The sequence below is a fragment of the Pagrus major genome, chromosome 16, assembly GCF_040436345.1.
Source record: "Pagrus major chromosome 16, Pma_NU_1.0".
Taxonomy (NCBI): Eukaryota; Metazoa; Chordata; class Actinopteri; order Spariformes; family Sparidae; genus Pagrus; species Pagrus major.
Window position 1 is genome coordinate 24,489,409 of NC_133230.1, and position 232,788 is coordinate 24,722,196.

Genomic DNA, 232,788 nt, shown 5'->3' on the forward strand with positions numbered 1-232,788 from the left:
AGTAATGTCGATTTTGCTATTAGCTGAATGTTAGCTTTACATTAAAGGGGCACTCCAGCAATTTAGATCTTTACTTCCATAAAGTTAAAAAAGAATAGTCTGTAATTCTGTTGCAGTAGCCACGATATTCTGACTTTTAGTCCCTAAATTCCAAAAAATGGATACTTAATTTCCCATAATCCAACTTGATAAAAATTTCTTTGTAATATCGTCTTGCCCGGCAAACATCACACCCCCAGCTTGTAACATGGGCTTGCTGTCATAATGTTGTGATTTCCAAATTGAGACAACCTGGATGATATTGTCAGTACCCGATCCGTTCCAGCTGCCCAATCTGTTCTGCACAAATGTTTAAAATCATTGTAAATTTAATAGTTAATTATTATGTAATCGGTAATTTACTGAAATTATATATTTTTAAAAACCCTTTTGGGCTGTACCAATGAAATTAAACATCAGCAGGAAGTGAGAGAGACAGAGGTGCCTTCACAACATCCAGATTGAAAATGGAGTCAGAAAAAGTAAAGTAGGCAAGTATAGAATACAGAAAAAAGATATGAAGGGAAATATTCAATGTCTAAATTATAAATAGAGAACTTTATAACACAATTAAAGTTATTTTAAAAAAAAATCATTTTTATATTATTTATATTGATTTTAAGCAATTTCATGATGCAAAATAGCTGCAACATGTATTTGTTAAATACATTGAGTTAACTGTATTGACTGACACAGAATTAAACTTAAAATATTACTAATTATTTTTTGTCAAAGGAATGCATTTGCTGCCAAAGTTGTATTAACTTTTCCTGCTTATAGGCTAACTGTAAAATAATTGTGAACAGGAACATTTGCGGCAACCTTCTTAAACCAACAGGACCAATTTGTGCATGTGCAGAACGGATCGGGCAGCCGGTACGGACCGGGTACTGACAGACATCACTATGACATCATCAGGGTGTCGGACTTGATACAGCTCCTCCAGTTTTAACAAGCTGAGTGGCACCAACAATGACGACTAACTGAGCTTGGTGTGCAAAATCAGTGGAGTGCCCCTTTAAATGACCTTAATAATAAGAACACTTACCACACGTGGTAATACTGACTTAATGAGGTGAGTGGCCAATAAGACAAGAAGTCTCAAATGTGCCCTTTAATAATGTATTGATTTCTGATTTGTACAAGGCCATTGACTGATGCTGGAAGCAGTTAATAAATAATATCTACTCACACAGTTTTGAGAGTAGAAACACAGACTCTACTGTAGGTCTGTTACTACTCTATCATCATATAATACAGACTGTAATTCATTTATTGAAAACACCTCTAAGGCAGAATCAGGCACTAGATAATTTGACTGTGGCTGAAGTCCATTTTCAAGGGGCTACTAAGTGTAACTGATTAGCTAGCCTCCTGATATGTACCTTGACATTTTCATACAAATGTAAACATTCAATGATATTGCACTCAAGTCGCATACTAACGTAATTAATAATTTGTCAGTACACATGCTTTTATACTCATAAAGTGCTTGGATGTAAAAAATATTTGAGCAGGGAAAAATGGTCACCATTCCTACTTCAAATTTTAGAGATTTAAAAACTTCCACAGGTTGGGACACGCCGCAGCGAAATGAAACCATGGTTCTGCGTGTAAGCCATACACAGGGTACCTCAGATGAGCGACCTGAAGCGAAATGATGCAAATACGAAGAGGCGAGGCTCTGCGTTTCTGTGATTTGGTTTCAGTATTTACATGGCGAAAATGACAATCAAACAATCTTCCCATGCTCTCTCGCCTGCAAAAAAAAAGAAAAACATAGAGAAAAGTATTAATTACAACTCATATCTTTTCCAAAATTCACTTTTCTATATAAAAGATGTCAGCAGGCACATACTATCTCTCTCATGAGACTATTATCTCTCTCATAGACTCATGAGACACTCCAAAAGGCCTCACAGCTGGTGAATACACTTAAACCAAAATGGGATATTACACAGCTGCAGTGCAGATTTACTGCCTGTCTCTCTCTTCATCCATTTAACTCATCATCCATTTGCACTTCCCCTCCATCAGTCCATTTACACATCTATCGATTCTCCCATCCCTCCTCCAGTCTCTCGCACTGACCTTGTCACTGCTGGTGGAGTGTGTCGGGTGTGTTTCTCCTGACTCCAGGCTCAGGACAGACAGACCAGAGTCTATCAGTTCCTCTTTGGAAGAAAACCAACATTAGCTTATTTATATACCATCTAGTCAGAAATGGTCATGGCCGTTGAAGCTATCGCTTACCTGTGTTTGTGTTGCTGATGTTGCACTTGGCAAGCTCTACAGGCTGGACAGAGCTCTCCTGTAAAGAGGCACAGGCTTTTTCAGGGGAGGGGGAGCTGGGAGCTGTGGGGAGGGTGCTGTCTTTTCTCGTACATTCAGTTTCAGATGCCTGCTGCTGGGCGACAGGAGGAGCAGACGGACCGCCTCCCTGATCCTGAGGACCAGGACTGCCATCATCCTGCTTGGCACTTTCAAGAGGCTGCTGTGGCCCTTTGTTTTTTTTAGGTGAGGAAGCTTTTAAAGAGCTCGGGCTCGAGTCCCGAGAGCCTGTGGTTTGCCTTGTGTGAGCCCCCTGGACGAGCTCCTCCAAGAAGCGTACCTTCTTCTCCGAACTCTTTGGGGACGATACCTCCGCCTTCAGCTGAGTAGGGGAGTCCTCTCTCAGTGCATCAGCTGACGCAGGAGCAGTGGATCCACTCAGTGAGTCTGGGCTGGGCGACAGCTTCATTTTTGAGTCCTGGTCTTTCGGATCTTCTACGTCAAGTTCTGTGAGGGCGTCGAGCTCCTCCAAGAATTCCTCAAATGTTGTGTCAGAAGTCTAGAGGATGAGATGAGAACAAATCAGGTGTTTTTGTTTCTTTAGTAACATTCATCACTCAATCCATATTTAGACTCAAACAGGTTTGATATCTCACCTGTAGGCTCTCTCCTTCTTCATTCGCCTGCCATCTAAAAAATAAAGGGACTTTTATCAAAGGCTATTCTGTAACAATGTAGACACACTAAGTAAGCGTCAAGTAAGGGAAAGTAGCGGGTGAGAGAGGTGGAGATAGAAAGCTTAGCACTAGTTAGCTTTGGTCTCAGCCGTTGTAGTCTCACTTGCTCACACTATTTTAGAATCTTTTGCCAGCTGGTACGGCAGCATGGTTACAACAATCTGTCAGGACAAACCTGAATGCTGTTTTGCACTGTCCTCTGACCCTTACATACTTCAATCAGAGAGAAAATCATCTGGCACATTACACTTTCACACTGAGAGGCTATACCGCCTCACTTCCAGGTCTGTGGCCTCGTGGCTTTTTGAGATTATGAGCAATGCTTGTGTAACAGCCTGAAAGCTTCCTCACCACCCAGCACAGTAGTAGCTTGTTTCACAACAGAGGGAGGCTTGGGGAGAAAAAAAAAAGAGACGTGAATGAGGCCTTCTGGGTTATTTAGTTAGCTGCCGCAACTTCCAAATCAAGCCTCATGAAAACCAGGGGAATTTGTACATTAGGGCACAGTGCAGGAAAACAACGTCATTTCCCACATTCACTGTACATATGCCATTAGTCACAGGCTGTGGTGAGAAACATCTACATAGCTGAATCAACTTTAACATCAGGCTGTGCGTGGCACTGATGGAGATGATGTTTAGCTGTTACTGACCTCCTCGCTCTCCCAGTCAGACGATCTATGCCTTTTGCTTTACTGCTCATCACTTGCACGTTCTTAGCTCCTTTGTCTTTGCCTCGCTTCTCATGACCTTGGACAGAAGAATAACGAAAGTTTAGGCACAGTGAAACATTTTTTTACGAAAAGCCAGACAACAGGACGTCTTTGTTTCCTTGCTGTGTGGGCTTGAAGGTCCGGTGTGAAGGATTAAAGATAAGATAGATAAGATGTACCTTTATTGATCCGCCGCAGGATAAATTCAATTTGGCACAGGAGCACATGGGCAAACAATAACTAAAGGTATCAACGCAAGGGAAGGTATGTACTTCCCGTAAAAATAAAATAAAATAAAATAAAAATATGCAAGAATAGAATAGAAATGCTACAGTAGATGGATCTGTGTGCATATACCTGTGCAATGTTCATGTAAATGTGCAATGTGCAAAAATGTCCTGAGATATACATACAGTGTATACACTCATAAAGACTGTTTGTATATACATGTGCATTATCTGTCATTAACTATAAGTGGGATACCTCTTGAATCACCAGCTGTCCTGGATTGTCCTCTTCTAGCATTTCGTCCACCTGGAAAAAAATAAAAAGGGATTAAATATTGAGGGGGGAAACTTATGATCATATTTTGATGTGAAAGGTCTTATTCCCCCCACAGTCTTGGTTTGGACTGTGTGAACATCTCACCTCGGCTGGAAGGCCCCCAGTCTCTATCAGGGATGGATTTGTCTGAAAACCTGAAAGCAGAGCTACAGTTTAGGCAGAAACACAAACCAAGTCTTGGCCAGGTGACATAACAGCCCATCTCCACTCCCATTAACAGGCTATATTGACATTCAAGTGTCATACTTGTACATTTATTATGGGCCTAAAATTTGACATTTTGGAGAATCAGTGAGAGGTTGCGTTTCACATCCAGTGAGGCCATCTAAATTGTTGAATCAGAAACACATTTCCTTTTCTATTCTTACCCGAGGGCCTTGTTAAAGCCTCACCAAATAAGGCAAGGCATTTCATCTCTCATCCCAAGCTAAAAATAGCCGCTCCTCCCTTGTCTCTTTACATTTTGATGCTCCCTTAAACAGCACATTAATTTACTCTGCAGCTTGGTCACTCTTTGTACTCAAGCATGGTTTGTTTGAAATCTAACAAACACTTAGAATGAACAGGGGAGCTGTGATCTAACCAAGTTTTCAGAATGCCAGACTACACAAAGTTGCAGTGAAATACCGACACACACACTGTTCATAGTGATAGAATTTCCCTGAAACATAATTATATGTGATGTAACAATTTAGCAACATCCTGTGACTTGATGGAATTTTGTCTTGTGATCATGTGGCAGGACATGTAGTTCAGAAACCTTATCAAATGGATTATTCCACTGAATGAGCTGAATAAAAAAGAAACAGGGTGTTCTTGAAGGTTAGTTTGTTCTTTATCCACATCAGTTTTAAAAGTGAATGAAGCCTTTTAATAAATCTTCAGAAGTAAAAAAAAAGAGGAGAGAAGCAAAAAAAGTGATGCTTGAAACTTTTACACCAAAATTAGCATGTATATGCAGATTTTAAATGCGGGCAAACCAACTATAAACAGGCGATTGCCTCGTTTCACATTTCCAGTGGACAAGTTTCCCACTCTTTTTTTTTCTTGCTCAGTCATCACAATCGCAAAGAGAAATACAGGGAACAGAAGAAAACAACAGGTCATACACCTCATTAGACCGCCTCGAGAAGACATTAAACTTCTTTTAAAATGTTTAAATCAACATTCTGAAGTAGACACATGATTTTTCTGGAGCTGAAGATGGAAGGCGCTAAGGAGGGAGACATCTTGCTTCTTTTGCATCTCTGGTGAGAGTTGCACATGCACAGTACCGATCAGGCAGCTGGCGAGAATCAGGTACTAACAGGGTTGCCACCCGCAAAGTAACAGTTTTCAGTTAGTTTTTAAAATATCTTTAACTTCAGTCTACTTTTTTTAACTCCACGCCAACTAAACCTTAACACGTCAATAGCATAGCAAGAGGCGAAAATGAGCTTGTCTATGGGGGTGTTTTCATCACAGCGGATCAGAGCCAGAGCCAATAAACACACGTGACTACTTCAGAGTCATTTGACACAGGAGTGAATGCCGATTTTGCCCATTCCAATTAAAGACAAAAGCCATTGGGTGCCAGAGTGAAAGGGGTACTATGATTACAGCATCAATTTAGGAAATATGCTTTCTTGCAGAGAGACAGATGAGAAGATTGATACCACTCTCATGCCTGTCTGTTAAATATGAAGCTACAGCCAGAATACAGTTAGTTTAACTTAGCATAGAGACTGGAAGCAGGTTAACAGCTAGCTTGGATCTGTCTGACAAGAATCTGTCTACCTGCACCTACTATTTAAACACGTTCAATGTAATTTTTGCCACTAGGAATTTCTCAATCAAAAGAATGATGAAAAAGACATAGTTTGATTAAGTTGTGAAGTAGCGTGGAATCATGGGAGTTGTTGTCTTCATCTTTTAACAATTACCGTTGCAGATGACATTCAATCTGACGTGACTCAGGCAGAAATGTTCACAAACAAAACAAAGTTATAAGTTTTATTCGTGACAGAAGTGCGTGAGAAAGCCTGAGTGCAAGGAAGTCTTACATATTCTCAGTTTTGTCCATGTCCCACGCCCGTCTCCACTGGCCCTTGGCATTTTTGTGGCGCGCCACTCTCTCGCGGTCGATCTGCTCACGCTCTTTCTTCCACCGCACATACTCCTCCTGCTCCTCTTTCGATGTGGGGATGTTGAGGTCCGTGCTGGTCTGCGGGCTCTCAGGCTCCTGGGCAGAGGGGAACGGTTTGGTGTATTTCAAAGCATAAAAACAAGCTCTTAATGTAGATTTATATCTGTCCACTTCAGTAACGAAGCACTGGCATTGAAACGTGACTGAATTAAACACCAGCATGGCTCAGTGTCACACTTTATTACATCTGAAGCATCACTCTACACAGTAATCAGAGCAGCGAAGGGAACAAGCTCAACAATAGCCACGCATTAAGCATGGGTGGTCATAAACAAGAGTGGCTTCTCATCTCTAAACACATAATGAAACAGGAACAGGGCAATATACAGATCAGAGGAGTTCACAAGAAAGAGAACAAACAAGGAGTCTTCTGGTATTTTCATACATTAGGGAAAATGCCAAACACTGCCTCACTGTAAATACTAACATGGCCTCTGGTTGTTGATTCAATCCAGTCAGCTACCATTTGTGCTTCTTGTTTGGCTGCCATGAAGACAAACAAATTCTTTGAGACAATATTCCGGGAAAACTGCAGTGGACAACAAATGCAATTAGGTCCACTTCCTCCATCCCCCTCATAACCTGCTTATTGATTACTGTGATGAGAGCGGGAAGTAATGCTCGGTAATTGTAACACTAAACTGAGATGCGATGCAGGCTATTTAACACATCAAAGGGGACAGAGGCTGGGTAGAGGATGTGTGCTCTAGTTACAAAGCGCTGGGGCGAACCAGGACTACAAACACTGCTGTGGTCAAAGGGAAATCATGAGAAAAAGATCAGCAATCTCAGAGAGAAAATGATTATCAGTGCCTGTGTTTTAGGCAGCAGGAGGGAGATGATGTTACTGTCTGCAGAAAAATAAAAATTGTGTGAGATTTCTGAGTAAAAGTGGAAAGAAAATCTACACACTGCTCTGCACATTATGTCAGCCAGAGAGAAAAACAGCACAGTGCCGGTAAGAAACCATGATGTGTGATGTTTTTCGCCTCAGGTGTGGACCAATCACAGCCAAGTAAACATGTTGCCTTCCTGTGTACAGTTATTGGAGAACATGGCATCTGTGCTCATCCCTCTGTTTTCCATCTCCTCTCCCCTCCCTCTCCTCTGGCCCCCCGGCGGACGTCGGGGGCCACAAGGGAGGACGCTTCTCGCATGTTCCAACAGGCCGTGTGCTGCTGCCACCCCTGCCACCCTGCTAATTAGCACTTTTCAATTTCTCGCCTGCGTGAGGCCTCGCAGGGAGGTTGTCAGGTGGGGTGGACGAGTCTAGCCAGTGCTGAGATAGAGCTGGACTAGATAGATTAAAGATCGGCAGATGGTGAATAAGAATGATCATGCTCTTATTCTGGAGTGCTGAACTGCTTCTCCTCCAAAGCTGCACTTGTTTAGGCCTGAAAATGCCAGAGGAGGTTTATTTGTTAACCAAAACAGCTAACAAAGCCAAGGGCTGTCTGACCTTCCCCCTCTTTACACAAGAATCCTCAGCCTCAAAAAAACTAACTCAGCATGGTATTTCCTTGAGCACTCGCTCAGCTCGGACTGCAAAGCGGGGAAAGTACAGAGAGGCATGAACAGCATCACTTGTCATGTGGCATGTTCAGCAGGCCTTTGAAGCCCATCCTCCCTGCCTCCCCAGTTAGCCTGTTTATCGCACGCCTCATCTATGAGACAGCTCTGAGCTACTCCAGCAAGGTTTACACGTGAGCCAGCGGGAGGCAGATGGGGACAGGCACTAGAGAAGGGGGGGTGCGCATGGCAACGTGTGGTGCCTGTCTGCATGTGAGTGTTTGTGATCAGGGTAGAGGCCATATTTGCATTTCTCTGTGTAGTGGCGCCTTCATATGGAAAGCTCGTACCTCACATTTGTTTTCATTTCAGTGACTCATGTGATTGCATGCTTGAGATAAAACCCTCTCTGTGGCTTTCTCAGATCCCAAAAAAGGCTTGTTTTAGGGATAGTGACAATATGCATGTTAACACGATCAGGGTGTCTACTGGGAATCACTTGATTTAATGCCTTTAAGACTTTTTCAAGATCATTTTTGACCAAATTTAAGACAGATTTTTGGACCAATCATTTTTTTTGGCAAGGATAAAAGTATGTAGTCTATATGTGGTCAGACGCAGTGGAAGGTTCTATGTAGCTATATGGTTGCTAATCTACATTTTGCCAACAGGTAAGTATTTTAGAGTCGGTAGTAGGTTTAAAGATTTGTAACATCGTAAATGTGGAATTTCACACGACGAGATGAGAAAGGCATTAGAAAGTGCAACCGAAAATGACGGCAAAACACAGTGAAGAAATGACATAAAATATTAGGTTTCTTTCTTTCTGTTCAGGCGTCGTATGTAAATGTGACAGCACAGAATTGGACATATCTGACACTGATCAGTCGTTATTTTCAGATCCCTGGCCGATTGGTCGGTGCATCTCTACAGAATATTTAATTACTTTTATTCAAGTTTAAGACTTTTTAAGGACCTGTAGACACCCTGTGTGTTATGTGTATTTATGTAGATGTATGGTTGTTGTACCTGGCATTGCTCTGAAAGCCTGTGATGCTCCTCAGTGTGCTTCTGTTTAACCTCATCCTGTCAGAGAGGAGAGAAGGGAAATGAAAGGGAAGATGAGCACAACAACGATAAGGGTGACACAGCAACTTGTTGCCAGCCAATTAAACACGCTTGTCAAGAGTCACATTACGGCTGCCATTAACAGTAAAAGCAAATCAAGCGAGAGCACTGAGACACTGAGATTAAGAAGCCTACACTGCCCCCAAGTGGACTCATGGTGCTACAGCGTAATTTGGCATATTGGGTTTTAATCTTCAGTCTGCAATGAGGTCATCAGAGCAGCTCTCTGAAGGTGGTTGAACTTCAGTGGTTTGGAAAATGAAACTTGTCTTAATGAAGGTATAGAACTGTGTGAATTTTGGTTGTAGTGTCTCAGTAGTCTCTGACTGAGAAGATGTGCTCCGGTGAGCACAGTGGATGAGCCATGTTGCCATTAACAGCAACACTCACACAAACAGCCAAGAGGGTGGGGGGGTGGTGGGCGATAAATGGTGGACAGAGTGGTTTAGAGCACCTAGAGACAATGACACCCACATACACACTCCTCTCCTACACAACCGAATGCAGTCTGGCTTATAGGCAAACACAAAAGACCCCTGACTACCTCGTTTCTTTTCTTCTTTCTCCTCTCACTCCTTCTTCCTCTCCCTCTCTGACCCCTTTCCTGGCACCTCGCCAGGTCCGTCTCTTTGGCAGCATAATGAGCCTTTTCAGAGTGAGAAGGCAGTCGAATGTTAATTAGATCAAATCGGCCCTTTCAGGGTGGTGGGAATGGGGAAACAATCGTGCCAGAGGAGTGCGGGCCACTTAAGGTTCCAGAGAGGAGAAATGGAGGCTGGAAACAGATGGTAGGCTGCCAGGAGTATCTCCCCCGTGTCTCCTGCTGTTTTTTTTCCCCTCACTCCCTCAACCTACATTTCCTTTCTCCTGTCCCTCTCTCTCCCCCCTTTCATGAGTGTGAACTGACAGTCTCGTCATGGGTTACTTCCAGGCATTACAATCTGCCTGGGATGCTGCCAAAAAACCACACCCCTCTCACAGAGTTGTTATTTATTTCCCTGGTTTCCAACACACAGACACTCATTAGAAAATATCTCAGAGGCAGAGCAATGTGCAGGTTATCATGGATCTTATTCAGTACAAATATTTTTCTTACACTTGCCAGATAGATCCATGACACTTTTTGCTCCCTTCAACACCCTGTTGCAGCGCTTTCCCCGCCGCTCTCGTCAACAACGTTAAATGATACTGGTTATGTAAACAGCGACCACACAGAAACCAGGTCTCTGGGATTCACAGATGACTGGTGCACTGGAGCGCTGGCTACTGTTCAAGTGCTGATTCAGTGCACATGATAAATAAAGGGGAGCAGAACCGGCAGACCAGAAATAAAAGCAAGAGGACAGCATGTTCAGCCCGTAGATTTAGTGCACATCAGCCAATCAGAGGCAGACGTATAATAAATATACAGTACATATTTAGGAAGAGGCTCCATTGGTTTTGTGTCCAGGGACCCCTCCTACAAAGAGGCTGTGTCTGTGTTTACAGTGGTGAAGATCAGCTGTCTGTGCAGTGCATCGGCTTATTGATTGAGCCGCTCGTGTGTGTGGAGTGCGTTGATGTATGTGTGTGTGTCAGACTGAGGCAGAGCAGCTGTTTCAGAGTTTCTGCATACCCATGGGGCCTAAGGTCAGTGACAGTGTGGCATTTCACAGCCCAGCCGGGGGTACTGTATGTGCACATGTGTCTCTGCCTATCTGTGTTAAACACGAGATCTGAAACCTGCAGTATAGAGTAGAGCTAGTGATGTTAAACATAGCATCTCTGATCTCATGCTATCGATGATAACAAGGTCTTTTGTTTGGGATGAAAGCTATTAAAGCATCTATCTGAGCACCTGAGGGATTTTTTTTCTGGCTAGAAATACAACAAAAGCTCCACAGAGGGGGGAAAAATTAAAAAATCAGACCCGAGTGGGATCACACACACAGAAAAAAAAAACTAATCCATGTCTTTTCAGGATTCTGGATTTGTTAAGATTTGGTTTCTACAAAGCATCTACACCCAACCAATAGCTCTATTAGCAGTCGCCTTTGTCAATCCCACACCAGTCAGTCACAGCAGCAGTCCACCTCCTGTCCACAAGCCTTTGTGCTCCATCACTGGATGGGTGTGTCCAGCCAACATGTCTGACATCTATGTAAAACGGGTTGGTGCAGCATGAAGAGACTGAACAAAGGGGTGGGCGGGAGTGTGAGAGTGGAAGCAGACTGGAGGGTGCGTGCTGAACCGTATGATCACTGGAGTGTCCAGAGTGTCTGATTCACACCTGTGCTGCTGTGTCTCTCTTGGTCATGTGAGGTGGCTGCTTCCCCCTCCCCGCTGACTCCGCCACGCGCTTCGCCTGTCCATCATCTGTAGGGCTCTTGACGTCCGACCTCTTCTCCGGCTTCTCGCTCACCACCCTCTTACCCTGGAGAGACAGTTACACATATTAGAGTTTCATAACTGTGGCAATGTGCAGTGTAATATAAGAGTCCTTAATCGTGTCCAAATTGTGCACAAGAATAATTACCTTGAGGGTACAATTATTAATTTGTAATGCACAATAACAGTAATTTATGAGAATAAATCAAAACATGTACCCCTGCCACCTGCTGGCCAGAGGATTCTCTGGACAGAGAGATGATTTTGATAACTCAAATTGATGCTTTTATCCAGCAGCTTTCTGATTGAACAAGATTACATATTGTGCCTCACACAGCTGCACATTTCAAGCCATGCTAGCAGTGTGCCTGTCGGACTGTCAGACTGACAGACCTCAAAGCAGGTTAGGCGTCTGTCTAATACTGCAACTTTCTAACGAATCTAATGTATATACTTAGCGTGTAATTAACATAATACAATAATAATATGCTAAATATGCAAGTTTCCTGCTCAACCAGGTTGGATGCATTGCCATGACATGTGGTAAAGATGTCAGTGGTGTCCAGAGAATGTAACCTAATGATCTCCAGACCTCTCCAGCAAATTCACATTTCATTTGATTAGTCAAAAACTTTGGTTTAAGACCAAATATCTGCTCCACAATTGACAATCCCATCAGCCTCAAGTGAACTTTATGTTAATTGCTTATTAGCTAATGTTAGCACGCAAACACAAACACATGTTAAACATTTCTAAACAGCAGTATTTTAGCATTGTTATAATGAGCATGTTAGCATGTTAATGTTAGCATTTAGCTACCTTTCACAACCTGGTTGAGCAGGAAACTGGCTTATTTAGCATATTATTATTATATTTAGTTAATTACAAGTATATACATTAAATTCATTTGAAAGTTGCAGTATTAGACAGACGCCTAACCTGCTTCGAGTACTGGCCCAATTCAAGAACTGAAGAAATGTTATATTTAGTACTTAATATTAATATTAATAATAATAATAAGGCTGGGTATCGAACTTTGGTACTTTTATGGCACCGACCAAGTTGCCTCGATGCGATCGTGTATCAACAAATGTATTTTCGATTAGATTTCACGACAGCAGGAGTTAATCTCATCAGCGTCAGCGAGCCAATAAGAATGCAGCAAGCTTGTTGTGCCAAGATCTAGTAGTCACCAGGATTGGCAGTCTCGAGGCATGCAGTAAAAACACTAAGTTACGCCCAGAGACAGGGCTCACCAAGTATATGTGTAGTGTAATCTTTTGTTAGAACATAGTTCATAAACTTGGTATCATTGTTCAGGAGCCAGTATCGAAGTCAAGGTATTCTTAATTGCTCTAAATATCAACAGTACTTTTCAGGAAAAATTAAGGCAAGCATATACGTAAAGTAATCTCAACTGTAAAAGCTATGACTCAGGCAAAGTAATTGTGGCAAGCGGAACATTCCCTCAAAGATATGTGATTTATTTATTTTTACTTTGTCACTCTGAGTACAAATTGACATTGCAGTATATTTACCCTTTTGCCAGCCATGGTGACCATTAGCTGCTTCCTGTGGCCTCGGCCAGCACCCTGCGGAGGGCTTTCTTCCCCCCTGTCGGGCCCGGCCTCCGGCTGTCCTTTCCCAGCTGGTGACCCACCGCTAAATGGCTTCGTCACCACCACACGATTATCCTGCTAACCGAACAGAACATATTATAAAATATTCAGTATCATGTTTGGAGCATCTTTACCTCAGAAACTGATTGTGTCGTCATCAACAATGCTCTGCTGTGAGGCATTACATAGTCTTTGATGATTACAGTTTAAGTCTGTCACCTCATATTGAAAAACTCACACTGGTTGACTTGCTGATTGTGATGGTAAGATCATCAGCTTTGCCCTTCCGGCTCTGCAGCGCCATTCCTTCCTCTTCCGCCCTTTTCCTGTCCTCCTCGACCTCCTAAATACAACTCAATGAAGAGCACAAACTAATCAGGAAGCCTGAAAGAGCTGCAGGCTTTCATAGGAAAGAAACATGCCCCAGACATGCATTTCTCCAGCTGATAATGACCAGTGAAAGTTTGGATTTCTCTGTCTGCGAGCACTTGTCCTTACCTTGTACCTCTTCATGAGCGCTTCATTCTTCCTGCGGAGAGCCTCGATCTTCTTGTCCAGCTCCAGGTCCCTCTCATGATCCCTCTTGGGCATCACGTCACTGGGGGTCTGGGAAGAGAATCATCATATCATTGATACAATAAAAAGTACCATAACATTTCAATATAGAAACTAAAACAAAGAGAGAACTGACTGATCGCTAATGGATGGAAAGTTGAATAGAATTTTTCTCCACAAAAAGTGAAGTCCTCACCACTCTGTGTGCTGCAATTACGCACAACACTAACACACCCTCACACCCACCGCAGATGGAGCATTCATTATGAAGCTCAGTTACACAGAGAGAATGTGTATGCAGAGCATTCAAAACGTCCCAACACGGTCAGCAGGGCATGCCTCCTCACACGACAAGAGGCCTCATACCAAAAAATCTCCATCTGCTCTCAAGTAACGTCAACTAGATGTGTGTTAACACTTCCTTTTAAGAAAATCTCTCTCTAACTCGCTGTAACAACTGCAAACATGTGCCAGATAGCTGCTGCGTTGGAAGCAAAGTGCACAATTATTCAAAAGAGGCCAAATTAGGATATTACAGAATGATAACGAGGAGGCATCAACCATGTCCAACACAGATATCTCATTTCCTTTAGCCTGCAGTAACTTAATGTTCCCTCTCCAGTCTTGTCTGCGCAGTCTTTCTTTGGTGCGGTGGGATATGGGTGGGTATAGTGTGGTTCACCGTGCAGCACGAGAGTTAGGAGAGTATGACACCCTCATTAAAGTGCAATATCACGAGAGGTTCAGGTCAGGTGCAAGACATGCCATGATGCCATGAAAGAAGCTGAATAAAATCCGCTGTACTTTGTAGCCTGTTTTAAAGGAACAGTACGACATTTTGGAAGCAAACATATTCACTTTCCTGCCAAGAGTTAGATGAGAGGACTGATATCAATCTCATGTCTGTAGGTAAATATGAAGCTACAGCTTGCAGACGATTAACTTAAATTAGTTACCAGGAAGCACAAATATTTCAACATTTTTGTTGAAAGTAGTTTTTATATGGATTTAACAAAAATGTCTATTTGTGAACTTGAACGATTCAAGATGCATTTATTTTTATCATTTTACAACAGGGTTGTATAATGAAATTAAGTCGGTATTACCTATATGCTATTCACAAAAAGAGGATTTATATATATGGATTAATAATTAATAAGGCTTAAAAATACACTTTTTTATATCGGTGTGCAGATGATAAGTTAAAGAGTCTCACAGCCTGAGGAAAGAAGCTGCTCTGTAGTCTGGTGGTATGGTAGCAGATACTTCTGTATCTTTTGCCGATAAGAACTAGTAAGCATTGGAATTTTTTCTTTCTTTTTGTTTCACATTTGTTCACCTGCTTCACCTCAGCTCAACTCGTGTAGACAGCAGCGTGTGTCCGTGCCTCCTTGTTCGAATATCAACAATCAGCTCCTTGGTTTTGTTGACGATGATGTTGTTGATTTCCTCCCGATATGAACTCTCATTGTTATTTGTAATTGTGATGGTGTCTGCAAACTTCACAATAGAGTCCTCTCTATGTGGGGGAGTGCAGTCATGGGTATACAGTGTGAACAGGAGGGGCTAAGCACACAGCCCTGGAGGACTCCGGTGCTGGGCACTAAAGTGCAGGACGTCTGACCGCCAATCTGAACTGTCTGGGATCTGTCTGAAGTGCTATTAGATAGATTTTGAACAGCTATGTAGAGATCCAGGCTGGCTGTTTTCCGAGTTTACAGTATTTGTGCTCAACTAACCAACTGCTGACACATGAAAGTGGTATTGACCATCTCATTCAACTCCTGGCAAGAAAGCTAATATGCATATCTCCCAAAATGTTGAACTATTTCTTTAAATTGGTGCACCAGTGTAAATGAAATGCCAGCATGACAACAAGTCACAAGGCAGCTCCTGCCTTATATAAAATGTAATATATTGTTTCAAGAACACTCCAGGCAATGATACTAGTAGAGAAAAAAAACATTTCTACTCTCAAGAAAACTGCTCACTTGTCCTCTGCTTGTGGTTTAAGCTTGAAGAAGTTTTTAGAGTAATAATTCTTGGGGATCTATGATCAAAAATGATGGGGTAGATAAATACGTGCCAAAGCTTTGAAAGGACGGGATCAGAATTAGGAGCTTGTGGCTGTTTAAAGGCATCTGATGTTTTCTTATTGCTTGCCAGCACCTGAGGGAACGCATCTTCATATCGTCTCAAAGATTTCATTCAGCACACAAGCAACAGTACTCTGATGAAACTCAATGAACGACAATCATTGTCGAAAAAGGAGCTCTCAGCTCAATCAGCTTAAGTGTTTCCAATTTTGCATCAATGCTGGCATCATCCGTTGTTTTTCACAGCCGTGGCGAGGTGACAACTACGCCGTCAAATAGAGAAGTTGCCTCTGCAGCTTGTTGAAACTGCGAAAAACATCATTCATTTTGAAGTGTCCCCTTCTCCACGCTGTATAAATTATTCGGAGGGGTCAAACTTTCCTGACAGATACAGGAAGTGGACATGCCAACGTGAGTCAGGCATCCCCCACCGTTGCCCCAGTGACGACAAAAGAGTCAAGGCTGCTTACATGTGATGTTGCTAGCACAGAATGATGACTCACGGCTCGCGAGCGCACAAAGACCATCACATTGGGACTGCAAGGAATTCTTTCGTGCTTTTTCCATTTGCGCCACTGTCACGCCTGCAAAGACTGGCTGCCGCTGAGATGTTGTTGAACAGTTTGAGTTCGACAACAGCGCTCAAATCTCTTTATCAGAGACATAAATGTAAGGTGTCAGCACAGACTCTTGGTTAAATAACAAAAACTGGACATCCTGAAGGTAGTTGGGTCAAACCTGCAAAGACAACCTGAGCATGAGAAAAAGTTATAACTCACTCAGAGAGGCAGCAGGCTGGAAAGTGGCTACCTCACAGCTTCTAGTTGTCAGGGTATCCAAACACAACAGACCATGAGGACATACCACCAGGAATAGGCGCAAGGGAGAGAGACACGCTGCCGACTCCGGATCTTAGCAAGGCCGAATGGCGGAGTTTGAAGTGAACGACGGCCTCCTCAGACCAAAGTGGGGGAACACAGTACCCCTCTGGGTTCAGCCCAGCCAGCTCTGTGACTATGCCGCAGCGGGGCTAACATGCACACATAGCACACACAAACACAAAACACAGAGATGTTGTGGGTCTGCCAGCGGACGGCACCCATGCCCGGACAGGCAGGCAGAGAGGAGGAGGGGGCCCTGCAGATAGAGAGCTGCCAAGGCTTACTCCCCACCCAGCGTTCCTGCCACCTACAGGAGCTTCAGCAGGGGAGAGAAAGATCCAGAGGCACAACTGAAATGCTGCATGTAGCCAGAGCTAAATCTGCGACAGAGCAGAGGAGGAAGAGGGGGGAACCTAATAGCAGAGAGAGAGCGCTGAGGAGTGTGGGATGAGAGGAGAGAGAAGGCACTCACGGGTCTTTCCATGTCAGCGGTGAGAGCTGGGCTGGGTCCAGGCGCGAGGCAGCCGAGGCGGCAGAGAGGGCTGCCTGGAGTCGACGATCATGCCTCGATTACAATGAGCCAAGTTGGGCAGGCAGCCAAGACGTCTAACAAATGCACAGAGCTCCCCTGTTAACGGATTTCACAGCACCCATCCGCTTGTCCTCTCTCCCTCTCTCTCTCTCCCCCTCTCTCTCTCTCCAACCCTCCCACCCTCCTGCACATATGCTCTCTCACTCCCTCTCGCCCTCTCTGAAGCACTTGCTCTTTCCCCTCCTCGCTTGTCCTCTGCTCAAAGCATGCTGGTTAAAATCCCGTCACCCTCCCCAAATACACACACTCCGTGAATTTTAAAGTAAATTAGCGCTATTACTTAATTGACAATGGAATTTTTTACGCTTGGCAGCCACAGCTAATCTATATGATTACTTTTTTTTTTTAATTAACATATTAAAATGCTGGACTGGCATTATGATAATAGTATTTTAATAGCCATAATCCATCTGTTTATTACATTTCTCGTTCTTTTCTAAAGCCATGGGCTCACAGGTATATGGTGCTGATAGTTTGTGTCAAATGAAGGTTATTGCCTACCATATGGTTAATATGCAGAAAAAAGATGCTTTTGTCTCAGTTTTTGATGTAGGAATTCAATAACCAGTATGTAGCATGTGTTTACTGTGTGGGTGTTTTCAAATGTCTTTTATGTTATATACTTGTTTTCCAACCATATGAGACAGGAGAAAACTAATTCATTTAAAAAATAAAACAAAAATCATACATTTTTACAAAGCTTTCTGAATCCCTCCTAATGTGATAGAAGACCCTCGTGTCACTGGATAAAATCATATAAATCCAGACATTATAAATGAGATGCGTGTGTTGTTTGTTCTCACAACAGCTGCGTTGCCTACAAGCTCCAGACTACATGTTTAGAGTACTAAAGAAGCTTCCTAAAGAGTGAAGGGGGGGCGGGGGTCGCATGCCAAATTTCCCACAATTCTTCATGCATGGCTGTGCTGTCTTTGCAAAAGCCAAGTCTGAGAGCTAATGACATGCAGCACACAGGCAGCCTGGCGGACAAATGCCACAGGCCTCTCAAGGAGAGCAGCAGAGGTGAAGTCAGTCACTTGAGACTCAGAGTCAGTGCTCTGCAATTTCCAGAGCATTATGGAAACAAACACATCTTTGAGAGTTACCAGTCTGAGCTACATTTTTAGCCACACGAGCCCACATAGCTTACATTCTACATGGATCAATCCTGCTAATGAGCCAAAGCTCTTTAGGAAACATTTCAGCCCACAAGCATTTCAGTTATTTTAGAATTAATATAAGAAATGTCTTAGAAAAATTAGTGTTTGATGTTGAGTCAATCCCTGAAATATTAATGCCTGCAAATAATTGTGCTTATGATCTGCAGTTGCAGCTGAATCGTGATGGGACGATATAAAAGTTTTATCGCAGATCGTGATAAAAACAGTCAGAATAAGCTGATCACTGTGAATTTCCTTTATAGGGACAATCGTACATCAGTCGTACATCTTCAAAGCGATGATGTGAAAAAGCTGTCGAGCTTGCTAACCTACAGTCAGATAATGTTTTTTCTGAATCATTTTGAATCGACACAGGCTGGAGCCCACTTCTTTTCAGTCACTCCAGAATCTTACACCTGTCACATCGGCTGAATCGCACACACAGAAAGAAGTCAATTGGATGTGTGGAAATACTAATTACTCCAAACTAAAGAACAACAGGTAGATGAGGTGTCCTGCCCACCATTTAATGTCCTTTATCTATGATTTATAATTACCTCATTAAAGATTGTCTAATTGTTTTCACTATTACTAAAAAAAGATGTGTGTCCTAAATATGATGCAATAAAAATTATTTTAAAAGTTTGAAGCATATTTTGATTTTTATCTGAATAATACCAAGAACAGAAATTATTTTAGCCATGATAATTGTGACATGAAAAGTCCATATTGTCCCATGCGTATGCACATACGTATTACTATAACCTTGTTATTTTCAGTTCAATTTTAATGAGTTATTTGGTCATTAATTGGCTAAAGCTAACGTTATAGCTAGCAGGCTAAAGTGATTATATTCTCCCTACAAATGAAGTTAAATTTCTTCTAATGGCAAGCAATTCATTGTCTCCATTTCCATCCATCAGTACATCCATTAGCATTAGCTCGACCCGCTTATCCCTGAGGGTCAAGAGGGGGCTGGAGCTAATCTCCAATTTAGTTATTCCAATGTATGTCAAAATGTGTTGCAAATTGTGTATATTTACAGTTAAGTGTAATATGTGTCCACACATAATTAAATTAGTTTAAAAGTAACATCAGACAGACAGACAGCATTACTGTACTTACCTCCATATTAGCTGGTTCTAGCATCATCAAGCTAACAGCAGCAGCAACAGCACAGGCACGGTGCAGTGACACATCGTGTCCACAAGGCGGCGCCAAATCCCGTGTAAAATGGAGTCTCCAGCACATGAAGAGCAGTCGTGTTTTCTGAGCTCAGCAGGCCTCCTCTCTCCCAGCCTGCTCTCCTGAAATATAACCTCGCAGTCACTGAGGTGGTGTGCAAGCAAATACTGTAGCTGACACAACTACAGACAGCTACAGACCTCACTGACAGACTTTTTTAATCATTGCTGTTCAAACTTTTTTCTTGTTTTGTCAACCGTTGACCCCCGAGGTCAAGAAGGAATGGTCAAGCTCAGCTATAAAATATTTGATCATTGTCACGGGTGACAGTTGAATGTCTGTGTGTGGAGCTTCTTTACTTTGTCAAGTATTATGAAATGACTTGGGCTGTTTTTGGTTCAGAGACAAAGACATTTTAAATTAATTCAGATTAGTAATTGAATACTATTTGTGTGACTTTGACTTTTACTTAAGTAATATTTTAACAAATAATTTATCTTTGATTTTGCTCAAGTGACTTCTGGTTACTTTCTACAACACATGTATTCGATAAAAGCGACAAATATTTTCAAAATAAAAACTTTTCTTTTAGTCTACCGGAGATTAATTGGAATAAATAAAAACAATGCACTGACAAATCTCAAATTATGATGAAATCAAAGAACAAAAACAATTATCAAAAACGTGAGTATAATATGATTAAACAGCATTTGCACTGCAGACATTCTGCTTTATATAAGCAGAAAATCAGTTGCAACCTGTCAGTCATCTCTGAGCTGTCCTCAACACCAGGGGCCCTGTTCATTGTCAACTGTGATTAACCATGTCCTCTTGCAGCATCAAACACAAGTGTTTGATTCTAAAATTTAAATGAGGATCAGTAAAACAGATCATGATTTAACTCAGGGACATTCACAGAGTTGTACCTAAGCTACTCCTGCATTGTCTTTGCCGTGTGGGATCTGAGTACTTGTGAAAAAACGACAATGATCAACAGACTCTTCTGGTTTTCACTTTCTACTGTTTATTTCATAACCTGATCCATTGAAAAAATGATTATCTAAAGTCACAAAGGTGCAATATGTTATGAGAAATATACTTTAAAACAGCTTGTTGCACGGATCTTAGGAGTTAAGGATCTGTCACGCAAATTAATATGATTTGACAGTGTTTGTCTGACAGGTTTGGGCCTGTTCAGATGAACACGAGATCCTTGGCCTGAGCCACACATACGCCCGTTTACAGTATGGCAGTCTTCACCGAGTTGGTGCACAAATCCAAAAATGCCTGTAATCGTCAGGTTTGACAGGAGAACGAGTTTGCTCAAAAAAAGGGAAAAAATGTTCATGCACATCTTCAGTTTAACAGACAAAAGACAGATCATTCCATAAGAATGTGGACGCCTAACGAAAAACCTCACCCATCAGATGTCAGACACCTGTTTGTCTCCTGCAGAGCACAATACCTGGATCACCTCATGTGATGTTTTTGATCGAGTTTTGTATGAATGCCTTAACACAATGACAGGTGTGTCCTAAAATTGTGATCTGTATAATTAGTGTAAATAAACACCAGAAAGAGAGGGCGGTTTATTCCAGTTTGACTTGGTGGTAACTGGTGACAAACAAAAACATGCGTACACAAATGGCAGGATTACCTCAATCACAAGTGGTACTGCTTTTTGCATTTATGCTTAGTGAAGTTTCTTATTTCTCTTCATGCATTTGTTTTCTTGAGGACCCATCACACCCTGGACACAGCCTTTTATTACAGAAAACTGTAACAGATAAGCTAGATGCAGGGACAGTTTCACCCCAGACACCCCTCTGGTTACACCCCTGCTGTCAAGTGTCCTGTGAAGGGCGTTTAATGTTTTGAGGATAATCTGTCAATCACACGCAGAGAGAAAACAGCTGCCAGTTGTTTTTTGGCCACACCCAAATCTTACCTGTCTGCAACCATCAAACAGTCACATTTCAATGCATGAGGCAAACCAACCCACATTCTTCATCTCGTCTGGCACCACATAAATAACAGACAGAACACACTGGTTAAACGGGAGTTATTTTGATCTCTGCACCAGGTACGAGGTGAGTGTTGTTGCTTATTTGAGATGGCTGCAAGAAACATAATAATTTCAGTTTCAAGATCCTTTATTTAACTTTTCTTTTTTCCCCTAGGAAAAGTCTTTCTACTGCTCTTGTCAACAAGAAAAAATGAGTGATCGTAAGTCTTCTTGGTTCATCTTTATATATTTTCGAGAATGCTTTCTGTGCAGAAGTCACCTCTTATATTGATGTTTTTCTTCTTTCTTTCAATGGCTGCTATTTTAACACAGATACAAACAGTATATTTCAGACAGAAAATGTGTTATTTAAATTTGAAATAGTTTTGGCTCCAAAAGATAAAAACTTAATTATTATTTATTAAATGATTATTGAACCACAAGGACGCAACTGTGAGCTAATTTTCTTGTAAATAACCTGTTTTTCTTTGGACCCTCTAGTACCCAGGGGCCGTCTACTCAGTCATTAGACTGAATAGGTCTAAGCTGTGATTAGTCGGTACATCACATGTTCTGTTGATACTCTGTGATCTAACTCCAAATTAATCCTAGACGAATCTTCTATTCCTGTTCTAGTCTGTATTATTTTTATATTTTAGGCGTAGTTATGGTAAAGCAACACGCATGTTAATATCTGCTTGTTCATGGCATTATTGTGCACCTGACACCGGAATGTTTTCCTGTTTATGGGTTTCATTTTCTTTTTTTTTTAAACTTCTTTTAATTTCCTTTCGTCAAATCCAATCGAACAATGCAGTCATTGTGTTTTTTCAACTTTTGCATGAATGTCTTCATTGTCCATATTTAGTTCCCACCATTCACAGGGGAAAAAACTTGAAAATATACTGTAAATGAATAATGACATGCATGCAGAAACAGGCGAAAACAAAAAAAAAGTACATAATGATGGAGAAGAAAGAAGATTAAAATAATCTAATAAATAAAAATAGGACATGAGGTGTTTATATTTAAATGTGGAGGAAAACAATCTATCAATTACAAGTTTCAAGTTTCTTTTAAAATGGCTTGTGATTTCTTATATTCTTATTGAACTGTTGCTCAGAGTTGTCTTTGTCTCAATGCTTTCTATACAAAACAATATCTAATTGTGCAGAGGACTTCCTACAGCCTAAAAGCGTGCATGACCATTAAAAAAAATAGAATAATCCTTTCACCCATCTTCCTGTGCTCAATCATATTTTTTGGCAGGCGATCCCAAACATTTCAAGGGTGCAGTATATAATTATTACCTTAGTCTGAGAACATTTGATTTTGTGTATTAGTGGTAACGCCCAACCAGGTGAGCAGCATTTCACAGCTGTTGTGTTCACTGTTGCTGCTGACATGAACACCAACAACAGTTGGCTTAACAATGATTATGGGGAGAAAATTAGCTTTCGTGTAGCTTGTGGAGGCATTTTATGATTTTTGTAGGTCGGGGGCAATTTCCATATTTTATGTTAATCTGCACATTTCTGACTTTGTTTTTTTTCTTTTCTCTTCCCATCACAGGAGAAGAAGAGGTGAGTCATTCTGTGTCCTTACTGTGCTTTAGACCTGTGACCAACAGCAAATGTGTACTAATGAAGCTGTTTCCCTTTCTTAGCCACTATCTGGCTCCTCAGGAGAGGAGGGCTCAGGAGAGGAGGGGGGCCAAGGCAAAGTAAGACACTTTTCATGTTCCTTAGGAGTGCTTCATACTGTTTTGCCTCACCAGCTGATTCAGTGATTTTGTCGTGCTCATGTGTTAATTTCCTATTATCTTTTACAGGGGAAGAAGAAAGCAAAGGTAGGAGAATTACTACCTTTATGAAATAAAACTATGCAGCTAATTATCTCTGTGTTTTAAGAACATCTGTCAATCTTTGTTCTGATGGTTGTTTACAGGGAGAAAGAGGAGGAAGAGGAGGAGGAGGAGGAGGAGGAGGTGGAGATCGTGGAGGTCGTGGAGGTCGTGGAGGCGGTAATGGAGATCGTGGTGGTCAAGGAAATCGTGGAGGAGGGGGTGGGCGTGGAGGCCGCTGAGGTCATGGTTGTGACTGAACCACCATTCTTTGATAATGTTTGTAAAGAATGACATACATCTCTATTAAATCAATCCAGAAAAACAAAAAAGACTGGTTTATTGTTTATACACATAAATATAACTTCAGTGTCAGACTCCACGTTTAACACATGTATCCAAAATAGATTAACTTTTACAGCTCTGTGTATTAAAGGACCAATCTGTAAGCCAGTTGATTGTTGAGTGTCATTCCCATCTTCATATGGCAAACAAACATTTTGAGAACCTCTGCATAGGATGAACAGTTAAGCCGGTGAAATAAAAGCAAAAAGGTAAAAAAAAAAAAAAGAAAGAAAGAAAGAAAGACAGAAAAAAAAACAATAATCAAAATGAAAAAAAAAAACATTTTGTTTGTAAGTTTAACACTCACTGAACCACTATCTCTCGCCACAATGGATGGATAATGTATCAGAGCAGGCTGTACAAGAGCTACAGGTTATTATGGTGAATAAAATGAATCAGTCAAAATACACATACAGTACTACATCTAACCTGCAATAGGGGTAAATATGGTCCTGAGGGTGGTGCTGTTTGGGAGCCTGAATGTGTTTAAACTTCATCTTCCTGTTTGTTTACAACACTTTTTTGGGCGTGAGTGTGCTCAGTAAATGTCATGACCATCTGCCCATCAGACTTTGGAAACATTTAGGAGATCCAGAGCAGAATATCTTCACAGCTTCTGACCAGATTGACATGAAAATTTAGTCAAAGCCTGATAAACAACTGAGGGTCCTGAAGTTGGTTTAATGTGTTCCTGTTCACAGGAAACAAAATTGGCACCAGCATGCCAAAAGATCACTAATTAACACGTATTATGTTGTGTGTTTGATCTGAAATTTAAAAAAGCATATGTCCTTTTAAGACCATTCTTTTGTGCTTTTATGTGACATCTTCAAAAAAGCACTTGTCTTTAATCCAATTCAAAACATTAACATAACTCTCAAGTTTTTAATTAGACTAATCCACAAACTTAACAACTTTCTCTCCATAATGAGCTGTTGAGTGCCACACGTAGTGATCCACATAGGTATCCAGCACCTCATCTTTAAACTGTTTCAGTGCAGTTACTGGTGCAACCTGAACCTCAGAGAATTCTCCATGACAGCAACATCATCTGTGTCAGTGCCTGCTGGCATTTTTCTGCAGCAGCATAGTGGTGAACTGTCAATGAGTCACTGTTGAATGTTGCTGATCTCGTCCCAAACCACTGGATGCTTTGGTGCACTTCTGTTTTTAGATGACATTGTTGTTTTTGTAAATCAAACAGTGTTCAGGTCAACAGAGTCTCTGGTGTGTCTGTAGAAACATGATATTCACCTTCCTTGTGGCTGCTTTGCACGCTAGATTTGGTTTGTTTTACTTCAATTTTCATTTATATATTATATATTCTATATTCTATATTACATGTGTAGTTTGAGCCAATGTGGCTGCATACCACAAAGCGCCTCTTACCTTTTTGTGTTTGATTTTCCCAGTAAAAGTCAGCTTTTGTTGATATTAGTTCCCCCCAAATTTAAAAATACATAATTAATGTTCTCTGTGCAGTTTGTCACACTGATACGCCATCTGTTATTGTTTCACAGCAGACAGTGCGTGCATCACTGAGTCACTCTCCTTCAGTCAAAATGCTGATTAGACCCAACTCAACCCTGCTGTCTGATTTATCCATTGATAAATATTTATGCCAGCACACACAATATCTTCATATCCAATAAAATGTTCCCAAAACGTGACTGTCCAGTGGAGCCTGAGGGTATTTTCAATAACACACACGACTACATTACATTCGCTCGAGGTGTGAGTGGAAAAAAAATGCAAGTTATACATTTTGACTGTTTGTATCCATTCATATTTTACAGCTGAACACAAAATGTATGTATGCAAAATTACTCGTTATCTGCTGACTGTTTCCATAGTGATACAATGACTGACAAGTTGCACAATGCAAGAAATTGCCACTTACACACACAGCAAAAAGATAGGATTTTGAACCAAATAATATGATTGATTGGTGATATTTAGCTGCAAAACATTATCACGAGCAGTCCTCGCTCAATGTCTGGAGACCCACGATGTAAAATAACCACTCAATATGCAATATAATATTAAATGCTACTTATTCTAGAGATTCAAGATCTATTCATCACATACTTCATATCTTTGTGCAGTGAAAAGTGGGGATGCTCAATATGGGTGGCTCTCAAAGTTTGGTCCAGGAGTCCTTAAGAGTGTTCCAGGGCAGCCCCAGCAAAAAGGGGAATAATTTGTTTATTCACTATAATTCCATCCATGATTAACTCTATTTCAGATTTGTAGACACTGAGACTAGAAACTATATAATAAAAACCTTGAACACATCAGAGTCCAGAAACTCAAGCTATAAACATGATCGTCTGAGGCAATAAGAAATCTAAAGCTGACGAATAGAAAAATACGACAGTGGTGGAATAATGACACAGAAAAGAACAGGCTGCTAAAGTATGTGGCTTTCCATCAAGGACACTTTATTTGATGTTTTCTGACAGAAAAGTGGATTTACAGCATCAGGACAGTTGAGTTTCACAGCAGTGGCAATAGCGGCAGCAATGTTAGACAGTTTTAGAAACATTCAGACAGGACAGGCAATTCAGGAAGTTTGACAGACGAGATTGCTCAAAATTATAAAAATTATAAAACATTTTGTAAGGAAGCATTATTTTCATGGTCTTTTTTTTAATAATACAATCATCCAAAGACACAAAATTCAGTGGATTGTTTCCTGGAGAAGACGCTCCTAGTGTAGTGCACACAAACTATACATAAGACTTTAGATATGCCACTTAACAGTCGACTTATTATTGCCGTTGGGGGCTCTAGATGTGGAAAAACAAGCTAGGCTTGTTTATGTGCAGTAATGTAACTTAAGGACACATTCTCAGGGGGGACATACTGTTCTGTGATCAATTAAGTTTCTTGATTTACCCAACAGCAGCCTTCTGGACAAAGCAAATCAATTATTTACAGAAGTCAGTGTATGAGTGGAAAACAATAAACAAAAACAGTTATTAGTCCATCACTTTTCATTAAGGCTCAGTGGGGGGTGCTAGGCCACATCTGTAAAAAACAAGAAGGGCAAGATATTAACAGTCATACTGCCTAGTCTAGTATAAGTTTGTTATCTGTCTGTCCTAACTACCTTCCTCACCATCATACAGTGCAGAGCGCTGCTTCAGAAGAGCCCGTTGACCTGCTCAGTCTCAGGGTCCAGGTCGATGTCATAGAAACAAGGCCTGGTGGGCAGACCGGGGATCGTGGGCATCTGAGAGAAACAGTAAGGGAATACAGTTTTTAAATCATAGACAATTATATAAAGTTGATTCTGGTCATTCATTCATGTTATATTGTAGACACATATAATGTAGCTTGTGGATCAAGCTAAACAAAAAAACTTGGTGGTTTGTAGTTGCGGAGAAGTGAAAAGTCCCACCCTGATGCTTCCCTGACATGAACCTGCTGCAAAAGAACGCTTACCGTGCCGACCAGCGGGAACAGGAAGCCGGAGCCCACACTGGCTCGAATGTCTCTGATTGGCAGGACGAAACCTGTGGGCACACCCTTCTTGTCTGCCTCGTGAGAGAGCGACAGGTGAGTCTTCGCCATGCAGATTGGCAGATTGCCGAAACCCTGCAGGGAGAAAAGGAGACAGAACTGTATTGGATCTTGAACAAAGGGATTCTTCATCCAATAATGCTGACTTACACTGATAGCACCAGCCAATAAACAGGCCCGACAAGACAGACGAAAGACACACATCGACTAGGAGAGCTGCTGACCTGTTTGGTGTAGAGCTCGACCTTGTGTTGAGCCTCTGGGAGAAGCTCAATGTCATCCGCTCCGTAGATCTTCTGGCCAATTATTCGGATCTTATCGGTAATGGGGAGCTAGAGAGGAATTTGAAGTATTCACACTGCCGTCAGTCAAGTCAACTTAAGTTGATCTGATGACTCCGTAATTCCAACCAGACCAAATTAGTACATTTTGGTGCTTTATACAGTTTAGGCCCAAATACATGACACAATTTTTTAAATATTTTTCTTTACTTTTACTGACAAACTGGATGCATGTGAAAGTAATGTATCTCTTGGTGGATGAGAAGATTATTTTTTATCTTCAGAGTTGCTGATTATATATATTTTATGGCAAATTAATCCATGTACTTACTTAACCTCCACCAACGATGATTTACAGAAAAGAAAAACAGCAGGTGTGATGGTCCATACCTCCAAATCATAGAGGAACTTGAAGTTGCTGGGGGCCTCAGAGGCCCTCTGGACAGCCTGACCCAGGGCCACCGCACCGGCTCCACCTTCAGCCCAGTGTGAGCAGCGCACAGCGTCGAAGGCTCCCGCGGCTTTGGCCATGCTGCAGACCAAGTCCAGCTCAGCCTCAGTGTCTGTCCTGAAGTGGGAAGCAGAATGACAAAAGATATTAGAGATATGAGGGCATAGGAGCCTCCTGATAATCCTCTGTGGGATCATCAACAGAGAGACTTCTTACAGTGTACGCAATCATTTGATTAATTATTAATATAAAAATACCGATCAGTTCATAGGTAACATAAAACCAATTTCTCTGTATATTTGTGGTCATATTCTCCATTGCTGCCCCCTCCCTCTGGAATTCCCTCCCCAAACACATCCGTGACTGCCCAGACTCATCCACCTTCAAGTCATTACTCAAAACCCACCTCTTCAAATCCGCTTTTCATCTGCACCCGTAGCTGTCTGTTGTCCTCAACCTGTCCTCCCTAAAAACCTACACAGATCCATATCCTTCATACATTGTTCTTTTTTCTACATATTTCTCCTTTATCGCACCATGCACTTGATTTTATGCACCATGCACTTGATTTTATGTATTCTTGTATGTATTCTATTCTTGTAAAGTGTCTTTGAGAGTTTTTAAAAGCGCTGTACAAATAAAATGTATTATTATTATTATTATATTCTACTTTGTCATTATCCATCACTTACTTGAAACCATTTACAGCCACCACCACAGGCACGCCAAAGTGCTGTGCATTCTCTATTTGCTTCTTCATGTTGCTGCAGCCCTTCTCCAGTAGCTCAAGGTTCTTCATGCAAGTACACATAAACACACTTTTAAGTAAGTCCACATAAATGTTTAATGTAGATGCTTTAAAAAAAAGTCTGTCTATCTTGAACATCTGTCAAAACTAATCTGAGTATAATGTTTTCACCATACCATGCAGCCCAAATACAATGTAATAAATACACAATGATTAATATCTGCCATTGTTCTACAGCTCATCAACAGAAAACTATCATTAAAAATAAAGATTTTTGGTTGGCTGCTGTTATGCATTACCTCCTCGATGTATTCTTTAGGCAGCGGCATCCCGGCAGTGACCTGAAAGAAAACGTTTGTTTGTTCAGTGAGTTCAAATACCTAACAGTGAACTCTCCAAATCTTGCACTACAGAGACTTGACAGATTTGAATAGTTTTCCCTCAGTTGTTTGCCTCGGGATTATTAAGACGCTATCAATGTGTGTGAGCGCTCTGTAATTGCTCTCTGACGTCCACTCAGCAGGAAATGTAATTACAATCCCAGCAGTGTGTTGTCATTCCCTCAGGGAGGGTGCGACATTGTTTGTGTGCAGGGGGAATATTTCTTGTGATTGTGTTGATGCTGATGTTCAGAGCTCATGATTGAGAAATGCAACATCATGCAAATTTATGTAAAAAAAAATAAAAAGAAGAAAGAAGCAAAAGCATGAGTTTTTTTTTTTTTTTTTTTTAAATAAAAGCACTCAAATAATTATCTTGTGATAAGGATGCTGAGGGGAATTCATGCAAACTCACCGTTGGTCCTCCTCCGTGCATCTTCAGGGCTCGGACAGTGGCCACCAGCACCACCACGTGGGGTCTCAGGCCTGAGTAGCGGCACTTGATGTTGAAGAACTTCTCCATGCCAATGTCAGCACCGAAGCCAGCCTCCGTCACTGTTGGGCACAATTGACCATGGTTCTGATATGGTACTACAATATAACATCTATTACATTCTCATCAGTACAATCAACACTGGAAACCATCTACTGTAGCACTGCAGCACCAGACCAAGCATGAAAAATCAATGCAAACATGCTATCAGCTATTTTCTAAGCTCCACTTACCTACAAAGCCCTCGGGTCCAACCAGCTTCAAAGCTATTTTATCAGCCAGGATGGAGGAGTTGCCATGGGCGATGTTGGCAAACGGGCCAGCATGGACAAACACAGGGTTTCCCTGCAGATTCAGATGACTCACATGTGACACAATACCCATAACTCAAGGCAATGTCATCTCTCTGGCATGGAGATAGGTTTGGATTATTAAAATACAAACAGACACTTTAAACCAACAACAACAAACAAATTGAACTTTCGCAGATTGTGAGATTTGTATTTGAGTCTATAGAACGCACTCTAAAACTGTAAATGCACATGATTTTAACATGGTTTAAAATACAAGTGCTCTCGCACAAATTTTTTTGGGCTTGTACAGCTCTTTCAGAGGACTTTTATAGGTTAGCAAACTGTGTTTCACCCACCTCCAAGGTCTGCATCAGGTTTGGCTTGATGGCATCTTTCATTAGCACAGTTAGAGCACCACTCACACCCTACAGAGAGAAACCGTACATTATAGGAGCCTTGTTTTAACAGTACTTAGATTGTCTGGTCACAAAGGAGACTCCAGCCCACTAACCAGGTCCTCAGTGGTGATGGGCTCTCCACTGCGGCTGGTGGCCACGACCATCTTGGCCAGACGCTGACGCATGTCCTCCAGGCTACTGGTGAGGGCAAGCACGGCCATGATTTCACTGGCCACCGTGATGTCAAACTGGGCCTGAAGGACAAAGAGAGAGAGCACATGTCCATTTATTGTATTTTTCATTGTTAAATACATTGCTAGAGAATTGCATGTGTGTTATAGGCTAATTTTCAATTTTTTTATAATCTATCTTAACTGATATGTCTTTCTATTCTTGAACGGGAGCAACTGTAAAGTGACCCAATTGATGAACAGCTTTACGGCTCTTATCTCTTTACCTCTCTCGTGTATCCCTTTTCAGTTGGTGACTGGCCAATAGTGATCTTCCTCAGGAATCGATCATTAGTATCCAACACTAAATCAACACATAATGACCACATGAGCATTTTATAGGCTGTACATATAGATAGATAGATAGATAGATAGATAGATAGATAGATAGATAGATAGATAGATAGATAGATAGATTTAATGAGGCAGACAATGTAAGAGTCATGAGTATAGTAGAGACGTCTTGGGTGTTCATACCTCTCTGCCAGGTGACAGAGCTCGGCTCGATGTCCAGGCGGGCAAAGCGGGTGATCTCTTCCTCAGTCAGTGTGGAGGGATCAGTCTTTTCAATGCCTAGTCTCTAAATGAATACAGAAAACTTAAATACCAGAAGTATGTCATTCTCTGGGCTGTGTTAAGTTAAGATGAAACCTAAAACGCCATCACTCACTTTAAGTCTGTTAATCTGGATGGGGGAGAACTTTCTCTGTCCTCCACTGAGTGGGACCAGGCGGTTATACAGCGCCTGAGGATTTATACAGAGAGATATGTAATCATCACAATCCATTAATTAATCTTCAAACAGTGTATTTTGACAAAAATGACAAAATGGAGTACCCACCTTGTCAGATTGTGTAGCCTCGTGGAACATGCGAGCGTCAATGGCTGCAGCCACCAAGTTGTTGGCTGCCGTGATGGCGTGAATGTCACCGGTGAGATGGAGGTTAAACTAAAACGAACAGACTCATTAATTAAATGTAATCTTGCCCATGTATTCTTCAACAAATAGCTTAGTTTTTAACTTGAAACAGCAGTGTAGTACCTCTTCCATAGGGATGACTTGAGAGTATCCGCCTCCTGCAGCACCACCTGCAGACAAAAGACAAAACTGCAGGTTCATAAACCACCAAAAACGCCCATTTCAACAACCTCTCACTGAAGGTACTTTATTAAAAAGCTCACCTTTAATGCCAAAGGTGGGTCCCTGAGAGGGTTGTCGGACACACGCAAACACATTGAGCTTCATGTGGGCTCCCAAGGCCTGCACCAAACCGATGGTGGTGGTGCTCTTTCCTTCACCAAGAGGGGTGGGTGTAATGCTGCAGACAGAAAAACGTAATCAGTAGGGCCCTTCTGGTCTACTTTCTCATCCCTATTTCATATACCATAAGCATCTTTTTATATACAAACGGAGAAACAATTCAACACATTTTCCCCAAACAGAAATCCTATCGTCCTACAGTGAGAACAGCACAGTACAGTATAGCAGATAAAGTGCTGACCGCCTACCCGGTGACCACCACATATTTGCCGTCCGGCTGTGCCTGCAGACGTTTGATGATATTCAGCTGGACCTTGGCCTTAGTCTTGCCATAGAGCTCCACCTCATCGGAGAGCAGGCCCACCTCTTTTGCTAGGCGGTCGATGGGCTTGGGCACACAGGAGCGTGAAATCACAATGTCACTGTAGGGAGACGAAACACAAAATCACTTTTTCATCTGCACAAAGGAGGAAAAACAGGAAAGACTGAAAGACAAAGAGCACATTCAGTAAGCAGTTCAAAAGAACAGCTGGTCTTGCATGTGGATTATTAAATTAAACGAATCCTTCAGTGACAAGTTAACAGAGCACATGACTAAGAGAGGGAAAATGAGGAGACAAACCTCGGCACAGGCTTCTGGAGGTTGAGTTTAGTGTAAGAAATGTTCCACTTCCCTGGTTTATGGCTCTCCAGGAAACGCTTTGCGCTCAACACTGTGTTCTAAAGACACACACAAACACATTAACACTTACTTTGTTGTTTTATAGTCTTATATTCTGTGTTCTCACATAATTTGTATGCAAGCAAAGATAATAATAAAGCATTAGATCACTTAGCTGCAGCATTAGCTTAGCTGCAATTTCTGCAGCATTGTGGCAAATTATGCCAAAATAAATAAAGTCTGAAAGTGCAGATCCAATCATGTATTACAAAAAACACTATCAGGTGGTCTGATATGACATACACAACAAGCACCTGACAAATAGAGACAGTGTAGCTCAGGACCTTACCGCCATCAGCATGGCCACAGTCATGGGTCCCACACCACCGGGCACAGGGGTGATGAAGCCGGCCTGCTCCTTAGCTGAGGCATAGTGGACGTCCCCCACCACCCGCTTCCCACTTGCTTTAGTCTCGTCTGAAAGACACAGAGAGAAACTCTGATGAAGACACCATAAAGGTTACCTCTGACCTCAAAAGTGGACTGAAAAGCTTGAGGAAGTCCAACCTGGAATGTGGTTGATCCCACAATCGATGACCACTGCTCCCTTCTTGATCCAGTCTCCTTTTACCATCTCTGCTTTCCCGATGCCGACAACCAGGATGTCTGCTTTGCCAACCTAGACGAAAAAACAGCAATGGACAACAAGAGAACAGAATATGTAACAGCCATATTTACACGGACCCTAAAATTCCACTAATATTCAGAATAATAGTCTAATCAGAATAGAAATGCCTCATGTAAACACCTCAATCATAGAAGGAGAGGACAATATTAGCACCTAATAAACATGTAAACACTTAATCCGATCATTTTTCTGTGGTTGGAGTAAGAATTTTGTTTCTGCCCACGTTTGTCTCAAGTGGGGCTATCACTCGTTTACATTGCTTCTGGCGAGGGACAGAAACATGGCAGTAGCAAAACAGAACTGGTCTGTGGACAATAAAGTTTTTCAAACCCAGAATCCACCAACCAGAAATGCAAATTTTGTTCCCACGACACAATGTGGGTCCATCTTGAAAATTGTATTAACAGACAGAGTGAATTAATTAATTAACTGAATTGTCTAAATAAAGTTCTTATTCTTCTTCTTCTGTTATATTTCCAGGAGATTAAATGCTTCCAGACGTGTGGAACCACTGCGAATGTCAAAACAGCGTTACATTCGGATTAAACGCTTTGGGGCATGTAATAGCACATCTTATTGTATAACTTTAGAGTCCGCATAAAGAGTTAAGTTGGAATCTCTAACCAGAATAATTCCAATCAGATCTGAGAAATATTGTCCTACATTGGAACCACGTTCATATTATGCATTAATAGAAATTTTCTAAATCTGGCAAGACATGATGTTATTGTTTGTGCCACAGAATGGCAGATGGTGATCTTGGTTATGGAGTTTCATGCAACAAAGAACTGGTCAGATGTAGGTCGCTAATTAGTCGATGAACAAAACACTTAATTACATCATATGTCCAGATGAGACTGTCAATGTCTTTGCTCAAAAGTTAGCTTTTTTGAGAAAGAAAGTACTGTCTGGGTGTGTTTGAAATAAACCCATTCACACCAGCTAACATATGCCTACATGAAAACATCAGAGCACACATTATAGTCTCTGCTTGCTTTGATGTGTGGGCACATAATGGCTAATGTGCCTGGGGAGGAGGTGTGACTGATGTACCTCTCCAGGCAGATCAGCTGTTTTCGAGTGGCAGGTGGTGACGGTGGCGTGGTTCCACAGCAGCAGGTCGTGCATCGGTGCGCCCACAATCTTGCTGCGGCCGATCACTACCGCTCTCTTCCCTGCCACGGATACACCTGTAGAGAAGTGGACGATCCATCGATTAATTCTCACCTCATAGCACAGATGTTTTTTTTTTCTTAGCAGATGTGTTGACGTGTTAATTGCTGTGGGTTTACCAGTCTGTCTGATCAGCTCCATGCAGCCATTTGGGGTGCAGGGGATGAAGCAGTCGCCCAAGTCCCCACGAGACAGCTTCCCTGCATTTATGCTAGTCAGCCTGTGCATGGACCAGAACACATTCATTTTTCTTTTAACCAGACTTGAAGAAAACAAAGAAACACTTCAGTTTGATTCAAAAGAGGAGTAAGCGACTCGATCTTTAATTAACGTCTGTGCCTACCCGTCTACATCCTTCTCTGGGGCCACAGCATTGGTGACTTTCTCTGTGTCGATCTTGTGGATCGAGTCTAAGGGCAGCTGCACGATGAGGCCGTGGACAGATGAGTTCTCATTCACCTCTGTGATGCTGTGAAGAACCTGCAGACAGACAGACAGTCAAGTTGTCTTGTTACCGTGTTAACCTTACAATCCTTGTTTTGTTATTGCACCAATAGCATGGCAAATCCCAAACTTCACTTTACTCTTACTGCGCTGAATAACATCAACAGTAAAATTTAAGGACCTGCAGACTTTATTGGACACTATAACAAAATCAAAGAGTGTCTTTTTGTGTGTGTGTGCCAGGGAGGAGAACATAATAAGATAAGATGATAATATTTCAAATCCATCCTCACCTCTTCTTCTGTTGCAGTCTTGGGAAGTCTCATATGTGTGGCATTTATTCCAATCTGTGTACACAGAAGGAGAGATTAAGCCGGATAATAGAGCTGATTACAAGCAGTGTAAAGTAGAAGTGTGGTGTAAATATGGAAAGACAAAAAATTATATTTTGACCTCTGCTGCTGCCTTCAACTTCATGCTGATGTACAGATTTGAATCATCGCGGTCTCCAACCTGCAAAGACACAAAGCATCACTTTGCCTGCTTGTGTGAAGGAAAAACATCCCTTAATATAGGGAAAAGTTCCCATTCTACACTTACTTGTAAAACCACTAAGCCAGGTCTGAAGTTGGGGTCCTGAAGTTTCATCTGCTCCACATCCTTCTTCAGGCGTTCCCTCACCTGCCTGTGAACCGAAGAATAAAAACCCAACAGGAGTTTTCATCTGTATGCAGTGACAGGTGGACCATTACAAAGGAAATGGATAGGACCAGATGGTACACAAGCCAACTGCCGTAACCCTTTCCTTTCCCTTGTAATGGTTACAGATTTTGTTCTCAGACAAATACCATCTGGATATCTCATGGTTAAAATTGGTAATCATTCTCCACACCAAAGCCATAAACCTTTGGTCTTTGCTTTATCTTTATGTGTTTGATGGTTTGGTTATGGCAGTCGTGGCTTATCTGCTCCCATAACACAGTAGATTAGGCAAAGTCAACCACTCAGAGTGACTGACACAACGTGACTGGACTTCTGTTCACACAATCAATCACACAACTAACCAGCTTTATTGATCTCATCCACTGTGGATGAGAGAAAGAACGTAGTCACTTAAAAAGTTCTTGAGATAGACAGATAATCCTGTTTTAAACACAGCGTGCATCACATGAGCTCGATTGGCAGTGATGATAAAATACACCATGTGATTAATATTGATTAGTTCTAAATATAGATGCATGACTCCAATTTGAAATATCTTTGAAGCAGCCTCACAGTGCTTTTGCCTTAGTGGCTTTTGCTTGATTAGTGTTTTATAATTTCAAATGGTTTACCCAAATGTCAAATAGTATTAGGATAAGAATTAGGAAATCATTTATGAATTCTTAAATACTGGGTTATTACAGAGTTTTATCATTTTACTCTTACTCCACTTTATCTAATCCCACAATGTTTTATAATCTTTTAGTTGTATTATTTTGTTTTTTTTTTTGTTTTTTATCTGCAGCTCTTCTTTTGCTGAGAAGCACTTTGTATCCCTGTTTAGTAAAGTGCTGTATCATTATTATTATCATTATTATTAGTTGTAGTAGTAGTAGTAGTAGTATTGTTATTATTAATACTAAACCTCTGGATGATATTAATTTGAACATCAGGCGCTCCAAATGAAAAAACATCTTAGCTTTTCTAAAAGGCGAAGATGCAGAGGGAAACAATAACGATACATAATTTAATCAATATGGTGCAAATAACATACAGTAGTGTTACTACTGAAACTTGCTGACACACCATTTGACATGATGCAACCTGCACTATGTTGCTGTTTTACTTATTCATCCAGAGGCAGAGTCACAACAATCCTCATCACAATGACGGATGATAAAAACATGTTCTGATATCTTCATTCCTGGTCACTGATCAACTAGGGCCATATTCCAATAAACAAAGGACATTCATACAATACACAGTATTGGTGTTGCCATGCTTTGATTGTTGCCCCTGTGTCAATCATTTAGATAACACACCTTTGGATAAGGGCTTACAGAAAACTGCTTCTCCTAAATAAACCTCTGTTCTGCAGATCACTTGTCCAGGACAATGAACTGTGTGTCAGCTTTTGTTGAGCTTCAGAGATAATGAATGTAAATGCTCCTACATACTGAAGGCATGTGGATCTGTGGAGAGGCTGTTTGTGCTGCATAAAATAATTATACTAATGAGGACGGTGAGGGGAAGTTAACAGGGTGCAGGCTGTCAGGTCTTGTGACAAGCACATGCAACTAAATGTCCAACACTTTGTTGTCTCTTTTCCAAATATACAAGTCCAACCTTAACTTGGATTCAGTCAATATTTGACCAATAAAACACAAATAAAACCATTTGCAAACTGCAGTTAAATATTAAAACAAAAAGTGCATGATTGCTAGTTTTATGAGTGGTGTTTACCAGCCTAACCACTTGAGGTCACTGGACCAACAGGGCAAAGATCACCATCACAGCCTCTTACATAATGCTGCAGGATTTAAAGTCATTCAATCAGAAGTTTTGGACCTAACTATATGGGTTACCATCAAATTGTAAAGAGTCACATGTCAGTACATACAGTTTGAACGCATTTGCCGCTAGACTAATCAAGATAACTGCCAGGAAACAAATTCCCCATGCAACCTGAGAAGGAGTCCACTGTGATGTATCAGCTGGTTATCAATACACAGTAAGATTTGCTGGGACGCTTCATTCACGTGGACAGCGTCATTTATGTACAACTAATTCAAACTAAGTTATGATACTGTTTTCTGCTGTCAGAAAAGACAAGACCAGTTTCCTGATATAAATAAAAACTGCATGCAAAATGTGCATAAGGCTGGGATAAATGTACAGAAGTGACGTTAACTTAGATAGCAAGTTAGCTGCCTAGTTAGCGAGTACACAGTCACATGTTTCCTCAGGTAGGTTACACTTATTTAGCTATCTGTGCATTAATGACCGTTCAGGATAAAATATCAAACTTACGCTGAAACCTCTTTCCCGCTTATGATTTGAGCCGACATCTTTCGGTGCTGAAAGTGTTGTAGAGGTGCTGTTATCTCCTGCAGACTCGCTGCCTGACAAGAAGAGCAGCGTGGTGAGTCGTACCAAAAACTTAAGTTTAGTGAAAAGGCGGCCGAGTCAAAGGTGGTAACGCAGGCTCCCTTCACAAACCCACAGCTACCGCTGAAAATCTGCGTATTAACTTTCAGGAATAGCGTCGGACGTAGGACGTAGCCTCGCGAGTGGCCAAGACGGCGGGAAAGGGAGGGGCTACTTACATACTGTCAACTCTGTTAGCCAATCACATACTTAATATAACACGCTAGTTTAACCTCTAAACCAATAGCATTCCCAAATCTGCTACACCCCCCACGAGTGGGCGGGACTTCAGAAGACGTTAGCGACGCTGAGCATCAGCAGAGGGCAGCACTGTGTTTACACACCGCTGAGGGGGGAAAAAAGACAACAGTAGTGTTTTTAAGGGGACAACTTGACGTTTTATCGAGCTTGTCCTCATGCTTGCAAAGTGTCACCATTCTAATATTCATTAGAAGCTGCAGAAAATACAATACTTACATATCTGGCTTTAAATCCGGTGTACGACATGAAGAAATACAGAGAGCAATGGAGAGTACATTCTGTGTTTTGAGTGACAACGAAGACTTCCAAACGCTGATATCAAACACTGCGAACAATCTCCACTTCGAAAGGTAAGTTGATAGCAGCTGCTCATTTGTTAAGCTAGCAGGCTTTTGGGCTCTGTCTGTTCCCTGGAGGATAACTGGACGTAACTCGTCATTGCGTGGCTTGTTTTGTTATTGAAGCTAACTTCCATTTATTTACATAGCCTCTGTTGTTGTACAGTCCAAATCCATCGATACAACAAACTAATCAAACGACCTCTGTCTGCTTTGCTGCTCCTTTGCTTTAGGTCTAAGACATTGTTTGAGGAAATCCGTGCCTCCATTAACAACAATGATGAAGAGGACCGCTCCTTTTGGAGGCCTGTGCTACCTTGGGGTGGCGTCCTCACCATTAAGGCAGGACGTAAAGCCCTATCATGCACCCCCCTGTACGTGAAAATCAACCTTAAAAACACATGCACCATCGATGGCTTCCTCATGATACTGTATGTGATCCTGCGGGAAAACCAGGGCTTTCCCAGGGAGCTGGCTGTCTTCCTCGGCAAGCAGTTTGTGGAGCATTTCCTCTACCTGATGGACTCCTGTGACTACACCACAGTGAAGATGCTGTGGATCTGGGACAGGATGTCTAAAAGGCAGTACCGCTCTGAGATCCACCAGGCAGCGCTGGTGATCGACCTGTTTGGTAATGAACACAGGAACTTCACAGAGAACCTAGAGAACCTCATGTCCAACATCCAGGAGAGCCTGTGCACCAACTGGAGCTGCCCATCCCGCTTCCAGGAGTCCATCAAGACTACAATCAACATCAGGTACTGTACACTGCACACAGGCAGTGTAATACCCTGATGCCACAAACTGAACTTCACCCTGTTTACATTAGGACAGGGTTACACAAACAGCTGTCTACTTTATTTCTGTATCAGTGGACTTTGGTACAGTAGGCCCTCTTCAGCACTTGGAACATTACTTGGGATATAGGTCAGCTGGTGTACAGCTCTATTTTAGGGTGCATTTCATTTTCACCACTTGACTTGAACTTAAAAGATCTCCACCCATTCATTTGTAAGGATTGACGAATTGTTTTAATCTGAGGTATTTTCGTTTCACAAAGTAGGTCTGTCCTAGTTACCAGAGTGTTGTTGTGTGGTTTAAGTCATTTCCATGTCTTATTATTTCACTCTGACATTTTCCCCTCCAGCCCTCCTCATGAGCTGCCTCACAGAGACCCCATCCAGTCGGCCGTAGACGAGTTCTTCTGCCCCAAGCTCGTACTCTGCTCACAACTGGGGTGAGACATGTGGAGGGTGTCGTTATCTTGTAATGCGTTTCAGTCTTTTTCCACCTCGTGACAAATGATTTGCTTTCAACAGGTGTGATGGTCTGAGGGAGTTCTCTCAGAGGGTTTTCTGCTACGGACCTCCACCCTTTGTCATTCTTAACATGCAGCAGTGGAAGTCAGAGGAACTGTCCTATGTTCCTTACCATCTGGCTCTCTGTCAGCACAGGTATGAGGCTTCCATGTTGTTTTCATTGGCTGAGTATACATTACCATGTGTTAATCACACAGACACAGGACAGAGATAAAAAAGAAAAAAGGATGATTAAATCTTTATAATAATGATAACTTTATTTTTATAACTCTTTTTAAAAGACACAGTTACAAAGTGTGTTATAACTGTTAATAAATGTTCTCACTATTATTTATGCTCTTACTTTGGGTTTCCTGGACAGCATTAAAAAAATATTGTATTGATAACTTTTTACCTCCACAGGTACTCACTGGAGGGCGCCACACTCTTCAACAAGGAGGAGCATCACTACTCTGCAGCCTTCCAGATAGACGGCTGCTGGATGCACTATGACGGTCTGAGGGGAGACAATCTGATCCTGCTACACAAGCCGCCAGAGCTCCTGCTGCTGTCCTCTCTGGTCTACATCCGCGCCTCCGACAAGTGAACTCAAAGCATTTGTCCATCCCTCTTACAATTCTTTTGTTACAGCAATACCTTTTAATTATGTTTTATGATTTGATTTTTTAAAAAATTATTCTTGTCAGCTGTTGCTTCTTACGTTCCACCTGAACACTTGCAGAAATCTTACTGTGCCAAAAAGAAATAACTTCTTTTTGGGAATGCTTGGAATCCAAGAATGTATTGGACTATAATAGTTCTGGGTTGATATGCGTAAATCAAGCACATCTTTGGCATATACAGTTGTGTACCTGATAAGCAGCCTTGTACAAGAGATGATCTATCACATTCCCATCAAAGTGTACAATTTTGGTGTTAAATTTTGTTTACATTTATGGTAAATGGTAAATGGTAAATGGTCTTGCATTTCTATAGCGCTTTTCCAGTCTACTGACAGCTCAAAGCGCTTTACAATACTTGGCACATTCACCCATTCACACACACATTCATACACTGATGGCGGAGGCTACCATGCAAGGCACCAACTGCTCATCAGGAGCAATTTGGGGTTCAGTATCTTGCTCAAGGACACTTCGACATGTAGCTGAGGGGAGCCGGGATTCGAACCAGTGACCTTCCGATTACTAGACGACCCACTCTACCTCCTGAGCTACAGCCGCCCCTATATTATACCTTTTCCTACAATAAAAAAGGGTGCTTTTTCTATTTACACTTTGGTCTGAGGCGCAACTTAACGAGGCCAAGGTCCATGTCAGGTTAATATGTTCTTGAAGATGTTTAAATTGCAGGATAGCATCTAATACGATGAGTAGATGTTAAAATACAAAGGTTGAGGGCAGTCTGAAATGGGGCTGGGTGATATGCACGATATATATATCTCAGTATTTTGAAATCTAAGCAAAAGCACTTCATAAATGCTAGGACTGGGCGTCAAAATCAAATATCACAATATTTTGGATGCAATTTCAAATATCTTTGGGATGACTATTAGTACTTTAAAGGTGCAGTATGTAAGAATATTAGTTTAAAACATTCAAGAATTAACCAAAAATTTCAACAGAATGTGAAGACATAACTGTTTTGACGTTACAGTAAAGATGTGTATGTATTGTGTTGCAGAGATATCAACTGAAGTAGCATGCTAACCAGTTAGCCCTGTGCCTGAAAACCTCAGTCCAAAGCTGCTGTCAGGCAGTGTAAACACCAACACTCCCCCGGTAGTCCAGCTAACTGCGCTGCTAACTGAGCTAACTAGCTAACAGAGACTACAGTCGTGGAACAAAATACAGCTAGGGGCAGTTAGCAGTTACTTTGGCTGTATGAGTTCAACAGATAGCCAGTCCTTACATATTGCTCCTTTAACAAAATGAGATTTTTGATAAATAATCATCAGTAATGGGGATATAATGATCAAGTGGGTAAAGGCAATTATTAGAACAAGTAGAACAATCTTATAAGTTCAGAAAACTACGACATCCCAGGCAAGACAACACTTATGTCATATCACAATATAACAATATAATATTGGTATATTGCCATGCCCTAGTCTGAAATGTCTCTTATCTGACATTACAGGCTTAAATATGACCTGTTTAGCTTCCAGAGCACAAAGCATTTTAATTAAGTTCAAGCATTAGCTCAGCACACTGCAGTCGCCAACACAGGGAATATGTATTTGCATGTTGTTGTTTTTTATAACCTCAGTGCCTCTGCAAAGGAAGTTTATGAAAGGGAATCCTGTCAAGTGTAAATCCTTCATCATGATGAATTTTTAATTGCTGTTTTTCTACACTGAGACTGACTTTAAATGCAAATACAAATATTTTGGAGTACACTGGTGTTGTTATTTTGTCACACTTGTGCATTGCATGGATGGGTACAATGGGAGCCACATAAAAGCAGACAGTACCTTTTAAGGCAGGCATTTATTTTAAACCGGGTACAACTGCACCACACAAACTGACTAAAATGTATGTAAAATGTCTTCAATCAAAACATGAGCAAATGTGAAAAGCTACTGTTTCTACACCTAAGGTTATCTTGTACTTCCAGTATTAATCCACAGGATATAAAATTCAAGATCATCACCTTACTCCAGACACACAATGGGGGAAATGTAAAAGAAGCAGAGTGGTCATTTGGCTAACATTGACATCAGTTTCAAAGGATTTTTTTTTCTTTCAGACACAAACATCAGAGTGGCAGTCCATTGCAGACCAGGTGTTAGTCATCCATCTGCTTTCTTTGAACAAGCACTTTGGTGAAAGTGGTGGCAAAAACATGACATTGGTTAGGCCATAATAAAAACGCGTACAAACTCAATGTTAACATCCCTTCTTTTTGCAGATTCACGTTTGCAGATTTTCATCGGCTTCTCTTCCGAAACTCAATAAAGTAGTAGTTAGTGTACACCACAAAATTCTCATGACATTGTACAGAACAGCTAGATGAATCATGGCAGCAGCACATAATTACGCCTGCGTGATTTGTGCTGTGGCTGTGAAGTGACTAACAAAAACCAGTACAAGAGACAATCAGGTTACACAACATAAACAATGCAAATAATAATAATCATAAATACAAAAATAAGTCATTCACATCTTTCTAAAATAAAATGACATGTTTGCAGAAATACATTTGGGTTGCTTATGTGTTCAAAATAAAACAGAAATCAAGAGGAAAGTACTTCATATGGTGATGCAAACAATCCGCAACAGACTAAATGTCTCACCAGTGACAGCCTGACACATTTGCAAGGCAAATGTCATTAAAGTTCTGTCTGTAGTAATGGTTTCTGTATTTATTTTAACAGCTTTAGAGTACAAGGGTGAAGAGGAAGGTGTCCCGTCTAGGGTAAACAAGACTTTGTGGTGAAATTTGTGGTGTTGATTTTTTTTTCTTTTTTGAAAAGGTGTATGTATCGAATTTGGCCATTAATTAAAGGGTAACTCCACCAATTCTACACATTCAAGTGTATTTAGGTCTGGAGGAGTACTACTGCACATTTGAAAAAAAAGATGTATAAAGCATTTTATTGCTCTAGAGGAAGCTGCATTTAATTTCATAAATTGCATCCAGTGATGTCATTCATTGGCTGAGTTGCATTATGGGTAATGTAGGCGACATGTTTTGAAAGTATTCTAAGACACTAACATCGAAATAAAAAAAGCAGAACCAGAGATACCACCTTTTTTATTCCACACATTCTTCTTCCCTTTCAAAACCTGGCACCTACATTACCCACAATGCTACTTAGCCACTGAGTGACATCACTGTAGGTAATTTATTAGATGACATGCAGCTTCCTCTGGAGCCACTAAAGGCTTTCTACTACCATTTTCACATGTAGTGGTACTCCCCAAGAACTGTAAACACACAAATTGATGGAGTTACCCTTTAACAAACTGTGAGCAATCCATCTGTATCTCCCTGAATTAACAAAAACCTTGTAAAAAAACAAAGCAAAAAAAAAAAAATCAAAACAACAAAATGACAACACAAGATGTCTGGCAGGATGAAGTGAACTCAATGGTACAATTTGGATGTTTCATTAGACGTCCACATTACCAGCCAACAGTGTGAATCAATAGACATGCCATGTGGGGTTCTGTTACAGCAATATGAGATGCCTTGGCTTTTTAAAAGAGACAAACACAAAACAAACTCATCCACAGAGAGAACAGAAGTGTTATTGCATTATCTAAATGCCATTTTCCTAAATTAAAACGTATGTACAATTACAATATGTATCAAAGAGTTTGGTAAGTGCAATGCAGAGCTTGGTTAAAGTTTCCACTTGTGTGCAAACGTCAGTGCACAAAGCAACTCAAACTAGACTTGAACATTAACAGTGACTCAACAAGACACAACATGCCTAGCCATTCTCTGTCTAGTGCCCCCTCCATTGCTGTGCATTGCCTGACCTGTCCCTTAGCCTAGCCTAGAGTGACACCCTCAGTCAGCCTGGGGTCAGCACTCTGGTCTCTCTCCCAGGACACAGGACTGGTGACAGTGGCAACATGGCCTGAGTTGGCTGGCACAGCCCTTGGTGCTTTATCAACCATCTCCATATGACAGAATGGAAGAATGTAATGCTAATACATTAGCAACAAGAAGGAGAGGAGAAAAGAAAAGTAATGTTTTGGCACTTCAGATGAAGCAGTGAACGGATTACTTCAAACCTGAGCTTGCAAGCAAGACCATGGCCTCATGAGCCTCACATGTTTGGTGGCGAGTTGGTGAGAGCAGGTGTCAGACCCAATCACAGGCAGAAAAGTCTTGTTCATAGCTAAGAGAGTGACATTGTACTGGGAACAGGCATAGAGACGATAATGAAGCATGCTCATATCCTGCAACGGGGACACTGTGAGGGAAGGGGAATGTTAACTAGGACGCATTTTATATTAAAAAAAAAAAAAAAAACGCAAAGCAAACATAGTGCTAATTTTCAGACAGGAGTTTGTGGTTGTCCGACCACAGGCTTCCCTTTCAGTAGGATTTTATTTTATTGCAAGGTAGGGCCATCAAATTTTGACGCATTTAAATGGACATTAATCACGAACATAATAACAGTAATGTAGCAGAGGCTGAACAGAGGTTGACCTAATTGTGTGAGGCAACACAGACAAACAGCTGAATCCTGAATCCTAAATATAGCACCAGTTGGTATTATGTACAGACCAAAGGGTGAAAAGAGGGCAGAGGTCAATTTCAACTATTGTGAAGAGTAACAAGAAGTTCATGACCTGACCTTAGGAAGATGGAACAGAAGCTAGAACATTATTGGGAATTTTAAATTGCTCCCAGGATGAAGCAGAGACTAGTGGCAAACACTCTCAGGAGAATTCGTCATTCACCTCTACACTGACCCTTGGAATCAAACTACACACACATCCGCACGCACACTAGTGACCCAGTGCAGAAAAACATTTACAGGCAATGCACTAGAGGATATATTCATTATTTATATATTTCATTTAGACTATTTACAGGAGAGAAAAAGGCAGCCCTTTTTGAGAAAATATAAAGATTCCAACTTTTCTCTTTTTTGTGAAGCACTGATTTTGATGCAGAACTCCTGCGTTCGCTGAGCCCCGAGCTTCAGTTCTGCACGCAGACACGTAACAAAACAAAACAATCCTATCTGACATGCACGTATCCCTCGAGCATACACACAGACATACACACTACATGGCCGACAACCACATATTCATACAAATACACCAGCAGCCAACTGCGGTGTTCTACAAAATTTGAACACATGGTTCCAGTTGCAGCGGGGAAATAAAAAAAAAACAAAAAGAAAGATTTTTAAGTGTTAAACACAATTAATGGCATGAAGGAAACAAAAAACAATGTCTGCAAACATAACAAAGAAGTTTGAAACAAAAGTGACAAGTTTTCTCCCACAATCCTCTGGGAAATGGCTCAGAGTCCTCATTGTGGTCCAGCAGCAGTAGAGCGGTCATCTCCTCGTGCCTGTGACAGCCGATCCAGTCCATTCATCTTCTTCGCTTTTCCGCACAACTTTGCAGCTCTTTCTCATCCCCGCAGCCATGCCCGTGTAGTCTCCCTCTAGCCAGCCAGCTAGCCCGCCACATCCATCCACCCAGCAGGCTCTCTCTCCTCTGGTGTTCACGCCGGTGTGCAGCGCTCCTCTGCACCTGGAGGATGAATGTGGGGAAGGAGGAGGAGACAACGAAAAAGAAACGTCTTTGTGTCTAAGTTCTCTTATTGGGTCCTAGCTGGCTGGGCCAAGGGTCAAAGGGCAGTCAGACCAAAGTTGCAACGGCAATACATCATGCCACTCGAGTCCAACCAGCTGTCTGAGATGGGGTCATAGCGCTGGACAGTGTTCAGATAGGATGACCCAGAGTGACCTCCCACCACATAGAGGTAGTTGTCCACGATGGCAGAGCCCACACCTGCAAGACGATGTCATAGTCATATGTAGCCAATGAAATGCATTTCTGAATCCTACAAACTGGTGTTTTAGCTGTGTCTAACATGATGTAAACTCACCAGTGCGTGGTTCATTCATTGGCCGACAGGCTGTCCACTGGTTCTGATGTGGATCATACCTCTCGATGCTGGACAGGTGCGACACGCCGTTGTGTCCGCCCACAACAAATATGAAGCCGAGCATGACACCGACTCCGAAGTTGATCCTCTTATCTGCCATGGGGGCTACCATTTCCCAGGCATCCTTGCTGGGGTCGTACCGCTCCACGCTGTGTGGGGCAGATGCAGCAGGGTTAACAAAAAACACACAGTGGTTACAAAGTCAAAATATAAATTGTTCTGATCTCCGGCCCTCTGCAATTCCTTAATAGGCCCCCATCTGAATGCTGTATTGATTTTAGGTAGTTTGAAGAAACTCTACAACTACTTATTCTACAAACCCGATTCCAAAAAAGATGAGACCCTGTGTAAAACAAAAATCCAAACACAATGCAATAATTTGCAAACACACCGTTTAACAGTTTCTACAAAGGTGTTTGCTACCTTCAAAAAGAGTTGCTCATTTAATGTAGAAATAAAGTACTACTATAGGATTTTAGTCATATTTAAAAAGTTGTTTCAAGTTGCAAACACAACACTTATTGCAACTAGTACCAATAGTGGTGGTAGATCGCCAAATTTGACTAGAGTCAAATGAACCCAGAACACAAGCAATCTAGGATTGTTTTGCTGTATGCGAGGACATATAAGCCACTGGGGAAAGAAGAAAGTAGTCCCCAAAGATTCTCTGTCCAAACACATTCTCCTGAAGGGCTTTGGGAGTCAAGGAAACAAGCAACAGAGACGCTGCTCTCCAGAGATCCACAGCAACAACAGAGGTCTAACCAGCAACACACAGCCAGGCACCCTCTCAATGAAACTTCAGCAACCACTTCTGTTATGATTCCTCTTCACTCATTAACAGGGCCCTGGCCATTTTCTCAGCAACACTTGACATCCTTCACTTGATTGCCAGTTCTATTAAATAACTAACAAGAGCTTGAGAGAGAGAAAGCCAGGATGGGTCTAACAGAGTTAGAAGCTCTTCACTGAGATCAAAGGCTTTTTTCAAATACGTTACTGATGTTAAAAAGGTCACACATGGGATCAAAACATGCAACCAACCTTTCAGTGCATAAAAAAGGGGTAATCAAATCATACACTGAAACTGAGAAACTGAGCAGCTGCAGAATAACTCAGTGTCTTGTTAAATATTGGGTAATCTATTGAACAAGATGTAGTTAATATTCATTTAACCCACCCATTAAACCTGATTTGGTTTGAGTTGTACAGGGACTGAATGTTTTTATACACACAAAGAAGAAGTGTCAAATTGTTTAGTTTTGGCACTTTGATGCAAGTTTGTCTGCCGAATAGATCCAATGTTTAACTGATGTTAATACACTGTGTATTTCCACTTATAAAACAAGAAATATCATATCCAGTCTTAGTGGTAGTACCTGTTCATATGGGCTGGGCCGTAGCCTCCGATAGCGTACACCATGCCATCCAGCACAGCGGTGGCAAAGCAGCTGCGGGACTTTGTCATGGGTGCCACCGGCTGCCACTCCTTCAACTTTGGGACGTATTTCTCCACTGACTGGAGATAATACTGGCCGTCATAGCCTCCGAGGGCGTAAAGCTCGCCAGCCAGGACCACCACCCCAAGTGTGCTGCGGCACTCGGCCATACGCTCCACCGAGGACCAGGTGTTGCTTTCGGGGTCCCAGCTCTCCACTGTGCTCTCATGTCGCCGATAGCTGATGCCTTGTCTCATGTGCGTGGCAATGCCTCCCACCACATACACTTTTTGGTCCAGCACTGCCACCCCGAATTCATATCGGGGAACACTGAGAGGGGCCAGTCCTATCCATGAATCTGTCTGAGGGAAATACATTTCCATGCTGGAAAAAAAGAGAAAGACCTATTATCAGATGTGTTTGTTTTTAAAACAAACAAAGGAATAGACAATACAGATGTTTGGAAACTTCAGACATCTAGACATCATCATCATCATCATCATCATCATCATCATCATCATCATCACCACCTTTCTAATGTTGCAAACAGTCCAGCCTTGCCTCCTACTGCCAGCAGCACCTTCGGGGCACACCTGGGCCGTGCCGACAACACAGTCTGATAGGAAAGCCGGTGCTCAGGCATAAAATGATATTTGAGGGCCTCGTTGAGCAGGTGCTTGCATGCGTGGTCATCTCGTATAAGGTGGTTGGCTTCATATAGGCGGGTGAGAAATTTGACGCTTAGGAGCGGAAGGCGAACACAGTGCAGCAGCTGAGCCAGATGCTGCTGTCTCTCAGTTACATCATATTTGATCCACGACTCCAGGGCGTAAAACACAGTCTCCTCTGTGACCACCTTAAGGCAGTCGTTAGACACAATTTCATCCAACTCGGCCCTCGTCAGTTCAAAAAACTCTTCCGTCTGACAAACCTCCTCAAAGTTCTCACAGATGAACTTAGTTGCAGCCAGGCACAGGTCATGACAGCCATAAGTCTCTGCAAAGCGGGAGATGCCTATACAGTTTCCGGCGTCCAGCTGGCTCTCTAAGAAGGAGCAGCACTCCTTAAGTACGAGCTTAACCTGGAGCAAGTTGGCAGCTGGTAGCAGAGATTCCACAGTTTCTTGGGAGATGAACACTGTGCCAGTGTAGGCATACTCAACGATGGCCTAGAAAAGACACAGGAAAAGGATCACATTAAGAATTACAATGCTAAAAGCATTTTATCAGTGCAGTTAATACAACGTCTGTTGGCTCCAAGCATACCTGCAAGGCAGTCTCATCAATGCACTGGAATTCCACCTCAGAAGTCTCCTTTTCGGACAGGTTACCCGTGAACATGGCCTTGAAGTAAGGGCTGATGCTGGCCAGCACTACTTTGTGGGCATGGATCTTGGCATCACCCACGCGCAGGACAATGTCACATAGTTCGTGATCCTGCCGCAAGAGCTGGAGGCCTTGCAGCAGCTGCTCTGAGTGTGGCCGTTTCAGACTGGCAAACATATAGGACTGGTCCTGCTGGTCCATCTGAGAGCAAGAATCCACATGTTAGTGCAGTGTTGACATTTTCTAAAGGCTACTGATTCGGTGAGATTTTCTGATTAACTGACATGTGACCAATAACCAATAGAAATACTGTAAATCCTGGAAATTAACCAGATGTCATCCTGTCCCTCAGACTACAAGCCTGAAAAGCCAAGTAAACACAGGCCTGTGCAACATGACGTAATTACAGCACGCGTTATGGAAACATGCCTGGGGAGTATGATGCATTCACGGATGTTATGATGTAGTACAGTAGTGTTTCCGACTCGCTGTTAGCGGTCTACTGTGATGCAAGCTAAAGAAGCATGATCTTCTTAATCCAGTGCTAACGCTGCTTAAAATTAACCAACAGTACTAGCTACACCTTTTAAGGGTAACATCGAGCCAACTGCCTACATGCTGCGGTGCATTTAGGCTTCATGACAGTAATCACAATAACATTAACTGTTAGGTTTGTTGACTGAAGGCCTTGGCTTGATTTTTGAACGGAGGACATGAGCAGATCAAAACTCGGTCGCTACCTCTTTAGCTAGCTTTAAACCAGCACAAGGCTAGTGCGCGAGCTAACACACTCTAATGCCCATCACCAGCCTGTATTTTGCAGAAACACATTTCCACGGCTAACATTTCTATATCAACACTGACATTCATGTCACTCTCGTATCGTCAACAATGCTCGACTCCAGCAAATACACAGTGCCTTATATCTCTGCTTCATTGCACTGCAGTCAGCGAAGGTTAGCTGCTAAAAATAAACACGGTTACTGTGGCTAGCTGCATCATTGATTGATATACAGTAACATGGCTGACAGATACAAAACGTGACGTTATAGCTAGCTGTCAAATAACAACTGTATATCGTCAATTCAAGGAGAACAAACCTGGAACCTATAGTCCGTCTGATGTGCCGCCGTAATGACCGATTTTGCAGTGGCGGAGTTCAGCGGCGACGAGTGGGAACCCCGGGCGGCTATCAGGAAAACAACCTACTGCCAACCTAGCCACAAAGCTACAGATGAGCCCTTTATACTATCGAGCTATCGACCAGCACACCTACTTCCGCTGCTTTCAAAATAAGACGAGATTTACAGCGATTTACAAGGAAGAGCTACAAAGAAAATGTTCTTTGTCGCCTGCTGACGTGTTACAATAGTGAACTTTACACGTTTTTTAAGAGGAAATAATAACATTACTCTGCAGAGAGCAGGCCCTTTTCATTACAGAAAAGCACACGTACTGCAATATTAGTGCTTTTATTTTCACATACACACACACACACACACACACACACACACACACACACACACACACACACATATACATACACATATATATACATATATATATTATATATATATATGTATACATTACATACTAATCAACCAGGATTGTGCAACAAAGAGATTTTTGTATTCCCTTTATGCTTCTTACAAAACAAAATTAAAGAAATGAATTATACTATTTTTTTTTTACTATAGAAATGGATGCTTCAATAATGTTATTACTACTATAATGTAATACAAGTTATTGCGTGTGAGTGTGTGATAGATATTATTGCATTAAATTATAATTGATGCTTTAATTTAGTAAACTGCATTTTAGTGTTGTGGCTGGTCCAGGAGGTGGAGCTCATTTTTAACAAACTGATATACTGTTTGACAATTTAGTCCCTATCAATGCATCACATTTCAAGCTAATGAGGGAATTTGTAATTAAAAAATGTATGGGTAATCATGTTGCCAAAAAATGTAGTGGAATAAAAAGTAGCTACAGCATTTGCCTCTAAGATATTACGAGTTGCATATTGTGTTAAAAGTTGTGTTAATTCAAAAATAAATCAAAAGAGTGCTTAGGTGCTATACATCTATATTAAACTTTTTTTTTTTAAATAAATGTAAACCTCATTAGTGTCCCACCTGTGTGTACATCATTATTTTAAGGGCAGTGACCCACGTTTTGTTTTTGTTTTCCTAAAAAACGTGGGTGTGTGAATGTCAAATAGAATATACTATCTACAAAAAATACATTTGATAATTAGATTTTTTAAAATCGAAATATCCCTGAATAATAACAAAACAGACACAAACTAGATTTTTAAGTGACATTTAGCTATGTCATACCTAGCAGGAGCTCTAAACCAGATAAAGGTGCACAAGTCGATAATTTAACGTACGCATGTTACATTTTATATTATTTTTTTAATATTTATTTATTTGACTTTGTTTGAGCCACTTCTCATCGCAGTGTGCGCTGCAGCTCTGTGCTGATGATACCGCCTCGAGGAGCATGGCTCGCGTCACCATGGAAGCGCTCAGTTTGCGACATGTATTCGCCATTTTGCTTTCTCGGTGTGTGTGTGTGTATGTGTGTGTGTGTGTGTGTGTGTGTGTGCGTGTGTATGTGTGGGCTCCTCTCTCTGAGAATACCTCAGTAGCTTTCAAACATTCAACACTTCAGACACCAGCTGAAACAACCGAGGAAAATGTCTGCAATAAGAGAGCTGTAGCTACCGCAGCATGACACGGACATTTGGACGACGTAACATGAGATAAGTCTCGTCGAGCGTCAACGAAGAGAAGCTGGGGGAATGCAAGGTCTATTTTCTTGCTGTTTTTCTAACTTTGTTAGCCTCGTCAGCCAGCACTCACCACTAACACAATTAGCGGAGTAGCAAGTTAGCTTAGCTCCGTTTGAACGGTGTTGCAGGTAGCCATGGTTTTATGTATAGTTACGTTAGCTAACTAATGTAGGCTGCTTAACGTAGTCAGTTGTTGTAAGCCCATTGAAGGCATTACTTTGTGTCGTATTAGACACTCAATAGATACAAACGTAACAATAACAGAAAACAACGTAACGTACAGCAGTAAAGGTTATCTCTGCTGATAACGACCGTGTCTGACAGCCACAAGTGGTTGTGTCCATTCGCTGTAATCTAACGGAGGTTAATGTTGATAGATGATGATACTGAGGAGCAATAAGACACTCCCTCAGTAAGAACATGGCTGTAGCGTTGTTATTACATGTTTATATAACCGGACATTACTAGAGAGCCTGCTTCCCACTGCCTTCATTTCACTAACGTTTTAGATAAATTGGTAATGTATTCAGTCCTGTGTCTACTCGTGTTAATTTTCTCTGTTGTGCCTTCGCAGCTTGACAAACAGCAGAGTGGTTTTTCCATCTCCAACCACTCAGGATGAAAGCACGAAGTAAAGAGGAGGGATACTATTGTCCTCACAGGATTGCTTCTTTGGATTCTCAAATGTGACGGCATCCATAAGACCATCAATAATGATACCTGGATTGATCTCCCAGGAGTTACACGAGCAGCTTCTGGACCTGAAGAATTACCAAAATCGCACAAATGGGGTTGAAGAGCTCAAACACATCCTCTCAGAAGTGGACATGAAAACAGTCCCATCTGGCAGTATTGAGGAGTTCATCAATTTTCTTCCACGACTTCTGGATGATAGTAATTTTAAAGTATTGTATGGCACCTTACAAGTCTTAAACTTACTCATTCAGAAGCTAGATACTACTGGTGTAGACAGATATTTCAAACAGATAGTCTTAGTGGCTCTGAAAGCCCTAGGGGACACGCGCACCGTCACCAGAAATGAGTACATGAATGTGTTTCGACAGCTGATGAAAAACGTTGCACCGCAACAAATATTGGACCTCGTCACTGCCAACTTGAAACACAAGAATTCAAGAGTCCGGGAAGATGTCCTTAACATCATCATGGCAGCTATGCTCACTCATCCTCGGAAAGATTTCAACATCCCCAAGCTTTGTTTTGAGGTTGCACCATACTTGGCAGACAGCAAAAGGAAGGTTCGCCATGCCACCCTTGAGCTGTTTGCGGTTTTTGACTATTGCCTTGACACAGGGAAAAAGCAGCCTCTAATGAAAGCTGTGGACATGGTTGAACTGAACAAGGATGCAGAGGGTCTTATGGCAGCTGTACAGGCGAGACGAGCAAGGCACATCCTGCCTAAACTCTCGTCAGAGGGAGTAGTGGAGTATGGCTTGGTGGTGCCCAAACCAGGACAGCGGTGCTCCCTGCAATATGGTTCTGGAGCTGATCTGGACTGGGTGATGAATGGAGGGCGAATAAGCAGTGCCAGGAGCCACAGAACTGAACCAGACTGCGACCGATGGTATGGCTACGGCAGCTTGGGTTCACTCAGTGATGATCTTCCTCTTCAAAGGAGGATTGTCAGTGCTGGTAAAGGGAAGAACAAACTGCCCTGGGAGATGTCGAGCTTCTCATCCACTGAGAATGACCAGCAGTGCAGCACCCCTAATGGAAAGTGCTCTAAACAGGTGGGGTCCATCATCAGCACTGTCAACTTGCCTGATTCTCAGTTATCTCTTGTGATAATTAAGCCCTCTGGGAACATTCCCAGATTTAGCATATGTTTTTAGCAACTATATGACTCTCTATCAAAATAAGACAGACAGCTTAGAGGGGCATTCCAGTGTATCTGTGTTAGTTTACTCTGATAACAGATGGAAATGTTGTTCTTGTTGTCACTGATTGACATTGATGAAGCAGCCATTGACTCAAGAAGTAGTGTTCATCCATTCAATCTATAAATACCCCACAGCAATTAGGGCCTAATCAGCCATGTGTGGCTGCCTGTACAGAGATTTCTGGAGCACCTTTGAAATTACAGAGCATCTCAGTGGCCAGGCCATGTTGATTTGCTCCCAATCAGTCAGCAAGTGCCGTCATTGCAAAGGGCACAAAAGGAGGTTATTTTTTTGTTCATGCTTTTTCTACCTCTCTTCATTACTGCTTAGTTTAGAGGAATGATAGCTAAATGGCAGTAAGACGGAATTCATCTTCAACAATATGGGGGTATTTACAATTTTGTCTACTGTCGGGATTTTACATTTGGAACAAGCTGAGTCACAGTCAAAGGCACCAGTCTAAAAATAAATCTTAGAGGTGGCACCTTTTTTAGAGAGTGTTTTCTGGGAAAAAACCCAAACACAGTGATATCACACATGATGCAGCATGGATGGAGTGCAACAGAGAGGGACAGTTATATCTTAAACATCTTACTGCATCGAGTTCTGTGTTCTCTTCAATCAACCTGCTTGTGTGTATTTGTGATCGTCATCAGTGTTTCCTTCCATAGGAACACAGTGTCTAGACAGCTCATAATGCTTGATAAGAGATTGTTTTTTCCCTTTTTTCATATTATTAGAAATGAATCAATGTTGGCAGGATACCAATAGGCTCAATTGTATTGTTGAATAAATGGCTGCACAATTGATCAAAATTTTATCCAAATCACAGAAGCTGCAATTTTTTGATAAAGGTAAAATGTGTGACAAGACAGGACTATACTGAAGTACTGTAGAGATGCCCAGACCTTCCGATCTTGCTCTCCAGATGTAAAAGAGCATGTTTGTCTAGTACAGACATCAGCAAATGTCACATCATCATGATTTTAATAGGTTTTTTTTGTAGTATCTGTCATAATAATGGCAATATGATTATGACCATATCGTGCAGCCCTAGTTAAATATGTGGTAAAAAAGACAGGTAAAATCTCAGAGCACTTCAGGATCACTGACACTATTGTTGGAATAAAGACAGCTGGTGACTCATTTCCCTCGATAGTGACACTGCCGCTGCAAAGATGACCATCCATTGTCTTGAGATTAGGCCTTATAACAGGGTCAGGTTCAACCTAACAAGTTCTTGGGTAATGGGGAATAAATACAAGAACATATTTCATTAGCTAACAAACTAGAATGATTTGTTAAACATGAGCTTCTATCAGCTCTATTTCAATAATGTCCATTGGTTAAATTAGTGGCTTTGTTTCATGAGGTATTAATGAACCATATTTTGTTCTGGAAACTATTATCCAGCTCACAGCCTCCATTTGGAAAACCTTCTGTTTACAGCTGTGTCTGTTTCCCAGCAACCCCATTACCACACAGTACACGTACTGAAGGGGGCGTTAAACATAATTGGTAATATCACAGGGATTATGCTTGTAAAACATGGCTTATTTACAGCTCTAAGTGTTGATTGCAATCACACCAAGTGCTCGTCGATGAGTGTTAATGACAGTGTAGGCAGTGGGACTAATCTCAGTCAAACTCTCTCTTTCTCTCAAAGGCTGAGAAGAATGCACTGATGCAGAAATCTGTCATAACTGTCTCTCTACTTGACCAAGATTTCACAGGTTGCAGTTTGACAATAAAAGTTTCATGAGAACAGTAGACGTTGTGTACATGTAGTTGAATCTGTTTACAGTATCAGAAGATCCATCCAAATGCCAGTGTCTCCTGTCCGAGCTGGCCAAGTTTCTGCTACATCTCTTTGTTCAGGCCAGTGGATGGAATTACACTTAGACTCCTGTTTGTTTAAGGATTGCTTTATGTTAGTTAGTTGAACGTCATTCTCTATTGTTGCTATTAAAGGAAATCATTTTCTGCCTTCTAATAGGTGGCCAGTGAGGATTTCCTCCCCCTATCCAGGAGGCTGAGTCCAGAGACCTACATACCCAGTTTCAGTAAGTGCCAAAACGTCCCCTCTCTCAACATTACACTGGCATTTATTCCACGTGAGGTGACAAGTGCAGTTTACTGGTTGTCATGGTCAACTTCAGCTGAACTCAAATTAGAGAGGCTTTAAAGTGGATTAGCTTGCTGACTCAGAGGAGTCACCATGCCACATGTCACTAAAAGCCCCGTTGTACCTAAGTATAATGACAATAAAGATACATTTGAAAAGAAGCCCAGTTATGGGGAATTGTGCAATGATTAATTTTATTTTATAAGAGGAAAGCATTGTTGCCCATTTAATTAATGCTGCCAAAATCGTATGTTTTCAAAATGTTATGTTGTTTCTCACCTCAGTGGATTTTATGGATTTTATCTCCTTGACCTTCTGGTTGTTTGATTTTAACTCCCTACGCAGGGATTAGTCTCACTTCCAATGCTGCTATATTATGTAATCTGGACACATGTTGGTGGTAACCCTTTAATGAAGATTACAAGTGTAAAAGTGTGCTTTGAATATTTGAATGCAGTCTTTTTTTCCATACCCTGTTAAAATCAGTTGCGTGCAAAAATGTTTCTGCTCTTGTGTAACATTATTCTGTAAAAGTCCTGTTTTTATGGCTGCAGCTGTGTCTGACCCCCTCTAACACAGCCTTTGTGTGAACAGTCTGTTCTCAGAGGCAAGACTGGACTTGAAACTATTTGAATATTAAGGCTGCAAAGTTTGCCAGCAGTGTTTACCAGCCAAGTTAAATAAATCGATCTAATCATCAGTCTTATCTCTTCAGAACCTTCGATCTTGGGTCAAGATGCGTCCTTGTACATAGTGAACAGGGGGATTGTAACCGTCATGTAGGTTATTTGAATATTGTGCAACTCTGTAAAGTTTATAGTGTAAATGAAAAAATATAATTTACATCTAGGTTCTGCAGAGTCTCAGAAGCCACAATCCTCCCGAAGGAGGGCATCCCCTGCCCGCCTCAGAAGAAGTGGAAGCCTCAACTTAGACCCTGACATCTTTAAAACCACCAACTTCTCTGACCCAGATGTTGGTAAGGAGTCACTAGCTCAAACTGTTCTGCTGATTTTCACAAAAGTTCATCCCTTTAAAGTTTTAACATACAACAGCAAAAAATTAAGCAGGGAATGACAAAGAACTTGAGCTGTTTAAATGGAAAGGAATCCAAACATGAACCATATTTGTACCTCAGTTTTTCTTGCTTTCTGATGTGTGAATACCTTGTTTCACAGTGGCACCCAAAGGACACATGCTCTCAAGGAACCCCAGTGTTGAGCGCACATTTTCCCTCCCCTCGAACCCCACCACATCTGGCTCCTTCCTACTGCCCTCCTATCCACTGGCTACACTCCCAGGAGGCATGCTTACTCCGACACTGTCCCGCCGTCATGTGGACTCGTCCCTCTCTATGTCCAACACCTGGCCCAACAAAAGAGAGAGCAGCCCTCACCAGCGAGACACCAGCCCCTGGAGAGAAACAACAGGCACAGCAAAGGGTAATCTAGTAAAAAGAAGTGGACATGTGTGCTGTCAGCTGAATGTAAAAATGTTGTGGCCTCTTTGTATCATCTTTTTTTAAAAATCCTTCTTGTTCTACGCCCTTCAGGAGACCAGCTCTCTAGCAGATGCTCTCCCCGGCCTCTTCGTGCCTCCCTCGTGAGCTCTTCTTCCACTTCATCGTTCCGTCGGGCTCTGAGCAGCACCAGGGCAACCCTGTCTATCTCGCCTGTTGTCCCTACAGCAGAGCAGGTCCAGTCCCATAATGGCCAGAGGTCTAACGCTCCAGGCAGCCCTCAGAATCAGCTAGAAAGGAACCTTACTCTGGACACTGATGGCATCAGTTCGGTGCAAGATCCTCAGGAGGATGATCCTCTGGACATGCAGGAGGTCAGCAAACTTTCTGTTTTTTCCTTTGAAAGACTGAGCTGGAAAATATAGGACACAGCTGGTTCCAACTTGCACTCTCAGCATTTGAGAATCTTTAAAGAAACACTCCAGTGTTTAGGGTACAATAGATACTGTACAACCAAAGGCACGAGGGTACAATCTGCTATTCTTGCGGGGTGAGGTTTTTTCCTCCATTAAATATATTCCTCTCCATGTTTATAAATGCCAAATTTGTGTGTTCCTCATAGATGCTACACTCCCTGCGCTCTTTGCGCAACAGCGCTGCCAAGAAGAGGGCAAAAGTGAGCCTTAGCAGTTCAGATCCAGATCCAGACAGCCCTGACTCAGCTGTGAGGCTGGACCTGGGTCTGGACTCACCATCACACACCTCTCCAATGACTACCAGCTCAGCCAGCGAAAGTGGTCTTTCCAGTCTGAGTTCAGTTGCCAACTTAAGCTTCAATGGCATCAAAACCAGGTAAAAAATCCACATTTTGCTGCATTTTACATATATTGCTTTGTAGTTCCTCCAGAACTGCACAGAATTAAGGAGGAACATGTTTTATTATGTGGGAGTTAAAATAATGCATTTTTTGTGAGTTCATGTTTTTTAATGAGTATATTACAGTATGTGGTAACATTAATCAGCTCAGGCACCTGTTGTTATATTTCAGTAAATAGAGTCACAGACCTGGTGACATGTTAAAGCAGTGGTAACATGGTACCCATCTGGTGTTGTTTGACAGTGTGTTGAACAGTGCTAAGCAGTTTTACAGCATCATTTCTCACTTGTCACATCTGTCACCAGCCCTGGAAATTCAGCCTCTTCAGGAATGAAACCTCGCATTGCAAGAGTGCCTTCTGCAAAACTGAGGTCTTCTGTGTCCATGGACTTCATCAGCCCTCAAGGTATAAAAAGAAAAATAAAGTTCTACCAATTCTATTTTATTATTTAGTGCGCCTTATGTTACGTCTTTGTTTTCTTTGTTTTCAAGGGTTGTCTCATAGAAATGAGCTGTCATATGACGTAGGTGTTGTTGGGCAGAGAGTCACTTACTCCAACGGAACTATAAAAACTGAGGAAGAGACGACAGGACCGTCTCCTCCATTGGTCAAACCAGCCCTCCGGGAATCAGTCAGAGCTCTGAAGCCTCCCAAAGGTCAGTCAGCGGTGATGTCAAACTGGGCAGAGTTTTTTCTTGGAATACTTTATATGCTTCAATAAAATCCTCTTCTTTGATTTTTAGGATCTCAGAGCCACGGCAGCAGGAACTCACCAGCCACAGATATGCCTGAAGGAGTCATTGGAAGAGGTCGGTTAGCAGGTTTAATATCCACCTCTCTGATAATACATTTAAGTTATCTGCATCAGCTATCAAACATCCCCCTCATGCTTCTCAGGTATGTTTGGCAACGGCATGTCCTCAAGCAGTCCAGGAGCCGCCTTGTCACTTGAGCTGGGTGATTCTGTGGCCAAACCCCCCACCGCTACCTCAGCAGGCATCTACAGCCGTGCTCTGTCTGGCAGTCACAGAGACAGTGATGACAGCCCACGTCCCGATGAGGTTAAGGTTAGTCACACTTTGTTTAGCAGTGGTAAATCATAGTACATCATACAAAGTTTCGATTTACCCACCTGGTGTGTTTTCTTCCAATGCATGTGCAGCAGAGGGTGAAGAATGCAAGGTTTGGCCGGGATAAAACACGACTGCAGTGTCTGGATCAGCAAGAGGGGCAGTCCAGTCAAGGGGACCACACGCGAGAGAACATTCGCCACCGGGTCAGACAGATGCTGTCTGACTCACCCACAGAGGAAAATAGAGCATTAATCATCAAAGGCAAGAGAGAGATCTGTGAACCTTAACCAACTGTTTTTTATTTTGCTTAAAGTCTGGCTAGTTTTCACATTGTCTGATTTTTTTCCAAGGACTTAGCTCAAAATAAGTGTTAAATATGACTATATATTGTCTGTCTTTATGTTCCGATATTACACTAGGATTTGATCTTGCTGTAATGTATTTTATTCGTAGGCAGAGTCTTTAATTGTTGCTTCTCTCTTATGTAGATCTGCATCTGAACGGCAGCACACTGACCTCCACCAAAGCAGACCTTCTCTCTGATGAGTCCCCTATCAGCCCCAACAGCCCTGTCAGCCCACCTGGACCTCAAAGCCCCACCAAGTGCTTCACTCCGCCCCACCAGCCGAGCCCCCCCACAGTGCCCCCGAATCCCAAAAACCTGTCCCGTCTCAGAAGGGCCCCTAGCCTCAGCAGAACCCGACCATCGCTGTCCCACAGCTCAGGTTAGTGATGCAAACACCTGAAAGATTGTCAAGCTCAGTCATATGAACAACTAAAAAATGTCAATGTATATCTTTGTTATGTTGCCAGTGTCAGACCAACTGAGTGACGATAAGTAGTATCATTGGTCAGTTGGTCTGACACTGGCTTGAAATTAAGCAGTATTCCATCGCATTATAAATAGATGAACCAGTGCTTTAACAGGTCTTTGTTTATAGAAAATGTTGGAACATTAATTAGACTATCAGGGCATGGGTGAATAAGATGTTTGCTTTGGATAATGTGCCACTATGCTTTGTTTTGACAACCTACTGTTAATGCACCGCCACCCACACACGTTGCTTGTTTTCAGACTGATAGAGATGTAACATGAGACCCAATCTGTGTGTCTGTGTGTGCTGGGTGGTGTCTGACGGGCCATTTAGATGAGCTGTCCCCTGGTACTATGGGCCACAAGAAAAACCTCTCAGAGCCTCCGGAGCTGTGTCCGTTCCCCAAGCCTGACCTGGCACTGACACAGAGCTTTAACCTGCTTAGCTCTGAAGACTGGTGAGAAACACCGAAAGGCTGCATGTTACAGTATTTCAACTGCACTTCCTGTGTGGAGAATATTTGTGATACATTGTACTCACAACTCAAATCCTACAGATGCTGATAGCATTAAAAATCCATTTGCAGGTATTGATTAGTACGGACGCCCTAAAGGGCCATGCATTTTATTTCTTCCGTTTTCCCGTGATAACAAGTTAATTTCATTTCTTTTCTCGAGATCTGGAGTTATTATCTCGAAATAACAACTGCCGTTTTCCCAAGATAACGGGATAATTTTCTCATGATCTCGAGATAACGAAACCTTGTTTTCCCGAGATAACGATATAATTAATTCGAGATCTCGAGATAATGACTGTGATATGAGAGATGACTGAGATTATGGAGACGCCCGGGACCTCGTAGCTGGTCAGATATGTAGTTAACGACGACATCAGGCTCACTTAGATTGCGCAGCCGATATAGCTGAAGCCTTGCTAACCGTCTTTTTAGATTACGCACACTAATGTATATATTATCTGTAATAGCAAGGCATAATGCTATTTCAGCCTGTGTCAGGCCTTGATTGTATAATATACTATATAATATACTATATATACTACACTATCATTTTGTTTTCTCAAGATCTCGAATTTATTATTTCGTTATCTCGAGATCTCAAGAAAATCAGTTGTTATTTCGAGATAATAACTCGAGATCTCGAGAAAACAAATGAAATTAACTCATTATCACGGGAAAACGGAGGAAATAAAATGTATGAATGCATGGCCCTTTAGGGCTTCCATAGATTAGCTATGAAATACATTAATACAAAACATTAAATCACAGTCATTACAAATATTGTGATAATTGTGGGGTAACAAAGTCCTTTGCAATACATTTATATAGCTTTGTAAATATACACAGCCATCATACGTCATAGGAACTGTGACTCTTTTTTCCTCAGGGAGAAGAAGATAGAGGGTCTGACGTTCCTGCGCAGTCTGGCTCACTACCATTCAGACACACTCCAGGGCCGCCTGCATGATGTCTGCATGTCTCTTATTCAAGAGGTAGTTATTTGTTGTTTAACACTCCCAAATCATTTTGACATTATCTTGCTCGTTAATCCATCTAAACTTGATTTTTATATTGATATCTGATGTCATCAGATGGACACTTTTTTGATATGATAATAATTAATCTTATATTGTAATATTTACTGCTGTTTTCTGTTATTCAATGCTCGAATGATCCTGTTTCCTGTGAGGTAATAATAATGTCCGTCTTATTTAGGTGAAGAACCTGCGGTCAGGTGTGTCCAGGATTGCAGTGTGTACGCTGGGGGACCTGTACACCCACCTGCAGAAGGCGATGGACCAGGAGCTGGAGGGGACAGTTAAAGCTTTACTGCAGAAGGCCGGGGAGAGCAACGCGTTCATCAGGCAGGATGTGGATGCAGCACTGGACTGCATGGTGCAGCACTGCACACCTATTCGTAGCATCGGCGCTTTACTCTCTGGAGGACTCAGGTCAGTATGTATGTCTACATACACACACACACACACAGTGAAGTGCTGTTTCACCATTTACAATTTTCTGGGGTACTTTTGCACTACTCTCAACACCAAATCTTTTAAAAAATGTAATCTTGGATTGCTGAATTGGTCTTCCCTTTTCTTATAGTCATCTCAACGCAGTGGTAAGAAAATGCACTGCTCAACATCTGGCTAATCTGGTGGAGAAGGTCGGTGCTGTCCGTCTTCTGTCTGGAGGTAAAGATCTCACCGACAGAATCTTACCTGCCGTCACCAAACTTGCACAAGACTCCTCACAGGAAGCCAGGTATGTAGAGATGTTTTTTTCTGTTGTTGCTGCTTGTGTTTTCACTTAGGTCTTTCACAAGTTGGAGCCACTGTACCTCATTCATGTTTGGACGCACAGATTTGATTTTAATTTTTTGGTTTGCACAAATTCATTGATATTTTCTGTTTGTTTGTACGAAAAAGAAACAGATTGGTTGGGTCTAATAGTTGATTCACAGATAATCCCTGTCATGGTTTTCTGGAAAATTTAGCCCATTAAAAAGCAGATCAAACACCACTGATACTGAGAAAATACAAAATATAAGAATTTCCAAAGGATTTGGTGTTTTCAACATGTTCTTACTGATTAGCACATGCCATGAAATCCACTGAGTGATCAGAAACATGGACCACCATTTTTAATGCTTGTGGTTGTCTTTTAGATTGAAGTACTTGCTACATGTACATAAACACGAATTAAAAAAAAAGAGAAACCATTTACAAAATAATGCAGCACAATACTGCAGTATATTTCAACATACAGTATTATATATGCCTACATTCTGGTTGATGTATGATTTACTATCAAATATCTACTGCTTATTGTGGTGATGTATGTTTTATAATATATATTTATAATTATTTATTTTGTAGGTTTCTCTATTTACCTGTACTTATTTCTGTCTTTATGCTGCTGTAGTACCTGATTTTCTGATCTGGGATCACTAAAGGATTATCATCTCTTGTTCATTTGAAAGATATCTAAAATGAAACAAAAGTAGCGTTCCAGCTTGTTGATATATGGACAAGACATCTGTAAGAGCAAAGATCACCGCTGAGAGTTTTGTGATCTGTACAAGACAGACAGTGTGCCTTAGTGCCTGAGTTCTTACTGTTATACTGCTTCAACCCTCAGGTACTTTGGCCGTCGAATGCTGCTGTCCCTGTCATCCCACCCTGACTTTGACAAGATCCTGGAGAAGTATATCCCCACCAAAGACCTGCCGACTGTCAGAGACACTGTCTTCACTCTCAAGACAAAGGTACAGTGTTTCCTTCTAGTATGCATTTATAATTGCTGTTTTTGCTCAAGATCATACTGTCATCTTACTTGGAGATTGTTTGGGTGGTTTTTAAGGGTCTTGGGGAGATGCCCCAGGACACACAATCAGCCAGGGGTAGACGCTCCCTCCCAGGCAGTGGTACAGTCAGAGCTTCATCTCTCACCAGGGAGCCACTCAATCAGACTAACAGGTGGCTTACACAAACTGCATAATACATGTGGAAAGTGTGTTTTTCATACTTAACTCACAGGTTTATAAACCATTTAATGTGTTGTATCATCTACAGGGAGTCTAATAGCCATTACAGCTGTAGATCTCAGACACAGAGTATTGCAGACAAGAACGAGTACATCAAGCAGATCTCAGGTCTGCTGGGTTCAAAGGACTTCAAAGAAAGGATCAAGGGAATCGACCAGCTCACAGCCGACTGCCAGCACAACCCCAACATAGTCATCAATAGTATTTTCCCGGTTTGTGCTGTTTTTTCTTTGTTCTTTTTTCAAATCCTATCAATATTTCTTCATGTGCTTTGTCATTGCACCATAATACAGTTCTGTTTCATTGTAAAAACTGTTTCACCTTTTGTTCTTCTCCCCTCGGTTCCCTTCTTTTAGGTGTTTGATGCCTTCAAGGCCAGGCTGCAGGAGTCCAACAGCAAAGTGAACCTGTATGCCCTTGAGTCTCTACAGAAAATCATTCACTTGTTGAAAGACAACCTGTCGCAAGTGGTTAACAATCTGGTCCCGGCAATCGTTGACAATCACCTCAACTCCAAGAACAACGCTATCTACTCTGCTGCTATTGGAGCTATTGATTCACTTATTTCAAATCTTGGTACTAATTTCTGGCTTTTAAATTTTTCAGCTTGAAGTGAAATAAGTCTAATTGGAGAGTTGTCTTTGTTTGACTTTATTTTCTTTGCTTCCATGACAGATAACATACTTCTTCTTCAGCCATTCTGCAACAAGGCTCAGTTTTTAAATGGCAAAGCAAAGGTGGATCTTATCGAAAAGGTTGCAGGTATGTTTGTTGTAATAACTGAACAGTGCAGTAGGGTTTTAGCCTTAGCTCTCAAATTGATTAGTATGTGGGACCACCTTTTTCTTCTCACTTTCTCCCCAGATCTTGTGACACAGCTCTATCCTCGCAAGCCCCAGATGGTGGAACAGAAAGTGCTGCCCTTGCTGTGGCATCTCCTGGGCACCTCCACCCACAGCGGTACCATCCATGGCCGGGGCGGCAACGTGAGGGGTGCTACCGCCAACCTGTGCCAAGCCCTTTACGCCCAGATGGGGCCCAGCCTGATCGACTGCGCTGCTTCCCAGCCTGCCAATGTCCATAAAGATTTAAATGAGATCCTAAGGACTAAATCCAAACACATACAAAACGCTGGAAGAGAAGAACATTAACACTGACCTTACTTGAAGACAGAGATGTTCTACATTTCTTATAGTGCCTGCACTTTTATATCAATAAAGAGAAAGTCCTTGAGAATTAGGAGCTCTTATTCTTATCTCAGTGAGATTTCCTCTGATACAGAAGCATGGACAGTTCTAACATACTGACATCAGGTCTTACACACACTCAACCTGCTCTCTTTGCACTTTGAAATGGTAGCTCATTATCATGATCGACTTAATGAGTTTTACATTTTACCATCCCATGATTGTCATTGCTTTTTTTCATGATCTAAACGTACTGTAGACAAATCAGAGACACTATTGCAGAATGTAAAACTGAAATGCACAAAAAGACGAGGAAGAAGACAGGGACCTGAAAAGTGTATATTTTTGCTGTTTCATCAAATGTGATGTGGCATTTTCAAAATATTTTATGTAGTTGTTTTGAAGATTTGTGAAATGAGATTAACATAAATAGTACAAAATACTTTGTACAGCTCAAATGTGTATTTGCACAGTATTAGCTTCACCTGTAATCGTATGCTGTATGATGTTACAGTTTATAATTTATCTATTGTGTAATGATTTGAAAGTCCTGTTAATGATGTGCTGAGTTGGTACCGTCTTTTTTTTTTCTTTTTTTTTTGCATGACCAAAATTTACTGGCAGGATCAAATTGTGTATATTTTTGTAAAGGAGATATATATGTACACTGATGCCTAGATCATGGCTGGGTTTGCACCAGTTCTCCTGGATGAGGACAGCATGAAAGGAAAAGCCGTGAGCTTTACTCCAGCAGTTGCCTGAGAAATAGTGAAGACCCAGATCTGATTGTGTCTCGGTATAGTGCCAGTCTTCAAGTAGCCTTTTAACTCATCTATTGTTAAATTATATTAAACTTGTTTGTGAACAAGAGCAAAGACAGATTGATATATGAATAAAGTGTTTTATTTCTGTAAAACTTACTTCCAGGTGTCTCATTCAATGGGATTGGAAGTGGGGAGAGGGGACCAGTTACATTTTACTGCTTTTCAAAATAAAAGGTGACTTAATTTTCATCCAAGAAACACAGATTTGACCTTCAAGTTACCTCATTTACCTTTATTAATGGGTACAGCTACTGAACACACATGAGAGTCTTCACAAGTTTTATGTTTTGACTAATTCATGGAAAGTTGAAAGAAAATAGCTGACAGAGAAGGAGAGCGATAGACAAAATTAATTTGTAACTAATTTGATTATTATGTTAAAAATCCCAAATTCTCATTTTTTCCAGCATCACACGTTTTCTATCACTGTAAACTGAATTATCTTTGGGTTTAGGACTGTCGGTCAGACAAAACAAGACATTTGAAGACATTACCTTGGACTCATAATATTTTTCAATATTTTTGGATGTTTTATAGCCTTAACGATAAATTGATGAATAGAAAATAATCTGTAGATTAAATGGGTAGAAAGTGAAAATAACCCTTAGTTGCAGCCCTACTGTGAAGGATCTAATGACAAATATGTTATGTCACTGTAGAAGGCCTTAGAAAAGAGGTAGGCTTAGCAAGCAGTACAAAGTCTTATATTACATTTTGAACGCCTCAATGCTTTGACAGGCTTTGATGTTTCAGACTGATCACTAATACCACTTTCATTGGCTTGTCGGGGATTAAATATCATGGCCAAGGTGCACTGCTGCCAAAATTGGAATGAAATACAAGGCAAATCATATCATCATCACTAGGAAAGTAGCTGCCATTTTGAAATTGACCTTTACAGAGACTTATGCCAGCTGCATTACTCTGTGGTTGTGCTGGACAGAATCCCGTTGACCTACATGGTACAGTAGATTTTACAGCATTTCTTTAGTAGCAGGGTGGCGTAGCATGGAGGGATGCTGCTACTGGCCCCTCAGTCACAAAAACAGAGCCTCAAGGCGATCCTATTAAAGCACTGGCAAAATCGGCCCTAATCAAGTTATTTTAAACCGACAGCGTCAATAGATACAGTAGCTGAACTGCACATATAAACCATTTTATATGTAAGTTAATCAAACATACAGTTAGGTCTCCTCACGTAGTCCCTTTAAAATGTACAGTTATAATAAAGGTTCTCCCTGCTTGCTGTTTTCCAGTATTAAATTTGAACAACAGAGATATAAAAAATGAGGGAGCATATTCAGAATAATAGCAAAAGTGAAATCTCCCTTTAAAGTTCTGAGTTAACCACAGTGGTGTTGTCGACAAGGGCCAAATATGTTTGCTACTTAAGTATGGCTCACTTTCTAATCTTCGCTAGCACAGACAAATACCTTATGAAATTATGCAAAAGACAAGGCCTAATATGATGTGATACAAATTCTTACTGTCATGAAATGTGCTTTTTGTGACAGAAGAAAATAGAGGATGAAAGAGTTCACCTGGTTTCAGTTATTTGTTATCAAATGATGTAACTAATAACTGCAGCCAAGTTAGCTGATGCCAAGAGCATGCTGATAACTTTGAAACGTTTCCTCAAACACAACTGTTCAGTCATTTCTTGTGCCATGAATGAGGGCTTTATGATTTCAGTGGAGAGTTCATTTAATGCTCTGCTGCTTTGAGTCACTGTATTGTTCCCTCGGCTTCGCATGCCGAATGGAAAAAAAAAAAAATAGCCCCTCCTCCTGTGGATCTTTCCATCCTGTTACTAAGGCAGCTGGATCAATGCCCTGGCAACCTGGTGGTTAGATGTTGGGAGAAGATGAGTGTGTGGTCGCCGTCCTCCGCACCTCACTTCGTCAGGGACCAGATGTCTTGGCCAGGTCCTGGTTCTCAGCCAAGTGGAGCTTTTGTCTGAACGCGGACACATTAAGGATTCACACAGCTGAAGAACAGATCATTTAAATCCAGTGCTGGGTGATGCCCATACATAAACAGTCATTCAGTTAGGGAAGGATACATAGAGGTGCTGAGCTCCTCCAGCTGTGGGAACAAATGGGTGACAGGTGAAATACAAACAGCCAAAAATAGATGTGGAAGTGCAAGTAGATTAATCACTAAATGTATTACATAACAGCCCTGTGTGTGTCAGGTCAATATTTGAATTACAATCCCATCGTTCGACTACATTGTTTACAAATGGTCAGCTTCCCTTCTTATTCACACAAATGAAAGTCACTTCACAGCCCATCTGCTCCGAGGCACAATTAGCCACCAGCTAGCGAGTATTCCTGGCAGCAGTATCTGTCATGAGCTGAAAGCTTGTTCTCACCTCCCTCACACATAGCGCTCCCGCTTCCCACCATCAGCATACCAGCCCCAGGCGCGGGTAACTAGGTGCAGCACAACATGCTGCCAACAATAGAAGCTCTTTCAAGGCATTTATGGACGAGAAATCACTGTTTGTGCTGGACAATATTTAACATTTAAACATACCAGAAACTCAGCAAAACATACAATAATGTTAACACTGCTTATGCTTTTTGATATCAGACTGTCTTCATGAAATTATATTTCTGTTTTGTGGCATATCTGCTGAACTTAAAAGGTTCATAGCTAAGAGTGACAGGAAGAAAGAATAGGCCTTAACACTTAACACTGTAATCCCTCCTAGTTGAATATAATATTGGTAGTTGTTTTTGTTTTGTTTTTTGTAAATAATAATATAAGTCATGTGTCAAGCAGGAATGAGAAGGAATTTCACTTCCAAACCTTAACAATTAGTGTGCAGAGTTCCCAAACGCTTATTAAGTGTTGTTAAAAGAAAAGGTGATGTAACACAGTAATAACCATGCCCCTGTCCCAGCTTTTTGGGAACATGTTGCAGGCATCAAATTCAGAATAAATTGTAGTCCTACATTTACAAAAAACAGAAAGTCTATCTGTAAAACAAATATGTCGTCTGAATATGTTCAACTGAATATAGGTTGTTTTCAGTCACATTTTACACAGCGCCAAGTTTTTTTGAATCATGGTTGTATTTATTTGCTTTAGCCAGTGTGTGAATGCATCCACGTACACTGCTATATGTCTGAAATATACTCATTATAGACCATTTATCTGCAGACATAAGAAATTTGAGCTCTAACAAAGGTTTGCTGCAGTAAATTAATCAAAACCTGTTGATCAACCTAATGGTTTATCTTGCGATAGCTTGTTTTATTGTTACTTTCACTGGTGAAATCATTTAAGTTTTATGTGTGAGTACTTTGCCCCACAGCCTCAGGCAAGACTGTCTCTAAAACCAACAGTGAACAGTCTCACTTTGCTCTAAGGAACTGCTAAACCAACTAAACTAGAGTCGACTTCCAGACATGATGATGTTTCCCTGAATCTTCCACAATAATGAAACACACTGATTTGCTATAATCTAATGGGACGTTTGGTCACGTCAAAGGTGACATTTAAAAAGGTTGTAAATATTCAAAATCTCATCAGGTGTATGTGAAACCTGAGCTGATCTGTCTCTTTCTCTTTCTCTTTCTACAAATGAGGATGATCATGTGCTGCTGTGGTTTATGCTTACGTTACAGAGCAGGTGCTCCAGGTTGTGGTCGGATGCACACTTCCTCTGGTCCTCTGAAAGCTCCTCCACATGGCTGTCAAGGCTGAAGTGCAGCCGGGCCAGCTTCTCCTGCATCTCGCGCACATGCTCCAGCTGCTCAAAGGAGCACACCTTACCTAGAAATCAGTTGAGTCCAAGCAGACAGGTGTAAGCTTCTCTAAACTCTTTTGGTTGCAGACGGATTACAGCAAAGTCAAAAGTGTTTCCATGGCACCAGATGTGTAAAAATAGCACTGCAGCTATTTGATTTCAGTCTGATTCATGTAACAAAGCCATTTTTTAACTGCCTCTATTTTCAGCCCGTAATAGAATAGTCCCTTGGTGGCCTCTCTGATCAAGGTTATCTTACCAAAAGCCTGCAGTTTGCCTGAGTGGAAGTCATTGAGGAGGTTGAGGAGGCCTCCCTCCATCTCTCTTACGTCTGAGACATCTGTGAGAAATGAGTGCTGCAGGGGGGAAGACTGGACTACTTTACTGGGCCCTGCTGGCTGGGGGGCCCGGGGCTTTTCCTTGTGGGGCCTGAGGAATACAGACAGAACACACTAACATCATCGCAATCTGTAACTGAAACACATCAACAGCAGTTATAAAAAAAAAAAACAGCCCAGCCTTCCAATGTGTTATAGACACATACAGTCCGAGGTTTCTTTTGAAAACGTATTATTAGCTGTGTTTACATGGACCCTAATATTTGATTAATAAAATAAAAGCCCAATCACAATAACAATGGCTCATGTAACCACATCAATTGAAAGACACTCGCTCGATCTGAATATATTAGCACCTAATAACAAAGTTAAAGTCATAATCAATAAAAGCAACCCATGCCCAGTGCAACACACTGAGGGTGTTGCTGCTGCAGCCTTACTTGGTCTGGAATGAGACTTTATTGAGTCAGTTTGCTGACATTATGACTCTGTTACAAGCAATTTAGCTGCATATGAAATATATAGTTTTGTATTTACCACTATCCAATAAATGTCAGTTGTTCAGCAAAAGTTAAAGAACATTTCTGAGGTAATTTATTGTATAAATTATCAAAGTTGAATTTTCTGTTAGTGCAAATTGGCGGGTGTAGTTTGCTTACTTCTGAGGCACCCAAAAAATCTGGTTGTACACTTTTTCTTCTATACTCAAACATAACTGTAGTGGAGATTGTGCACACTGTACGTGATCTCACGTGATCCAATTTGCCAAGTTACCTGTCTGAAAATGATGGGACCAAAACATGCAAAGAGCATTTGCGACAGTTACATAACTGCTGGTGTTTTCTGGAGGATTTTCCTGTTATGTTGAGACACAAACCTGGTGGTCTTTGGTGGAGCTACGACGGCTGTGAACACCTCTTTGGGCTGCCCCGGCGCTCCGATGGACCTCTTGTACTTGCCTCTGTTCTTGGGGGAGGGAGGCTGCGGCAGGCCGAGAGAGAAGGTGGCACTTTTGCTGGCAGGCAGGACGGAGAGTTTGCGGGGGTTGATGGGGGGAGGAGGGGGCTGTGGGAGAGACACCTTTGGGCTCCGCTTCTTGCGTTTGTCTTCCATTATTACTTATTTAAGTGGAGCTCTCCGGGGGGTGAGACGAGGGGGGCTCATGTACAGGATGTCCTGAAACAACAAAGGTAGGAAGTTTGAAAACCTGCAGCCTTCTCCTCCCTGAGGAGAGGGCTCTGTGGAGGATCCTCCTGACTGTGCCAAAAGTAATGCTGCAGCGCAGGATTCACCACCCTGCGAGAAAAACAAGCATTCACTGTGGCTTCATTAGTTTTACAGCATCACCAATATATCTGTCACTTAAAAATCTAAGTCAGCGGTGTTAGTGGAAAGTGGGAGTTTACCACTAATCTGCCTACAGAAATAGGGTTTCATTAAGTTTTTAATAGAAAGCAATTCCCTGGCTTTTTTTCTTCATAATGCTTCCCTGGTGTAATATTGGGAGTGAAAGAGCAGCCTAGAGAGATATTTTTAGACCACAGTCAATGTGGAAAGACCTTGTGCGAATATGTGTGAACTGATAGGGTGCATTACTGGTCTTAGGACATCTTCCAACCTTTGTTTTTATCTTTAAGTCCACTGGAATGGATTGATTGAAATGCTGCACCAAGATGCAGTGGAGCAAACTGTGTGTTATGTTACGCAAATGGAGCTGATGTGGGCTACAGAGCTTTCAGACAAATGGCTTAAAGAGGGAAATCATCAGTGAGTAGGGTGGTGGAGTTAAATTCAACAGAAAAGAAAAGTCCTGCAATAAATCCAAATATTCTCATAAATATTAAAGGTGGTATTACAGGACTTGTTTCCAGCGCGCTGCCCACTTACATATGTGGGGTTTTACGTTAAGCTCGGTGTCCAACTATCACAGCAGCAGAGTGGCCCTTTATTATTACATTAACAGACCCGGAGAGTGCATTAACGTCTTTAAGATCTGGGCACTGGGCCTAGAATAACGCTTTATCCCATTACAATGGATGGAGTCACTGTTATAATGTTATCTCCTCAGCGCTGCGCCAGCCTCCGCTCAAAGTACAATCCAAAGATGGCCACTACAGAAATACACAACGGCAACTTTATACGCTGTAACCCCTCTTTACTTGGATGATAGCAATACTGTGGAAAAGCCCGACCCGAGAGCAGGACGAATGCAGCAGTTTGTCTCGCCTTCGTGTTGAATTCAGTGTTAGAGAAAACAGGTTTGTCGTCTGCGAGTGACACAAATAAGACTTACCGAATCAATAACGCACCAGAGAGCAGAGCGGCTGTTCGCGGCGTCACATCTTCTCCTCCCGCCGTGTGAAACCTTCACGCACACTTGATGTGGATGTATAAGAGTATATGTCGGTTTATTCCCGCAGCACCGCTGTGGGTTTGTGCTGAAATGTAGCGCGCGGCATCGATGCGCTCGGCTCGTGCGACGCTGTCGTCTTTATTATCCTTCTTAAAGGGCCAGTCCGCCCCGCTGTGCGCCCTGCAGGTTGCTGTTTGTTTACCCTGCGGCACATGAGCACACAACAGGATGCTGTCCACTGCTGGTCACTGGTCAAGCTCCTGATCGCGTTCTGCATATGCCCATACTTTATATCCCTGCTATAGTCTGGAGGGTTTGTATATACACAGTACTCAGGACCTGCAGGTACTGCAAACAGACCACACGGGGTCGCCAATGTTCCCAATTTATCCCTACCATCCTCACCCCTTTCACTGACACGTTGAAAGGTGACAGAGCTGCAACAATTAGTCAGTTAATCAATCAGCAGATCAGAAGGATATTCATCAGCAACTATCATGATAATAATTTAATTGTTTCAGTCATTTGCTGCTTTTGTTTGTCATTTATGACAGTAAATGAAGAGTCTTTTTTGGACTGTTGGCTGGATGAAAGAAGCAGGTACTGTACCTAAGTACAATTTTACGGTATTTGTACTTTACTGAAGTATTTCCATTTTCCTCCACATCACACTTCAGTGTCAAATATTGTATTTTTACACCACTATAGTTATTTGGTAGCTGTAGTTAGTTTATATATTGCATGCATCAGAGCCAAAACGGCACATTTTAAATAAATGTATTGTGTCTGCAATCAGATAGAAAATAACACTGATTCTGATACTCTGTTAATGGGCCAGGTCAATAATCAGTCCACCCACATGATGCAATATATGTGCACGTAAATATGTGTACAATTTACTTGTATTTTGACCCACTGCCACTTTACTGGCTTTCTTCTCAATTTAAAGTGGATTTTACATACATTTTGGATTTGTCCTTTCTGATGATTGCTTCTGTTTTCTGATATGCACTCCTACCTTGCACAACAATTTCTTCTTTGATAAATAAAGTTCTATCATCATATCTCATAATGGGAAAAAAAACATTAAATATTCTTTTTCAGCAATTCAACAGCATTAAAAGTTCACAACAATGACTCTTAATTAGTGCATGTCGTCAACTGGAAATTACATCTATTTGCCTCTAATTAATTCTAATTGCACATTTCATTTTTAAAAACACAGAGGCCTCTTGTGGTCAGAATGTAAAACACATTTCAGAACCAAATAAAACAAAAGCAAATCTTTAAAGTAATACAAAAATATGTCTTTTTATTATGGCAGATCAGAACAAAAACGTGACACAAAATGCAGTTTGTAGAAAAAATACAGAGCTCTTAGGCATGTTTGTGTTGTTCCAAACTGAATGCGACCGATAATAACTTAAGTCTAGCTGACTTTCTGGTCTGATGAGCTGTTTGAGTACGAGTATGCCTTTCCAAGCACTATTCTGTCTCTGAGAAGCTTGAAGAAGGCGTAGTAGTTGCTGAAGAGGATCAGAGCCAGTGATATCGTCTGATGCCACTTTTCTGAACATATCAACGAGTAGAGCTGGTAGAATATCATGGCACCTTCCAGGATGATGAGTATGTTCAATATTCGTAAAGGCTTGTTGAAGAAGAACTAGGGGAGGAAAAGAGACAGGATGTTATCAGATAAAGTAGGACAGCCTTTTAAAAATACCACAGATATTTTGTAGAAAAAGACTGCATCACTGAAGGCTCTCTGAAATCTCTGGCGCCTGCTGCTAATTTAGAAACACTCACATAGAAGCGATAATGGGACACATCTGATGGGACTGCAACATTGTAGTGACCCATGGCCTTGTAGACATTCTTATTATGCTTTACCAGGACTCCCTGAGGCCACATGTACTCTTCTGTCCATCTGTACAAAGAAAGACAGCAGAGTGAGAATTGAATCAAATGGGCCCAACGCCCAGTGATAAATAAACCATGAGCATTACTTACATGTGCTGAAGAACGTTGGAGCAGAGTGAGGGGTCTACTTTCTGCCAGCAGCCTAGGTGAGCTGCAGCTTTGTGAAGCAGGTCACAGTATCGAGGTGGCAACAAATGCCTCATGAGGATCACTGACGTGCTGACTGACACCAGGATGAACAGCTCACAGGACCAGCGCTTGTCCACATACTGCGTACTCTGAAGGAAAATATAACGGCGGAAAATATTAAGACTCTGAGAAGCTTAGCAGAGTGTTAAATGATATTGACATTTAGAAAGTTGAAGTTTCTTACCTTGACAAACCAGACAGGTACAAAGGCCACATAGTAAGCACTGAGCATCGAGCTGACCAGCACCTCCTTCATCCTCCAGTTGAAGTCCATCTTCAGGTACTCCACCTCCTTGCGGATGAGGTCCGGAGAGAGGCAGCAGGCGTGGGTTGGCATGGGCTGGACGCCGTACAGCTGGCTGGTGTGCTGCTTCCACGTCTCCTTCAGCACAGTCAAGTAGTCCCTGCCCCGGCCCACGCTGCCCACCTCCTTGGAGCCGATGCTGGCGATGGGGGAGAGCGGACCTGCTCGCCGGAAGTCACAGCTCAGCCGGAAGAATGGAATATACATCCCAAATCTGAGGGGAACAACAGCTGCAATTAACTTCTACCATTACTGAAAGCCCTGTATCAACACTGCCAGGGGAAGCTGAGAGCAAACAGTCACACATTTTGTTTTTGCATTTGGCACTCTTTTGTTTTTGTTTGGGATGCACAACTTGGATATCGCTAACTGATAATTACATGCCTCTCCTGGTGGATACAATACCTGATTATTTAATATTTTTATATTTCAAAAAGTTTCATTTTTGCACACCTGAGGGTAAGAAAGACCAAGATGTCGTGAGCCAAGTTGGATGATTTAATATTCCATAGCTCTAATAAGATGTTATGATGTTAACATGTTAAGGACATTTTTCCTCTTCTCAGAACATGTTTTGCAAAGTGCTGTCAAGTTGTCTTCCTCTGAAACTGTAAAAATTGTCCAAACAGTGAATGCATTGCTTATTAGAGTTTATGTAAAAAGGGTAGGTATAACAAGCTAAAGCTTCAGCCTACACCTTTGTGGTTTGCTTCTATTTAATTGTTTCCTTCCTGTGTTCATTTGTTTTGGAAAATTGTTAAAAGGCGTCAAATACACTACTACTACTACTACTACTACTACTACTACTATTTTTGACACATGGATCTGCTCTGATGTTAAAAACCCAAATAAATATGGCTTTAAAATGAAGACAGACACTAACAGTGTACATAATTTTAGCTTGCAATTCTTTGTAAAACTGTGAGCAAAGTATCTCTCTCTTATCATTTAAAAAAAATCTCAAAAACCACATCATAAAAATGTTATCCTCTTTTGGATGACATAAATGTTGACCACCTTGTGCACGTCACTGCCTGCTAACTGTCTGCTCGGTGATACACTGGAGCCACCCATGCTGAAAATGTTTGCAAACACAGATGCCATGGATAACATTATGCAAACAACATGCACAATCAGGCCTGCCAGGAAATGAGGGGCACATCAGTCAAGCTCCATTTCAACCTGCATTAAGTTATTAATATTTAATAAACCTAATGTGTGTTTAAAGTGTTTTTTCCAATTGTTGCTCTTGACTATAATGCTCAAGAGACAACAAATGCCAAACAAAAGCAAAGATTTGAATGACAGCCTTCATCATTCAAAGCATAGAAATGTGAGGGCATGAGTGTCAATCAGACATTTCATGCACCGAGTATGACAACATTGTTACCAAAAGAACCAGAGGAAGGAGACTGTGACAGCCCTTCAGCTATTAGGCAAAAAGCTAGCTCACATTCAGACTTCCTGTGGATACTCACGGGTAGCAGAGGAAGAGCAGGCTGAGGACAGAATAGGTTCTGAAGAGGTAAATGAGGGAGCGGCACAGGCTCCAGCCTGTCAGCGTCAGCACGGCAAATCGAGCCATCACGAGAAAGATCGAATGGGGGAAGGACAATTTCCCACTCTGTGATGCCTGGGGGAGAGAAGAGGAGGGAGACAAATAGTCACATGCATTAATAATACACTATTTGCATTATAATTGTATTCAACACAGAAACACAAAGATGTATGAGAGAAACAACACACACTAAGAATTGGGTAAAAAGGAAAAACAGCAGAGTACAGTCGGTAGAAGTTTGATTTCTGACTGTATTTTTAATCCTTTATCAAATACAGTAAAATGACTTGTGCTAATTTTACATTTCACAAGCTTTGAATCTGAAAGGTAGAAGCCAAAAGTAGAATTCTTACCTCCTTAACAATTGCAGCAATTAACCTCCTTGCCAGTATGATGATTGTGAACACCAGCATGTTATAATCAATAAGGTGAAAGTTCTGTAAATAATAAGATAGATAAATGATCATTGTTACCATCTCACCCACTGCAGAAATATATGCAAATTTGGATGCAGAGTGGATCTCTGTTGTTGTTTTTTAAAAATTGCATATATTTCTATGGTGGCAGCTGAAAACCACAATAAACATGATGAGTCAATAGCTGTCCTAGTGAGTACTCACAAGGGAGGTGTGTGAGGGAGGGTGTGACGGTGGGTACCACCACACAGTCTTGTAGATGTTGACATAATGGACAAAGAGGGCAATGAGGTGGCAGAAGAAAAGATGGAGCTCGAACAGCACGTTACGATCCACGGATAACTCGGGGATCTTGCAGTGCTTCAGAGGAACCATCGTCTGCGCAGCCAGCGGGGGGCTGGACATGCATGTTCCTGAACCATTCCTGCAGACACAACAACGCCTTTTATCATAACGTGTTTCATTCTGTTATAAATTGGAATAGCTAGAGGAGGACACACCCATGTTGTGCATTCCTGCAGCCGAGATGAAGAATAAATGCTTCCTGACTGTCAGGTTGCAAAGTTAACTTCTTTACTCTCACAGGGTATCAGAGCTTACCTTGTACGAGATCGCACCCCTGTGACTGGGGAGCTGGTCGAGTGGCTGCCATTGCTGACCGAGCCTGGTTCGCTGCTTAGTGGAGGTCTGCAGTAAGTGGTACGGTTCGCCCCTCTCCTTCCACCAGCCATCGCAGACACACCCACGGCTCACTTCTTGCAGCTATGTGCCTAGTTTTATGATTTCTCTCCTTGATCTTGCACCTGTTTACAACAAGAGATCAGAGGTCAGACACACTGTGATCAGGGAGGGCTGATCTGGAATATCTGACAAATATATAATCATATTCATTAAGCAATGGGTGTAAATGATTTAAATTAGTCTGTGATATGTATCACTTAGGACAGAATCTGTGAATCAGCATTTAGTAATGACATTATACTTTGGTCATTGATTGCTTTCAACACAGGAGTGATAATTAAGGGAGTGGTGCACAGTCAGTGTCTAGTCAAACAAAACAAATACATTTGTGCAATCTGAAGCTTTTATATCCAATCAAAACACATGCAATGCCATATAGATTACATACATCTGCAAAAATTCATTCTCCCTCATAAATATTCATTACAAACAGCTAGCGTTAAACATGTTTACGCGCTGCATAACATCCCTTAATATGGTGCAAGTTTTGCGGAAGCTGGCATTACAAGCTAGCTTACTAGCTACATCATTTGCTCCCTTCTCGAGGTCAAATATCTCAAGAGAGCCGTTTCAGTCTGAGACATGAGGCTGGGGAGGAAAACAACGTGGACCCTATACAATGAGCTGCGGGCTCCAAGCTGTCCGCCAAGACCATGCTTGATTAAATACAAAGATTGAGGCCTAGGCTAACAGTACCTCTGACTAGCTAGCTAGCCAGCTAGCTTCCAAACAACCTACCAAACAGGCTAGACAAGAAAATGTTAGCTTACCAGTGGCAGTGTCTGTAGTCTGTGGTAAATGCTGCCCCGCTGCACAGATAGTAAGTTAAACGCAATAAATTTTCAGAATATTTATTGAAATGCTGCCGAGTTTTTCTCTGAAATCCGCGAAGACAGTCATTGTTGATGTGAAACTAGCCGCTGATAGATGGGGGCGCGGATATGTTAGCGACCTGTGGGAGGAGAGTCGTTTTAAAGGAACATTCCGCCGATATCCAGACAGACACAACAAGGAAGGGAAGGCAATGTGTTTTTATGACGGGTAATATACTTTTACTTTTAACATTTATGATAATTTGTAACTGCAGTTTCAACAATTGACCACTTGTTTTACACATGGCTGTTGCAGGTGCATATACTGTATCATAACATGTTTGGTGCAACTGTGCACTGAATGATGGAGTGTCTTATCCATTATTATGGAAATTGTATTATTTTGTATATTAATTAATAGTTGTATATATGAGTTTTGCTTTTGCTTGACTTAAGCTACATGGGCTATGACTTATGAACATATAAACTGGGAAAAGGCATACAATGCTTTCCCAATTGTTATAGGGCCACAAATGAATGGACAAATTTGTCGACACAGACACAGATCAGGATTTTATGGCCGTGACTGAGGGTATCAGCACTTTATCCTCTCACTGGGGCCAGCAGTGTCCCACCAAAAGCTCCAGGCACAGTAGCAACAATTCTTAACTGTGTATGAAGGCGTTGTGCGTGCAATCACCTGACAAGGAGGTGCAGTATGTAGTTTCAGACTTGACATGCTGTTACACAAAAAAGCTAATTTCACTCTATTTTCACAAATCATCAGTCTTGATTACATGGGCCGCAAAACTGGTTATTCCAGGTCTTCAAATGGCATATAGCTAACAGTCATTTGACTTGCATGTGATGTGTGTTGCATGTGAAGTGACAGGGCAGCAAGTCCAAACAAGACAACATAAGGCTGTAGTCAGAATGGGCTCCATGTGCATGTAAGAGGAGACTGAACAGTACGACTGTCTTTTACTCATTGAAACCATCCAGCTAATACAATCTATACACTTTTTCTGATCCAAACGCATGCCAAGACATTTAATATCTGTCAACCCCGGTCCTCAGAGACTCACCCTGCATGTTTTAGACGTTTCCTGGCCCTAACATACCTGATTCAAATGATCAGCCCGTTATTAACCTCTGCTTTAGTCTGATAGTGACCCCTTTTTTTCTTTTTAAAGCATGCATTTTGGGACAGGGTGATGTCCCAATTAAGTAAATAATCAAGGAACACATTTTCATAAAAAACTTTATTTTCATAAAAAGGCAGGTAAAAATGTCTTCAGTGTAAAAATATTGTAAATCTGGACACATTCATTTAAAAAAATAAAAAATTAAACATGTACTTGCTACAGCAATATTTAAGAGCAGAGCATTTTCTCAGTGACTGAGAAAGCTCTCTGCACTTTTAAAAAAAAAAAAAAGACCCCAGACAAATCCCTTCAGGGATAAAGAAGCAATCAGTCTCAGAGACTCTGCATGACCTCTGCTCTTTCCAGGAACTTTCAATGGACCTGTTAAAGACAGAAACAAGGATTTAATCATCTTAAAACAGCTGAATTAAAGATCTGTCGTCTGTGATCTCTTTTCAACTGACCTTAAATGTCTCGTAAACTGTGGTTCAATGTGTCAACTGCACCTACACAGTTGTGTGACAACCTAAGAAGAGAAACAGAAATGAGATCTTGGGACATACCAGCGCCTGCATGCATACAGTGAACAACAAACATGCAGCACTAACATTATACTACAAAAATTTCATGCAACTCAAGCTGAAGGATTTTTGTCCACCAATGGGATGTTTTAACGCTTTGAGTGCAACTAGTAATTTTCATTAATCTACATTCTACAGAAATTATCAAGATGGAAATTGTTAAGTATTGAGTGAAATGAATGGACCATTATTGGTTTTATTTGAGCAAGAGTTGCATCACAACCATTTCTGATTGTTTGGTACGGCTTATTTTGCTCGGAATAACTACAGATAGCATAATTTTGTACTTCAATGTTTTTGATATGTTTTGATGACTTGCATTACTTGATGTTTTGCACAGAAAACAATACAAAAATCTAACAAATGAGTGTTGGGGTTAGTTTTACCTTCTTGTGGCGATCTTTAGGCTTTTAGAATCCTCTCCTCTGCGATTTTTTTCTTTTATAAAAACCAGCCCGCATGACTTTGCATCAAAGTCAAGTAAGATCCCTGCAAGCTTGATTTGAAATACTGTTGAGATTCAGTTATTTCAAGTGGCTGAAGATACATTGCTCTCTTGAGAGCTTGAATAGATACACTAACTAAAGATTAATGACAATACATGTTCAAGCACTATATCAATCAAGTCAAATATGTATTTGGCAGCACATTACCTCAAGGAATGATGAGCTTTATTTGTTTTTGAAGGTGACATTACAAGTGTCATTTAGAGTAGTTTTGAAGACAGACGAAGAGGATAAGCTCATTGTCAAAACACTGCTTTTGATTTTTTTTTGTCAGGCTGACGTGTATACATACAGCTTATTCAGCGTTGGTGAGAAACCAGTGAGGACCACTTTCACAAACTGAAGGCATTCCTTTGGTACAACAAAGGCAAAATACCATGTTTAGATTGATTAAAAAGAAACTAGAAACTTTATTGAAACACGCACTGCAGAAAAACATTTTGGGATATATTTAGTAACCTATTTAGCCAAAAGGTACACAAGCATTATGCATTTTGGAGACGATACGGCTTAAAGCATACACAGTTGTCCTAAAGTTATGTACAAAATATTGAGTTGGCTGCAGCCTTTCTTACACACAATTAGGATTGTTAATCCTTCAAGCTTTACAAGAATTAGTCGATCATAGGCGATGATTTTGCATGAAATTGTACGACAGATCATGATATACCAATTGTAAAGGATGGCAAAAATAGAAACATTTTTCAAATGGATTTCAATAGTATTTTTGGAGATTATATCTTCATACAAGACTAGATTTGTATTGCAGTATTATCAAATGAAAATAGACTTTTGTTTTTAAAATCAAAACAGCTCAGGGCTGTGTTTGAGATTGCAACTAAGTCTTTTCTAGTTATAGTAAAGTTACATTGAGGTGTTATGAATAATTTTTGTGCAGTCATGAAGGACTTTTAAAAAATGCAGCCTACATGAGAGGAGGTAATCGCCACAATCACGTTTTGTCAAGAACAATTAACTGATTCGATAACCATCAAATATCACTAAAATGTCACTCTTGTTCCTTTGTTAGGTTTATGTCACTAGGACCTCAACTGCCAACTACGCAACTGAAACAAACATTAAATGGAAACAGGTATAAACAATGAAAAACCTCAATGTTTCTCCTCTGGCATTCTATGATACATCCAACAAAACGTCCCTACCGAGTTTAAAAAAACAAAAATAAAATAAAACCATAATAAAAAAAAAAGGGAGCCGACGAGAGGGAAATTACTTTTGAAAAGTTCAGAGAGTTACAATCTGAGACAGTTGCAATAGCAACTCTCTACCAGTAGCCGTTCAGTATCTTCCATATGGGTGCTCTCTGTACGATCCCTTTGGCTGCCTGGACATTGGGGCTTTGCCTCCACCGCCGGAGTTGGACCATGAGTTGTCCCAGTCATCTTGAGCTACAAAGACAGGAAAGAGAAACATCAGTTAATACTCATGGTGAGGTAGACACCAAGTCCAGTCAGTGCCCCACTAAGGTCTTTGATGAGTGCATGTGCTACATGGTAATTAGATGCCAATTTCAAAATCTTACCGTAAGGCTCATATGCTGCTTCCTGGGCCTCTCCATGTCCATAGTCATAATATTCAGTATCCCTGTAGGCAGGAAAGTGGTGTTAATACAGTACACCAATTTAAATAGTCTCAAAGTCACTCAAATTCATTTTGACTTACGCAGGTGCAGATTGCTGACTGTAGTAGTTATCATATCCCTCATAGGCAGGCTCTGCATACGATTCTTCATATGGAGGCTACAAGGAAAACAGATTGATAGTTAGACATCAAAAGCTGCGTTATGTCAACTTTGGCAACCCCGACCTGGAGGAACTTACATAGTCCTCATAGCCATCAGCTTTGGGTTGTGACCCTGAAGGAGGACCTGCCTGGTGGGACATGGCTGCAGAGGGGAGCATCCTCGGAGCTCCTGCTGCAGGAGGTCTGGAGCGGGCGGCTGAACCTCCTCTGCTAGAATTGGAGGGTGGTCCACCCCTACCCGATGGTGCGCCTCTAGGAGCATTGCCCCGTCCTAGTCCGCCACGTGGAGCGCCACCACGCATTGCTCCTCGAGGGCCACCGCGTGGCATTCCACGGCCTCTGTGGAAAGTTTGCCAGGTCGGAAAACATGATCAGCAAAACAAGAGACCAGAGAACCAAATAGCACTGCATCAAGCATACAGGTATCTGTTGTGTAAGCATCTTCGTACACGGTTTGAGTGAGAAAGTGTACATATTTAACATGCCAATTCAATGTGTTTGTTGTAATATGCTATGGTAGAAGTATTATTGCCATTGAGTCATGCTTCTACCTTGGTCCTCCAGCACCAGGTGGTCCACCTCTGCCCCGTCCGAGGTGACCACCGCGTCCCCTGCCTGAACCATCCTGGGATCCATTCAAAAAGTGAGGGTCCATGTAGGGATCGTGCTCACCAGGTTCCTAGAGACAGAAACAGTCTGTTAAGCATGGCAGTCTGGTAAGGAATTTGCCTGCACGCTTGGAACGAAAAGATGTTTCAATTACATGTTTCTGTAATTGGGATTTGCGAGGTTAGACACGCACCGGGATAAGGAACTTCTTGACCTCCTCCATGGCATGGGCCATGCGCAGATAGGCTTCGGGGATGGGTGCCATCACCTCAATGAACACATGCAGCTCCATGGCCAGGTGAGCATATTTGGCCTCACCGCCCTTCCTCAGCTCCTCCTCCTGATGAAGAAATGCAAATGGTAATCACATTAAACATCAGCAGCAGGAGTGATATGGTTTAACATTTGATCAGTCCATCAAGGAGGATTTATTCTAAACGTACCTTATTCTTGTCCCTCATGGAACCTTTACCCAGAACTGAAATCTTGGCACCTGTCTCTTCCTGAAGTCTCTTGATAGTGCTGCCCTGAGGTCCCAGAAGCTTACCAACAAAGTTGACCTGTGGGAAACATTTCAGTTAAATTGTGGCACTTTTTACTACCATCACAAGAGAAGCCAATTGCCTGTATATAAAAATGAGGGCAGGCTCAAGTACAGTCGGCCCATTTAATGGTTGTCACATTCAGCTCAAAAATTCCTCTCCGCAGTAGTTGTCTCAGCCCCCTCCATCTCATAAACTGCCGTTTTAGACTACTGCAAACTCATTCATGCAGAAACTAGCTTAGTAGGACACTGGGCGCATGACTTGACTAATTCTGGGACAGCAAGGCTAGAGGAGGTAGGGGTGATTAGATACACAGGATCAGTCGGACATGAACAACACGCTTGAGCAAACTGTTTAAATTTCAAGGCCAAGCGCTGGGGGAGATAAGTCTCATTCATTTTTAACCACAGAGTGAGAAAAAGAAAATACAGCAGTAATAGTCCCACTTAACACAGCTGACTGATCAGCCTGTGTGGCCATACCCCCTGGGAACAATAGACTGTAGTCAGATCCTGAATGCAGGGGAAGGAAAGAAAATGCTTACCCTCGGGTACTGCTTGGTAGGAATGAGTACTCGTTCTTTGAGTTTGAGATTCTTCGTTGCAAACAGATCAAGATATGTTTCCTTCTCTGGCTCTTTCTTGGTTTCACCTTTCTGGATCCTCTCGATCTCTGCAAACAAGAAATGTTTTTAAGCACGGGACATTCAGATACAATGAACAACTAGCCGAACACATCGAAACGTATATGCAGTGTTAGCCAAAATGGGAATGGTTTCAGGTGATCGTGTAGCAGCCAGGTACAACACAGCTTTGTGTTCTACAGCTTCAGTGCAATCGCAAGCGTTTGGGTCATCATCTACCATAGTCTCTGGGAGTCTCAAATGTTTTATGTACCGTGGGTATTATGATCAAAATGTACCTTGCACGAATCGAGTCGATGTGGCCCATTCAAGTCATTCAATGAGTTGTTAATAACGTCTTACTGGAAAATGCTGATTCTTGCATATACATTTTTATACATCTCGCCGAATAATTTGACTGCCTGGTGGAAATAACAAAACCCGATACGTTTTAAACAGAGAGGGTTTGACCCACATCGCTATCAACCACGTGTTTACCGCGCCATTGTTCGGGCCTCTGTCGGCCGCTCGAGACGCTAGGCCTCACACCGAGCTAACGCTAGCTACCGTTGTCTGGGTTAGCTTTGCTAAGCTAGCAAGCAATCGCATTACCTGCAGAAATAAGTTTCATGGCGTGCGTGAAGGATGAATCCAAGCTGTCCTTTTCAGCTAGGAGCTCCGGGAGGTACTTCGTGTCTTCCATTTTGATTTTCTTCTCTGCTGGGCTTGACTCTACGTCGGACTCGGATGTACTCCTTTTAGCACTCGACTGGCTCATATAGTAAGTTAACCCGGTTAACGAACGAAGCCTTGCTAGGTTCGCTGGTTCTGGTTAAAACTGCAGCTACGCAGGTAACAGCAGTGTCCGTCAAACTGTGGTCTAGACGGTGAAATTGCAAAACCGCCCGGTGTCTTGCTCTCCTCAATGGACAAAGGAGGAATGGCGCAGCTGCATTTGAGTGTGCTGGGAGGAAGGAGCACAGGAGGAGACAATGACGTCACCGCCAGAGAGCGCCGGGGTACAGGCAACAATCCCGAGGAGCGTGTTACAGCGCTCCTTCCTCCCAGTGGGAGATTAAGTAGGTCAACCAAGATACCAAGGTTTAGCTGTACCCATCCATTAAGTTATGAAAATGAAAAAGCAATTGCATGTTTTCTTTTTTTTCCCCCCAGTTATCCACCATGATCCCGTTTATAAATAATAGGAAAGATGTATCCCTTGTGTCCATCTGTTTCTTCACTTTTTGTATTAATCATGCATCTGCACCATACTGTGTGTGGAGCTGAGTATGTTTGCAGGAAATGCACCAGGGATGTGTTCCAACTATGCAACTGTAATGAATCCAAGGCCTTGGCTTAAAAGCAGAGTACCAGTTTCACCAGGATATGTGATGAAAAACAAGAAAAAAGGTTATACTTCTTCTTCTTTCAGGGTTTTTATACCCAAACACACCTCATATCAACAGGTGATAGATATGTGAATCTTTAAACAGTCCTAAATACTGAAAACTGATTGTTATACTTGATTGTTTTTAGGAGGATCATTTGTCTCTCTGTTATGCTGTGACAAACAAACTGTCCCAGCTGAACATGTAAATGACTGTAATCAATAGGCCCTATCCCTTCGGGATCAGTTGAAACAATGGTGTGATTCATTTAAAATAAGTGTGTTTGCAACTTGCAGCTTTATTAATAATATTACAAGACGCTGTACCATCAAAATGATTTTGAAGCTGTTATTGACTCAGAGAGACATAGTGAAAATGCATTTTTGTTTGCATGCATGCCGTATTTTTTCTTTTTTGTTGCTGCATATTTCACAATCAGGAACAGCAAGTGATAAACGTTTTTTTTTTTTACTGCACCACATGGCATTCACACCTTTCCCTGAAGATAAACCGCAAGTTCTTTAATTAAAAGTGACTACTGCATCAGCTTCTAATATCCTTCCGACTGTGGGGTTTTTATGTCTCCCGCTATTTCATTGTCCAAAACAACAGAACTCGTATCTGCTCATTTCTTTTATTATAAAATGTGACGCTGCACATAACACCACAATTTCCTTTCCAAGCCAAATTATATTTTCAGAAAGTACACTTTTTGCAATTTCTGTAACATCAAATATCCTCACCACATTGTTGCTGTGTGCTCTGATCATGATGAACCCATCTGTCCTCAGGTTAATCCAGCGCCTCACATCCATAAAAAAGGTTCTTGTCTCTCGACCAACATTGAAGCATTTCTATCTTTATTTATTGATATACTTTCTACAGCTTAATTTAATATGATTTTCTATTATTATGCCCTGTAACATCAGCCAGCTGGCAACGGGTCTATTAAGTCAAAACCTGACAAATGAACCTTAAAACATCATTGAAACAGTCCAGGTCCCATCTTGGGAGTCGCAATGGGTATTACAGACAATAGCAGCTTTAATCCAATTGTCACTCACAACACAGTTTTGTTGCATAACCTGAAGAACTAGAACCTCATGTGTCACACTAATCGCTGTTATGCGGTGCATTGTATATGAACTTGGTCAATGACAATAAAGATGACTCTTTTAGCCATAACTGTTATAAATGTCAAAAATACTGCTGCCTGCACCTCCCTTCACTTAGCCATCATCTTACATTTAGTTGTATGGTCTGTTTAAATGTACTGTAGGCATTATTTATTCAGAACAGTTGTGAGAAACTGTCCAGGTTTGTTCAGTCAGTATAAAACAAAAGACACAAGCCCAGACATGACCATCCTTTTATCTAACACACAAGTGTTTTGCAAAATCTACTCATCTTGCATTTGACTGACTGCGCATGATTAACTGTGATCAAACAAAAGGCCAGAAAGTGGAATACGGGATTAATGAGCTATAATTGAATTAATTTCTTCAGAGCAAAACACTTGATGAATTATACCACGAACTGTTGAACAACCAGCATCAACACATCAACCATTTTCTCTTAATTCACACACAACATGAAGCACCAAACAAACTACACAAGAAAATACCACCTATTTGACTTTAGAATATATCATATTTCTATGAAGGCAGACTGGTTTTGTCATCGAAATCAGTTTGACAGTCAGCCATACACTATAAAAGAAGATCCCTTGCTATGTTGAGTCCACAATTTTGGATTTAGTGCCCTGGGAAATGTAGAAATCAACAAATGAATCCAAATCAAGCAAATATTTTATCAAAAATAATGCAAACTCTACACTCTACAGGTGTGTGTGTGTCGCCAGGCTTAAACAGAGAGAAGAGTCAGTGTATGATTGTTACTAATATAATGCTGTGTTGAAGTCAAAGTGAATGGGTTATGGTTGTATTTCATGATGTTTGCTGTGTAATTCTAAATTTTGTATATTGTATAAATAAAGTGAGACTTTATCTGTAAGTACCAGCAATCATTTATTCAATTCCTCAGAAGAAATATAAACGTCTGTTGATTTATTTACAATGATTAATAAGGCGCCAACACAACATCAAAATGTATGATAAATAAGATTCTTTAAAAGCATTTCAAGTAAAACTGGGTTGATGAATGTATTACAATCAAGTTCTATTATTTAAATGCATTTCCCTGCATATAATCCTGGACGTCTCATTTACATGTAAGGTTTTTGAAATAATGCAACTCATAATGTCAATATAGTATCAAATCATATATAATCTGTCAGAGAGCTCTTTCATTGTACTGTGTGCACACATAACCATAAGAAACGCTTCTGTTAGTGAGAAGTTCAGCCGACTGTAGAAAACCTGATTTTACAAGTCAGTAATCAGTGTCTTAGATAAAAGGCCTCTTAAATTGGCCATGTAGAAATTCCAGTTCATTGAACCAGGAGTGCGGGCTTCATCTGGAAGTATCCTTAGATATCAACAATGGCAAATATCTCTGGTTTTTCTTTATCGTGGATCTGCATTGCAGAATATGTGATGGCTTTCACCTCAGTCCCCTGAATTAAACAACAAAGGATACAACACTTAGAATCAACACACTACAATTATGTAACTTATTTATTTGACTTAATTCTGTTTGAAAAAAAAAAGAGAAAAGCCTTGTTTCATAATTGTGTTGGACAGATTTATATTATGAGAAAACAATCTTTATAATGAATTTGATAATTCTTCAGATTCTTTGAGCAAGCTTTACCAGCTTACCTGTGGATGCTTTGGCAGAGAGAATTCTTCACCCCAACTTAAATAAAAAAAAGAAAAATTTGCATATGAGGAGAAGTTTAGGAGCGATAAATACAATACCAAAATTAGATTAGATTAGATGCCTCAAGATGATATCAAAAAGTGTAGTAATTGCAAATACTTCTATACACTAAAGATTAATATATATATATATAAATACACAGAAGCAAGAGATAGGGGTCTTTCTCTCTAAGAGTTATGTGGGCCTGTGGCTTGTATAGTTTTAAGGGCTATAATTCTCTGTCTCTACTGAGACGGAAAGCTTTTGAAGAGCGAGTCTTCACTCTTCTTTAATTGGTACAAGCAAATGTCTTGGCCCCTCAACGCATTTCTGGCTTACAACATTTTTGATATACAAAGAATCATTTTAGGACAACTTAGGTTTTCAACATATAATCATCCCTCCTCTGCTATAATCTTCATGTTCTTGTGAAGAGGTACCCAAACTTACCCAATGGAGCGGATCTTGAAGTGCATCCTGTCTATGTGCAAGACCTTGATCTCCTATTGGATACACAAGACATATAATTGTGTCAGGAGAATAATAAAGGACAAGGAATAGTCAATACATTTTTTTTTTACATAGACTGTCCATAAGGGAAACACTTGACCTTGTCCATTATAAGAAAAAGCACACATAGAAAGTCAATCATGTGGGGTATACAGAAGTGGGCATCAGGTCAACTACACAAAGTAAACACCAAGCTCCACATAAAACTGTTTCTTCCCGGTGCAACACCAGCATACGTCCCCTGAATGTTTTTTTTTAAACAATATGCAAAAAATATCCTGGACTCTATAACTGACTGCTGACTAATATACTCACCCTGGGAACAAAGAAGAGGTCTGCACTAAACTTGTATAACCAGTCATCTAGGAAGTGGAAAAGGAGAGACTCCAGATCATCACCTTTCAGAAAGCGAAAAAGTATACAGAGTTTAGTTTCAGTCATCTGGAAGCAGAATAACTGATACTGGCGTAGAAAAGGTTGATTTGACCCATCTGTGCTCTCACCCTCTGATTCCACGTCAACAGTATCTAGCGGTTCCACCGTCTCTGTGTCTGTCATGTAGCCGAACATGCCCATGGCACACTGCTCGAAGGCTTCCTCCAGAGAGTCTCCCCAGGAGTGAATTCTTGTAAGAGAGCAGAAAATGTACAAATGATGACAACTGAACAGCATTGAAATGTGAAATCTGACAGAAACAATTTGGAAAGTTTTTTTTTAAAAATTTTTTTGTAAAAGAAGACACTCACTGTACATCTGCTGTATGATCAAGGTCTGTAAAAGTAAAACACAAGGTGGCATTATGAGCCAGGGCATGTAAAAAGTACCTTTAAGTCATACTTTATTGGGTTAAAATATTACTTTGGTAAAAGAAAAAGTCACCTGTACCTATAGTACTTGAGTAAAAACAAATTTGTTATTAGATCTGTTATTAAATGTACTAAAGTATCAAAAGTGCAGGGTCAAAGTAAAAAATATGCAAATATTTACATGTTTACTATTGATTACCATTTTTCTGATTATCAGAATCAGTGTTTTTTTTTAATCTCGTCTATTTAAATGTTACTTTGTCCCTGGTTGAACCATGTAATCTACAAGTAACTAGTTACTAAAGTTATCAAATAAATGTTACAAGTTATGTACCTCAAAATTGTACTTAAGTATAGTATTTGAGTGCAGGTACTTAGTTACATCCCATCAATGGGCAGATGTAAGACCTATATGATAATTCATAGACTATGTATGTGATATTCCAGTTAATGAATAAACAGTTTCATTTAATTAGCGCATGAACATAACGTTAGCTAGTTAGCTGATGTTGTAGACTGTGACAGAGTTTCTAACAACTAAACAAGTAAATTTCCCCGATGTGGGATGAAGAAAAAGTCTAAAGTCTAAAGTCTATCGCTGTTTTCATAAGTTAAAGTAAACAAGCTAAGCTAGCAGCACTATTCATCATAACTTGAGACTTACATTCGTATTTCTTGTTAATTGGCGGGTACTTTGCCTTGACAGCTTCCTGTGCCGGTGTCAGGTCTAACGCACGATCGTCCATTGTCTCTGTAACTTAATTAAATGTTTTAAAAGATCAAATCGGATGTTTAACATGTCAGTCTGTTGCAAACGGTGAGCAACATCAACATGGCATGAGCAGGAAGTGGACTTCCGGAAGTAGTAATGTGTTATTCTTACGCGACTTCCTGTCTGTTTTGGTGCGCGCTGATTGGCTAGCGGTGTTCACGGAGTTGGCGCCGCCGCGATCCCCCGTACTGCCTTCAAAGCGCTGTCCTGAAGAATTGCTAATATTTGCCGCTATTAGCGATTTAATCGCGACACGATGGCTGATAAGGACGGTACGTATGTTCACTTCTGTGAATTAGCTGGTTAAATGCGTGTTTGTTGTCCAGAATGATAGAAAGCACGAGTCAGGATGTGCCGGTGCTTGTTGGCGCGCTGGCCAGCAGCTCCTCTCATTGTTACACACCAGTCAGCTAAATGTTAGCTAACTTCAGGTGATAGCAGACTGGTTATAGTGGTTTTAATTGGTTCGCTAACTTATTGTCCCACATGTAATTACGTATTACTTAGGGTCTTTCTCGTGGCCTGTTTTGGGTTTTGTTTTGTAAAGGAAACTAATGTTATAACAACATATGCTAACGATAGCCTATCAGCAAAATAAACCATAGTGGTAAGTTGAACGTCACTCCACCTGGCCAAGTTTTTCGCTTATCCTCTATTCAGCCCAGGCATGAAAGGTGTTGCATGATGTAGTTTGACAATCATTATGACATATGACTTTTGCAGCTGCGTTTGATGATGCTGTGGAGGAGAGGGTGATCAATGAGGAGTACAAGATCTGGAAGAAGAACACCCCTTTCCTCTACGACCTGGTCATGACTCACGCCCTAGAGTGGCCCAGCCTCACCGCCCAGTGGCTGCCTGATGTCACAAGGTGAGAGGAGATCTGCTGCACCTTGACAGACACCAAAACATGACATGTGAGAGAGATCAGATTTTTTAAAAATAAATTATATATCTATGTTGATAGGCCAGAAGGGAAAGACTACAGTGTGCACAGGCTGGTTCTGGGGACACATACGTCTGATGAGCAGAATCACCTTGTGATCGCTAGTGTTCAGCTCCCGAATGATGACGCCCAGTTTGATGCCTCAAACTACGACAGTGAGAAAGGAGGTGAGGGATAATGTGTGCATGCAAACTTTTGTGGTGTTAAACTATATGTTGTGCTAACCTGCTTATTGCGCAAAATAAATGTAGTGAATGAACATTATTGTCATTGATGTAATCAAAGTGCTTGCATTTGAATACTGTGGCTCACAGTTCTTCACTGTGAATGAAAAAAGTAAAATCTTGCTTAAATCTTTTTCAATCATGCTTCAGAAGCTATAGGTATGTATTTTTTGTTTCTGGTTATATTCTAGTGTTAGTAAAATGCAGTAAATCCTATTTGCATACAATATTCCATTTAATAGTTTAGTAGACCAGAATTTTATACAACACTGCCATTTGCAACAATGACTTTATGTCCATTTTATTTCAGAGTTTGGAGGCTTTGGGTCTGTAAGTGGCAAAATAGAGATTGAGATCAAGATCAACCATGAAGGAGAAGTGAACAGGGCCCGCTACATGCCTCAAAATCCTTGTATCATTGCTACCAAGACCCCCACCAGCGATGTGCTGGTCTTCGATTATACAAAGCACCCCTCCAAACCTGGTGAGGATCATAGTCAAAACACATTTTTTTTGGATGATTTAAAAAAAAAAAAATGTATAAAGTGTCTTATTTATTTTGTTTTTTATTTATACTGTAGACCCATCGGGAGAATGCACCCCAGATCTGCGTTTGAGAGGTCATCAGAAGGAGGGCTACGGCCTCTCCTGGAATGCAAACGTCAGCGGCTGCCTGCTCAGTGCTTCTGATGATCATGTAAGCAACCTGCTGTGACGTACCTAAATTCTTCAGTCTAGTGAATTTTAATGTGACGCTTTCAACGTTTGGAAAACGTCACAAGTCTACTTTCAGACAGGTGACACATTTCGAAACATGAACCTTTTTATGCCTCCGCACAGGGGATAGCCATGGCCAGAGGCATTATGTTTTCGGGTTGTCCGTCCGCCTGCCCATCCTATTCTTGTGAATGCAATATCTCAAGAATGCCTTGAGGGAATTTTCTTTAAATTTGAAAAGAATGTCCACTTGGACCCAAGGACAAACTGATTAGATTTTGATGATTAACAGTCAAGGTTACTTTGATCTATTGGCGCCCATTCCTTTTGAAAACAAATATCTCAGAAACGCATTGAGGGAATTTCTTCAAGTCCACTTGGACTCGAGGATGAACTGGATATGTTTAGATTTGTGTAGTCAGAGGTCACTGTGACTTCACAATACACATTTTTGGTACAAATGTCTAATAGGATAAAATAATGAAGTGATGACATTTTATATCCAAAAGGTCAAAGGTCAACTTCACTGTGACATCATAATATTAGACAATTTTGTGTGGAAATTGTTGTTGTTAATACATTTTCTTCCCTATCTCTGCTCTCCTTTACAGACGATCTGTATGTGGGACATCAGCGCAGTCCCCAAGGAAGGAAAGATTGTGGATGCCAAGACCGTCTTCACAGGCCACACTGCTGTGGTGGAGGATGTTTCCTGGCACCTGCTCCACGAGTCGCTCTTTGGCTCTGTGGCCGATGACCAGAAACTCATGATGTGAGCAGCTTTATGACAGAATCCACTAACCACTGTGATGAGTCACAAGGAACAAAGTAGTTGTTCAGTTCTATGTTTCTTTTTTAACAGTGGATCTTTTGTCTGTTTTGGCACAGCTGGGACACGCGGTCCAACAACACCTCCAAGCCCAGCCATGCAGTGGAGGCCCACACAGCTGAGGTCAACTGCTTGTCCTTTAATCCATACAGCGAGTTCATCCTGGCCAGTGGCTCTGCAGACAAGGTGGGGTCCACTCGTTTTCTGTAAGACTGCTGCATGTTGCTGTCCAGTAATGCAGGATCTGTCCTCATTTTGTCCAAGTTGACTCAGCTGATGCTGATTATTTTTATTTTTAGACGGTGGCCCTCTGGGACCTGAGGAACCTGAAGCTGAAGCTGCACTCGTTTGAGTCTCATAAGGACGAGATCTTCCAGGTAAGAAGTGACACTGGTCAATTAAATTTGTCTGAAAAGGGTAGTTGCAGAGTTATTGTGTGGAGTGGATCTTTAAGTTGGTAAAAGAAGTCTTGATATAACTACAGATAGCAGAACTTATCTTATTATGAGGAAAGGTTAAGGTTTCAAGGTTAGGAATATGCTTGAATTTGAATAGACTCCTTTTAATAATGCGTTTTTTTTTTTTTTTTATGTATTATCTGGTGTTCCATCTACACAATCTCTAATGTGAACCAAAAGTTGTCTCATTTTTTAAATGAAACAATTCCATCATCATATTTGTTTGGCTCCTGGTGTCAAAATTTGCAAAAATTACATAATCATGATAAAAACAAACAATCAAAGTTCATGTAAATAGTTGGTATTAACAAAGTGACAATATACATGATTGCTGTAGGCATGAAGAAATTCTTTAAAAAAAATTTGCAATTGCATTTATAGTAAGAATAGTATAGTAAGTAGATGGGATGATTAAGACTTTGAAAGTCTTTTGGATGAAGGTTAATTGAATGCGCTTGAATTTTTCTCTTAAATCTGTACAAACCATGTCTTTTAAAATTCTGGCTTGAGGAGCACAGTAGCTCATTAATCATGTTGTGCAATGTGTCATATCATCCTTTCAAGGCACATATCCATCCCTCATATACCTAGCTTCTGGCTGTATGACATCAAGCATGTTACACTTCTTATTCTGCAATTTTAATTAAGAGGAGCCTTTGTTAACAGGAAAAAACTCACAGAACAGGTTACATTCAGCCAACTCTGAGCATTTAAGTCATGTTGGTTCGGGCTATTTGTCTTATGTTTATGACGCACATTGTCACAGAGATGTAACACCTGGCCCATCTCCCCCAACAGGTTCAGTGGTCACCTCACAACGAAACCATCTTGGCCTCCAGCGGCACTGACAGGAGGCTCAACGTCTGGGACCTCAGCAAGATCGGAGAAGAGCAGTCACCAGAGGATGCTGAGGACGGTCCTCCTGAGCTGCTGGTTAGTTGGGACAAAAACAGTAACTGTTGATCCCTGTGTGTGTGCGTGCGTGCGTGTGTGTGTGTGCGCACGCGCGCGCATGTGCGTGTGTGTTTTTAACTGATTGTAATGTGCATTAGTAAACCCCCTGCTCTGTTTCTCTTTAGTTCATCCACGGAGGACACACAGCAAAGATCTCAGACTTCTCTTGGAACCCCAACGAGCCGTGGGTCATCTGCTCTGTATCAGAGGACAACATCATGCAAGTCTGGCAGATGGTAAGAGCTTTGTGTCAGAGGTTCATGAAATATAAAGAACAGTAAATATCCGACACGGCATGGAGAGAATTGCATTTATTAACATTGAATATCAGTTACAGTGAGTATACTTTTCTCCTACAGGCTGAAAATATCTACAACGACGAGGACCCAGAAGGAGCTGCAGATTCAGAACTCCAGGCATGAGTCCTGTCTCCAAGTGTCTTCATTTGACCTGTTTGTTCAAAATGGATCCATTTTCCAGTGCCGGGCGCATCGACAGCGATGTCTTTTTAAAACACACTTTGGGCATCAGTGGTTTTGTAGAATATTTAAAGAACAAAATGCTGCATTGTCATCGTGAAGTATTTATATGAAGTCTGTATCAGTCAGTTTTATAGATCTTTTAAGGTTTTCTAACTCCCTGAACTCAACTCATTCCACTCAGCTCAACTCAACTGGCTCTTGACGATCGCAGATGTGTCCGTCAACTTTCAGGTTTGCTTTTTGAGGGTTTGACTTCTTTCATCCTGATTAGTTGTGCTGAAAACATTTCTACAGTGATCCATCTTTAATAAAACATTTGTACATACTTTAGGTTTGTCTTTGCTCATATTTGTAGTATGATTTTTTTCTGAACGTGTGTCTTGTCACTTTTATGTGTTTTCTTTCCTCTGCATTTTTTGTATTGTCTTGGCTGCATCTGATCTTTTGTGTACTTAAATAAATTCGTAAAAAAAAATTTACAGTAAATATGTTGTTTTTTGGCACAGCGTGTTAGACATGTTGTATGAAAGAGTATATTTCTGTAAAATGGGAATTGATAAGTAGGGGTAGGACAAATTATCGGTAATATATCGTCGCTAATATCAGTATTTCTATTAAAGGAGACATATTATGCTCACTTTCAGGTTCATAATTTTATTTTGGGTTACTACTAGAATAGTTTTACATGCTTTAATGCTCCAAAAACACCAGTTTCCTCATACTGTCCAGTGCTCCAGCACTTATCCCCCCTCTGTCTAAAAAGCTCTGTTTTAGCTCCTGTCTCTTTAAGGCCCCCTTCTGAATACCCAGTCTGCTCTAAATGGTCAGCTCACACACACCTGAGCCAGCACCACTAATGACAATAGAGCAGCTGTGCTTAATCAATTGTACGGGCCAAACTAGCCACTAGGCATACATTTTTGAAAATGTGTGACACGGAGATGTATTGTGATTTGAAGAATTAAAGGTGTTTCGGGAGCAGGGTTTTCTGTGGGAGAGAGGAGCTTCTGTTGGTGTGGACAATGGGCTTTTTAAGTTTCAAGATCTTTTACGTGCACTAGAACCTATAAAGCACTAAAGGAAAGGAAAAAATCAAAAAAGCATTATAGGTCTCCTTTAAAACATGCAGGCGCTCTAAACAGTTTCCAGACTACCAGACTCAATAAATAGCCTACCATATGTATTATGTTAATTGTAAGTGCAATGCTGTAGTTTGGTCTGATGTAGATAATCGGCTTAAAAATATCCATTGGAAACAGGAAATTAGGGATCTTCTTCTGCAGTGGTTTCACTGGGTTCATCACAGCCTCTGTAAGACAAGGTTGTTGTTAGCAAATTCATTAATGCTGCTTACAATTTAAAGTAAAACAGTGATGTGATCAAAATGAACCTACCCCAGAGATTTCAGCTCCTCTATAAGGCCGTCCTTATGATCCTCCATATCTTTCTTCAATTTTCTCTGAACCTCAAACTCCACTTGCAGTTCTCTCAGAGTCTCTTTTAATGTCTCCACTGTCTCCTGTGCAAAGTGGACAAACATCTTAGTGTGTCTAATTTTACAAACGTTCCTTTATATCTTCAAGTCCTACTACATCACTGTACCTTGTGTTGTGTGACGTGCTCCTCCCTCTCCTCCTCCATCAGACTGATCCTCTGCTCCAGACAGGCTCTCTGCACATCCAGCCTCTGTATCTCCTCTCTCAGGGGCCCCAGGTGGGCCCTCAGGTCCATCGCCTGGTCCCTGCTCTTCCTCAAAGCGTCCTCCCCGATCTGCCTCCTCTTTAACAGAGCCATGAGCCGAGGCTCGTACCAGCCTTCCAGTGACCTCATGCTGCCGCTGAGCCGCCGCTGCAGTCTGAGAGAAGCCTGGCGGCAGAGGCTGGCATCGCTCATTGCCCTGGGCCTGCAGGGCTGACGGGCCTGGTCCCTCAGGGAGTTTAGCTGGTTCTGGTAGTTCTCCTGGAGCTGGGACAGTTCCTGGGTCATACATTGGATGTGGGCCTTTAGCTCCTCCTATGCATGGATGGAAAATTGATGAAAACATACATTACAGTGGCATAAGTGAGCAAACTACTACTACTACTGTAAAGTTTTTGCAGAAGGTAAAAAAGACAAATAAAACAGTACAGTAGACAAACAACAAAACAAAAACAGCTTTAACAGACTAAAAATGATGCAGGCTGAAGCTACATCTAATTAAGAACAATTAAGAATCTAACAGATTCAATTCATTTACATTTGTATACAGCCTTGCAGAAGAGATTGAGACGATGTTGCTTTAACATAATTTCTGTGTATCTCACTTTAAACAGTCCTCCAATTTAGACACCATTTATGATAAGTGTTTTATAGATTTCACAATGATGATGATGATGAGCACTGATCAGCATTGACCTCTATTAATTGCACATATATGAATTTTACTCTATTCATATCAACTTCCTGTTTAATGTAATGTTGGTTTTAGTATTTGCTGTAAAGTCATATTTCCACTTGAGATAGATCAAGATAGAATCATTTATTAACCAAAGATGATACAAATATTATGGATCACCTCTTAAACTGTGACAAAACACAATAATCTGCTGTAACCTGCCACAGTAAATCAACCCTTCAGGTGTTACCTACCTGTGTAACAGCAGACTGAGCCACCTCATACTCGCGTGCAGCCAGCGTCACCTGGCTCTGGATGCAGTCTCTGGCTGTGGCAAACAGCTTCCTCTTCACCTGCTGCACTTCCTCATAAACAGCCACGTAATCCATTTGAGCCAGAGTGAGCAGCCTCTTCATCTCCACCAGCTTCCCTCTCAGGTGCTCCACCACTCGCAGCATGGGCTCCTGCAGAGCGAGGAGCTCTTGGATCAGCTCGTTCCTCTGCGTCTCCAGATGGGACACTTGCCGGATGCAGTGGTCGAAAAGCTGCCCCAAGCTGTCCATGACCTCCTTGTCCATTTGTATGATGGGCTGTGGTGTGCCCTCTGTTTCTGAGTCTGTGATATCCTCAACAAATCTATGTTCCATGTGTGATTCCTCGGTAAATGCTGTGTCTTTCCCATTGTCTGTTGATGTCTGATCGTCCATCAGCCTCTTAGAGAAAAGCTAAGGAAGGAAAAGGAGAGAACTGTCATTAATCAGAGTAATAATTACTAGGATTATGATTTTAAAATCACTATAATCTGGTCATTCCTTCAGGGTTGTTATAAATTTAATCAAGTTTAAAATTCTGAAGCCTGCAAATCCTAAAAAACATCCTATGATCGCACACAAGAGGACCTTAAAGACACCCAGTTCCTTGTCAAAATCTCATACTGATCATTAACAATCCCTATAAACTCATATTTCTACTTACTTTGTGCAGAGTTGACAGTCCAGAGAGCGGTGAGCACAGCTTGCTCTTAACTTTAAGGACAGCTCTGCAGTGTGTCTGTCTCTAGGAAAACAGAGGCACACTTTGTGTTTATTAATAACACTGGAGGCTCGGGGGAAACTCTATCTAAGACTCTCTCATACCCCCACATGGGATCACAAACTGTGTCAGTGCTGAAGGCAGACTGGCCCTCGTGCTCTGGATGCATCAGCCAACACATGTCTGGACCAGCCTGGGTGTCACAGAGAGAGATATTTATACAGCCGGTTCTTATGCGCATATACAGTAAAGTAAGAAGGTGGTGACATCATGACTGACAGCTGAAAAAGAAATAACTTTCCTCAATTTTCTACCTGAAAATATTTAGCCTCAGGCAGAGGCGGCTACATTAGCACGTCTGTGCAAGCTTTTCTTTTAATAGCTAATAGCTTTCCCCAGCTTTGAGCTCAGCTGCACTTACAGTTTGCATGATTCATATACAGTATTTGTTTGTAGTGGTTTTGCATGCTGCCTATTAAATTCAACACAGAACAAAAACAAACACACGGCAGGATATGCAAAGAGACATCATGAATGATGTGAGCATCAGAATTATAGCTTATAATATTCCACATTCAAGTTAAAAGACAGACACTATGTTTACCCAGAGTGCCTTTATTATAACGCAACAGCACCATTGATAACCATTTAACTGAATATTGTAGTGTAGTGTTTGCAAAATACTACTCAGTCCAAAGAGAAGCAGGTTAGTGTGATTGTTAATTTTTCAGACAAAGGAAGGATTAAAGGTGCATATGTCTTGTTTGGTTTTGCACTGATTTGCTGTTCTGCATAAATAAAAACAAGCACAGAAACATGAGGAATTTATATAGATATGTTTGAATATAAAGGAAAATTGTCACATTTCAACTGCACATACAGATCATTGTCAAAGAGATATTGTTTTAACATTTAACATTCAAAATGGTACTCAACTGCAAAAAAAGCAAAACAATTTAATTATAAAATTGTCAGATATGAACTGTCATTCATTATCGGTCCTATGTTGTGCATGTACACAGTTAATATCCAGATGTGTATATCCAGAAGAAATAAGTCGGGAATGCCAATTACAGGCAGAGAATGGTTTCTTCAGGAGACATTTGGTTGTGTGTTTAACAGTGTTACATTACATTGTTCATAGAAATATAAAATTCAAATAGTCTCATCTAAAAATATTGTTAATAACAGCTCATGCATGAAACAAAAGGACTTCAAAAAAGAAAAAATAGTACAAACCAATACATGTGATTCCAAGGATTCCCATTTCCGCCAGCTTAAAATAGAATAAGATGAAAACAAAGCTTGATGAAAAACACAATCCCATTGCATATTGTAATTATGAGATTAAAAGTCATAATTAAAAAATAAATAAATAAATATTTTTCAATTTTTATCTCATAATTATGATTTTTTTTCGAGTTTTCATATCAAAATAAGGATTTTTTTTTATTGTTTTCTTCATCAAGGCTAAGTTTCATACTTTCTTTTCTCTTTAATTGGCAGAAATGGGCTTCCATAGAATTTCAAACTGCACCAGGGAGAAAGAAAAATACAAATACATGTATAGGCCTACCTTATCTATCTTTATTAGACTGTATTTTCCCAGTTTTTTGTTTCTTAGAAAACACTTTAACAGCGATAGCTGCCGAGGTTCAACATAAAATAGGCCTTTGCGAATCTATAGCTTTCTAGCACTCTAGCCTTATTTATAATACAGATACGTTATACAGAGCACAGTAGGTAGACTGTGAGTCTGTTTTACAGCGCAGGAACAAGACCATGTCCTCATTAATTTATTTAAAACTTTGTTCAATCCACTGCATTAAAAAAAAAAAAAGCTGGAAATGCAAACTCCTAAAGTGCGTTACTTGCTGTTCCTTCATCCCACCACTAGATGTCCTCACTACACAGACCGCAGCCTCTCACTCGCACCTGAGCCGAGCGCGTCCTGCCTCCTCCAGGTGGGAGCTGCAGGTCGACGCAACTTCTCTTCATTTCCCCTCTGTGGTACGCTGGAGCGTCAAACAGACACGCGGCAGCGAGGGTGGAGAAGTCTGTTCAGCCGACATCCAGCAAAACGCATCCGTCCCCGCGGTTACAAACAAATCCAGACGGCAGTTTCTTCCTGAAGCGCTTTTCACGGAAATGGTTCACCTGAAGTTTTCCTTCAGACGGTGAAAGTTTGGAGTTTGGGAGAGGAAGGACGCAGCGGGGAGACGCTTCAAATGGAGAGAGGCTGAATCAACCCATCCGGATCAGAAAAGTTTAACAAGGTATTTGTGCTTCTTTGTTGTTGCATAAGTTTGAAGAAAAAAGTGCAGTTAGTGGCACTCATCTCTTTTTTTGTCAGTCCCCTTCTAATAAAGTCACCTAAACTAAGCGTTGACATGATAAACAGTAAAAAAAATAGTTGAGTTTAGTAAACTTTGAAAAAAGTTCACATCTTAGTAAAGTGACCAGTATTGACTGAATCAACTTTTTATGGATTTACAGAAAGCACATTTTTAGGTGGAGCTCTTGCATTATGTTGTGTGACAAGTTTTCAGTTGCTGTAATATAGACTATAAAAATAAAATGAGGGTTCAGAATAAAGAAAAAATCAGGAAAAAAGTGTTGTCAAGTATAATCAAGATAGGTTGAGGCGTAAATGGATGGCAGCGGATCCAGGCTGGGTATAGGCATGCATGGAAAACTAGGTGTGGGAGATTTGCTTAGCTTGGCCTTGAGGGATCCTAAGCACAGGTAATTTAAGACCTGTAGTGCTGCTCTCAGCTATGGAGCTCATGACAATAAGGCTATTGTGTTATTTCCCATCACTGTCCCAGCAGTAAAGTGACTGCTTGACAGCATTGGTCTTGTCCATACCAGTCAATGACAGTCCATGTGCAGGGCATAACGCTCTTATATAGATCCACTGCTTGTTGATTAACCTGACAGAGATAACAGGAAGACCTCTGGGACCTCTCAGGGGTCTCTCTTCCCCCTCTCTGTTTGTCCGCCGCTGCCTCTCCTGGACTTTGGACTGGATGTGAGCTCCAAATTCAGCGATGGAGGGGTTGAAGGCTTCAGGTTCACCTCTTGTACCCTCTGGTAGGTGAGGCTGAGACAGAGCCATTTGTTTAGAAAGGGTGTGTCACATACTGGTGCTCCTTCTTCGCCATGCCAGGGCTTGTACCCATGGAGATTACAGGTGTGTTATGTAAGCACTATGGAGGCACAGCAGAGTCTGGTAGATACCTGAGAGGAAGATCGAGGTGGAGAAGGGATGATAACTCAGGATAACTCAGGATAAGGAAAGCCAGTTCTCCGGATGTGTTGCAGCCAGGTATGTCCAACTTTTCACTTGTTTACTTTTATCACACATGACTCGTCAGTGACGAAGTGCCAGCTCAGTGGAGGAAAGGGCAAGGAGAGAGCAACAGGAGGAACAATTGGTGTTGTAACAAAGACACATGATTGTGTGTGTGTGTGTGTGTGTGTGTGTGTGTGTGTGTGTGTGTGTGTGTGTGTGTGTGTGAACTTGGAGATCTGCGGTGTGAGGAAACTCCTTGATGAATGGAGCACATTGTGCTGTTAATCAGAATGTCATTGGCTGATGAGTAACTCATCAGTGAGGACTCATCAGCACTTCTGAAAGAGTTAATCAATAGCTGTTATAGGGGCTTGATGGAGTTTTGATGCAAACAAGCCGGCCCATTTCTCTCTCTCTCTTTCTTTTCTTGTCTTCACACAAGTTCTGGTCCAAACTGAGGACTATTTTTATTCCCCACACTACATTTTTCTTTAACTGCCACCTGCTCAGGCAACTGTCAGACTAAGCGAACTTCAGATTGACAGGATTTCAACTCAGTGTTTTTGTTTTGACCGAGACAGAGCAGAGACACCGAGATGCCAGGATGTATTTTTAAACCCCGGCTGTCCAGCTGTGTTTGCCTGGTCACTGCTGCTGAACACTTTCTTTTTCACCCCTCACTGACCTGTCAGTTCAGAGGTCTTAAGCTCCACAGAGGCTGCAGTCCAGACTTGGACCCTTGGCAACCCCTGGACGCAAAGCAAACAACACACTTTACAGAGCTGAGCCACTGTTGCTGCTGACTTATCCTGCCAGAGAAAAGCCAAATTTCCATGAGTTTTCTTTCTGCTTCTTGGAAAGAAACACAGAAGTAAACAATGGAGACCAAGATAAAAGGAATTTAAACAGTCACTTTGTAGGAACAGCCGCACTTTCCTGTTATTCATTTTGAAATGTCATTAAAGTTACTTACCAAAATTGACAATTAAACCATCACATACCAGAGGAGTGCACTTCCAAATCACAGTTGACAGCTACAGTATATCAGCAGCTCAGAAGATTAGAGCTGGCATGATTAATGATTGATTAATCAATGAGTTGACAGACAATCAGCAGTTATCAGAACAATCAGTTTATCGTGTATGCCATTTTTAAAGCAAAAATACAAAACATTGCTAACTTTTGTTTCATAATGTTGAGTTTTTTGGGCCTCCTTGGCTAGCAAATATAATCTTTTTGAGTTTTGGACTGAGAGTCACATAAAACAAGGCATTTGAAAATGCTTCCTTCCACTTCTGGGAATTATAATGGGCAGTTTTCACAGTCTTTTTTAAATGTTTTTGACAAGGTGTTAAAGTGATTAATCGGGAAGAATACCAGCAGATTAATCAACGCTAAAAATGATCATTAGTTGCTGGAGAGGTTATGATTAACTGATCAGTCGTCAACAATTTTGATAATCAATTAATTGGTTTGAGTTATTTTTGTAAAGCGGACCTATTATGCCTTTTCTTTCTTTTTTACTATTTTATAGGTTCTTGTGCATGTTAAAGATTTTGAAAGTTAAAAAGGAAAAACTCTGCACCAACAGAAGCTCCCCTCTCCACAGAAAACACTGCTCCTGAAACGCCTCGTCAGTAGTCCCGCCTTTAATTCTGTGACTTTGCGACTACGTCACGGCGTCACACTTTTGCATAATTTGTGCCTAGCAACTAGTTTGGCACGTAAGAATTAATTTAGCACAGCTACTCTGTTGTTGTTTGCCGTGCTGGGTCAGGCGTGTGTGAGCTGATCAATCAGAGGAGACTGGGTATTCGGGAGGGGGGTCTTTAAAGAGACAGGAGCTAAAACAGAGTGTTTCAGACAAATTATTAAAGCATGTACACCTATTCTAGTAGTAACTCAAAATGAAATTATAAAGCTGAAAATGAGCATATATGTCTCCTTTTTAAAGAAGGTTTTTCTTTATGTATAAATATGTTTTTTTCATACTTTGATGCTTGGTTTCCACTTATTCTGTGAAAGAAAAATCTTTCCTGTTTCCATAGAGATAAAATATTTGTGACTCCCCTCTGAATTGAGTACACAGTGAACAATAATCCCGCTCAGTGGACTCAATCACATGTTATAACGTTATCTCAAAATGACTCTCATGCGCCCGCTATTATCCTCTTTCTTTCATGGCTGTGTCTGTCTCCAAGGCCACTGTACTGTATTAGGGATGTGTGGCAGAGAGGAGGGGGTGAAAGGGAGAACAAGAGGAGGGGATGAGAGGCGGAGGTTTTTTGGGGGGGTGAAAGCAGATTTGGAGTGAGGAGTTCCTTCAGTCGGTAATTATCAATCTCTCAGGAATGCAGCCGCTGCTCTTACCAGACAAGCTGCTGCATGGCTACAGCGGCCTCGCAGCACGCCAACTTGCATTACCCTATCCACAGATCTCTGCACGGTACCACTGCGCGCGCACACACACACACATGCAGCGTCTGTAACCTCAGTGAGTTCAGTTACATAGCATTTTGGGTTTATTTGTGTCATTACTGTCTTACAGTGTTATTGTTGTTTATTTTTATCACTGTCATTACCTACATGGTATTTTTCTGTAACTCTACCCTTTCAGCAGCAAACAAAGGGACCGCATAATGTCACAAGGGATTGTCTTTCAGTCCAAGTCCTTCGCCACTGTGTATTTATGCTGATATGTTGGTATGAAACCAGACTGTAGGAAACATTCTTGTAATCCTCTCTGTCAGTGCAAAAATGAGGACACTGCTTCCCCTGAAATGGGAAATCTTTCCTGGTTTCCTGATTTCAAAGTCGTGTAATTGAAGATTTCCACTTTGTGTCGTGGTTCCTTTATCATCCATCGCTGCACATTTCTTGTTCATCGAGTGTTTGCACATGCAGAGCTGTCGCCCAGACAAGGTTGCTCTTGAGTAGCAGTGCTCTCCTTTGTTTGATAATGCCCAGAGAAGACAGCCAACGCCCTGATTGATGCCTTCAGGTGCCACACAGTTACAGTTTTTTTCACACTGCTACACACTTGCCATTTAGTTACAGAGTCACTCTTAAAATGTGGTTTAAGGACTGTGTTTTGCCCAAATTGGCTGTTACCGTAAAGCCTATTCCGGTGATCTCACCAGTAAGAGTGGCACAGATCCAAAACATCCATTTCCCTTAAAAAGAGAAGAACATTAACCTCGTTGATCTATTATTTACTTCTTGTAAAGACTAATCACATTGAGCCTGACCTTAACCTCGCTCACTGACAGCCAAGTCATGCCATGTGAAACCCGGCAGCTCAGGCGTAGATGTGAATGGCCTCCTGGTTAAGCTGAGCCAGTCCTAATTCAAACAAAGGCGGCTGCCTGTATCACTGCCACTCCCTCTTGGCTTTGCCTTATCCCCGTGAGGCATTGGGAGTCTGCTCCGTCAGCTTCCCTGTGTGACTCACCGCAGTCAAAGTTACTGTTTCTGGACCCCTCCCCCGTGCCCCCACCACTGCCTGCAAAATTCACATTGTTCATATTTTCCAGAGTTGATAAGAGCGTGATTACACTTGAGCATGAAGTCAGTATTGTGAGTTTACCGTATTATGTAACGAGGGCTGCTGTACCCTGCAGTTGGAGTTTTTTTTAATTCGTCCAACAATGAATGTATATTGTAATCTACTTTTTATGAAATGTTTGAACCTAATTCTTCACTCCGTCGGCGCAGTTTTCTTTTAGTTTTTTTTTTTTACATAAAACAGTGTTTCTCAAATGGGTGTACCCCTATGTGTATGCGGCAGTACTACATGGGGTACACGAGAGAGGAAAATGAAAAAAAAAAGGTTCCTGAAAGTATGTTTTTAAAAGATTATTTGTGTTTGAGCTGGAGAAAAAAAATATTTACAGTTGTGTTTGATGATTAGAGATTGACAAGGTTACTGTTAAACTTAAGTGTTAAACCGAATTAAGTCAAAAACTCAACAAGCACAGCTTTACTAAATAAGTACTGTAAAGCAGTACTTACTTGCTGTTATACTGTACTGTTTGTAACACATTGATATCAAGATTGAATTTATTGAAATGTTACGGCCAAAGTATTAAAATAAATCTACTCAGGAGGCACTAATTGAAACTCTTCAGCTCCATTAGTTGTTTTTAATGATATATTCATCACAAGGTGGATTATCCTTCATTAATTGCATTATGCGCTAGCTTTTCTTTTGCAGTTTTCTCAGCAAAATGTTGTAGTTGGGTGATAGTGGTACTTGTAGGCCTATTCCAAAATCAGCAAAAGGGGGTACTTGGGCTGATAAAGTTTGAGAACCTCTAAAAATCAATCCAGTGGGTCTCAGTAACTGTTCACACATGACACTCATTTTCAGATTTCATAATTTTATCATGGGTTAGTACTAAATGTTTTTTTAATGTTTAAAAAACACATCAGTTTTCTCATACTGTCCAGTGCTGCAGCACTGTATCCCCCCTCTGTCTGAAACACTCACTGTTTTAGCTCCTGTCTCTTCAAGGCCCCTCCCTCTGAATACTAGTCTCCTCTGATTGGTTAGCTCACATATGCCTGAGCCGTCTTACATGCCAAACAGGAGGCATTAATGACAACATAGTGTGATCTCATGAAGTCAAAGGCGAGTCTACTGATGAGGCGTTTCAGGAGCAGTGTTTTCTGTGGGTAAGAGGAGCTTTTGTTGTTGCAGAAATTGACTTTTTAATTTTCAAGATATTACATGCACTTGAACATAGATAAAATACTGATGGAAAGGGGGGAAAAAAAGAAAGAACAAGCTCCTTTTAAGTCAGTATCCCATTTGCCATTTGGAGTAGATCCTACCTTAAAGGCATTCATCTTAAAAACAAATAGTGAGAATTATTTGCACTTGCTCCGCATCTGTTGAGGGTGTGTACACGCTTTAGTCACTTGGATTAAAGTCATTTTCATATATAACAAAAACTGGCTTTCCTGCTTCTTTAACACACCAGTTTGTGAAAGAAAGGTACAGTAGAGCCCGCTGTAAAATGGAAATCTTTGGTATATTCATGGATTTGGGTTTGGATTTCCACAGTAAGCTATGCTACTGTGCTGTGCTTTGCTTTAACGTTGTTGACCCGCCTGTGTAAACATGAAGAGAAATCCCACATTTACTGTAGAATTTATATACTCATGCTCAAGGATATATAGCTGTAAAAAGCACACAATAAATGTGATTTTCACATGTGCTTAGTCTCCCAGTCTATTTCATGACAGTGTGTAAACTATTATCAGCTCCAGTTTACTTCATGCTGATATGTACACACTGCTGTCAATGTCAGATAATCAGTCAGTGCTGCATGTATTGACACACTGCGTTGAGGTTTGCTGTGTTTGAGCCGTACCTCCTGTCCAATGTGAGAGCCTGGCCTCTTTTGTAAAGGATAAGTAAACAGCATGTTGGAACACATGCCTGCTCTGGCAGGAATGGGGCTGGAAAACCACAGCGAGCTTAGTGTGTGTGCGTGTGTGTGTGTGTGTGTGTGAGAGTGAGACGGAGAGAGAACATACAACATTTTTGTCTGCAAATAAGCTTCAGGCATATGACCTGATCATGATCATTATGATGATATGATACAACCTGATGTAATGTTGTGTATGCGATGTTGGTGGAGGTTTTTAGCCCGGTTTGTGCCACAAGTCCTTAAAAAGGTCTGACTTTAGATTCTTCTTAGCTTGTGTATTTGTGAATTGAGAGGTGTGGTTGGAGGTTAAGTGATTGCTGGCACAATGAAGCAACTCTGTAATTAAGATGCCGGCTTTAACTCTGAAGAGAGATTGTCTTTGTAAAGCTTACTTGCTAGAGAGAGGGCTATGACGGCGACTTTTTTCCTAGATTGTGACATTTTCTTGCATAAATCATAAGACAATAGACGTCATCAAACAGATATTTTTAGCGGGGTAACAGATTTAATGGAGACTCCACTTTTGTGCGTCACCTCGGTAAATTTGTTTGCAAAACTGAAAATTGCCGGTTGTTATGTGTTACCACAGCAATGGTGGCATGAGTCAAACCCTCGAGACCGGACTGCACAGACAGCGGTCTGCTGGGTGGTCTCAGAGTTCTTTACATTACTCTGGTCTCTCTGTGATGGAAATAATACGAGGAGTTGATGCACTCCCCACAGCCCGTGGGCTATAAATGAGTGAGCCAGGCCCCTCTTCTCCTGAGAGACGCGTCTGATTATTGGCGACTGTAGCCAGCACTGATGCACGGATCTTAGTCATGCCCAAATGACTGTAATTTGGAGCAGGAGAAACACAGGGCTTAACGCAGGGAGAGGCCTGGTACTTTTCTCCGGAGAAGATGGATGCTTTTTCTTGTTATTGTCCTTTCACTACAACTCACTCGTTACGTCTGCTCCATACACACTGCGCCACTTCAGATGTGCTGCAGTGAATAACAAGTTCAGCTCGGCTACATTAAGATAACAAATTACTTCAAAATGCCCATGTATGTATAAAGTTTAGAAACGCATTCAAGTACTTCAAGTATTCATCTTAAGCCTCTCATACAGGGCTGCATACTCCTGTCAGGAGTGTGGATGCAAATCTCTCCTTCTGAAGAGGGCAGAACCAGACTTAACTCTTCTTTATAGCCTTACTAGCTCAACAACTATTGGATGTATTGCCATTATTTTTTGTACCAACATTCATGGAAGAATCCTAGGCGCCATCATCAGGTAAAATTTTAGTTCGTCTAGTACCTGCAATAACTAATGACATTCCTATCAGCTTCAACTCTCCCTTTGTGTCGTGGTAATTATCAAATGTAGAATGCTAACTCACTAAAATGGTGAACAGGGTAAACATTATAGCTGATAAACGTCATATCACATTCGCATACTCTTTGGATGGTCCCATTTCCCATGCTGGGCAGTAATTCCTCGAATTTAGTGTGTTCATGAGCTTTTAAGTTGAAATGTGGGAACAACATAGACGCTAAAAAGAAAATGGGTTGTATTTTATTGCTGAGAGCGTCTAAACCAGGGCTGACGAAATTGTGGCCTGCATGCAAAAGCTGGCCCCGCCATAAGGTTCAGCGGGAAAAAAAAATGTTTGAATAAAACTATGTTGTTGTTTTATTTTGTAGGATGTAAAAATGCTGTTTAAATATGTAGGATCCCTTAGTTTAATAATCTGAGCACAGAGGGCAGAGTGACAGTTTCTGCAAGAAGTCAGTCAATTAGGGGAACTTGAGATCCTAGCGCCATTTTGCATCTCAACAATACAAACAATACAATGGTGTTTGCTTCTGGTCCGTGGCCCATCAATAAGTTTAATTTTTCACCCTTTAGGCGTGTTGATATCTGAAATTTGAAGCTTTATATTACAGAGTAATTTTGTCCCAGACTTGTTGCCACACTAGTACAGTCCCTAAAACCACTTAAATATTACTTTACCTCATGATTTGTGAGGGTTAATGCTAATAAATCACTTTTCAATCTAATCTAGAACACTAATCCCATACTACAAATTAAATGTGAGCAATAATTATAGGAAAATAGGTGAATTAATAGAAAGTTCCTTATCATCAACCAAACATTTACCTTTGTGCACCATATTTTTTGGTATATAAACTTTAAAGGTGCAATATGCAAGAATTGGCCACTTGTCAAATTCATACTCCAAACAAATAGGGGACTTCATATCATCAGAGTAACCACTGTAAGTTTTGCTATCTGAAGCTGACATTAGCTAGTTAGCTAGTTAGCTCAGTTAGCGGTGCAGCTCGGGGCACAAGGATTAACTTGATGTCAAAACATGATAATTTAAGTTAGTTTTTGAATGTTTTAAGTTAAATCCCGATTTTTGTCGTGTTGCCAAAATGGCTGACTTTCAGACTTGAGGGGATAATCACATGAATTTTCCCAGTTGAGAACTCATTTTTCCAAGTACTCCGATTCCACATGAATGCATCATATGTGCAGCATCTCGTAGCCGCTAGTCTGACTGATGACTTGTTTCCACTTTAAGTACACACTGAAGACGGTTTATGAGATACACCTTGCTAAAGCTAATGTAGACTGATAGAAGTAAGGCAATAAATCCTCCCTTCAAGAAGGCTGTAATGTTTGGTTCTTGTTCAAACTGTTTTAGAGAAATGTTGATTCAACTGAATGGTAACTTTGAAGGCTGTAGGTTGCGGTGCTGTTGAACTGTAGTTGAACTATTGAATTGCAGGACAGTATATTACAGTATGTAAGGAATCTGCCTCTAGAAAATGCACATCTGCCTACAGATTTTCCATGCGAAACATCCAACTTCTCATCACAACCCTCCCTCTGCATTACACAGAGCTTTGTTGATAAGGAGCTGTTTGCAATCCTCAGAACACGAGATAGGTTTCTGTGGTTTAATTTCATGTCTTGCCTAGGGCTGGATAGTATTCAAAAACCTTTCACGAACTTTCTCGACAGCAAATCACCCAGGGATTCATAATTCTCTCACTCTGACTCCTCAGTTCCCACCTCCCCTCGGTCTCCGTGTGTGCGTATTTACAAGCTCTGACTCCTGTCATCTTAAGAGCCTGATCCCACTTTTAGCCTGTGATCTGGAGATAAGTATCTAATAAAGTGCACAGCTGGAAGAAGCCCAGTGTAAGCTACAGATTCCCAGGAGCAAGACTGAGAAACCTGCCTCAAAGTAGAGGAGTTTGGCAAGGTGGAGGTGGTGGAGAGAGGAGGCTGAGAGATGAGCTCATACTGAGAATGGAAACAAGATGAGTGAAGGCAATAAAACGTAACAAGGAAGAGGAAACAACACTTCATTGACAAATGGATGGACACTGTCCATTAGTGACTGTTTGTTTTTCTGTTCTCTTCCCACTGTGCTGTTGAGATGTGTGTAAAAGCTCATGAGCCTACGGGTGCGGCTTTGTGAATCATGACTCCATGTTATGGAATGAAGGGAGCGGTGCCAGTTCTTTCTTTGCAGAACTGTGAAGTTTGGTCTGGAGGCAGGAGGGGGGTCTGTGTAGGCTGAGCGTGTGTGTTGAATGAGCAGTGCCCACGGAGACGACACAAACACAAACAGATACATACACACACGTACACATTGGGGTGGTCTCAAGAGTAAGACTTTGCAACTATGAACGCTTGTCTGATGCTGCAAAAATAAAAATTCAGTCATTATCTACTCCACCTTGTGCCGATCGAAAAACAGGTGAAGATTTGTAGTCCGCAGATAATTTCTGGAGCTTCACAGCAACACAGCTTTTCAGCCTTTCTCCTAAACAACTGAAGTAGATGGGGACTTTTAATATGTAAGAAAAATAAGGGTAAAAAAGATACAACTTCTCCATACATCTTGTCCGGCAAAGTCTTTGGAAGCCCCGAGATCCCAAACTGAATTGAAACCTTTTTTAAGGTGAAGTCTTCACTTTAGCTGCTATGCTAAAGGTGTTAGCACGGACCCCATCTGAAGTAAATGCAAAAGCTCAACTGCACATTGAGGGTGTAAATAATATCTTTTGATGACTTAAAATTAAATTTATATCTCCCCTCTCTTTTTTTTCTTTTTCAGGGCGTAGCTCCAGTGTGAGGCGGTATGTCTAACCGTGACTCGCTGGGGGTTGGAGACATTCTTCCCCAGGATGTGGTTGATATTTTTGCCCAGGAGAAGCATACCAAAAGGGGCCGTAAGAAGCGCAGTCACTCCCTGGGCCGGGCTTTGGGCTGGCTGAAGGGCAAGAAGAGAAAGGATCTGGACGCTAAGGGGCAGAGACTGGGTCTCGGCCCTGCACTCGACTTGGCTCTGGATGGACACCCTGCTGGGCCTCAGGGTGGACACAAAGGAGGACAGAAGTCAGGAAGGCAGGCTCATCCACAAGGTAACGGTCATGGTAAGAGCCTGCAGCGTGCTCGAAGGCCATTTTATTCCCTCTTGTGTTTGCAGATTAGCAGTTGTTCTGTGGTGTAGTTGACTGTACATGTTACATAATGACAGATAGCGAGACAACTAGCGGCTGGCTGTCACTCAAAGCGACCATGCTATTAATTATGCACAACTTTAGTCCTTAATATAATTTAAACAAGTGACTTATATAAAACGTCCCATGCTGCACAGAAACCAAAGCTGTTTTTGTGCCAGGCTGTATTATAATACAGGAGTCTATGGGGACTGACTCACTTATTCGATTAATTATGAAAGTCATTTATCAAACAAAACGTTGGCTTGTCTCAGCACCTCAAATGTGTACATTTGTTGCTCTTTATGTTTTATATCATTGTGAATTGAAGTCATTTAGTTGTTTTTTAAAATATTGTTCTAATACATTTCTTAGTGTTGAAATGATGAATCAAATAAACAGAATAATCTACAATGATAATAAGTTGCAGGCTTACAAAATGCAAAATGTTTTTGCATGTCAGAACATCCTTGAATGCATCATCAGGGTCTGTGCAAGATAAGGTACCTTTGACACACACAGAAACCAAAACATATAAGCAACCTATCATTAAACTGCCGAATTCCCTATCTAAGTCAAGGCCATGCCAGTTCATTAAGGTTTTGTACAGACATGAAATAAACCAGTGGGTGCCTGCAAGGAAGGAGACGACAAAATATGTGTCATAAGTGAAGTCATTTGTTGCTAATAGGCTAAAACCCTTCATTGTGGTCCTGTAATGTATTGTACATCAACAGTGAGTTCTTTATTAGATATTTCTATTGAGAGCATCTCAGGGATGATCCTGGACAGGGATCGTACATGGCTCTGACCCTTCGAGTCATGGACAGAGGACCTCTGGGGTGTGCTATGGTTTCTGGCACTAGGACGTTGGCAGTGGATGCTTTGCGTCCTGTGGCCTGCGAGGTGGGGCCTCCATGGATCGAACTTGTTCCGGCACGTCCCACAGATGCTCCATCGGATTGGGATCTGGGGTATTTGGAGACCAGGTCGATGCCTTGAGATCTTTGTCATGTTCCTCTGGTCATTCCTGACAAGGGTTTCCAAGCAGAACATTGCCTTGTAATGAGATCAATGTGATTCACTTCCCTGTTCGTGCTTTTTATTTTGTGGCTGATAGGTGTAAGCTCCTGGGAACCAGTTATGCTACTCCTTGGCTCCCAGGCATGTGTGTTTGCTCACTGGAGGGATATTTGGACAGACTGACTTCCTGCTCCCATTCTGACCTCCTGCTCGCTTTGTTTGTTGTGGAAAGAAATCTGTGTCTGTCTTGTTCTGTGATAGCATCACTTAATTTACCTGGTCCTCAGGTAACATTGGAGAGTGCTGTACTGTGGCTGCCGTGAAGTGGACGGTGTATTTTATTTGTGCAGACACACACAGACACCCACACAGTCAACAGCTTAAAAAACCCGACTGACACACGTAGTGACCGTCTTATTCACACACTCCGAAGAAAATTGCAGCAACACTCTGACTTTTCCCATAGCTGTGGGATCTTGTTGGAGCTTGCACATGTGCACTCGTATGTCAGCATGTCGAACTCTAGCAGTCCTGTCTCTGTTTTTTTTTCTGTTTGTGAACTGTGAGCACTAACTTACGTTTTAAACCCTCATTAATCACACCGTGATGCAGTCAGACCTGAATCACAAAAAAACACAGACAAACTAGCTAAACCTTGTTCCACTGAGTTGGCTTATGTAAAAACACAAAAGCACAAACAGCGTTTGCTTCGGGTTGTTTTATGTGTGTCTGGCTCTGCTTGTGCAGTCTTGGCTAATTGCTTTACAGACAGAGGAGGCCCCGCCTGTTACGCTTGCTGCGTCTTCTCCAAGTGGGAGCCCAGAGCTCTTCGTTCAGCTGGAAGGGTGTGAGGGGATTTCCACTGGAGTCAAACTCACACAGTCAACTATACCCACAACAGAAGATGAAGATGTATAAACACGTTTTCAGTCACATTGTGGCTTTTGGGGATGATTAATGCATAGACGAAGACGTCAGCGTTGACTCTGTCAGGCGAATGTAGATTGCATTACACAATCTTTGCACTACATTGTGCTACTTCTGCTGCGGTGTGAAGCAGTAAGAGAGAAAAGGATTTTGTAAGAGAAAGTTAACTGCGAGGACAGATAAGGTGTTTCACCTCTGACAAGGTCTACCTTCCACAGCGAGGCAGAGGACACACATCCACTGTAGGAGGAAAGTTGTAACCAGCCTTTAATGATAGTCATGATGGCGGCCACAATGGTATATCTACTGTCTTAAATCAATGCCTCAAGGTTACAGAAATATATCACTTCAATGCTGGAAGTATTTCTATTGTTAAGTGATTTATGGGTCCGGTATTGTCATATGTCACTCTTGAATGCTCAGCTATCAACCATTGTAATGACATGCAGGTTATTGGTGTTGGCAACAACCGTAGCAAGCTCCCCGCTTGACGCTTCCTCTGATTAGAGAAGAATTCCCACAATGCATCCAGAGGAGGTTTATTACAGTAGCAGGATGTAGTGCAGTGTAACACACTGGCCAGAAAATTGAATACCTTCAGCCGAGCCCCTGATGATGATCTGTATTGATGCCAGAGGGGCCTCCTGCCCACTAAATGCCTGGTATGGCGGGCACAGTGCCAGTTAATTAAAAGCCATGCCAGGACAGTTACAGTGAGGGGGAACAAGGGGTTCTGTTTTTCCTGACCCCTCCATTCACATTGTTCCTCCTCGTACTGACACACTGGTGCTCACATGTGTGTGTGTATGTATGCCTGGGTATCAAACCTCAATAGTCTTCTACAATACATCATTGATTTTTTTAAGTAAGATGTGAGGATATTGCTTTTCTTTTTTTTATGATATGATGGTAAACTGAATATCCTTTGGGTTTTCGAGTGTTTATCTTTTGAAACGAGCAATTTGATGTTATAACTATATAACAGAGATTTTGGTGAATATTTTCACCCGTTGCCTTGAGCTTCCAGTCCGGGGAGACTCAGCTAATACAACAGCTAGCTACAGGGTAAGCTGAGCTTACAAGTGCAGTTAGCAGCTTCTCTGGTGGTACACTGCCCCCTATTTGTTTTGAGTATGAATTTGACAGGTGACCAATTGTTACATGTTGCACCTTTTTGAAGTAAAAGGTTTTGGTAGAAAACCATGTCTATATTTCTCAAATTAAAACATTTTTGGTATCTGTCACAAAACTCAAGTATCATGCAGACGCTAGCACTGAAAATCTTCAATGAACAGGCAGCCGTACTAGTATGTGCTTGTATTCATGTGATAAGCCCCTAACAAAGTAACCTGCCACTACACATGACACAAGTTAATCTCCTGGTCTTTTCAGTTTTCATTTAAGGATGACAATGCAGGTTCAACTAGATTCCCTGTGAGGGTGAGTGTCTAAACCCTATCACCCTGGGGTTATCCGACCCTTTGTAAACACGGCCAGTGGAGTTTGACCAGAGGGGGAACTGCACAGTAGCAGTTTTTGGAGCGATAAAGTCTGGCCTCCTGGACCCTTCAGTATGGTAAACCCATTAACTCTGCATTGTCTTCCCTGATTACCTGGACAGTGTTTCGTCAAAAGCAGAGTTGATCTGTCTTTACGTGTTGATTCACATCCACTTGTCTAATTCCTTACACTTTCAATGCCTGTCTCTGCGTACCTGTCTGACAGTGATTTATGTCCCCGCCGTGTTGTCAGTTTACTCGTTACGTTGTTAAACTACACGGCAGCTCTCTCGGTTATGCAACTCTGGTTGCCAAAATCCTGCCTTAGCTTAATTTAGTTCGAAGAGCAATTCCTGAGTTTGGTTGAATGGAAATAAGGTTAAGTTAAGACTTATTAGGTCATGCAGTCCTACTAAGGTCACCTGTTCAGTCGAAACACTCCCTCAGAGATTCCTCACATTCCTGATCTTTTTAAAGATATTTCTTTGAGGAAGGTTTAAATAGGGAGTCCTTTGTGTGTGAGAGTGTGTGTTTGGCATACATGCCAGATGGCAGATCACATGAGCTGTTTTATTTGACTTCCCTGGTTGAATATTTTCTTACAGACACTGATTCATTTAGGAAAAATGTCATGGTTAAGTTGATTTATCTGCTGCTTTACTGTCAGTAAGCTGAGTACTGTACTGTCAGCTTATCATGCGGTGTAAAGCCCAGTTAAGGTAAAGGTGCTATGTGGAGCATGTGGACACTGATAAAGCATTGCCACATCAGTTTTGATAAAGTTGTATAAAAGATTTGCACCTTCGCGGGTTCATCAACAGGCTAGTTTTTGTGTAAAATCTGCTAGATTGTGCATAAGGCAGATTACTTTGCTGCTGAAATAAAAAAAAATGTTTTCAGGCAAAGTGGAGCTCAAGCTTAGGCTTTTGGATGACAAATAGCAGAAGAAGTTAAAGGGAAGTGAAAGGAAAAACAATCAACACCACCATGGAGGCAACAAGGCACAAGTTACACCATCCTAATTTAGATTCCAAGACTCATTTGTAACCTGGAGAGTTTAAAGTGAAGCAAATGCAAAAGTGCCTTAAACCTGCATTCTTTCTAAAGGCCAGCAGGGGACGACTCCACTGGTTGCAAAAAGCTGTCCAATTTTATGTAAGCTTATGAGAAAATGGCCCTACTTCTCACTTGATTTATTACCTCAGTAAACAGTTTCCTAATGAGGTTATCGTCTCAATCGCTAGTTTCGGATCTTCTTCAATACAACATGATGTTGATTTTGTAAATGATAATATACGTGGTAAAGCAGGGTATGCTTTAGGGCGTGGCTACCTTGCGATTGACAAATGGCTACCACGGCGTCAGATCCAATTAGGATATCTTCCTCCAGCTCCACTCTCGTGCCCAAATATGGTCACTTATGGCTAAAAAAAAAAACAAGATGGTGTTACACTTAGGTGAAATACTTACAGGAGCTTTGGGAAGCATTATGGGAAATGTAGTTTCTCTGAAAACTGATGTTGCTGTTAGAAATGTACTACAACAAATGGTACCTATTTAATATTGTTTGTGTGTTTGTGTAACACAGGGTGTTGTTGTAGTTGTAGTGTTATGATGACACAATAACAATGTAGGTCAGGAGAACAGGTTTGAGAAAACTGACATCTATTAGAGTTTCACTTTCTTGCTGTCATGGCGGGAAATGATAAACCAGGTCATTTTTTTAAATACACTGTAACCTGTGGGAGGTGTTTCCGTCTGAGAGATGAACTCATTTAACCTTTTGTGTGAAAAGCACTAGTTGATTCTTTCAAGGTAAACGCCATAGTAGAGGGAGGAAAGGGTTATGTATTTTTTCCATCTCTGAAAATTAATGTGAGCCTAAAGAGCTGACACAAACACATACACACAGCCTGCCCATGTGTTATGGGAGAATCAAGCTGATGCTGACGTTGTGGGAATTTCTGTAGTTGAGGACTTGCCTACCTGTATAGTAAACAGTTGCACAACTTCTTGTTTATAATCACAGGGTTTTATGGGTATTTACTAGGATTTTGTTTCAATAGATGAACAGTCACCACACCCAAATGACAGAGGAGATCATATTTAGGTCACTCATATGGTAAGAGAAGTTTGGTAAGAGCCAGTTTGCCCTCTAGTCCCAACTGAACAATGTGCTCTAGTTTCATTTAATCAAGTTCCTTTTATTCTTTGCAGTCCTTGAACGTCTGGTGTCAGTGTTACCAAACTAAACAGGACGGCCTAGAGCCACAGTTATTATTTATGAAATCATACATTGTTTCATTGTTAAGCTGTGTAGATATGTTGCACCAACTGCACAGGCTATTGTCACGAAGGTAAATGTTTGCCAACACACTGTGGCAAGTCTACAGAGAGACTGATAAATATGTGCTTGGAAAGTTTTGTGAGTCATCGGTCATGACTTCTGTTGTACAGTGAGGTAACTTTTAAGCAACTCTGTAAAGGGTGGGATTGCACTGTTCTGTATGTGAAGATAATAATGAGGTTTTACTGTACCTCATAGTGGGCACACAATGTTGGTTATTTATGTAGTTTTCCTGTCCAAGTACATACTGCACTTTCAATACATAGTCAAGGACTGGAGCTTTGATAAGCCTGCACTCTGCTTGTAGGACATGCCCAGTTTGTATCAGCACAGCCTGGTGTTTTTTAGTGTTAGGGACGTGATGTACTATTTTGTTTATTCTGAAGATGTAGAATTAATGGCAAACAAAAGTCTCCAGCCATGCAAGCAGCTCTAAGTGGCTATCCTTTACCACATCTGTGCATTGAGATAAATGCTAATGTTGGCATTAGGGTTGCAACCGTGTGTGATTTTCATGGTGCAAATTCATTCAGTTCAATCATTCAAAAAACTTTATTTGTCCCCGGGGTGCAATTAAAGAAAAACAAAAACGATTGTACATCATGGTTTTACGGTATCACAGTATATGGTGTTACACAGTTATTATCACAAGTTACAATGACAATTTTTTTGTCGAACTAATGCTTTATTATAGTATGAAAAAATAGTATGTCCTATGAAATAGAAACCAAACTGCTATAACATTTATAGCCATGCTAGCAGTGTGACTGTAGGGATGGCAATTGTCTGCCTGTTGGTCTTTCGACCATTTTGATTCATCTCCACAGCCATTAGATGAATTACCACAAAATGTCAACATTTATGGTCCCCAGAGGATAAATCCTAATGACTTCTGCCTTTGCTGTCTTCAGTGCTAATTACCAAATGTTAGCATGCTAACGCACTAGGGGTGAACAATATGCAAAAAAAATCCTATTGCAATTATCTTGACAGATTTAGGCCGCGTTGCGATTTCGATAAGGTTTTGATTGTTTGTTTTTTGCAAATAGGTGCACAATATGGCTGTGGGTGTGATCTGAAAGTGTTAAAAGGGCATTTTTCATTTCAACTTGACATAAAGGTGCAAAATTTTAGTTGAAAATATTCAAAAATTAACTAAAATTATCAATAGAATGTGTAGAATTGACAGTTTTTACCTTATGCTGTCTATGTATTGCATTGCAGAGATATCTACTTAAGTTAGCATGCTAACCAGCTGGCCCAGTGCTCCGAAATCCCTGTCTGGACCACTAACTGCACAACATATTGAGCTAACTAGCTAACTGCAGCTACAGTTAGCATCAGCTAGTGGTTACTGTGGTGATATGCTGCCCCCCATTTGTTTTGAGGATGAATTGGCCGATTCTTACATATTGCACCTTTTAAAGTAGTAACAAATAAGACAATGATTTATTTCTCTTTAATTCTGATTTAAAACACTTCCAATATTTTTGTCCTCTTGTTCTAATAATAAGAACCTGGAACTCTTTCCTTGCACTGTTATTTATTGTCTGTAATCACACACAATGGGAGCCTGTAGCAAAGGTGTGCTTCCATTAAACAGGCACCGTCAGGCCTGAGGAGCTTACGTTCTCCTGCGTATTGCTTAATGGCATTGAATACTTTGCTTATGGCTAAACTAATCAAGAGAGAGACCTCAACGCTATGAAACTGTCACTGAGTTTGAGAAGAGGAAATTCTTCACTTTTGACGTTTAAACTGTGCAGCAATAGGTGAAGGCTGTGGGGGTTCAGGATGTAAATCAATGTAATGACATTTATTATGGTGCAAAAAGAGGCCACCTGCATAATAGTAGCAGTAGTATGGATTTGTGTGCATGTGAGGTATATTTCTACAGGTATCTGATACATGCAGGTTTACTGGCAGACAAATTGTATTGTCTGACAGTGAATTAAAGTGTGACCCAGCGTGCCAGGTGATGCAGGTGTATCTGTTACCTCAATTGTTGTCCTTGTCACAGCACGCTTCTTCCTTCCGTTCCTTCAGCTTTGATGGAGAGATGTTTAGACTCAATGCATTGGAAGCCAAGAGCGTGAAAACAGTCATCGGAGCTCACAAGCTTTGACCACCACGTATTAACACGTGTGCCGAGTCTATCGAGACTGTTGCTTTTAGAAACGGTGAGCCTCGATCAGCCCTTTCCCACTGTCATCACGGTGTGTTCGGTTGGGTTTGGACTGATTAGAGAGGCTTAAGCACCTGGCAGACAGCAGCACCCACAGAGCTGAAGATAATGTCTCTGCATGGCTGTCTGCCTGGCGGTGCAAAACAAGAGAGAGGGGCAAGTTGAGGCAAGGACGAAAGGTGTGTGTGGGGTAGTTGCATCGGTTTGATTCCCATGAAGTGCTCCTACGTAGAGTCACATCAGGTTGTCTGTGTCACTGTGTATGTGTGTGGTGCAGGTGTCTTAAACTGTACATTACAGTACATTTTAACTGTATTGATGTGAAGCTGAGCAACTCGTCTTTCCCTCATTCCTAGCGTTTTAACCTGCACGTTTATTAGATGATATTGAGAGGAACTTCACAGAAGATAATCAGCTGTCAATCCCTGTCAAACAACAGTATTAGTTCTCTAGGTCAACCTTTCTTTTAGGTTTAGAAAGAGGCATTTTGAGCACCATCTCAGTGTTTTGTTTTTTTCTGGGAATTTGGGGATTTTAGCCACCTGGAGGGAGGTTTATATTCTTTAGTTAAAATAAAGGAAGACAAGTGGGTATTTTACAGGATGACATCTGTATTTGTACACCCAATACAGTTAAATCTTTCACATCCAGAACGTAACAATTCAATACTTCCCAGACAGAATTTTGGTCCTGGCAGTGTTGAGCCAGCTTGAAAAAAAGCATTTAGACCATGTATGGAAAATGTAATCAAACAGCTACCTACATTAATTAAAAGTATTAAAAATGAAAAAAAATCTAACATTTACTCATAACCTCAGTAATTTTAGAATAAAATGTTGGTCATAAATAAATGTTAAATGTGAAATATAAAGACAATGTCTATGCTCTTATTTTGAAACCTTGCTAGAAAATGATTGCTTTAAAATGAAAAAGAAAAAGATTTTAAAAAGAAATAAACATTTCTGAAACCTCTCAATCAATATCTTCTTTCTGAACCTAAGACAGCTCACAGAACAGTGCTCCTTATCTAAAATTGGGTACAAAGTATTGCCATGGTTGCATATCACAACAGTCTTGCTGTTGCTGTCTGTGTCGCTGCTTGTAATTTGTTTACAGTAGATGATGACGCAACATATCTCCTGAAGCCTTCTGTCTCTGTTTACTGCTACAGAATCCATATTTTTCCAAAACAAACTTTCTAACAGATGTTTGGCTCAGTGAAAATGTTCTACTTTTAATCCACCGTTATTTACATGTCATAAAATCTAATCATCATCCCGCCCTTGAGCTGATTTTTTTTTTTTTTTTTTTTTCTAAACACATTGTTTTTCCTCATTAGCGTTTCTGGTCATGCAGTATCACATCCATTAGATTTAGTGCGTTTACCCAAATCCGAGATGTAAACATCAGTTTGGGGGGTTCATACGTAATCACCAGCTTCCAGCTTCCGCACAATCCACCAAGTGACAGATGGTGTCTTTAATATGTCAGTGATTAATATGGACACAATTACAATGAGATCACAGGAGCAGTGATAATATGTGCCCCTCATTAACGTGGAGTCGTGCTCCACCCATCACATCACTCCAGGCCGCTCCAGTCGAGTGTGTAATGTCATGGTAACCAGATAACTGTTGTCCTAGACTGACTTTACTCTACACATTTCTGTTTACATCTATAGGTTGAAGTGAGTGGATTCCGTTGAAGTAATTATTTATTTATACTCGTTGCTATGTGCTGGTAACACATGCGATTCATTTAGTTTCTTCTTTTGCAAGCTACTTTTGTCTTGACTCGCTCAGTAGGATCACGACCATGGGAATGTTTTCCATTTGTTCAGATGTCACACATTCCATGTCACGTCTGCTCAGCACACCAGGAAGTGAACAAACCCCTCGGCCGCAAATGAATTTGAAATGTCATAAATAGAAAAGAAAGCAACAAACAGACTAAACAGACTAAACACCTCTCTGCCTCGAAAACAAGTTTTATAAAAGTGTTGCCTCTCCAGATGAGGAGTATAAGCTCTTATGTCATCCTCTGTGTTCTTGTTGCGTAGTAACAGATTTAATGTATTTCTCCTGGAAACAATAAGGAACACTTTTCACATGTGTGACCATGTGCTGTAGAGCTGCAAACATGTTTTTAATCTTGTTTTAGGAATACATTATTTTAATTCACTTACTCCCCCTTGTGGCAAAACAATAAAGTTATACATCTTGAAATGAAATCTGAGGCGAACTCATTTGCTGTGTTAAAAAAAGATTGTCCTTTGTGTAGTGTTATTTATTAACAGTGGAGCAAGTAAGAGGGAGCCACCCGTGATGCCCTCGTACCTCAAATCCCTGACAACAGCTTTCCCTTCCCTTCAGTGTTTACATGAATGATCTCAGTTTGATCTGTGCCTCGACTGACCAATCCGGGGCGAGCGTGCCTGCAGATGGGGGGCAACAGTGGGATGCTGCGCTGGTTCTTGTTGAGCAGCGTGTGGGGGAGATACAGTAGAGAATTAGGCTGCTGAGGATTAGTGTCTGAGCTCTGACTGGCTATTGGCTGTGGTGGCATTTTCTGCTCCGCATGGACCTGAACTGACACAACAACAACTCCATCAAAAACAAGCAAGATTATCATCCTGTCTTGATCTTTGCAGGATGTTTTTGTCAGCTGACGGACTGCACATCTAGATCTATTTTTTCGTGTTTAGCACAACTTTGGTATAGTTTTAGGGTACTTTTGGATTACTTTTCATTTATGAGACACCATGGTGGTGCTTCTGACTAACAACTCTAGTGCTAATTTTCCCTGCTTTCCACCAGTCTTCAAGAGGAAAGGTAAGTGAATTGTGACACAATAGATGTGATTGGTTTATGACTGAAACCAGTCGCTCCTTGTTGACATTGCTGTTTAAATGAGACAGAGATAGAGGCTGGATCAACTGGCTCGCCTAAGACAGGCAGTAAAGTAATGAAAGCGTGGTCATTCACTGGAACTTTAGACTATAAAATCCACTGTCAGTTCTTTATGTTTACTCTCCTGATGTGCTGTGATTTAAAGTCTGACTTTAACAGCTAATATTTGCTCTAAATTACAGTACGAAAAAAGATTTTTGCATATTTATAGATAATCGTTTCTTGGTATTTTCTGTCACCCGTAATGCTGTTACAGAAGAGACAGTGGTAATAATTAGTACCGATCACAGAGCACATGACTGTCAAGGCTAATTCCAGCATGGTCTTTTAGAGACAGTGGAGTACAGTAGGAGGCTAAATGCGGAGCAGCTGTCGCTATTACATAAAAGTGTCTTAGCAGGTTGTTAGCCCATTGATCCCAGACTGTCTCCTGGAAGCATCACAGAGTTGAATCACATGTCAGTTAGTCAGCAAACTTAGAGCGAATTGTAACAGCAGTTTTTGTCTTTTATCCTGGTTTTATCAAGATTTCCTAATTTTTACATGCAGTCTTTTTAAAATGCAAAACTAATAATTCATACAGAGTTTGGCACTCTATAAGTAAAAATCATATCATTAAAACCAACAACTTAACTTGATTTTCTGTGACAATAACTCATCAGAATAGGTTTATAAAGGTTCACATATGAGTTTGTATGATATGATAAGCTGGGGGAGCCAGGGGATAATAAGGTCCCCCGAACACTGTTTGAAGTTACAAAGGTGGCAGGGTCTGCCAAATATAGACAAAGTAAAACAGAATTGTTTATTTAGTCATGGAAATGAAGAGTTTATTTGTTTAGGCATACAAAAATCAGTCAATGAAGATCTTTCTCTTCTGATAAAAAATTCTTCCCTAAAACTACATAGCAAGCAGTTTTTTGGGCGTTTTTTTTCATGGCTCATGACATGGTATCGCAGGTATTTTATAATTAGTGATAAAAGTTTGAACTGATGTACATGCAACAAGACCTGACAGCAATTTAATCAGTGCCCTTCTCACTGTCTAATTAAATGATAATTAGGCTAAAGCACATGCTGCTGACGGTGGATTTTTGATATGATAATCCCGTGTTAAGTCATTGTCAGAGTCACTGGAGTTTAATCCTGCCTGAGTTGAATTTAGCCTTTTAACTCACACTCTCAAGTATTAACCCTCAAACACATTAACTCTTCCTGTGCTTAAATGCCCCTGGCAGACACCTGAACGCTCTCTCATCCCCGCCATATGGCCCACTTATCTACTGTTACAGTAACACAGAGAGCTTTGAGTTCATCCAGGCTGATCCCCCTCTCCCACTCCCCTCTACTTCCAGCTGCCCCAAGGCGAGACGACGATGACAAGACCCCGGCACCCCCCTTGTTCCAGGAGAACGTGTTCATTGAGGCCAGCAGGCCGAGGTACCTGGAGAACCTTCACACTGAGGCCCTGGAGGGGTTAAAAATGATGCAGCAGGAAGGTACAAAACACATTATGATGCAGTGTTACGTCTGTGCACTAAATTAGAGGTGTCTCATGCCAAGATGTCGATAACTGTATGTATACTACTCAAGAGGGTGTGCACCAGAGGATATAAACACTCTTAAGAATGTTAAATGCTATTATAATCTGCAGTTAAATGATACTTTCGTTGCAGAAACCAATAATGCAGTGGAGTACCTGGATAATGAAAGCACAATTGTAAGTGACACATCACACCCAGAATTGCATTTTTTTTTTCTTACACTTACTGCAAATGCACCGTTCTTGTACAAGCGATTTTTCGTCCAAATGATATTGTTTCTCCTTTTGTTAGTCATCAATGACGATCCACACAGACGGGGATGGTGGAGGGTTTATGACCGACAGCACCATTGCTGACTCAACTTCAGTCGTCTCTGTGCAGTCATCCGTGTCCTCAAGATCTTCCCGCTCTGGACTCACCAGGCAAGGTAACCACAACTGTAAATACTATTTGTAAGTAATCTTGGTCATTATACAACGTACTATATGGTGACGCACACACGTAAAATGACAGATTAAACATTGAAGGAGAGACACTGCAGGTGAATGGGGTAGATTTTTTAACAAATAGTTATCACTTTTCAAACTTCCCTAGTAGAATCCTTACATTAATTACTTTTTAACAGTTTTTTAGAAATTTTATGTAAAGTACGAAAGTGAGGCATTATTTAATTAAAAATGCACCGATTTGCATGCATTTCTATAACAGAAATCTAAACATTGGATAAAGCGAGGTTCAAATGTCTTTATTTTTTGTTTATTTTCCGATATTATTAATGAAAAAATTTGCCAAGGCCTTAATTTACTGTTCTGAAAGAAGACATGTTATGGAAGCAACATTGCTCAAAGCCTCAAAATTGACCATTGCATGAAAAAATAATGTTACCCGTCGTGTTTCCCCTTAATGATGAGATTTACAGATTAGTTTTAGTTTAAATGGATCAAAGGATCACATTTTTCTCTTTTCTCTGGTGCCTCTGTCTGCCCAGGATCAACATTCAGGCCCTTGAACTCTGGGAAAAAGTCCAAGACAAGGAGAAAACACAGGAAGACTGTTGCGGGGATCCCACAGCATGTTCAGAGAGAACTGGGTATGTAGCTCATTATTTAAATGTATTGCTTTCATAAAACATCCATCCATTATTACTTTTTGAATTGAATGAGTACATTCAGAGTGACTGTGGTGTTACATATGGCTATGTTACAGTCGTTTCTATAGAAAATAAATGGATTGATTGTTTCTTTGCATGTCCATTTACAAACTTGTGCTGACTGGTCTTCCTGTCTCCCGTCAGGCCTGGACAGAGGGGGTTGGACAGTGGCTCACAGGTTAGATGAGGAGCAGCATTATAATGGTGAATCTGACGAAAGCCCAACGACTGATGGGCCACAGCATGCAGCAAAGTCACAACAAGGAGCCAATTCCAACCTTCAAGACATGGATGTCATCCAGCCCCTCAACAAAGAGCAACTAGAGCAGCTCGGTGCCACCCATGCTGGTCATAGGGATGACCTGGCCCTGCTGCACTGCTTGGGCCCTGACTTGTCAGGCGAGCAGAGGCCTCGGTCCCTGGCCGTTCCCTGGTTGACCTCTGCCAACAGCCTCCAGCAGGAGCCGCCCAGCCCTGTCATGTCCATGTCACCCCAGGCTATGTACATGTCCAAAATCATCCCCAATGCTGTGTTGCCACCCTCCATCGACGTGGTGGAGATCAGCCGTGGACGGAGTCGCAACAGCGTCCGCACCGTCAGCAAGAGCAGCCTGTTGCTGTCCAGCCCATCCTCCTCCCGTGCTTCCTCTCGAGCCTCTCATACCAGAGACAATTCCTCCAGGGCCTCCTCCAGAGCCTCCACCATCACCTCCGCCTCTCGCTACAAGCCTCCCAATATGTCTGACAGCTCTTGTTGGAGCAACTCTGAGTCCTCAGAGACCTTGGTATCTGACTCCTCAACCATCTCCAGCAGCAGCACCCCCAGACAGAAGAGGTCCCAGGATGGAGATGGCTCGGCTAAAGAGGACAAAGTCAGCGTTCACTCCTCCAAGGCTTCAAATTGCACCTCCAATGGCAATCTCATGAATAAGGGAGGCGAGATGAAAAAAGATGGACAGTTTGCACGTAGCCTCTCTGTCATAAAGTCTAAGAAGGCTCCTCCTCCTCCAAACCGATCCTATTCCCTTCACAATAAGATGAAGCGACGGTCACGTGATCTGGCAGAGGTGAGGGTCACTTCAGGGGAATCTGCTCTCCATACCATCTCAGCCTCAGGTGATGAAAATGAAAAAAACAAATCTGGATCTTCTCCTATGCCCTCAAAAAAAATAGACAGCCCTGGATACCATGCTGACACCAGTTCTCTGGAAGACTCTACAGGTTCTGTGTCATTCAGTCCCATCAGATCTCAGCTGCAGGCAGAAAAGGCAGAGGAAGCTGCAAAGGTTGAGGGAACTGTTTCCAAAGATGCTTCACAAGAGAAGCAGGAACCACTGCAGGAGAATAAGCTAAGCAAAACCGTCTCCCCATCCAGTGGCTACTCCAGCCAAGATGCCACATCAGCACGGCTTTCTAAACCTCCTCACAGCTCATCTCCAAGGCACAAGAGAGGCCTCTTAGCAAAGCTTCAAAGGTTTTTCCCTGGGTCCACTCCTCCTGCTTCACCTCAACCCCCTCCCGCACAGCCTGAGGCTGCTGAAAACACAAAATCTACAGTGGATCTCAAACCTGACACCCCAGTCGATAGACTTGATACTGCCAGTGTCAGCCCTTCTGTAAGGGCCTTGAGAAAACTCTTCGACATCCCCCCGCCACCTACAATTCATGCTCCTCCACCACCTCCTCCGGAGGTATGGTCTCAAAGCAAGCATAGCATTGAGTTGCTACTGGGACCCCCGGCACCTGGTAAGACTTATGCCATCATAAAGAAGAATCCAAAGGATAGGAGACAACAGAGGAACTCTCCTTCTGCATCTCCAGATGGCTCCGCAAAGAGCTTGGTGGTAGAAAGAAAACACAAGAACCAGACTATAACAGCAGAGTCCGTTAATGGATCACTTCATGTGCTGGAGTCAAAGAAAGTTCAAGAAAGTGGTATTTTGAATGCAGAGATTCACAAAGAGAAAAATGAGAGACTGGCTGAGCAGCATGTTGATGTGAAGGGAAATAGAAAAGTGATAGAAAAAGATGGGAAAGTAAGAGCAAGTGACTTATTAAGCGGGATGTTGGTGAAGGCCGCAGAGAGACGCGAAGGAAGGTTGGCAACAGTGAGGGAAGAAGAAGCCAAAAAGACGTCCACGCAAACTACAGAGGTGGACACAGTACCTGCCATTTCATTAGCACACATTCCTCCACCTCCATCTTCTCTGGTGCACAATCCTCTCCAACCCAAGTTGGCTGTTGTATCCCCTGAGTCATCCTGGCCCCCACCACCCCCACCAATGGGCCTCGATGGGCATGATGAGATTGATTTCCCTCTTCCGCCTCCACCTATGTTTGGTGAGGAGGGGTTGATTATACCTGTTGAGGTGCCACCAGAGAGGTTCACTCCTGATGGTCACTCCTCTTCTACAACTACGTCCGTTTTATCAGTGGTGAAAACAGAATGTGTTAGAGTGACTACGGAGGCTGAACCACAGAAGCCCAGTACATCCCAAGGGGTCGTACAACAACCCCTGACTATCCCACCTCCCCCACCTTATTCAGCTCCTCCTCCACCACTTGAAGCAGTCTTCTCCAATAACATTACAAGGGTCTCTCCTCCACCACCTCTTCCACCACCTAAGGAATTCGCTCTGCCACCTCCTAAAGAGGTTCCTCCACGGCCACCGAAAGAAGTCTCTCTTCCACAACCTAAATTGGTTTCTCCATCTCCCCCGAAAGAGGTCTCTCCACCACCACCACCGCCACCACCTAAAGAGGTTTCTCCCCCACCACCACCTAAAGAAGTCTCTCCCCCACCACCACCTAAAGAGGTTTCTCCCCCACCACCACCTAAAGAAGTCTCTCCCCCACCACCACCTAAAGAAGTCTCTCCCCCACCACCACCTAAAGAAGTCTCTCCCCCACCACCACCTAAGGAAGTCTCTCCACCGCCACCTATAGAGGTTTATGTCCCACCAACTATAGAATTATCTCCTCCGCTACCTAAAGAAGTTACTCCACTACCACCTATAGAGTTTTCCCTAACACCGCCACCAAAAGAAATCCCTCCTTCGCCACCTAGAGAGGTTTCTCCCCCACCACCACCTAAAGAAGTCTCTCCTCCACCAACTATAAAGGTTTCTCCTGAGAGGCCCAGTGATCCCTCTCCTCCTCAGATTCCAGAAGACCCCCCTCTACTTGTTAAAGACTTCTCCTCCACCCTGGTTACTGTGGTATCCCCTTCACCAGTTGAAGAGGTCTCCACTCTGTCAACTGAAGAGGTTTCTCCTCCATCTTCTCAAGAGAATGCCCATCAATCTTCTGAAGAGGAAACACCTGTTAGCGAGCTTGCTCCACCTCAGAGTATTCCATCTCCACCACCTCTGCAATCACAACTCCAGTCATCAGAGCAGGACATTGTTCTTCTAGAGGAGAATGTCCCATCTCACAGTATTCTCACTCCCCCTAATAGTATTCCACCACCGCCTCCCGTACAACTGGAAATTATACCCCCGACCACTGTTGGTCCATCGACTCAGGAGGCCTCCCATTCACCACCACCTGAAGTCTCAAACCCTCCACCTACAGAAAACTCTCTTACAACAGAAACATCACCTGTAAACACTCCACCTTTACCTGTGGAGGGTCTTGCCAGCATATCAGAGCAACAGCCTAGTCCTGCAAGCACAGAAAACCAAACCCCAGAGCAGACCTCTGCCCCTGTTGCACAGGAGGAACCAACTCGTGGTGTCACTCCCTCCCTTCTGGAGACGGTCAAGTTGCGGTCCGTTAACAGCAGCCCTGAGCCCCCTACAGCTCAGGAGCAACCACAGGCTGAGGTCACGATGAGGAATGAGCAGCCCAGCAATCAGGTCCCAACCTCATCGGCCAGTAGTGAGGCTCCTCAGAAGCCCATCAGAAGGTCTTTGATCATCACCTCTTCCCCACCCACTTCTCCACCTGCCATAGTTATTTCACAACCAGCTTTCCCAAAGTCCCAGTCTCTTGTAGTTCCACCTGTGTCTGCATCCACAGTCCTCTCTCCTACGAAAAAGTCTCCTCCGGCCATGACTGCCTCTCGTTCCATGAACCTACAGGAGGCCATCCGCCTGAGGACAGCCGCCAGATCACAAGCCAGCCCTGGATCTCGCCTCAGCTTGCACTCACCCACATCACCAAAAGACCCCCTTAAGTCCCCCACCAGCACAGCAAGCTTTATCTTCTCCAAGACCAACAAGAGGATGGTGATTGACGCAAAGCCAGCTCCGGAAGCCAAGGCAACCATACAGAAGAACCTGGAGGTTTCCTCTGTTACAAAGGAGGTGGGCGAAGCAGAGAAAGGAGTCAAGGTGCCACCACCTGTTGCAAAAAAACCCAAAACGAAAGGAAAAGAGATTGAGACCGATGAAGTGACGGAGCAAACTGCAGGACAGGAAGCACTTCAAGAGAATATCATAGGTAAAAGAGATTAGATTGATTAAAATTTAAACTGAAAATAATGTGATCATTCAGTGTTTTTGTTTGGTTCAAGAGTATGAAGCTAAGATTCTATACAGCCAAATAGTCTGTGATGCTAACATGCTCCCAATGACAGTGCTAACATGCTGATATTCAGGCCATGTTCACTTTGTATCATTCTGGCCGTACATGTCAGCTTCCAAGTTGAATTCCAACTCAGAGTCATGTGGAATTTTTGACAATGATGGTATCTCCCACTTGGTGAAAAAAAAATTAAAGAAGAAAAAGATGCTAATGCTGGCAGTTATCTCTAAATCAATGACAATATTTATACTAATAGAATCAATTCAGCTAATTTAAAAACATAGTTTATCTGTATCTGGTTTCACTTGTACCCCACTTGTTGTGTTTAGCGCTAATGTTTGCTGATTAGCACTAAACACAACGTGTGTCATGAACCAAAGTATTGGGCAAATGAAAGAGACAAAGTGATAACAATTCAGTTTGAGGAGGACATGAATGTTTGTGCAAAATGTCGTGGCAGTCCACTCAGTAGTTGGAACATTTTAGCCTGGCTAACTTTCCAATAAGTTTATTATAATTTTTTTGTTTGTACATCCCTTCTGCACCACACTAAACTAATTTTGCCTAACTTCTCCAACCTCAGATGCTGCAGAGAAGACGAATGGGACAGCAGGTACTGTTGAAGGAGGGATGCCATCGGCATGATTGTAAAGACTGAAGGAGACCGGGGAAGGACTAATTACACTGAATATTCTGCAAGTTGGACCTGTGTGAAAGACAAGAAATAGGACTTGTTGGATGAGATGCTTATTTCAGAGCTCTGGATTTGAAAGAAAATCCTTTCAGTTTGATGTTAATGGTGTGGGTCTTAATTTTATCAAGTACACATGTTGTATTTTATTAAGAGTAAATACACTATATTTTCTTTTGCCAGAGGGTCTTCTGAGCTTTAGATTTGCTAGAGATGGGAGTATACCGCCCTCTAGTGTCAAACGATGATTGTACCACTTATGTCCTGCTGAATCAGAGCTTTAGTCAGTACTCACCAATGGGACTTTTGGGCGCTCATCTGTAAATATAGCAAAATGTTGTACATTTAACAGTAATGATGAAGCTCTGCTACAGAGATCTCTTCCGCATTTTTTCAAAGAGTTTCCACACCAATTATATTTGTTGAAAAATATTAAGTTATTTTTTCCTATTGTCATGTTCGGAGTAGGGTCACTACAGACAGAAAGTCTTCTTTGATATGCTGTGCTACACCTTTAATTCCAATTTGTTTATGTAGCTCTTAATCATATCAAAAATCCCACGTGTCATTTGTTCTGATCCAAAGCTATCCATATGCAGGACCACTGATGTCACAGAAACAACGAGCAGACAAAGAAAGCAATAATATAATCATTATTTTTGAGCACATTTTCTGCTGCTTTTAGTTACTGATAATGGAGACGTTGACTTTACAGTTATGGCTCAAATGGTGGGTTATTTGTGTTAAACTTTAATATATTTCAAAGTGGTTTCAGAGACTGTAATAAATGATTATTCATAACTGTAAGAATAAAGATTTATTGATGGATCAAATTGTGACAGTCATTCCATTGTTGTTTTAAATTTCCTGTTCATCTGATATCCAGTGTTGTATTTTCTCCCTGACATTTGCATCCAATTCTTATTTCAGTCTTCTCTTCCTGAGCCTTACGTCTGTATGGCTCAGTGTGATACAAGCACAAGTATGTAGTTTTAGACTCAATGACATTTTCTTTCTCTTTGACATTTGTAATTGTCAGGAGTAATCATAGACATGCCTTAAAGGGTACTCCAAGACCTGCAAACACACTTTAATGTGTAAAATTGGTGGAGTTACCGTGTAATCGATCAATACCAGCTACTATCAAGATCCACAATGTTTAAGATCAATATAAATCTAGTTACAATTAAACATTTAGGGAAGAAACGGAGTCTTAGTCTGTTGTCAACTTGTTAAAAAAAGAGGGTCGATTAATTGCATTTTCATGTTTTATTGAAATGACTCAATATCCTTCTGATATGGGGAGTTACAACAGTCTTTAAAGCAGAGTACTGATCATTAAACTAATACTACCTCCATGTGAAATACCATGTCATCTCCCTATCATATACTACATCTTCATCATCGTTCTCCTGCTCCACCTCAGAGGCGATCATCCTGTCCTCTTCACCTCTACCTGTGTGCTCCCTGTTTTCTTCCTCTCCTTCAGACACCAGACGCTGTAACTCTCTCTGCAGGCTGTCTTTACCTTCCCTCTGATTCAAATGGATCACCTGCTGTGCATCAGCGATCTCATCGTCCTCCTCTTCACCCACCAAAAAATCCTCTTCTGCTAAATACCCTGACCAATCCTCTTCGAACGGACTTGAAGCCTTCAGTTCAGACTCGTTCTTCTCCTCCGCTAAGATCCCCTGCCTGAAACCTAACTCCTCTAAATGAGGTTCTGTAATCACTCTGACAATAACCCCACTTTGCTCCTCCTCCTCCTCCTCCTCCTCCTCCTCCTCATCATCTGTATCTTCTTGCTCTTCTTCATCCTCATCATAAATTACTACATCTTCACTTCCCCACAGGTTCTCATGACCGCGCAGCTCATCAGTGTAATGACTGACTGTAGCCTCGCCGTCTCTGCTCATGCTAATTGAGGAGGGACCGACTGGTAGAAAGCCATCATCTGCTGTGTACGGCTGATCAGAAACCAGCAATGACCCACTGCTGGCAGAGCCTTGGAAAAAGTAGAGATATAGCTATTTTTAATAATCACTAGAAAATGTACGATTACTCTCATTCATGTGACTGGAGTTTTAATTAGTATGAGAGATTCTGGGAAATAATGTCCAGTTAATCTGAGTAGAAATGTGTGCATACATATTTCATTTAAATCTAATCAAGACTGAGATAAAGGGCGCCACACACCTTCTATCATGGCTCTCCGTGGTTTAGAGGTCACGCATTGTGAATCACAGCATTCACAGATGGAGTCGTCACCAGTAAGGGCCTTCCACCTGTCATGGCAAATGCACAAATATGCTGAATCCACTTGGAAACAGCAGTGTTGGGGAGTAGTGAACTACATGTACTTGAACTAGTAGTTTGACTTTATTTTGCAGCAGCCTGCTGGTAGCTCATCTACATTCATATTTGCATAGTGCTTAAAGGGGCACGTGTACTACTATGACAAAATATGAAGTCACATATAGTCCTGGACTGGAAATGAATTCATAGTGTGGAGATTCACCTGTTTCCTCTGTACGTGCATGATTTGTGTGCAGGACCTGGCTCCTCAGATGTTACAAATAATTTGCAGTGAATACTGACCTAAAAATAGAAACAGGGTTAAGGCACAGTTGAAACTGTGTGTGAATCCAGAGAATTATACTAACTCATGTTTCACCTCTGTGTCAGGGTCGGACGTGAACTGGAAAGCCTTCAGGGAGAATCTCAGGGTCTTGTCTGTCCGGGATATGAACCGCGAGGCCCCTGGCTCTCTCTTGCTGTCCAGCATGCAGCTGTGGATGACAACAACATGACCGTAATCTCAGTTAACTGCAAATCAGGGTGAAACCAAAATATTTTAAATGCTTTAGTGTCCATAATACTTACCCAAAGTTGTCAAGGATGGTGTATTTGAGGGGTGATTCTGAGCCAGTGGATGGTGAAGCATAGCAGCTGTTGACGTACAGTTTTCCACCGGTTGGGAGATGAGCAGCAGAGATCTGAAAATTAAGCTTCTTTCCGAGCTGGAACATCTGGGACTTGGCTGGTCGGCTCCATGAATCTAAATTCATTAATCACAGCACATGGAGCAACTTCATACATACAGAAATATATCCACTGAACAATAATCCACAGTTCTTTAAACGCACCATCCATCAACTCGATCTGGAATTCCTGTAGACTTCCTTTCAGCCTTTTACGCACAACAGCAGTTTCCCAGGTGGGCTGCACAGTCAGCTGGTACACGTGGTGGTTCCTGGACAGTGTGGAGGTTGTAAATAGTGGCCTTTCACACACAGCGAATAAGGACAAAACTAAGAGAAGTCTAACCTTTGATAACGGCATTCAATATCGACATCGATCCGCTGCGCTCTGCTTGGGAAACGTTTTGGCGAAGGCTCAAAGTGAAGCACAAATTTGTAGACCAGATAACCGCGGGGGGTCTGCCAAGAAGGGTCAGAAACAGCGTTTCAACAGATTTCAAGTCTGTCAACACGATGACACACATGGAAATCTTACCTGACGCACGGCATCACACGCAGTCAGAGGATACGTGAAGAGCAGGTCACCGTACGGTCCGAGGACTCCGTTGCTTTTGCAGGTGTTGCCTAATTTCAGCTCCTCTGCGTCTGCGCCCTGACCGTAGAAAGCCGGTTTGACCCGCACGATAAAGTCAGACGTGGAGCAGGTTACAGAAACGTCTGGGAGGTAGGCAAAGCCCGACTGGATCTCACCTTGACGCATGGATCGAGGTGTTCCAGGCGCAGGAGTAGGACCGAGTTGAGACAAAAGAGACGAGCTGGCAGGTAACCAGAGGGAGGCTTTTCTGTTGCGTGTTGTTGACAATGTGGATTTTGGCGTACCCGGTTTGAAAAGCTTTTTCCTTCTTGTGAATTGAGATTCATAAGTGTCCACGGCACAGCTGAGGAGGCCAAGTGATAAAACACTCCAGAAAATATAGAGATGCCACTTTGTTTTCATCGCAGCAGACTGCTGTCCTTCTACCTTCTCTTTCAATCTGCGCGTAAAAGCAGCGCTCAGTCACGGCTGGAGGTAATTAGTGTGGAGGGTAAATTGGCAGCCTGTTGCCAGGCTGTTGTTGAGAGTCGTTTTGGTTGGTTTCAGACTTTACAGGAAACCAGTTGCTTTACTTTCCTCGTCTGAATATTTCTTTGTTCAATATGTTTCTTGATTCAAGGCACAGTAGGCTACTTCAGGAAGGATTCAGACCTAATATTAGAATAAATTAAATTAAATGAAAAAAATAAGGTTAAACGAATGATAAAACATAGAATATTTGATATGGATATTTGAGCATGGGCCTTATTTTTCTTTTCTTTTCTTTTCTTTTCTTAAAAATGTAACTTTTCTACCAGATCAAATGTCTGGAGGTCCAAACAAGTATTATTAAAGGTGCAATATGTACTTTTGGTGAAGAAATTTTAATAAGCAGAGAAAGATCTTCACTGATTTTGTTTTTATGCCTAAACAAACTAAATGAACAAACTCTTTGTTTCCATGACTGAGTTAACTGAATAAACAAACTGACCTTAAAGGACGACACAGTTTCATACTGTTTTACTTTGTTTATATTTGGCGGACCCTGCCACCTTTCTAGCTTTAAACAGTGTTCTGTGGACCTTATTTTCCCCTGAGAACAGCTTGTTTAGTCAGTTATTGAGTTTGTATTATCTCATTGATATTATAAATATTAAAATTCTTTGAGTTTGAATTTCTTCTCCAAAACTACAATGCCCCATTAAAACGTGCGATATGTAAGAATTTGCCAGCTGTTGAAGTCATAATCCAAACAAATAGGGGTCTGCAGTAAGCTAGTTAGCTCAGTTAGCCGTGCATCTAGTGGTTCAGACTGAGAGCTCAGACCACCACAGGAGTGTTGGTGTTTACACTGCTAGGACAGGAAGTTTGGACCAGGATGGGCCACAGTCAGCTGGTTAGCAAGTTAGATATAGATAGAAGACATATCTGCAACATAATACATTGGCATCATAATGAAAAAACTGTTATTTCTTTACAGTCTGTTGATAATTTGTTTGTTTTGATTGTTTTCAACTAGAATTCTTACATATTGCACCTTTAAACTGAACTTAAGTTAAATATCTTTAACTTAATGCAAATGTAATAAATCTATCTGCCAAATCAACCAATATTCTTCACGACCTACAAGGAGGGGGAAAGTTATATTGATATTGCAATCACATCAGTGTTTTTTTCTGTTTTGACAAACTTTATTCACAGACTTAAAATTACAAATGTACACCACATTATCTCTTCACTGAATTTCATATTGCTCATCAAGGTCCAACTTAGAAAAAAGTATTTACATATTATACATACATACAGCAGCATATAAACACCAAAGAGACCAAAGAGATACATAATGTGCTCCATTAGGTCCTTTAAGTGCAATTTAAAAACCCCTAAGAATGAAAACTATGCAGGAATATATTACATTTTGAAGTCTTAATAACTTAACAAATAAGGTCATTTGTGGTTAAATCAAGCCACTTTTTAAGTGAGGACAAATCTCTCCTGCATATCTTACCGAAAAACTGGGTTTGGGCTGCTGTTTTTGAGTCACAACACTAAAAAGCAGCTCGTTTATCACATTACTGCAACGTGTGATAGTTTCCTCTCATTTCGATGTTTTCAACAGGACTCGAAAATCACTCTGTCATATCACCATCAACAACAATTTACTGTTAATAAATTATTATACACATGTGCTTTCATAAGAAAAGTTATAATCCCTTAGATAGTCTGTTTTAAATAAATAATTAAATAAAGCATTTTTTTTCTTTCCTTGGGAAGTGAGAACATGCCAGATGAAATGACTTCATAATGGAGTTGACTTCGTTACAAAAGCACATTCAGAAATGTCTATCAAACCTCATGGAGATTGGCTGAAATGTTAAAGCACAAAAAGGTGTGATGGGAAACCCCTCTCAGTAGCAAAATTAACCAACAGAAAAATCTCATTGCAACTAATTACACAAGATGTGCGTGTAAGGCAGTGATTCGGCCTACATACAGTGCATCATACCAAGAGGTGTCTTTTCCCCTTTCAGAAGATTCAAGTACACTTAAAAGTTCTTGTGTTTATGACATTATGCACAGGAAACACCTAATGAAAAGTAGAAATTGTAGCACAGCTTCATAAAACTCCAATTAGTGGGATAGTGCTGGTATGCCCTTTATAAATAAGGGCTCATACTGTGCATTTCTTTCAGTGCACCGTCTGAATGAAAAGTCACACACGGCTGACTTAAGACATGGTAAACATTAAAGGTAACCTCATACTCATGACCTTCCTGCATGACTGAAGGTCCAGTCCTGTAAACCAGCAAATAAATACTTCATAAACAAAACCACAAATAACAAGCTGTGTCCCAATTCCAGCCTATTGTAACCACAGTATGTAGTGCATTCACACTGGAGGAGTGTAAAAACAGAGTTGATGAATACTAATGTCCCACAATGCAATGCACAAAAAAAATGGAGGGAGCTTCTAACAACAAGTAGACAGCTGCAGGATCATGTCACTAAACAGTAACAGTACACATCTTTGGAAAAGATCTTTGATTTCCATTGAGATAAAAAAAAAAAAAAAAGACTACAGCTCCCATGAGTCTTAGCCTCACACTTATAGAATCTTTAGTTGTTGAAAACATGTTTTATCTTCCTTTAAATGATTGTATTGTTCAGTTCAGTAGTAGATGCTTATTTAGGTTAAAATATGGACAGATTCTGGTGCAGTGTTCTAGCTAAATGATGAAAGAAGAAGGAAAAAGTATATTGGAGGTGGAAACAAGAAGAACAGACACTGACTCTAACCTGGAGATATTGTAAGCTGCCTTTTAGTTTTCACAGACAACGTTAAATTGGGACACAGCTGGAGATAACGAACCGCAGAAAATACTTTGATCACACACGAGCTGACACTGGTCGGCCACCAGAGGGCGACGTAAACCTGTGTGATCCAATCGAGGGAGCCAGTAGATGCTGATGTCTCAGCACCAGTAGTGGTCTGTGGTCCCTCCTCATTATAGTTGGTGGTTGTGTCCCTCGACAGCTTGTGCAAACTTGTAAAGCAAGCAGCGGCTGGCTCTTCCTCCGCCGCTCACACGCTGCTCCCGAGCGCTGAGGTTTCAGACTCAGAATCTGCTGCCGAGTCCCTGTTAAAGGATGGGAGAACAGCCAGGAGTCAGACACAAAGGACTTGGCTTGTCCACACGGGATGAATAATGAACGCCAACAGCAGAGCAAAACAGTTGTTCTTGAAGGTTTAATTTGAATTTAGCTCAGGTATACAGAGCGGAACTGAGTTTGGCATCTCACTGGTTTCTTTACTGTGATCATGCAGGAGTCCTTCTGCACAACAATGTCTAGCTTTGTTCGGCAGTGATGAAATGTAATTAAGTACATTTACTCAATTACTGCTCTTTTTTGAGGTCCTGGTACTTTTCGTCTCTCCATTTTCTGCTAAGTGTTAAAGTTTCAAATATTATTCTTTTTACAACACTACATTTATTTGATAACTTTAGTTACTTTGCAGCTTGCATGCTGCATCAGCGCCAGGTTGATTTCAGTCTTTAAAAAGACATTCATGTTTCCAAATCATATTTTTTCAGTCTAGATGTTGATTATATTTATTTATTCATTATCTAGTTCTGATAAACATATTTATTATAGACACTGAGTTTTCTTTCCAATGAAATGACATAGGTGTGCAATTCTTGACTGTTTTTTGGGGGGCTTGTAGGGATCTATTTACTTATTTTTGACGAGGGTGGAGAAAAATTGTATTATTTGCTTTTGTGTACTCATGGTGTAATTTCATATTTATCTATTGTTTCTTTCGCTCTTTTTTTCTTAATTTTCCTCGCAGTTGACTGTAGTTTAGCCTTTGGGACCTTTACCCTCCACAGAACATGAATGTATTTACAATTTATAGTGTTTTGCTTCTCTAGCTTCATGCAACCATATGGTATGTTTACTCTCAGTTGGGAAGTTGATGTTTGTTATTCATCTAGTGATCTCATGTGATTGGTTGCAGGCCTGCAGCCACTTCCTATTTAAGCTGGCCTCTCTTCTTAACAAACTGTTTGCCTGATGAAGATCTCGTACTGAAACTTGCAAATAAATGTATTTCTGAAAAAGTTGGACAGTGTGCGTGAGTTTGCTTGCAACTTTTGATCTATTCGTCCCTCTCCTGCACATCTATTTCATAATACTGATGTGTAAAGTATTTTTCTGTTTTGAGTCTTTAAAAAGGAATGAAGCAGTTTTCCTTTGCTGCAGATTACTTTGGTTTATAATGCTCTTGATTCAAGTCATAATATCTGGATAAAGTCACTCCAGCAACTCAGTTTTTGGAAACAAGCTTGTATTTTTTAGGATTGCATCTGAGAGCACATAATTTTTTCAATATATGAATGTAACAGTATGTTACAAGGCCCTATTCATTGGGATTTACATAAGCCTTGTATTTACGTAATTATCAGTGTTGGAATGAAAGCGCATTTACTCAAGTTCCATTTTCTGCTACTTCATTCTACATTATGACGGCAAATATTCATTCATTTATTTGATAACTTTAGTTACTAGTTAATTTGCAGATTTCATGCTGCAATTAGTGTGCATTTTAAAAATAATTTATTTTATTATCTTGAATCAAGCACGAGCTTCTGCGTTGTCATGCATTTCACTTTCCACTTACAGCATTTCCTGCAGCAGTTTTCGGTTGCCCTGCCTCCTGTCCTCATCAATAGGGTAGGTCTTCAATATCAACAGTCCCACAATGATAAGAACCACAGGTACAGGAGCGACCAGCACCTTCAGGGTTAAACTGACCGCTTCTGGTTGTAAGCAGGACCCAGTCACATAGCCGGCAAATCTGCAGAAAAATGCGGATAGAAAGAGAGAAAAGTTGAGCTGATGGGAGTACAGTTTGGCATGATTGTTAGACGAAGGATTATGTGATTGTTGACCACATGACTGCCGGAGCTGTAATGTGGAGATAATCTCATGTAGAGTGTTAGAGATCTCGGCCATGCAGACATAAGTAAGTGCTGATAAAATGTTAGGGATAAAATTTTACAGATTTTACAGGATTTACAGATAAGAATAATAAAAAATGAATCAGTTAACTCACTTCATACTAAGTGTAGAGATACCCAGGGATACTCCAGAAGCGAACTTGATGAAGAACACATAGTAGGAGTAGAAGAGTGCTTCGTGACCATGGATGTCCGGGTTCCTAACCTTGAAGTCATCCACTACATCGGGAAGCATCGACCTGAAAGAACGAACACCACATTTAGCAAAAATCTCAAGACACAATCAGCAAGATTGTATATGTGCATACAGATCCAGGGATGTATCCTGTGGATAAACTCACCAAGGCAGGAGGAAAGCTGCTGCCACACTCACACCTGCAGCCATGGAGACCAGGTAAGAAATGATCAGGTTGCTCTTGACAGAGATGATTAGGATCATGAAGGGAATCGCCCACTATAGAAAGAGACAGAAGGATGTGAGTGATTCCGTAACAACACATCCTCTTCGAATAAATGCCAAAAACAAGGTTGTGTTTTTTTAAACTTACGGTCATGCCAAAGTAAACTGCCATCTTCTTCCCAAACCGAGTCAGAAACCACTGCCATAATGGGATGGTTAGGGCCCCAGAGAGCTGGAAGAAAAGAGACAAAGAACTATTGGTATTGTAGTTTCATTAAATACGATTATTCAAGCTCTTCTAACTGTGCTTGATTAATGTTCTGGAAAATGTGGGAACCGGAAAGAACAAAGTGACCGCTGCAGGAGGAGGTCAAGGGACAAGGCCACAATATGCTTTGTGTGGTCTTGATTCAACCCTGCAGGGGGCTGACAACCTTTGACCTCTAAGGCCAAACTTGGTCAACCAGTTTTAAATGACCACACGGGAACAAGCCTGCCAACTCAGCAGCCTGAGAAATGAACATCAACTGTGCGCAAGGACAGTGGAAAATATTCCCTTTCTTTCTCTCGACTCCCACCTCTCCAATTATGATACACGGTGCCCAAAAATGTTTCCACTCCTAAACAGAGGGAAAGGCATCAGAGCAGAAAGCTGCGAGGAGGATGGAGAGGAGAAAGCAGCCAATGGTGGCAGTGAAGGATGGCCGGGGCACAAAAGCTCCACTGTGTCTCCCCACGATCTCCTGCTAACGCCATGTGAGTGTGTGACTGGGAGACAGGTTCCCAGGAGCCCGAACAACACCTCCTCTCACCCTGAAAATCTGCCCTTTCAGCCCCGGTAGCATGCGTCCCCTCGCCTGAGTACAGGCTGACAACCCCCACAAACTCTGGGACCTTACTCTGTGCAGCAAGGGCGGCCAAACTGCTGCAGATTGCACTGATGTCCTCCAAATCTCACACTGATTAGCGCTTTTATAAGGAGGCGAAGAGTCCTTCAGGGCAAATTAGAAAAACTCACCATGATGACCAGGAGAATATTCTGAAAGTCCTTCCTGTGGCCGAGAGCGTAGGTGATGAAAAGGGCAAAGTTTCCTTCCAGTAGCTGTAAAGACAAATAAAAAAAAGAGTCATTTTTACGCAACTACAGTTTCAAGCAAAGGAACAGTTTTACATTTTGATCTTGTTTGTTTAATATGCTCAAATCCACATTTTAAAAACGACAAGTTGTTTTACTTTTGGAAAAAGGCTAGCCGTTTCCCCTTGTTTCCAGTCTTTATGCTAAGCTAAGCTAAGCTAACTTTCTTCTGGCAGTATCTTCATTTAATGGACAGATACTAAAGTTGCACCAAACCTCCCATTTAACTCTAAACAGACGGTAAACTATTTTCCAGAATATTTAATTATCTCTCTAACTATGACCATGAAACAGATAATGAAACAAAGTGTTACCATGAAGGCCAGAGAGGTGAAGAGGAAGCCGATGACCAGCTTGATGTACGGTTCGTGGCTCATCACCAGCCACAGGCCCTGACGGAAGGTGAGGTGCTGGGAGTTTTTCCGTACGGTCTCTAGAATTCAACACAGAGGAGAAGAGAACAAAGATAAGACAGCTGAAGATCTTTGCTGTGAGGAATTTAAAGCATGAAGACGATGATGAGAAACTATGTCTGATAATATTCAGTGTCTGCCACAATGAGGCCCATGCATTCTGACATTTTTGGAGGAGGCCAAATGTTTCCCCAAGGGCAACTATTTCCAAACTTCACATAACCTCATTGACTAGCAGATCCGCACAACATGAACAAAATAATAGTGTGATTCAGCCAACTAGATGTTTATGCTGATTGGACGAGTAACTTTCACATACTTCAAGTATTGGGTTGGATGCAACACAAGCTATAGCTAGCAACATGGTGGATGAGGAGCTTGTGCCAAACAACTATATTTAATGTAGTGCTGTGTTTTAATGATGCAAATGGAGAAATTCATAGGTTATTTCAGGTCTGGTTATAGTCAACAGTGCATTTAGAAACTGAGAAAGATCGCAATTTAGATTCTTGGATTGTGACTGCTTTTAAATAGATTGTGATATTAATTTCTGGCCATATCTCCCACCCCTAACGGTCTGAGATACATGTCAACAGCTCTGCTACGATTTCCACCTTCTTTCCATCTCCTTGTTATTTCATGGATTCATACCTTTTTCCTTCACACCCAAGAACAAGACTGTGGCACAGAGGACGTAGATGATGCAGATGACCCCTGACGCAATCAAGTAAGCTTGTTTCTGAGGACAGAACAGACAGCATTTAGTTTAACACTCATGTAAAGGCAGTATCAAATAGCTGTAAATACTTTCTGACATTACAAAAAAAACTCACTGTCTCATCCAGTGTAACATCTTTTGGCACATCGCTTCTATTCGAGTTTGTGCTGTCGATGACATCAGTCTCATTGGGACAATTTGATGCGCCACCTACTATCTGTCCCTGGATTGCAGTGCCCAGAACTGTGCCCAGCACCTCCACCATCATACCTGAGAGCAGCACAGAAATGAATCATCAGCGCATAAACGACAACACACATGTAAAACAATCTGATCACACCGGAGCGCTGACGTACGATAGGCAGTGGCAGAGTCCCTCTCTTTCTGGTCGTTGCTGATGAACATGGTGAGGGCTGAATATGGCACATGGAAGCACTGCAAATGTACACAAACACACAGTTAGGCTTGTGTACACACAGTGGGTACAAGAGGAACAAAGTACTGTAAGAATTGTCTGTCTACATGACATACTAACCGTCTGCATTGACTGGAAAAGGCAGTAAAAGATCAGGTACCAGTAGATCTTCCCTTGTTCAAAAGGAGGAACATACCAGATCAGGAAGTACGTCATTACGGCAAATGGAGTAGAGAAAAGGATCCTGTGAAGAAAGGAGTAGAGGATTGTCAGGAAACAGTATCATGAAAGTAAATTTTAAAAGATTCAAGAGGCAAATGGGTTTGATATTTCTTCACTACGTTGGCATTCTGTGCCGTTTGGCACGAGAAAAAAAGTGCGCCCAGCCTGCTGTTTCCTGTTGCTCAAGGGACTGTTTAATCAATTCTGCCAACTGTTACTGTACCTTTATCCCCCTTTTCATTTTTCCTCACTTGCAGTCTTTTCAACTCTCTCATGCCGCTTTGTGAATAATCCCCCTAATCCAGCCCTGTTAGAGCTCGCGTGTGGAGAAAGGGCTCAGCCTGGGCTGTATGGGGAGACGAGAGCGGGCTGGCTCAACGGTGAGGCCGCTCTGGCCCACCTCGCTCTCGCTCTTCCTCAGCTTTGTGTGTCCTCCCGCTGACCTCAGTCAGAGAAGCTGGTGCCACTTCAGAAAGTTGTGTTTAAACAGACAACAGTAGGGCTAAAACTTTTTCTTCTACAAAAGCCCCTACAGTTAGAAATCAGTTATTGCTGTGGGCCAGTGAAGAGAGAAACTACAAGGGATTTTTGTGCCAAAAGGAAACCATGTGTCTCTTGTTGACACAGACACACGTCAAGTCAAGTATTCATTTACTTGATTAACAGGAAATCATTTTTGCTGCTCATGTGATAGTAAACCTTTGGATTTTGGTTGACTAAATCAAAGAGCCACCATGGCCACTTGGAACATGGGAACATTTTATAGACTAAACAATCATATGAAAAAAAAAAAAAGGAAAATTAGCCTTTGGTTGCATGTTGAAAGTTGAGAGCTGTCTGTTGAGAGATAGTGCTGACAGTCTCTGAAGGCAGTATCACTGAACACTGAAAGATGTTTCCTTAATGAACAAGACACTTCTGCACTCACATATGGTGTCCTCGTCTGGGCACACGTGGGAAATAAGAGAGGAAGCACCTCCTGATTTTCTCCAATGTCTGAGTGAATTAGGTTAATGAGAGCCATTTTATATGGAAATAGAGGCCTGGTTGCAACTGTCGCCCATTCACGTGGCTGAATGAACACAAGCCAAAGACTCTTTATGCGTCATCATTTGCCAGTTAGATCAATTACAAATTGCATTCTCAAAAAGCTGTTAATGTGTTTCAAGTGAAACATATATTTTTTAAGGCAAAATGTCTCATCCTAGTCTCCTGTCACAATGTCTTTGTGTAAAACACTGTCAGCTGAAATAGGAAAGATAAGTGAGGACATAAAAAGACAGCTGTGGGTTCTTGTCTAACAGCTGGTTGTTTCGAAAAGCTACACAGGCCACAGAGGATCATGTACATGTTACCGTTTTAACAATGACCTCAATTATTTCAACCAAGCATGTCTCTTGACCCAAGGTAACCTCTCTCTGTTGCTGCTAAATCCCCTCCCTAAACAGTCAGTGGGAAATCAAACACACACACACATAAATATGGACACACCCCCATTGGTTTGAAGCTGATGGTGTGTTGTAGGTTGGACCAATCGCAGCAGAAGCCGGTGAATTCACCCTCCCCCCCTCCCCCCACAAGTGCAGCTCGTGCACAGCCAGCGTTTCTGACTCAAATACCCACGATGCTCAAGATATCACATGCGTACAAATGCCCGTAAAATATTTAGATCTGTTCCGGCACAAATTATATCATAGCCTCAGGCGATGGTTTCTGAAGCGGGGATTCACATCCAGCAGACACATTTCACACTCTCCTCCCCTGCTCATGTACACAGCACCCAGTTTCACTCTTTGAGCACGACACAAGGTCATTTTTACACAAACTGACTTCCTCCATGAGCTCAACTGTCAGCATCACATGGCCATTATTGTCTTTAATTGTACTTTTAATATATTAAAAGTACAGATCTAGCCTGTTCAGGGTTGCAGGGAGCTGAAGCCAATCCCAGCATGCTTTTGGCACGAGGAAGGGGAAACCCTTGACCAGTTGCCAGTGAGGCTAACACATTCATACATACATAAGACTGACGATACTGTCCTGCATTGCTTATACATATACTTTTTAGACAAATCAAATTAAGAATTCTGTTTCTAATGTGTGTAGTTTTTAATCAGGTATTTAATTCCTTAGATTAGCTAGAAGCAAACATTTCCATCTTACTGTACTTTATAAATGGTTCTTTTTACCACTTTATTGTTTAATGGTATATATTAGGGATCAACTAAGATGGTTTTTTGAAGTTTTACTGATACCGATTATTAGTCATCAAAGAGACCAATATTTGGAACGAATACACATTTGCTGTAAAAGTAAAAATATTTTCAAAATGTAAAAATGTTTCTGCTTTAAAGTCCACTTCCAGTGATCAGTGCCTCACTACAGTCCATAATGTGCATTACTTTCCTATCAAAAATTTAGAATAACCAGTGATGCAATGTAAGTGAGTACAATTTACTGGACTTAAGTAAAATTTTTAGGTACTTTCTTTGAGAATTTCCATTTTCTGATACGTCCTCTCCACTACATTTTTCAGGAAAATACTGTACATTTTACTCCACTACAATTATTTGCTAACTTTAGTTAGTTAAGTTACTTAAGTTAGTTACCCCTAGTAAATAAAGTGAATTATATATACACTTTAATATATTGTTATACGTTTATTCATATTGCCAATCTCTTTACACACAGATAGGAAATTAAGGTAGCCTGTGGCGTTTATGACTAGTATGTCTCGTTTTTTTGTTGTTCTGAACACACAAGGACATGTGTGCAATACACGCACAATCTCATATCATAATTAATGTTGTTCCAGGAGCGTCATTGAAACCTACTAATCAGGTTTTGGTAATGTCATAGCTTAGTGACTCAGGGAAAAGGAACAGAAAACTACAAACCACCATGCAGCGACAGAAAACAGTGAAGACATGGGAAACGATAAATTAACTTTGTGTAAAAAAAAAAATTAAAAAAAAAGTATAATAACACACAACAGTGTAATAACACATTCCAAGCGTATCTCCTGATTGATAGTCCTGTATGTAGCACACGACTTCTAGCAAGTGTTGTATTCGGCTACAACACAATGGCAGGTCTATTCAAAAAGTGAACAACATGTGTCTTAACTAAAACAGCTGGTTGATTCTACCACACGTCTGCATCTAGAAAGAAGCCTCAGCTGCTGTTTGTGTGTTAGAAATGTTACACTTGTGGCTTTAGTATGGGATTCACGAATGAATGGTGTTTCATACGGACTATATTCTCATAATTTCAACCACATTCTTCCTCGGTAGTCACTTCAACCCTGCAGCCAACCCTGCTAGGGTCTCATGAGCTGTTTCTTGTCAGTACATCTCACACTCATTTCCAGCATTTCCTTTTCATCACTTAATATCCTGTTTGCATTGTGAACTTGTCCTGAAACATTGCGCCGCTGTGAGATTCAGAAACCTACCAGGGCATCATGCGGCCGATGCCAGTCCATCTACTCCGGCTCACCAGGAAACCCACAGTTGGATCCGTGATAGCGTCCCATGCCCGGCCCACAAACAGGATAATGGAGGCATGGGAGGGGTCCAGCTACAGGGAGGAAATGGAAAAAGAGTGAGACATGAAACCACAACAAAGAGGACACTAAACACCACCTCATATGGCTGCGCTGCTAGGGAATGATTCAAAAGAGCCAAGACACCAGTGAGAATATGACACAACAGCAGTGAGATACACAACTGTGCCATTTTGCTTTTAGGACAATGTAGCATTCAAAGCCACTCTAATGATCTCAGCTCTTGAGCTTGAATGGTCTGTGTACAGTGGAAACGTCTAACTCGCTAATTGAGTAAGAAAACAAAGCAGCAGGACACCAGGTTAATGCGCTTGACCGGCTACTGCTGGAGACTGTTAAAGTGATCCAAGGCTGAGAAGAATGAACACAAGAAGCTAATCAGTATGTGCAACTACGGGGACAAATGCAGAACAGAAGGAAAGCACAGAATGAACTTAAGGATATACAAATAAACAAAAGGACATTTAAGTGGCCACTTCAGTTAAACAAAATGTCTGTCTTCTGTGTCTCCTGTCAATCACCTGAGCCACATCCAGCAGGTAGATCTGGAGGAAAAAGCCCAAGGCGCTGCCTGTGATCTGGTAGGGAGCCCCGCCGATGGCGTAGCAGAGTTTGCTCCACACCGACAGGCGATTTCTCTGGGCCCTTGGCTGGAAGACAAGCAGAGGGGGTGGGGGGACAGGAGGGCAGAGGAGATATGTAATGCAGTTAATTTGTGCATCCGACTGTAAAAACTGAAATGCTTGTATTCCCAGAGGAGCTATGACTGACAGTTAAGTGGTGTGGGTATATGATCATTATCTACAGCTCTCATCTGCTGTCTGGGGTTTTTTTAATCCCTGTTTTCAGCTACAAATTCCCTCATCCATCCCTCTGTCGAAGCATCTCGCTATGTTAAACAACCTGTTACCACGAGGCACCGAGATTGGCTAACTTCCCTCGCCCCACTGCTCAGAACGTCAGATTAGGGACAAATCCCCAATGGCGATGGAGCCCGAGCCTATACTCCGAAGTCAGACAGCGGTGTGAAAGTATGAGGTTACTGTAGTTCACACACCACATCATTAAGACTCAAGCGCTGCTATTGGCTCCAGCAATAGGATGTTGGAGGTAGTGTGACGTTTTATGCTGAGTGGCCAGCAGTCAGCAGACAGTCTAGAGTTGTATCACATCCCGTAGGCACAGCCAATCACCTGATACGGGCTGATGATGTCAGCAAGGGGGTATCTAGAGCCTGATTCACATCCGCCACAGACACAAAAGCAGCAGCACCTCATGTTGTGAGCAAACTGCTGCCTCCTCACAAACCTTCAGCACGCTGGGATAATAATCATGAGAAACTAAAAATAGTATTAAGATTTAATGAAGGAATACAGGCTGTAGGCGACCTCAGATGACTGGTGAGGAAAATCTTGTACAATACAGGAGTGGGCGGACAGCCTCAGAGGGCAAAACACGGAAAGATAGCGGATTCAATGAAAACATTGAACGGAACTTTTAGAAGTTACATGAAATGATTTCCATTGGCATGGAAGAGCTACTCGGGGGCACAAATTCAGCATAGAGTAATCTTTCTTGAATAAATGATTCAAAAGCAATGAAAATCCCCATTAAAAAGTCCCAGGCAAAATGTGAATATACAAAATATGAATCCTTTTAACTCTAAAGATGCATCTGAGGTACATTTTAATCCAAAACAGCTTAGACTGTAGATGTTCTAATCAATGAGTAAAGTTGAAATGTCTGAAATGTGATCTGATATAGTTGGTAAAAGAGGGATCGGAGAGCAGACATGATGTTGGAGGCATATCAGGCTGTAGATGGTCACATTTGTCATATAAATCAACACTTGGGAGTTATTTGGAGGCTGTTAGACTCATACATATGCCAATTTGAGTCCTTTAAAGGCTTTCAGACTGGTTTAATACACAGAGAAGTCTCTGTGCAGGGCGCTCCAAGAGGCTGGCTGACATGTGTTTTAATATTATAATAAATGTCACTGTTGAATATTTAATTTTAGACTCTCAAACCAAATGAATCATCAATCATGCAACACGCAGCTCAGCGGTACGTTACACGTCACGTTTCTGCACGCCACATCTGTCATCACTGAAGGCTGCTGTGCTGCATTTGACATTTGAATGAGGATTTTTTTCCCCCAAAATGTCAAGTTTGAATCGGAGGTGGTCCCTTTAAAGCCGGTGTGTCAGGCTCAGGAGCAGCACGAGCAGCTGCCCGAGGACAGACGGAAAAAAAAGGGAGAGATTCATGTGTCGAGGACAAGTGAGGCGAGCGGAAAGGAAGCGACGAGCACATTTTTTTTAACCGTTACCTTTCATTTAGGCGCCTTTTCACGCCCCTGAACACAGAGGGGCGACACTGACTGAAACACCCCTCACTTAACAGCCCCGAATAAATCAAACATAGCATCGAGCTCTCTTACCTTTGCTGTCTTGACTTCTGTAGTTAAAGGTTTGACTGATAACAAACTCGCCGCGCACTGCTCCGCGCCCTCTCCTCGTGCCATTGTGCTGTCAAGACGATGGAGTAATTAATCAATGTCCCTTTATAAGCCTTATCTGTCGGTGTCGGAAGAAAAAAAACGCTTCACAGCCTCATAGTGTCCCTCTCGTCGGTGTCTTGGATGTCTCTGAGGCGAGTCTCTCAGTCTCTCGTGCTCTGCTCGCCGGCTCATTCAATCTACTACGCCGCCTACGTCATTATGTGCTGATGACGAGTCAATCGCCTGTTCAGCTGCGGATGCTTCACGAGCCGGAGGAAACCGTGGTTATATTGACGATTAAACTCGACAAAGCGGCGAACAGGAGATCGAATATCACGTTTTGGGGCGAACATTGTGTCATGTGTCGATGAGAATGAACTCAATTTGCGGGGGAAAAAAAGTCGATTAAAGGTCACTTTCACTTTGCCATAGGTAACTAATGTAATTGTATTGTATTATAAATTATATGTCAGTTCATCATGAAAAAAAAATCATTACTCAGAGTACATCTAGTACATCCTTACTCCGCCTTTCTCTTGGCTAATTCAACAAAATGTAATAGGATGTAGGCTAGAATACAAATAAACTGGAAAAAAAGTGACCTTACAATTGGTCTTTAAACGCACCAGCCACCAAAAAAGCAATGCCAGCTGTCAAACTTGTTCTGTTCTTTCTGATAGCTTGGCATGATTGTGTTTTTTCACGTGATATATACAATATAAATAATATATTGTTGTACAAGTGCAAGAATTATGCAGTGTAAACAATTACAAGTAGTATCAAAAAAATTGTGATTCACAGTGATGTCATCCCACTGACTCACAGAATTGATTCCCTGCATACACATTTTTTATGCAGCTGAGCAAAAATATAATCTCTCTGACACACCAAGATACACTGAGATACACTGAGATGACTCCATCTTGCTCTTAGTATGTGATATGATATGTGATATTCAACTAATGGCAAGAACTGAAGAAAACCATGTCTATTTTTCTATGACCTTAGTCTATCTAAGGATATTATTTATTTCATAAGCTTTATTGGGCATGTTTTATCATCAGTATATAACTTCTAACCTTTAAATGGCGTTAATGCTGTCTTTAACCTATCTGCTTCAGTTAATCAGTGTCACTATATTTAGAGCCAGAGTGGGTGTCTGTAACTTCAGGCTTGTCACCCTTTCCCATAACACATGCACAATATCATAAACCATGATAATTAAATATTTAATATGAATCTATCATACATGAGCCAAGGGAATAGCATTTGTCAAAATACTGGAAATGAGCATAGAAGAGAGATTGTACAACCTGTGGTCAACAACAGCTACAAAATCAGTTTTAAAATCCATTGTTTAAGATAAGATACGAAACGATACGATATGATACAATACGATAAGGAAATTCAGTTGATGAAGTTTAAGAGTCTGAAGCAGAGGGGAAAAAAGTGATTGGAAAATGAAATAGCAAAAAATAAGATAAAATTACATCTAAACCAAATAGTATATACTATATATCCCTTTCACATACACAGACATGATTGATAATTGTACCCACAATCTTAATGCACTCATGGTGTGTAGTATTATGTTAAATAGTATTATGTTAAATGTATATAAATATAATTGCAATGAGACTTTAATTGCACAGGATAGAAGCGGGAATTGTAGGATCATTTCACTGTATACACAGTAATGATATACATACATAAAATATATAAATATATAAAGAATACATAATATATGTATAAAATACACAATAATATATATACTGTATATAAACAATAGTCACACAGCAACATTTTGAAGAATGTGTCACAATGTGTATATAATGTAATATGTACATATACAGTACCTGTCAAAAGTTTGGACACACCTTATCATTCAATGGTTTTTATTTATTTTCATTATTTTCTACATTGTAGGTTAATATTGAAGACATTAGAACTATGAAGGAACACATATGGAATTATGTATAAACAAAAAAGTGTTAAACAAACCAGAATATGATTTATATTTGCACCAGCAAAGCACCCCCTCCATACTTCACGGTGGAAACCACACAGGTGGAAACCATCCGCTGACCTTTTCTGCGTCCCACAAAGACATGGTAGGTGGAACCAAAAATCTCAAATTTGGACTCAGCAGACCTAAATACAGATTTCCACTGTTCTAATGTCCATTCCTTGTGTTTCTTGGCCCAAGCAATTCTCTTTTTCTTGTTGTTCTTCCTCAGTGGTGTCTTCTTTGCAGCGATTCGACCATGGAGGTCTGATGCACGCAGTCTCCTCTGAGTCTGCTACTTGAACTCTGTGAAGCATTTCTGTGGGATCTAATCTGAGGTGCTGTTAATTTGCAGTTTCTGAGGCTGGTAACTCTAATGAATTTTTCCTCTGCAGCAGAGGTAATTCTTGGTCTTCCCTTCCTGGGGCGGTTCTCATGAGAGCCAGTTTTAGAGTTTGATGGTTTTCGCAACTGCACTTGAGGATACATTCAGTGTATCAAAGTTGAAATGTTCATGATTGACTGACCTTCATGTCTTAAAGTAATGATGGACTGTCGTTTCTCTCTACTAAGCTGAGTGGTTCTTGCCATACTATGGATTAGAACAGTAGTCGAATAGGGTTATTCACTGAATTGAACTCTGTACCAACCCTACCTCTACACAACACAACTGATGGTCTCCACAAATTAACATTTGACAAGGCACACCTGTTAATTGAAAACCATTCCAGGTGACTACCTCATGAATCTGATTGAGAGAATGCTAGAAGTGTGCAAAGCCCTCATCAAAGCAAAAGGTGGCTACTTTGAAGAATATAAAATATAAATCATATTCTGGTTTGTTTAACACTTTTTTGTTTACTGCATAATTAAATATGTGTTCTTTCATAGTTCTGATGTCTTCAATATTAACCTACAATGTAGAAAATAATAAAAAATAAAGAAAAACCATTGAATGAGACAGTGTGTCCAAACTGGTACTGCATATTATTAATATGATATGCATAATTATAATTTGTATATAACATAACACACTATAGTATGTATAAAAGGTGTAAATATGAATAAATGATGCAACCTGGGTGAGAACTTACTTTAAGGTCACTCTTCTTCTTTGATTTCATGATTTCCCTTCTGGTGCCGTTATCCAGCAGTGAAAAAGGTCTGTTCACTTTGAGAGCAATGTTGCAGTGTCCTACGTGTGAAAGGGGACTATAAACTATAAAGACTGGACCATATGGTGGCAAACTCCTCTCCTGCTAATATGATTTCAGTGAATCCTATTTTTGAACCATGTGTCACTGGGAAAGTTTATTTTCACTTTCACTTCTGTGATGCTCAGAAAGCTCACAGACTTATGCAACAACATTCTTAAGTAAAGCAGTGTTTCTCCTTTCCAATACAAGACTGGAAGCTTGTTGTGAGCATTTCTCATTACCCTCGGTGACTCAGACTATTTGCTTTTTTATTTGTTTATGGCCTCCTTTCTTAATAGAGATTGTTTGTTCCTCTAGTTTACATATCTAAATATATCAAACAAGAGAGAGAGTAAACAAGAAGCGGCTGAAAGAAAACGTGCCCTTCCGCCTTGCCTCACCTTTTTTTTTTATCTGATGTCTCTTTTTGACCTCTGTCATTCAACAGCACTGCTGATCAGAAATTAAAAATACTTTGCCACCTCTTGGCTGAGGCGCTGCACTGCTTCTCCAGAGAACACACGTTTCACTAACCAGACACATGTTGCCACGTCCCCCTGTTTCCACTCAACCTTGTAAAACTTGAGTGCAGGAGGAAAGCTTTGAGGACACATGTCTGATGAAACAGAGATTGGATCTGACTAATTCAAAATGTCCTCTGTAAAAAACATGTCTGAAGGGGAATCCAGAAGAAGTGTGAGTCATGCTCATGAGAATAATAATAAAAACATCTTCTTCTACAGACACAAAAAAAATAAAAGTCTTCTTCTCCACTACAGTGAGTAGCTGTGTTGGAAGACATTTCAGGTTTATTAATATCACTCTCTGGTTTTCCCCATATTGTATATTGACCCAGCTGTAGTGAAACCAGATGGTTGGCTTTATGGGGGTAAGAGGAACTTAGCTGGTCTTATGACATACAGTAACCTGAAACATCTTAATCCTGCTCACTTGTTTTACAGCCAACCTTTTCACTTGACAAACTATGAGTGCTGAAGGTAGCTTTCGTTTCCAAGAAAATGTAGTGTGGTTACGATTTTACATGAGAACTTATCCTTACAATTGATTGATTTTTGACTTTTGTAACCTCTGATGTAAGGGACATGAAGTGTATAATGTGCTCCTTGTTTTCACACATACAGGATCACACCCTATTGTTTACAGCAGATATTGTGTAAGTTCAGCATGACTGTTAAAGTCATTTGTTTCATGTAAGCATAGAGGAAGCCTTACATACTCATCTGAATCAGCTAGCTACAGCAAAGCAAATGTCCAGTACAGATAACCAACTACACCATGTTATGTAAATCAGCAACATTCTCCTCTGTATCTAATCTCTGTGAAAACTGTGTTCTTGGCTCAGAATGAATTCTCATGGGATCATCAGACACCCTAATCCCCAGGGCCACAAACTGTTCTCCCTGTTGCTATTTTATCCTTTATTCCTACATTTTAACTTGTGGAGCCAGAGAAGTATTTCATTGCAAATAACAGTTTCATTTTAACTGTTGTGCATAGGACACATAAAGAACCTGGAACGTTTTACAATCACATCGCACACAAAACACAAAAAACCTTTAAATGTTGAATTGGATATCTTTAAGAAACCAACACAGAAAATACCAGGTTTTGTTCAAATTACCACTTTATTTATTTTCCTCTTTCTCTAAGGATACTTGGATTGTGTCAAATGGAAAACATCAAATGGAAAAATCACAACAACACTGCATTTTTTTCCTGCAATATTTTCAAGTTTAATAATATTCACAGAAAATGTTTAAAAAAGGATAGCTTATGAATTAATATTTGAATATAATCACGGATACGTAGTGTTTGTTTTTTTCACTTAAAACTTAATTAGAAAGAGTTTTACAACATTTACACAAAGTAAACAAAATGGCAAATACACAAGCTCAAGTGCAAACATGCAAATTTACAGTGCAGTATAATGCATATACCAGTACTACAATGTACAAATACTGAAGTAGAAATTAAGTTTCGTCAGTGTCCCTAAGCATGAGCAGCACAATGTGCAAAATGTATCCAAAGTCAAAGTACTCAACATGCAACATGTCAACAGAAATATAATATATTGTATATATATTATATTGTTGAGTTATTATCCCTACTACATTAACATGAACTCAATGTTCTTGTACAGCTGATTTGTTGGAATGAATTTCAGCCACTTATATACTCATGGGAAGTTTAATTTGCAATTGTATGACTCAGCCAGGATGAGGTTTATATTTTAAGAGGTTGGGGATGTACTTTCTCACCTGCGAGCAGTTTTACATCTCTCGTCTTTTTGCTTAAGCACACTTGTGTTGAGTTCAGAGCCTGTTCATCCAAACAGAAAGAACAAGGAGGAGGATCCTGCTGCGAGCTCATGCAAACACTGAGGACTTTGAGCCCTACTGAGGTGCAGGTCATGTTTTATAGTATCATCATCATGCGCATTTCCATCATCATATTCTTATGTAAATTCTTTATTTTCAGCGGACCATCTGAAGTGGAATTAAAACTATAACGTTAACTTCTAAAAGGTAGTGTAGAAAAAGCGGAAATATTCAAGTAAAGTAGCACAAAATTGTACTTTAGTATACCTACAGCTCTGGAGGGTGAAGAAAATGTGAACTGTAATCTTTTAGTAACCTTTCAAGTCAAAACTTTCACCATGGCGCCATCTACTGGACATAAATGTGACACCACAAATTACTAGCTTGAAGGCGTAAAAAAGTTGTATATGGTAAAAGTTGGGAGTAGTCAAACCACAGTGATGTTCCCTTCTAATGTTGTTCCTTATGTGTGCTCTTGTGTGTGCTCTTTAATAGGCTTAGAGAGAGATAGAGATACAATTATGCAGTATTATATAAAAGAAGAAAAGTCTAATACCAGAATTTATTTCTCTTAATTTTTTAAAAATCATGTTAATCATCTTGTGACCAGCTCTGGCAGGTTTGATTTACTTTATTTCACCAGAATTATACTGTAATTCATTTGTACCGATCGTCTGTATCAGTGCAGCTTCCCTGTGAATCCTGGGTACATATAAAACAATAAAACAATTCAAACACATAGTAGTAACAGTCTGCACGCTCTCAATCAACCTAATTTGTTCCCTTGTCGACCTGTCAAACTGATCTCACTGTCATCATTACTGGTCCTCTCAGATAATGGAGGGATACATAAATCTCAAATTCTGTGAACTATTTTGTCAAAACTGGTGTTTTGCAGAAGTCTGTAAATCTTTGTGCCATCTTTAAGAATCTGGTCTGTCATTGATCAAACCCTGTTACACTGGTGTTGGAAGTCCAGCCTGAAAGTACATTTACGTGCAAAATTTAGTGTTATTTTATGATACTTGTAAATTGAGTATTTATTCAAGCGCAGCCATTTCATTCTACTTTAAACCTTAATTTCAGAGGGAAATGGTGTACTCCACGACTAGTGTTTTATAGTTACTAGTTACTTTTACTTACTTCTTATTAAGTTTTCATTTCATTTCAAGAAACTCACGACTATCTTATGAAATATGATGCAATTTTGGAGATTTGGGGCTATTTTTATTATTAGATTTTCTTCTATAATATGTCTTCTATCAGACCAGTGGAAAGAAAGCCCTATTTAACTACTTTTTTTTTAGAAGGGCCAAGGGGCCAGACTATTACATTCCCTATGTCTCACCTGCAAAGCTTGGAATTCAAATGTATTAAACAATACACTTTCTTTTCTTTCTTTCTTTAACTTTTCCCCCCTCCGCTTTCTTAGTTTTCACAATAGAATAAAAATATAAATGATATATATCCAGAATTACAGGCCAAAAAACAATGCACATTTTTAGTCGTATGTGTAGGTTGTCAGATTGATTCTCATAAATTCTCTCTGCTTAGACAGCCAGAGTTAAAACTTTAAGTATTTCATTATAGTACTGTGTATAGTACTGTAAGTATAAGTATAATAGTGAGTATTTTTGTTCCACAATAGGTCTGTGTTAAGGTTTTAATACTAAAACCTAAATACCATGTTTTGTTTAATTAAAATGTATAGAATTTTACAGTCCATTTCTTTAATGTACTATGTAGTTTTGGGAAAGAAATTCAAACTCAGACACGCAATATTTACAATACTAATAAGGTAATTATACAAACTCGGAAATATTTATTTATTTATTTCCATAACTGAAAAACAGGCTGTCCTCAGAGGAAAATAAAGACCCAGAACATGGATTGAGGACAGTTTGTTCATTCAGTTCATTCAGTCATGAAAATCAACCAATGAAAATGTTTCCCCTCTGATTTAAATTTCCTCCCCAAAACTGCATGGTGCACCTTTAAAGGCCGTTCTCAAAATTAGTATTTTTTTCTCATAGTATTCTCAGAAATCTCCACTTCAGTAGAGCTCACATGCACCTCACTTTGCTTTTTTAGTTATTCCTATCTACATACTGAAGGTTTTTACAGAAGGGTTTGTTCGTGTATCATTCATAGCAAACAAAGAAACAAAAATGTTGCACCTGGCTTTACCCAGTGTTCTGAGGCCGTTCTGTAAATCCATGCGAATGACCATATTTTCAACTAGATGCTTCATTTGCATGTTTAAACTCATTTCAGAAAACTTGTAATAAAAAATTAGTCTTAACATAAGCAATAAACTGAGGAAGTTTCAGGGTTGATACCTATTAGTTAAACATTTGACCTGATATTCAGCTGTACTGTCAGTTATTTACACGCTGCAAACAGCAGGTGGCAGCCTGACTCAGTGTGTGCTGCAGTGAGGCAGTGGTTGCAGCCAGAAACCACTCCAGGGATGTGGCTCTTTAACTTTTGCAAGCATGTTAGTACTTCACATAAAATACTCACTTCTTTTATTAAGAATGTCCCTAAAATGTCATTCTCAGTTTGCCTTGAGCTGCATTACAGTCATGTGATTTAAACCTCACCATTATCAGCAAACTTTAAGTCAAACTTTACAGCACGAGTCTATCCTTAATTATGATCTCAGACTTGTGGTTTCCTTTTGAATATTTGCAGCAATAATTTATCATTTAAAGGTAAAGTCAGGTCAGGAAGTCAGACTGTGATCATATCTCATAATATTTTCTGTAACGCAGCTCTTTGCTAAGGAGGAAATGAAATAACTGACTGACAAATGAAGTGATAACATCAAGAGTTAAAGCTTGATGTGATGCATACATTGGCAGAATGAGATCTCTGCTATGTGGAAGCTGTTACCAGGTAAGGTTGGGGCGCCCTGCTGATCACACTCTCATGGTATTTTGAGGGTGTCTGTTTGAATATGGTGATTTCCATCCCAGGGGGGCAATAACACTTGCGTGAATTATTTATGTTCTCATCTGCATGGCTTTTCTCTGGGCTCCGGGTCACTGGTCCCACTTTTAAACCTGCTACAGTGTTGTTTTAAGATGGGTGTGGGAGGTCAGAGGTGAGGGTGAGGGTCGTGGGGAAATGGACGATGCCCCCTTGTAGAATCACACGGGGTCAATTCCACAGACAGTCCCTGAAAACCTCTGAATTCCTGCACTGCATTGTGTCCAATATTCTTCAGGCGGCTGAGTGGGTGTTGCAGACTACATGAGGACTCTGCTGAGGTGGATCCCGACCCCCCGCACCCCCTTTTTACCATCCTCACACATATGCTACTATAACAATAAAGGACAATGGCGGGTACTTGAAGTTAAGCTGGGAGATGACTTGGGGAGCAGGCTATTGTTGGTGTTAAGCATTGTTACCCCAACAATGTCCCTGCGGAGGAAAAGATCCCCAAGTTTTAATGATGGAATAGAAGATTGGAGGAGGAGGAGGAGGAGGAGGAGGAGGAGGAGGAGGAGGAGGAGGAGGAAGAGGAGGAGGAGAGTAGCTCATTTAAATTTTATGGGACTTAAGTTTTTCTCTACTTCTTTGGCAGGGATGAAATATTCCCAACATAGCAGATTGAGGGTTGGTTGGTCCTCTGTGTAATTACAGGATGTGAAGCTGCAGGATCTACAGGCTATGATCATTGCTCTGCGGACAGAATAACTTGGCTAAAATATCTCTCTTTTTGATAACGGTCAACTTATTTTACATCATCCGTCTAAGATGGATAGCACAACATTTTGCCTACATCATTGTTTTTCACTTATTTAACCAATACATAAACAGACTTATAACCATCTGTGGATGTGACCGGGAGTGTTCCTACAGCAGATTTTCAAAGTAAAATGTAGGTTTATCTGGCCAGAGTTGAGACAAAATCACTGTTATGCAAGTCACAAGTTGCGTCTCAAGTTCTGGCTATGTGTCAGGTCCCAAGTCAAGACCGGTACACGACCTAACTTTAACCAAAGTAAATCATATAGATTCAATTCTGTGACTGTTTCACAAATTGACTAAATCTACTCTAAACCTAACCACAGACTGCATGCAAACTCTCAATTCTGGTGGGACTGTCCTGGACTTTGTACAACTGCCATCCACCCAAATCACCTCATGGTGTTCATAAATGTAATGTTTCATTAAGTCAAAAGAATGTGGTGCAGACAAGATAGTCGGTCATTGTTAAATTTGTGTCTGTGTACATGATTCCTGTTATATATATTTTGAAAATTTGTGTTTCAATTGAGATTGGGAACAATGATTGCAATTTCAAGGCAACTGGGCAGACTCAATCCACTGAGAGAGATCTCAGAAACAGAAACTCCATGGACTTCGTGGTGAGATTGTTGAGATTGGTTTGTCAGCTTCTGCTCAAGAATAAACTTTAAATCTCAACTATTAAACTGGCAATAGACATGTTTTTCTGCTTCAACGTATCATTGTGGAGTTAATGTTGATTGCCCAATGTAATGAATATAGAATAATAAAACCACTGGCGAGTACATCGGTTCCTTTTGTCTGCCATCGGGCATGTGGTCAAAAGGAATGATAACTGCTGATCCATTTCCATTATAGACTAAATGATTGAATAAACTCATGTTTTGTCCTGTATTGTTGTTATTTGCGACTCTGAGGAAAACGTAAATGATCAAGTTGTCTTTGCAACAGCAGCGCCAAAGTTGTCTGTTGAGCCAGAATGGACAAGAAGTCCAGAACCGTGAAATTTGAACCGTGAGAACATCATGGTAACAGGGAATACTGATAAGGAAGATGTGGAAGTGTGATATGAACTGTTTTGCAAAATTTGGTTTTCAAGGCCTGAACGCTTTTTTGTAACACATTTTTTTGTAAATGTTCTTTGTCTTGAGCCGGATGTCAAGTCATCCAAAGTCAAAAGGCCAAAGTCCAAATGAATCTTGTGTCAGTAGAGTCTTTAAATGTAATCAAATCGTGTCTTAATCCACCAGATTCGTGACTCAGCTCTCTCGTCTGTGTCTAGTTCGATATTGACTGATTCTGCCTTCAGTACACTTGAAGAGGCCCCCCAATCAGAGGAGTGTGTTTGACCTCAGGCCTGTTGCTCATAACAGATGTCCATCACTAATCAGTGTCATTAGCTTGGCCTGAATAGGCCCAGAGTCACTGGAGGTTTTTGTCTCCATCACTGAGATGCTTAATTAAGGAGAAGACGCGCACGCTACAGACCAAACTGATCAATATGTCCGTCAGGAGGAGGTCCAGGCCTTGGGTGGCGTATATGATTTTGACCTGGCGTTGTCTGGTCATGAGACGTTGGCGAACTCTGACCTTTTGCTGGCCCGTGAGCATAAAGCATTTGTTCATGCCACGCAACATATAGACAAATCGTGTGTCTACTTAATCATGGCCTTGTTCAATATGGTGATATCATGGTTAGTGTTAAAATGATGAAATGTTGCAGGTCATTGGGTTTAACAAGAGTGGTCTTTTTCCTCTCTGGCAGAGCTGTAAACAAGAATTTAAGACCAAATATAGAAGTGTTTGTTTAAGACATTAACTTATCTCACTGTAAAATAGATTACTCACTTCACCAGCAGCTGCAGACGCTTCAGCGGCTGAATCTACACTGTTTGTGTAGTCGTTGTGCTCTTTTGTGTTAGAATGGAGGTCATTCAGGGACGCACTCCACCCTTCACTGTGGAGATGTTGTGTAGCCTGGAACAGAATGCACCTTTTAGCTGCAAGAAGCTGAACATGGAAATGAAGGCCTATCTGCGTTGAATCCCTGTCTTTTGTAATACAAATGAGATGACTTGCGACTGCATATCCACAACTTAATGAAAGTGCTCTACAGCTGCTTTATCTTCCTTTCCAAAGAATGATGTTCCCGCAGCTGGTTATCAGTAATAATTGACAAGTTAAAAAAATATCTGGATCAAGATAAACTTGTTCAAGCTGTTTTTAACAGCTGTTGTTGTTGTAAAAAGGGGGGTTATGAGGTCTGCTGATTTGAACAGGATAAAGGAAAAGAGGATCTTAAAACTAATGTTTGGTGTCATGGTTGAGAAGCGTCTTCAGGATCAGGATCACAGACTCGCCTCTCAATGCAGAGGCTGCAATGGAGACATCAGACTGGACGTGACCACTGTGTCACAGCCTGAGGCTACAACCGCTTTGTGGACTTGCGTCTCCAATGCATCAAACTGCAGTAGTTAATTATAAGATCGAGCATGATTGTGTGTATCCGAGTATCCAGGCTTGTGGAGGAACGGAATACATGTAACAGATTAGGTAATTAGGATACAATATATGTAACTATATTCCATCAAAGTTACAGAAAAAAAAATGTCATTACACTACAGATACATTTAGTTAAAAAGGGGGATTACTAACAGGATTACAATTTTAAAATATAGAATGAGTTTCTAGTCTCTAACCATGCACATGTGCACACATGGCAACACTTCACAAGGTTCACACTTACACACTCTCTAGTTAAACCTTACAGAACACACTTTTGTGTAGGGTGTGAGTTACATCTTTTAACATAAATTTCGGATCCTGATACTTCCAGAGGCTTAGATTACACAGGACGAGTTCTGTGGGGCCATTTTATGTTTATCTCCAGTTGTTTTTTTTAACAACATTTTTTTTTACATTTTAAAGCAAGTCCCCATCTACATCAGCTGTTTCGGAGAATGCTGCAACTCTGTTTTGCTGTTAAGCTCCGCTTATCCTTTAAATAAAAAGCAGCTCTACAACAATGTAAAATTGCTGCACACCAGCTACATGTGCTTAAAGTATGACAAGAGAAAGTACTCATGATGAAACACAGCCCCATGTGTGTATTTTATCACTATATATTTTATTTATTGTAGATCACTTTAGTTTACTCTTACACTTAACTTACCATACTTCTATTGTTGTTCTATTAGGTGCTGTTTTTTGCATTTACACCATGAACACTTCATATTTTGTATATTTCACAAATATTTAATACTATATTGTCTTTATTCTTGTAAAAACTGGGCCTAGTGTGTGACCCTGACCTGGGGAAGCCACCGGCTGTTACTGGTTGCACTGTGAATTTTGCAACCAGTAATCAGGAGCAAGAATTTCCTTCAGGATGAATAAAGTTCTATCTTATCTTATCTTATATCATATTTTTAAAGCAGTTGATAATTTTGTTATAATTTTCTTGATAAATCGATTAACGGTTTGATCTACAGTATAATTGTTTCAGCTCTGTACACAGCCTTTCATTGAGGCCTTTCATTGAGGCAATTTCAAGGCTTTGAACTGCACTGTGACTTTTATTTTCTAGTCTTGTCTCTTTAAAACCTATTCTATTTTAGCTTACTTTCCTATTTCTTAACTTGTTTTAATGTTTTGTTTCTTGATGTCTCCCTATTTGTTTTTAATGTCTTCTAATGTATTGCCTTTGTATCCTTGTGAATGATGCATACAGAACTATTTCCACCGCTGTTTGGCAGATCAGAGTACAGCTGAGTGTAACTTCTTTAGTGGTTCAATCTTTGACCAGACGTCATGTTTTGATTTTTAAAGTGATTTCTTGTAAAATGTCAAAAATGCAACCAACCAAAGCGGCCAAAGTCAGCGTAGTAGAACAGAGGTATGTTCTCTCCTTCAGAGAGTGGTGATGGACCGTGTGAGTTATTGTGCCCATAACTGGTGTTGCAGACGGGGCGGGGCTGCGCGCTTCCCCCCCGCCTCTGATGCAGATGGAGGGGCTTACCCGGATCTACCGCTGCAGATATTTCCGAGGCTCCTCCCTGCACTTTTTTTATCGCCTTATAACAGGATATCTCACTGGCGCGAAAAACGCACTGTGTGGCTTTCTGTTACACATTGTGGGGCGGACCTTGTGCCTGTTTCTTCTGAGCCCCGGCTTTTTTTTTTTTTTAGTTGTTATTGTTGCTTTTCTGCTTAAAATAAAGCAGAAAGTATCGCCTGCGTCGAGTCACCGCATCTTTGTATCCAGGAACAACTCGGGCGGCTTTTATCCGCCTGATCTCCGTGCACCGTGGACACTTTGCTCTTTGGCTGCCGGGGGATTTTCAATGTCCTGAATTGCGCTGTTGGATTTCACTAAGAGCCGGTGAGTAGTTTTTATTGTATTTTTACTGTCTGCTTGTAAAACTTTCAATAGTGAGTGTGAGGCAGTCCACTTTTCTTCTCCAGTTGCTCTCGCATGACGGCTCCGTGGAACAAAGCGCTGCCTACATTTCAGGAAATGCAGCCTCATGTGTTACTTTTACGCAGGATGGTGCCGTAGAACAAAAGTCTGTGGTTACCTCGGGTCCCTTTAAAAACTGCCCCTGAATCATAGTGGATGCATGTATGTAACTAGAATATGTAATAACCTTGTGTGCCTGGACAGTTTTTAGTCCATCGGTGCGAAGAGAGCATCCGCAAGACGCCATCAATTATTAACGTGGTCCCATATGTAGAAAGTAGGCTGTGGGGGGGTGGGGGACGTGGTATCCTGATAGTCCATTAGATGGACACTTGAGACGTGATCACATCTGATGGGAACTACTTTAAAAAGACCGCTGCTAATCGCTGTGATATTTGCCCCCTCAGGTTGTACAGGACGTTCTTCAGAGGCCACTGGCGTCACTCGATCTTTTCTGGGAATAAACTCTTTATTAACTGGAAACATGGAGTTCGACTGTTACCAGCCCTATTTCTTCAACGATTTCGACACGGAGGAGGATTTTTACAAGTCGACCGCACCGAGCGAGGACATATGGAAAAAGTTCGAGCTGCTGCCCACCCCTCCCATGTCTCCCACCCGGACTCTGAGCGGCGGTGCGCTGCAGCTCTCTCCGGGAGACAAGCTGAGCTGGCTGTCCAAAGTCCTGGGTCAGGACGAGGAGTGCGAGGGGCAGTTCATCCCGGACACGGAGGAGCTGTTCGGCAACCTCAGCTCCATCATCATCCAGGACTGCATGTGGAGTAGTTTCTCCGCCAGCAAGCAGCTGGAGAAGGTCAACGGGAAAGTGTCAGCTGCGGCGCAGACCGGCGTCTCCCCGGTGGCCCAGATCTCCGTGAGACCGAGCAAGGCGCAGTGCGTCTCTCCCGGTGGCCAGCTCGCCGCCTCGGCGACAGACTGCGTCGACCCCGCGGCTGTTCTCACCATCCCGGCAAGCAGCTGCAGGAAGCCGGCGTCGTCTGGCTCCGAGTCTCGCTCTGATTCCTCTGGTAAGGAAGCAGTCATGCTCTAAATTGCCCCACCCTGCCCCTGCCTCAGCCTCAGGATTATATTGCCCTCTAACAATGCGTAATTTGGAAAAGCTGGGCTGCTGTTGCATAACTGTGGTGTGTGGTGCAGAGGGGTTATCAAGTGCAACCCAGTCAGTAACCTTTAGAGCTGGATTCTTACTCTCACGTTGACAATGCGCCACATGCTTGCTCAAAATGCCCATGCGGTCTTTTAAAAACCGCGCCCCCTTCACTTTTACTTGAATTTCCCCCCTCTCAATATCTGCCACTGGCTCTATATTACAATCAGAGTGCGGCAGAGGGGCGGGGGGACCGAGTCCTGGTGATTTATTACTACTACACGCACAGCGACAGACCGTGAGAGTTACTCTTTAACATTTCCCAAATTAGGGAGTGCCCCCTGCCAGCCCAGCTCCTCATTTAAATTGTTGATGAATGCTCAATGACAAAAGCCTGACTCCCTGCAAGCTTTGGCATGGGTGACCACTGCTGTTAACACCTCAGCTCCTGCCCTTCCCTGCCCTCCTCAGATGGAGGAGTAGGGATTTATTCACCTTACAGTCCCTTTGATTCAGCTTGACCCCCGCTCGTTCTGAACCCTGCCTGTAAAACCTCTTTTTCTGTGTATTGATGAGTTGTTTCCCTGTGTGATCACAGATGATGAAGAGGAAATCGACGTGGTCACCGTGGAGAGCAAGCAGAAACGGGTGCGGCTGGTCAATGTCAGAAAACCAGTGACCATCACGGTCCGGGCCGACCCCTGCCCCAAACGCTTCCACATGTCTGTCCACCGGCAGCAGCACAACTACGCCGCCCGCTCCCCAGACAGTGAGCCTGATGAGGAGGAAGACGACGACGATGATGAGGAGGAGGAGGAGGAAGAGGAGGAGGAGGATTATGACGAAGAGCCTCAAAGCAAGCGCACCTGCACAGCTCGTGTCTCCCAGCCTGCCTCCCCCTCGGAGAGTCCCCAGAACTCTGACGCGGAGGACACTGACCGCAGGCGGAACCACAACTTTCTCGAGAGGAAGAGGAGGAACGATCTCCGGTCCCGTTTCCTCGCCTTACGGGATGAGATCCCCGGCCTGGAGTCAGCCAAGACCCCGAAGGTGGCCATCCTGACCCATGCAACAGAGTACCTCGCGGAGCTGCACACTAAGGAGAGACGGCAGCTTCAGGAGAAGAAACACCTGAAAGCCAAACATCAGCAGCTCCTCCGCAAATTATCTGAACTGAAGCGCTCTTGAGACGAGTGTGCTTTTGAAATAAACTGCCTCATTCACAGTCAGGAACTTTTACTCTCAAGTTACCTGTCACTTTTAAAAAGCTAAGATGTTTTTTTATATAACAACATGCCTCATGTAAATAGCTGTGAATTTTCTTTAGAATATATTCATATTGCTGTGGGCTTCCTATGAATTGACTGTGCTGGCCAATGACCCTCACACGGGGAGGCGCGGTTAGTGTGCTGTGTTTTCTTTTTCTTTGCACAGTGTTTTAGCTGAACAGGGGTAACAGAATTGATTTTCTAGCTATGACTCAAATATTTCCTGGTATGAATTGATGGGAAATGAGAACCAGTGTGATAGTGAATATATATGTAGCCTTCAGGATGTGTGAGAAAGCTGGTTTGTCTTCATTTCATCATTGCACACTTATGATGAAGTGAAGTGTGATGGCCTCTCTGTACATATGAGTGAATGAGTCACTTCCTGGTTTGTTTTGATTGTGTGACTGATTGTTTGATGTACAAATAGTTCTGTAAATAATATCTTATCGCTCCTGGTGAAGGAGACAGAATCCAGAGTCACTCGAGCTTCGCTCCTCTTTATGACGTGCCACCAGGCATCGAGGAATCTCTATTTTGTTAAGAAAACAGGAAAAACGGGCAAAAAAAAAAAGAATAAGTAGCACTGCTGTACTTTATATTCACACGTCACTTTGTGATTTCAATGCTTCTTCTGATTTTGGTTGATTTTTTTTTTTTACGCATGCTAACATCGACAGCGACATTAAATTTTTATACCATGTTTGCATACAACCCTGACGTCTGTGTCTGTTTATTCAAACACTACACTATGTCATATAGTGTTGCCATGATACTGAAATGTCTAACTTTAATACAATACCTTTCAAATTTATTTTCAATACCATGGGAAGAAAGTTGGACAACATTGACAGTGGCGGTTTCTAGAGTCTGTCGGGGCCTAGGGCAGGAATTCCCAGGGGGCCCCACCACCCAGCATTCATCGCCATTTTACAAATAATTTGACGCCAATGAGAAATGTGAACCATCCAAGCCTCTTTGTTCAGTTTCCAGTGGTCACAGTAGAATTTTCAAATGTAAATAACATTTAAAACCTAAATTAATAACTAAACAACTTCAGCTTTGTCACTTTTTATATAATCCAAAGTCAAGATATCATCAACACATAAAGCATTTTGCGGCAGTGGCGGTGCACGGTATAGTGGTTCAGTTCACTACCATGTTTCGATATTTCAATATTTTTGTCACTACTGCCAAGTTCCTCCATAAAATGAACATTGTCTTTGAACATTTTGACCGGGCCACTGAATTTAGTTTTGTGCTCGATTCGAATGTGCAATCAAAGCTTCTATTTGTCCCCATAGCAACCCGAAGAGATCATACACCAAATTGAACCCTTGATTTAAAAGGTGGAAGTAAGAAATGACACAGATTTATCATGCCTCACTCTGAGAGCGTGGCTAAGACGCACCACATGCTGCTGTGGTCGCACCTCTCCAGGAACTACTATCACACACACAAATCAGCTGTAAATGAGGGCACATCATAAAAGACGAGCCTGATTTCCCCTTTGCGGTTTCAGTCATGTAAACGACGCATCTTGTGCACCAGCTGCTGGTACACAGAAGGTTAGACGGTTAGACTGAGCTCGTCCTTGAGACTTGCCCTTGAAGAGTGTGTGTGAGTCTGTTGTGGATCCTCCCCTCTGCAGTGGCTGCTGCATGCTGGGCACCTGATGTGCTCCGAACTAGGTTACACTCACACACACATGCAATTGGTATCTTTAGAACAGTCCCTGGGGTTTGGAGACAGGGGTTGTGTGGACTGCTACTTGGATCCAGTGCAGCTATTCGCACAGGTATGCAGCACGGCTTCATGTAAGTGGCTGTAAATGGAAAAAAGTGAAAATCTCCCAATGATTTCTACATTATTAGATAACTCTACCCTCTTGTCCCCTTTCATGAGGCTTGTATTTGTTATATGACATGCCTTTTACAACCTTTTGTTGATACTATATTGCTTTGTGGTCCTTGTAATCGGTGGGCGTTGCGTGGAAGTCAGGGTCCTTACATGCAGCTGGTGTCCCCCAGAGAGCTACTTGAGTAATACGGGTAGAACAAAGGGTTGTAGTACAGATAGGTTACATCGAGTTATTTTTATGTTTGATAGATGAAGAGTTGGGTTTATTGGCGGACGTGTGGGATCGATGTTAAACAGTAACCTGAGAAAAATAAGTGAAATCTCCTGTTTCAGCTCAGAGTCCCTGTAGGATTGATAACCATGCAGGGGCTAAGATCCTTACACCCACATAAAATGTGGTTACCTTTACTTTGCACTCACACTGCTGAGCTCAGAATTTACAGGAAGGTGTGCACATCCTGTCCTATATTTAGGAGGGGTGTAGGGTAACACTATTATCCTTCCAGTGCATTACAGTTACCAAAAAAAAGGCCACATCTTGATCCTTTCAGGCCTTCGTCATGAAAAGTGGAATTCGTTCTTTATGAAACTAGGCTAAATGCTTAAAGGGGAAGAAATTCACACTCAGAATTTAATGTTTACAATATTAATGAGGTTATAATACAAACTTACTAATACAACTAGAACAAAATATTTATTTTTTCCATTATTGAGAAACAAACAGTTCTCAGGAGAGAATAAGGTCCCCAGAACACTGTTTGAAGCTACAAAGGTGGCAGGGTCCGCTGAAAATAAACAAAGTAAGAAAGTATAAAATTGTGTTTCAGGTCAGTTCGTTTATTCAGTTTATCCAGTCATGAATGAGTTTGTTTATTTAGTTTGTTTAGGCATTAAAAAAATCAGTGAAGTTCTTTCTCTTCTGATTATAATTTCCTTCTACATAGTGCACCTTCAATGTGTAGTGACTTCCTGCATGTATAATTCCTTATATGAGAAACTGATTTCCTGTGTGAAGCTGCTGCCCTATTTATGACCTCACCAACGTGTCTCCGCAAGCCTGGATGACTAAGGTTTGAGTGCAAGTCATTTGTATAATAAACTCAAAGCGTTTCATGCCAGTACAGCAGGATAGACAGGCACACCCTGAACTCCAACTGTCTTGCACCTCACTGGTCTTTGTTATGGCTGGGATTGGTTTGCGTTTCACCTGCTCTCTGGGCCCCATTTTGAGCCCTGAGGGCACTATTTTCTGGCACGGTTGAGCATTTCCTTTACAAAATCCGCCATTTGGTCTCAGGAGGCTCAGTTGAGGGAGTTAAATGACAATAGACAATAGATGATAGAAACTTGACTTATCTACATTTTATCAAGAAATTTCTTTTGTATTTCTGCAGAGCTCAATGCTTTGTAGTCTTGAACTTTATTGGGAAACAAGTCAACAAACCTGAGAGAACTTCTAGTCATGGTAAATAGCAATCAAAGCTAGACTGACATCAGCTGCAGCTGCTGCACTGTTTGTACTTCACTACATCAGGAAGTGAAAGCAGAAATCAGATAGGCCAAAGAACAGATAGGAGCGACCTGAATGATACATTTCCTGTTACCTTCTGACTGCGAAATTCATCTGAAGAGATGCCGCGCAAGAGTCGGAAATCAATTATTAACTGAGTAATGTAGTCAAGGTTCAAAGACTTTCTCCACCAGATAGCAGAGTTGCCTTTTTATTTCAGGACAATGTGACTATCCAACAACAACATGCAAAGTCTGTTTCTGGGGATGCAAATGAGAATATTTTTTGGGTAAAGATCATATCTGCATGCTGTCACTTTTTCAAGAACTGAACTAATGTTTGAACTTTGAGTTCATCGCGTGATTAAATTGTGATATTTGTGACAGATTACAATTCTTCAGTTGGAGATATAAAATAAAAAAACAAAAATTGTTTTGAGGTTCAATGAACATTTAGTGGGCGCCGTGGTAGCTCAGTTGATAGAATGTGGGCTCCATGTACAGAGGCTGTGTCCCTGCCGCTGTGTCCTCACGGTGGCCCAGGGTTTGAATCTAACATGCCTTTGCTGCATGTCATCCCCTCTCTTTCTAATCCTGTTTGCTGTCACCTCTCTAAGCTGTCCTGTCAATTAAAGCCATGAAAAGGCCCCAAAAATTGATAAATGAAAAAACCACTCAGTGGTAATGGCGTACCTATGTTTAAAAAAACAGGGTTTCTGTTGAAGGAAGTAATGAGGTAAGCACTCTGTTTTTGCTATATAATGTTCAGCTCTGACGGTTTACTCGCCGGACCAGATTTTCTTGTTCTCAAGTTCATGCAAACGCCCACACACTGAGCCCTTTCTAACGTGCACGTGTGACACACATGCTCATACCGTGGCTGTCTCCTTTCCAGAACATATGTGTTGTATTCTCTCACATCTGCAGGCTACATTTATTTTCCGCCATAAAATAAGCCTTTTAGTCGCAAACAGCTGCAAGGTGTTGCTGTCCCCTATACTATATATAATGTTAGAGGATATCCGTTCAGGGCATAGACGTCTACATATTCCCAGGATAGAAGACAGCATGTGACGGCCTCACTGGTGGTCACACAGGAGAGGGTGACGTGGGCAATCAGGGTTGGACTGTGGCGAATTGATGATTTGGCTGGCTGGAGAGCAGCCTCTGTCTGATTTATACATCCTCCTCACACATGCTCATGTAATAAAGAATCAAATTAATCTTTCCGTTTCTTTATGAACATAAACATTCCTTCATGGTGACGATAGGGAGAGTGCGATGGCATTTACAGAACAGCGACCTGTTAGAAATACCTAAATGTTAACCAGCCGCACTAATGCATGCAGCATTGGCACGCATTGCTGCCTGGGAAATCCTTCGATTGAATAGTTGGCCTGAGTGATTAATGGGCTAATTGCATGATTTATTGAAACAGAGAGGAGCAGAGCTGTGTAGGACAGCGAGATAAGAGGAAAGTTCCCCGAGAGGCTGATACACTTTCAGAAATTGAATACACATTTGCATGTATGCTTGTGTATCCCTGATTCATCTTATGTATGGCTTAAAGGTGCACTATGTAGTTTTGGGGAAGGGATTTTTTATGCCTCAACAAATTGAATCAACAAACTTTATCGTGACTGAATTAACTGAATAATCAAACTAACCTCAAAGAACAACACAATTCCATGCAGACCCTGCCACCTTTTCAGCTTCAAACAGCACTCTGGGGACCTTATTTTCCTCTGAGAACAGCTTGTCTAGTCAGTTATGGAAAAAAAAATTCCCAGTTTGTATTAATACCACTATATTATCATACATATTAAAATTCTGAGTTTGAATTTCTTCTCTTAAACCACACAGTGCCCCAGTGCATTCAATGTTTATTGAGTGTTACCTCATAACTTGAGTTATTGTTCGGTTAACATTGGAAGAACAATACAAAAGCAGATGAGCGTGTGTTATCTCTGGCAATTCTTCCGGACAAGACACACTACCAGTTATACTCGTCGCTCTGGCATTTCTTGCTTATAAACCATTACTGAGGTCCAACGACTGTGCATCTGCAGTTTGAAATATGTCTGCGATAACTTATACTTACCTTAACAGCTTTTAATTGAGCAACACATGAAGTGAAACCTGTGTTCTTGGAAAGTGGGAGGATACACTTTCGTAACTGTCGAGATCCCCCGAGCTGTCTCTGTGATAAATCTCCTACCTCTGCACTTTAAAAAGGGAGAAAAAAAAACCACACAGACACACACACTCAGGCACATTGAGCAATATTTCCACCATGTTAACTGGTTGTGTTCTGACTGGCCTGGTTTGTATGGCGTGTATACATTGCGTGTTTACACAGTGGGGCAGAGGGGGAAACGGACCATAAACACACTGCACTGGTTTGTGATTCTAAGAGCACGGCTGAACTGGCTGCTTATCTCTGACCTACATGTGGGAGAATATAGGACATATAATAAAGGCGGAAGAAAAACAGGCTTATCTGAGGATAACTTTATGATCTCCTGTGTGAGAATGAGCTGTAGTGGAATTGAATAATCTCCCATTAGGAGGTTTGGTTTAGGTGGCGCTGGGAGATTTTGGTGGTTGCTTGCTTGGAGGGAATTGCAGTCAGCTGGAGAGAGGAGAAGTGGACTCACTGTCATCCCTCGCTTACTCAACACTCAACACACTCCCTTCCTTTTATTCTATTTTTTTCAGTGGCTGCCAGTCAAGGAAGATGTGGAAAACACAAGCGGGAAGAGACGCAGATACACACATCTGCTTGTGAGTGCACACACACACACACACACAAGCTTGCAGAAACTTTCCCTGGTCACAGCCCTCCATCTATCTGCCTACTGACCCGCATTCCAGCCCGGTTGTGTCACTGGAACTCAGCCGAGGCTGTGGCGGCTACTGTCCATCTGATCCTAATGAGGCTGTGGGCCTGCCATTGAAAAACCACATGAATATTCATGAAATCACATTCTTTTACTGCCTGTTTCCTGTTTCACTCCATCTTTCCTGCTGTCTTCTTGTCTTCCTTCCTTTCTTTCTCTCTACACCCATTCCTCCCATAACCCCCCCCCCCAGTAACAGTCTACTGGCTCCTGCCCTCCCCTCAGGTACTTATCTCCACCACCATTTGCTGATCTAGGTCAGTCTTCTGAGCTCTGTTTCTGTGTGTGTGTTGCTCACCCTCCCCATCCTAAGGCCAGTGTTACATAACAGTGATGATTCAGTTGGAACAGGCTGTATATGTTCCTCTCTCTCTGGATACATCTGGCCCCGGTTGACTGGTGTCAAACCAGTGTTTTGCTTTGAACCCCAGCCAGTCCAACAAATTGGTCCACCTTAAAACCAAATAAACACACAAGGTGTGAGGAGTTCCTGCACAGCACCTGTTGTGCAGCCCAGAGCCGTTTGTTGTGGTGGTTTTCCAAAGAGCACCTTCTTTACGCTCCTCAGCTGGCAGCGATCTCGTCTGTTGTGGGTCAGTAGTATCTGAGAGAAATTTCGGGAGGGTTAGCATAGGGCCAGGCAGCCATGTTGTGTCAGCGGAGCAGGCCTTTCAACTCGGCTGTCTAATCTGGAGCTAATCCTAATCCCGTTAGTGTAAACACCGCTGCCATCTGGGCCCAGACACACCACGGGTCTGATTATAATGAACCCATCAAAAGGTCTTCAAACCACCACACTGCGTGAGCTGTCGCAGGCTCGCGCTAAACTCTCTGACCTCTCTGACACAGTAGCTCCGAGGATGGACAGTCCCAACAGTTAAGAGGGAAACAAACAAATGCATAGCCAACACTGTGCATGAGCTGATGTTAATGAAGTGAGCAAAAAAGACACATTAACTGTGTGTAAGAATCTACAGAAACAAACATGAGTAATCTGTTTCTATAGGGTCTTTGGTCATTGGAGATATAAGAGGGAGCATTAGCTGCGGTGATGTAACCATGGTGCTGGTTAATGGATAAGCAGGAGAAGGGGGGGCCGTGTGACAACTGCTGTGCTACCCTCACCCTGGCAACCCCACCACCACCACCCCTCACACCACACAAATACACTGAATGGGTGAGAGAGGGTGAGATAGCTTGTGCTACTGTTGAGTACTTGAAAGTTTCATATTTTATGCCATTTTTACATATGCAGGTTTCTTAAAACGAGAGCAAACCTGCTAAAATAAGTGATTGATTCCTTTCCCATTGCCCGCAGATGAGTTTGCCTTTGTTTCTGTTTTTGTTTTTTAAAATCGACATCAGAGCAGAGTGCCAGAAAAGGGAAAACAATCAGCGTATCCACTCCATCTGTCTAACAAGCTCAATGTAAGCTTAAAGCAGTTTTGCTCATGTATTCAGTGTTTTAGCATCTTTCAGCTTATTGTTTTCACAGCATTGTTTCCAGACCTAGCATTCAGCTGTTATAAGCCAAAAACCTCTATAAACCCCCTGTCTACTACCTGTCCAGCATCTATCACAAAGTTTGCGACTAGCTGGTGAACACAGTGGAGCATTTAGCAGCTAAAGTGCAATGTATTTCTTTCAGGAGTTGGTGGAGACCAAAAACAGAGCTAAAAGGAGAATGAATATAACACCACCCCAGTGTTACTTCATGTCTGCTCGATGTGTGAATAAAAAATGTTTGCAAACATGTTTGCCATATTAGCTTTATATCATGATAATATGTCAATGATGCAGTCACAGCTTGTTGTACTACCCCCAAATGGCTGACAATAATCAAACGAGAGAAAAGAAACAAACACTTTTATTGCTGGCTTGTTGGTTTGTCAGCAGGAGGACACATAAACTTCTCAACGGATATCGACAAAACTTGGATAGAGGGTGGATCTCAGCCCAGAATAGAATTAACTTCTGGTGCGGATCCAGGAAATTTCATCTAAAGCTTCTGTTAGTAAGATAATCGTTTTTTAGTCTCATTCCCAACTTGTTAGATACGGACGATTTCAGAAGGCGGCCGACCAGACCTAAAATCCCAAGGTGTCAGTATTTGACGCAACAGGAAACCCAAAGGACCAGTATTACTATCTTACCAACAGGAGCTTTAAGTTTCCCATAACTGGGACAAGGACCTATTCAGGTTTCTGAAATCAGGATATCATCAAAACTGGGTAAAGTAATTGTAGTAACTGTACTGTTTGACACAGAATTTGGCATTATCCCAAACTGCTTTCGTAAAAAAGGCAACTTCCCCAACATTTGAAAACACATTTAAAGACACTTTTAAGATTTCAAAATAAAGTGAAGCAATCTAGGAATCAGTGCCAAAGGAAATGAACTGATGCCAAGTATCTGATCTCAGAAATATGTTGAAACTTGTTGCTGCTGTTGGGGGTTTCATCCACACAGTAGCAGTATAGAATCAGAGCCATTGCTACTCTTGCAGTGAACTGCCGTCTTTGTCAGCGAGCAGATGTTCCATTGTTCGGCTCCGTGGTGTAAGGTTGCTTCAGTTGAAGTTGGGACACTTGCTGCATCTTTTGAATTTAGCCCCATTGAGTGCCGTCACCAGCAGCGCCCACCTCCCTCTGCACCCCCAAGCTACTCAGAGAGGGGCTTTACCCCTCCCCCTCTGTCCCCTTTAACCCCCTGCAGACCTCATAGCCCCCCCACCACCACTACTAAACCCCCCTCTGGATACTTTAGTGCTTGTGCTCTTTGTCTCACCCTCGGTCAGTGATCAGCACCCCCCTACTTCACACACACACACACACACACACACACACACACACACACACACACACACACACATCAAAAACCAATTTCTTGACGAATTACAACAGTGTGAGATTGTATATGGAGAGTGTATTTACATCAATATAAATTTCAATGATAAAATACAGATCCACACACACACAAACACACACACACACACACACACACACACACACACATACATACACACACACACACACACACACAAATACATAGCACACCCACCCAGTGTGTGTTATCAGATGGTCTCTTATCAGATGGTGAATGTATAGTGTATAGATGCCTCTGTTTGTCCTGCATGCTTACAATTCCTTCTTTTCAGCCCTCATCTGAATGTGACTGCTGTTGTCCACCACTGTGGAGCTTATGTAATAATCAGTGCCCTGCTTTCCACTTCCCCACTATAGGCCTGTGTGTGTGTGAAACACTGAGAGAGAGAGAGAGAGAGAGAGAGAGAGAGAGGCTCTGTTATAAGGCCTAGGAAACACACAGGCAGCACACACTTCCTGTTTTTGTGTTGAGCCCATTTGGAGGCAGGAAGTGAGAGGAACCGCTTCTCTGCTCTGCTCTTTTTGCTCTCTGACGGGTGAGTTTTCACCCGGCGATGCCAGAGATGCTAGTGCTTAGTCAGCTGCCGCCCACTTACTTACACTACAGATTTAGGAGGGTGGGGTGAATGGAGACCTCTCTGAAAGCCAATAACAACAAATCTAATAATATCACTTGAGTGTGGTGTGGGTGCTGTTAATGGTCTCTGCTGGCACTTTAGCAAATGACCTTCATATGGGTCCTTGGCGGTGGATGATTGCCAGGTCTTATCTCAGCAAGAAAAGGAAGAACATGTATGTGATAACAACATATGTGTGTGTGGCAGCTAGAACCCAGAGGAACCCCAGTTAGAACAAAAGAAACCGGTGGTGGCAAACATGCCTGAGTGGTCGCTTTGAAGGACTGATTCAGGTTATAATAGTCATCTGCCTTGTCTGAAGGCTTCAGGCTGTGTGTTGGGGGTGGGGAGCTGATCAGAGGTAGGGGGGTAGTCCAGGCTGTTCCCCTCTTTGTTCTGGCCCACTCCACTCATGCCTGCTTTTGTCTCCACCCACTGTCTACCACTGAGAGAGCATTATCTCTCTATCCGTCTCGCGCCAAAACAGAGAGGGGGGCGTGCTGCTTTTTCTTCCTCTTTTCTTTCTCTGTCCTTTTTCTAAGGTACATTTTTCATGTGAGGTCAACACAGTGACTCTAGGTGTGTAAAAGCCCAGAGTTCAGCTTGTGCGTTCCCTGTCTCCCTCCTCCCCTTCTCTCTGTTTCTGCCTCCCTTTCTCTCTAGCATTTCCCGCCACTCCAGGGTGCAAGGGGAGGAGAGAGGAGGGAGTGGTGTCACACAGCCGGTATGAAGAAAGGCTGGCTCTTCTGAGCCTCGCGCCAAATGCCGGCGTTATTCAAATCAGCTCAGTGGGTGCGGCCCAACTGTCTCCATGTCCTGTTAACCCCCTCAGAGCTTCAGACTAGTGAGCAGAGACACAAAGGCGGAGGCACATAAAGGGTAAATGTAGCATTGATGTCCAACAGATACAGCAAATTATGAAGACTTCATTTCACCCCAATTAAAAAGATTAGAATAATGTGATACATGTGAGTTTTTATTTCTGCTTTTCCAGATTCTCTTTAAAAACATGAAATGTATTTCTGCATCATGCAAAACTTTATTTTCCCAAGCTTTCTGTAATGAACAAGAACATTAATCATTCTGTAAAAAAACTTAAATAAATGTTGGGTTTGATTCTACTAAAACATAGATCTGGGGGTCATGATAAAACATTAACTACCACAGACTAGTAGAAAAATGTATTGTAGCCACATAGCTCCTCTGTTTTCAAGCCACAAAAAAACTCAGCTTCTTAGATCAACTTCCTCTCTCACACCCACAGTTTCTGTTTCACGTCCTCTTTGTCTTCAACGCCCCAAGGAATGAATGAAGCAGGGAGGTATTCAGGACTGACCTATCCTCTACTGCACTCTAGTGGCTGTGAGCATGAAATGCAAGAAATGACTGACGCAGCTTTAAATACCACCGCACTCCTCAGATTCTCTAATCTGGGAAGTGATAATCAGGATTAAATTACGTTTAACAAAAAATCCACACGTGTCAAAATTTGTTCCGTGCTCATTTATTTTTGCAACCATAAAAGTTTAAAGGGGCACTATGTAGTTTTGGAGAAGAAATTCAAACTTGGTATGAAATTGAGTTGTCCTTTAAGGTCAGTATGTTTATTCAGTCATGAAAACAACAGCAACAAAACAGGATTTGTTTATTTAGTTTGTTTAGGCATACAAAATCAGTCAATGAAGATCTTTCTCCTCTGATCCCCAAAACTACATAGTGCACCTTTAATTTCTAATTATGTCTAACATATCTAGAATGAATGTCTGAATCTTTGGTTCCTCCAGTTTCAGGCAATAAAAAACAGAGAATCCTTCAGCCGTCCTCGGTCAATCGATAAAAGCTCTTTGCGTCTGGTCTCTGAAGGAGCCTCGGGGAGAGTGTGTGGTCGCAGCCAGACATATTATCCTGCCGGTTACATGGGCACAACTACAAATGGTACCTTGCACTGTCGGTCTCATATGTGCTGAATTTAGAAGTAGTGGATTGATATCTGTAATGGCCCCCTGCTGTTTTGTGATTTGATACAATCTCGATGTTGTTTGCCTGAAAAGTACAATCAAATTACACTGAAAAGAAGATGAAAAAAAAAAGATTAAACACCTATTTGCTACCTCTATAATCCTGACAGAGATATAAAGATGATGGCAGTAATGGATGCAGTTGTGTCTCTATTATCCTTTTGTTCCTCAAATCCCTGCACGGATGTCTGCTCTTCCTCCCAGAAAAACATCTGTAGTGGCTAAATTGCCTGTTTGTTGTGATGAAAGCATAGCTAATATCATTTATCTAGCGTTCATGCTCCTCGAAGCGAAAACCTTTCATCTTTGTTCCCTGCATCACCGCTCTGTTTCTGATTGATGCCATATTTGGACGGCTATATATGCAGTCTGGTGTCCCCACAGCCAATCAGATTCGAGATGTGGGAGACTGACTCCCTGGCCGTTGCCTGGCAACTGGGACTGCTGCTCCGTAATTCAATCCATGGAAAGATCCTGCAGGGGTTTAAATGGGAAGAGGGGAGAAGAAATTATCATTGGAGGCATAGGAGGGAAAGCAAATGACCCAAGGTGGACTTCATTTCCCACGCCGCTGAGCAGGAATATGAAATGATAGTAAGACTGGGACTAGCACTTGTGGTTGAAGTTCTTTGGTAGTAAGAACATCTAAAACAAATATGATATTAACTATCTTCTATTTACACAATCCATTAATAGATTGCAAGAGAAAATAGCTTCAAAGATATCAAACTCCACCTCTCTATGAGGAAGCATAAATGCATTACAAGCATCATGACACACCGATCTGTTCTGTTCAACCAGTTGTCACACACATTAAATCACTCTGCTGCTGCTCTATGGAATCAGACACTTGAAGGGTTAAAAAGGGGGCGGATGCAAAAATGGCTTAAAGTCAGCACTGAGTGTGGTGAAGAGAGAGAGAGGAACACACAGGAAAAGACAAGCACAGAGGAGCTGAATATGGAATACAATACGTATGATGCTTCAGCTGAGAGGATGTATTAATAGCTTGAGTTTTTTTTTTCAATCTCCTTCTATCTCTTTCTTATTCTTCAACACTCATTGACTGTCTTTTCAGAGCTAAGTGCCCCTGATCTCATCTCCTCAGTGCACCGGGACTCGATGCAAATTGTAAATTTGCAGGCGTGAGTAAGGGCTTTTTAGGGAACCCCTGCCAAAGAGAGAGGGAGAGACGAAAAGAGAGTTATCTGAGGACACACTGACTCAGTGTGGACCAGAGGGAGATAGGAGAGTGGTGAGCCAGAGAGGTAAGATGAGTCTAAACAACGGTCAAACTCTGACCATCAGTGGACAGGATTCGACCAGAAATGGTAGCAACAGCAACAGAGCTCCATGGGAAGGTGTTCGGGCAGGTTTGAGGCCCTCCACCCCCACCAGGAAACCAGATTCAGTGAGTATCATTTCCAGCCGTCCTCACGCAGCATCCATTCACAGGTACAGTTCTTATGAGTTTCCATGCCTTCGCAAAACATCAGAGTTGTTGCAGCAGTAAAGACGTTCAATGCACAAATCAGAAGTGAACCATGAAGTCAGATTTAATCTTGTTTCATTGCTTTGGAGCTAATTTGTGCTTTGGAGCTAATCTTTCTTGCTAGTTAAAGCCTGCCAAGACACTTGTGTTCACCACTCCAGGCTGATTATTTCACAGTGGCCAAGATGATGTCATATGATGTACGACAGACACTCTGACCACTTAACTTAATCAAAGACTAACCTGAGGGTAAAAAGCAGGTGGGTTAATAACAGGTTTACCAGCAAGTGCTTGATCTGAAGCCTTACTGAAAGAAGTTCAGTGGAGATGGAGTAGGTTGTGACAGGATACAGAGGCTCAGCTTGGCTTTATTGTATCAGCTGGAAACTGGGCAAAGCATAGTGGGCTCTTGTTTCAGATCAGGTGCATGAAAAAGCAACTGCAAGATGCAGAGAGTTGCCTCATGAACTTGGACTTTATAGACTTTAGACTTTTATTCATCCCACATTGGGGAAATTCACTTGTTACAGTGGCAGGTGGACAGACATACAATAAGTACAAGGGACATACTTATTTTGAGTAACTACTAGAAAATGTGTATTTGCTTTAAAGGGGCTCTGTGTAACTTCTGTGTTGTGCTGGACTCCATTTCTAAACTAATGTTAGCGACAGTTGCTCTCTGTTAGCGGAGCATAGAGAGTCTTTCACAAAGGTCCACAGTCCAGCAGCATTAAGCAACTTGTATAGGAGCAACTGAGAGAGATAGATGCTATTGCTACAAATTGTTGCATAGGGCCCCTTTAATGTTCAAAAACCACATTATTTTTCTCATACTATGCTGCAGCACCTCTATTCACCCTCTGTCTAAACCGTCTGTTTAAGTGCCTGTCTCTTTAATACCTTCCACCCGAAAATGCCAAGTCTGCTCTGATTGGTCAGCTCTCACAAGTCTGAGCAGGCACTGCCCAATGTGTATTTCTTTGTTGATTGACCGTTTTGATAGTTTCACAATATTTATTTTGCATCTAGACCTGCTTTATAATAAAAAAAAAATGGAAATCTCACTTTCTGCAATATGGGACCTTTAGTGGAAGATATATTAATCCTGTCACTGTTTACTTGCTATTATTATGTAGATGGAAAATGGGCATCAGATCTATCTTGTTTATTATCTTGTTTTCCTCTTGCTGCTGGATTCTGAGAGTTATTAAACATGATTTGTTGTTGGCCAGTTATGACAAATAAAGTGTCTTATATCTGATTTCCAGCCCTTTGATGATCAATTAAAGATGGTCTTAAAAATCTAAAAATCTGTCATGATTATCAGTCAAAATATGTATATGCACAAACTATTATACACACAGCGTGTTATTTGTTGTTGTTATAAAGAGTTAAGAAGTGTCAGCCAGGCTACAAGAGTCTTTAATATCACACTGTCACAGCTCACTGAGTTTACTCATCGTAAACTGGGCCATGGCAACACCATTATTACATTTTTCCTCTCTACTGATGTCAGCAAAAAGTTTTTTTTCCTCCAATATTCATATGACTCTGCTCAGAATATGAGAAATAAAATGTGTCCCTGCAGGCAGAAAAGTTACAACTCTGAATCTGACTGGGTGATAATAACATCAGCTCCTCTCAGTCAAATAAGGCAGCTGTGTTTGTGAAGAGCCAGCCAAAGCTGAATGTGAATCAAACATTCATCTCTTTCCCCCAGCCCAAGCCGGAGAATGCCATCACCATCGCCGTGTCGTCACGAGTCCTCTTCAGCATGGAGAAGGAGCAGCAGATCTTTGAGCAGCAAGGCATGGAAGACTATATCAAGTATCAGGTGGAGCATGAAACGCAGCCTCTCAGCCCCGGACCTGCCTTCTCCTTCGTCAAGGTCAGAGGCTATGAGGAGGAATAAAAACCCACTGCAGAGAGATACCTTGGTGTCAGTGTTATGTGTTAGGTTGTGTCTCTGGAGGCGGTGGATGAGTAATAAGCATTAAACACCAACCCACTCAGTCACACACATGCTTCTGTCCCCCTCTGTGATAAGATATTGTCTTTATGTACAAATCAAATCAGTGTTTGGTCGTGTTCCCAGGCTCTGGAGGCTGTGAACACTCAACTGAGGGAGCTTTACCCAGAGAGCGAGGAGCTGTTCGATGTCGTGCTCATGACCAACAACCACGCATACGTCGGCCTAAGACTCATCAATACCATCAATCATCACCGTGAGTTACTGATACACATGAACAATTGAAAGTTAGAAGGTATACTTGGCTTTAAAGCCACAGTGTGTAGAATTTTTAAATGGCTTTTCTTTAAATGAGTTGGTGTCACAATGATTTCTTTGCTGAAAGGAGAAACAGAAACAGTCTCACTGAAATTTGGTACAGTTGTCATGGGTTACTGACTAACCAATAATCTACCATGTCTGCTGATGAAAGATCAACGAGGCCATCAACATCCAATGGAAAAGACTGACATATGAGTCACAATCTACCCTATTCCCACAGATAGAAGTACATGCTTGACGATCTCTGATAAGGCATTTAAGAAACTGAAAAGCAAATTGTTTAAGATTTAAAAAATAAGTCTGGTGATATCCTATATTTTTATTTTTGTTGACAAATCCCATGAAAAGAGCAAAACAAAACAAGAATAGAGCTCCAGTATTGTCAAAAAAAAAAAAAAAAAAAAAATTAAAATTAAAAGCACATCAATGAGCCACACTCTGTTGCACTGGGTAACATCTTCTATTATTACAATGAACATGGACAGTGTAGTTTATGTTGAATCAATCCCACGCCACACAACAAACCATTCCACTACTGAAAATAGTCCAAAACCAATGCATTATTTACTCATGTTTGAGGTATTTACTAAAAACTAGAGTGCCCTGCTGATTTAGGAAATTTCTGAGCATTATTTAGAGATGAAAGTATATAATCATTTTTCAGCAGCCTGTTTTGTTTCTCCAGTCGGGACAAATGTGCCCGGAGCTAAGTGAGAAACGAACTAAAACATTATTGGTTTTGGTCTTTTCATGGAATTTGTTGACAATAAGAAAAAAATATAAAATGTCACCATCCGTATCGTGTAAAGTTTGCAAATACATTTCTTGAGCACAAAATATGGTTTTGTTTGCTCAAATGAAATTATGTTTTGCTTGCGCATATTTTCTCTTCAAAATATAATTTATGCGCTCAAACTCTCCCATTGTTCCTTCACAAATGTGGCACAAATATCACGCCCTATTAAACTCTTTGACACAACTCTAATGCAGGGGCAACCCCTCACACACATACAGTATGCACACAGAGCAAGTGAGAACATTAACAGTAACAACAGTAAGTCCCTGTAAAGATACATTTCATTCAAACACACACACAGCATTATAGTATTATACGTTTTTAAATTAACTTTGTTTAATTTTTTTAAAAGAGGGGTATTTCGGAGATTCCTTCGCGTACCACTAGAGGGAGCCCGCGTACCACCAGTGGTACATGTACCATAGTTTGAGAAAGGCAGGTGTAAACGAATGAAACCACTATTGCTGATACAATACATTTTCTTGTACATTATATTTTCTGTGGTTTCTGAGTGGTTTCAAGCCATCACCTCAGCCGACAATTGTTGACACAGTTGACTTTTTTCTCCCATTCTGGAGAGTCCTGCTGGGTGGGCTTCTTGAAAGTCACCACTAACCCTAACCCACCCTTTTTCATTTCTTTTGAGATCAAAAACAAGCCTGTAAAATGAACTTGAGGTGAGCGTTTGTTTAAATGTTTGTTTAAATGCTACACAAATTAATATTTTACAGTAAACTGAAGCAAATTTGTTTATCCTTTATGAAGCCCCTAGTGTTGATGGACTCCCACTCAGTTGAATGTGTTGCTCTCTATCCCTGAGGATGAACTGGGACTGACAGTGGTTATGGCAGGATCTTGTTCATGGTCCACTCACCACAATACGACCCTTGGGGATAAGTGGTGGGAATTGAGGATCTGTGGTTCTGGCTCCTTGGAGGGGTTTGGCAGACCCACACCCAGTGCCTGTTAATGTAGTCAAGCCAAGCAGAAAAATCTGCATTGCCTGAGACAAGATCTCAAGGTCATTCCTTTCCTTTTCCATGCTCTGCCTCCTAAAACCACCAACAACCAGTATTTGATGTTGACAGTGATCAGCTATGAATGTTAGTTATGCCCCCCGATTACCGCTGATTCTTTTTTTTTATCATCAAAATTGTGCTTCCCCAAATATTGCAGTTGTGCTGACGATCCTTTTGTTTGTGTTTTACCTTTTTTTCCTTGTACATTTTCAGTTTTATGCACATCAGCTGCTCACTCAACTTTTTCGTCCTCCTCTCTACAGAGTTGTTCATCGAGCGCTTCTGCATGACAGGGGGAAACAGCCCCATTGGCTACTTGAAGGCCTACCACACTAACCTTTACCTGTCTGCTGATCCCATCAAGGTTCGAGAAGCACTGGAGGAAGGTCAGTGCTAAAAGACAGAAGCTACATATTACTGTGAAGCTGTAACACCAGTGTAAGTTATAACATTTATTGATACACAGCTGATTTTTCAACAATTCATTCAGGCATAGCAGCAGCCACCATGTTCACCCCAGAGAAGATGACGGAAGTGTCGGAGACTCAGCTGCGTGTTGCCTTCGATGGTGACGCTGTCCTCTTTTCTGATGAGTCTGAGCGCATTTTCAAGGCCCACGGACGGGACAAGTTCTTTGAGCACGAGAAGGCGCATGAGAACATGCCTCTGGACCATGTACAGTATACATATACAGTGACATTTTTTTAATCTCACTGCTATTGGGCATGTAGTGCATTTGGTACATTCAATGAAGGGATTTTTCTGGTTTATTACAACTTGGGTCTATTGTCTTGCCTGTGACCATCATTTCTGTCACTAAGGATTGGGGAAACATGGTGATATCCATCAGTCCATGCCATCCCCCTTTTTAATCAAAATGACCAAAATGCATCCACCTTGTTAACCTAGCTAGGGTTAAGAGTTAAGGCTTATTTATGTCCCCTTTGCGTACGAAAATATATACAACCGTTTTTGAGCAAACCTTTATTGCCCACATATTTCCAATGCATCCATCCAATGCATCCACACCTAGAGGGCGCCGCTCAGAGTCAACTTGGTCTCTCACAGGCCTCCACTTTTCCTTTGCCACCATCCAAAGAAGCGGTCAGATGACCATACAGGCTTTTCATAAACCAGATTATCAAAAGAATTTGAATTTGAGCACATGTTGAAATATTGGCAAACATTCCTAATTAAGCAGGAAAACACTGTGCACAAGTGTAAGTACAGGAAGTCAAAGATGAACAAGAAATTTGGTCTGTAAACTCATTTTTTCCATTTGTCTTTTTTCTTTCAAATTAATTTGACTGATCTGGTGGTTTGTTTTAAACCTGTCCGAGCTTTTATTTCTCGCTACATCTTACTTCTCCTTGAAATGTCACCTCATTTCACTATCTCAGGAATCATTAGACCAATAGGAATGATGGCTAATGCTATGACTGCAAGTTATAAGTTATAATAAAGCAGCTGCATGTACAGGAAAGTTTGTTATGAACTGAGATTCTAAAATTTGAACAAATAGATCCACATATAAATCTAGAAGCTAACAAATGCAGCCTGTGGGCTCACTGTATTCGTCCTTCTTTCTGCAGGGGCCATTGAAGTGTTTCCTTGAGGCTTTAGGAAAGCTGCAGAAGAAGTTCTATAACAAAGGCCAGCGCATGGACTGCCCCATCCGGACCTACTTGGTGACAGCTCGCTCCGCAGCCAGTTCTGGTACCAGAGCCCTAAAAACTCTGCGCTCATGGGGTCTGGAGATCAATGAAGCTCTCTTTTTGGCAGGGGCACCCAAGGGCCCCGTGCTTGAGAAGATCAGGCCGCACATCTTCTTTGATGACCACATGTTTCACGTGGAGGGAGCAGCTGAATTAGGGACGGTAGCGTGCCACGTGCCCTATGGGATAGCTCAGACGGTCAGCAAGAAAGGAATTAAGGACAAAGAGACGTCTTCAGCACCCAAGTAGCCTGGACATCACTGCGCAGAGACAAAGGAAGTGGTACTCAGTGCTGTTTAAAATGCCATATACCACAGGAGACCTCCTGTTTATTAGAAATAAAACAAAGTCTTCACACTTTGAAACAATATTTATTTAGACGCCAGGTTGCTCAGCAAACTTGAAGCAGGATTTGTCAGACTTGCATGTTGTTGGTTTGCCTTTATGTATGTTGTACACGTGGTTGTTTGATCAATGTATATGAATGTAGTTTAAAATGAAGTATATTGGTAAGAAGGGAACATTTTACTTTAAATTTATATATTTATTTCTTATATCTTATAAAGATGAGTTATAACTTATTTAGCATTTATTGACATCCATCATGTGCAATTTTCACTTCTGCTACTTGTACCTGAAGTGATAAAAGTTTGGTGTCTCCCTTGTTGTTGCCTGTCTGCCTTATTTTATCATTTGGGTGTGTCGTTGTTGGTACTGTTGTTCTACTGTTCTGAGTGTGAAGTGTCTATTGAATAACACGCTTGATCAGATGTGGAATCTGGGTTAATCTTGGCCAAATGAACACTGTGGACTGTTATGCAATCAAGTTTTTGTGTTTCAAGATTGAAGTAAAGATGACTGTATTACTAACTTGCTCCTGCTTCATTCATCGCAGCTGTCACTGACACATGAAAACAGAAAACATTACAGCTCATCTGGCTTAATCCAAGACATTTGCTTTACGGTTACTGTTAGTTCATTTAATAAAGAAAACATAAGTAGGCTATCGGTGCTTTCAAAGACATGCATTAGCATTGTCTAAGAAAGTGATACTCACAAAGTCCCACGTCATTCCTTATTCTGCTGCACCTTGAACTGGGTTTATATTCTATAGGTGAGGGTTAGGTAACATTTCTTGAGAAATGGAAAGAGGGTGTCACAGAGTCCTTATCTCCGTTGAACCTGAACTAACATTTCAAGACATGACTATAACTGGAACACCAGAATAGAAAGCAAAGGATAGAAACACTTTAAAAGACTCTGATAAATCAGTGGACCTCGTACTTTGTAAAGACCCGTTGGCCTTTCAGTGTGACCAGCCCAAAGCACGCCTGTGCAATAATTAGGATGTTTAATCAACACTTTTATGTGACACCAGTCACCTGTCAGGTGGATGTGGTTGGATTATCTTTGAAAAGGAGATGTGGGTTGAATCAAATTTGAATTTAAGAGGAAAAAAGTTGTTTGTGTGTACGAGCAAGTCTTTGAGTTCAACTCATGACTAGTTATGTTCAAGCATACCACCTAAAACAGATGATTAGTAAAAAAGGTAAAAACTGAATGAAATCTGCAACTGTGACTCCAGATTTTAATTAAGCCATATCTAATGACACCATTTTGAAGGTCTCCATCCCAATTTTTCCCAACATCAGTACGTGGTCTCCGTAGATGTAGATATTGACGTTAAAAATGCTCTGATATGTCACATAAATAAATGATCTCAAAGGGGTCGTTTATAGTGACGAATATACAGAAAAAGTGTGTTTTAGCATCTTTCAGCTCATTGTGTTGGTTTTGCGAGTCAAGTCAATTTAATGTATAAGATACCAATTCACAACAACAGTTATTTCAAGACACTTTTTAATAAGAGCGGGTCTAGTCCCTTCACGTTACTTTACAGAGACCCAACAATCCCCGTGAGCAAGCACTTGGTGACAGTGGTGAGGAAAATCAGCTTTTTAACAGAAAGAAACCAAGAAGCAGAAAGGATGAGCAAATTGTCTAATTTGTTTCTATGTATGTGTAAATGTCCCGACTTCTTTGGAATTGGCATTGTGGGTTACAACTTCCTTATGAGATTTTGAAGTCCAGAAATGGTTATGGATAAGCTGATAAACTGAATAGGTTACTTGATCTCAACAAATATCAGCAGTTTAGCACATTTGAAGTGACAGATTCAGCAGTTGCAGTTGCTTCTTTTTAGTTGACTATCTTTTGTTTTCTAGCCAGGACACAATCAGGTTACACAGGAAATTAGAGACTGTTTAAATGTCATAAACCTGGCTGCTGTTATAAATAGATTGTCTAACCAACACCCAACCTTATTTTGGAAGCATTAATGACTCATTTTAACATAGGGATTGTTTTTTACGGTGTGTGAACACAGACAATACATTAACTACAGGGAGATTAGCTCTGACCCTATTAGCTCTTTAACACCACTTTAACAAACATGTGTAGTTGAGACCAGATATGGATAAAAGACCAGTTGTTGTGAAGAGGAAAAAGTCATTCAATTCAATAGAAAAAGTACGTGTGATGTGAAAGTGAATGTGAAAGATGTTTAATTACAATACAATCAATCTATAAAACTATCCCTGTGTGAAACTTTGTAGCAGACTACATACGCAGTCCAGAAACATTACAAAAAAAACCAGAATGCCTTCTCTCAAATATAATGGAACTGCATCACACTTGGCTTTGGTGCTCAAAGCGTCAAAAAAATACATTTGAGAAACTCTTTCCAGAAATCATGACCTGCTTACACAAGATAATCCACAGACCTCATTGTGAACAGTTGCTCATAGTTATGACTCCTCAGCTGATGATCTACTGACTATTTACACATGACACAGTGAGCCAGCATCTTTCAGAGGCTTTAAAAGTTTATTGCATAAAAACATTTCAGACATTATTTTCAATTTCCTCCTTAATTTAGCAAAAAATGATTTTCAAATCAAAACAAATCAATTTTACTTAAATAGCCCAAAATCCCAATCGCATTGCCTCAGTGGGCTTTACAATCTGTAAAGTGAACGACATCCTCTGTCCTTAGACCAGATCAGATGAGGAGTGCAATCAGCCCTCCTGCTGCTGCTCCAGTGCCGCCCACAGCTGCACTGACAGCTCCTGACAGTCCAGCTGCACCTACAGAAACATTGCACAGGCTTTATATCAAGGTATGGAGCTACAGCAATGATCATCTCAGCATTCAGACACAAAGCTTAAAAAAGTCATTTAATACATCAAGGAATGAATTTTACCTGCTGCCTGCAAAACAGCCACTGTACTTCCTGCTGCCACTGCTCCTCCATTAGCCACTGCTGCAGCTGACATCATGCTGGCAGCATAGGAGCCTGCTGCTATTCCAGCTGAGGTGAATCCTATGCCGGCCAGAACAAAAGGAGCCCCGACCACGGCACCTGCTGCACATTGTCAAAAGCATAGCAGAGGAAACTGTTACACCACTTCAAAATGGATCATGCTTGATATAACTTCAGTATGTAAATGGATTTTCTACTTTAAAGTGTGTTAAAAACAACTGGAAACAACACAGATGATCCATGAAGGCTTTCCAAACACTTACTTGCTCCTGCTCCGATTAACGCAGCTGTCACTGAAACACAAGATGAAAACATTACAGCTCATTTGGTTTAGTTAAAGACAATTTGCTATGGTTACTACATTCATAGAGAAAGAGAAGGAACAGTGTTACTCACATAGCCCCATGTTGTTCTTCTTTGTGATGAGCCTTGCACTGGGCTGAGTTTATATACTGAGAGTTAGGTATCACTTCCTCAGAAATGAAGCAGTTTAAGATCTAATCAAAAGAGGGCGTCACTGAGTACTTAGCTCCCTTTCAAAATAAACTTTAGTCATTAACATTTCTTGGGTGGTTTGTCATAACTATAACTGGAAAAACAGGACAGAAACATAGGCAGAAATTAAGCACGTGTGACATGGTGATGTAGTGTGATGTCAAGAAGTCATGAATTTAAAGGTGGGGCTACTGATGAGGCCTTTCAGGCACTTTCTGTGGGAGAGAGGAGCTCCCGCTGGCACGGACTTTGGCTTTTTAACTTTTAAGACATTTTACATGAATCATCTCAGCAACTATTGGATGGATTTTTGTATGATATTCACTTAAATGGGCACCTGAGTGAGAAGAATTCTGTACAACATGGAAAAAACCTCAGTATACATTGGCAGCAGCGCTACTTATAGGCACACATAAATATCACACAGTAAATAGTAATCACAACAGTCTGAGACAATGATGAGCTGAATGTATCACAATGCAAGGTGCAAAGATTAGACGTCTCGGAAGTAGAATTTAGTCCTTGTTGCAGCAGGAAGGCATCTTAAACCATGTTGATTTGTTGGACAACAAGCTGTAGTGCCTCCCAGAGGGCAAAAGCTGACACAAAAAGTGAGCAGGAAGGGATGGGTAAAATATCATTTTATAGGGACATCACTGCTGAGGGTCCAAGGGTCTGTCTCCTTCACAGGAAGCTCCAGATCCAGTGGATGCAGCGGCTGTTGTTCATGTGGACCGAAAGACTAATGAATGCTGAGTGGGAGAAATGTAATGAAGGAATGTTTGATTTGTACACTGACATCAATCGTTGGTCTGAGAGGGCTTCAATATCCGTCACAATGGCAGACTCTGGGTGTCTGGAGGTACAGATGAGATGAGCCTTGGAGAAATTCCAGACTCCGTTGGTGATACTGAGAGACGACAGGGACCGAGAGTCTGTAGCTCCTGTCTACGACTACACTCCTGTACACTGTACTTTAAGTATTTGTATAACTGAGGCCCTTTCCAGTCTATTATTTTATTCATCATTGATTATTCCACATCAAGCTGCTGCACTTAAAAAATGTTAATGAGCTTGTGAACAATTTAATTTACTCATTCAGGCCATCTAGTGGACATGATGAGGAATGGAAGAAAAATATGTGCAGACGACACACTGAACTGTCACAGCTTTTACAGATTTATTGTTTTTATTTACTGAAAAAATATTTTAAAAATTAGATTTTTAATTCATATAAGAAGTTCATCCATGCCAGTGACAGTTTTCTAAGTCAAGTTACATTTTACAGTCTTGTGGATTTCTGTTTGTTCCCCTTCACTCTTCTTGAAAGCTACACTCTATCAAATTGGTCGATATTTACAGGTTGAAATCCAGGTCAGGTTTTGTTATATTTCTATCTTCCTGAATACTTTGCAAGTTAGACAACGTCACTGTTTTGGGACCACCTTGCTGCCAGGTAGTAGACTCACATTGTTCAGTGAAACTGCAGGTAAGGGGCAAATTAAGATTAGCATGAGAAAAATCATTTGTTCAGCTTTTTTATTTATCCCCTTTTGTCTTTTTATTTGTTTTGGTTGCTTTTTGCTGTCATGAAGTCTCTTAAAGGGAGAGTTCACCCCAAAATAAAAAATAGATATTTGTCCTCATACCTGCAATACTATTTGTCCATCTAGATTGTTTTGGTGGAAATTGGGGAGTTTGGGAGGTATGGGTTATACAGATGTCTGCCTTCTCTCAAATAAAATGGAACTACATCACACTTGGCTTGGGTGCTCAAAGCGTAAAAAAATAAATAAATACACATTTGAAAAACTCTTTCCAGAAATCATGACCCACTTACGCAAAATAATCCTTGTTGTGAGCAGTTGCTCATAGTTTTGACCCCTCAGCTGATGATCTCCCAACTATTTACACATGACACAGTGAGCCAGCATCTTTAAGCAGTTCTAAAAGTTTATTGCATACAAACATTTCAGCTGTCTGACATGACAAAGTTGCTGGTTAGTATGTGAACTGACATTATTTTCAATTTCATCCTTAATTTGGCAAAAAAAAATGACTGGCCTCAGATTTTACAATCTGTAAAGTGAACGACATCCTCTGTCACCGACCAGATTCAGATGAGTGCAACCAGCCCTCCATTGTGCATAGTTAGTACTTTTACTTTAGGTACTTTACAGTACATTTTGAGCCCAATACTTTTGTACTTTTACTTGAGTAAAAATGTATGCGTATGACTTTGACTTGTGACAGTATTTCTACACTATAGAACTGCTATTTAAGGACAACATCTGACACCATCAACTTAGGCTCAGCAGCTGTGTCATCATCAGGTGGGTCATCATCAGCTGGGTCATGATCATCAGCTTTTGCTTTTGCTTTTGCTTTTCCCACAAAGAGACTAGTCAGCCACCCCAATGCTCCTCCAGTGCCAGCCACAGCTGTAGTGGCAGTTGCCGACAGACCAGCTGCACCTACAGCAAGATTACACTGGTTTAATATCAAGGTATGAAGCTACAGAAAAGCTGAGAAATAAATAAATAAATAACTAGGCTAAAAACAAGGACACTACAATGTCCATTATTGTTGTCTGTAGTGTGCATGTCCTGTCATTTTATAGCTGCATGTATTGTGATTTGTTCTGCGTGTCTGACAAACCTGTGAAGACGAAGGCAAATTTCCACATTATGGATAATAAAGATTATTATTGTTAAATGAATGAGTGGCACTATTATACGCAGTGGTTCCATCATAGTCATACTTAACAATGGATTGTAACCAAAAGCTACAAATCTGTTATGACAAGAAGATGAAACGGCTTTTATCTGCTGACTGCAAGACAGCCACAGCACTTCCAGCTGCCACTCCTCCTCCGTTAGCAATCGCAGCAGCCGACATCATTTTAGCAGCGATGGAGCCTGCTGCTATTCCAGCTGAGGTGAAACCTGCAGCGCCCAGAGCCAAAGGAGCCCCGACCACGGCAACTACTGCACATGGATAAGAACAGAATCAGAGGAAACTTTTCTAAATCAAAGTGTGCTAATTTGTTGGGTAGTGTTGATGGACTCCCACTCAGTTGAATGTGTTGCTCTCTATCCCTGAGGATGAACTGGGACTGACAGTGGTTATGGCAGGATCTTGTTCATGGTCCACTCACCACAATACGACCCTTGGGGATAAGTGGTGGGAATTGAGGATCTGTGGTTCTGGCTCCTTGGAGGGGTTTGGCAGACCCACACCCAGTGCCTGCTAATGTAGTCAAGCCAAGCAGAAAAATCTGCATTGCCTGAGACAAGATCTCAAGGTCATTCCTTTCCTTTTCCATGCTCTGCCTCCTAAAACCACCAACAACCAGTATTTGATGTTGACAGTGATCAGCTATGAATGTTAGTTATGCCCCCCGATTACCCCTGATTCTTTTTTCTTATCATCAAAATTGTGCTTCCCCAAATATTGCAGTCCTCCTGACGATCCTTTTGTTTGTGTTTTACCTTTTTTTCCTTGTACATTTTCAGTTTTATGCACATCAGCTGCTCACTCAACTTTTTCGTCCTCCTCTCTACAGAGTTGTTCATCGAGCGCTTCTGCATGACAGGGGGAAACAGCCCCATTGGCTACTTGAAGGCTTACCACACTAACCTTTACCTGTCTGCTGATCCCATCAAGGTTCGAGAAGCACTGGAGGAAGGTCAGTGCTAAAAGACAGAAGCTACATATTACTGTGAAGCTGTAACACCAGCGTAATGAAGCAAAAGTTGGCGTCTCTGCTGCATATGTAACATGTATTGATACACAGCTGATTTTTCAACAATCCATTCAGGCATAGCAGCAGCCACCATGTTCACCCCAGAGAAGATGACGGAAGTGTCGGAGACTCAGCTGCGTGTTGCCTTCGATGGTGACACTGTCCTCTTCTCTGATGAGTCTGAGCGCATTTTCAAGGCCCACGGACGGGATCAAGTTGTTTGAGCACGAGAAGGCGCATGAGAACATGCCTCTGGACCATGTACAGTATACATATACAGTGACAATTTTTTAATCTCACTGCTATTGGGCATGTAGTACATTTGGTACATTCAATGAAGGGATTTTTCTGGTTTATTACAACTTGGGTCTATTGTCTTACCTGTGACCATCATTTCTGTCACTAAGGATTGGGGAAACATGGTGATATCCATCAGTCCATGCCATCCCCCTTTTTAATCAAAATGACATCCACCTTGTTAACCTAGCTAGGGTTAAGAGTTTATTTATGCTCCCTTCACGTACGAAAATAGATACATCCGTTTCGAGCAAACCTTTATTGCCCACATATTTCCAATGCATCCATTCCTAGAGGGCGCCGCTCAGAGTCAACTTGGTCTCACACGGACCTCCACTTTTCCTTTGCCACCATCCAAAGAAGCGGTCAGATGACCAGACAGGCTTTTCATAAACCAGATTATCAAAAGAATTTGAATTTGAGCACATGTTGAAATATTGGCAAACATTCCTAATTAAGCAGGAAAACACTGTGCACAAGTGTAAGTACAGGAAGTCAAAGATGAACAAGAAATTTGGTCTGTAAACTCATTTTTTCCATTTGTTTTTTTCTTTCAAATTAATTTGACTGATCTAGTGGTTTGTTTTAAACCTGTCCGAGCTTTTATTTCTCGCAACATCTGACTTCTCCTTGAAATGTCACCTCATTTCCCCATCTCAGGAATCATTAGACCAATAGGAATGATGGCTAATGCTATGACTGCAAGTTATAAGTTATAATAAAGCAGCTGCATATACAGGAAAGTTTGTTATGAACTGAGATTCTAAAATTCGAACAAATAGAGCCACATATAAATCTAGAAGCTAACAAATGCAGCCTGTGGGCTCACTGTATTCGTCCTTCTTTCTGCAGGGGCCATTGAAGTGTTTCCTTGAGGCTTTAGGAAAGCTGCAGAAGAAGTTCTATAACAAAGGCCAGCGCATGGACTGCCCCATCCGGACCTACTTGGTGACGGCTCGCTCCGCAGCCAGTTCTGGTACCAGAGCCCTAAAAACTCTGCGCTCATGGGGTCTGGAGATCAACGAAGCTCTCTTTTTGGCAGGGGCACCCAAAGGCCCCGTGCTTGAGAAGATCAGGCCGCACATCTTCTTTGATGACCACATGTTTCACGTGGAGGGAGCAGCTGAATTAGGGACGGTAGCGTGCCACGTGCCCTATGGGATAGCTCAGACGGTCAGCAAGAAAGGAATTAAGGACAAAGAGACGTCTTCAGCACCCAAGTAGCCTGGACATCACTGCGCAGAGACAAGGGAAGTGGTACTCAGTGCTGTTTAAAATGCCATATACCACAGGAGACCTCCTGTTTATTAGAAATAAAACAAAGTCTTCACACTTTGAAACAATATTTATTTAGACGCCAGGTTGCTCAGCAAACTTGAAGCAGGATTTGTCTGACTTGCATGTTGTTGGTTTGCCTTTATGTATGTTGTACACGTGGTTGTTTGATCAATGTATATGAATGTAGTTTAAAATGAAGTATATTGGTAAGAAGGGAACATTTTACTTTAAATTGATATATTTATTTCTTATATCTTATAAAGATGAGTTATAACTTATTTAGCATTTACTGACATCCATCATGTGCAATTTTCACTTCTGCTACTTGTACCTGAAGTGATAAAAGTTTGGTGTCTCCCTTGTTGTTGCCTGTCTGCCTTATTTTATCATTTGGGTGTGTCGTTGTTGGTACTGTTGTTCTACTGTTCTGAGTGTGAAGTGTCTATTGAATAACACGCTTGATCAGATGTGGAATCTGGGTTAATCTTGGCCAAATGAACACTGTGGACTGTTATGCAATCAAGTTTTTGTGTTTCAAGATTGAAGTAAAGATGACTGTATTACTAACTTGCTCCTGCTTCATTCATCGCAGCTGTCACTGACACATGAAAACAGAAAACATTACAGCTCATCTGGCTTAATCCAAGACATTTGCTTTACGGTTACTGTTAGTTCATTTAATAAAGAAAACATAAGTAGGCTATCGGTGCTTTCAAAGACATGCATTAGCATTGTCTAAGAAAGTGATACTCACAAAGTCCCACGTCATTCCTTTTTCTGCTGCACCTTGAACTGGGTTTATGTCCTATAGGTGAGGGTTAGATAACATTTCTTGAGAAATTGAAAGAGGGTGTCACAGAGTCCTTATCTCCGTTGAACCTCAATGAACTCAACTAACATTTCAAGACATGACTATAACTGGAACACCAGAATAGAAAGCAAAAGATAGAAACACTTTAAAAGACACTGATAAATCAGTGGACCTCGTACTTTGTAAAGACCCGTTGGCCTTTCATTGTGACCAGCCCAAAGCACGCCTGTGCAATAATTAGGATGTTTAATCAACACTTTTATGTGACACAGGTCACCTGTCAGGTGGATGTGGTTGGATTATCTTTGAAAAGGAGATGTGGGTTGAATCAAATTTGAATTTAAGAGGAAAAAAGTTGCTTGTGTGTACGAGAAAGTCTTTGAGTTCAACTCATGACTAGTTATGTTCAAGCATACCACCTAAAACAGATGATTAGTAAAAAAGGTAAAAACTGAATGATATCTGCAACTGTGACTCCAGATTTTAATTAAGCCATATCTAATGACACCATTTTGAAGTTCTCCATCCCAATTTTTCCCAACATCAGTATGTGGTCTCCCTCTGGACAGATGTTGACGTTAAAGATGCTCTGATATGTCACATAGACAAATGATCTCAAAGGGGTCGTTTATAGTGACGAATATACAGAAAAAGTGTGTTTTAGCATCTTTCAGCTCATTGTGTTGGTTTTGCGAGTCAAGTCAATTTAATGTATAAGATACCAATTCACAACAACAGTTATTTCATGACACTTTTTAATTAGAGTGGGTCTAGTCCCTTCACGTTACTTTAGAGACCCAACAATCCCCGTGAGCAAGCACTTGGTGACAGTGGTGAGGAAAATCAGCTTTTTAACAGAAAGAAACCAAGAAGCAGAAAGGATGAGCAAATTGTCTAATTTAATTCTATGTATGTGTAAATGCATTGTGGGTTACAACTTCCTTATGAGATTTTGAAGTCCAGAAATGGTTATGGATAAGCTGATAAACTGAATAGGTTACTTGATCTCAACAAATATCAGCAGTTTAGCACATTTGAAGTGACAGATTCAGCAGTTGCAGTTGCTTCTTTTTAGTTGACTATCTTTTGTTTTCTAGCCAGAACACAATCAGGTTATACAGGAAATTAGAGACTGTGTTTAAATGTCATAAACCTGGCTGCTGTTATAAATAGATGTCTAACCAACACCCAACCTTATTTTGGAAGCATTAATGACTCATTTTAACATAGGGATTGTTTTTTACGGTGTGTGAAGACAGACAATACATTAACTACAGGGAGATTAGCTCTGACCCTATTAGCTCTTTAACACCACAGAACAAACATGTGTAGTTGAGACCAGATATGGATAAAAGACCAGTTGTTGTGAAGAGGAAAAAGTCATTCAATTAAATAGAAAAAGTACGTGTGATGTGAAAGTGAATGTGAAAGATGTTTAATTACAATACAATCAATCTATAAAACTATCCCTGTGTGAAACTTTGTAGCAGACTACATACGCAGTCCAGAAACATTACCAAAAAACCTGACCTGCTTACACAAGATAATCCACAGACCTCGTTGTGAACAGTTGCTCATAGTTTTGACCCCTCAGTTGATGATCTCCCAACTATTTACACATGACACAGTGAGCCAGCATCTTTAAGCGGTTCTAAAAGTTTATTGCATACAAACATTTCAGCTGTCTGACATGACAAAGTTGCTGGTTAGTATGTGAACTGACATTATTTTCAATTTCCTCCTTAATTTGGCAAAAAAATGACTGGCCTCAGATTTTACAATCTGTAAAGTGAACGACATCCTCTGTCACTGACCAGATTCAGATGAGTGCAACCAGCCCTCCATTGTGCATAGTTAGTACTTTTACTTTAGGTACTTTACAGTACATTTTGAGCCCAATACTTTTGTACTTTTACTTGAGTAAAAATGTATGCGTATGACTTTGACTTGTGACAGTATTCCTACACTATAGAACTGCTATTTAAGGACAACATCTGACACCGTCAACATAGGCTCAGCAGGTGGGTCATCATCAGGTGAGTCATCATCAGCTGGGTCATCATCATCAGCTTTTGCTTTTGCTTTTCCCAAAAAGAGACTAGTCAGCCACCCCAATGCTCCTCCAGTGCCAGCCACAGCTGTAGTGGCAGTTGCCGACAGACCAGCTGCACCTACAGCAAGATTACACTGGTTTAATATCAAGGTATGAAGCTACAGAAAAGCTGAGAAATAAAGAAATAAAAAACTAGGCTAAAAACTAGGACACTGGAACAATGTCCATTATTGTTGTCTGTAGTGTGCATGTCCTGTCATTTTATAGCTGCATGTATTGTGATTTGTTCTGCGCGTCTGACAAATCTGTGAAGACGAAGGCAAATTTCCACATTATGGATCATAAAGATTATTATTGTTAAATGAATGAGTGGCACTATTATACTCAGTGGTGTCATCATAGTCTACCTAAACAATGGACTGTAACCAAAAGCTACAAATCTGTTATGACAAGTAGAAGAAACAGCTTTTACCTGCTGACTGCAAGACAGCCACAACACTTCCAGCTGCCACTCCTCCTCCGTTAGCAATCGCAGCAGCCGACATCATATTAGCAGCGATGGAGCCTGCTGCTATCCCAGCTGAGGTGAAACCTGCAGCGCCCAGAGCCAAAGGAGCCCCGACCACGGCAACTACTGCACATGGAAAAGAACAGAATCAGAGAAAACTTTTCTAAATCAAAGTGTGCTAATTTGTTGGGTCACTTTAAAATTGATCATGTATGATCTAAGTTTAACATAGAAATGTTTTTTTTACATTTACAAAAAAAAAAAAGGTGCACTACTTCATTTTGGGGAAGAAATTATAATCAACAGAGAAAGATCATCATTAATTGATTTTTTTTAAATGCCTAAATAAACAAATTGTCTTCATTTCCTTGACTGAATAAACAAACTGATGTTAAAAAGGACAACACAATTTCATACTGTTTTACTTTGTATTTGGCGGACCCTGCCACCTTTCTAGCTTCAAACAGTGTTCTGGAGACCTTATTGTCTTTCGTTCAGTTTGTTCAGTTATGGAAAAAGAAATATTTCTGAGTTTGTATCATCACCTCAGTAATATCGTAAATATTAAAACTCTGAGTTTGAATTTCTTCTCCAAAACTAGATAGTGCCCCTTTAAAGTGTGTTAAAATCAGCTGAAAAAGTAAACAGGTAACACTTCATTTTAAAAAAGGTTCACAAGTTTCATGGTAAGTAGGTGGTAACTAATAAGTGACATTTGAAATTACCACAAAAAAGACAACAACAACAACAAAAAAATAAAATAATAATAATAACAACAACAATAATAATAATCTCATACTTTTGCATAAAAAGTTAATAGCAGGTAATTTCTTTAATGTTTTTCCAAGACACTTCCAACTGGTTTCTGCTTAACTTCCCCTCAGCAGGCCACTAAACTGAAGTAAATTTTTGCAGCTGAATTTCCAACCACTTTACTGTAGTTCCAACTTCTGAAAGTCAGTAAATCGAAGTACATTCTCACCAGTTTCTATCACTTCAGCAGATCAGTCCAGCTTTGAAACATTTCTCCTAAATGTCAAATCTTTATATAGTTATACACCATAAATTGCTTATTACGACAATGGCTTAATAATCAGAATCAAGTGGCTAACTTCCCATTTTTAAAAGTTTCATTCCTTCATTTCTTTTATACAACACAAATGAAGAACAGGCAAACTTAACAGAACAGCAGGATTGAGGAGACACAACAGACAAAGATTGAACTAAAGACTGCACAACACGTAGATCCGACCGAGCAATCTGATTGGTCAATCAGACATTATAGACTGTGCTCAAATGAGCATCACAGCACAGCTAGCCGTGCTCAAATGAAAAAGTGCCTCATCACTGAAAATATCACTCCGCCTGTATTTTAAACTACACAGGAGCAGCTAGCAAGAAACACAGCTAGCTAACGATGGAGCTAAAACGGCTGTATTGACCTGACACAAAATGGATCATTTTGCTGTTAATTTTGATCTATAAAGGAATAATAAGAAAGAGACTAAAAGAAAAAAGCTAAGAATACCATTCTTAAAACTGCATTCTAAAAGGTCCTTAAAAAATAAATAAATAAATAAAACAAACAACCTAAAATCTGAGTAAAATGCCAGAAATTACTAATAAAAAGGAGTTTAGAAGAAGGATAAGAAGAAATCAATTAAAAGCCAAGTTAAAAAGGTGTGTCTTGAGCGTGCTTTTAAAAACATCAACAGTCTCTGCGGCCCTGAGGCTCTCCGGCAGGCCATTCCACAGACGTGGGCCGTAGTAATAAAAGGATGCCTCACCGCGGGTTTTTGTCCGAACACTTGGGATGACTAAAAAGTTGGAGCCGGAGGACCTCAGGGTCCGCGAGGGTTGGTAATGTAAAAACAAATCAGATAGATAAGAAGGCCCAAGACCGTTAAGACACTTAAAAACAAACATTGTCTTTCATGACACATTGTGAGGTTTAAAGTCTTGTAGTTTGGGTAAAAGTTTCTCTCTCTTGGCTTCAGGACCAATGATTAAAACTTCTGTTTTGTCCCGGTTGAGCTGCAGGAAATTCTCTGCCATCCATGATTTTATATCTAAAATGCAGTTAAGAAGAATGTCAACTGGCCTCGTGTCTTCAGGCTAATATTTTCACCTTGTGGTATAGCAGTACAGTAGAAGAACAGTAAGATTAATAAAGCTATTGTAGCCTATGCAGAATAAGCAGAAGTAATAAATATTTAGATGTAAGAGACGATGTAGTAAATGTCGCCTAAAAATGGATCATATAAACTATCAAATTGCTGATTAATGAAAGCAGTATAACTGTCAATCATTGTAGATAAAGATCAGCTGTGCTGCTGAGTCATTGACGCGGCACCTGCTACCGTAACGTTACTAGCTTAAAATGACTGTAAAGTCGGCAGACGTAATAACTATATCAGTCCATGAAAAAAAATTTTTTTCCAGGGGATATCTTAGTTACAACATGATTGAGCTAGCAAAGCAGTTGTGTGTTGCTATGTGCGGTATTTATTCAGTTTTGGGAAATTGCGATGTCTTGAAAGCATAAGCTGAAGTTGGCTGCAGCTGACAGGGACTAGTTAACGCCAGACGTCATGTATTTTCATTGAAACGGGGACAAACACTAGCAAAACACTTATACTTTGAGAGCGTATTGTTCCACATTATGGATACATTTTTCTAATATATTTTATTTTTATTGGTGGTTGTTGTATAATCGCATTATTACACGAGAGGGTGTGCTTTACCGTCGTTATTGTCACGACAAGCGCCTCGTTCCTGACCGCATCACTGACACACCCTCTCGTGTAATAATGCTTAAACAAACAGCAGGAACAGAGAAGGTGTGGAGGTAAAGTCAAACTGGAGAGGAGCACAGGAGGGAACCAGAACACTGGACAACACTGTGACACCTACATGCCATTCCCAAGGACGTTCAGCTCCTAAACTAAGTATTTTAAATTGAACTGAATGCCAGGACATTTCTGGACCTGTTATATTAAGTGTTACCAGCAAACACAGTTGATCCATTAAGACTTAACAAATACTTACTTGCACCTCCTGCAATTAAGCCAACTTTCTTGACTGTCTCTGAAACACAAGATCAAAATCTAAATCAACATTTACATCTCATCTGGTTCATTCAGCCAGTTGCTATGGATACTATATCACTGATTTAATATGAAAAACACAAGTATAAGTACTTTCACAGAAATGTATCAGTATCATCACAAGACCAGTGTTACTCACCAGACTTCATTCTATTTTCTGTTCTGATCAGCTGTGAGCTGGGCCGGGCAGGGCTGGGCTTTATATAGCCAGCTGATAGTTAGGTTTCATTTATTGAGAAACGAAACTAAACACTCCGGGGGGGTGGGGGGGGGGGGATTGTTTAGTCTGGCTTTTTGTCCTAGATTTGGACAGAATAAATCAAAATGCCCACGTTGGGGCTCATGCGCAACATAAAACATAAAAGGAAAACACAGACCAAAAACGACAAACAAAAAAGTTTACTATATAAATACGATATAACGATATGTACTATAGACAAGGAATTAATAGATTTCTACGTCATGTTGTTTACTAATTAATGCATTTGTGATGAAAACGATTCAACCGGAAGTGCATTCGCGATTTTATTTTGAAATGTATCCCGTGCATTTCCTGTCCTCACAGTGGAGGTCTGCAGCCAGGAATTCGTGGGAGGGACAGTTTGGGTTTTTCTTTTGTAAATAACTTTGTTGACATTAAACCTACAGGTCTCTCAGTCCATGACTTTTCCAAAATAGTCTGTGTTGTAAAACATATTGGAGCTTCTAAAAAAACGGCGATCACCACAGCTTCTCATTCATGCCGATCATATTTACTGATTAAAACACGTAATACTGAACAGTTACAAGGAGGAAAACAACAGAGGCGAAATAAACAAGACGAGGAGGGAAGGTCCGATTCGTTACCTAGCAACCAGAAGAACTCAACGTCTGCCACACTAACGGAAGATAACGCAACACATTTCTATTTCAAAATAAAAGCATTTGTTATTGTAACCTATTACTATAATTATTAATCTATTGTCAGAGAAAAATATTTACAACAATATGTAGGCTAATGTTTTCATACTATCACATTTATTTTTACCTGTATAGGCCTACCGGTATGTGAATCGGGCGCGATCGCGTGCGTGCGTGCGTGCGAGCGAGCGAGAGAAAGAGAGAAAGAAAGGAGACTCCAGCACAAACTGAACGGATAGAAATGAAAAGAGGGAAATCACAGAATACAGAATATGTCCAGGAGACTCCTCAGGACGTGAGGGAGGAAGGATCAGATGGTGGCTCAGGTAGCGATGAGGAAAATATATATGGCTGCACATCTGTCAGCTGCACTGTAAGCAGGAGTAGCCTACACCATGCAGACATTTCTCAAACTTTATTTTGTAGGCTCAGGACAGACTAGATCATGATTATATTGGATATAATAGGGTAGCCTAACCTAATAAATCGAAGTGTCAATCTCCCAGCATTCCCCGAATTTTCAGAATATCAAAACAATAAAAATCAAAAACTTAATTTTCACGTTATTCTGTTTTTGTTTTAAAACAGAATAACAGGCACAAAATGTGGTTTTGTGTTATTCTGGGAACAAAATACAAATTAGTGGGACATCATTCACACAAATACACTGTATTACACTGACTAAATGCTGCAAGAATAATGAAATAAATAAGATGCAGACAAAATAAACAACACAAAACCAGGTTAATGGTGGGGCTAAGCAGCCAGGTATGGGTAAATAAGAAAACAAACGAAATAAGATAAAGGAAATAAACAGACTCAACTACACAAAACAATATTAAATGGGGTTAAAGGCAGCAAGCCAGTTGGTAATTAAACAAAACAAAATGGAGTTAAGCCCCACTGACAACACACTATACTAAAATGGCCCAAACTAAAATATCTAGGGACTAGATAAGCAATCCGTCATCAAGCAAAAGTCACGTGAGCAAAGTAACGGTGCTATTCCGCCACTGAGCGAATACCTATAATGACAACAGCCATTTAGCTACTACACGCTAAATGTCACAGCGCACGTATAGATGGACATACCAGCTGCAATCGGTGAGAGCGCCATGGCTGAGGAAGGGAAGAAGGTCCACAGGCATCTACAAAATCATATGTGACTAGTTTTAACGCCACACTAACAAAACAGATAAATAAAAAGCACAAACAACAAAGACTGCTCTCATACCTGCTACAGCAGCGGGCGCACCAGAGATGACGTATGCTATGGCGACAGAGGGAGAGCAAAGAGGACAACTACCTGCCTTTATAGTATGCCTGCATACAACGATTGGCTGTCGATCACCGAGGAATTGAGAGCAAAAATAGACAGGACCATGTAAACTAGAGCAGAATATAATAAGGCTCTTCTGCTACACTATGGTTACTACATTTATAGAGAAAGAGAAGGAACAGTGTTACTCACAAAGCCCCATGTTGTTCTTCTTTGTGATGAGCCTTGCACTGGGCTGAGTTTATATACTGAGTTAGGTATCACTTCCTCAGAAATGAAGCAGTTCAGATCTAATCAAAAGTGCGTCTACTTAGCTCCCTTTCAAAATAAACTTTAGTCACTAACATTTCTGAGGTGGTTTGTCATAACTATAACTGGAAAAACAGGACAGAAACATAGGCATAAATTAAGCACGTGTGACATGGTGATGTAGTGTGATGTCAAGAAGTCATGAATTTAAAGGTGGGGCTACTGATGAGGCCTTTCAGGCACTTTCTGTGGGAGAAAGGAGCTCCCGCTGGCACGGACTTTGGCTTTTTAACTTTTAAGAAATTTTACATGAATCATCTCAGCAACTATTGGATGGATTTTTGTATGATATTCACTTAAATGGGCACCTGAGTGAGAAGAATTCTGTACAACATGGAAAAAACCTCAGTATACATTGGCAGCAGCGCTACTTATAGGCACACATAAATATCACACAGTAAATAGTAATCACAACAGTCTGAGACAATGATGAGCTGAATGGGGTGCCCAAACCTTTCCTCATGGAAGGCCTGAACTGAAACTTAATGTTGGACAAAGGGCCAAAAGCAAATATTTACTGCTTTGTTGAGATGAAAAAAAGGTATTGGGATAAGATACAGCTGTGAGGGGCACCAATGCTGAGGGTCAAAGGGCCTTAACCCACTGTCTCCTTAACAGGAAGCTCCGCATCGAGTGGATGCAGCGGCTGTTGTTCATGTGGCCCGAAAGACTAATGAATGCTGAGTGGAAGAAATGTAATGAAGGAATGTTTGATTTGTACACTGACATCAATCTTTGGTCTGAGAGTGCTTCAATGTCCGTCACAATGGCAGACTCTGGGTGTCTGGAGGCATAGATGAGATGAGCCTTGGAGAAATTCCAGACTCTGTTGGTGATACTGAGAGACGACAGGGACCGAGAGTCTGTAGCTCCTGTCTACGACTACACTCCTGTACACTGTACTTTAAGTATTTGGTATATGGACTGTGCCCACTTGTGCAAGCTATGCAAAGATATTCTGTCGACATATTTGTGTATTAAGCTGATTTTGTCAAGAAAGAAAAGGACAACTGAGGCCCTTTCCAGTTGATTATTTTATTCATCACTGATTATTCCACATCAAGCTGCTGCACTTAAAAAATGTTAATGAGCTTGTGAACAATTTAATTTACTCATTCAAGCCATCTAGTGGACATGATGAGGAATGGGAAAAAAAATATGTGCAGATGACACACTGAACTGTCACAGCTTTTACAGATTTACTGCGAAAAACATTTCAGCCATCTGACATGATGAAAGTGCTGTTTAGTAAGCAAACTGATATTATTTGGAATAAACTCCTACACTGGGCACAGGTAGAAATATTGTTCATTCATCTTCTTCCTTCAACCTAGTTGTCCCAGGGGAAAATTTGTCTTATAGCCAGGTTAAACATTACAAAATATTTAAAAAGGCTGACATGAACACATCAAGTGACAACTGATACCCTGAAGTATGTTTAACCATCACTAAGAGGCTAAGACTCAGTGGTGGAGACTAATTCAAGTACTGCACTTAAGTACAATTTTGAGATGTTAGTTCTTTACTTAAGTATTTCCACGTTTTGCTATACTTTATACATCTACTTCACAACCCTTCCAACCAAATATGGTACTTTTTTACTCTATTTCATTTATTTGATAAACCACATCTATACACCAATAATTACAATCCAATTATATAATAAATATATTATACTCTGAAAAAATGCCAGTGACAGTTATTTCATGACACTTTTTAATTAGAGCAGGTCTAGACCCTACAGATTACTTTACAGAGACCCAACAATCCCCGTGAGCAAGCACTTGGTGACAGTGGTGAGGAAAATCAGCTTTTTAACAGAAAGAAACCAAGAAGCAGAAAGGATGAGCAAATTGTCTAATTCGTTTCTATGTACGTGTAAATGTCCCGACTTCTTTGGAATTGGCATTGTGGGTTGCAACTTCCTTATGAGATTTTAAAGTCCAGAAATGGTTATGGATAAGCTGATAAACTGAATAGGTTACTTGATCTCAACAAATATCAGCAGTTTAGCACATTTGAAGTGACAGATTCAGCAGTTGCAGTTGCTTCTTTTTAGTTGACTATCTTTTGTTTTCTAGCCAGAACATAATCAGGTTATACAGGAAATTAGAGACTGTGTTTAAATGTCATAAACCTGGCTGCTGTTATAAATAGATTGTCTAACCAACACCCAACCTTATTTTGGAAGCATTAATGACTCATTTTAACATAGGGATTGTTTTTTACGGTGTGTGAACACAGACAATACATTAACTACAGGGAGATTAGCTCTGACCCTATTAGCTCTTTAACACCACAGAACAAACGTGTAGTTGAGACCAGATATGGATAAAAGACCAGTTGTTGTGAAGAGGAAAAAGTCATTCAATTCAATAGAAAAAGTACATGTGACGTGAAAGTGAATGTGAAAGATGTTTAATTACAACACAATCAATCTATAAAACTATCCCTGTGTGAAACTTTGTAGCAGACTACATACGCAGTCCAGAAACATTACAAAAAAAACAGAATGCCTTCTCTCAAATATAATGGAACTGCATCACACTTGGCTTGGGTGCTCAAAGCGTCAAAAAAATACATTTGAGAAACTCTTTCCAGAAATCATGACCTGCTTACACAAGATAATCCACAGACCTCATTGTGAACAGTTGCTCATAGTTATGACTCCTCAGCTGATGATCTACTGACTATTTAAACATGACACAGTGAGCCAGCATCTTTCAGAGGCTTTAAAAGTTTATTGCATAAAAACATTTCAGACATTATTTTCAATTTCCTCCTTAATTTAGCAAAAAATGATTTTCAAATCAAAACAAATCAATTTTACTTAAATAGCCCAAAATCCCAATCGCATTGCCTCAGTGGGCTTTACAATCTGTAAAGTGAACGACATCCTCTGTCCTTAGACCAGATCAGATGAGGAGTGCAATCAGCCCTCCTGCTGCTGCTCCAGTGCCGCCCACAACTGCACTGACAGCTCCTGACAGTCCAGCTGCACCTACAGAAACATTGCACAGGCTTTATATCAAGGTATGGAGCTACAGCAATGATCATCTCAGCATTCAGACACAAAGCTTAAAAAAGTCATTTAATACATCAAGGAATGAATTTTACCTGCTGCCTGCAAAACAGCCACTGTACTTCCTGCTGCCACTGCTCCTCCATTAGCCACTGCTGCAGCTGACATCATGCTGGCAGCATAGGAGCCTGCTGCTATTCCAGCTGAGGTGAATCCTATGCCGGCCAGAACAAAAGGAGCCCCGACCACGGCACCTGCTGCACATTGTCAAAAGCATAGCAGAGGAAACTGTTACACCACTTCAAAATGGATCATGCTTGATATAACTTCAGTATGTAAATGGATTTTCTACTTTAAAGTGTGTTAAAAACAACTGGAAACAACACAGATGATCCATGAAGGCTTTCCAAACACTTACTTGCTCCTGCTCCGATTAACGCAGCTGTCACTGAAACACAAGATGAAAACATTACAGCTCATTTGGTTTAGTTAAAGACAATTTGCTATGGTTACTACATTCATAGAGAAAGAGAAGGAACAGTGTTACTCACATAGCCCCATGTTGTTCTTCTTTGTGATGAGCCTTGCACTGGGCTGAGTTTATATACTGAGAGTTAGGTATCACTTCCTCAGAAATGAAGCAGTTTAAGATCTAATCAAAAGAGGGCGTCACTGAGTACTTAGCTCCCTTTCAAAATAAACTTTAGTCATTAACATTTCTGAGGTGGTTTGTCATAACTATAACTGGAAAAACAGGACAGAAACATAGGCAGAAATTAAGCATGTGTGACATGGTGACGTAGTGTGATGTCAAGAAGTCATGAATTTAAAGGTGGGGCTACTGATGAGGCCTTTCAGGCACTATCTGTGGGAGAGAGGAGCTCCCGCTGGCACGGACTTTGGCTTTTTAACTTTTAAGACATTTTACATGAATCATCTCAGCAACTATTGGATGGATTTTTGTATGATATTCACTTAAATGGGCACCTGAGTGAGAAGAATTCTGTACAACATGGAAAAAACCTCAGTATACATTGGCAGCAGCGCTACTTATAGGCACACATAAATATCACACAGTAAATAGTAATCACAACAGTCTGAGACAATGATGAGCTGAATGTATCACAATGCAAGGTGCAAAGATTAGACGTCTCGGAAGTAGAATTTAGTCCTTGTTGCAGCAGGAAGGCATCTTAAACCATGTTGTTGGACAACAAGCTGTAGTGCCTCCCAGAGGGCAAAAGCTGACACAAAAAGTGAGCAGGAAGGGATGGGTAAAATATCATTTTATAGGGACATCACTGCTGAGGGTCAAAGGGCCTGTCTCCTTCACAGGAAGCTCCAGATCCAGTGGATGCAGAGGCTGTTGTTCATGTGGCCCGAAAGATTAATGAATGCTGAGTGGGAGAAATGTAATGAAGGAATGTTTGATTTGTACACTGACATCAATCGTTAGTCTGAGAGGGCTTCAATGTCCGTCACAATGGCAGACTCTGGGTGTCTGGAGGTACAGATGAGATGAGCCTTGGAGAAATTCCAGACTCCGTTGGTGATACTGAGAGACGACAGGGACCGAGAGTCAGTAGCTCCTGTCTACGACTACACTCCTGTACACTGTACTTTAAGTATTTGTATAACTGAGGCCCTTTCCAGTTTATTATTTTATTCATCATTGATTATTCCACATCAAGCTGCTGCACTTAAAAAATGTTAATGAGCTTGTGAACAATTTAATTTACTCATTCAGGCCATCTAGTGGACATGATGAGGAATGGAAGAAAAATATGTGCAGATGACACACTGAACTGTCACAGCTTTTACAGATTTATTGTATTTATTTACTGAAAAAATATTTTAAAAATTAGATTTTTAATTCATATAAGAAGTTCATCCATGCCAGTGACAGTTTTCTAAGTCAAGTTACATTTTACAGTCTTGTGGATTTCTGTTTGTTCCCCTTCACTCTTCTTGAAAGCTACACTCTATCAAATTGGTCGATATTTACAGGTTGAAATCCAGGTCAGGTTTTGTTATAGTTCTATCTTCCTGAATACTTTGCAAGTTAGACAATACACTGTTTTGGGACCACCTTGCTGCCAGGTAGTAGACTCACATTGTTCAGTGAAACTGCAGGTAAGGGGCAAATTAAGATTAGCATGAGAAAAATCATTTGTTCAGCTTTTTTATTTATCCCCTTTTGTCTTTTTATTTGTTTTGGTTGCTTTTTGCTGTCATGAAGTCTCTTAAAAGGGAGAGTTCACCCCAAAATCAAAAATAGATATTGTCCTCATACCTGCAATGCTATTTGTCCATCTAGATTGTTTTGGTGGAAATTGGGGAGTTTGGGAGGTATGGGTTATACAGATGTCTGCCTTCTCTCAAATATAATGGAACTACATCACACTTGGCTTGGGTGCTCAAAGCGTAAAAAAATAAAAAATAAAATACATTTGAAAAACTCTTTCCAGAAGTCATGACCCACTTACGCAAGATAATCCTTGTTGTGAGCAGTTGCTCATAGATTTGACCCCTCAGCTGATGATCTCCCGACTATTTACACATGACACAGTGAGCCAGCATCTTTAAGCGGTTCTAAAAGTTTATTGCATACAAACATTTCAGCTGTCTGACATGACAAAGTTGCTGGTTAGTATGTGAACTGACATTATTTTCAATTTCCTCCTTAATTTGGCAAAAAAATGACTGGCCTCAGATTTTACAATCTGTAAAGTTAACGACATCCTCTGTCACCGACCAGATTCAGATGAGTGCAACCAGCCCTCCATTGTGCATAGTTAGTACTTTTACTTTAGGTACTTTACAGTACATTTTGAGCCCAATACTTTTGTACTTTTACTTGAATAAAAATGTATGCGTATGACTTTGACTTGTGACAGTATTTCTACACTATAGAACTGCTATTTAAGGACAAGATCTGACACCGTCAACATAGGCTCAGCAGCTGTGTCATCATCAGGTGGGTCATCTTTAGGTGGGTCATCTTCATCAGCTTTTGCTTTTGCTTTTCCCACAAAGAGACTAGTCAGCCACCCCAATGCTCCTCCAGTGCCAGCCACAGCTGTAGTGGCAGTTGCCGACAGACCAGCTGCACCTACAGCAAGATTACACTGGTTTAATATCAAGGTATGAAGCTACAGAAAAGCTGAGAAATAAAAAAAAAAATAACTAGGCTAAAAACTAGGACACTGGAACAATGTCCATTATTGTTGTCTGTAGTGTGCATGTCCTGTCATTTTATAGCTGCATGTATTGTGATTTGTTATGCGCGTCTGACAAACCTGTGAAGACGAAGGCAAATTTCCACATTATGGACAATAAAGATTATTATTGTTAAATGAATGAGTGGCACTATTATACGCAGTGGTGTCATCATAGTCTACCTAAACAATGGACTGTAACCAAAAGCTACAAATCTGTTATGACAAGTAGATGAAACGGCTTTTACCTGCTGACTGCAAGACAGCCACAGCACTTCCAGCTGCCACTCCTCCTCCGTTAGCAATCGCTGCAGCCGACATCATTTTAGCAGCGATGGAGCCTGCTGCTATTCCAGCTGAGGTGAAACCTGCAGCGCCCAGAGCCAAAGGAGCCCCGACCACGGCAACTACTGCACATGGAAAAGAACAGAATCAGAGGAAACTTTTCTAAATCAAAGTGTGCTAATTTGTTGGGTCACTTTAAAATTGATCATGTATGATCTAAGTTTAACATAGAAATGTTTTTTTTTACATAAAAAAAAGTGCACTACTTCATTTTGGGGAAGAAATTATAATCAGCAGAGAAAGATCATCATTAATTGATTTTTTTTAAAATGCCTAAATAAACAAATTGTCTTCATTTCCTTGACTGAATAAACAAACTGATGTTAAAAAGGACAACACAATTTCATACTGTTTTACTTTGTATTTGGCGGACCCTGCCACCTTTCTAGCTTCAAACAGTGTTCTGGAGACCTTATTGTCTTTTGTTCAGTTTGTTCAGTTATGGAAAAAAGAAATATTTCTGAGTTTGTATCATCACCTCAGTAATATTGTATATGTAATAATCTCCTATTTTTGTTTAAGAAGTTAATAGCAGGTAATTTCTTTAATGCATTTCCAAGAGACTTCCAACTGGTTTCTGCTTAACTTCCCCTCAGCAGGTCACTAAACTGAAGTAAGTTGTTGCAGCTTAATTTCCAACTTCTGAAAGTCAGTAAATTGAAGTACATTTCTTAACTATTTACATTCACTTCAGCAGATCAGTCCAGCTTTGAAACATTTCTCCTAAATGTAAAATCTTTATATAGTTATCCACCATAAACTGCTAATTATGACAAATACAACTTAATAATCAGAATCAAGTGACTAACTTCCCATTTTAAAAGTTACATTCCTTAATTTCTTTTATACAACACAAATGAAGAACAGGCAAACTAAACAGAACAGCAGGATTGAGGAGACACAACAGACAAAGATTGAACTAAAGACTGGACTTAAATACAAACTACACTAACGAGGGGATGAGGTGCAGGTGGAGTGTGGCGGAGAAACGCCGGTGAGTTTAAGAAATGGAGGAAACAAAAGAACAGCAGGAAAAGAGAAGGTGTGGAGGTAAAGTCAGGCTGAAGAGGAGCACAGGAGGGAAACCGAACACCGGACAACACTGTGACACCTACATGCCATGACATTTCTGGACCTGTGATATGAAGTGTTACCAGCAAACACAGCTGATCCATTAAGACTTAACAAAGACTTACCTGCCCCTCCTGCAATGAGGGCAACTGTCCCTGAAACACAAGATCAAAATCTAAATCAACATTTACTGCTCATCTGGTTCATTTATTAGTAAAGTATAAGTACTTCCACAGAAATGTATCAGTATCATCACAAGACCAGCGTTACTCACCAGGCTTCATGTTGTTGTCTGTTCTGATCAGCTGTGAGCTGGGCCAGGCTTTATATAGCCGGCTGATGATTAACTTTCATTTATTGAGAAATTAAACTAAACAATGTTTTTATCTGAACGAAAGGGGCCCCGCACCCTTTAAATAATCATAATGTCGTAGTCACTAAGTGCACAGTCACTGCAGTTTTTCTCTGTATTACCAAGGTTACTATCACAGTATTTACTGTACTCATCAGAGTGCTGATTAGTAGGACAGGTAAACTGTGAAGGACTGGGCCATGAGTTAACAGACTCTGCAGTCTCTCCGCATGCTGAGTTCCATGCTATTAGTAAATATCTTTTCTCTTTGTGCACACATGATGGAATTAAAAGTTACATCGTATGAACAAGCCGTTAAAGGTGCATTATGTAGTTTTAGGTAAGAAACGTAAAAAATCTTCACTCTTGAGGACAACACAGTTTTATATTGTTTTACTTTGTATTTGCAGAACCATTCTACATATTCTAGCTTTAGACAGCTCACTGAGGACCTTATTCCCCTCTGAGGACAGCTTGTTTATTCAATTCTGGGAATGCTGTGTATTGAATAAATATTTCTGAGTTTGTATTATAAATTTACTAACATTGTAAGTGCTACTTTTCTGAATTTATTTTCTAAAACTATATAGTGCACCTTTAAGAAAACATTACAGGTGTTGATGCAATTTGATCATTTTAATTTCACTGAAAAAAAGGCGACAAAAGAAGGGTGGGACTGAGTTTTTGTTTATTCAATTAATCATTTCCTGTCAGGGCTTACTATGAAATTAGAATCAGAAATAGGTACCTTTTTTGATCCACACACACACACACACATATATATATGTATATGTATATGTATATATATATATATATACACAAATATATATATAAATAAAAAAATAAATGATATAAAGATTTATGTTAGACATTGAAGAGCTTGATTTATAGTGTTGAAGGATCTGGTCAATTTAATTATATGAAAATGGATCAAGTGATTGTGTGCAAGCTACGTTTCACTCTACTCATTTCTAGGGTACATTATGGGGAATAGACAACACACTGAACCAGTATCTGTCAGGTTTTACAGATTTATTGCAGAAAACATTTAAATACAAAATACATTTATGTATCATGATGCAAGGTGCAAGGATTGGAAGCTAAAAGGCAGAATGTTGCATCAGGAAAGAGTCTGATTTTAGACCAGGTTGTTTTGGTGGGAAAGGACCCATAGCGCCTCCCAGAGGGCAAAAGCTGAAACAGATAGTGAGCAGAGTGGAAGGGGTTGGATACAATATCTCATAACTTGCATTTGCCTCCTTCATTTAGCAAGATAATATCATAAAGTCATGTTGTTACTTCACATTGTCAGCGGAAGAAGCTGGCCAGATATCCCACTGCTGCTCCAGCGCCGGTCACAGCTGCAGTGGCAGCTCCTGACAGGCCAGCTGCACCTACAGCAACATTACACAGGGTTTATGTCAAGGTATGGAACTAAAGAGAAGCAGAGAGATCTTTGATGGCAAGACAGAAAGACCAAATGAAACAGTAACACTACAATCACAGTATCACTAAATTGTACCTAAACACTATTTTTGCTGAATACTGAACAAATTACCCACATTAGCTTTTTTTTTTTTTTTTTTAAATCTCTACTGTGACAAGCTTTACTTGTTTAAAAAGGGGCACCATTTAGTTTTGTAATGTAATATCTACAATATTGATGAGGTAATATTTATTTTTTCCATAACTGAATAAACAAGCTGTTCTCAGAGGAAAATAAGGTCGCCAGAACACTGTTTGAAGCTAGAAAGGTGGCAGGGTCCGCCAAATATAGACAAAGTCTGTTTTATTTAGTTTGTTTAGAAATACAAAAATAAACAGTAAATGAAGCCCTTTCCCTACTGATTAAAATGATTGTTTTGTTCTTCAGATTTTGGAACAATAATCTGATGGAGGTTTGACGATAAGAAAAAGCAGCCGACTAAATTAGGACATGGTGGGACCTTTTTTCCCATTTATGATTAAGGAAGTCCTGTAGCTGAAGGGTTCCCTGGTAGCACACCTCGTAGTGTGTCTGTCCCATATACTGAGGTCGAGGCTCGAGGTTGCAATTTGCAATCCTGCAACTTCTTAAAATTATAGTTAATTATAATTCAATAGTACAATGAGGACAGGATGTGACTGGCTAATCTTAGAAAGAAGATACAACACATTGCATCACACTCCACACATGACTTCCTTTTAATCATTGCTCAAGTAATGACCATTTGATTAATGATCATTTTTCAAACCCACCATAAAAACATCTATCCTGTATGATGTTTACCTGCTGACTGCAAAACAGCCACAGCACTGCCTGCTGCCACCCCTCCTCCGTTAGCTACTGCAGCAGCAGACATCATTTTAGCAGCCACGGAGCCTGCTGCTACTCCAGCTGAAGTAAACCCTGCGACCCCCAGAGCAACAGGAGCCCCGACCAGGGCAACTACTGCACATGGACGAGAACACGGCAGAGGAAACTTTAACGTTTGCATTTTATAGATGAAAATGCGTCACAATCCTTGACAAAGTTACTTACCTGCTCCCACCCCTGCTCCGATAGCGACAGCTGACACTGAAACACAACATGGACAACTGAAATCAACATTTACAGCTAATAACTGGTTTAACCAACACATTTGCTAAGGTTGCAATCATTATTACAGTTTTATGAGAAGAACACGCCAGTAAAAGTGGCAACGTCGTCAAAGGAACAGCGATACTGACCGGGAGCCATTTCTTCTGATGCGACAAAGAGCAATATGCAGCGATTTACTTTCTGGAGAAACGAAACTCTCGCAGACTTGACGTGATGACGGTGAATACGTCACAGTACGTAGGTCAAAATGCGTTGGGCCGTTGCCGCAGTACGTTAGCGCGTCCGCCATATTGGATGTGGCAGGTCTGCCCATCAAACACAAGTTGAAGTGAACACTGTGGGTTTTCTGAATTAAAAGCTCCAACATTTACACGTTTTTATATTTATTTAAGTACTTATAGTCTGCAAATCAATATAAGACACTGCAACTGGCAGTGAGTCTGCTTTCTTTTCTTTTAGCAGTGAAGTGATGTACTCCATGACAGAAAATTATACACCTATTATATTGTATACGATAACATTTTATGGTAACCCCCCCCCCCGCCCCCCCCCCCCCCCCCCAAACCCCAGTAAAGTTGCAGTAGGCTACTATTATAAATATGCACCATATATTATGCAAGCCAGTTGTCCATATTTAGAGTTAATACAATACAATAAAATAAGTGTATAATTTGGTGTCATGGAGTATATCACTTCACTGCTAAAAGAAAAGAAAGTAGACTCACGGACAGTTGCAGTGTCTTATTTTGATTTGCATAATTTTTGTCTCAATGATTGTCATTATTAGTACTTAAATGAATATAAATCACTGAATATAAAAACAATTAATCAAAATTAGTTAAATGTCAATGCTTTTTATACAGAAAACCCACAGTTTTCACATCTACTAGTATTTGTTTACAGGGCAGACCTGCCACATCCAATATGGCGGCAACGTTGACGTACTGTCCAGTGAGTCAATGCGGCGTCTACGTGTCTGGTGCCAGCTGTTCTGGCAATGTCCCTACACAAGCAAATTCTGGAGAGATGTATCCTGGTATATTGCTGATAACTTTGACTCTGAATTCTCTTTCTGTTGGAAATATGTACTGTTTGGTTTCCACGCTGAAAGAATTATAAATAATCGTTTTGTTGATCATTTTAGGAAAGTACCATACAAAGCCAAATATAGCCACTCTAAACCTATAGTTATAGTTTTTTAAAAGGAAACTACGCAGTACATTGAAGGCCGGAGGCTGACAGTAAAGTGTGGATGTATTTGTGAGTGGCAACACACTATCGGGAGTGTGTGAAGGCCTTAAAGACAGAGCAGACACACCATGGAGAGATCATTTTAAAGTTCAATCCAATGTAAATCCTGTATGGAGCGTTTTATAAACCATTATCAACCAAAAATACTGGTGATGTAAATGATGTGTCTTACATGGGATTGTGGCTGAATGTATTTGTATTGGTATTAAATCCTGTACTGTCAGATGATTGTCCTTTTTGCTTAGAAATTATATTTCATTGTTTTGTACATTTTTCTGGATTAAAATCCTTATTAGGAACATTTAGTACTCTGTTGACTTCTGTCAGAGAGTGTTTCACTAAACAGGTTTTTAGTTTTTGTTATGGTGAAGAAAAATGACAAAAAAGGTTGACTGCTGGGTTTCTTCTTTGGTCAAGCAAAATTGGCAATTTACTTAATGAAATATTGGAAAGAGGACACAGGTGTGACTACTTATTAAAGGTTTAGTTAGAGCACAAGTGTTGTTGGAATATTATAATTATGTGAAAATGGACAATTTGGATTTTTTTCAAAATGTGTGGGATTATAAGAGCATACTCTTCTCGTTGAAGGACTTAGAAATCACGTTTGCTGCTGTGTTACTCTGATTTATTTATTCGTAGTTGGCTATGTGAATGTCTATGTTGTAAACTATCCTGAATGTGGAACTTTTTTTATTTTAATAAATGATTGTCTCTCTCTTAAGTTAAACATATTTTATTGATATTTATTTAATGGTGTCTTTTGTAAAGACTAATAAAGCTATTTAGTTTTCACAAGTAAATACATGGAATTTCATCCCCCTTGGGGATTCTTGGTACCACTGGAGGATAGTTAAATATTATTTTCCACACTATACTTCCAGACTTTTCCAAAAACTAATAAAAACAATGAGGTGTGAAACTGGCTAACTTAATATATACATCTGTCAGTTGCCTATAAATATCAATATTCACAATTATCAATTACTTCATCATTGTATATCCGATGAAATAAAGTTTTTTCAGTCACATAAAAACTTAATTTCCCTCCCATGTATTATTTTTATTATATTATTATTGTTGTTGCTATGCATCTCCCTCTCTCTCCTAACCCAGCCAGCAGGTCAAGGCAGATGGCCGCTCACAGCCAGCTTCTGTTCGAGGTCTGACTTTTAGAAGGCAGATTTTCCTCGCAGCTGTTGCCAGTGCTTGCTCATGGGGCAATGTCGTAGGTTGTACCTCACTGCAATGTAGTTTCAGCCACTCCATTGTTATTCATTAGCTTAAATTAAAATTCAGTCATTTCAAGTTTGGCTGGTTGATTTGATAAGTTTAAGATCTGAGTTTTGCTTATTTTTTTTTATTTAACTGATGGCGTGTGTTGTAAATACTTCTCTTTAGGTCACACAAATAAATAAGAAAATAAACAAACAAATAAATACAATTAATTTGTACACACTTTTCACAGGCAAAAGTCACAATGTACTTTACATTGGCATTAAGAAAACATCAGATAAAGTGATCACCTGGGCTACATACACTGGTGGAAAATATCTGTGCACCCTAGGGTGCCCTTCCAGCTGACAAAACATGGTGAAGTACCCTCTCTTCACAATAAATATATCATGCCTTTCTGTGTGCTGGAACCCCCCCGCAACAGCTGGCGCCATTTTTATAATTTTTGCCCCTGCCCTTCAAACATCCTTAGTCCGCCTCTGGCCTCATAAATGATAATAACAGCAATAAAAAAAATAATGAAATACACACAAAAACTTGTTGTCCATATATGAAGTACATACCAGGTGCATAGAAGGTGTACCTGTCCAAACACTGTCTGTAGCTGTCTGTAAAATAGCTGTCTGTAAAATAAATCCACAAATCAGCAAACCAGAAGGGTGCTGGCAGAGCGTTCTATAATTTAGGAGCTATGGCCTCAAAAGCTCTGTTACCATGGGCCTTAAGGCGGGTGCATGGAACAGACAGCAAATTTGACAAGTTTGACACAAGACAGCGAGCTGAGTATGGGTGAAGTAATTCAGCCATATATGCAGGGGCCTGACTGTGCAATGCTTTGTAAGTCAGAATTTTAAACTGACTTTTATATGGAACGTAGGCACCACAGAACGATGGAGCCTACACCCAGGGCCAGACTCAGTCTGGGGTGCACTGAGTGTGTCTTGGTGTCTTGGCGTGCGTCAACATGATAGTGTTAATGTTATTTGTGGATCATCATCACCAGGATCATGTTTATGTTGCAATATGAAGAGTAGATAAAATTGTATTTTCAAATTTTCATTTTATTGAAGGCACTACGGTAGTATTTAACCACGGAAGATCATTGTAATGATCATTGTATTGACAAATGAAATCGCGTAATATTACACACAGAAAAAATTGTTACCATCGGCTCTTCAACTTGTCCAGAACATTGAATTCAACTTAAAAACAAACAAACAGTGAAAGCAAAAAATAAACAATACATATATCACATATGTATATCTATTCAGGCTGTTGCATTGTGGGTAATTGCACTCCTGTGACACTGCTGGACAGTTGAAAAACAAATGATCAAAACTGATACAGCAGAAGAACCGGAGATATCAATTTTTTTATGTCATGCATTTTTCTTCCTTTTCAAAACCTGTTGCCTACATTACCCACAGAGCAACTTGGCCACAGAGTGACATCACTGGAGGTAATTAATAAGTTTACAAGCAGCTTCCTCTGGACCCACAAAAGGCTTTGAACTACTTTTTTCCACATATGCAGCAGTACTGTAGCCAAGACCTGTAAACACATTAAAAATGTGTTAAACTGGTGGTAACCCTTTAAGTAAAGTACTTAGTTAGAGTAGAGTACATGATAGCTTTTACTCATGTTTTTCTTTTTAATTAATTAATCATTTTATTTCGCTCCTGCTGCTGGTATAAAGGTTTAACAACGTACATCAGTTTACCTAAAATCAGTCAAAGTGGGCCTCTGTTGTTGTTCGGCATACAGCGGGACTGATCACATGGTAGGGCTTGCGCATGCGCGTGTCGGCGGTGCTTATGGAGAGAAGATGCCCACTGCCATCATCCCCGTGTAGTGCAGGAGAGCTGCAAACCGGTCATATTTACCGCAGACACCACACACTCTGTTGTCTTTAGGCACAGCTGCATGTTGTAGTCCGACACAGGAAGCCTGATGTCTGTGGCAAATGCGAAACACACTGTCCTGAATCCGGTAAGAGGCGTATTATCATTATTATTATTATTATCATCATTATCATTATCATTATTATTATCAGGATTAGTATTATTATTATGCCACGATCAACAGCCCCTAATGCAGCTTATAAACTGTGTGCAAGCCGCTGTGTTCTCAGCAGGTGTCTTTAAACGGTCAGCACAAAGGACGTGAACTAGCTACCAGACGGTCACTGTATGTTCGAGTTAATCCATGAATCACGTTCAAATGTTGTGTCTTCAGCTGCTGTCAGTGCAGGTGCACAGTGCTCTAACGTCAACTCTCCACCTCAGGTGATCCCATACACAGGGCCCATACCTGGAGGCCTGCACCCTGGGGAGATCATCATCATCCAGGGCACTGTGCCCCCAGATGCTGACAGGTAAGATGGAATGATATTAGAGGAATATACTGAAGAGGCTTCATGTGTAAGGTTTGATAATGTTATCCATCTCATGGGGTACCTTCAACCGGAAAAACTTTAAAAAAAGATTTTGTGCCTGGGTGAGAGGGTCCTAAACTTTTTAACTACACAACACATGGACACCTGCTAAAATCGCCTCATGGATTTCTGTCAATTTCATGAATTTAAATAAACAGAAGAAGGTTAAGTCTCCTCAAAGGTATCATTAATAGATACTCCACTATTTAAAGCCCCCCTCCTGTGTATTTAGGTATTTTTATGATATTTCCTTTCCTGATAATATTGATGAGCCACACTCTTCTCCGAATATTTTCTGACAAACAACTTAATTTTGTGCTCAAAGTCACAAAATTGAAGCCGTTGCTGATATGGAATAATGACGTATGACTATAGTAGAGTTATATCCATATATTAAACTGTATCTTTACATAGCAGATAATCGCTTGCTACCATATTTATGTTCAATATCTCAAATATTTAACATTTAAAGGAATTTATAAGACGTTAGCTATGAGATCAGCTGGATTCATTTCAGCTCAGCTTTTACTTGGCAGTATAAAATACCTCTTGTCCTCTGGCTGAAAGACTTAAACCCCGAGACCATCCATTAGCAGTACACCACATCATGTCTGTATTAAAGGGTTAGAGGGCCCCAGGGCTAGGGTTGCAACAGTATGAGATTTTCACAGTATAGTAAATGTGTCAGCGTATAAGGTACTACACAGTTATTAAAATTATCATTCTAAGTTACGATGAGCCGTAATGGAATGAAAACAGCAGGATTTGTTGGCTGAACAAACACTTGATTATACTTTTATAAGATATTATGTCCTGACAGGCATGAACCCTGATATAAACTTGAGATATTGTTCATTTTAGTAACAATAATACAGAAGAATGCAGTATTGTATATTAGCAAATGTACACGGTATGATAGTCATCAACTTTCATACCAATGTAGACCTTACAAACAGTATTTAGCTGCAGTCTTTCCCAGGGCAAGTACAGCTTTTGAGGAGTGAAATTCAAGCACTTTCAAGGCACCTAAACAGAAAAATGTCCAGACTCGCGAAGTTTTTATGATCAAATCTAAATTGTTACTATCAATTGAAAAAAGTAAAGTTTACAGAATCCCTTTATACCCACAGCCATCAATGTATATTGTTACTTTTTTTAAAACCAGCTGTCATAATAACCTTTTCATTGTATGCTTTGACGATGATCATTTTATTCTCGCTAACTTGGACGCCAGGAGACAACAAAAAAATGAGATGAAAGGATTGTTTAATTTCATACTTAATATTATACATGGGTGAATAGATGAAAAACCAGATTATCTTGAAAATCAAGAATTTTTCAAGTATATTCCAAACCTAACAGTTAAAATTAAGTATTCTCCAAACTTTCAAGATGAATCCTTGAGCATCTATTGAACCCCACCCTCAACTGGACATGAACCCTGTTTTGACAGTTGTGGTAGATTGATTTTACATCAAAGCAACATGCCAATTTTACAAAATGTTGCTTTAAGATTATCCATGTCTAGGCTTCAAAGGAAATATTCAATTTGACCTTAAAAGGTAACACGAGTTTGTCACACCGGACTTATTTCCTCTTAATTTTGGTCGAACAAACAAACAAAAGTAATAAATTTTGAGAAAGGGCCTCTATAAAAGGGCCTTTGTTGATTTGGTATCTAAGAGGTGCAAACTCCCGAATTCTTCGACATGAAGTGAAGCCCCGGGGTAGCTGCCCTCTTTGCCCAGTTAATAAATCAGCCCCGGTGTGCGCCCTCTCTGCAGGTTTCAGATGGACCTGTCGAGCGGCTGCAGCACCAAGCCACGCTCTGACGTCGCCCTCCACTTCAGCCCTCGCTTCAAAGGCTCGCCCTGTGTGGTGTGTAACTCCCTGCTGCAGGAGAGCTGGGGCAAAGAGGAAACGCTCCACCAGCTGCCCTACAAACGCGGGGCCCCCTTCGAGACCATCATCCTGGTGCACGATGACATCTTCAAGGTCAGTGGACCCACGCTGTCAAGGGCGAAGGCATCGATAAGCCTGGGTTAAACGATATATGCACATAGTGATCTGATTCATAGAAAAGTAGGATATTAAAGTACTTGTCTTCACCCATAGGTGGCAGTAAATGGTGCCCACCTGCTGGAATTCAAGCACAAAATCCCACTAAACAGGGTCGACACATTTTCTATATCTGGGAACGTCAGGGTGCACGCTATCGGCTACATCCCAAACTCAGTGAGTACACTCCCATCAGCTATTTGTCCTCACAAGCTGGTCAGATGTGTGTTTGTTTCAGAAACATATCTAATTAATAGCTTTTAAATTTGTCTTTTTTCTCTCTTAGGCAATATATTCAGAATCAGGTGACTTGGTGAGTATTTCCTTCTTGCGTCATCTAGCCAGAAACGCTCTGCCTCAGTGTGCCCAGTATCTTGTGATGCCACTAAAATGGGATCACATCTCCTAAATGATTCCTTTGTGTTTCTGCTGCAGGCTGTTTATTTCAAACTTTTGAAGGACTATTCTGTTTGTTTTGTGTCAACATTATGGTCATTAAAGTAATATATGAGATCTAGGAACAGGGCAGCATCGCGACAACAGTTGGGGCAAGAAATATGAAGTCAAATTCAAAGTGAAAGCACGTGAAATGCTGTGCTAGCTGTGTTTCTTCCTCAAAGTGATGACACTGAAATCCAGGATCTGAGCAATTAACTTGGTATCGGCCCTGAAAAAGCCATATCGATCGACCCCTAACATTTACACCTACACACTGTATACACACACTCATGCACACGGTATCACACCGATATGTCGCTGCACAAAGTCATGTACAGTAGATACATACATTAATATGACATATATCTTTTAGTTATTGATTCCTTATTCATTATTCTGTAGGCAAATTAAAAAAAAAAAAGTTTATTGATTATCACTGTAAAATGTAGATTTTGAAGAGAGCTTAATTTAGAGCTGCATTCTTAGCCGATTAGTTGACCAGAAGAAAATTTAACTAGCAACTTTTTTGCTAAAATGCCAAACATTTGCTTGTTCCAGCTCCTCAAATGTGAGTTAATGCTTGTCTTAATGATTATATGATGGTTAGCTCAACATCTTTGTGTTGTTGACTGTTGGCCAGGCAAATCATTTAAGAGGCGTTCCTTTGGATTTTTGGAAATTATACTGGGTATTTTTCACTGTAATTTTATAGACCACATATATACTTGATAATACTAAGCTAAGCTAAGTAGATCAATTGATAATGAATATATTAACAGTGTTATTCTCCTTCCAGAGCCTCCCTTACAAAGGGAGTATACTCAAAGGACTGAGCCCCGGACAGCACATCACAATCAAAGGGCAGGTCAGCATGTATCCTCACAGGTAAAGTGAAAACTGATGAAACTTGCCTTGTCCTAACCAGCAAAAACAATCTGATGTGTATGATTTGTGTGAACTGCTAATGAAAATTAGACTTGGCTCTGGTTATGTTTTTTTTTCAATGACTTATACGTTTCTCCCAGTTTCACAGTGAACCTCCGCAACAGCAGGACAGAGAACATCGCTCTCCATCTGAACCCTCGCATTAAGTCAGGTGTGTTCACCAGGAACTCGTACCTGAGTGAGTCCTGGGGTCAGGAGGAGCGGGAGCTGCCCTTCTTTCCCTTCTCGTCAGGGGATTACTTTGAGGTAGGAACCACCTACAACTTACCTTTATTTTGAAGGGCTTCTGTGGTCAGCTTCAACTGTATTATTCTGTGTTTACCATGTTTAGGTTTGTAATATCCAACCACAGGTCGATCATTATTATTTCTCTTCGTCTGTGTGCTCTGTGTGATCTTTTTTTTCTGTCAGATTCTCATCCTGTGTCAGCCCCATCAGTTCAAGCTGGCGGTGAACGGCTCACACCTGTTTGAGTTCAGACATCGGGTGCAGGACCTGAGCAGCATTGACCAGCTGGAGATCATGGGCGACCTGGAGCTCACTGATGTCAAACTGTGGTGACTCGGGACTCCAGATTTACATGGAAGCCAGCGTTACAGACACTGTTGTGTTCTGGTTATCGAGAAGCTAAATTAGCTTAGCCACCCAGACAATGGAAGCTGAGAATGGCGAACACTGTGCTGACTACAGGTCAGGTTGGTCTTGCAGCAACCATAGGTCACTGGTTTAAGCTAGTCTAGCCTTTTTGGTGACCTAGGATCATGGAGTATTAATGGTCCATGTTTCCAGCCCTGGCTAGAAGACTGATGCATGAGAGTTAGCTGTGCTGGAGCATCTGGCTGTGAGCCACCATGACTGTTTACAGCTACAAGTTAGGTTTGCCTTGGTTCATTTCTGTCTCTAGTGCATCTCTGCTGTGATACGCCCTTAGTGCACTGTATAATTAAAAACAGGAAATATGTGTAAATGTTAATAAGCACTCAAGTACTGGCTTTGTTTAAAAGCCAAGACAGTCAGCAATTACAAACAATGAATGAAATTGACGGGCTCTTATTCTTTTGGAGCGAGGCCCAATAAAGGCTCATTTACTGTACAGCTAATTTAAGAAGCTTGGAAACATTTCTCATCATTACTAAATAATTAGTAGTGGTTATACTCTTATTTTCTTTGGAAAACATTTTGAATGTATGCTTAAAATCATTTTCATCTGCAATTGTTTAACATTAAATGTTAATTAAATTCTTCTTTTTAATCAGTCTGCTACAAAGGTCGTAATCCTCAGGATTCTTTAACTCATCGCATCGTCTCATGCACTTGAAGTCAATTCAACATGTAATGGTGCAGCAGAACTCAAGCACAGTGCAGTACAGGGTTAGTTTAAAACATAACTGTTTCAAATACCAATTTGCAAACTTTATGCAAGCTATAGAATAAAGTAGGATCCTGCATATGTGACCATCTGTTGTCTCACTGCTCTCCCACTCAGTGCTGCAAAGATCAATCCTGCTGATAAAAAATAAAACTAATAAAAAGATCTGGGATATTTCTTCTCCAATGTCAATGTTACTTTTATGCATTGTCTGTTGTAATTGTTGTAAAATATGTATGAAAAATCCTCCCTATGTATCATAAATGATTTATTAACAAAATAAATGTGTTCCTATTATCATTTTGTATCCACTGTTTAATGTCTGAACGGTTTGCTTTACACCTGCATGGATTGATGTGTGGCCAGTACGAGGCGGCACAACAGGCTGCAAACACAATAGTGAGATTTGTTCACATTGATGTTATGAAGTGGCTTATCTACACATCCAGCAGAACCGAAGTCACGTTAGCATTCATTTGGAGTTGTGTCAGTGTCCACCTGTTGAATGTAGGTCCTTTATTCACTCTCCTTTTTGCTCCGATTTGCTCTCCTGCAACTCCAAAGAAAAATCAACAGGGCTTTAGCTAAATGCTGCATTTTCTGCCCCATATAGTTGCTCACTCGTTCAGTGCTGGCCGAAAAAAAGCGGCCTGGAAACAATGTTGATGAGCATGGACAGAGTGAACCCGAACAGTGAAGTCTGAGGCTGAAAACATCAGAACAATGAGCAAGATTAAAATAAAAGAAGAAATATTTCTGAGTTTGTATTATTACCTAATTTAATATTTTAAATAATAAAGTTCTGAGTTTGAATTTCACCTTAAAAGCTGCATAGTGCCCCTTTAAATAATAGAAGAGTCAAAATGTAGCTGTCTGCACCTGCTGACTAACTTGCTAAAGGTAAAATGTAGTTGAATGTAAATAAAAACAGTAACCTGCAGTACTTCCTGCTCACCACAAGGTGGTAGAAGAGAATTACAAGTTGACTGCCTTATATTACCCAAACACCTTCACCAACCACTGCCAGTCAGACAAGTCACTTTAAATAAATATGACTGGAAACCAGTTTTAGTCTGTACAGTTCTCTTCAGACGCCGGTGTTTGAAACCAGGACTTCTGTCAGGATAAACGAAGACGTTATAGCCTAAAGAATGTCCTGACCTTGTTTGAACAGCCATAAATATTCAGCAAAATTCATCGGACAGGCTTGTAAATCTGTCTCATTTACGCCTTATTCCCACAGGCATCAGTCACAAGATGAACTATAAAGGAAATGTTATCACCATGTGACTCTCACATCAGCACACATTATGCCTTCTGAACCTCAATATTAATGCAATAGTGTCTGATAAAAAGTTTGTGTTTTATTAATATCCACAGGAAATATAATAATTTGTAAGATTTGTAATAACCATGGTACAGTACAACAGTCTCTTTTTTTTAACATAGAAAAAGCAGGATGATATGCAACACGATGACATCGACCATTGCACTGCTGAGAATGTCCGAGAAAAAAGGCAGAAGACGCTGTCCAATCAGCAACAGGCAAATAGGCTAATGTTTGTTTTACAAAAAAAAGACCTGTCAGACCTGTGATCTCATTTAACAGAAATTCATCATTTTGACCAAAAATGTCATGTACTGTCAAAACATGAGAATCTTTTTTTGCTTGACATGGCTCACAGACATACGCCACTTTGAAAAAGAAACTCTCCAACTGTCCAGTTTCCAGGAGCTAATGGATTATGCTTCCCTAGAAGTAAAAAACATGTATGTCTGACTTGTCGTACAGGCCACCACACCAGAAAAAAAAACATCTCTCCCAGTTCCAGCACAGAGATTTGGCAAGACACTGGCTGAGGACAACTGGTTTCACTTTGTTTCAGTTCAGTTTGATTCAGTTTATAGCAGCTGAATTTAAACCACAGCCTTTTTCAGAGAGAGTATAACTCAGCATGAGAGTGAGCTGGTACAAAAGTGGCACAGGAGAGTTTGGATGCATGTCTTCAGGAGGGAAGAGGTGGGAGGAGGGGGTGTATATCCCACTGTCAGACGGAGCTGAGCTTTACCAATCCTCTGACAGAGTCCTCGTGTAGTGAGTCCTGGCTGGCTGGGTTGTAGAAGCCGGCCTGCATGGTGTGGCTGTGACCAAGTGGGCTGCCGCAGGGAAGCATACCTGGCGGCGAGGGCACTTCCTCTGGGGTAAGAAAGTGGTGGTGGGCCACCGGCTCCTGGAGAGGGTGACTGTGGTTGTGGCTGTGTGCGTGGACTGGCAGCATGTCGGTGGCTTCATGGCAGCTGAGGCTGGGGGTGGACGTCGGAGGGGTGGGCTGGCCGAGGGGGAGCGAGGTGCATGGGCCGCCCAGGGTGAGGGAGGTCCGGCCAGGTAGGGTGCCTCCGTTTTCAGGTGAGGCCGTCAGGATGACTGGCTCGCTGCTCTGCTGCTGGAGGAGAGGTGTGGCGGCGGCCTGCAAAACGAATTTGGTGCTCTGAATGCACTGGTCTTGGTCACACTGAGAGAAAAGTAGCAGAAAGCAGGAAAGGGAGAGAACAACATGGGAGGGGGATGTGAAAGTCGAAGAGATAGATAAGGAGCCCGAGGTGATGGACGGAAATAGAAAACAAATAAGAGCGAGGCAGTGTTGAAAATTAGATGGAGAGGGAGAGAAGAGACGACACACGAGATCAAGGAAAACAATATGCGGAAAGACAAGAGGAGGGGAGAGGTGATTGGATAAGAGAGAGAGGAAGAAAAAAAGATGTTAGTACCCCTTGTTAGAATGCAGAGCAACACAAAGAACCCGCTCCAGCTCATTCATCCACCCCAGTGAAAACAGAGCTGAGGTCAGTAGAGTTGAAAACACAAGGCAGTTAAGTCACCGCTTCATGGCCTATTGATCTCTGTTGCCTTGCTTTAAAGTGGAAATCACACGTCTAAAACTGGAGCAGAGGAACTAGGTTAGGACACGGAGAGTCATCAATACCATACATTAGCTACAGGGAGATTAGCTTTAACCCCGTTAGCCATTTATCACCACAGAGCGACCACACGTATTGGAGACCAGCTATAGGTGAAAGATCACTTGCTGTGCAGAGAGAGAAGTTAAAAAAACGTATAATCAAACAGGAAAAGGACTTTAAAGATTTAGTTCACCCAAAATCAAAAACACATATTTTTCCTCTTACCTGTAGTGCTATTTAGCCATCTCGTTTGCGATAATGTGAGCCGAGTTTTGGAGACATGGGTTGGCAGAGATGTCTGCCATCTCGAATACCATCAAAGTAGATGGCATTCATTAAACATTAAAGGAGCACTATGTATTTTCTTTTTTTTTGGTAACAATTTTGTATTTATGGCCCTATATTCTTGAAATGTAGGACTTCTATGTTCAATGTGCTCTTTTTGTTTTCACCTCACCATAACTCAAAATATAAGCCTGTTTGTGCTTTAATATTTATGCGTACAAATGTAAACATATGGCTTTAAATACATCTAAAACTTATATCCCTCAGTTGCATAGTGCACCTTTAATGCCTCGGCTGAGCTGTAAAGTTAGATAGCTTAGTTTAATTAGTTAGCTAGCCTTGCATCAATAAGTAGGTGCAAGTTTCCTTCTGCGTGGTGAGACAGCTAGATGGAGTTTATTTAAATATACATTTTTTTTTTTTTAAATGGGGCACTTTAGGCACCACCAGCCAAGTGCCATCTAGTTTCATTATATTCGAGAGAAGCCAGACACCTCTACGGCTGATATCTTCAAAACTCAGCAACTAACACTAAAACAACCGAGATGGATAAATAGCACAACAGGTAAGAGGAAAAATGGGTGAACTGTCCCTTTAATGCCTCCTTTCATCCCAGACAAATCTGACTGACAAGAACATCTGAAGCACAGAGATTTGTCCCAGACTTCTCACCTTTCTGCCTCAATCTCACTGACCTAGAAAGAGCAGATTACAGATGTGATTTAAACAGAAGTTACGCAACCTTTGACAGTAGATGAGATGCGATTCTAAGTATTATCAATTCACTTATCACTTTTGCAACAACCTCTCTCCAGATTGTTGAAAAGACTCATCTGAGCGAGGAGGTTATCAGACTGAAATGACACAGAAACCTGGCTCACAGCCACGTTAGCATGGAGCTACATCAACAGCGGCGTGTTGGATATAAAATTAAAAGGATAGAGCTCTTTGTCCTTTTTTTCTACTTTCAGGCCCACTCATGTTTTATAAACAGTCATAGCTAGACTGACTCAGCACTGTCCATCCCCCACGGCAGACACGCACAAACACACACACAAACTTCAAGGAACAATGTGTACATAGACTGCTGATAGAGTAACCTTGGATAGCAGATAGCAAGTGAAGCAGCGCAGGCAATGTTTTGGTAAGCTCTCATAAATGGTGATGATGACACAGCAAGGACTAGGATTTTTTTCTCTCATTAAAAATTGAAACCTACATTTACATTTTGTAGTGAACGGGAGTGAGTCTACAAACATGACATAGTTAAATGTGAACAGAGATAGAAAGACAATATTTTCACAAAAAGATCTTTCCCGTACATCTTACACCATTGCTCAAATAATCTATTTTGATAATTAATAATTTAAGTAATTTTCCTGGCAAAAACATTTCCTCCTTCCTCCTTCCAGCTTCTCAGTTGTAAGTATTTGATGCCTTTTGTTACTGTCTGAATATCTTTAGTTTTTGGAGTGTTGGTTGGAAAGAACAGAGGACATCATCATGGCCTCTGGGAAAACGTGATATTTTTCACCATTTTCTGACATGTTAATTAACTGACAATGAAAATAACGACTAGTTGCAGTTAGTGCTACACAATTAACCGCAAATATTATCGAAATCTCAATCAATGTTTTGATAAATGAACAAAATGTGTGACAAACAGCAATATGGAGAAGTAGAGTAGTGCTGCAAATCTTGTTGTTTGGCACAGACCCCAACAAATATTACATCATGTTTTTTATATTTTTTAATAGCAAAAATGGCCATTCCTTCAAACTATAAATCATATTGCTGTCAATATTCCAGTCATTTTGTGATAGATTGTCCACTTAATGATGTTCAGAAATCTCATATTGTTGTTCAGCAACAATTACGGGTTTAATTCAATAATCATGAGGGTCGGGTCATGAAGAGGACGAGCACGATCTTGTACAAATCAAATTAAGTATTTCTCAAAGCGGAAAACATTTCTGTTTCATATTTAAACAAGTCTCGAGATGAGATGTTGGAATCCAGCTACAAGTTGGGAGATTCCAGCCGTCTGTGTTATTCCTGACAACACTCTGCTGTCTGCTCTGAATGAGCATGTGACTCATAATAGGTTGTAGTACATTTTGCTGGGGCTTAGGTGGTACATTTGATTGTATGCGGCTCTTAGAGGAACAAAGAAACAAAGCTGGGCATTTTCACTGACTGTAATGCCATAACTCATGCAGCTGACTGAAGTAAGAGAAGTGGAACTGAAAACGAGGCTGCGGGCTGTCAGTCCTGCATCACTCACTGTGCAATAATCAACAAGGAAATGTTGGTTGAAAAAATTGCACTGTATGTGTGTGTGTGTGTTGTATAAATAAAGCTCACAGCTCACAAAGGAAAAAGACAGGGGTAGAGGTAGAGGGACAGGAAGGAAGACAGAAAACCAAAAATAGAATAATATTTACAAGGCCAAATACAAATGGTGTACCATGAGGTAAAAGGACAGAAACATATTTTTGTTCACTAACTTACAGTGGCATCTACCCATACAGATATTATTGGTTTATTTAAAATGAAAATAAATGCTCAACGCATTGAGATATAACATTTTAAAAAAGTGTATTATCTTTCCTAGTAATATCCGTATTCACCTTCACTGTGTATCAGGGTGGAGGCACAAATCTCAGTGACAAATGCTAAAATAGGGCTGCAACTAACAATTACTATCAATTAATCAGTCGATTACAATTTTTTTGATTCATCGATTTGTATAAATAAAACATCCGAAATTACTGAAAAAACTCAATTCTCAAAGCCCAAGGATGTCTACAAATTTACAATAAAATTAAGCAGAGAAAAGCTACAACTTCTTACATTTGTGAAGCTCAAACCAGAGAACATGGTTTTCTCTAGTTATTGTTTGTAATTTGAGCGAACTGACCCTTTAACTCAAGACTAACGATGACTACTGTCAAGTTAAATTGCATCTACAACCCAAAAATCAAATGACATAAAAAAGGTGTTGTGTAGTAATGTGCCATAATTTCACACGCTGTTACCATGGCAACCACTTCAAAGGCTTCACCATACTAGGTCGTGGTTTGAGCTGCATCTCAAGCACAAAGTAGCTCACAAAGAAAACAGGGCCTTCATCGCACAAATGTAAATGCAACCTCAATGCATTAACCAACACAGTACTATAAGAAAAGGAGGTCAAGTTACTCTTAAGTGCAATATCTCTAGTTAAAAAAGGGAGGAGAACACTGTACCGTCTCCTCTATTCACATCTTTAGGCTTGGAAATGTCATTTCTATGAGACATATCTGATACATGGTTTATTGATGAGGACATTCCTCATCTTGAGTTCACATCATGAGATTCCGAGTTAAAAATGGCCTACCTACTGTACGACATTTCCCATACATAAAATAACAGCAATGACGAAAACACAACTGACAAAACGTATGAATCAAGTACAATACATTTCCATTTTATACCTCCCTTCTCTGCTGCCTCTTTGACACCTCTATCTCTCCCTCACACACACACACACTTCATGTACATTCACACACTTTGTCGAAGTAGCACCCACCCACACACCTCTGTAGTAAACAGACATCAGTGATGGGAGACTTGTCCTCATTGTGGTTTGAACCGTTTAACTAAACCAGCCTCTCTAAAACCTACTTGATGACACTGTATTATCAGCGTGGACCTGAAATGAGCAGTCTGGTGGTCTGGATTTTTAAGGCAAGCAAAGATTTTTACAGTAATGAAGAGAGTTGCATCAGTAGGCGTAGGAGGGAGATGAAGAGAATCTTCAAAAATAGTCCCTCCTGATGTGTTACCAATGTGGCATGTTTCTGAGTTTAACAAATGGATATTAAGTTAACAGCTGACTCTGTGTCAGTGGCCAGCAGCAGGCACAATGGGACAACACTGGCCGCTAATCATGACCGCTACAGAAAACAGATGGCAGTTATTTCTGAATGTGCTAACATAAGGGAATGTTCCTGTGGCTCTCGTCCCATTACGAGTCGTCCACACAGTTAGGACCTGAAGACAGATGACGTGCATGTTCGACATCTCAATGAGAACGAACGGGGCGAGGTCGAGTCTGGACGAGAACAACGAGATGACTGTGGCGCGGAGGGAGGGCGCCAGTGGAAGACGTTTAAGTAGCTGTGTGTGAATAGGCCTTAAATCTAGTGTGTAATGTGTGAGGTTAAACTGAACAACAGGAGAATTGTTGCTTCTTTTCAGGCACCGGAGGAAGACTGGTCAGCGAGGTCAGTACAATGTCCTCTTCACAACACCAGCTATTCTCTCTGCAGAGACAGTTTAACATTAGATCTCTGTTTACTGACCGTGGTGAACTTTTAGTTTGTGAGATTGTGAGTTTGCACAACATGGTCTAATTTATTATATACCATCTCTTTCTTATTCCTACTCATTGTTTTTCTGGGGTCCCACGCAAGACGTGATTACCGGCAAGATGAGGAAACCCTGTCAGTTTTGGTCAATCTTGCTTTGGACAGCCATGAACTGGTAACCAGTTAATTTTTGAGAAAAAAATGCAGCCATGGTTTGTGAGAGCTGTCCAGCAGCTTGTGGTCAGAGCTAGCTTGTTTTTAAATCTCATCTTTCTTCTCCTCAAAATGTTTTTCAATGCATTTAGTCAGAGTACTCTCTTGATGGTATAACATACTGAGACTTGAGGTACCAAACTAACTTTTTTAATCCCTTGCAGTCTACCACACTGATTGGCAGCATATTGGTCTCAATCATTCGGCTGAGTGACGGCATCGGACCGGGGTGTATCACACTTTCCCCCCGCCTGGCAGTGATGTAATCTTTGGCTGCGTGCCATCCTCAGACATGGCAGTTGGGTGCTTGTTCTTAATGTGGAAAAGTATAGTTTTTTTTAATCATTTTGATGGTGCAGTGTCTTGTAAGAGGGTGAATGGTGTCTGTCTCAGCCACTCCGCCCCCCCATCACTTGTCTCTGCACTGTGTAACTTCAGTGAGAAGGCAGGATCACAGCGTTAGATACATGTTTACTTCAAGATACAAGTTTTCAACACATAGCATTGTTATGACGCAATGAGTTTTGTTTGTTGTTTGTAGTTAGCACCTACTTCACGTCCAACATATTGTTACAGACCTGGGATTTGTATTCATGACAGTGGTGTTGCGCTCAAAAACAGTGGGGGGCGCCAAATCGCACAAAATGACAACTTCTACATTACGTTGCTTTAAAAGTAGCATCACACAATTTACATTTGACTTTGTTGCCTTTCTGGAGGAAATGTTCCCACAGTGTGCAGCATTTGTTACTTTGCAGTGTGTGTGTGCGCGTTTCTCAGGGCTCCAGACTAACTTTTTTACACTGGTTGCACTGGTGCCCCTGATTTTTTCATTAACATGACCAATGACAAAGTTTTCACATTTTTGAGAGAATGTGCGACTAAAATAGTTGCATCCTGGAGTCCTGTGTATGCAAATTAACCGAGAGAGATATGCGTAACTGGTCAAAAATATTCTTGGTGGTTGACTGATTAATGGTTAACCACTGACATCCCTAATTGTGACAGAGTAGAGAGTTGCAACTAACAATTTGTTTCAATATCCATTAATCTGCCAATTACCTTCATGATTTATAGATTTAATGTTTAGTGTATGAAATTTTAAAAAGTTGTGAAAAACGCCAATCACAAATTCCCAGAGCCCCAAGTAACGTCTTCAAGTTGCTTCTTTTGTCCGACCAACAGTCCAAAACCGAAAGACTCTTCATTTACAATCATAAATTCGGGAAGAAAAGCAGCAAATCGTTACATTTAAGGCGCTGGAACCAGCAAATGTTTGAAATTTTTGCTTTAAAAAGAATAGTTGGCGAATAATTTTCTTTCTATTGACTCAAACTGAAAAAGAAAGTCTGAAATCAGGGAGAGTAAAATCCTACAGTTTATGCTGTGATTCCACCCCTGCAAAGACACACAAAGGACCTTTCCCTGCTACTGTTGACCTAATTTACAGATGACATGGAGCGGCACATACAAAATTAAAAACATCGCTGTCTCGCTCTTTGCAATCCAGAGCAAATTCAACATGTTCAATTCAGTGGGATGAGAGAGACTAACTGGATTTGCTTTGCCAGTTCCGTATAGAGAGAGAAGAAGGTGCAGCGGTTCTGAGTCGGTGGCATTTTGTGTCAGATAATTAAATGAAGCTGTTTGACCTCATCTGGCCTTTACTCCCTCTGACTAGGTGAAGTAATCTAGGCCGGTCCTTAAACTTATAGCCAATGTTTACCATTACAATCAGAGTCAATCAGACACAAAGTAAGCCATGACGTCTGTAATTTCAGATCCTCAAACTGTATGGGGCTAAGTTCATCTGCCTCAGGTTGTGAGAGCTGATTATCTGTTTATGGCAAATGAACAAAAGACAACAGCTGGAGTTTCATTGTGTCAGACAGGCTGCTGTGAAAGATGCTTCGTCACTGTCTTATGCTGACGAAGGCCTGGTCCTGTAGGCGTGACAATATGGTCTGGGTGAGACAAGGCCAAAGTACCACAGCCAAGGAACTAAGGACCGTCAAAATGTTTCAGTATGTTGTATGTTGTAATACTTCAGTTTTCTATAAAATAAACCCCCTTTTTCACAGTACTTATCATCTGCATTTTTCAGCAATAATAATTTCAGATTACTCATCTTCTGCAATCATTTCTCCACATAGTAGTTCTCATTGTTTGAGGCAGAGTCCACCATTCCCATGCGAGATTCAAATTATCTACCTACGCACAACTGATTCACAAGGTTGTAATTTTATCTCATTGATATTAGCCTCACAGTTCACATTAAAAGCATTCAACTGGCAAAATAGGGGCGGCTTTTATTGTGAAGCAGTCACAGGAAACAATGAACTTGTCAAGGTGACAGCTCTAACCGCAGTCATTTCCAGCATTTTATGTCAGTTTTAAATATTGCAGGAAGTAACAGAACAAGAGGGAGCAGCCACATTGAGTTGTTGTGTGGAAAACTACTTGCATGAAATC

The 232,788-nt window shown here is 41.0% G+C and overlaps 22 protein-coding genes and 1 long non-coding RNA gene across 38 annotated transcripts in view; 8 read left to right on the forward strand and 15 right to left on the reverse strand.

Moving 5' to 3' along the window:
- Positions 1-1,771: 1,771 nt before the first annotated feature.
- Positions 1,772-17,147, reverse strand: ccdc9b (coiled-coil domain containing 9B). Its single transcript, XM_073482864.1, has 14 exons — positions 17,136-17,147; positions 13,630-13,737; positions 13,370-13,474; positions 13,051-13,206; positions 11,415-11,558; positions 9,047-9,103; positions 6,366-6,544; positions 4,408-4,457; positions 4,243-4,302; positions 3,700-3,796; positions 2,967-3,000; positions 2,293-2,869; positions 2,131-2,213; positions 1,772-1,798 (listed from the first exon to the last, which is right to left on the reverse strand). Exons 1-14 carry the CDS (start codon positions 17,145-17,147, stop codon positions 1,772-1,774), a joined length of 1,689 nt encoding a protein of 562 aa, XP_073338965.1.
- A 9,066-nt stretch (positions 17,148-26,213) lies between these two features.
- Positions 26,214-38,501, reverse strand: LOC141010414 (C-1-tetrahydrofolate synthase, cytoplasmic-like). 2 transcript variants are annotated; one of them, XM_073483368.1, is made up of 29 exons: positions 38,426-38,501; positions 37,832-37,923; positions 35,420-35,504; positions 35,273-35,332; positions 35,113-35,166; positions 34,719-34,855; positions 34,495-34,595; positions 34,256-34,392; positions 33,082-33,193; positions 32,864-32,991; positions 32,476-32,573; positions 32,102-32,275; positions 31,775-31,911; positions 31,635-31,681; positions 31,434-31,541; positions 31,263-31,337; positions 31,070-31,172; positions 30,820-30,896; positions 30,476-30,616; positions 30,321-30,389; positions 29,905-30,016; positions 29,594-29,733; positions 29,098-29,139; positions 28,743-28,843; positions 27,990-28,167; positions 27,543-27,650; positions 27,241-27,393; positions 26,915-27,028; positions 26,214-26,823 (listed from the first exon to the last, which is right to left on the reverse strand). In XM_073483368.1, exons 1-28 carry the CDS (start codon positions 38,453-38,455, stop codon positions 26,939-26,941), a joined length of 2,889 nt encoding a protein of 962 aa, XP_073339469.1. In that variant the 5' UTR covers positions 38,456-38,501; the 3' UTR covers positions 26,214-26,823; positions 26,915-26,938. The 2 variants fall into 2 exon arrangements, with proteins under 2 accessions (XP_073339469.1, XP_073339470.1); XM_073483369.1 differs by lacking the exon at positions 37,832-37,923 and having other exon boundaries at positions 38,426-38,493.
- dorip1 (dopamine receptor interacting protein 1) lies at positions 38,474-40,552 on the forward strand. Its single transcript, XM_073483371.1, has 5 exons — positions 38,474-38,559; positions 38,781-39,305; positions 39,695-39,784; positions 39,867-40,001; positions 40,269-40,552. Exons 1-5 carry the CDS (start codon positions 38,474-38,476, stop codon positions 40,450-40,452), a joined length of 1,020 nt encoding a protein of 339 aa, XP_073339472.1. The 3' UTR covers positions 40,453-40,552.
- Positions 40,553-45,371: 4,819 nt separating this feature from the next.
- LOC141010415 (kelch-like protein 28) lies at positions 45,372-50,473 on the reverse strand. Its single transcript, XM_073483370.1, has 6 exons — positions 50,373-50,473; positions 49,213-49,473; positions 48,478-49,115; positions 47,888-48,331; positions 46,449-46,657; positions 45,372-46,351 (listed from the first exon to the last, which is right to left on the reverse strand). The coding sequence occupies exons 2-6, from the start codon at positions 49,471-49,473 to the stop codon at positions 46,188-46,190; spliced, it is 1,716 nt and encodes a 571-aa protein (XP_073339471.1). The 5' UTR covers positions 50,373-50,473; the 3' UTR covers positions 45,372-46,187.
- A 1,425-nt stretch (positions 50,474-51,898) lies between these two features.
- Positions 51,899-65,979, forward strand: LOC141010535 (TOG array regulator of axonemal microtubules protein 1). 2 transcript variants are annotated; one of them, XM_073483531.1, is made up of 23 exons: positions 51,899-52,085; positions 52,644-53,817; positions 55,964-56,030; positions 56,943-57,071; positions 57,271-57,534; positions 57,645-57,925; positions 58,174-58,403; positions 58,734-58,834; positions 58,921-59,085; positions 59,173-59,238; positions 59,327-59,496; positions 59,592-59,763; positions 59,991-60,227; positions 60,651-60,774; positions 61,721-61,826; positions 62,050-62,285; positions 62,440-62,598; positions 63,475-63,601; positions 63,697-63,812; positions 63,909-64,092; positions 64,237-64,456; positions 64,556-64,642; positions 64,745-65,979. In XM_073483531.1, exons 2-23 carry the CDS (start codon positions 52,783-52,785, stop codon positions 65,029-65,031), a joined length of 4,563 nt encoding a protein of 1,520 aa, XP_073339632.1. In that variant the 5' UTR covers positions 51,899-52,085; positions 52,644-52,782; the 3' UTR covers positions 65,032-65,979. The 2 variants fall into 2 exon arrangements, with proteins under 2 accessions (XP_073339632.1, XP_073339633.1); XM_073483532.1 differs by having other exon boundaries at positions 59,595-59,763.
- Positions 65,980-66,102: 123 nt separating this feature from the next.
- ccdc28b (coiled-coil domain containing 28B) lies at positions 66,103-72,457 on the reverse strand. Of its 2 annotated transcripts, none has more exons than XM_073483534.1 (6): positions 72,296-72,457; positions 70,864-71,162; positions 69,908-70,077; positions 69,520-69,674; positions 67,954-67,976; positions 66,103-67,847 (listed from the first exon to the last, which is right to left on the reverse strand). In XM_073483534.1, the coding sequence occupies exons 2-6, from the start codon at positions 71,097-71,099 to the stop codon at positions 67,793-67,795; spliced, it is 639 nt and encodes a 212-aa protein (XP_073339635.1). In that variant the 5' UTR covers positions 71,100-71,162; positions 72,296-72,457; the 3' UTR covers positions 66,103-67,792. The 2 variants fall into 2 exon arrangements, with proteins under 2 accessions (XP_073339635.1, XP_073339634.1); XM_073483533.1 differs by having other exon boundaries at positions 72,280-72,457.
- Positions 72,458-73,624: 1,167 nt separating this feature from the next.
- On the reverse strand, positions 73,625-78,416 carry tmem39b (transmembrane protein 39B). The gene is made up of 9 exons (XM_073482685.1): positions 78,238-78,416; positions 77,327-77,529; positions 76,931-77,150; positions 76,664-76,747; positions 76,231-76,385; positions 74,633-74,966; positions 74,350-74,537; positions 74,146-74,266; positions 73,625-74,002 (listed from the first exon to the last, which is right to left on the reverse strand). Exons 2-9 carry the CDS (start codon positions 77,455-77,457, stop codon positions 73,769-73,771), a joined length of 1,467 nt encoding a protein of 488 aa, XP_073338786.1. The 5' UTR covers positions 77,458-77,529; positions 78,238-78,416; the 3' UTR covers positions 73,625-73,768.
- Positions 78,417-79,524: 1,108 nt separating this feature from the next.
- Positions 79,525-85,024, reverse strand: LOC141010515 (KH domain-containing, RNA-binding, signal transduction-associated protein 1-like). Of its 3 annotated transcripts, XR_012180188.1 has the most exons (11): positions 84,664-84,982; positions 83,974-84,101; positions 83,328-83,444; positions 83,078-83,224; positions 82,827-82,954; positions 82,353-82,614; positions 82,195-82,271; positions 82,055-82,116; positions 81,746-81,920; positions 79,889-79,950; positions 79,525-79,805 (listed from the first exon to the last, which is right to left on the reverse strand). XR_012180188.1 is itself a non-coding variant. In XM_073483504.1 (9 exons), exons 1-9 carry the CDS (start codon positions 84,827-84,829, stop codon positions 81,811-81,813), a joined length of 1,197 nt encoding a protein of 398 aa, XP_073339605.1. In that variant the 5' UTR covers positions 84,830-85,024; the 3' UTR covers positions 80,660-81,810. The 3 variants fall into 3 exon arrangements, 2 of the variants coding, with proteins under 2 accessions (XP_073339605.1, XP_073339604.1); XM_073483504.1 differs by lacking the exons at positions 79,525-79,805; positions 79,889-79,950 and having other exon boundaries at positions 80,660-81,920; positions 84,664-85,024; XM_073483503.1 differs by lacking the exons at positions 79,525-79,805; positions 79,889-79,950 and having other exon boundaries at positions 80,660-81,920; positions 82,404-82,614.
- A 2,429-nt stretch (positions 85,025-87,453) lies between these two features.
- zbtb8os (zinc finger and BTB domain containing 8 opposite strand) lies at positions 87,454-90,405 on the reverse strand. Its single transcript, XM_073483793.1, has 7 exons — positions 90,240-90,405; positions 89,516-89,540; positions 89,273-89,394; positions 89,085-89,167; positions 88,710-88,762; positions 88,220-88,256; positions 87,454-88,014 (listed from the first exon to the last, which is right to left on the reverse strand). The coding sequence occupies exons 1-7, from the start codon at positions 90,319-90,321 to the stop codon at positions 87,928-87,930; spliced, it is 489 nt and encodes a 162-aa protein (XP_073339894.1). The 5' UTR covers positions 90,322-90,405; the 3' UTR covers positions 87,454-87,927.
- A 98-nt stretch (positions 90,406-90,503) lies between these two features.
- LOC141010703 (histone-binding protein RBBP4) lies at positions 90,504-95,287 on the forward strand. Of its 2 annotated transcripts, none has more exons than XM_073483792.1 (11): positions 90,504-90,619; positions 91,071-91,218; positions 91,315-91,460; positions 91,828-92,001; positions 92,099-92,214; positions 92,846-93,006; positions 93,123-93,249; positions 93,363-93,440; positions 94,320-94,454; positions 94,601-94,711; positions 94,835-95,287. In XM_073483792.1, the coding sequence occupies exons 1-11, from the start codon at positions 90,604-90,606 to the stop codon at positions 94,895-94,897; spliced, it is 1,275 nt and encodes a 424-aa protein (XP_073339893.1). In that variant the 5' UTR covers positions 90,504-90,603; the 3' UTR covers positions 94,898-95,287. The 2 variants fall into 2 exon arrangements, with proteins under 2 accessions (XP_073339893.1, XP_073339892.1); XM_073483791.1 differs by having other exon boundaries at positions 91,828-91,998; positions 92,093-92,214.
- Positions 95,288-96,208: 921 nt separating this feature from the next.
- sync (syncoilin, intermediate filament protein) lies at positions 96,209-101,505 on the reverse strand. The gene is given in 8 exon segments (XM_073483802.1): positions 96,209-96,266; positions 96,352-96,476; positions 96,560-96,970; positions 97,586-98,056; positions 98,307-98,387; positions 98,488-98,556; positions 100,293-100,378; positions 101,232-101,505. Coding segments are annotated over 8 exon segments (1,563 nt in total). The 3' UTR covers positions 96,209-96,220.
- On the forward strand, positions 100,387-131,233 carry LOC141010019 (uncharacterized). Of its 3 annotated transcripts, none has more exons than XM_073482783.1 (8): positions 100,387-100,639; positions 111,214-111,532; positions 123,844-123,987; positions 124,165-124,208; positions 124,324-124,459; positions 125,021-125,122; positions 125,327-129,625; positions 130,293-131,233. In XM_073482783.1, the coding sequence occupies exons 2-8, from the start codon at positions 111,238-111,240 to the stop codon at positions 130,352-130,354; spliced, it is 5,082 nt and encodes a 1,693-aa protein (XP_073338884.1). In that variant the 5' UTR covers positions 100,387-100,639; positions 111,214-111,237; the 3' UTR covers positions 130,355-131,233. The 3 variants fall into 3 exon arrangements, with proteins under 3 accessions (XP_073338884.1, XP_073338887.1, XP_073338885.1); XM_073482786.1 differs by having other exon boundaries at positions 111,214-111,520; XM_073482784.1 differs by lacking the exon at positions 100,387-100,639 and adding an exon at positions 101,437-101,456.
- A 421-nt stretch (positions 131,234-131,654) lies between these two features.
- LOC141010020 (zona pellucida sperm-binding protein 3) lies at positions 131,655-134,465 on the reverse strand. The gene is made up of 8 exons (XM_073482787.1): positions 133,917-134,465; positions 133,728-133,840; positions 133,547-133,653; positions 133,284-133,458; positions 133,075-133,189; positions 132,919-132,998; positions 132,597-132,685; positions 131,655-132,405 (listed from the first exon to the last, which is right to left on the reverse strand). Exons 1-8 carry the CDS (start codon positions 134,376-134,378, stop codon positions 131,750-131,752), a joined length of 1,797 nt encoding a protein of 598 aa, XP_073338888.1. The 5' UTR covers positions 134,379-134,465; the 3' UTR covers positions 131,655-131,749.
- Positions 134,466-137,253: 2,788 nt separating this feature from the next.
- Positions 137,254-152,140, reverse strand: LOC141011102 (sodium-dependent lysophosphatidylcholine symporter 1-B-like). 2 transcript variants are annotated; one of them, XM_073484332.1, is made up of 14 exons: positions 151,948-152,140; positions 146,867-146,995; positions 146,235-146,359; positions 142,679-142,802; positions 142,500-142,578; positions 142,259-142,413; positions 142,077-142,164; positions 141,327-141,445; positions 140,896-140,979; positions 140,026-140,109; positions 139,819-139,931; positions 139,573-139,716; positions 139,138-139,314; positions 137,254-137,593 (listed from the first exon to the last, which is right to left on the reverse strand). In XM_073484332.1, exons 1-14 carry the CDS (start codon positions 151,975-151,977, stop codon positions 137,539-137,541), a joined length of 1,506 nt encoding a protein of 501 aa, XP_073340433.1. In that variant the 5' UTR covers positions 151,978-152,140; the 3' UTR covers positions 137,254-137,538. The 2 variants fall into 2 exon arrangements, with proteins under 2 accessions (XP_073340433.1, XP_073340432.1); XM_073484331.1 differs by lacking the exon at positions 151,948-152,140 and adding an exon at positions 148,789-149,010.
- A 10,048-nt stretch (positions 152,141-162,188) lies between these two features.
- On the forward strand, positions 162,189-165,531 carry LOC141011103 (protein L-Myc-1b-like). The gene is made up of 3 exons (XM_073484333.1): positions 162,189-162,525; positions 163,011-163,631; positions 164,310-165,531. Exons 2-3 carry the CDS (start codon positions 163,088-163,090, stop codon positions 164,897-164,899), a joined length of 1,134 nt encoding a protein of 377 aa, XP_073340434.1. The 5' UTR covers positions 162,189-162,525; positions 163,011-163,087; the 3' UTR covers positions 164,900-165,531.
- Positions 165,532-178,041: 12,510 nt separating this feature from the next.
- LOC141010964 (cytosolic 5'-nucleotidase 1A-like) lies at positions 178,042-184,329 on the forward strand. The gene is made up of 6 exons (XM_073484141.1): positions 178,042-178,179; positions 179,981-180,148; positions 180,356-180,485; positions 182,629-182,751; positions 182,856-183,040; positions 183,958-184,329. Exons 1-6 carry the CDS (start codon positions 178,042-178,044, stop codon positions 184,327-184,329), a joined length of 1,116 nt encoding a protein of 371 aa, XP_073340242.1.
- A 2,618-nt stretch (positions 184,330-186,947) lies between these two features.
- LOC141010133 (uncharacterized) lies at positions 186,948-187,865 on the reverse strand. Its single transcript, XR_012180176.1, has 4 exons — positions 187,800-187,865; positions 187,667-187,696; positions 187,344-187,505; positions 186,948-187,227 (listed from the first exon to the last, which is right to left on the reverse strand). It is a non-coding gene; the product is annotated as an uncharacterized lncRNA (long non-coding RNA).
- Positions 187,866-188,523: 658 nt separating this feature from the next.
- Positions 188,524-193,164, forward strand: LOC141010715 (cytosolic 5'-nucleotidase 1A-like). Its single transcript, XM_073483803.1, is given in 5 exon segments — positions 188,524-188,527; positions 191,464-191,586; positions 191,719-191,855; positions 191,857-191,904; positions 192,793-193,164. Coding segments are annotated over 5 exon segments (684 nt in total).
- Positions 193,165-195,669: 2,505 nt separating this feature from the next.
- LOC141010367 (uncharacterized) lies at positions 195,670-202,093 on the reverse strand. Of its 2 annotated transcripts, XM_073483289.1 has the most exons (6): positions 202,069-202,093; positions 201,832-201,937; positions 201,690-201,745; positions 199,639-199,677; positions 196,555-196,716; positions 195,670-196,200 (listed from the first exon to the last, which is right to left on the reverse strand). In XM_073483289.1, exons 3-6 carry the CDS (start codon positions 201,712-201,714, stop codon positions 196,007-196,009), a joined length of 420 nt encoding a protein of 139 aa, XP_073339390.1. In that variant the 5' UTR covers positions 201,715-201,745; positions 201,832-201,937; positions 202,069-202,093; the 3' UTR covers positions 195,670-196,006. The 2 variants fall into 2 exon arrangements, with proteins under 2 accessions (XP_073339390.1, XP_073339391.1); XM_073483290.1 differs by lacking the exons at positions 201,690-201,745; positions 201,832-201,937; positions 202,069-202,093 and adding an exon at positions 199,837-201,353.
- A 2,813-nt stretch (positions 202,094-204,906) lies between these two features.
- LOC141010126 (interferon alpha-inducible protein 27-like protein 2A) lies at positions 204,907-205,822 on the reverse strand. The gene is made up of 4 exons (XM_073482958.1): positions 205,759-205,822; positions 205,626-205,655; positions 205,303-205,464; positions 204,907-205,186 (listed from the first exon to the last, which is right to left on the reverse strand). Exons 1-4 carry the CDS (start codon positions 205,766-205,768, stop codon positions 205,101-205,103), a joined length of 288 nt encoding a protein of 95 aa, XP_073339059.1. The 5' UTR covers positions 205,769-205,822; the 3' UTR covers positions 204,907-205,100.
- Positions 205,823-211,210: 5,388 nt separating this feature from the next.
- LOC141011150 (interferon alpha-inducible protein 27-like protein 2A) lies at positions 211,211-212,967 on the reverse strand. 3 transcript variants are annotated; one of them, XR_012180218.1, is made up of 5 exons: positions 212,840-212,914; positions 212,715-212,750; positions 212,463-212,624; positions 211,493-211,587; positions 211,211-211,387 (listed from the first exon to the last, which is right to left on the reverse strand). XR_012180218.1 is itself a non-coding variant. In XM_073484392.1 (5 exons), exons 1-4 carry the CDS (start codon positions 212,910-212,912, stop codon positions 211,502-211,504), a joined length of 294 nt encoding a protein of 97 aa, XP_073340493.1. In that variant the 5' UTR covers positions 212,913-212,967; the 3' UTR covers positions 211,211-211,387; positions 211,498-211,501. The 3 variants fall into 3 exon arrangements, 2 of the variants coding, with proteins under 2 accessions (XP_073340493.1, XP_073340492.1); XM_073484392.1 differs by having other exon boundaries at positions 211,498-211,587; positions 212,903-212,967; XM_073484391.1 differs by having other exon boundaries at positions 212,903-212,967.
- Positions 212,968-217,211: 4,244 nt separating this feature from the next.
- LOC141010954 (galectin-8-like) lies at positions 217,212-221,697 on the forward strand. The gene is made up of 8 exons (XM_073484124.1): positions 217,212-217,250; positions 217,547-217,635; positions 219,480-219,690; positions 219,811-219,969; positions 220,040-220,066; positions 220,988-221,076; positions 221,217-221,382; positions 221,548-221,697. Exons 1-8 carry the CDS (start codon positions 217,212-217,214, stop codon positions 221,695-221,697), a joined length of 930 nt encoding a protein of 309 aa, XP_073340225.1.
- Positions 221,698-223,849: 2,152 nt separating this feature from the next.
- The window catches only part of zdhhc14 (zDHHC palmitoyltransferase 14), a 51,092-nt gene continuing 42,153 nt past the window's right edge, over positions 223,850-232,788 (reverse strand). Inside the window, exons 10-11 of one of the 4 annotated variants that reach the window (XM_073484090.1) lie at positions 226,424-226,446; positions 224,838-224,973 (exon numbers count right to left, since the gene is read on the reverse strand). In XM_073484090.1, the coding sequence (XP_073340191.1) occupies positions 224,922-224,973; positions 226,424-226,446 (75 nt within the window). In that variant the 3' untranslated portion in view covers positions 224,838-224,921. Of the gene's footprint in view, positions 225,019-226,423; positions 226,447-232,788 lie in introns of all 4 variants that reach the window. The other 3 variants (XM_073484089.1, XM_073484087.1, XM_073484088.1) reach the window with 3 other exon arrangements.

Bases quoted from the DNA above. Each gene is read 5' to 3' on its own strand.
- LOC141010020 (XM_073482787.1), bottom strand. From the start codon at position 134,378: ATGAAAACAAAGTGGCATCTCTATATTTTCTGGAGTGTTTTATCACTT. The intron at 132,999-133,074 runs GTGAAACATGAG...TTCTATTTTTAG, and splicing joins CGTCCGACCCTGACACAGAG to GTCAGTATTCACTGCAAATT. The intron at 132,406-132,596 runs GTGTGTGGCGCC...ACTTTTTCCAAG, and splicing joins ACGGAGAGCCATGATAGAAG to GCTCTGCCAGCAGTGGGTCA.
- LOC141010367 (XM_073483289.1), bottom strand. From the start codon at position 201,714: ATGGCGCTCTCACCGATTGCAGCTG. The intron at 199,678-201,689 runs GTATGTCCATCT...CTTGTGTTTCAG, and splicing joins GCTCTCACCGATTGCAGCTG to AGACAGTCAAGAAAGTTGGC. The intron at 196,717-199,638 runs GTAAGTATTTGT...TTCCATGTGCAG, and splicing joins CTTAATTGCAGGAGGTGCAA to TAGTTGCCGTGGTCGGGGCT.
- LOC141010964 (XM_073484141.1), top strand. From the start codon at position 178,042: ATGAGTCTAAACAACGGTCAAACTCTGACCATCAGTGGACAGGATTCG. The intron at 180,149-180,355 runs GTCAGAGGCTAT...TCGTGTTCCCAG, and splicing joins CTGCCTTCTCCTTCGTCAAG to GCTCTGGAGGCTGTGAACAC. The intron at 180,486-182,628 runs GTGAGTTACTGA...TCCTCTCTACAG, and splicing joins CAATACCATCAATCATCACC to AGTTGTTCATCGAGCGCTTC.
- ccdc9b (XM_073482864.1), bottom strand. The intron at 11,559-13,050 runs GTAAATATACTG...CTGTCTCTCCAG, and splicing joins TCACCATGGCTGGCAAAAGG to GGTAAGAGGGTGGTGAGCGA. The intron at 2,870-2,966 runs GTGAGATATCAA...CTCATCCTCTAG, and splicing joins AAGAAGGAGAGAGCCTACAG to ACTTCTGACACAACATTTGA.
- dorip1 (XM_073483371.1), top strand. From the start codon at position 38,474: ATGGAGAGTACATTCTGTGTTTTGAGTGACAACGAAGACTTCCAAACG. The intron at 39,785-39,866 runs GTGAGACATGTG...TGCTTTCAACAG, and splicing joins GTACTCTGCTCACAACTGGG to GTGTGATGGTCTGAGGGAGT. The intron at 40,002-40,268 runs GTATGAGGCTTC...TTACCTCCACAG, and splicing joins CTGGCTCTCTGTCAGCACAG to GTACTCACTGGAGGGCGCCA.
- LOC141011150 (XM_073484392.1), bottom strand. The intron at 212,625-212,714 runs GTAAGTAACTTT...GTCCATGTGCAG, and splicing joins CGGAGCAGGGGTGGGAGCAG to TAGTTGCCCTGGTCGGGGCT. The intron at 211,588-212,462 runs GTAAACATCATA...ATGTTGCTGTAG, and splicing joins GGCTGTTTTGCAGTCAGCAG to GTGCAGCTGGCCTGTCAGGA.
- LOC141010019 (XM_073482783.1), top strand. From the start codon at position 111,238: ATGTCTAACCGTGACTCGCTGGGGGTTGGAGACATTCTTCCCCAGGAT. The intron at 124,209-124,323 runs GTAAGTGACACA...TCCTTTTGTTAG, and splicing joins TGGATAATGAAAGCACAATT to TCATCAATGACGATCCACAC. The intron at 124,460-125,020 runs GTAACCACAACT...CTGTCTGCCCAG, and splicing joins CTCTGGACTCACCAGGCAAG to GATCAACATTCAGGCCCTTG.
- LOC141010126 (XM_073482958.1), bottom strand. The intron at 205,465-205,625 runs GTAAGTGTTTGG...GACAATGTGCAG, and splicing joins GTTAATCGGAGCAGGAGCAA to CAGGTGCCGTGGTCGGGGCT. The intron at 205,187-205,302 runs GTAAAATTCATT...ATGTTTCTGTAG, and splicing joins GGCTGTTTTGCAGGCAGCAG to GTGCAGCTGGACTGTCAGGA.
- zbtb8os (XM_073483793.1), bottom strand. From the start codon at position 90,321: ATGGACGATCGTGCGTTAGACCTGACACCGGCACAGGAAGCTGTCAAG. The intron at 88,257-88,709 runs GTAAGTTTGGGT...TTTTTATTTAAG, and splicing joins TTCAAGATCCGCTCCATTGG to TTGGGGTGAAGAATTCTCTC. The intron at 88,015-88,219 runs GTAAGCTGGTAA...TGTTTAATTCAG, and splicing joins CTCTGCCAAAGCATCCACAG to GGGACTGAGGTGAAAGCCAT.
- LOC141011102 (XM_073484331.1), bottom strand. From the start codon at position 148,872: ATGGCACGAGGAGAGGGCGCGGAGCAGTGCGCGGCGAGTTTGTTATCA. The intron at 146,360-146,866 runs GTGATTGACAGG...TCCTCCCTGTAG, and splicing joins ACCTGCTGGATGTGGCTCAG to CTGGACCCCTCCCATGCCTC. The intron at 142,579-142,678 runs GTTAGTATGTCA...GTACATTTGCAG, and splicing joins TTTTCCAGTCAATGCAGACG to TGCTTCCATGTGCCATATTC.
- tmem39b (XM_073482685.1), bottom strand. From the start codon at position 77,457: ATGGCTGGTGGAAGGAGAGGGGCGAACCGTACCACTTACTGCAGACCT. The intron at 77,151-77,326 runs GTAAGCTCTGAT...TTGTGTCTGCAG, and splicing joins GGGGTGCGATCTCGTACAAG to GAATGGTTCAGGAACATGCA. The intron at 74,538-74,632 runs GTAAGAAACTTC...ATTTTCCTTCAG, and splicing joins TACCTGTCTGGTTTGTCAAG to AGTACGCAGTATGTGGACAA.
- LOC141010954 (XM_073484124.1), top strand. From the start codon at position 217,212: ATGTCTGTGGCAAATGCGAAACACACTGTCCTGAATCCG. The intron at 217,251-217,546 runs GTAAGAGGCGTA...TCTCCACCTCAG, and splicing joins AACACACTGTCCTGAATCCG to GTGATCCCATACACAGGGCC. The intron at 217,636-219,479 runs GTAAGATGGAAT...CCCTCTCTGCAG, and splicing joins GTGCCCCCAGATGCTGACAG to GTTTCAGATGGACCTGTCGA.
- ccdc28b (XM_073483534.1), bottom strand. From the start codon at position 71,099: ATGGAAGACAAACGCAAGAAGCGGAGCCCAAAGGTGTCTCTCCCACAG. The intron at 69,675-69,907 runs GTAAGATAACCT...ACTGATTTCTAG, and splicing joins AGGCAAACTGCAGGCTTTTG to GTAAGGTGTGCTCCTTTGAG. The intron at 67,977-69,519 runs GTAAGCATAAAC...TTGTTCCCACAG, and splicing joins TGGAGCACCTGCTCTGTAAC to CTGGAGGAGCTCAGCACCTC.
- LOC141010535 (XM_073483531.1), top strand. From the start codon at position 52,783: ATGATACCTGGATTGATCTCCCAGGAGTTACACGAGCAGCTTCTGGAC. The intron at 57,926-58,173 runs GTCAGCAAACTT...TGTTCCTCATAG, and splicing joins ATCCTCTGGACATGCAGGAG to ATGCTACACTCCCTGCGCTC. The intron at 60,775-61,720 runs GTGAGAAACACC...TTTTTTCCTCAG, and splicing joins CTGCTTAGCTCTGAAGACTG to GGAGAAGAAGATAGAGGGTC.
- LOC141010515 (XM_073483504.1), bottom strand. From the start codon at position 84,829: ATGAGCCAGTCGAGTGCTAAAAGGAGTACATCCGAGTCCGACGTAGAG. The intron at 83,445-83,973 runs GTAAGCATTTTC...TGTTTCCCACAG, and splicing joins CTACCAAGCAGTACCCGAGG to GTCAACTTTGTTGGTAAGCT. The intron at 82,272-82,352 runs GTAAGTTCCTCC...TTTTCCTTGTAG, and splicing joins CTGATGGCTATGAGGACTAT to CCTCCATATGAAGAATCGTA.
- LOC141010415 (XM_073483370.1), bottom strand. From the start codon at position 49,473: ATGGACCAGCAGGACCAGTCCTATATGTTTGCCAGTCTGAAACGGCCA. The intron at 48,332-48,477 runs GTGGTGATGATG...CTTTTTTTCCAG, and splicing joins CTGTTTGCAACATTAGAAAG to CATGGAAATGTATTTCCCTC. The intron at 46,352-46,448 runs GTGAGTTTACAT...ATCGTCTTGCAG, and splicing joins AATGAATGAACCACGCACTG to GTGTGGGCTCTGCCATCGTG.
- LOC141010703 (XM_073483791.1), top strand. The intron at 91,461-91,827 runs GTGAGGGATAAT...ATTTTATTTCAG, and splicing joins CTACGACAGTGAGAAAGGAG to AGTTTGGAGGCTTTGGGTCT. The intron at 93,441-94,319 runs GTAAGAAGTGAC...CTCCCCCAACAG, and splicing joins ATAAGGACGAGATCTTCCAG to GTTCAGTGGTCACCTCACAA.
- LOC141010414 (XM_073483368.1), bottom strand. From the start codon at position 38,455: ATGTCGTACACCGGATTTAAAGCCAGATAT. The intron at 37,924-38,425 runs GTAAGTATTGTA...TCTTCTTGTCAG, and splicing joins CCGGATTTAAAGCCAGATAT to GCAGCGAGTCTGCAGGAGAT. The intron at 33,194-34,255 runs GTACATCAGTCA...TTTTTCGTCTAG, and splicing joins CAGCTGATCTGCCTGGAGAG to GTTGGCAAAGCAGACATCCT.
- LOC141011103 (XM_073484333.1), top strand. From the start codon at position 163,088: ATGGAGTTCGACTGTTACCAGCCCTATTTCTTCAACGATTTCGACACG. The intron at 163,632-164,309 runs GTAAGGAAGCAG...GTGTGATCACAG, and splicing joins GTCTCGCTCTGATTCCTCTG to ATGATGAAGAGGAAATCGAC.